Source organism: Culex quinquefasciatus, chromosome 3 (assembly GCF_015732765.1).
Source record: "Culex quinquefasciatus strain JHB chromosome 3, VPISU_Cqui_1.0_pri_paternal, whole genome shotgun sequence".
NCBI lineage: Eukaryota > Metazoa > Arthropoda > Insecta > Diptera > Culicidae > Culex > Culex quinquefasciatus.
This window is the reverse complement of record NC_051863.1, coordinates 129,644,183-129,932,540: the sequence shown is the minus strand read 5'-3', so window position 1 is coordinate 129,932,540 and position 288,358 is coordinate 129,644,183. Positions and strand designations below refer to the sequence as shown.

The following is a 288,358-nucleotide window of genomic DNA, read 5'->3' as shown; positions in this document are numbered from 1 at the left end:
GAAATAAGTAATTGAGCTAAATGCTACCCAGGGTTGCGAATGAGCGAGCGCTCACGGAAAGCGTGCTCGCTCCAGCTGGAGCGTGAGTTTTTATCAGGTAGCTCGTGCTCGCTCACGCTCACCGGAGCGTTTTGCGCTCACGTGAGCTGGTGAGCCAAAGTAGATAGTTGTTTTTCCCTGTTGAAGCATCTGCCTGTTTGAAACGAAGTTTCTAGAACTATCTCAGCACAGGCAGCAAAAACAAACAAGAAAGTGGTCAAACAAACAAAAGTAAGCAATAAAATGGATGTAGTCGGCGAACCCAAATATACGTTCTATTTAAATTCAGAATTAGCCACGGGGTAGAATGATTTACTCTTGAGTGTGCTAACAAAGAGCTAACTCATTCTTAATGTGAAAAATCATTGACGTGAAGAGATGCACTGATATGTATAAAAAATTGAATTAATTGACAAATGTTTATTTTAAGTTGTTAGAATCCGGAGTTTTAACTCAAGGTGATTTTAAAAACACCAAAAAAATAAAATTTGTTTTATTGAACCTTTATAAAAAACAGCAGTGAGCTTTATAAAAGTAATAATCATCCCTCATATTCGGATCATTTTAGAGAATGTCCACATTCAAAAAATCATTAATTGAATCTGTAATTGAATATTTTCAGAGGCTTGGTAGCGGAAGTGTTAGATATAATTTTCTTGACGGAAGAGGAACCACCCTTTATGTGCTAAAACGTAACAATGACAATTTATATTATTTCATTCAAATGGGTTATTTCAAACACTAGCAATTTGGAGGCTTTTTGTAAAAAGATAAATGTTTCAACAATTTTACCCTATTTTCTAGAATGAGAAAGATTAACTTAATAAAAATGATCATCCGATTCCAATCACTGAACGATTTATTAAATGGTATGACTTTTGTTTAATGGTTGCTCATTCTGATCCGCACGCTGGAATGGTAGCCAACAAACTGTTTAGGTACATAAAACAGTTTAATTTTATATTTTAATCAACCAAGCATATAACATAGAATCATACTTACCCCAGCATAAATCTTCTTGAATTATTTCATTGTTTTTTAAGTTTTTCTAAGGATTACAGTCCTTTTTGTTCACGCGCTCATACCCTTCCTTTGTTTCCACTGACATGCTGCGCCTTAAGTACAAAATCTAACTTAGATTGAAAAACAAAAACTGTCTCAAAAGTAAAACGATTCGCGATACTTCCAAAGTGAGCGCTCCGTGAGCGAAAAATGAGCGCGAGCGCGAGCGTGGGGCAAACGCGAGCTGAAAAAATCGGAGCAAACGTGAGCGCGGGCAAACGTGAGCTAGCTCGCGCAGCGCTCCTCCTCACGAATGAGCGAAAGGTGAGCGCTCACGAGCGCGTGAGCGCGTGAGGAACGCAACACACACAGCATTGCTACCATACCAATATAAGACACTTTCCTCTTCTAATGCCACCATGGATGTAGAAGTGCCAAAATCCAAAACAACATGGAACTGTGTGTTACAACAGAAGCTGCCACCTGTTTGCATATGAGATTAACCCTGTCAAATTTTTCTTTTTGGATTGTGGAAACATGCTTTGTTTTATAGAAATTGCGACAAGAGTGATTGGCATTTTTATTTTCTGGATTGATTTTTATCAAAGAGGATTTCTTTTTTAATGACAGAAAAAAATGGATCAAGAAGTTGTGAAGGTTCTCAGCATAATGTTTACCCACAATTAGTACGGAAGTCATCATCATTTAACTACACAAAACTATTCGAATTCCTGTCTTTATGGTACAAGAACGAAAAACATTGTTTTTATTGAACCCATCCGTCATCCTCGCTTCGTTGCGCAAGACTAGGAAAACGACCAAAAAGAAACTATTAAACAAAATTTAAGCAACATTCCACAACTCATCTTTGGTGGATATCGTCCATCAAGAAAAGAAAACAAAACAAGACAACCGAAAAGAGAGAGAGAGAGAAAGCATCAAAACAAAAACATCACGTAAGGCGAGAGTGGCACGAAAAGAATTGACGAAAAGAGAAGAAAAAGAACAAAGTAGGATAGACAAAACTTTGATGATGAAACGCGTTGAACGCGAGCAATAAACGAGAGTTCCCTGAATAGTTGGCGGTTCTCTTGTGTAAGAATTGGGGGGAGGACTGTTGTGAGTTGGGCTCGAACCTCGAAGGTGTGTTGCCTCTCCGAAAAGGTTAAGTTAGGGCATGAGCACCATCGGTAACCTTTCCAAATAATTGGTTACATTTGCGATGGTCGCATTAAAGCAACTTTTTTCACGTTACTTTAATTTTCGTTGCACCCTTTTCAAAAGTTCTTCCCCATTTTTCTTTCGATTCACCGCCGATTGAAGCAAGGCGACCCGTCGTTTTATTTATACGAAAATAAGATGATGTAAAATTTAATTGAAACGAAGCCCAATATATAGGTGAATGCAAAACGCAAGACCCCGATCGAAACGACCTGAAAAAAAGAAGACGAAAACAACACGACTGCATCACCGCAGTTTGCCGACTTGAAAGAGAGTCACCTTTCAGTGAAGGGAACTTTGACTCTGGAAGGCAACACAAGAAGGTCTTATGCATTTTTTGTTTGAAGAGAATATGCAAATTAAGAAGGAAAATGTAGGTGAAGTTGCAGGTTCGAGCAAAAGAAGAAAAAACTGGCTAAAATATGTGTGAAATTAAAAATGCAAAATTGCAGTGATAAAAAATCATTGCGATTAAATTATTGGGCAAATTTATCATCTGAAAACGCGCGTGGCCCAGAGAGGAAAGTCAAATAAATGGACGAAAGAAAGCCGGTTTGTAGGTTTGCGGAACCGGTGGATTAGTGCAGTGGGGTTAAGAAGTAATCTTTGGGAAAACTTTTCCGCGTCCGAATTCAGAGTAGAACAAAAATCTTTGAAATAAAATAATTATAGGGGAAATTCTTCAATCTGGAGTTTTTTGGAAAGGCCCAATAAACAAATTTTTAATTTTTACTTTTTCTGCGTTTTGAATACCCCTGACTTACGGTGGTTTCAAAAACACTTAAAGTCAAAGGGCTGATATGCTATCATTAGGAGCTAGATGGCATTACGTACTAGAATGTAACATACATGACAGGGACTTGCTCAGGTATGCGAACTGAGCTCAAATCCCTAATATGAGCTTGATTGGCGCATTTAATTTGAAGTTAAATGGGAATCAATCCGTACAAATATTTTTTTTTTCGAAAGTGACATTTTTTAGTCTAGATCCTTGCGTAAGTTTTGGACATTGACGCACTCTGGAGATCGGTACAGGCCTTTCATGTTCCACGTTTCATTTACAATGATTTGATTGATTTTTTATTGAGGGCAAGACAACATTTACTATCGTATATTTCGATGATTGGGGTTGATTGCTTTTTTTTAATTCTGTTAATTCATTAAATTTGTGTCATATTATATTTGTTTACAGAAGAAGTTTATCTTGTAATTCTTCTGCATTATGGAAATATTTCTTTGTTTAATTAGAATTTGTCAATCTTGCAAGTTTGTTGAAGTATTTTTTTTAGAATTAGATATTTAAAAAAAAATGATTCAAATTTATTTACGTGCTTTTGATTCCATTCTTTAAACTATTTATTTGTTTTTTTTTTTGGGTAAATGAGATAAAACTGTTCACTCAAATAAACCTTTTCTATTGATATTTGTGAATGTGTCTTGATTTGATTCAGAGAACCTCTATTTTTATTCATTTTATTGATTTGTGTGATTGTTTGTTCTATTCAAACCCGTTTCTAGATTTTAATCACACTTTTTTTATTGTGCTTTACGTTTTCTCCTCTTCGACCTTTTGTTCATTAAAACTTGTTTTTAGATTTCATCAATATTTTTTTTTGTGATGCATCTTGATGATTTGATTAAATTTTTGAGTACATTTGAAATATGCCACCGGGACCTTTCGAGATTGAACCCAGGCCGACTGGATTAGAAGCATCCACGGTTACCCCTACACCACGGGTCCTGGCTCGATCTAATCTAATCTGATCTAATCTAATCTAACACAAACGCAGCCAGTCCGATAAAAGCATGCTGGAAAGTCTTGTGATTAGATTACACCCCAAGCACTTTCCTTGTCATTATTAATAATTGCAGTACATCCGAAAACACCCGAAAAAGTATTGCAAAAATTGAAACGGCCAGCCCTGCTACGTTGTGTTTATCGCAGAGAGGATTCTGAGAACGGATCGCATATAATAATAAATTATAATTGTCACTTAATAAAATCCCTCAACCTATTTATAATAATCACTCACCCCATGCACACAAACAGTGACACAAAAGAAATTAAAATTAACACGAAAAAACATGACTGCGCGTCACACCACGGGTCCCGGCTCGACAGGCTAAACTTCATTTCTAGTTCCTTCAAACTAGTCGATGTCGACTGACAACTTAGTTTGCATAACTTTTTAAATAACTTGCTTGCTCACTTTCTTTTAAGCTATTTACTGCTTGATAACAGATAAAAACGCTTCTAAGAAGCTGTAACTTTAAGTCAAGTGCTGATATGCCAACATTAGGTGCCCGATGAAATAACATGCCGTTTGTTTATATTCAAAGATTAAGGGAGTTTTTATTTGATTACTAACATGCCTTTCTTACTGAATTTAGGTTAGGTTTACTGGCACGTGAATTTTGATACTTCCCGTGGAATTGCGTCGATTTTTTATATCCATTACGCTAAATTAATCACTATTTAAAATATTTTCTCTTTATGCTCTAGTTATTAAATTTCAAAAATATTCAAATAATTGTTTGTTTGATTAAAAACTTATTTTCGATAACATTTATTTTCAGGTAGTATAATTTGCAAAATATTTTGTGTTTTCCTATCAAAGTTGAAAATCGCAGACTGAAAATTAAATAAATTCATTGCAAAACATTTTGAAATAAAATTTGAACCAAACATTTACTATTTCGTCCTTTTGAAATGTAAGTCTTGATTAAAAAATAGAAAATATTGTTTTCGTAAAGACCAGAAAATTTCACGAATGTTTCATATTTTTACATATATATTTTTATATATTTTTTCATATTTTTACATTGCACAGTTGCTGAGCTATCGACATCAGAAAATGTTCGGGTTGTTTGGGTGAGACTTAGAAAACATCAATTAACATGCTATAACAGCTTCAACATGAAACCAATATTTCGATTTTTTGAAAAAAATTGTTACGATTCTTAAATGTTGGCATAGGGGACATAGAGGACATCAAAACGCATCAAAAAATTTAAAAAATAAAAATAGTGCTTTTTGCAAATCAAGTTTTAGGGACAAAAAGTGAAATTAAAAATCACCAACATTTTTAACGTGTTTTTGTGGATTCAAAATAAGCGGATTTGTTGTGGGAAATACTTATTGAAAACAGTTTTTCAAACTAACTTATAGAATATTTAATACGAATTGTATTGTTATGCTACGATTGCATGATTTTCAACAGTTCATTTTTATGATTTTCCCCATTTCACCCCATCTACCCCCATTTGTAGAAAGAGACACCACGAGGAAGCTGTCCGCCGTCGCCGGTCGTCCCCGTTCGGAGATCAACGTCGCGTGAAAACGGCGATCGATCTCGCCGGCTGTTCACGAGACCAAGCAGCAAACAACAAGCAGAAGAAGTAGCCCGAAATCAGCAAAAACCCAGGCGGAACTCTCCAAAGTTGTCGTCCGGTCGTGGTCGCGGCATGAGTCGTGGTTTAAAGCTAAAACCTGTTTGTGACATTTTTGCCCATATCTCTTTCTTTATTTTCGTTATAAACTTTTCCAATATGTGCATAAAAAAATATGTTATAAATTAAGTGGAACGACCGGCGGCGGCGTGCGCGTGCAGCTCCGAACGCGAAATAAAACTACATAAGTTAAGATACGACGATGACGACGGCCGCAGAACAAAGTGTTTGTGTACTTTTTTGGTTGGTTAAGTGAACAGCTGAGATTTTAAACAAATTTGACTTATATGCTGCTAAAAGCAAGATTAGCTAAAACCAAAGTTTTTTGAAATAAAATCATAAATTCATATTATCAACCAAAGTTCATTTTGCACCTAAAGCTCAAGGGTGCAACTCCCTGATCAACGGGAATCTCTATCGTGGTGTTTATATTGGTGATTCCGGAAAACACAACCTTAGCGTCGAAATCCAGCTGAGTTTGGGCGCTACTTCTTCTTGAGGTCTTCTTTCTCCTTTGTGCCTGAAACCGGAATGCATGCCGGTCGAAATTTTGAGCCAGTTGAAGAGGTGACTAACTTTTTGCTTAACATGGTTTGGCCGCCAAAAAATAGACAAACAGAAGGAAAATACGAGCCATGGTGCGTGTGAGCACGATTAGAGAAAGTATCAATCACTAATCAGATCATGGTCATTTGCATAAAGATTTGGGGACCCGTTTATGATGGAATTTGATGAGTTGACAGAGATGCTATCTGTCAGAGATAAGTTCAGGTTATACATATTTTTTTCACATTAATTTAGTGAGTTTAACTGAATTTTCAACAACTGAATTTTTAATTAACGATTCAGATTTACATTTCTTATTACTGAATTTTCAGTTAACTGATATTTGTTTTTCTGACAGAAGATTAAATGAAATTTCAGTAAAATAATAGGCAACACAACTTAAATTTTAGCATAAGAAATGTTAGTTTGGTTTTCTTGAGAATTGTAAACAAAAAAAAAAGAAAAAACAAAAAAAAAACAAAAAACAAAAAACAAAAAACAAAAAACAAAAAACAAAAAACAAAAAACAAAAAACAAAAAACAAAAAACAAAAAACAAAAAACAAAAAACAAAAAACAAAAACAAAAACAAAAACAAAAACAAAAACAAAAACAAAAACAAAAACAAAAAACAAAAAACAAAAACAAAAAACAAAAACAAAAACAAAAAACAAAAAACAAAAACAAAAAACAAAAACAAAAACAAAAAACAAAAACAAAAACAAAAAACAAAAACAAAAAACAAAACAAAAACAAAACAAAAACAAAAACAAAAAACAAAAACAAAAACAAAAACAAAAACAAAAACAAAAAACAAAAACAAAAACAAAAAACAAAAACAAAAACAAAAACAAAAAACAAAAACAAAAACAAAAACAAAAAACAAAAAACAAAAAAAAAAACAAAAACAAAAACAAAAACAAAAACAAAAAACAAAAACAAAAACAAAAAACAAAAACAAAAAACAAAAAACAAAAACAAAAACAAAACAAAAAACAAAAACAAAAAACAAAAACAAAAACAAAAACAAAAAACAAAAACAAAAACAAAAACAAAAACAAAAACAAAAACAAAAACAAAAACAAAAACAAAAACAAAAACAAAAAACAAAAAAAACAAAAAACAAAAACAAAAAACAAAAAACAAAAACAAAAACAAAAACAAAAAACAAAAAACAAAAAACAAAAACAAAAAACAAAAACAAAAAACAAAAACAAAAAACAAAAAACAAAAACAAAAACAAAAACAAAAACAAAAACAAAAACAAAAACAAAAACAAAAACAAAAACAAAAACAAAAACAAAAACAAAAACAAAAAACAAAAAACAAAAAACAAAAAACAAAAAACAAAAAAAAAAACGAAAAACAAAAAACAAAAAACAAAAAACAAAAAACAAAAAACAAAAAACAAAAAACAAAAAACAAAAAACAAAAAAACAAAAAACAAAAAAACAGAAAACAAAAAAACAGAAAACAAAAAAAAACGGCCATTGCAATGTTAGAAGATCATAAAATCAAGTTATCGGATTAGCTTACAGCAGCGATTCTCAACGGGGGTACCGGGCCTACTTGATTTACACGGTAGGGGGTATCAGCCTAGAAGAAGGTTGAGAATCGCTGGCTTACAGGATTTCTATCCGTGTTGTCGGCTGATTTCGTAGAGAATTGCTCAGATGCATTCTGGATCAAAAATAAAATCATTTTCAAAACAAACATTGCTGACCGGCAATCCGGCTGATGAATCACATTTTATCTTTTGAATATTCTGATCTAGCTCTTTAAACTAACAATTTTTGAAGCCATCATTTATTTTGATTTTCAAACGTTTTAGCCCTAGTTCAAATGTACAATTTCTAGAATAGCTAGCTTCCTAAACTAACGAGCTTAAAGTGAACGATTACCTTTTTTCCGCTTGTCCGCTCACTCAAATCAAATCCTTCCGCTTACAACCACTCAATTAACTGCTTTCCAAACTCTGCAAAATCCGCAACACAACATAAACGCTCCCACACAGACTAAACTCACAGTTCTTCCGAAACACTTCCAGTGTTGACTACCGAAACTATTGCTCTTCTTCAAGCCCGCCAAACTTTGTTTAAACTCAGCTCACAGGCACACACACGCTTCGCCGCCGGTTGTTTGCCTGACCATACACAACCCTTCCCCCTTTCGACAAACTTAATTATTTGAGACCAAACCGCTCCGCAACACTTCTCACTTTCCTTCCTTCGCAAACAGCAATTTTACATCAAATCGCATGCAGGCGCAACAGCAACTTCTAGAGTAAAATTACCCGCACGAAACTTTTTGCTTGCTCTCACGCGCGCCCTCAGAAACAGCTCGCGCACACACACAGGAAGCTCACATTCCTCCTCTCCACGCAACTCTTCTTCTCACCACCAATCCCAGCGCTTGCTGCGTTCTCTCGCACGACTCTATTTGCGCGACGAACTCCGCCCGCCCCTCTCTTCTTCTTTTGCACGCGCACTGCAATTGGCACCCTCGTACACTCTGCACCTAGCACACTTTGACTTCCGTTGACCGACCCCTGCCACGGCAAGCCCGTCGTCACCTACTAAGCCACCAGAATTGCACAACTTCCCTCGGTTCAACTTTCGTTTCGCTGGCACATTCCCACAGGATTCTGCGGGATGACCTCCCTGGCCGGGGAATGCGACCCGCCCGGGGAATTCCGGACCTCCAACCACGCACGTTCGAGCGAGGTCGTTGCGAAAAACTCCGCAACAACAACTCTTTCAGCAGCAGCAGCAACAACAACAACCGAACTTCGAAATTCCTCCACGACGTTGGAGCACTTCCCACAGGTACCGCTACGCGCGTCCAACTGATCCGCCGTGGTCGTCGAGCAGAGTGGGGAACCTAAACGGCCCAAACCTTGCAGGCCGGCTGTTCAACGAAACGGAACGGTGCAAAAAGTCATTCCCGGCAAGCGAGTAGGCTGTGGTGATGGCGGGGAGTTGCACTCACTCACACCACTGGGGAGCGCAGTAGGCGCAAAAGTTGTTGTGCTAGGTTGTTGTCATCGACGGAGGAAAACGGCCAAACTCAGCAGGCCATGTGCACTTTGGGACGAGTTCATCGCGGAACTGTTGAACCGAAACGGCTGGCCTGAAACTCCGCGCCGTGGTGGAACGAGACTGGCAGTTTTTGGTGGAAAGGGTTGAATGAATGAGCGAATGGAAACACAGGGAATGAAGAATAATGACGATGACGGTGATGATGGTGATCGGGGCGTTACGGGTCGTTACGTGGGGTGAGGTGGAGTTATGGAAAGAAGAGAGAGAATATGAAATGGAACTTTAACAGGTTATCGAGAGAGGAGTTTGCGGAGTCGCGTAGGGATGGTCGAATTTATTGGAGTTTTAGAATAAAGAATAAAACAATTCTAGAGTTTTTCAGAAAAGATCCTATAAGCTATTGTCTTTCATTTGTTTATAGGACGAATTAAAAAATACTTTGAATTAAACAACTAAACAGTTAAATAATTAAACAATTAAACAATTAAACAATTAAACAATTAAACAATTAAACAATTAAACAATTAAACAATTAAACAATTAAACAATTAAACAATTAAACAATTAAACAATTAAACAATTAAACAATTAAACAATTAAACAATTAAACAATTAAACAATTAAACAATTAAACAATTAAACAATTAAACAATTAAACAATTAAACAATTAAACAATTAAACAATTAAACAATTAAACCATTAAACAATTAAACAATTAAACAATTAAACAATTAAACAATTAAACAATTAAACAATTAAACAATTAAACAATTAAACAATTAAACAATTAAACAATTAAACAATTAAACAATTAAACAATTAAACAATTAAACAATTAAACAATTAAACAATTAAACAATTAAACAATTAAACAATTAAACAATTAAACAATTAAACAATTAAACAATTAAACAATTAAACAATTAAACAATTAAACAATTAAACAATTAAACAATTAAACAATTAAACAATTAAACAATTAAACAATTAAACAATTAAACAATTAAACAATTAAACAATTAAACAATTAAACAATTAAACAATTAAACAATTAAACAATTAAACAATTAAACAATTAAACAATTAAACAATTAAACAATTAAACAATTAAACAATTAAACAATTAAACAATTAAACAATTAAACAATTAAACAATTAAACAATTAAACAATTAAACAATTAAACAATTAAACAATTAAACAATTAAACAATTAAACAATTAAACAATTAAACAATTAAACAATTAAACAATTAAACAATTAAACAATTAAACAATTAAACAATTAAACAATTAAACAATTAAACAATTAAACAATTAAACAATTAAACAATTAAACAATTAAACAATTAAACAATTAAACAATTAAACAATTAAACAATTAAACAATTAAACAATTAAACAATTAAACAATTAAACAATTAAACAATTAAACACTTAAACAATTAAACAATTAAACAATTAAACAATTAAACAATTACACAAATAAACAAATAAAATAAACTCTTAAAGCCGATGAGAAAAATTGAAACAAAACATTATCTATAGATATTGCAAGACATTTTGTAAGTTTTATAATTTGAGTACCTCTACTGAATTTTTTTTGAATTAAATATACTTTATTGAATCTTTCTTATAATAATTACATTTGGTTTACATAATAAGTGGTCAGCTGTGGCTCTTCAGCTTTAGTTTGCTTTTCGTGATTTAAACACTGTTCATTTTTATAACTTAAAAAGTATATGATTTATCATTTTTGTAACACTAGGTACAATGAGGAAAAAAAAATGTTAAGAAAACATAACCTAACCTAAAACTAACTTAATCTTACCATAAACTAAACCAATCCTTGAATCAAGGGGTATTCAGATATAGCACATTTTTCCCTGAATTTCAAACATTTTTCTTGAATCTTCTGATCCAACATTTTAACTTCTGCTAATTCATGAACCTCACTTGATCTTGTCCAGCCAGGAACATTCAAAACCATTTTGAGTACCTTGTTTTGGACACGCTGGAGCTTCAATTTATGAGTTCTAGCGCAACACTCCCAAACAGGTACTGCATACTCAATAACGGGGTAAATTATTTGTTTGTAAACTGCTAACTTATTTTTCAAAGATAGCTTTGATTTTCTGTTAATTAAAGGATACAAACACCTGATGAGAATGCTGCACTTGTTCAATATTTTATCTACATGCTGCCGAAACAAAGTTTCGAGTCAAGTATGAGACCTAAATAGACAACTTCCTTTGACCAGGGTATCGAAACATCATTCATTTTAATCAAAACATCATCCTTTGGGACAAATCTGGCCGATTTGGAAAGTGGAAAAATGATGGTTTGAGTTTTGGCTGCATTTATGCGAATTTTCCAGTCGCCAAAGTATTCGGAAAGAACGTCAAGACCCTTCTGAAGACGGCCAACTAAATATCTGGTTATTTTACCCTTATAAATAACGGCAGTGTCATCAGCAAAAAGTGACAACACACCATTACCAGGAAGAGTAGGCAAATCAGATGTAAAAATATTGTACAGAAGTGGGCCAAGAATACTTCCTTGGGGAACCCCAGCATCAATGTTGAATAATCCAGAAGCAATCCCATTCAGAAAAACCTTGAACGATCTCTCCGAAAGATAGTGCTGGATAATTTTGATAAGATACATTGGAAAACCGTATAAATACAGTTTATGTATCAAACCATCATGCCAAACATTGTCAAAAGCCTTCTCAACATCCAACAAAGCCATAGCAGTTGATTTAGACTCAAGCTTGTTCTGCTTGATGATTTTAGTTACTCTCGTAAGCTGATGAGCAGTATTATGTCCCTTTCGGAAGCCAAACTGCTCGTTCAAAATTATATTATTATCGTTGGTAAAATCCAAAAGCCTTGAATAGATGACCTTCTCAAAGAGTTTGGACAGACTACTCAAAAGACTAATGGGACGATAACTTGTTGGCGATGTTGGATCTTTTGAGGCTTCAAAATTGGTATGACTTTGCCCAGCTTCCAATTGGTGGGGAAGTAACCAAGTTGCAAACATTTATTGAAAATATTGGCTAGATGTTGAAAGAACTGATCACTCTGTTTTTTCAACACCAGATTAAAATGTTATCAAAGCCTGGAGCTTTCATATTTTTCATTTGTTTAACTGCAACTTTGACTTCCTCACCAGAAACATGGGAATCTGCAGGAAATTCAAAGGTAGAGTCATTGATTGTTGAAATACTATTGGCAACTGATGTTTCTTTACGGCTGGTCATGGAAGCGCCAAGATTATGTGAACTAACAAAATGAAGCCCAAGTGCATTTGCCTTTTCCTCGGATGTAATCAAAGGAGAATCCTCAACAATAAGAGGAGGAATAGGCTTTGGTTTGTTTTTAAGAACTTTTGAAAGTTTCCAAAATGGTTTTGAATAATTCCCAAGCTGGCTTACATGTTTTGAAAATTCTTGATTTCTGATATTGTCAAGTCGGTCTTGTATGATTTTGTTCAAATTGTTCACTGAAATCTTTTGTCATAGTCCCCAGTCCGTTGATATTGTCTCCTATAAACATTCCTAAGTCTAATCAAGTGTTTAGTATCTACGTCAATATCAGTTACCTTAAAATTAACAGGAACCTCCCGAACGTTGGCAGCCTCTGCTTGGTTGATAGCCTGCTGGATCACCTCCAGCGAACGATCAATATCAGCAGAAGTTTCCGGGTGTTGATCATAGTCGATGTTGCTGTCGACCACTTGCTGAAACTGCTGCCAGTCAACGTTGTGGTAATCTTTCCGGGTTGGTTGCCGCTGCGGAGTAACGGAAGCTCCAACCTCCACAACCACCGGATAGTGATCAGAACTCAACTCTTCAAACACCTCAGGATGAGCCACGTTCTCAGCCATATTGGTAATGAAGAAGTCGATGATTGAGTGATTCCCAGACCGAGCCACCCTCGTTGGACGATCCGGACTCACAACGTTGTAGTATCCGTTTTGCAGATCGTTGTGCAGAATCACTCCGTTCCGATTCCTCCTGCTGTTGCCCCAAACTTCATGCTTCGCGTTGAGGTCACCAGCGATGATGTACTTTGCGCTCCGCCGTGTCAGCTTCTGGATATCGCTCTTCAGTTTTGCTGCTGAACCATCTCTGGCATTCACCTGACGTGGGCAGTATGCAGCAATGAAGAGTACTGGGCCAACCGAAGTGGGAATTTCCACTCCAACGGCCTCGATGATGTCCAGCTTAAAGTGTGGCAGCCGGCGTGGCTTGAGATCACGATGAACAGCGACAAGCACACCTCCTCCTCCAGAGGTGGTCCTATCGAGCTGCGTCGCGATCTTGTAGTTTTGCAGATAAACTTTTTCACCGGGCTTCAGATGAGTTTCCGTGATGGCAGCTACGTCGATCTCCTTCTCGCGAAGAAAATCCACCAGCTCTAAATTCTTCCTCCTAATGGAGCAAGCGTTCCAATTCAGCAGCTTGAGGGACCTACGATCCATACTGGATGACGAACGAGGTCAGCACTTCAATCTGCTGGGTCTTGGTTTTGCATCCACGCAGTGCAGCGGACATCTGTTTGAAAATATTGAGGAGTTCGGTTGAGGTGTAAAGATCATTACCATTTTCCTCAACTGCTGGTTCTTGGGTTGGTCTTGGCTCCTGGCTGAAGCCCGGTGGTGGCGGTCTCGGCTCCTGGCTGGAACCCGGCCGTGGATGATTCATCTCAGCTCTCTTCCTGGGATCCAACGGCAACGGTGCCAAGTTCGGGACCTGGCGTCGCGGTTGAAGAGGTGGAAAATTTTGCTCCACCAGGGCTGGAGGAGTTCTACGACGCTGAGGCTGATTCTTCGTCGATGCTTGCTGCCGAATTTTCACGAACTCAGCTCTCTTGGGGCACTTTCGGTCGGTTGACGAGTGCTCACCGTTGCAGTTGAGGCACTTCACCAGCGAATCTTGGATGCACTGGGATGTGATGTGCGCATCGGTACCACATTTGGCGCAACGACGCTTCAGGTGGCAGTTCTTACCTCCGTGCCCGAAACCCAGGCAGTTGAAGCATTGTGTGACGTCACGATGCACTGGTCGGTATCGCTCCCACGACACGATAATGTTGAAAACCGCTCGAATTGCCTTCAGCTCAGGAAGCGTCGTCGATCCCTTAGCCAAATGCAGCAGGTAGAGCTGGTCACGGTACTTGATGTCTTTGTTGCGTCGGCTCATTTTGTGCACGGCCAACACATCCAGTTTCAAAACTTTTAGCTCGGCAGCTAATTCCTCCACTGGCATGTCGTACAGACCTCTGACGACGATTTTGTACGGCTTATCCATGACGACATCATGGGTAAAGTACTCCGCCTCGTTTTCGGTCAAGTAATCCTTGACCAGTTGATAGTGCTGCCTGGATTGCACCAGCACCTTAAATCCGTCCTGACACAGACGAATGTTGCCTAGGACTTTCCCAGACTTGATGAGTTCAACCAGCCCCGCTCGAAAGTCGATCGTTGCTGCTGATTGCCGCACATAAAAAGGAGGCAGTTTCTCCTTTCGCTGTTTCACTTCATTCTCCTTTGCTTCCGCTACCTGGTCCTCGTCAGGCAGTCCAGCGAACTTGTTGTTCTTCAATAGCTGCTCCTCGTGCGACGAAGAGTTCTCCTCCTCCTCATCCATCGGTACAGTACCGTCGCTCTTTTTCGTCTTTTTGCTGTTCGATGTCACTTCCAAAAGCACCTTCCTTTTGGAAATCCCCGGTTTTTGGCCATCAGTTGAGGCCTCAACCTTCCTTTTGGAAATTCCCACTTTTTTGCCTGCTTGAGCCGCAGGTAGGGCAATATTGCCGGCGTTTTGCGCCGGGACGCGACGAGTCATGTTGATTCAGACAACCTTCACCAACGAATGCTCGGATAACAATCGAGTACCTCTACTGTAAACAAACTTGCTAAAAAGAAATGTTGAAGCCAAATCTGAGCCTTTGACGATTATAACAAGAAAAGGACAAACAAACTAAGAAAGAGAACAAAACCAGCATGGCAAAGGCACACTTTTAAAAACATGAGCTAGCATGAACCAACTGTGTAGGGTTGGCAAAAAGTGCAAAACACGAAAAAATCCATCGGCACTGCAAGTGATTGCTCGACGGACATATATTTGGGGAGTTCATCGACGATTATTGGCCCTCCAGGTGGTTCGTAAATATCTCGACTGTAGAATGTAGAAGAGAAGAGAAATCAAGCCACGAATGAACGCCTGGTGAGTCACTTTTAATTTAAAGGGTTACATACATGTAGAAAATCACAAAATTTCATATTACAGAAAATTCATCAAATTCACTAAAAAGATGATTTTCAATCACTCCTGAAAGTTTCATGAAGATTTTTCATGACTAAACTGAATAAGAGACGATTTATGTTCACAATTTTTCCCATGCGCAAAGCGAACTGTCAAACTTTGTGAACGTTTTCTCTAAACACCGAGTTGATTTACGGTGTCACGATATCTCGAGATAGGATGGATCAAATTGGCTGAAATTTGAGGTGAAGACTTCCAAGACATATCCCGTGTGCATGACGAAGCCCGATTTTGAAATGTTGCTTTTTTTTAAATACAAAAATCAAAAACTGACGATTTGTTATATGAAAAACATACAAATATTTTTATCTTTTTTTAATTAAGTTTTCGAAAATCGGCCTTCGTCATGCACTTAACTTAAAAAAGCTATATCTAGGCAATGGTATATCCAAATGTTTTCAAATTTATTTTGTTAATAGATGAAAAATGCCCTCCAAATAGATTATAAAAAAGTTTAAATGTGTGCTCACACCTTTCTCGGACATTTTTGACGATTTACATGTATGTAACCCCTTAAGTAAGTTTAAGAAGTAAATAGATGAGGATGATTTGGATTTTTTGGTGTTCGTCATAATGAAAGTGAATGCAAGACCAATTTTATAATTAAATACATTATCGTTTATTACGGTAAGCTTAAATTTGGGCCAACCAGGTATGGTTTCAGTTCTATGACCGATAGTAGTACCTCTATTCCGGTTCCAGACAAACTTCTGACTCAAAATGAGTCTACACTCTACAACTATTGCATGTGCCTACGGAGCCGCTGAATGCATCCTTCACCATGCTGGTTGTATGTTGTGTTCGTAACCCAACCTTGTTCAACTAGCATCGTCATTACAACAAACCTCAGATTAATCCTTCCGTTTCTCTTTCATTTTCTGATGCAGAAATTGCTTTGTAGGCACTGTGAAAAATCTTCTTTCAAGCTAGTAGTTTCTTTAAATTTCAACTTTCAAGCATTTTCTCATCAAGTGTACAAGAGTTATTTCAATTTGTACCACCAGCCAGGCAGGCAGTGCAGAGCAACGTGGTATTTAGGATCGCTAGTTCGAAAGAAGACATGATCAAACCAAGGAAAAAGAGCTGCGAACTCGGCTGTGAACTGGGAACGGCTGTACGACGTACAAGTATACAAACAAATATCCAATTTCATTGCCGAGCATCCAATCTGGTGAGATTTATTTGGTAGTGCGACACAGCATCAACTTCAACAACAACAACACCACCAAAACATAAACATTTGTATAGAGCGGGTTTAGAGCCATGTCTGCTGGCAGCATGCCGTCTCTCTCTCTCGTTCTATCTCTCGTCCATTGAAGAATCAGTGCATAGTTGCAATGGTTGGGGAGAGGGGATAGAAAACTCATTCAGTAGGAACCTATTTTGTGTTTAGACTGTGACGGTAGAATTTGTAGAAAAAGGAAATTCGAAATATTTTCACAAAATCGTCAAAATACGAAGAAATAATGCTCCCGCTGTAGCTCTTAGCTACATTTTTCTCTACGTAGCTCGTGATTGCCCCTGTTATAAACAAATCAATGAACCAAAATAGTTAATCTTTATAAGCTTATTATTTTATCAGCTTATTAAGCTTTTCCAATTTTGTACAAAACACTTGAGAAATTTGATGAAGTAAAACCTTTAATATAAATTTCGTATGCAATTTATAAATGTCGAAAAATGCAAACAATGCTGAAATACGACAAATTTGAGCAATCAACTTTATTATTATTTTTTGAGGTTAAATCTTAAAAAAAAGATTGATGAAATTGAAAAGCCAAATCAATGCCTATTGCTGAATAAACCATCTACAATCCAACCCCGCCTCTAGGTGAGCTTCGATTGCCAATGCGGTTCGTCTCCGTCAATTCAACTAAAAAATTGCATTTGATATGGGTAATTCTCCGCCAACTCACACAGCAGTTGCCCCGACCCCTCTTCGATTTGCGTGAAACTTTGTCCTAAGAGGTAACTTTTGTCCCTGATCACGAATCCGAGGTCGGTTTTTTGATATCTCGTGACGGAGGGGCGGTACGACCCCTTCCATTTTTGAACATGCGAAAAAAGAGGTGTTTTTCAATAATTTGCAGCCTAAAACGGTGATGAGATAGAAATTTGGTGTCAAAGGGACTTTTATGTAAAATTAGACGCCCGATTTGATGGCGTACTCAGAATTCCGAATAAACGTATTTTCATCGAAAAACACTAAAAAGTTTTAAAATTCTCCCATTTTCCGTTACTCGACTGTAAAAATTTTGGAACATGTCATTTTATGGGAAATTTAATGTACTTTTCGAATCTACATTGTCCCAGAAGGGTCATTTTTTCATTTAGAACAAAAATTTTCATTTTAAAATTTCGTGTTTTTTCTAACTTTGCAGGATTATTTTTTAGAGTGTAACAATGTTCTACAAAGTTGTAGAGCAGACAATTATAAAAATTTTGATATATAGACGTAAGGGGTTTGCTAATAAACATCACGAGTTATCGCGATTTTACGAAAAAAAGTTTTGAAAAAGTTGGTCGTCATCGATCATGGCCATTCATGGTCACCCGCGACAGACACGGACGACGAAACAAAGAGAAACGCAAAAAGTAACTTTTTCAAAACTTTTTTTCGTAAAATCGCGATAATTCGTGATGTTTATAAGCAAACCACTTATGTTTCTATATCAAAATTTTTGTAATTGTCTGCTCTACAACTTTGTAGAACATTGTTACACTCTAAAAAATAACCCTGCAAAGTTAGAAAAAACACGAAATTTTAAAATGAAAAATTTTGTTCTAAATGAAAAAATGACCCTTCTGGGACAATGTAGATTCGAAAAGTACATTAAATTTCCCACAAAATGACATGTTCCAAAAAATTTTACAGTCGAGTAACGGAAAATGGGAGAATTTTTAAAACTTTTTTAGTGTTTTTTTCGATGAAAAATACGTTTATTCGGAATCCTGAGTACGCCATCAAATCGGGCGTCTAATTTTACATAAAAGTCCCTTTGACACCAAATTTCTATCTCATCACCGTTTCAGGCTGCAAATTGTTGAAAAACACCTCTTTTTCGCATGTTCAAAATGGAAGGTCGTACCGCCCTCCGTCACGAGATATCAAAAAACGGACCTCGGATTCGTGATCAGGGACAAAAGTTACCTCTTAGGACAAAGTTTCACGCAAATCGAAGAGGGGTCGGGGCAACTTTTCCCGATTTCGTGTGAGTTGGTAGAGAATTACCCATATATAGAAGAAGCAAACCGCATTTAATACCCACACAAACTTACAACATACAAACAAAAAAAAAAATAATGACAAAACATCACTCACAGATCATTCAATTTTTTGTCCCTGGAAATGAACTCCAGGAAATTCACGGGATTTTCCTTTTAAAAAATACGGTTCCCAAGGAATTTTACAAAATTTTCTGTATGTTCCCGATATTCAATTGGAAGTGTAGATTTACTCAATGTTGCACAGTGGTCCAGATCGCAAAATTAAGTGGAAAATGGATTTTCCGAAAAAATGTAAAGTTTTGGAGCTTTGGTGTCTTTTAGAGACAAGTTGTTGCAAATAGAAAGGGGCAACTTTTGAATTGGTTGAAAATTAGGGTGGTTCACGATTAGGGTAATTTTGAAAATCTGTTGAAGACACCAACATTTTATCTCGTAATCTACGCCTTCCATGACCAAATTTATAGAAATCATCTGAGCAAACCTTCAAAAATCGGTTTTTTATACGTGGCAATTCAGGGTTAAGTTTTTGAGAAAAGTAATATTTGGTACACTTTAGAGCTCTAAAAAATGAACATTTTTATTTGTTGATATGTCAATTTGGAATCATGGCTCAAAAGTTACAGCTATTTTTAAGGTAAAAAAGATGCAAAATTAAACCTTAAATATCTCGAAAAGGCAAAAGCCAAATTTAAAACACCAGGTTGCATTTGAAAGTAGAGATGTAGCACTACAAACGCTAAAAAAATCTCAGGGGTGTTTTTCTTTAAATTCGAGATATCTTCATTTGAAAAAGTCTAATTTTCAAGGGAAAACCATATGGGACCATCCTAACGAAATTCGAAAATTGTTCAAATATATGTTTTTCCATGTAATTTTGCCCGCTGAATCTAAATATGCTCTCAGAATTAAGCTAATGTATCGAAAAGCAATTTTAAATCATATTTTGGGTTTTCATGTAAAATTATCATGTAAACCCAAATTATGACCTTCGACAAAGTTGCTTGAATTGGCAAGCCCAACAACTTTTTAGAAGACGGAAAAATTCCCAAAAACAGGCCTGTAAAGTTAGATTTTCAAAATCATCCTAATCGTGAACCATCCTTATTTTCAACAAATTCAAAATTTGCCCCATTCCATTTGCAACATTTCTTCTGAAGACACCAAAGCTCCAAAACTTCACAATTTTTCAGAAAATCCATTTTCCACTTAATTTTGCGATCTGCACCACTGTGCAATATTTTGAAAATATATTGGAAAAAATGATAAAATTTAAGAACAATGATTGAAAATACAACTGCTACAATTGCTAGAAAAATCTTGATTTGTATCAAAGGTCAACATAATATGGGAAATTGTAAGATATTTCTGGTAAAAATATTTTCGAAACTGAAAAATCTGAAAGTCTGTCTAGAGAAATAGCAAAAAACCACAAAAAAAATCCAAAACCACTGTTTTTTCAACATCTTTATTTAAAAAACCGCTGTAACTTCACAAGGATTGGATTTAGGCGGTGATTTTTTAGGTAAAATTGTCTGAAAAATCGAAATTTCACCCAGTGTTCTTCTTGTATCAAGGTCAACAAAAAAATTTAAACAGCCAGCACATCAATGTACACTAGTTGTGACATCCACAAATCAGCAATGTCAGACACAGATTTTTACCCTAATTGACAAAAAAAAAAAACTCCGCCACGTTTTCAATTAGCGACGACTGCCTACCAGGCACAGAACCGCACTTTGCGTTCCCGCGCCATCACCATCCGCAACGAACAGGTTGCCACCTAAATAGTTCAAGAGGCTAATTTGCCAAATGACTAGTTTGCTCATAATTAGTCACGATTTCTGCTCCGTTTCACTTCGGCTGTCCTTTAACTAGCGACTATTTCGTCATCCAATTTGAGCGATCTGCTGGCTTGGCTTGAATCAGGGGGGGCTCGAGACCTTCTCGTGCTAAACTCCACTCCAAAGGTAGAACCGTCCCTTTTTTGGTTTATGAACCGGTTCGGTTCTAATTTGCGCCGCCCGGATTGGCCCTCCCAGTGTCAAAAAGTCATCCCGATACTAGGTGAATAATTCAAACTCGCGTTCCCGATCGGAACGACAATGTTGCAAAACTTGTGGAAATGCCAACTTCAGAGAAAAAATCCGCTGGTGCAATTAATTAAGCCAATCCAATACGTTAATTGACCGGCGTTGGTTGGACCGTACGCAGAGTTGCAATCCCCGAGGGGACAACCAAAACAAACTTCAGAAAGAGAGAAAATGTGAACCCCAGTCAAGTCCATTCCGGTGGACAAATTTGCATAACTCTCTGGTGGCGATTGATATCCACATGGGAGATAAATATTTGCTGAATAAATAATTTCACCGTAATTACCACACTCATTACCAGCAGTCGGGAACACGCAACTAAACTAGACAGAAGAGGAACCAGTTGGAACCTGCAACAGATAGGAGTACAGGACAGACGCAAACAAATAGGGACCGGCGTTTAAGCACTTGTTGCTGCTGCTGCTGCTAGACTTTGCTACGGATGTCGAGGAGTACAGTATGTAAAAAAAGTATTTACACCCCTTGGGCACTATGCGCATTTTGTGATGAAACATGTTAAAAATTTAAAGTTTGACAGGAACCTAGTACTAAGTTTTGTTCAGAAACTCATGCCAAACATTTTGCTACAAAAAGTTCATGAAAAGATGATTTCTATAAAAAGTTGTATAACAAATACTATTACGAAAATAAAAAAGGTGCAAAAAAAGTTTGTACACCTTTCGAAAAATTAACATAAATAATGTTATTTGTTGACAAATCACCATAAATCCAGTCTCCCAACGCAAAATAGGCATCCTTGACTGATTAAAAAAATAATTTGGATTGAATATAAAGTTTACTAACTACTTAGGATAAAAGTTTATATAACTCTGGAAATTCTATATAAAACTTATCTAAACTTAATTTTGCAAACTTTTAATTCACTTGAATGTCAATATATTACCATAGAATTGCTAAATAAACATTTTGGAGTGGGTATAACACCGTTTTGGGGGTCTTTGTATCGCTAGAATAGATTTTTCGTTGGAATTTCGTACCAACCCGGAATTACGTCGTCGGAAAATCCGCCGGCATTCGAACCGGTCCACAATTAACAAGTCAACCTATGTGGCATCAGAAAGGGCATAAAATTTCTGATCTTTTGATACCCATACATCTAGGTTTTCTTTAAAACCTACGTTTTTAAATACCGGGGCAAAAAGTAAGTTTGATCCACGAGAACAAAAATTACGAAATTCCATACATTTTTGGCAGGTTGCTCAAACGAAACCATAACAACGTTTTTGCCTAGGTATTTAAAAACGTGGGTTTTAAAGAAAACCTGGATGTATGGGTATCAAAAGATCGGAAATTTTATGCCCTTTCTGATGCCACATAGATTGACTTGTGAATTGTGGGCCGGTTCAGATGCCGGCGGATTTTCCGACGACGTAATTCCAGGTTGGTACAAAATTCCAACGAAAATCAATTCTATCGATACAAATACCCCAAAACGGTGTTATACCCACTCCAAAATGTTTATTTAGCAATTCTGTGGTAAAATATTGACATTTAGTTGAATTAAAAGTTTGCAAAATTTAGTTTAGATAAGTTTTATATAAAATTTCCAGAGTTATATAAACATTTATACTAAGTAGTTTGTAAACTTTATATTCAATCCAAATTATTTTTTTAATCAGTCAAGGATGCCTATTTGGAGTTGGGAGACTGGATTTATGGTGATTTGTCAACAAATAACATTATTTATGTTAATTTTTCGAAAGGTGTACAAACTTTTTTTGTACCTTTTTTATTTTCGTAATAGTAGTTGTTATACAACTTTTTATAGAAATCATCTTTTCTTGAGCTTTTTGTAGCAAAATGTTTGGCAATAGTTTCTGAACAAAACGTAGTACTAGGTTCCTGTCAAACTTTAAATTTTTTACATGTTTCATCACAAAATGTGCATAGTGCCCAAGGGGTGTAAATACTTTTTTTACATACTGTATGTTGTAAGAAGCACATATAGCATAACAAGTAAGCCTCTCGAAAGAGATTATCCCCAGGGGAGATTTAGCTAACTGTACAAGGGAATTGTTGGAGCAGTGGGATTTTTAGCAAGGGGGTCTCGCTGTGGATGATGCTTTGAAGAATCATGCAGTCTATAAGTAGTGATTTTAATATCTGCTGGATTTCAATAAAGGATGCCACAAATGTGAAAAAATGGTTGTCTAGAGACAAATATCACGACATGAAGGGATTAGTTTGTTAAACATCAAACTTAAAAGATTTCCAGTTCAAAAAAGTTATTCATTACCTATTTGGAATAGGATTACGGTATGTTCTTGGTTATATTGAAAACTGATTTAAAACATTACCAAACCATTGTATGCAATATGTTTTCTCTGTAATGTGAATAGTTCTGTACATTATGGAAATACATAAAAAAAATAAACTAATATTGGGAATAAAAGATTTTTTTTTCTAGTATAAGGATGTTAAAAATTTTATTTAAGGTTGGCCCAAAAAATCATGGGGCAAAAAAAATGTTTTCTAGAAACTTCAAAATTTCAATGGAAAGCAGTCAGCTGAAATCAATTTAAAATGCATTCCCTGGCGTTCAGAAAATCATACATGATTTCTACGCTGACGTGCTAGCTTGCCACACATCGCTTTTTGACGTTCCTAGAAAAATGCGTTTCAATTTTTGACCTTGAATGAACAATTACGAGAGCAAGCAATTTAAACAATAATAAACACGTTTGGTTTACCATTATGTGAATTGTCCTGAAGTTTTATTGAATTTGGTTGCATGCGTCCTGAGTTATAATTACAAATGTTTCCGGTAGTAGGGCTTGCACGTGTGTCAAACGCGTTTTGATCAGAAATCCCCTCACCCTTTGTCGCACTTACATAAATTTTCAGGCTCTAGATAGATAGCACGACAAGATTGAACTGAAGTTTCTATAATAGTGTTCACGTCTACGGGGTTTATGGATTGTCCCTTTTGTCTGTCATTGAAATGCATTGTTGCAAAAATCACGAAATTTTGAAACGAAAAAATGACTGTTCTGGGTTATTGCAGATTGCAGATAAAATGACACATGCCAAATTTTCTAAACAGGTGAATAACAAGAAATTGTAGAATTTTGAAACTGTTTTTTATTGAAGATTACGTTTTTCGAAATTTTTAAAATTGATAACAAATTCCTAAAACATCACCATTCCCGGTTGCAAAAGCTTTAAAAACGCGATTTTTTCGAATGTTCGAAAAAAGAAGAATTCATACCGCCCTATCGTCACAAAATTCAAAAAATAGACTTCGGATTCGTGATCTTGGACCAAAATAACTCTTTTAAGCAAAAATATGCTTTAAAGCTAAATTAGATTAAATTTAGAGTGAAGAACATGTTTTTCTAAATTTTGAAATGAAAATTTTCTAACTTTTAATGTTAAGAAAAAAAGGCCGTTGTAAATATTTTTCAAAGTTTATGTCGCCCCCCTCCCCTTCACAATTGGTTCGACAAATCAGATGGCTAAGTTTATTTTACAAAACTGGAAAATTTCAATGGAAATAGAAGTCTAATCAACTTAAAACAATCTAAAATGCCTTTTTATGCATTTCAAATCTTATTTAGCTTTTTTGCGTGTTTTTTTTTATATTTTGAACTTTTAAGTAATTAACAATGTTCAGCACCGCAAACACTTTTTTTCTCACAAAAAAAAAATTTCGTCAATACTTGGAAATTTTGTAAAGTTATGATTGAAAAATAACTGGACAGGTGTATAATGCATTAAAAAAACCCGATTTAATATCACCAGAGGTGAAATAGAGCCTTTCTTACAAAATGATGAAACTCCGAGATATATTTTGGTGCAATTATTTTTTCAAAAACATAATGATACCATCATGTGAGAATTTTACCTAAAGCTTCGAATCTTTTAAGGGTTAACCTCAAATGCCATTTTTTTTTTTATTTCAGAAGTACATTATTTGTCGCAAGACATTTAAATTTAATTAAGAAAAACATATTGGATTGACATTATTAGAAAAAAAATAAAGGGTACTCAGTCTATAATGTCTATGATTAACTTAAAAAAATATGTATCGCAATTGCACTTTGTCGATCAATTATGAGAAGCCAGAAAGAACACTTTCACGCGCAGCGTAAAGGTGTATTCACATTATACCGCATCCGCAGCCGCAGCCGCATCCGCACAAAATTCGACAATACGGACGCACAGTGCGGACGCGATTTCTCCAATTCATTCCATATGCAGCCATTCACACTGTTCCGCATCCGTATCCGCAGTACGGATCCGTATACGGATGCGGAACAGTGTGAATGGGAACATTTGAAATGCATTGGAGAAATCGCGTCCGCACTGTGCGTCCGTACTGTCAAATTTTGTGCGGATGCGGCTACGGCTGCGGATGCGGTATAATGTGAATACACCTTAAAACGCGCAAGCGTAAAAGCGCTGGCGTTGAAGCTTCGACTTAACTTGTCGAGCTTTCGAGCGAGAACGAGCCGGGACTTCGAATTTGATGTTCAGTATATGATTCTGTATAAATCCAAAAATTTAATAGGAAAAAATAGGGTGAAAATAAGACGAAAAACACTAAAATCGCTATATCTCTGGAAATACATTTTGGAAAGCTTCAAATTTTGGGCCCAAACAGTTTATGGCGCATGTTTTCGAATGGCTTTTTGTTTGAAATTGAATTCTTTAAATTTGATAGTGTTATCTGTAAAATAGTCCAAAAAATATCTCTAAAAATGGCTTTGACCACATTTACTGGTCGAAAATTGTGAATCGAAAAATAAAATGTTCGTCTCCGACCCCACGGCTACAGATCTGGCTTTTAAAAATTGTGGGTTTCACGAGCGGTTTTCCAGTGATGGAAGACACAAATTTTTAAGAGCGAATACAGACATCGGCCATGTATTTCAGAAAAAGAGCTCTCAAATTTCAGACTTTGAGTTCCGGGTTTCGGGCCAAAATTCAATCGAAAGAGCGCATCTAAACCTTCAATTTAGTAATAGAATTTTTTCCTGGGACGAATCCTCGCCGTGCACGAATTTTTTTAGATTTCTGAAAAAAGCGTTTTTCCAAAAGCAAACCTTAAACCTTTCTTTTCTAAGAAAGGCAAAAACTTGTTTTATTGAAATGTTGAAACCGTGGCCTATAATTTCATTTTTAAATCTTTTTTTTTATTCCCCCCTGACTGTGGTCAGAGTCGAAGGGACATTGCAACGGCCAAAACATTTAAATATAAGGATTACAATTCAAAAAAAGCAACTTCATTGCAATAAAAATAATCAAATAACGAAGGATACCAACAATGAATAAAAATTAAAGGAACTGACAACAGCAGCATGTGATGTCATCAGTATGTCGTCGCCGTCGTGCTAACTTGTCGCACGTGCATTTTGTGCCAAATTGAGTTATGAACGCTTTTTTGTGCGACTCACAATACCCAACCTTTTGACCTTCACAGATCCCCAAAATTCGATTTCAGTCCTGAGATATTCAATAAAAACCGAAAAAACACCGCGATTCGTTTTCGCTCTTCATATGAAAAAAGTTTCAATCTTGTTATGCTATCTTGACACAGCCTGTATTGATGTAAGTGCGACAATTGGCCAAAGAAATTTCAGGTCAGAACGCGTTTGACACAGGAACGAGCTCGACCACACGTCAAAAGCGACGTGCGGCAAGTTAGCACGACGGCGACGATGTAATTACCGGTTGTAATTCGTATAAAATTCAATCAACGATACTGTATCTGGTAGCTGCAACAATGTTGCTGTTTGATGCAGCTGCAAGAAGCTCAAAATCCTTGCATGGATTAAAACCTGTATTGAACATAATTTCACATGGCTTGGCTCATTGTAGACGACGATAATGATTAGTATAATGATGTACTGTACACCATTCAAGTTACACGTTCTGTTGTTCACCGCTAAAGCAAGAGCTTGTTCATCCACCGTGCAATTATGGTGAAATGTTTTAATCTTGTAAGCAAGATCCACAACAAGTAATATGGTTTGATGAAAACAGTGGCATAATGAAAAAAGTAGTTGCAATCAGTATAATATAAAAGATGTGTACTTTTTAACAGCATACAATGAATCATTAGGGTGTAATATCAAAATCGATTTTCCAGCACAGCACTTTTTCAGTTCCTTTTGGGGTCCTAAACAACTCCTCAAAGTTTGGGACCGATTAGTTTAGTCATCACTTTGCGCAAAGCGATTCAATTTTCCATATAAATTTGTTTGGAGAAAACCATTTTTTTGGATTTTGATATTTATCAAATCCACGTTTCATGCTATATCAAAACCAGACTTATCTTCGAATGCTCTGGAATGTCCTCTACAACTTTGCCGAAGAGAGTATGGTGCTAGCTTGCCCCTAAAAAAGGATACAGCGTGTTCAAAACTCGTCTAAAACGTGTTTTTTGCTTGAAAATCACGTTTTAGACGAGTTTTGAGGACGCTACATCTTCTTTCATGAGCAAGTTAGCACCATACTCTCTTTGGCAAAGTTGTAATGCACATTCCAGGGCATCCGAATATGAGTTCGGTTTTGATATAGCATGAAACGTAGATTTGATAATATCAAAACAAAAAAAAAATGGGTTTCTCCATACAAATTTATATGGAAAATCGAATCGCTTTACGCAAAGTGAGGACTAAACTAATCGGTCCCAAACTTTGGGGAGTTGTTTAGGACCCCAAAAGGAACTGAAAAAGTGCTGTGCTCACTAAATTTGGACAGCTTTATTTTTTTCTTTACAACCTTCCCGTGTCTTACCACTGGTCGTGGACGGCGTCGGTATTGATCAGCATGATAGGGACCTTTGAAAATTACGTAGGAGTGATGATTGGCTCCTACTTTTCATCTGTGGTCCACGGAGCAATTTTCGGGGGTCCTGATCGACAAGGTAGCAGCTACTGGTAGACACCAATGCTATGCTATGCTATGCATAGAATTAATCTATAAATGAAACAGAGAAACGAAGCCTACATTTTCAATATCCAGTTAAAAAAACTCAACTTTAGCATTACTCTTGATCCACATCCTTTCACAGTGGCCAACGCTCACAGTCCAAGCTCGTTATTGTGCTCAAAATTGACGCTTTAATCGCTAAATCACCATGATCAACTTCAACGCAGTCTGCCATATAGAAGCCGCGCAATGGAATGCGCTATCATCGGACGAGCAACAAAGGCAAAACTTTTCCATATTCAGTATAGCGTCCTGCCAGGATATCCAGTCCCGCTACATATTTTTTTTTTTGTTTTTGTGAAAGTTCTCTGAAAGTTGAGCTCACTATCGGTATAAAACACTACCCATTGACGTATAGTGTTGTGAAGAGCGATTCAAACGCAACAAAATAAAAATCTAGAGTGGATTCAGTCATTAAAATTTAAAACATATGAAAAAATATTAAATAATAATAAAATGTTGTGCTTTTTAACATTTTTTGCTGTAATTGAGTGTTTTTGACTCGATCCTATTTTAGTTAATCCTTTTCTGCGATACCAACACACACTAACGTATTTTCCACTACCAGTGGATGTTGCACACACGTGTACGAGCGCTGCGGGAGTGAGTCGACGTGTGGACAAAAACGCACACCGAAAGTGATGTTTTTCCGCTGATTTTGTTGCTGGCCGCCACGCGGAAAAAAGGACATCTCGACCAGATGGTGGCGGTGGTTGTTGGTGATAAAAAGCGCAAACATGCTTTGTTGGTGTTGTACTCTGTTAGATCCATTGAAGAAAAAAACTTAGTTCACAGCAATCTATTACAAAAATCAAATCAAAGCATTTGGAGATTTTAAGAAACGCAATTATAATAATGTAAAAAAAACTTGAAAATTAAACATTCATGAATTTATTTAATAAAATCAAGATTTTAAACGTTTAACCAAACCATTATGAATCATATTATAATAATTGAGTTTGTAAAATACCAAATATTCAATATTACGCCCTTTTAAAATGTAAGTCTTGATTTATTTTTTTTTTAGGAAACATCGGAAAATTTCACGAATGTTTCATGTTTTAACATTGTAAATCTGACCATTAGTTGCTGAGATATCGACGTTAGAAAATGGTGGGTTGTTTGGGTAAAAAAAAACCTTTGAATGGCAATATCTCAGCAACTAAGGGTCGTATCAACAAAGTTAAAAAAAGCAAAATATAGATAATTTTCTCAGCCATCCGAAAATATATTTTTTCAAAGGTGGTCAAACATGTGCTCTAATTTAAAAAAATGAAAAAGTGAGACTATATTCAAAAAAGATACTTAAAAATGGCCTTAACTTGAAAACGGTGCACTTTATCAAAATTTCACTAAAGTACTTTATGATTGCAAATTGGATTTTAAATCGAAAAATGAAGCTGAAAAAATCGTATTGATTCAAAAATGCATAACTCGGTCAAATATTTTTGCACAACCTGGGAATTTCTGAAAAGTTGGCATTTTATGTCCGCTAAAACTTATAAAAAATGTGTTTTTTGCAAATCAAGTTTGTCACTAAAACTTGAAAAGTTAAATAAAAAATCACAAAAAAATTACCGTGTATAGTCTATATCCATACCTACAACTTTGCCGAAGACACCAAATCGACCAAAAAATTTCTTCAAAAGATACAGATTTTTGAATTTTCATACATCGTTTTTGTATGGACAGCTGCCAAATTTGTATGGACAATTATATGGACAAACTAATGATGGCTTCTTTGGGCATACCGATGGCACCAAAAAAGTTTTAGCCGGATTAAAAATACAAAAAAAATGAATGACCGAAATCTGAGAGAACTGCTCTTAGGTTAAGTACATCACAAATTATGTTATTTTATTTTCACTAAAATTTGTATCTCACAAAACGAATTGTTTTTGGAAGTAAACCAATTATATCGTAAATTTTTAGACAGGTATTTTGAAGAAGGTTTGCATGATATTCAGATATTCAAATCATGAAATAATAAAAAAAAATCTTCGTATATTTCTTTTACTTGTAATCCAAAAACAAGTTCTGCGACTCTTTACACCAAAAAAAAATAAATAAATAAATAAATAAAGTACCAAATTCCTAAATTCTAGGAATTGTGACTCCTTTCTTTATTAAGTAATCCAAAAACCCCGATTACAAAATAAGGAAAAGAGGCAAAATTCCTAGAATAAAGGAATTTGGTACTATTTTTTTATTTCAGTGTATAAGTCAAAATGAAAAATTTACTTTCCCAATATTCCTTAAACACCATAACGTCATGATTCGAATTCCCGGACGCTTCGAAACCCTGACACTTCAACTTGTTTTATCAATTATTTGGATATAAGTTCGCATTATGAATGTCAAAACTGTGTTATTTGATTAATTCTAACACCAACTTTCATTTAAAGTTTGTTTGAACGCTGTAGATAATGCCAAAACAATAAAATAAAACAAAATTATAAGTTTACCAAAAATGCGAAACATTTCAACGGAAATATTTCGTAGGCGTCCGAAGCACCGGGAAAGCAAAGCAGAAATTTATGTTTTTGATTTCCTTAAATTCTAGCAAATTTTTATATAAACTATCGATTGTTTTGATGTTAACAGCTTATTTGAGGCTTAAAGAATGCTATTCACTAACATTTCAATCCAAATTTGTGCAATTCAATAGCAAAATCGAGTGTCCGGAATTCGAAGCAAAAGTGTCCGGATTTCGAATCAGCGTTCAACAGTGTCCGGGATTCGAAGCACAACAAGTCATTTTAATTTTCAAATTCTGATGAAAAATTGTTAGAAAAGACATATTTTGCATGCATTCTCTTAAAACTGACTGTTTATACTAAATCCTGATGATATTTCTACATTTCCAACTTATTACATGATTTTTTGCCAGCTATAACAAAACTAATATGGTACTAAGTGTCCGGATTTCGAATCATGACGTTATTGGTTAAAAAAAAATTAGAGTGTTTTTGAGGTCATATTTGTGCTCAATGACACAAAAAATGACAACGAAACTAATAAATGTTTTTTTAATTCGATTATCCGAATTAAAAATTTTTGGAAGACTTCGGGTAATTTAGTCTAGACTGTATCATCAAAAGGGGTCGAAAATGGTCCACCGAAGGTCGTTTTGCTTAATGAACATTTCGCCGAAAGTTTTGTTTGCGTACAAAATTCATTTGATTTCATTTATTTTTTTATATATAAGCAGAAATCGATAAACACTTCTGATATTTCTTGCTTTCAATGTTTTCGAGTTTTCCACTTTCCTAACTTCATAGCAAATAAGATGAATAAAATCAAGAATTGCTTGTTTCTGGAATAAAAAAACACTTAATTTTTCATATCCTTATTTTTCAAGAGCTTATGTGTTCTAAAGAATGCAAGGAAACTAACAAAAAAATAACTCTTTAATTATTTTCAAATATTTAAATCACAGCAATTAAAAAAAATCATTCTTTGAAAAATCTACAATCTGTAAAAAATATTTTGTTTTTGCTTAGGAATGAGCATGTTTTATTGCAGCAGGCTTGGCCGAATGGTCAAGCTGTCCGCTCAATAAGCGGAAGATCATGGGTTCGATTCCCATCTGCTCCAACCTTCTATCGGATGGGGCAGTAAAAATTCGGTCCCGGCCTTGGATGTTGTTAGGCCGTTAAGTCATTCCAAACCAAGCCTACTCTGGTGGAATCGGTGGTGGCGGCGGTTGGACTCGCAATTCGAAGGTCGTCAGTTCGAACCCTTGAGTGGAAGGTTCCTTAGAGTAAAATTGGTTTGGGTGATCTCCCCATTCAGCCTTGGACTCTTAGGTTCGAGCAGAAACTTGCAATAGAGACCACAAAAGACCTGGGGGCGTTAAAGTGGATGGTTAGATGTTTTATTGAATGACAAAATAATGTTTTTTTTTTTCACGGGGGAATTTTCAATGAATTGCTCGTGTATTTAGAAGTCAAAATATTTTTTTGTCAAATAGCTGGGTCTGAGCAAGTGTGACATTCCGTGTTGTAAGTATAGCATTTGAAAATAAAAAAAAATGAACTTTTTAATTTTGCATCTTATTTAATGAAAAAAAAAAAAATTACAAAAAATGCACGCCAACATAGCACGGCAGTTACGAGTTTTAACTGGAAACATCTCACTTGACAGAATCTCGATTTGCTCGTTACGCAGGTTGAAAACGTGGATTATCTGCTCGCACAACATTGTTGTCCGTCAAAAGGATTACCATAAGAGAGTTTCTCGTTCAGCTGGGACTCTGGCTATTGCATTTTGTACTACTTTTTTATCTTATATCTTATTCAAGAGCAATTTATTCAATGTGCTTTATATGTAGAAGTATATTTCTTGACCATAGCAATACATTTTTTTAAAGATTGATTACTTGATTTCATCAACATCAATCAATTAATTCAAACTAAACACAAATTTCATCGCATGAACCCAATGCTTTTAACAGACAAAAAACATGTTATTGTGCTGATTTTCATAGTTCTCAATTGGCTCAACTACCAATTGGAAATTTCAGAAAGAATAAAAAAAACTTTATTTCTTAAGTAAAATTTAAGGGGTCAACATAGCCAAGTTCAAAACAAACGATAGAAAGCTTTCTGTAAATTTATTGTCCCTTATTTTGATTCAATGGCTTTCGATGATTACACTAATGCCAGCCCCGGATTATTATGGATTCTGCTGAGCTGCCGTCAGCCGCTGCTGTCTTTTCCGACTGGGCCGTCCTAAGAGCAGTGACTTTTCCGGTGCGGGTGTCCTCTTTGCTCCTTTCTTGAGAGCATCGGCACCGCATTATTATCGCCACCCAGGCACGAGACTGCTGCTGGAATGATGGTAGGTTAAGCAATTCAAGCGTTTAAAATGAGGGAAGCTCGTAAAAAGGATTTCACCGCGGTGGAAAACGTGATGGAAGTTGGAAGCTCTCGACGATGATCGTGGAAAAAGTTAGTTGGAGGGTTGGGGGAGGGGAAAATTGAATCTTTCATAATGCAATTTAATCTTTCTTAATAGCAAGCTGATTTCGGTACTCGAAGGGGTAAGCTTTGGTTGTGTAACATGAATTTGAAGTGAATTAAGGAATTATGGAGATTTTGAAACCAATCAGTAAAATTGTTTGAACTTTTCAATAATTAAAATGGAAGTATCACTTAGCCGAAAATATTGGTCATAAATTCATATTAATACCAAATATAGAAAAACAGAAGAATGAATCTATATTTTGCAGGAAAAGTTGGAGGTGCGACTTTTTATGAAACTTTAAAAAAGTTTAAAAAAATACATTTTTCAGCAATTTTCAGAAAATGAAAACAATGCAATAAAAACACGAAAAGTTAATTTGTGAAAAGAATGAAAAGCGATTGGTTTTTAAGATAAAAATTATTTTATAATTTAATATTTAATTTTTTCTAATAAATGAAGTGATATTTTTGAACAAGACAAGCATTGTATAACAAACGATGTAATTCATTTTGAGTAGTTGGAATATCGTGTAAATAACTGAAACAAAATAAAAATTGCTTTCGCGTCAAATGTCATTTTGTTTCAATAAATCAAACAAGTACTGAACAATGACAATCCTGTTGCTTTAGTGTATGTCGACTTTTCCATTCATTCTGGTTTCACTATTTGTTGAAGTAGAACTGCTAACTTGCTTTTGGTAAACATCTTGAGGCATTGATTATTTGAAAAAAAGTTTTTTTGAGCATTCATCTAGTTGTCATCCCTGATAACCTGATTCAAAATCAAACGATGGACAAGAACGCAGCTGCCCAAATTGAAACAATAAAAACTTGGCTTGCAACTCAAGAACACCTTCCTGAAATAACTGGTAAGTAACAACTTTCAACTATCAATTTATCAAATTTCGTCAATTTCGCTTTCCCCTCCACAAACACAGACCATGAAATTCATACCTTTCTCCACTCCAACTACTACGACGTGGACAAAACTAAGTCAACGATCGAAAATTACTACACTTTTCGCACCAATTGTAAGGGCACCTTCAGCGATCTTGACGTGCTCTCCGAGGAACTGCAAAGCACGATGGCAGTGGTGGAGATGATTTTTCCTCCCCAACCAACACCGGAGGGGTACAAACTTGCCATTTTTCGATTTGCGACCACAGATGCTAGCAAATTTAATGTTTATAGCGCTACGAAATTGTAGGTTACCAAAAATAAGCTTAAAATCATAAAATTACAACATTGAATATTGCAGTGCGTCGCTTTGTTTGGATCAGTGGCTGAAAGAGGATGGCCTGATCGAAGGACACATCATCATTTACGATCTGGCCGGGTGTCACCTGGGTCAGCTGGCCAGGTTGAGATTTTTCCCCGTGAAGAACTATTTTTACTTCGTTCAGGAAGCTTTGCCGATTCGTATGAAAGAAATGCACTTTGCAAACATTCCCTCAATTATGGATAAGATTTTACTTTTTCTGAAGCCTTTCATGAAGCGTGAACTTCTGGATGTGATGCATTTGCATACGACAAATGAATCTCTACTGAAAGTAATTCCCGCTAATTGCCTTCCAAACGAATACGGAGGCACCGCCGGTCCGTTCAAGCAATTCAAGGGTAAGTTTGAATTTCGCAAATAGTTGAGTGGCTTTCGATCATATGCAATAATTTTCAGATGAATTTCAAGCAAAGTTACTAGCAAATCGAGATGCCATTCTTCAAGCAGAGATGGAAAAACGGGTTGATGAAAGTAAGCGAGCGTCACGTGGCTATGGGTTGTTCAACATGTTTCGCAAATAGTGTAATAAAATGATGATTTAAAAGCATTGGGACCAAAGGGCCCAAGTTTGAAAATAATTTTAGAATCCCGGGAATTACAGAAAGTCAGTTTTTTTTAAGTTCTATTTCTCGGCATTAGTTTCAATATGCATTGATTCTTCTGAGCAGGTCGTTTTTTTTTATTTGTATTTTTTAATCCAGCTGATTTCTTTTGGTGCCTTCGATATGCCCAAAGAAGCCATTTTGCATCATTAGTTTGTCCATACTAGAGCGTCCAATTTCCTGTCCCGAGAGAAAAAATCCCGGGTATTCCCTGGATTTCCCGAAAAAAATATTTCCCATTACCCGGGAAATTTGTACATTTCCCGGGAATTCCCGAAATTCAAGCGAAAAAATATGAGCAATTTTCTACCAAAACCGGAAATGGATTTTATTTGTATTTTTTGATTTGGCTCAAACTTTGTGGGGGCTTCCCTATGGCCAAATATGCTATTTTGTGTCATTGGTTCACCCATACAAGTCTCCATACAATTTTGGCAGCTGTCCATACAAAAATGGTATGTAAATATTCAAACAGCTGTAACTTTTGAGTGAATTTTCTGATCAATTTGGTATCTTCGCAAAGTTGTAGGTATTGTTGAGGACTTTTGAGAAAAAAATAAATACACGGAAAAAGATTTTTTCATCATCTTTTTTTCAGTAAAACTCAATTTCCCAAAATACGTATTTTTTTATTTTCGAGATTTTTTATATGTTTTAGGTGACAAAAATCCGCAACTTTTGAGCCATAGAGAAACATATTTGCAACGGCCTTAGTTTTAGGGGACATCAAATGCCAACTTTTTAGAAATTTCCCAGAACGGGCAAAGCATCTTTGACCGAGTTATGATTTTTTGAACCAATACTGATTTTTTCGCAAAAGTTTTTCAACTTCATTTTTTGATGTAAAATCAAATTTGCAATCAAAAAGTACATAGGTGAAATTTTGATAAAGTGAACCGTTTTCTAGTTATAGCCATTTTTGGGTAACATTTTTTGAAAATAGTCGCAGTATTTTTTTAAATAAGTGCCCATATTTGCCCACCTTTGAAAAAAAAGTTAAAACACATTTTGCTTTTTTTGAATTTTGTTAATACGACCCTTAGTTGCTGAGATATTGCCATGTAAAGATATTGGTGAATAATCAAGATACAATAAGTTCTTTTAAGGTACATACCAGAGTTTTGGAGTTCCTTACAGTTGTGTGTTACATCATAATCCATTTTGGAACAGTTAAAAAAAGCAAAGCAATCCACTTTAACGACCCCGGGTCTTTTGTGGGCTCTGTTGCAAGTTTCTGTTCATTTCTAGGCGTCCGAAGGTTATGTGTGGTGAGTCACCCAAAACCTTTTTTACGCAAATGGACCGACGTTTTACTTCCCCATCCGATAGAAGGCCAGGAGGATAAGGCGGGAATCGAACCCGCGCCCCATAGCAACTTAGGAATCGGCAGCCGAAGCCGCTAACCACCGCGCCACGAGACCCTCGGTTGGAACAGTTATTGCTAGTAAATAAAGGTGTCACCGAGAGTAAGAAAAAAAATAATAAAAAACTTACTAAAAATGCAAATAGAAATAGAGAGAGCTTAAAACTAGATCACAGTTTTTTATCCTTTATAGATGTGCTTGATCATCAGCTCCCCAAGGGCCAGGAATTGCTCCGCCTTTTACGGCAGGTCCGAAACCACGTCATCATCTCCCCCGCGAGAGCAAAGAACTCTGGCAGGGTAAAGAGATCTTCCCCGGTAACTTCTTGCTAGGCCGTATTGCCACTACCGGCAGCGACCACGCAGGTGAACGATCGCCCCCATCCAGGAGGGAACGCTGAGCTGTCCGCTGGAACTATACGATGACCAGCTGCCGGCACGGTTTCGCTCGTACTTCGCTGAGAAGGGTGAGACGCTGCTGCTTTCTTTTTCCTCTTTTCCTGCTCTTCGAGGTAGTTTTTCCGTGCGCTGCATCCACGGTAGTTGCTGGTATGGTTGCCTCCACAGTTGGCGCACTAAATGCGCGCCTTGGTTTGTTCTGCTTTGTCCCCCAAGTTCACCTTGCACGGTAGTGCACACGCCTCAGAGAGGTGTGATTCACCGCACTTTACACAGCGGGGCGAGAGGTTGCAGTTCCGCGAGCCGTGGCCGAATTTCTGGCAACGGTTGCATTGTGCTGCGTCCGACGGGTTCTTTGGGTAGAACCGCCAGTTTACTCAAAAATCGTCCAACGCTTTAGTTCGCCGCAGGTCTTGAATTTTGACGGTGCCGCGGTCGAAGTACAACAGGTACAGGGTGTGTGTACCTGTGACTGTTGTCTTCCGCGAGAGGACTTTTATGTCACGCGCCGTTATTCCAGCACCCGAAAGGTCCTTCTTGAGGTCGGAGATCGGGCGGTCTTGGTACCCCTACAAGACGACCTTAACGGCAGTCTTCTGCACGGGATCGAATGTGTAAAACTTGAAGTTTTTACGCTTCAATTTCTCCACAACCAGGTCGAAGTTCTTTTCGTCGAATGTGTAAGCTAGCACTGACGACTTACCAATTTTCAGACAATATCCGAGGCCTTCCAGCAACTCGTCAACATCGTCCGCCAGCGTGTCCAAAACAAAAATTGGAGGTGATCTTCGTTCCTTTGGAGAATTGTTCTTTTTTGACGTCGACACTTTCTTCCGTGCACGACCGTGCACGTCGGTGATGTTATTTTCTTCGTCGTCGCTCAGCATCTGGAACTCGTTCCTGATGGGGATGTTGGCGGTTGTTGATGTGCCACTGGTCGTGGTACCGGAAGTACCGGAACGGGTTCGCACTGGTGATCTCGGAACGTATCCGGGATGTAGATACTTTTTGTCGATTCCATCTGCGCTCACGCTCCCCTGCGCGATGGCGGCCGACACGGCGTTTGTTTGTTTACCTTTTTGCACACGGCAGGTAGACGTACTTCGCGGGTTTTTCGAGGCCGCACTCGAACTGCCACGGCCACGGCCGGCCTTTGGCATGCTGGAACAGCAAACTTGCGGGTAATCACAATCAATTACGGCGAAAAACTCCGAAAAACGATAGAACACAGAGCACTTGACTGCTGCATGCTCTCGTGCGTACACGGAGGTGGATGTAAAGATTTAAAAACAGGAAAATTGGTGTTTTTTAAATCTCACACAATGTCTCACCTAATGTTGATATCTCAGCAACTAATGTTCTGATTTTCAATGTTAAAATATGAAACATTCGTGAAATCGATCTTTTCGAAAACAATATTTTCAAAAATTTTAAATCAAGACTAACATTTCAAAAGGACGTGATATTAAATGTTTGGCTCTTTTGAAATGTTAGTCATAATTTATTTGTTTTGATAATATTGTTTTCGGAAAAATCGGAAAACTTCACAATCTTCAAATTGCTGAGATATCGACAATAAAATATGGAGGGTTGTTTGGGTGAGACTCGGAACACTTCAATTTTTCTGTTTTTAAACCTTTGCATGGCAATATCTCAGCAACTTATGTCCCCTCAAACATATCAGGAAATAAACAATATTAAAAATAATGTTTTTTTGCAAATCAAGTATTAGTAACACCAAGTTTGCTATATCTCGTGTGCCTAAATAGGACATTTAAAGTGCTTCTCTAAAATCTATTTCTGAACTCAACAGATTAATTGATGTTTTCTCTCACTCGTCTGAAACACAACTAACTTTTGTTATTTACGGTAGTTCCAAAAATTTTAGTCGAGCCCAGTGTTGAAAATTCGACGATATGGTTTTATTCTGTTTTATTTTGTCGAGGCAGGCTTCCCGTTTGACCCGTTAGGTAAAACACACATTTTTCTAGGAACGTTAAAAGTAGATGTTGTTTATTACTTTCGAACAGAATAAATCGCATTTTGGAAGTTGTAATTCAATGCCATGGTTCTGATTGGCTATGAAAGGAAATTTGAATGCCATCAAAAATTTAGTTGGTTCGAATAAACGACATCTACCCGTTTGAAATGAAAAAGAAATTATTTTGTTAACATAATTTAAAATATCTCGACGAACTCCATCCACCCCCAACAACATAATCAATTTTATTCGATTCATCAAGAACCACCTAATGCAGCACCTTAATCGAGCACCATTCGCGATAACCAGCTGACAAAAGAGACACCACCGAGACCGGCAGAAGCACCTAAATGGATCGCGTGAAAGCCAACCAACCTTATAAATCTACTATCGACTTCTGCTCTTCACGATAACAACGGGAGGTGGCGTGCGTGGGAGGCTTCGAGGTGTTGGCCAATTCCGTTCAGCCCCGAACGCGCTTAGTCAGCGTCCTTTTTTTGGTGGGAAGACTTTTTTCGCAAACAGTGGGATTAATTCACCTAGAAAAAAATGGGACTTAATTCTGTTTTTTAGTCTTTAAAAATATAAAAAAATATTGTGAAACAAAGAAGAAAAAATTTCTTTGTTGAATATTCATACTACCAAATTTCGCTCTATCCTCACAATGAGGGAGAATCTGGTTATGCCTGAGCATTTTCTCCCTTCACGGCGTCCAATTTGTACACGATGAACCAACAGCAGAAGTGTCACTTTGAATAATTCAAATCTTGATAGGTAAGTACACAGCGTTGCCGTTGTCGTCGAGGTCCTTTTCGAGAAGTTTTTTTGCATGCTCTGAAAATCTCTATGAAATCATTGAAAAATAGTTTTTCTAAATCTGTTTCCGCATTGAAAATTCAGAAGAAGCCATATAATTGAAAGATTTTTTTTTAAACATCATTATTTTTCCCAAAATTGTGTTAAAAAGTACTGATTCTTCAGAGAACACCACTCATTCCCTCTCCTGTTGAAGGACGACGCACACCGCACTCTTTGATGATATCAACTTCATCAATCTTATTTCGGGTGCTTCCTGGTGAGAGAGGATAAAGCTTTGTTGGCGGTGTGTGCCCTCGTGCGCAAAAGTTGACACTTGCTCCAGGGGGGTAGAGTTTGGGTGGTAATATGATTTAAACGCTGGATTGCCGTCACAACCTGAGACCGGAGGACTTGATCAAATTTTGCAATTATAGCAACTTTTGGATTACGGGAAGCGATTGCCGAGCGGAGGATAAGCGAAATTTGTTTATGTAAATTTGAGATAATGACAGCATCGTTGGGGATCATGAGGCAGTAATTTTTTGACTAATTTTATAATAATCGTCATTATAAAATAGATGAAATTAATTGAGACATTAATTAATTGAGATTTCTGCCTTTTATTTCAAATAAATAAAGCACTTGCATGATTAAATTTTGATCGTCTTATCGAAAATAGTTTTCCATGAGAAGTTCTCAGAAGCTGAAATTTTGACAATTTTTAATGCAATTTTACAAAACAAAAAGTATAAAAATTTGTTCCATTCAACGAACTTTCTTTTCTTATAAATTGTTGGAAAAATTGATTTGTAGCACATTCCTGTGATAGTGTTGCCATCGTTTCAACCATGTTTTTTGAGAAGGACTCTATCATACCGTAAGAAGCATCTAATACGTCGTTGGATTCCGTCATTTAGTGCAACCATTTTTGTCTAGTTTAGATTGTTAAATATATAATTAAAGAATTTTCAAAATTATTTTAAACATGCTAGTTCTCATCGAATTTCAACCAATGAAAAATGTACCGTAAACTGGGGTGACTTTGATAGCCCGGGGTGACATTGATAGAAATTTGATTTGGCCACTAATTTTGATACATCCAATGTAACAATCATATTTTTGCATATATGTTCGATAATTAGCTATCCCTTAATGCTTGCATACTCAAAATTCTCAAAAATGTTTAGATATTAATTTGACGGGCATTTAAAAAACCTATCAAAGTCACCCCGGGCTGTCAAAGTCACCCCAGTTTACGGTACTTAAGTCCTCTATTTTACCTTTTCCCAATTAGATTGTTAACCTCTCTCAGACTCTGATTTGGACTTCTAGAGATTTAGTGACTTAGTCTAGACAGACTTTTTAGATTTATTTTTATTTTTTTAAACCACATTTGGGCAATTCTCTGAGATTTCAGTCATTCGATTTTTTTTGTATTTTTTAATCCGACTGAAACTTTATTGGTGCCTTCGGTATGCCCAATGAAGCCATTTTGCATCATAAGTTGGTCCATTTAATTTTCCATACAAATTTGGCAGCTGTCTATACAAAAATGATTTATGAAAATTTAAAAATCTGTACCTTTTGAAGGAATTTTTTGATCGATTTGGTGTCTTGGGAAAAGTTGTAGGCATGGATATGGACTACACTGAAAAAAAAGATACACGGGAAAAAAATGTTGGTGATATTTAATTTCACTTTTTGTCACTAAAACTTGATTTGCAAAAAACACTATTTTGATTTTTTTTCATTTTCTGATATGTTTTAGGGCACATAAAATGCCAACTTTTCAGAATTTTCCAGAATGGGCAAAAAATCTTCGACCGAGTTCTGAATGTTTGAATCAATACTGATTTTTTAAAACAATAGAAATACTGGAAGCAATTTTTTTTCATCTTCATTTCTTGATATAAAATCTAATTTGCAATCAAAAAAATAGGGGAAATATACCCATTTTAATCACTCTAAGCCGTTTGACCAATTCTCATTACTTTTCTGCTTTTCCGCTATTAAATCAACATTTTAAGATGTATCATCATGAAGTATCCACCATTTTCTAATGTCGACATCGATTTTCGATGTTAAAATATGAAACATTTGTGAAATTTTTCGATCTATTCGAAAAAGATATTTTCAAAAATTTTTAATCAGGACTTACATTTCAAAAGGACCAAACATTCATTATTATGCCCTTTTGATATGTTAGTCTTGATTTAAAATTCCTGAATTTTTTAGGATCGGAAAATTTCACAATTTTTTCATCTTTTAACATTGAGCAGTTCTCTCAGATTTCGGTCATTCGATTTTTTTTGTATTTTTTAATCCGACTGAAACTTTTTTGATGCCTTCGGTATGCCCAAAGAAGCCATTTTGCATCATTAGTTTGTCCATATAATTTTCCATACAAATTTGGCAGCTGGCCATACAAAAATGATGTATGAAAATTCAAAAATCTGTATCTTTTGAAGGAATTTTTTGATCTTCGTGAAAAAAGTTGTAGATATGGATATGGACTACACTGAAAAAAAATGATGCACGGTAAAATTTTTTTTGGTGATTTTTTATTTAACTTTTTGTCACTAAAACTTGATTTGCAAAAAAACACTATTTTTAATTTTTGATTTTGATATGTTTTAGAGGACATCAAATGCCAACTTTTCAGAAATTTCCAGGTTGTGCAAAAAATCTTTGAGTGAGTTGTGAATTTTTGAATCAATACTGCTTTTTTCAAAAAATCGAAAAATTGGTCGTAAAAATTTTTCAACTTCATTTTTTGATGTAAAATCGAATTTGCAATCAAAAAGTTCTTTAGTGAAATTTTGATAAAGTGCACCGTTTTCACGTTAAATCCATTTTTCGGTGACTTTTTTGAAAATAGTCGAAGTTTTTCATTTTTTACGCCCTTTTGAAATGTTAGTCCTTATTTAAATTTTTTGAAAATATTGTTTTCGAAAAGATCGAAAACTTTCACGAGTGTTTCATATTTTACATTGTATATCGGACCATTAGTTGCTGAGATATCGACGTTAGAAAATGGTGAATTGTTTGGGTGAGACTTAGAAAACATTAATTTTCCTGTTTTTAAACTTTTGCATGGCAAAATCTTAGCAACTAAGGGTCGTTTCAACAAAGTTCAACAAAGCAAAATATGTTGAATATTCTCAGCTTTTCAAAAATATTTTCACCCAAAGTGGGCAAAAATGTGCACTAAATTAAAAAAATAAAAACTGGTAATATTTTCAAAAAAGTTGCAAAAAATGGCTTTATCTTGAAAACGGTGAATTTTATCTAAATTTCACCAAAGTACTTTTAATTGCAAATTTGATTTTACATCGAAAAATGAAGTTGAAAAATTATTGCGACCAATATTTCGATTTTTTGAATAAATCAATATTGATTCAAAATGTATAACTCGGTAATAGCCTTTTTGCACAACTTGTAAATTTCTGAAAAGTTGGCATTTTATGTCCTCTAAAACATATAAAAAAATAAAAAAAGTGTTTTTTTGCAAATCAAGTTTTAGTGACAAAAATTTAAGTGAAAAATCACCAATTTTTTTTTACCGTGTATCATTTTTTGTCATTGTAGTCCTTATCCATACCTACAACTTTGCCGAAGACACCAAATCGATCAAAAAATTCCTTCAAAAGATACAGATTTTTTATTTTTCACATATCATTTTTGTATGGATAGCTGCCAAATTTGTATGGAAATTTAAATGGACAAACTAATGATGCAATATGGCTTTTTTGGACAAATCGAAGGCACCAAAAAATTTCAGCCAGATTAAAAAATACCAAAAAAGTCGAATGACCGAAAGAAGATTAGCTGGCCTTTTAAGAAATATAGTGAAAAGTTTCAAAAATCTAGCCTAACATTTAAAAAGGTCGTATAAAACTTTTTTAAAGGCCGTTTAGAAATATTGTGACTAAAGAGCTCAAGTCTGAAAATATTTTTTTCAAATTCTTAGTAAAATTTTACGTAACATACTCAAAAATGGGAGAAGTTCATTAACATAACAAAAATGTTTGTAATTAAAAGATCATCGCTCAAATTTTTAATGTATCGATGCCTAGTGAAAATGTTTATTTTTGTCGATTTTTTAATTTCAATATATATATCTATATAATATATATATTTTATATCAATATATATATAAAATAATAAAAAGAAAAAAAAGAAAAAACAAATTTTACAAAAATACTATTTTGATACAAGATTTTATTATCAGCTTTAAAACTCCTTTACAAAAATAGATGAAATCACCTGGCCCTGTTCGCATAAATGTCCCATATGCATTTTGAGTTATTGATGCAGTTTGGTTCAAAATCGTGTGCTCTTTCAAGAAAACAAAAAATATCCAGTATTTTGAAGGAAATGCATCCATCCAGAATTATGTGTAGGGGAGAGTGGGGAGACTTGATCCCCGGGGACACTTGATCCCAAGCCTGTATCTCGTCAGCATGTGGGTAAAACAATTAGCTTTGCTCTAGAAAGTTGTGCGAAATTAACTAAAACTCATTGTAGAAAACAAAGAAAAAAATTAAAAAATGTTTAGATTGAGTTACACACATTTTTTTAAAACGAGCTGCAAAAAACATAAAATAGATCTTTTTTTCTTTTTTTGATTCTATGCATATCACTCAAAAATTATTCAAAAAAATATGTTTTATACATGAATTGTATGATAAACTTATCAACTCCAAACCCCTTACGCATTTGATGTTAAATTTATCGTCATACTATTTTTACAATCAATTGTTTAAAAAAGTGCGTTTAGGGAGACTTTATCCCTGAATTTTTAAATGTCAGTTGAATTAGCCTCAAGCTTAATTAATTGGGCTGGGTTTTCATACATAGTTTCCTTTAGTATAGTTGTACATAACTTACTGCAGTTTGAACCTTTTTTGTAAACAAAAATTTCCAGCTTTTGTAAACATGCTTAATTTTGGTCTAAAAAATAATATTTTAGGTTTTTAAATATTTTACATACTAAACTTGTTATATTTTGAACACAAACGTACAGGTTTTATGTGAAATTGCTGTAACCTATAGAAAATTAAATGTTTGGACGAATAAGAAACATTTTGCTTAAGATTTCTTCAAAATGTTGATCAAATTACCCCTAACATTTTTAAAATGCTGGTTTAAAATATTTTTTTAAAACGCTTGGCATGATTCGAAGAGTTCATCTGATGAAATAACCTTATTAGCCAAACATAGATGAATGTTTAAGCTTTCAATTCATGCAAAAAGTTTATAGTTTTGTGAGAAATTGACAGAGTTATGTGTGATACAAAAAAAGGGGATCAAGTCTCCCCACTCTCCCCTACCGTCAGTGGGACTATGGATCAAAAAACGATACATCTCTCGTAATTTCTTAATAACAAAAACAATTTAAACAACATCGAAAATCTTTCAACGTAGATTTGTTCTTAGATAGTTTACTAACATTTTCCCAAAATATGATGGATTTTGATGAACACTACCTTAAACGCCAATAGTTTGAAAATTGACCCAATCTCACCTCTTAGAGGGGGTGACATTGGGTCAAGTTATACTAAAATGATGCTCAAATACAACGATATGGTAAAACAAGTCATCTAACAGTGTTTCTAGTTCGAGAGAATCGTATTGTCATGCTAAAATGTTTGAAGTGGAGATTTTCAAACATTTGGGTAGTTTTCGAGCAATTCCAACAAAAATATTAGAAAAAATATTTTTCGAGGGGTCATTGTTAGTCAAAAGCGTACCTCAACTTGAGACAGCTGCTAAAATAACAGGATTTGTTCTAGGAACGAAATTTGTTCAGCGAAGTCATCTTAAGATGTCCGCTACATAGCCCTTTTAACAGAATTCAGTTTCATTGAGAAGAAGCTGAAAAATGGTAAAATCCGTAAAAAATCACTTTGACCCAATCTCACCCCCCACTGACGTTTGGTAAAACTCTTTCTTCGTTTTTATCAGCTAGCTGTTTCTTTTTTTTTACATTTATGCGAACATGGGCAGTTTAGATCATTTAAAATTCCAAGATTTGTCATCTAATAAATAAAATATCCATCAACATTGTCGTACATTTCATATACCTTTATTATTCATCAATTTGTAACGTAACTGTATCTGTGTGGGTGTTTCATTTTTTGGTTGAATTTTGTTTTGGTTTCGTTCATTCTCAAAACGGTTTCACACTTTTATTTTTCGTTATTTAGCTATTCTAGTTGTTTTTTCTTCATATATGCAGTATGCTTAACTTACACGATAATGTACTCGCTAGTTGTTGGGTTTTCTTCTTCTTGTTTTTCTGTTGAATCATTTTCATGAACGATTTCACTTTCTTTCCCTTACTTTAGTATAAACAACTTACAGTAGGACTACATAAAGTTTTGCTTTTCCTTTCGTTACTGTTTTCGTCTCGATTTGCTTTAATGTTATATAGTTCATTCAACAGCTGATGAAGTTTACGTTTGAGTACATAGTTGTGCTAGTTTTTTTTAAATACATTTTTTAACCATTTGTGTCCTGTTTGTGTCTTTAAGGTTTTGTTTCTGCTTTGAACGACAAAAATTGTGTATATATATAAGATGTGTTATTACAAACTTTTTGATTATATCGTTTTTTTTTCTGTGAGAGTGTGTGTGTTTTGCTGTGTTCATCTCTAGTATCAAAGATATTTGTTTAGTTCAAATATTGAACCTATTCCTAATAAATACAAGTTCTACAAAATTCACTTCCCCTACATTTCAACAGTTTCAAACAACTCGACACTACAAAACTAAACTAGAGGGTAGGGTGGTGTGTTTCTGTGCTTCTCAAAAAGAAAGAAGATTTGATTTGTTTGTTTGTTTTTTTTTTGTGATTATGTGAAGTTTTGTGAAACAAGGTGACACGACGGGATATGTGCGATTGTTGTGATATAGTTATTATTTTCTGAAGACGAAAAGACTTTTCACGTGTGGTAAATTGGAAGACTAATTTCGTTTCACGATCCAGACGTTGTTGATTTTACCATTCGATTACCATTTTGTTTGCTCCATTTTCTGTCTGTTTTTGTTTGCGTTCGGTGCAGATTCGATTTTCATTTCGTGATGAAAATTACAATTTCAATTTAAAAGTTTGCCTTTTTATTTGGGGTTTTCACCGGTCACAAATGATTGCAAGCAGCAGTTGCACGTGCACGTTTGTTTGGAAAAGGGGGGAAATTCTTGTTCACCTCTTTAAAGTGTCACGAAGTGGAAAAGCATACTTGCTGCGAAACAGCAGCAGCACCACCACCATTTGGAAAACATCACGAGCGGTGTGATTTTCCTCAATCGTACGTGCACGAGAAAGGGACGTGATCGCCATTGCTAAACGGTGGTGGGCGGAAAATGAATAGCTTAGCAGCGGCGTTTGAAGTTCGTTTTAGTCATTTCTAGTTTTTATAAGGATTATACAGAATTATTAGTTTTTAACATTCACTTGGCTAAAATCTGCTGTTGATTGAAATTGTGGAAAACCCTGCAAAAAATTCTGAAATGTTAAAAATATAAAAATTGAAATGGTTGTAATATTTGAATAAAAAAACTGTTTTAACAGTCAAGTTACTAAGCCCCGTTTTATCCCTGGAGTCAATATATGAGCGATTCAACCTGATTCGATTGAACCGGTAAAATTACCGGTACCGGTTGAACCGATTTCGGGTTTGTAATACTTACCATGTCATACGGCGTGTCAAAACTCTTCAAGTTAGCTTAACAAAGAGCTCACGACAAAATATAAACGATTAAGTTGAACCGGTTCAAATAACCGGTACCAGTTTGTACCGAATCCGTGTTTTCACTGCTAATCATGCCATGCGACGTGTTAACATTCTTCAAATAATCGTAACAATTTATTCGTCCCAAAAAAATGAAAAGTTGTCAAGTTATCTTTGGTGCTCACCCCTAGAATGATAGATTATGATGTTTTCATACAACAAAAAATTCCCAAAAATGGTTTACAATTCGCGCGTGGAGCTTGATTGAAAAAAGTGCTTTTTTCGAGTATTTTTCAGAAATGCGCTTAACAATCATACTAAAGTCATTCAAATTTGGTCGTCTTGGGCTTCAAGTTATAGTTTAATGTCCCCTGAACAAATTCTTGTACAGACATAGTCCATAAAAGCTTGTGCTTGGGCATAGCAGGGGCGTTTTAGGGGGAAAATTTTGTATTTTTTGGCTAAAACAATCAAAAATTACTCCCCAGAACGAGCCAAAAAATGTGCAGCCAAAACTAATCTATTCAGCTTATAGGAAACTTTATGGAGATCATTTTGCCTTTTTTACATTCAATTTATATTTGCATTTAGTGAACAAAAAGTGACGAATTTTCGAAATTCTTAGTATATAAGCGTTTTTAGCAGAAAACATTGCCTACTATGATTACAACAGGGTTACCAGGTCAAAATTAGAATAATCTGGCAAAGTATAGATAAAAAAACTGGAAAAATCTTGCAGACGAAAATCTAACCATTCTCAATGGTGAAGGGAAGGAGGAAATGAATCAGTTCAAAAATTTGTAGAATTCAGGTTGTTAATTGATTTTTTGATCTCAAAAATGTTTCATTAACATTCCGTCTAAGAAAAACTCATTCATTTTTTTTATTATTTTCAATTGAATTCGTTCATTTTAATCAAAAAGATGTTCAAAATGGGCATGAAGTTAAAAATCTGGCAAAATCTGTCAAAATCTGGCACTGAGAAGGATGAATCTTTATTCTGGCTGATACTTGAAAAATCTGGCATTAACAGATTCCCAAAAAAGTGTCCACGTGGTTTATGGATGGTCCCTTAACAAATATCGTTTTTGAGCGAGCAAAATAAAAATATCCAAAATATATGCCGTTCCGTTTGTAATCATAGAAGCCAATGTTTTATGCTAAAAACGCTTATTTACTAAAAATTTCGAAAATTCGTCACTTTTTGTTCACTAAAATCAAACCATCTTCATTGGTTGTTCATTGGCTCATTTTAAGGAATGATTTTTGAAAAAGTTGTAACTAAAAAAAATCTCCCTAAAACGCTTTGCCATGCCCAAACACAAGGCTTTCTGAACTATGTCTGTACAGGAATTTGTTCAGGGGACATTAAACTACAACTTGAAGCTGAAGGCGACCAAATTTGAATGACTTTAGTAAGATTTTTACGCACATTTCGTAAAAAATACTCGAAAAATGCATTGTTGGGATTTTTGGGAGTTTTTTGTTGTATGAAAACATCCTAATCTATCATTCTAAGGGTGAGCACCAAAGATTTGACAACTTTTCAAGTTTTTGGGACGCCCTATTTTTCAACTGACCGGTACCTTTTGCACTGTGACGTATAAAAAAAATTCAAATATTCTCAACAATCTTTATGGTAATGAATTTGAACCGATTTGGTTGAACCGGTTTGAATACCCAGTACTGGTTTGGACCAATTCCATGTTTTATAGAAAACCTTGTAAGGGGTCGTGCATAAACCACGTGGCCTTTTTTTGGAATTGCAGTGCAATTAATTGCATCCAGAATAAATGTGCTTTAAGAATTAAAGCTATTTTGATATATAAACAGCATTCATGATTTAATTTAAATGCGCTTTAAAATATTTTCTTAAAATCGAAATTAATTAAATAGAAAAGTTTTGTTTCAGGAAAAAAATAATTTCATTTTATTTTAAGGAAAATATCTAGTTATGAAAGCTCCTAGTTAATATTTATTTTATTCCAAACATTCATAAAAATCCAAACTAAAGCAACTTTTCTTTTTAATTAAGCATGATTGATTCCAATGATTCAGTGTGTCCAAAAAAGTAGAGCTGTTTAATTTTTTTCTCCATACAAGAATCAGAGACAAGGACAAACATTCAATATTACGACCTTTTGAAATGTTAGTATTATTTTTTATTGAAAATATTGATTTCGAAAAGATCGGAAAATTTCACGAAAGTTTTATTCATAAACATTGAAAATCGCACCATTAGTTGCTGAGATATCGACAGAAGAAAATTATGGGTTGTTTGAGTAGTAAACATCCATTTTTCTGTTTTAAAATCTGTGCATGGCAATATCTTAGCAACAAGGCAACAAAGAATTTTCTCAGCATTGCAAAAATATTTTTTTTAAATTAATAACTGCAACTAATTTTAAAAAAAGTTACCTAAAAATAGCTATAACTTGAAAACGGTGCACTTTATGAAAATTTCACTAATGTACTTTTAGATTGCAAATTCGATTTTACATCCAAAAATAAAATTGAAATTAAGTTGCGGTCAATACTTCGATTTTTTTTAATCAGTATTGATTCAAAAATTCATAACTCGAACAACGATTTTTTGCCCGTTCTGAAAATTTCTGAAATGTTGGCAACATTAAAAAAAAATAAAAATAGTGTTTTTTTGCAAATCATGTTTTAGTGACAAAAAGTGAAATTTAAAATCAGCAAAGTAAATTACCATTTACCATTTTTTTCAGTGTAGTCCTTATCCATATCTACAACTTTGCCGAAGACACCAAATCGACCAAAAATTTCTTTAAAAAGATACAGATTTTTTTAATTTTCATTGCTGCCAAATTTGTATGGAAAACTATATGGACAAACTAATGATGCAAAATGGCTTGGGCACCAAAAAAGGTTTCAGACGGATTAAAAAAAATTAAAAAATTAAAATTTAAGAATAAAGACCGATTTTGTATTGAATTGCTCGAAAATCGATTTCGTGTCTTTGGAAAATTTGTAGACAACGCGCTAAAAATCATTCTTTTAGTCATGGACATCCAAATTGTTTAAGTCTTACTCTTTCTTTAAATTGATTTTGCTATCGACTAAGTGTTTTGATAAATTTAAAAAAGATTAAGCGAAAATTTATTTATTATTTTACATTTTTTTCAGTTGTTTAAATAGGCAATTATCTACGATTTAAGATTTTTGATCCAACTTTTGGTTGGAGATATTACCTCAAAATAAATACAAAAAAAAATAAATAAGTTAATTTTTCAATCTTTTCAATATCTTTGAAATTATTAACACTGGGACGCCCAACGCATGTCCCACGGATGCCAAAGCCTCCTAAAACGTTGGAACGGTAACTTCAACTCACAGGTTTTCGGGCTTGTCTCCGCGGATTTTCGGGCGATTTTTTTATTAGAGCAAACAAAAGTTGGAACGACATTTTGATCGCATAAATTACAGATTTGATCATATCGAGTTCTGCAAAGTTTAAGGATCATCTAGACATCCTTATAATTCACTCAAAAAAATGGCCCGAGAACCAGCGAGTTGAAAGTACCGTTCCATCTTTTTTAATGAATTTTATTTATGTTGATCTTGACGGCATTGTATTGAAATTTATTTATCAAATTGATATTGGCATTTGAAAATTAAGTGACTCTTTAAAACTTAAATTATTTTAATGTGTCTATATATTTGAGTGGTTTTATCTCAAATATGAAGTTGAGGGTATAGTATATTTTCTCAGCTTAAAGAAAAACTAATATTTTAGGAAAGGGCACCTTTGGCCCCTATTTTTTTATCTTCAAATTAATTGAGAAACAAAAACAATGTTTGCTTGAAGCTCGTTTTTTTCTCTAAAAATCTAAAATGTTTGCCCATGTTTCTCTTTGGCTCAATAGATCCCTAGTAACATTTTTAAACTTACAGGTTTTATCATGGTTCTGGAAACCCTCATACGGCCTAAATAGGCTTTTATGGCCTACTTAAAACTTAAAATGTTACTTGGGATGGTCCCTATTATCATAAAAAAAAATACCTACAACTTTGACGATGGATAGTAAACGTGTATTTTATGAAATGTTATGTAATATAACAATCCGAATTGTGTAACCCATGAAAAAAGGAATATATTTTATATCAAAATATTCATCAAATTTTTTGGTGAATCTTAAAGTATGTATCGTTCGTTTTTTCGTTACTGGTTGTTTTTTAATGTTAGACGTTTCACTTGCAAATGAGGTAGTGAAACTGAAATTTTGCGCGATAATCCTGAAATTGGGGTTTTTAGTTTCTTAATATTTTTTTTTAAGTTGTTCCAAAATAGAACTATCGAAGACTACATCTACTTTCAATGCAAATTTGCAAGCACATTTTTAGCTACTTGATACCATCAACAAAAAAATGAAATTGTGTTTGCATTTTGGTACGCATTTTTTAGGGTATATTAACTTTGGATACTGTATCTTTATTTTTTAACAGCTTTTAAACTTTTGCAAAACGTAGTTACATGAGTATTAAAAAGTGTACATTCAATTACAGGCTCAAAGTATTGATATATATATATAATTCAATATTGAATTGGAAAATATTATGACATTGAAATATAAGTAATAATTTTAAACACAATAATTGTATGGTTTTGAAGTGTAACAAAAATGTATGCATATAAGTAAATTCAAAGCGCGTATTTTTTTGTTTTTTTAAGAAAAGATTTTTTATAAAGGCCACGTGGTCAGCCGTCGACCCCCTCCCCCATGGCTTTTCATGGTTTTTTTCGGTCGGATTTCGGACCCCCTCCCCCTCCCCCTAAGGAGACCACGTGGTTTATGCACGACCCCTAATATGACGAGGCATTTGATGAATTGATGAATTGATAAATTGATAAATTGATAAATTGATAAATTGATAAATTGATAAATTGATAAATTGATAAATTGATAAATTGATAAATTGATAAATTGATAAATTGATAAATTGATAAATTGATAAATTGATAAATTGATAAATTGATAAATTGATAAATTGATAAATTGATAAATTGATAAATTGATAAATTGATAAATTGATAAATTGGTAAGTTGATGAATTGATAAATTCTACTAAGGCCGATGCAAATATTTAAAAAAGTGTTTGTCTCCGGCCTGGTCTCAAGGGGGGGGGGGAGTGCAAAAAAATAAAAAAAATATAAAAATTTAAATACCAAGCCATAGTCTTCACATTTAAATGAAAAAAGTGTTTTAAAATGCATTTTACACTAGTTCAGTTGTTTTGCAATCATTAGTTTTCAAAAAATCTAAGATCTGACAAAAACAAAAATTGTATCGAAAAAAAAGATTTTCCATCGAAAATTTTCAAAAAATCTTAAGATTTTTTAATAAACCCAAACATGCTAATTTTAAACACAAAACAATGTATTTTAATTTGATTTCAGCTGGTTGCACTTGAATTTTCATTGAAATTTTGAAGTTTATTGTAAAAATATTTTTTTTGCCCCCTAATTTTTCGAGCCAATTTTGAAGGGGGTGACAAAAACTTTTAAAAATATTTGTACCAGCCTAAATACCTAACTGTTAGTTGATTATTTTGATTATTGATTTATTGAAACAAACTGAATTGAATTTATGAAAAAATAAATTTTAGGTGCCTATATCTTAAAAACGGTGCAATTCATCAAAATATCTGTTATGTACTTTTCTATTGCAAATTTGATTTTGATTTTGAAACTGGAGTCAACAATTTGTTTGACTCGATTTTCTTTAAAAGAAAAAAAAAACGATTTAAAAAATTCACACCTAGGCGGCAAATATTTTTTCCATACTTCTCTATGGCTAAAATCTTGCGGTTTTTTGTCCCCTAAACATAAAATTCCTTCAAGAGTTATAAATTTTCGATTTAATTAAATTTCGTCCACACAAAGTTTGAGCCAAATAATAATAATAAAAAAAAAAAAAACAAAAAATAAAAATGGTCGAAATCAGCCGATTTCGTATAGAATTGCTCAGTCATGAAATGTTTCAAAGGTTTTACGTCCCTTTGAAACATTTCATGACTGAGCAATTCTGTACGAAATCGGCTGATTTCGACCATTATTATTTTTTGTTTTTTTTTTCGTTAAAATCAGAATTCAGAATTTTTTTTTTTTAAAAGGACCAATAAACCAAATTTTCAGTTTTTGCTTTTTGGGTGTTTTTCAATACCCCTGACTCAAGGCGGTTTCAAAAACACCCAAAAAGCAATAGCTGGAAATTTAGTTTATTGTACCTTTTAAAAAAAACTCAAGAAATGAAGAAAAAAAAAAAACAAATAATAATAATAGAAAAAGATATGTCTTGTTGTTTTCAGTGACTAAAAATTCCGCAATGTTGTCCAAGTTGTGACATTTTGTAGCAATTCAGAACCATTTCGTTTAGTAAAGTAACCTCCCTCACCATAAAGCGAAAAACCTTTTCACAGGATGAAATGCTGCCTTTTTCCGGAAGCGAGTCGTTCTTTTCCGACCCAGGGTTGACACTGCAAACTTGACAGCCCACTCTGATCCTAAAAGCTGCATTGCAGCGCCTCCCCAGTTTTTACTTGATTGTGATCGGGATCGAGTACACACAGAGGTAGAGTCAACTTTAAACCCCACTTTTTCCGTTGCCAGCTGCAGCTGATGCCTGCCCCAGACCGGGGGCATAACTTTATATTGCAGAACGCGCGCGCGGATATGATCCAAAAAATGGTGCCCAATTTAAATAAATACCGAGTACGTGACACTTTTCCGAGGGTGGTGGAATTTTGGGGTGGAAAAGGGAGCGTTTGAATGAATAATCCTACTGAAACAACCGAAACTTCCCGGAGCCAGCTGTGGAGCTAAATTATGGTTTTATGATTTACTTGGTTTCGGAGGGTGCATGGTATTCGCTGACTGGCTTGGTCGGGTTTGGAGCTGTTCTATTCCAACTGTTTCAGGATTCAGCTTTTTTTTTTTGTTGCTGAGAAAAATACCGTCATGGAGGATACTTTCTGTACAGTCACACACGCACACATGCACACACCTAGAGAACAAACAAAACTGCGGTGATTTACTGTCTCATTGTTGTTGTTGTTGTTGTTGATGTTGTTTTAGTATAATACACAAGCTCTTACTAGTTAAATATGTGTCCTTCTTTTTGTCATCAATAAGGTAAATATCTCGCTAATTTCATTAGTCACTAAATTCAATCACCTTCGATTTCAACTACTGCCTGGCACTGACTCTGCACTAGTGCTACGATCGCATCCACTTAAACATTCACGAATATATAGAGTTTTTGCTTTCAACTCGTTTTCCTGTTTAATTTACACCAGTTAAAGTATAGATGTGATATTCCTAGGTTTGGTAGAGCAAATAATAGTGTTTTTTTTATGTTGGCGGCAGTTCTCTGGAAAATGAAAAACACTTTTTTATTTAGGAAAATGTTTTGATGAAAATCTCCAATTTAAAAAAAAAACGCAAATGCTTTTGAAGAAAAGAATTACATTTTCATGTGATTCCTTGAAATTCAATATTCAAAATCATCCCATTATCTTTCATTAATATGAAGATTTATAAATGTGTTTTATCACTGCACAGTGGTCCGAAACCGAAATCTAGCGTGACAAAATTGATAGCGGCCACACGTTAAGATTTAGAGCTTTGGTGTCTTCGGGACAAATGATCAGGGTCAATAGAGGCATCTTTTGGTATGGTGGACATTAGGGTGGTCCAAATTTTAGGGTGGCTCAGAATTTTTATTTTGGCGGGATGACGAGATAGCGCTTTGGTGTCTTGAGAAAAGTTGTAGGGAACACCATTCTGAGCAACTTTGCTGAAGGGCACAAAGTTCTATCTTCAAACGGAAAGTTTCTAGAGCCATTTTTGTAATTTAGGTTTAGGTGTTTATGAAATAATGAGTTTTTTGAATTTATCAACTCAGGCTTATGTCGTAGCGAGTTGGTGTCTTCTAGACATTTAAAGAGCTTAACCCTTTCAGGCCTGATGGGTCATATATGACCCATACCGAAATATGGTTGTATAAAATCACACAGTGCTCAAAACATATAACATTGTTCAGCAAAGTTGTAATTTATGAGTTTCTCTACCTAGGAAAAAATGTTTGAGTGGTTGTTAATGGCCTTTTTGACGACCTAGAACATCCTGAAAACCTGAAATTTGGAAACTTCAGAAAATGTTGAAGATAATTCAGGTTTACAACTATTTTTCAAGGCAAATGAAGTTTAGTTATTACCAGTCACATCCTCACGACCATTTGGGACCACTTCGATCCCTTTGGATCTCTTTTGGGATGATCTAGGTCCTCCAAAGTGTCCTGGAATACAGATCTTGGAGTCTACCGCCGTAACAACACGATTCTACCAAGTTTCCGATTATGGTTCATATTCAGTGATGTCCCTGGGACCCTTTGGCAACACTATGAGCTATGTGGGTCACTTTTGGGATGATCTGGGTCCTCCAAAGTGTCCTGAAATACAGATCTTGGAGTCTACCGCCGTAACAACACGATTCTACCAAGTTTCCGATTATGGTTCGTATTCAGTGATGTCCCTGTGACCCTTTGGCAACACTCGGAGCTATTTTGATCACTTTTGGGATGTTCTGGGTCCTTCAAAGTGTCCTGGAATACAGATCTTGGAGTCTACCGCCGTAACAACACGATTCTACCAAGTTTCCGATTATGGTTCGTATTCAGTGATGTCCCTGTGACCCTTTGGCATCACTCGGAGCTATTTGGATCACTTTTGGGATGATCTGGGTACTCCAAAGTGTCCTGGAATACAGATCTTGGAGTCTACCGCCGTAACAACACGATTCTACCAAGTTTCCGATTATGGTTCGTATTCAGTGATGTCCCTGGGACCTTTTGGCAACACTCGGAGCTATGTGGATCACTTTTGGGATGTTCTGGGTCCTTCAAAGTGTCCTGGAATACAGATCTTGGAGTCTACCGCCGTAACAACAGGATTCTACCAAGTTTCCGATTATGGTTCATATTCAGTGATGTCCCTGGGACCCTCAGGCAACACCATGAGCTATGTGGATCACTTTTGGGATGATCTGGGTACTCCAAAGTGTCCTGGAATACAGATCTTGGAGTCTACCGCCGTAACAACAGGATTCTACCAAGTTTCCGATTATGCTTCATATTCAGTGGTGTCCCTGGGACCCGTTGGAAACACTATGAGCTATGTGGATCACTTTTGGGATGTTCTGAGTCCTCAAAAGTGTCCTGGAATACAGATCTTGAAGTATACCTCCGTAACAACACGATTGTACCAAGTTTCCAATCATGGTTCATATTCAGTGATGTCCCTAGAATCCTTTGGAAACACTCTGAGCTATGTGAATCACTTTTGGGATGTTCTGGGTCATCCAAAGTGTCCAGGAATACAGATCTTGGATTTTCCCACCGTAACAACATGATTCTACCAAGTTTCCGATTATGGTTCATATTCAGTGATGTCCCTGAGACCCTTTGACGAACACGAGAAACCAATCCGCGGACGTGGAGATAAGTGAGATTGAGGGGAAACCTCGTATATTTTTGACCCATATATAGTTCGATACCGATCATATAGCCCTATTTTCAGCTCGAATTTTGCCTGAGACTATGTTAGCGAGAAGAAAGTTGCAGTTGAGGCATTTCTCCGTGTATTGCTACAGAGTTTTTCAATGCTCAGATCCAGCCGCCCACAGATCGTTCGAGAGATTGAATGTGTTGGGTTTTGGGAGGTTTATGACTTGAACAAATTCAACTAACGCTGCAGTCAAAATCCTCTCTCGACCGCCACCTACCCCTTTTGCCTCGACAAATGAGATTCAAGCCATCCTTTCGCTTACAAAGCGAAACCCGCCAGGAGCTGGCACCCTTTAGCATTACTAGACTCCAAGAACTGTATTCCAGGACACTTTGGAGGACCCAGATCATCCCAAAAGTGATCCACATAGCTCAGAGTGTTTCCAATGGGTCCCAGGGACATCACTGAATATGAACCATAATCGGAAACTTGGTAGAATCCTGTTGTTACGGCGGTAGACTCCAAGATCTGTATTCTAGGACACTTTGGAGGACCCAGAACATCCCAAAAGTGATCCACATAGCTCAGAGTGTTTCCAAAGGGTTCTAGGGACATCACTGAATATGAACCATGATCGGAAACTTGGTAGAATCATGTTGTTACGGAGGTATACTCCAAGATCTGAATTCCAGGACACTTTGGAGGACCCAGAACATCCCAAAAGTGATCCACATAGCTCATAGTGTTGCCAAAGGGTCCCAGGGATATCACTGAATATGAACCATAATCGGAAACTTGGTAGAATCGTGTTGTTACGGCGGTAGACTCCAAGATCTGTATTCTAGGACACTTTGGAAGACCCAGAACATCCCAAAAGAGATCCACATAGCTCATAGTGTTGCCAAAGGGTCCCAGGGACATCACTGAATATGAACCATGATCGGAAACTTGGTACAATCGTGTTGTTACGGAGGTATACTCCAAGATCTGAATTCCAGGACACTTTGGAGGACCCAGAACATCCCAAAAGAGATCCACATAGCTCATAGTGTTGCCAAAAGGTCCCAGGGACATCACTGAATATGAACCATGATCGGAAACTTGGTAGAATCGTGTTGTTACGGCGGTAGACTCCAAGATCTGTATTCCAGGACACTTTGGAGGACCCAGACCATCCCAAAAGTGATCCACATAGCTCATGGTGTTGCCAAAGGGTCCCAGGGACATCACTGAATATGAACCATAATCGGAAACTTGGTAGAATCGTGTTGTTACGGCGGTAGACTCCAAGATCTGTATTCTAGGACACTTTGGAGGACCCAGAACATCCCAAAAGTGATCCACATAGCTCAGAGTGTTTCCAAAGGGTTCTAGGGACATCACTGAATATGAACCATGATCGGAAACTTGGTACAATCGTGTTGTTACGGAGGTATACTCCAAGATCTGAATTCCAGGACACTTTGGAGGACCCAGAACATCCCAAAAGTGATCCACATAGCTCATAGTGTTGCCAAAGGGTCCCAGGGACATCACTGCATATGAACCATGATCGGAAACTTTGTACCATCATATTGTTACGGTGGTAGACTCCAAGATCTGTATTCTAGGACACTTTGGAGGACCCAGAACATCCCAAAAGAGATCCACATAGCTCATTGTGTTGCCAAAGGGTCCCAGGGACATAACTGCATATGAACCATGATCGGAAACTTGGTACCATCGTGTTGTTACGGAGGTATACTTCAAGATCTGTATTCCAGGACACTTTGGAGGACCCAGAACATCCCAAAAGTGATCCACATAGCTCATAGTATTGCCAAAGGGTCCCAGGGACATCACTGAATATAAACCATGATCGGAAACTTGGTAGAATCGTGTTGTTACGGCGGTAGACTCCAAGATCTATATTCCAGGACACTTTGGAGGACCCAGAACGTCCAATAATGAAATGTAACTTTTTTTTGCCTGTTTCTGTTTACTCATGGAAAAAATGAACTACTGGTACCAAAATTGTAGATTAACACAGCTCAGAAAAATTCAGGCCCGAAAGGGTTAAATAATAAATTTAATTATTTTGTTGATTCCTGAAATATTTCAGTAAAAACTTGTTTCTTCTTTTGCAACCACTAGATCATTTTGTACATATTTGAGCCCTTCTAGACAATTGTAGAGCTTGTCAAAATGAACATTTTCGTTCTTGAAAAACGAATTTTGGCCAATTCTATCAAAAGTTTTGGGCAAAAAACGATTTAAAAATACTCATTTTCAAATTAAGATTAAATGAGTTAAACAAAAAAGACCTTCGAGATATATTCAGCAAATGTACTCTAGAATGTGTACTTTCAGATGCTTCTAAGAGCGAGGTCAAACTCCACCACCTTTTCGAGTTATTCACATTGCGAAATGGCGTCTTTTTCGTCGTATTTTGGCTATAACTTTCGTTTAAAAGGTCCGATTTTCTCTCTCTTGGAAGATAAATGTTTGTTTTGATAAGTTCTTCAAATGTCTAGAAGACACCAACTCGCTACAACATAAGCCTGAGTTGATAAATTCAAAAAACTCATTTTTTCATAAACACCTAAACCTAAATTACAAAAATGGCTCTAGAAACCCGTTTGAAGATAGAGCTTTGTGCCCTTCAGCAAAGTTGCTCAGAATGGTGTTCCCTACAACTTTTCTGAAGACACCAAAGCGCTATCTCGTCATCCCGCCAAAATAAAAATTCTGAACCACCCTAATGTCCACCATGCCTCTATTGCTCGATGCCTCTATTGACCCTGATCATTTGTCCCGAAGACATCAAAGCTCTAAATCTTAACGTGTGGCCGCTATCAATTTTGTCACGCTAGATTTCGGTTTCGGACCACTGTGCACTGGTATCTGAAAATTCCTTAATTTATGGTTTATATGAAATCAACAAGAATCAATCAAAAATAACGACAAGTTTGTAAAATATTTTAGTCATCTGAGAAATTTACGTTTGAAAAAATCAATGTGTTAATAGAAAAAAGGTTTCATAACTTCTAAGGATCACAATTTTAAAATATCAACAACTTTAACCTATAAAAAGATATACAAAACTCAAAAATTCAACAAATATTACAAAAAACGAAGCATATTTAAGAATTTAAGAAACTTTTCACCCTTTAAAATAAAAACTAAGATTTTATAAAATAAATTCCCTATCACCAACTCCAGAGCCGTATTGCTAAACCTAAAATTTTCGAGGATTTTTTTTTCAATGTTTAATCGGTAAGATTTCACATGTCATGTCGGTGAAAAAAATTGCGGGGATTGACACTTTTTCGCCAAACGCCACCCTGACATGTGTCGTTGAATTTGTGCGATGAAATGTTTCCAGAAAAACTACCAAAATGGTATGTTTAACAATATTATTTAGATTTTCATTTTTTTGTCTCGTGATGGCACAGAACAGTTGATATAACTTGGTTGGCCTGATCATGAAAATTTCTAAAATAATGCTATGTTAAATGTAAGAAATTATTGTAAATATTCGATCCTTTATTTTATTTGCTTATAAAAATTGAAAATTGTACAAGTTAACGTTATTTCGGTGAAAATAAGAAAATTATTTTTTTCTATTTGGATCCACTAATTATGCATTATTTGGAATTCAAAAAAGACTGGTAACCTTTGTTTTGAGCAAATTTTGTTATTAAGTTCTTCTCAAATGGTTTAAAAAATAAAGTAATACTTATATTCAGTATAACAATTTATTCTTGGCCTGGAAGAAGAAATTTTCTTCTTCTTTTCTTCTTCTTTTCTTCTTCTTCCCTCTCTCCCCTATGTCTTCCAAAAATTTCGGGTGGGGGGGGGGCTTCAGCCCGAAGCCCACCCCCTTGGCTACGGGCCTGTGTTGAGGACTTTTGAGAAAAAAAATAGGTACATGGAAAAAAGATGGCAGATTTTTTGATGTCAAAAAATCTGCCGCCAAGTTTTGAATTTTTGAAAAAAATAGTGAAAGTACTTTACAGATTTTTTAATAAAGGGTTCCATTTTCAAGATATAGCAACCGAAAGCTTGATTTTATCGAAATATTTGCAGTTTTTCGATTTTTAAAAATAGTGACTATGAGTGACCATTTCTAAAAATATTTTTTTTGCAATTCCACTTTGAAACTGTCAACTTTTCCTGTCCTTCTGGAGAAACGAAACGGCCTACTTTTCCCTACCACAAATAACAGAATGGAAAATTAATACCTTTCAATAACAGTGCTAAAAAGTTTTACTTTTCAGCACTGAAATGGGTGCTTTTTTTAAACTTTTCAACACTTGTATCGGAAAGTAACATGTTTTAACAGTGATCCCCGTGCACCGCGTTCAACCGCGTTCTCTGTTTTCTGTACTCGATCAAACACCAGCACCGCGTGTGCACGCGTACAAGCAAACCTAAACTCTGCCGTGTACAGTCTGTACGCGCACACGAACCTCGAGTTTAAAACCGAACCTTGCACCCCGGGTACAAACCCCGTGCAAGCCGATGACGCAGAAAAGAGACAAAAATAGTTCCCTCACGCTCCCTCTGCCATAAAGCGGTGTTTCATTCTCCGCTGCAGTCACACTACAGTGTTTGCCACAGAGAGAGTGAGAAGCAGTAATTTTTTCGTCTCTTTACACGCTCTTCACTCGCACGGCGTTGTACCCGAGGTGTGCACCCCGTGTTTACACCGCGTGTAAACTTGAGTGCGCCATGCGGGGAGAACTCGAACATGGCAGCCTGGTGTGTTTGAGGTTCATCTGCACTGAAAACTTGTACGGCGTTGTACGGCGTGCGCGCGTTTCGGGAAGACTGTTTTTTAATATTTTTTTTTTGTTTTGAACGATGAATTTACTAAACACATGCATGTTTGACATAAAATTCCATTAAAGAAGCGTTTGTCGGAATTGCAAAATAGTAGTTTATGCAACTTGTTGCAAAACTTGATTTTTTCAGCACTCGTCGTATTTATCCAACTCGGTAAACTCGGTCGTTTGATAAATGTACAACTCGTGCTGAAAAAATCTTCTTTTTGCAACTTGTTGCATAAACTACTATTTTAAGTTCAAAAAATATGCTTTAAAATTGTGTAAGAGACATTGAAGATTGGACCTCAGGTTGCTGAGATAAAGCCGCTTTAAGAAAAAGAAACAAGAAAATTGAAGTTTTCTTAATCTCATCAAAACAACCCACCATTTTCTAATGACCATATCTCAGCAAATAATGGTCCGATTTTCAATGTTAATACATGAAACATTCGTAAAGTTTTACGATTTTCGAATTTTTTTTTGATTTTTTTTAAATCAAAACTAGCATTTTAAATGGGCGAAATATTCAATGTTTGGCCCTTTTAAAATGTTAGCCTTGATATAAAAATTATAATTATATTTTTTTTCAAAAATACCGGAAAATTTCACAAATGTTTCATGTATTAACATTGAAAATCGGACCATTAATTGCTGAGATATCGTCATTAGAAAAAGGTGGGTTGTTTTGGTGAGATTTAGAAAACTTCAATTTTCGTGTTTCTTTTTCTTAAAGCGGCTGTATCTCAGCAACCCGAGGTCCAATCTTCAATGTCTCTTAGACAATTTTATAGCAAATTTTCTGAACTGTTCAAAAAAAATATTTTTAGAAATGGTCACTCATGGTCACTATTTTTAAAAATTGAAAAACTGCAAATATTTCGCTAAAATCAAACTTTCGGTGGCTATATCTTGAAAACGGAGCCTTTTATCAAAAAATCTGTAAAGTACTTTTCGATTGCAAATTCAATTTTGCATTAAAAAGTAATGTCAAACTTGTTTTTGCATAAAACTTCGATTTTTTCCAAAAATCACTATTTTAAAAAAAAATCATAACTCGGCGGCAGATTTTTTGACCATGTTTCTCTATGGCTCAAAAGTTGCGGATTTTTGTCCCCTAAAACATATCAAAAAATCTCGAAAATCAAAAAATACATATTTTGGGAAAAAAGTTGAGAAAAAATATGCAAATTTTTTTCCGTGTATCTATTTTTTTCTCAAAAGTCCTCAACAATACCTACAACTTTGCCGAAGACACCAAATTGATCAGAAAATTCACTCAAAACTTACAGCTGTTTGAATATTTACATACCATTTTTGTATGGACAGCTGCCAAAATTGTATGGAGACAAGTATGGGTGAACCAATGACACAAAAAAGCATATTTGGTCATAGGGAAGGCCCCCTCAAAGTTTGAGCCAAATCAAAAAATACAAATAAAATCCATTTCCGGTTTTGGTAGAGAATTGCTCAGTATTTGTTTCGCTGAGTGAAGCGATTGAGCAAGCCGCTGGCAGAGAGCGGGTAGTGTTCGCTCGCGAATGGTTGCCTGCTCCAGTCGGCAAAGATTCATTCGGTAATGAGTGAGTGATTTCTGATTTTTGAACTGAATATCAGGACCCTTGAATGTAGAAAATTATTGTAAATAATTTCAAGACATTCAGTATTTGTGATTTTTGCAATGTGTAAAGTTGAAGCCATAATGTGAACTTGAAAAAGATCATTTTATTTAAAAGAAACAAAGATTTTCTAAATAATAGATTTTTTTTAATTTATGCAGTAATAAAAAGTGCTCGTTAATTTGCTCCAAATAAATATCAAAAATACGAAATTGAGCATTTTTGTGATATAAAAACTGACAAATTATAAAATCCATTCTAAAAAGGAAATGTAAATTTTCTTGATGGTATTCGGTCCTATATTTTATTGGCTTATAAATATTGAAAATTTTAAAAGTTAACGTTATTTCGGTGAAAATAAGAAAATTATTCCATTTGGATCCACTAATTATGAATTATTTGGAATTTAAAATAGGAGTGGTAACCTTAGTTTCGAGCAAATTTTGTTATTTAGTTCTTCTCAAATGGTTTAAAAAATAAAGTAACACTTATATCACGGGATTGAAACTCGTCTGAAAAACCTGTATCATTTTCTCATTCGAAACAGTGGCGCCACGTGGTGGTAGCTGCCCTGTTTATTACACTGTGAAATTATCCATGGCCAATCCAAGGAACCAGAAGGTGACAACAGAAATGTCCGTCCAAAAGGGGTGCTACAAAAAAACTTATTATTTTTGACAAATTTTCGAACAAATCAGCAACAAATTACAAGTTTGACAGTTGAACTACACTTAAATGTTGGTTTTGTTATTTGTTTTTGCAAAACCGCATATTTTTAACGAAAGTTCCAAAAATATTCGTAATCACCTTTTGCCTCTTGGTGGCGCTTTGTGTTAGTATGTGTGTGGTCGATGTTTGCGGACGTTCACGCAGAACACAGTACAGTGAGAAATAGCGAAAATGCCTCACTTCCTTCTGCTACAAGGTGCCATATTGAAATTGCTTGAAGATTCATACTCGTGCTTATATTCAGTATGACAATTAATTCTTGGAAAATTTTATTAAATTAGAAATCAAACTAAGCCTGAAATAAGCGTTGAACAAAGAATGTAATAAATGAAAACAACTGTTTACATTGTTTTTCAATTCAGTTAACGAAAAACATTTGTTAATTTTTCACGAAAATACACAAATTCTACTTTACTGCCCATTCTGAAATAAATCAAATATCAAAATTTCTGAAGTTATTCTGCATTATTTCTAAAAAAAACATTTCTCAATACATCTTTCCCTATGTCATTTTCTATAAATAATAAATATCTATAGAACAATAGGTTAAATTATGGATACTGACAATATTTCCATAAAAAATATGAACGGTTGTCAGAATATCAATCTCTTTGACTTGATAGAAAGTTCTCCTGATTACCAATAGTTCGTATGATTTTTCCGACATAATTAAAAAAAACTTAACTTGAAGGGCTCAAAAGCCACCCTTTTCTCAAACCACAAGACTTCTGCCTAAATGTTTTTTTACATAACTTTATAGGTTCTTACCAAACTTTTTGATTTTCGAAAGGGACTTATGCGACCCCAAGACGAATCGAATGACATGAACCCGGAAAAAAATTCGATAAAAATCTCCCCACACACGCACAAACTTTTTCTCAGAAATTTGATTCTGAAGATTTGTTTGGATATGTTAGGAGGTAAAATTCAAATCATTTTTCGAGCGATCTTATAACATACATTAAGGTGGAAAAAATGTAAGGAAAAGATTCATTTGTGAGAAAATATTAAAATGCATTTTTACAGAGAACTGCCTTCACGATTTACTAACTCACAGCAAGATATAGTTGTGTGTTAAAGTCCCACCTGTCAGTGGATAATATTGGTTCGTTTTATAAGCATTTATAATTTATTTGTATGCATTTTAAACTGTTTGTGTGTCCGACTACCTTGCCTATATATTCACAAGAAAACTCACAAATGATAAATTGCCACGCTGTCACTCAAGCTGCTCTCGGTCTGATAGTCGCCGAAAGTGACGAGAGTGTCATGCCACGCGTGACAATTTGCGGAATGAAAACGTAAATCAACAGATTCTATCTTTTTTTTTGTTTTGTTTCGCGCTGCTGTGGGGGATTACCTGCGTTTATGTTGAAACGTTGGAAATTAAATGTCCTATTTCGCGCCTATCAGTGTTGACGCAACGCCGAGCCGAGCTGGGATTGTTGATTTGATTTGTTGTTGTTTTTTTTTGCTGTCCTTGGATGTTGTTGGTTTTTGAAGGACATGTTATTCTGGTGGTGATGTAAATATTCTGGAATTAGAAAGAATTTTGTGATGATATAAAGTAGGAATCAAAAAAGGATTTAAAAAAATCATTATATAACTTTCGAAATAAATCAGTTTTAGACTATAAAACGAAACCACAAATCCCATAAACCAAGAATCACTAAACCAAGTCCCATCGGCATCTGTTCTGTGGGATTGTCACAGCAGGTGGCACTTTCAACCCCTCCCCATTCCTGACAGGCTCAATAATTGCCTCTTCAACTCAACTCTGCCTGCTGGAACTGGGACTGCCTGTCAATCACAATGAGCCGCCACAGAACACCAGGCGTCTCCACCCGGGCAATCTGACGAACAATCGAGACTCTGAGGCCTTATTTGAATAAATGGTAATTTCGATTAAACCGATTGAGGAATTATTGAGAGTTATTTCCAGTCGATGCACGCAGCGAAATCTGCGTGGAAGGACACTTGATGAGGTAACAATTGAATTCGGAGCAATAATTGGATGGAGTTGAAATTGAATTTCAGTGGATTGTTGTCTCATTTTTAAAAAAATGTTAATGTTCAAAAAATCGTTATTTTTAAAATCAAATCATTCATCATCATTCATAATTTTTCAATGAAATAACTCTTCTTTGAACATCAAGTAACAAGCAATTACTGACGCTAATGGGGCAGAACAGTAGTCGCGAATGCAAATTTACAATTTTGTGATTAAAATTGCATTAAGTAAACAAAATGGTGGCTGCATTGATGGTGAGGGTCGCACTCATAATGACCGTTCAGCAATCAATTTCGCCAATTAAGGGGGGACCCACACAATCGAGCTGAGTCCGTGAAACTTAAAATTTCATGCCAATTGGTGGTGAAAATTGAATGCACTGTTTGGTGACAAAAAGGAAATGACTTTATTTTTGTACCAAGTTGCAAATTAATTGTCGGAATTTAAGTTTGTCAAACGTCATATATATGTGAGAAAAATAATTAAATTTTGTTTTTATTAGCTGCATTTTTTCAGTACTCCAATGGATAAAAATAGTTTACCGTTAAACGGGGTGACTTTGATAGGTTTTAGATATTTCCACAAAATGAAATGAAAAAAAATAATACGAACGGAATGGAATGATATCATGGGATCTCGAGAAGAACTTTTCGTTAAAAAGATATTTAACTATAATTGAGAAAATGTTTATAAATAGCGTTATATTAATCTTCTCAAAATGTCATGACTTGCTCATTGAACATGATTTTGAATCGTAAAACGGAATGAATTTTCTGATTCTTCGGACAATGATCTACTAGGAAAGGGTAAAATAAGTTTGTAAATAATAAATGGGTAATTCTCTACCAACTCACACGAAATCGGGAAAAGTTGCCCCGACCCCTCTTCGATTTGCGTGAAACTTTGTCCTAAGGGGTAACTTTTGTCCCTGATCACGAAACCGAGGTCCATTTTTTGATATCTCGAGACGGAGGGGCGGTACGACCCCTTCCATTTTTGAACATGCGAAAAAAGAGGTGTTTTTCAACAATTTGCAGCCTGAAACGGTGATGAGATAGAAATTTGGTGTCAAAGGGACTTTTATGTAAAATTAGACGCCCGATTTGATTGCGTACTCAGAATTCCAAATAAACGTGTTTTTCATCGAAAAAACACAAAAAAAGTTTTAAAAATTCTCCCATTTTCCGTTACTCGATTGTAAAAATTTTTGGAACATGTCATTTTATGAGAAATTTAATGTACTTTTCGAATCTACATTGACCCAGAAGGGTCATTTTTTCATCTAGAACAAAATTTTTCATTTTAAAATTTCGTGTTTTTTCTAACTTTGCAGGGTTATTTTTTAGGGTTTTATCCCTTATCCCCGAATCCCACTTTCCCGAATCCCATATTCCCGAAAATCATTTCCCCGAAAATTCCACATCCCCGAAAATCATTTCCCCGAAAGTGCCACTTCCCCGAAAATCATTTTCCCGAAAATTCCACATCCCCGAAAATCATTTTCCCGAAAATTCCACATCCCCGAAAATCATTTTCCCGAAAATTCCATATCCCCGAATGTCATTTACCTGAATGGTCATTTTATCGAACTGCCGTTTTCCCGAATTTAGATATACCCGAATGGTTACTTCACGAAAAAATCATTTTTTCCGAATGACCTAGATATAAACTAAATTTTTATTTAGGGATTTTTTTTTATAAAAGTATGACGTTAATATTAAAAAAAAAAAAAAAAAAAAAACAAATAACCGTAGAAGGCCATTAATAAACCACGCGGACACTTCAAGAGTGCGGGGTATTGAGATCATCCACGTTCCATAAAAAAAGATTTTTTTTTTTGTAGCGGCCATTTTCAGCAAAGGACAATTTTCCAAAACGGTATCTACGTGGTAAGATTAGAACAGCAACGTTAGCTTCATGCGACTACTCGATGCGCAGGATTCAGTTTGTTCTAGATTTTGTTTAACTGAACTAATTTGTCCTTATCAATTTTGGCTGGATGAAGGCTTTGAACAATTATTTTTTATTTTTTGACGTCCAATTCGAGTTCTGCGACCAACACTTTTAATCAAATCTAAATAGTTGATTATTAAATTACAAAAAGCATTTTTTGAATATTTCATCACCGCCATTTTAGATTTAAAATTACTAAATCACTTTAAAGTAGTTTAGGGGCTATACTTAAGCTCGACAGCTGATTTTGGTTGCCAAGGTCCCGAGTAACAATTACAAATTTTTGCGGTAGTCGGGCCTGAACGTGTGTCAAACACGTTCTGACCTGAAATCCCTTTGGCCAGTTGTCGCACTTACATCAATTTGAATATTCAAAATTCAAGTGAAGCTCGGATTTTTTTGAACGTTCAATAGAGTAATCTACGTTCTTTCGTATTGCGTGTACGTACACAAAAATTAAGTGAGGTTAAATTTTGTCAGCCAGCAAAATCAAATGGTGCACTAGTGTGCGTACGCGAAACGTCATAAAGCTCTATTGTGGACATGATACTTTATTGATCGCCACTTCCCCGAACCCGGTCAGGCGGGTATGGCCGTTGTCCAGAACCGCGCGCGGTTCTGGGCAACGGCCATACCCGCCTGACCGGGTTCGGGGAAGTGGCGTTCGGGGAAATGGCCGTTCGGGATTATGGTCATTCGGGAAAATGATTTTCAGGGATGTGGAAAATTAGGGGAAGTGGCCATTCGGGAAAATGGTTTTAAGGGGAAGTCGCCATTCGGGGATGTAGCCGTTCGGGGAAATGGATCGTTCGGGGAAATGATTTTCGGGTAAATGACATTTCGGGAAAGTGTATTTTCGGAAATGTGGCATTCGGGGAAATGTCTCTTCGGGAATGTGGGTTTCGGGGAAATGTCATAGATTCTTTTTTAGAGTGTAACAATGTTCTACAAAGTTGTAGAGCAGACAATTACAAAAATTTTGATATATAGACATAAGGGGTTTGCCTATAAACATCACGAGTTATCGCGATTTTACGAAAAAAAGTTTTGAAAAAGTTACTTTTTGCGTTTCTCTTTGTTTTGTCGTCCGTGTCTGTCGCGGGTGACCATGAATGGCCATGATCGATGACGACCAACTTTTTCAAAACTTTTTTTCGTAAAATCGCGATAACTCGTGATGTTTATAAGCAAACCCCTCATGTCTACATATCAAATTTTTTGTAATTGTCTGCTCTACAACTTTGTAGAACATTGTTACACTCTAAAAAATAACCCTGCAAAGTTAGAAAAAACACGAAATTTTAAAATGAAAAATTTTGTTCTAAATGAAAAAATGACCCTTCTGGGACAATGTAGATTCAAAAGAACATTAAATTTCCCATAAAATGACATGTTCCAAAATTTTTTACAGTCGAGTAACGGAAAATGGGAGAATTTTTAAAACTTTTTTAGTGTTTTTTTCGATGAAAAATACGTTTATTCGGAATTCTGAGTACGCCATTAAATCGGTCGTCTAATTTACACAAAAGTCCCTTTGACACCAAATTTCTATCTCATCACCGTTTCAGGCTGCAAATTATTGAAAAACACCTCTTTTTTCACATGTTCAAAAATGGAAGGGGTCGTACCGCCCCTCCGTCACAAGATATATAAAAACGGACCTCGGATTCGTGATCAGGGACAAAAGTTACCCCTTAGGACAAAGTTTCACGCAAATCGAAGAGGGGTCGGGGCAACTGCTGTGTGAGTTGGCGGAGAATTACCCAAATATGATGTGTTTCTCTAACATTATTCAAAATAAAAACCAAATTTACAGACATTTTCAGTATTACAGTATTACAAATTCATATAATAAGTGATTCGTGATAATTTTAAGCACAAAAGTGATTTTAACGAATTTCACACAAAATTCTGATTTTTAAACAATTTAACTTGAAATTCATAGGTATTGTTTTAAAAAGTTTTTAAACTTAGTTAACTAAATATTAACATTGATTTTTGTTCTCAAAAACTATATCAGCAACCTTAGTGATGGTACATTTGACGTAAAAAACAAAGTTTGAACACCTTAAATCTGATTTTAACAAGAAAACCATGACCATCAAAGTCATCCCGGAATTCAAACTAAGAACTTTTAAGGTAACTATTTTTTTAAACGTATTGTATTTTTTCTAAAATATTACATGGAATTTGTGTGGCCTACCCTAGTACATGTATAATAAATAATATTTTTTAGATAAACCTTACCAGTTGGAAAATGTTTCACCCCGGTCACCCCGGTGAAGTGAAGTGAAGTGAAGTGAAGTGAAGTGAAGTGAAGTGAAGTGAAGTGAAGTGAAGTGAAGTGAAGTGAAGTGAAGTGAAGAGAAGTGAAGTGAAGTGAAGTGAAGTGAAGTGAAGTGAAGTGAAGTGAAGTGAAGTGAAGTGAAGTGAAGTGAAGTGAAGTGAAGTGAAGTGAAGTGAAGTGAAGTGAAGTGAAGTGAAGTGAAGTGAAGTGAAGTGAAGTGAAGTGAAGTGAAGTGAAGTGAAGTGAAGTGAAGTGAAGTGAAGTGAAGTGAAGTGAAGTGAAGTGAAGTGAGAAGTGAAGTGAAGTGAAGTGAAGTGAAGTGAAGTGAAGTGAAGTGAAGTGAAGTGAAGTGAAGAGAAGTGAAGTGAAGTGAAGTGAAGTGAAGTGAAGTGAAGTGAAGTGAAGTGAAGTGAAGTGAAGTGAAGTGAAGTGAAGTGAAGTGAAGTGAAGTGAAGTGAAGTGAAGTGAAGTGAAGTGAAGTGAAGTGAAACAAGAATGATGTCCACAGAGGTTAGAGCAGAAAAAATCAAGATATGAAGTGAAAGCATATTTAATTATTTCTTTGATATTTTACACATTTTGACAGTTCATGTTTGATCCCTGAGCCTCCTGATTATGAGAAAGAAGCCGTTATCATCAAGCCAAAGAACATCAACCATCATTTGACTGAGTTTAAGCCAATGGTTTTGCAAAAAAAAACAAGTATCAAAGAGTTGCCTCGTTAAATTTGAATAAGAATCAGGCTAGGGTTAAGACCTGCAACTTAAAATAACACTGATACTGGACCCCGGTATCCATATTCTGTATTCTGTTCTAAAGCTGCTTGATACCACTCTAATAAATATTTATTTCTACACCCTCGTCTCTAGTAGTAGCTGGACCTTGTACACTTGGTTGTTTCCAAATCCCTGCCGGCAATGTTCTCCAAAGGATAAACACCAGGATACCCTGTTTGTTCCGGCCCAATGTTTGTTGGACTCAACCACTTCTGGAACCTTTCGAAGAGAAAATGTGCACCACAAAAGGCTCAATTTATTTTCCGATTTTTATCCTTTTGAATCATGTTGTATGCAAATTGCCAGTTGTTTCAAGACCTTTACGTTCATTTCGTTCGAAAAAATGAAAAAGAACATTTTGATGGTGATTGATGGGTTGTTCAAAAAGCCAGGCGTCTCCATCAAACTTCAAATTTATGCATCGATTCTGCGTTGTGCAAATTGGTCGATCCAATCTCAACTCAACTCAACAAAGGAACCATTCTTCGTCGTTGGAATCTTAAGCTCCCCCTGACAAGCCATCATAACCTAAAATTGACTACCAAAGAGGAGCTTCTGCTAGGTGAGCTGCCTGTTGCTTCACAACCCCAATCTCTGGCCAGAAAGTCAGAGCTCCGTTGTTCGGTGTGGAAACAGGACAAAGGATCGGCTAATGGGGCAGGACAGCGGAGGGAGTGGCAGAGTCCGTAATATAAACACTCGAGAGCGAATGCCTATTTGCTTTGAGGATAATTTAATTTTCACTCCACTTGCCACCGTGGATCTGGAAGCTGGAGAATGGTGGCTGCTGCTGTTGGTGATTCAACCCTGAACTAGCAATTTTTTCTACTCTAAAAGTGAATTTTGCATATATCTACTCAATTTTAAAGAAATTCTTTGAATATAAAACAATCTCTTAGTTTCAATTTCTTCAAAATCAGTTTGCCTCAAAACGCTCGAGGGTTAACAAGAAAAGGTTGAATGATTAAATCACTCAGTCACAAGCTATGTTAGCGCAACGCTAATGAATTGGTTTGCCGTGTGTGTTGGTGTGTGTTAATCTATTGTGAATTGTAACCTTCGTACATAATCCAAGAGCACCCAGAAGTACAATGAAGTTGTCCGACTGTTGGAGTCCCAAGAGCTAACAATTGCATCTAAGCGAACACACTAATTAATTCATGAGAATATAATGATGGTTATTGTATGCATTTGACAGGCAGTAATTATGACGAACATTCCAAGGAATAAACTTGATAATTTACCGATTCTAAACCTCCAACAATTTTAAAATTTTTCGTATTTTTCGTGATACAAAATGGGTATAGGTAAATTTATGAAATTTTATATCTTAAGAAGGGATTGATTTGGTATCTACAACAAAGTTTCAAGTCATTAGGGCTTATGCCATCAATTTTCGATTTGATTTGTTTTTTTTTTGCATTTTAAAAATTTTTCCATTTTTAAAATCAACCTGATTTTTGTTTTGAATAGCTGGGAAAATTTGCTACAATTCTTTCTCTCGTACTTTGAAAATCGAACAATTTGTTTCTGAGATACATCCTCGCATAGAAGGATAAATGATGAAAATGATCTTTACTATATTTTTACTTGTGCACCGATTTACCCTGTAACTTTCAATTGACGACTATTGGCGAACATTTTCAATAATTAATTTTCGAGAAAAATATGACAAAATGTGAAACTTTAACAAAAGAAGTATTTTTTTCTTTCAAGAAGTATCTTAAAAAATGCAAAAGGAAAAGAAATTGTTTATTTATACTTTAAAATGCTTGAGTTTTTTCCGAAAACCTATTTTTAATCTGAAGCTGTAGCTTATGACACAGAAAAAAGTTGAATTTTGGAATGTTGAAAATTTGGTAGGTTGAATATAACCTCTTTTTTTGAGTAATATCACATAAAAATGTGTAAAATGTAAACCTGATGATTATTCATCAAAAACTGATGAAAATTCATCATTTTCTGGGATAAAATTAATCTTTTTTTTGCCACAAAATCTGTCACCATTTCCTGATGAATATTACCATAATTTTTTTCTGTGTACACAGTAAAAAATAATGTAAATTTGGAAGCTGTAATTTTGGAAGGTCGAATATTACTTCTTTTATGATGTAATTTTACCTCAATTTAGACTGAAAAAGTGACATTACACCAGAAAAGTGGTAAAATTACACATTTCCAGAGGTAAAATTACACCTTTTTTGTGACATAAAAGATGTACCCCTTCCCAGATGTAATATTACCATGTTTTTTTTTCTGTGTACAGCTCTGCCGAAGCCACCAATCGATCAAGACACAGAATTTCATATAGTAGGGGGTCTTAAGTTTTAAAAAAGTTTCCAGGTAGTTTTAATTTGTTAAAAAGTGCCCATGAGTAACCATTATTGATAGTATTTTTTCGAAAAGTATTGAAAATTTCATGAAAGAAACATTGAAGGATTGATTTTAGGTTGCTGATGCTCACACAGCAAAAAAAATTGAATTTTGGAATGTTGAAAATTTGGTATGTTGAATATTACCTCTTTATTTGTGTAATATTACATAAAAAATGTGTAAAACTGTGAACCTGATGAATATTCATCAAAAACTGATGAAAATTCATCATTTTCTGGGTTAAAATTTATCATTTATTTTGCAACAAATTCTGTTTTCATTTCCTGATGAATATTACCATCATTTTTTTTTTCTGTGCAGCGAACTAAAGAAAACAAACTGAAGAAAACTTAGTTTTCATGTTTTTGTTTGAATTTTCTGAAACTTTTGATTTTTTTTTAAATTTTAGAATCGAGACTGAAATTTTAAAACATAAATTATTCAAAGTATTTTTACGGAAATATCAAAATATTTCAAAATAAGAATAGAAAGGACGCAGGATACACAGCAAAAAAAGTTGAATTTTGGAATGTTAAAAATTTGGTAGGTTGAATATTACTCATTTTTTGAGTAATATTACTCAAAAAATGTGTAAAAATGTGAACCTGATGAATATTCATCAGAAACTGATGAAAATTCACCAATTCCTGATGTAATATTACACTTTTCTTGCCACAAGATCTGTCACCATTTCCTGATGAATATTACCATCATTTTTTTCTGTGTACCCAAAAAATAACAAAAACATATTTCTTTTAGTTTTAGAGGACTTTAAAAGTTTCTCAGATATTTTTTTACAATTTAAATGATAAAATCTGACAAACAAGCAAAATATTAAAAAAGTTACTGTAAAAACATGAAAAAATTAAAAGAGCAAAATGTGATGATAAGAGATGGTAGAATAGGCCAAATACTACCAAAAACATACTTAAACTATCCAAGATAAATGTAAATTAAAATACTAAAAATATAACAAGAGAAGTAATATTTTTCGTAAAACAAAATTTAATCAAAATGGCCTCCTGAACACGGGAAAAATAAAAAAAAATCAAAAAAAAATTTGGGCAGTAGAAGGTTAAAAATGTCTTTAAGAATGTATAAAAAATATGTAATAAGTAAAATGACTTCCATTCAATGCAACCATGCTTTTTTAACCTGGTTCAACCTGCATTAGTTTACATAGAATTTTAATTTATCACCATTGATATTTCATCTAATTGGGTCCATCTAGTTACAAGTAATGGCGAAAAACGAAAAAAAGCCTCGATTTTGCTCTGGGCGGGAAGGGGTTAAGATTAGTTTAGAATTTGATGATTAATATGAAGCATTTTTTACAAATTATATTCAAGAAACTACCGCTGATTAGGGAAAATCAGGACTACAACCTGAAAGGGGCAACATATTTTCTAATCTAATCTAATCTAATCTAATCAGACCCTAGCGCAGCCAATCTTTCGAAGGGGCAACATATTTTAGGGCAATAAATTTAGAAATCAAAGTACTAGTTGTTTTGTTTTGTAATTGTTTACTGAAATCAATCAAAATAATCAAAACATTAAGCAAAAAAAAGCTTCAAAAACTGTCCTAATTTGTAACATTTGTCCCAGTAACCAGGGGCCCAGTCAAAGACAAATTATAGTTTTTTTTTTTCAAACTGAGGCCGTTGCAAATATTTTTCAAAGTTTATTAAGTATTTCACGAATATTTTGACTTGAGACTTGAAAGGCATTACTTACCGTCATCTGATACCAATTTGAATACATGGGGGACAGCTGTTCTAGCCTTGCTTAAAATTAATAAAAATGCAAACACAACTCAACGTAAAAAAAGCACTGCTTTCAAATACACCAAGAACTGCTATCAAAATTTTGGCTATAATTCCGATTCCCCCAGTTGAGGGTAATGGCTATGTTTTGGTACAAAACAGATCAATGTTATCGCTTTCAAGATGCAAATTTCACATTTGTAATGCTTCTTATATAGGTACTAGTTAGTAAAGGAGCAGTTCTCTCCGATTTCGGTCATTCGATTCTTTTGTATTTTTTTTTTAATCCGACTGAAAATTTTTTGGTGCCATCGGTATGCCCAAAGAAGCCATTTTGCCAGCTGCCAAATTTGTATGGAAGATCAAAAATGCAAATTATAGAGAACTTTCTCAGCTTTTCAAAAATATTTTTTTCAAAAGTGGGCAAACATGCGCACTAATTTAAAAAAAAAATAAAAACTTCGACTATTTTCGAAAAAGTCACCTAAAACTGGATTTAACTTGAAAACGGTGCACTTTATCAAAATTTCACTAAAGTACGTTTTGATTTCAAATTTGATTTAACATCGAAAAATGAAGTTGAAAAATTTATGCGATCAATTATTCGATTTTTTTGAAAAAATCAGTATTGATTCAAAAATTTATAACTCGCTCGAAATTTTTTTGCACATTCTGGAAATTTCTGAAAAGTTGCCATTTAATGTCTTCTAAAACATATAAAAAATAGTGTTTTGTTGCAAATCAAGTTTTAGTGACAAAAAGTTAAATAAAAATCACCAAAAAATTTTTACCATGTATAATTTTTTTCCAGTGTAGTCCATATCCATACCTACAACTGTGCGGAAGACACCAAATCGATCAAAAATTTCGTCAAAAGATACAGATTTTTGAATTTTCATACATCATTTTTCTATGGCCAGCTGCCTAATTTGTATGGAAAATTATATGGACAAACTAATGATGCAAAATGGCTTCTTTGGGCATACGGAAGGCACCAAAAAAGTTTCAGCCGGATTAAAAAATACAAAAATTAAAATTTAAGAAAAAAGACCGATTTCGTAGAGAATTGCTCAAAAGAAAATTCAATTGTTGAAATAAAAACAATATTTTTTAGGATTAATTTTGGCGACTTTGCCGTAAGGTGCTGATCGCGAGCTACAAGTTTCGGATAAAGGCAGGGCTGCGAAGCCTGGTAGATTTTAAAGTGACTCTGACTTCAACTTCGGCTTCTCATAATTTTGCGAATCGGACTCCGACTCCAGCTCTTCAGGGTACTCCCTCCTATGACTAAGTCAGAGAACATGAACAAATGCCCGACACTCTTTTTGATTGTTCTGAATCTCACTAAGCTTTTGCTGCATCCTGCCCTAGGGTTCCGTGGCCATATTGTGCCGGTTCGCTACCTGCCTTCCTTGTGTCACCTGTCACCTTTCGAGAAAACTCTCCTTCAGATTCCGGATCAGATCCGCTAAAGCTGTTGCGACGCGTTGAAGAATACTGACAAATGTCACACATCAGCCAAAATGTTTCGCCAAATGGCAAATTTTAACCGCAGAATAAACGAAAAATTGGCTACTTTGATTAAATAGTGCTATTAAAACAACGCACACCTCAAATAAAAAAATCACCATTCACAAATCACGTAGACACTTTTTTGGAAATCCCAATCTCCACCACGTGGACAATCGCCATTCTCCCCCCCCCCACAGGGGGCCACGTGGTTTTTGTGAATGGTCCCGAAATTTTCATTGCTATTTATTTCAAAAGATGTCGACAGAGAAAAATCTCGAGCGTTTTTGAAACCCTGTAGTCCTGTCATTTTTAATCATCAACATTTTTTAATTAGTTTATTTTTATATTTTGTAAATAAAATATTGAACTGACATCCGACATGCATTGTCCTTGTATAAAAATTTGTTGGATCAAACTTGCTCCGATTGCTACCAAGGAAATACAAAAGTGACCACAGACAAAGATCCATCACACTTTCCGTTCTTTTTCAATACTGAATTCTCAAAATTTTAAACCCCAACTAACATTCAAAAGGGCCAAACTATGCGATTGAATCTCATACACAACACTTTTAAATAATTTTTCTCATTTATCGTTTCAATTCGCGTGTCACGTGTCACCAAAGATGAGTTACACCACGAGCTCAAACATCATCATCTCTGTCGGCTTCACGTAAATCTTTTTTGTACCCCCGCGGCGGTGTGATGACAAATTTCCACCATTCGATTACAACCTGGGAAAACACCCTCTTGAATATTTTCTTTTACTTTTCATTTTCCAGAAGGCCACGGCCAGTGGAGCTGTGTGACAGCTAAATCAATAAACTTTCAATTTCCGTTTACGCAGTAAAAGTCAAGGGACGTGGCACACAGCAGGGAGGGCCAATGCTGGGGTAGTTGACGTTGAAGCTTTTTTCTTGTGATGACCATTCTTAGTGTTCTTTCAGTTACTGGTAACTATTCATTTAAGTCAAGATTTTACTTTAAACATCTTTCCCATATTTTAACTTTTGACACTGATAAAATTTGTGAAAATTGCAGTCGGATTTTTTTTTAACATTCTTGGAATTAAATTTTTGAGAACATTCTTTTCTCAGCACATTTTCCCTCCCACTTTTCGTTTCGCTTAAATCTAATTTTCTCGAGACTTCTCCGTATACAGAATCGGGCCTTTGAACGCCAAGTCCGTATCGCGTTCTGTGGTGTGGGTGTGATTTCTAAATCAGTGCCCCCCAGGAGATTTTACTTGTGTTTTTCTTTTGAGCTCTTACATAAAAGACTCCCTAAAGGAGAGGCAGTGGGAAAAGTGGAAATTGATATTGGTTTGCTGAGGGAAGGTTCTGCTGATCCAAAAGTTGGCATGATGCCACCTTCTGACTGACTTTCGGGGAGAGAGATCTATTGAGGGAACTTTCCTTCCTGCCTGCCAGTGACAACCTGTAAACGATGGCTTTGAGGAGAGGTCAAATTGCCTATTTATTTTCTGGCGGGACTTTGGCGAGAGTAGGGTCAGTTTATGAAAGGTTTTTTTCAATTTCCGAATTTTGGGGATTGTAAATTCTGGAACGATTTTTGAGGTTTTGTTGATAAGAAGGACAGACATTTGGACTTCATCTTTAAAGAATTTTTTGAATGTGAATAATTGTGTTAAACTAATTCAATTATGTTTTTGGCTCTTTAAAATCATAAAAATGTTTGCTTTTGGTTTACTTCAGATATGTATCACTAAATTACCGATAATTATTGTAAACGATCGTTTTCTTCAAAGAAGGGCCATTTAATACCCAGAAATAAGCAGAAAACACACTCTTAGCATTCATCGAACAAATCCCGTCTTTCTTTTCATCCCACCAATGAAAGCTTGCGCAATCGAATTTAGAGCAATTTGTACGCAAGAAAGCACTTACAGCAGAAGCAACACAGCAGCAGCATCACAAGCGATCACTTTCAATTTCCAGTTCAATGAGCAATTTACGCACCGTTTTTCCACCACCCAGCGGCAGTTTTTCCACCCACCACTGTCTCACGCAGGAAACATTTACACGCACACGAACGTGGAGGCTGCCGCCACGACTCGATATAATTTGATTGCATGTCTTGCCACGCAGAAAATTTCCACAGCCTCAAAGTCATCTGTCAACCTCGGGGGAACGGAGAGGAATATTTGGAAGTTTTTTTGTTAAAAATTTAAATGTTGTTCACGAAATTTTTAAACAGTTGGGCTAATTTGTTTAACGAAACGATAACATTGTCAAGTTGATCCAGTTTTTTTTAAATTTGATCAATGTAACCCAAACAGCTTGTGAAAGCAATTCTCCTCGCCTTTCAGATGAAATGTATTTGCATTTTTTTGTATTTGGCTCAAACTTTGATGGAGCCGTTACTGTGAACAAAAAAAACCTGTTTGTGTCTTTGGTTCATCCATACAAGCCTCCATCCATAACTATGGGAGCTGTCCATATACAAATGGTACGTAAATATCCAAAAATCTGAATCTTTCGAAGACTTTTAATAACTGGACATTTTTATTTAACAGTAGACATGCATTGGCACTAAGAGCTCTTTTTAACGGCTCTCTGCTTTTTTTTCATTTTTCAATGACATTTTTGGAGGTTTTCGGGTTTGCTTGACTTGATTATCATTTTTTTTATTTGATGATTTTTTCTGAGCTGGTGAAAACCTGTTAAAACTGAATTAACAGATCTCTAATCTAATCTAATCGAACACAAGCGCAGCCAGTCCGAAGAAAGCATCCGGGAAGAACTTATGGTTAGATTACGCCTCAAGTTCTTTCTTGTCATTATTAATGATTGCAGTACTTTTGAGAACCCTCAAAATGTATTACACTCACTAAAGCGGCCCGGCCTACTGCGTTGCATTAACCGCAAAAGACAGATTCCATGAACGGAACCCACATTTCATGGAATCATCAGGGGAAGAAGAAGAAGTGGGGACATACCGTACCAACCACTTCGAGTTATTTATAGAATATGGTGTGTGGTGTGTGTAGGGGAATTGTTGGCAGAGGGATTGTTGTATTATTTAGTAAATGACCTTGTGACATTATTTCACCACTACGGATTAATTCACTCAAGGGGTGTCAACCCCTCGGTGGCCGAGTGGCTAGAGCATCTGATTACCAATTCAAAGGTGTGAGTTCGAATCCCACCTGATTCCATGCGTTTTTTGTTCATATTCAGGGTTCAATTAATTTCAAGGAGACCGGTCGGGAAACGAACCCGGAACCTTCCGCTTACGAGGCGGGAGCCGTAGCCATTAAGCCACGGGCCGGTCTTGTTAAAACTGAATTAACAGATCTAGAGTTTTTTAAGGACCTATACTGCCCCTGATCGCATAAATGTCCCATATGCATTTTCATCGTTTGTTAGTTATTGATACACTTTTGAGCAGTTCTCTAGGATTTCGGTCATTCGATTTTTTTTGTATTTTTTAATCCGACTGAAACTTTTTTGGTGCCTTCGGTATGCCCAAAGAAGCCATTTTGCATCATTAGTTTGTCCATATAATTTTCCATACAAATTCGGCAGCTGTCCATACAAAAATGATGTATGAAAATTCAAAAATCTGTATCTTTTGAAGGAATTTTTGATCGATTTGGTGTCTTCGGCAAAGTTGTAGGTATGGATACGGACTACACTGGAAAAAATAATACACGGTAAAAAAATTTGGTGATTTTTTATTTAACTTTTATCACTAAAACTTGATTTACAAAAAACACTATTTTTAATTTTTTATTTTTTGATATGTTTTAGAAGGCATAAAATGCCAACTTTTCAGAAATTTCAGGTTGTGCAAAAATCACTGACCGAGTTATGAATTTTTAATCAATACTGATTTTTCAAAAATCGAAATTTTGGTCGTAAAAATTTTCAACTTCATTTTTCGATGTAAAATCAAATTTGCAATCAAAAAGTACTTTACTGAAATTTTGATAAAGTGCACCGTTTTCAAGTTATAGCCATATTTAAGTGACTTTTTGAAAATAGTCGCAGTTTTCATTTTTAAATTAGTGCACATGTTTGCCCAGTTTTGAAAAAATATTTTTGAAAAGCTGAGAAAATTCTCTATATTTTGCTTATTTGGACTTTGTTGATACGACCTTTAGTTGCTGAGATATTGCAATGCAAAGGTTTAAAAACAGGAAAATTGATGTTTTCTAAGTTTCACCCAAACAACCCACCATTTTCTATCGTCAATATCTCAGTAACTAATGGTCCGATTTTCAATGTTAATATATGAAACATTTGTGAAATTTTCCGATCTCTTCGAAAAAAATATTTTTGGAATTTTCAAATCAAGACTAACATTTCACAAAGGCCAAACATTCAATATTACGCCATTTTAAAATGTTTGTCTTGATTTGAAAATTCCAAAATATTTTTTCGAAAAGATCGGAAAATTTCACAATTGTTTCATATATTAACATTGAAAATCGGACCATTAGTTGCTGAGATATTGACGATAGAAAATGGTGGGTTGTTTGGGTGAAACTTAGAAAACATCAATTTTCCTGTTTTTAAACCTTTGCATTGCAATATCTCAGCAACTAAAGGTCGTATCAACATAGTCCGATGAAGCAAAATATAGAGAATTTTCTCAGCTTTTCAAAAATATTTTTTTCAAAACTGGGCAAACATGTGCACTAATTTAAAAAAATGAAAAACTGCGACTATTTTCAAAAAAGTCACTTAAATATGGCTATAACTTGAAAACGGTGCACTTTATCAAAATTTTAGTAAAGTACTTTTGATTGCAAATTTGATTTTACATCGAAAAATGAAGTTGAAAAATTTTACGACCAAAATTTCGATTTTTGAAAAATCAGTATTGATTAAAAAATTCATAACTCGGTCAGTGATTTTTTGCACAACCTGGAAATTTCTGAAAAGTTGGCATTTTATGTCTTCTAAAACATATCAAAAAATAAAAAAATTAAAAATAGTGTTTTTTTGTAAATCATGTTTTAGTGATAAAAAGTTAAATAAAAAAATCACCAAATTTTTTTTTACCGTGTATTATTTTTTCCAGTGTAGTCCGTATCCATACCTACAACTTTGCCGAAGACACCAAATCGATCAAAAAATTCCTTCAAAAGATACAGATTTTTGAATTTTCATACATCATTTTTGTATGGACAGCTGCCGAATTTGTATGGAAAATTATATGGACAAACTAATGATGCAAAATGGCTTCTTTGGGCATACCGAAGGCACCAAAAAAGTTTCAGCCGGATTAAAAAATACAAAAATTAAAATTGAAGAAAAAATACCGATTTCGTAGAGAATTGCTCTTTTGTTCAAAATCATGTGCTCTTTCCGAAAAGCCTATAACATCCTGTATTTTGGTCTAAAAACCAGGAGGAAATCCAGTTTTTTCGCGTAAACTTAACACGTAGCTTTGTGTATTGGACAAACTTCAAATGCGTTTTTCTCAGCTTGCTGTTTTTGCATATGGGACATTTATGCGAACATGGGCAGTATACTGTACCCCATGTTCGCATAAATGTCACATATGCATTTTGGTCGTTTTTGAGCTAGATACTGCAATAGCTTCATTTTATGGTTTATTGTTCGCTGCACTCATAATATTTGCCAATTTGCTCTAAAATTTTGAAAAGTTACGACAGGTTTGTTTGTCCCATCTGAAAAATGTTCAGTTATGTTTTTCAGGTTGATTAAATAGGAAGTTCCAATTATTCAAACAACAAAATCCTAATTTAATAATATTTTTTTTTCTACTGGGGATGCGTTTAAATCTGAAACTTGAAACATAAAAACTTACTACGGTTGTTTTGAGTGCAAAATTGTCCAAAGAATCCGATAATAAGCTCCGATAATAAGAGTTCAATTTTTAACTCTCCACAACCCCGCCTCAAGACGGGCTTCGATCTTAAAATTCGCCAAAAATCAAATTTACAACCAATTTTTGATATTTAAAAAGCATTGGAAAGAAGAACTCTTCAAATTTAATAGAATTTCAGGGTTGGAAATTTGATTTTTTTTACTTGACTCCAATGTTTTTGTAATGTCATTTTTTAGAGGCCAACTTTGGTTGAGTTTTTTTACAAAAATTCCTATATTTTTAGTTAAATTAAATATGCAGTAATTTTTGTAGTGTCCCAGACTATGACACTATGCATTTTTTGCAATTTAAATGATAATGGTATCATTCTATAGCGGAAAATGATTAACACATGCAAAAAAAAAATAAAAGTGTCTGTAAAAAAAATTAAAAAAAAAAAACTAGGTAGGCAAAAGGCCAAGTACTATAAAAAACAAACATAAACTAAACATGATGAATTCAAATTAAATCTAATCTAATCTAATCAGACCCTAGCGCAGCCAATCTTTCGAAGGGATCCTGGAGAGTGCCTTAGGTTAGATTACGCCTAGCACTCTTCTTGTCATTTATTAACATTTGTAGTGCGCCATTGCATTGAAATGCATTGAAACATCACAAGCGTTAAAGCGGCCAGGCCTACTGCGTAAAGCCGTATCGCAGAGATGATTCGTAATTGGGTTGAGTTTGAGCACTGAGTGTTCGAACAACAACACAATTCTGAATCGACAGGGGAGGAAGAAGCGTGGGGACACACCACCATACGCTCCGAGATTTGATTGTATTCGTTGGGAGCACCATGCTAAGAAGGTTTGGTACTCCGGGACCCTCTGGGATGGGACATTGTATTTCCACGAATGCTCTTGACACTATTTGCCGTGGTTATAGCGCCACAACTCACTCTCTGTAACAGTATTCCTAATTCCAGTTCTAGCTTACCAAGTCGTCATGGCCTAGTGGTTAGCATTTTTGCTTACCAACCCAAAGGACGGGGGATCGAACCCCGCCTCGAGCGACTTTGATTTTTCGTTCATATGCATCATTTCAAATTTATGAGTTCTTAACTTTCTCGTTGGGAGCAGACGGGCATCGAACCCAGAACCATTCGCTTACAAAGCGAACACCGTAACCAGTCAGCCACGGCCGCTCCCTAAACATGGTGAATTCAAATTAAAACACTTAAAATGGAACAAGAAAAACATAAAACAAGAAAAGTGAAATTTTTCATAGCACAAAAGTTGCTCAAAATGACCTCCCAAAACTTCTTGAAAACTACTTTCTGAGATAATCCGAACACTTCTATAGAGGAGAAAATCGTGACATCAGAAATGAACTCAAATCACTCAAAGTTCATTTTGTGAGTGTCTTTAACAGTTTGGCCTAGTTTGACAGCTACATTGTCCTCAGTTTTCTGTGGAAGGGAAAAGGAGGCGAATACTTTATGAAAATCATACCTGTCAAAATTCCTAGCCTCAAAATTTTGTCGCGAGTTGCTTTTCTCCTCTATACCTCTTTGTTTGATTTCATACCATTCTATTTGTAAAAAAATCGTATTTATCATTTTGCAAAACAAAAATTCTACATTTCAATGTCATTCCGCTTTACGGTATTCGCGCAAGTGTGCATTGAACATGTGAGTGATGTTATGCAATTTTTTAGGTATTCTTAATACTGAGAAGGTTTTGAACTAGGAGTGGAGCCGGAGTGAAGCTGGAGTCGGAGTCGGAATCGGAGTCAGCTAGAGTTGGTAGGCCGGAGTCGGAGTCGGAGCCGGAGCCGGAGTCGGAGTCGGAGTCGTTCAAAATATGACCCGACTCCGCAGCCCTGTCATAAAGTTTTGCTTGTCCAAAAGCATCACCCAAGTAGCAAGAAAAACATCGCTTTTTATTTTTTTGTTGAACAATTGCTGCACAAGCGTTTTTATACGTTAATTATTAAACAAGTGTCATAAAAATTGGTAAATTGTTCAAATTTTGATCAAAAAACCATTGGTCAACATGGTTATGTAACATAAATGCCAAATCTAGCAACGGATTACGAAAAGTTCATTTTGAAGTTTATTCTGAAACATGCTTGTAGAACTCGGAGAGAAAAATTACATTTGCAGACGTGATGTTTCATTTCAGTTTGCTAAACATGATAACATAGTAGATTTGACCTTTGGCTTCGGCAGGGATTTCTCGTAAACAAGTTGTTTATGTGTAGTTTGCCTTCGTGTTTTAATAACCGAGAAAGAACATGTAGACGAAACAAGCACAGATAGTTCTAAAAATAGAAACAGCTTATGTTCAAGGGAAGTTTTAGCAAACTGTTAGTGAACTTGGTAAAAACTAGATGACCGCAGACTTCTAATTGACGTAACCCCTCGTGGAAAGATGCAGACGCGCGCCCGGACTTGACATTTGGAGTGATCGAGGGTTCGATACTTGCCGTAAGGATTCTTCATCAAAAAGGAAAACTGAAAAGTTCCAAAATGAGATTAATTAGAGATCTTTACAGATTTTTTTCAGTGCCCATTTTAAAACGATAATAATTATCATTTTTGCCAGCACAAAAAAAAGTCACTTCATTGGAAATGCATTCAATACTATAATGTTGTTTCATTTGCTTTGCATGGTTGACTGTTTGATTTGGTTTAGTGGAAATCGAACAGTTGTAAATAATTAAAAGTTGAAGTTATGATTTAATTAGAGCGCTATGCAAATTTGTTTAACATGCTACAAACAAACGAGCGATTTATGTTTGATCAACCGTAAACAATTTGCGAGTGAAATCACCTGACCCCTTTAAGACTTTTTTTGTGGAGTTTCAAAATAATGAGTATTTCAAATAATCGAGAACTTTTCTGCAGAAAAATCACCGCTGAGCACGCTCTTTAGCGCTCTTTGTTTCCAGACTTTTGAAAGAGTCGTTATTTTTCATTCCTAATGAGTGGAAATAAAACAACAAACAAACAAACACTGCTCCACTTTCCAAGCGTTTTGTTGCTGCAAAACAGCTTCATGCAACGGCGATTCCTCCGTCCAGCATCCTCGTACGAGTCGTTTATTTTGTTTTATTGTCTGAGCTTCCTTTATTTGAAAGAGTAAAAATCTATTTTAAGAAAGTTGCCAGACATAAAATTAAAACAATACCGAAAGAAAACAATACGATAAGTTCATTACCTTTTTTTTTCTTAAAATTACTGAAATTTAAAAAATAGAATGTAAATATTTGCTATCAATTTTATTAACAACATGTTCAATCAATTTACAACGTTTAATGAGTGATTTTAAAGAGAGAGAAATTAAATACAATAGGATTTTCAGCAATGACCCGCAAACCACTCGCAACCTTAAATGGGAAGTTTTAGCAAACTGTTAGTGAACTTGGTAAAAACTAGATGACCGCAGACTTCTAATTGACGTAACCCCTCGTGGAAAGATGCAGACGCGCGCCCGGACTTGACATTTGGAGTGATCGAGGGTTCGATACTTGCCGTAAGGATTCTTCATCAAAAAGGAAAACTGAAAATGCAGCCACCGGAGGAACCAGCAGCAGAGTATATAGCAGCAAGCGATGTTGATTAGTACTCAAAAATTTAAAAAAAAATATCTCCAAAAGCATAATAATGAAATTGAATGATTTTTTTTGGTTGATATTTTTATTATTCATCGTATCCCTGTCAAAACTGATAAATCACCAAACTAGTAGTTAAAGTATGGTTAGGTGACATTACTAACAAATAACGTTTAAAATAAAGAGAAATATATTTAAAGCGAAAACTTGGGACGTATATTATGAAAAGCCTCTTTAAATTTCTTGTCTGCCACGTTATGTTCTTGGACGGTTCTCAAAAGGTTTTCCTAACTCACTTCTGAATCTTAAAGGCAGGATGTTGTTAAACGGTTCTAACAACGTTCACCAAACCCAATTCAGAATCTTACAGTCAAGAGTTCTTATGACATGTTTAACAAACGTTCTCTATGCAAGGATGATTTGCATTTGCAAAACTAACTTAAACCACGCACGTTTCTGGCGGATGAAGGAGTGTTCAACAACAGGAAAACGTGCGCTTTTTTCAGCGTTCAAGAGTCCTCAGGGACGTTGGGAAAACATAGTAAACGAGTTCATCAAGCAGTTCGGAAATCTCTTGGCGAATAAAGTGTGCTACTTGGGGCAATTTACCTAAGAATCCGTTGAAGATTAGGTTTCCAAGAAAAATAAAGATAATTATTTATATGAATTTTTAACGTGAAAATTCAAATCAATAATTTTACTTTTAATATCACAATAGAACAGAGAGCGGCCGGGGCTGACTGGTAACGGTGTTCGCTTTGTAAGCTTTGTTGGTTCTGGGTTCGATTCCCATCTGCTCCCAACGAGAAAGTTAAGAACATAGAAATTTGAAGTGATGAATATGAACGAAAAATCGAAAGTCACTCGAGACGGGGTTCGATCCCTCGTCCTTTGGATTGGTAAGCGAAAATGCTAACCACTAGGCCATGACGACTTCACGGAAAAAATTCAAATCTCGAAATCGTGAATTGAATTCACGAATGAGAGAACCTCGAAGGAATATATTCGTGGTTCTCACATTCGTGAACTTAATTCACGATTATGGGAATTGATTTTTTTCTGTGTTGGTGAGCTTGGACTGGAATTAGGAATACTGTTACAGAGAGCGAGTTGTGGCGCTATAATAACCACGGCAAATAGTGTCCATGGCATTCGTGGAAATACAATGTCCCATCCCAGAGGGTCCCGGAGTACCAAGTTGCAATAAGATTGCTTAGAGAGATCTTCGAGGTTGATATTAAAAGTTCAATTTTAGAACAAGATTTCTACAATGATGATGGCAAAACTATTCGTCCAATTTTCGTTTAAATGAATACTGTATCGATCTACTTTCTACGATCTTTGGTTCCCAAAATATCACAGTTTAAAAATGGTGTTTTCCGAAATGTTCCCGAAAAAGGCTAAATATTGTGATAATTATTTTGATGAAAATCAGGAATCTTCGTTGTTTTAATGGTATCAACAGCTCCACCCAATTTTAGATTTTTTATGCGAACATGAAAGGTGCTGGAGAGTTGTAGTCATAATAACAAAAAAAAATAATGATGAATAAAAAATTGAGAAAAAAACACGTTTCATGGCAAAATTTACTTCATTTCAAATTACAATTAAATAAAAATGTTGTGATAAAAAGTCCACAATCCACAAATCCAACAACCTCCACAAAAACCCAACGTCATTCCCACGAGCAGTCCCGCGGCAAGGACCTGAAGTGGGACGGAGTGTTAATAGGGTATTAATGGCAGTGCCCATTGAATTCCCCCCACCACGCACCAACATCGCCATCGCTGCGCCCCCTTAACCACCACCATTTGGCACCACGTGGCAAATTGGAATCTGAAGAGTCCAAACATATCATTATCATCGCAGGACCAGCCAGAACCTCCCTTCTGCCCTTCATTTCCTGCCTGCTAACGCTTCATGGCATGTCATAAAGCCAAATATGGCCATTCCTGGTGGTGCTGGTGGTGGCGGCGAGGGGTGATTCTGCCAATGTGATAAGAAGAAGGAAGTAGGGGCGGACGTGGCCGCTCCACAAATGAGTTCCACTTAATCAGGAAAGTGTCCGTTAACGGTTATGGTTGTTATCTGACAAGTGGAATCATCGCACGCACTAGTTCAGGTTGATAGGAGGGCGAAAAACAATATTGCAAAAGTTGCAATTTCAATTGATTTGCGCGATTTGATAACAACTTAATTTATGCACGCTAGGCAAAAGAAGTAATCAATTCATTAGTTTGAAGATACTCAATTCAAATTTTGTGATGTTTAAAAAAAACTGTATTGCACACCAGAAATAATTCTGGATAACAATCAAGTTCCAAAATGAGATTAATTAGAGATCTTTACAGATTTTTTTCAGTGCCCATTTTAAAACGATAATAATTATCATTTTTGCCAGCACAAAAAAAAGTCACTTCATTGGAAATGCATTCAATACTATAATGTTGTTTCATTTGCTTTGCATGGTTGACTGTTTGATTTGGTTTAGTGGAAATCGAACAGTTGTAAATAATTAAAAGTTGAAGTTATGATTTAATTAGAGCGCTATGCAAATTTGTTTAACATGCTACAAACAAACGAGCGATTTATGTTTGATCAACCGTAAACAATTTGCGAGTGAAATCACCTGACCCCTTTAAGACTTTTTTTGTGGAGTTTCAAAATAATGAGTATTTCAAATAATCGAGAACTTTTCTGCAGAAAAATCACCGCTGAGCACGCTCTTTAGCGCTCTTTGTTTCCAGACTTTTGAAAGAGTCGTTATTTTTCATTCTAATGAGTGGAAATAAAACAACAAACAAACAAACACTGCTCCACTTTCCAAGCGTTTTGTTGCTGCAAAACAGCTTCATGCAACGGCGATTCCTCCGTCCAGCATCCTCGTACGAGTCGTTTATTTTGTTTTATTGTCTGAGCTTCCTTTATTTGAAAGAGTAAAAATCTATTTTAAGAAAGTTGCCAGACATAAAATTAAAACAATACCGAAAGAAAACAATACGATAAGTTCATTACCTTTTTTCTTAAAATTACTGAAATTTAAAAAATAGAATGTAAATATTTGCTATCAATTTTATTAACAACATGTTCAATCAATTTACAACGTTTAATGAGTGATTTTAAAGAGAGAGAAATTAAATACAATAGGATTTTCAGCAATGACCCGCAAACCACTCGCAACCTTAAATGTCGTTCCGCTCACGTACGAGGGTCCGTAAATTTTCAATTTCCAATAAACCACCGCTTGCAGTTCGTCTTTTCCTTTGGGCAAACATATCAGCTGCGCTTCACTTTGGTTTGGCTCGAAATCATGCCGCTAAATTGCACTAAACTATGTTCTATCAGATGGCAGAAGGGTGGTTTAGTGTTAATTTATCGCTTGTACGTTGTTTGGATGTAAATTTGGGTTGAACTTACGAGGAGCGAAACAATGTCGATTGAATGATATTTAACTACCACATATTGAGAAAATGGTCATGGAAAATTACTTCAAACCAATTTTATAAAATTGATTATGAAAGCGTAAATTGATGTTTATTAAAAATACGCAAGATTTACAATTTATTTTGATTGTTTGAAATTTCATAAAAAATATTTTTAATTTAATTTTTGGACACAAAAACATAAATCGTGTTATGAATTCATGATTCATAAAGATAATCCTTGGAACAATTATGATTCTAAATATTTTCTATGTCTGATTTTGGGTTTATGTGCTTAGTTTGACCCAAATCGATTGAATGATCATATACAAAATACAACTAAAATCATGCATTCGTATGGATTATCACAGCCTCGTTTGATACCCATATGGCAAATTATAAAAAATTGAGTATTTCCAAAAATAAACGATATTTTCTGAAAATTTGGTCGTAGGGAGGGGGCAACAAAGTTATGCTCTCAACATTCGAATGCAATAAGTGTTCTAAAATGTATTTCATATTAGCTCAGTTGTTTTGCAGTCATTAATTTTCAAAATATTTATGATTTGACGAAAACAAAAATGTCAGCGAAAAAAAATTGCTGAATAGCGTCGGAACATTTTTGAAATAAGGCATTTATCTTAAATTTTAGTAAATAGCACTATAAATTGTGAATAAGTTTCAATTAATTTTAAATTTCATTTCTTTTGATAATCATAGAAGAAATTATTAATATTTTAGTATTTGCAAAAAAAACGGTATTTTGTGAAACTTTCAGTATTTTAAATAAAAGAATAAAAACAGTCAACATCCAATCGAAAAAAAAAATTGATACGCAAAAATCTAAATTTGATATTTAAAAAAAAAATACAATATTTTGCAAAACTAAAAAGCATTCAGCACTGTAAATTGCACAGTAAAAAGCCACGTAAAATCACGCATGGGTTGAAACCCATTTTACAATATAAATCAATAAATTATTTCAAATAAAAAAAAGAATAATTCTATATTAAGATGCAATTTTCAATGAGACATCATTAGATATCGCTAGGGTTTGTGTATTTTCACGATATCGCGGAACGCGAAAAATCCGTCTTATTTGGTACTTTTTGTGAAAAACCAGTGAAATTTTACATTTTCTGTTTCCGTCACCTTTAAAAAAAAAATCTTCTAGTTCTGCAATACAAAAATATTTAATTTAGTACGATGCCTCTGTGCTCTCCTATGCTAACTAAATATGAAAATCAGCATGTTTAGTACAAGAGAGCACAGAGACATCGGATTGTGAACCTGATTTTCAAAATAATTATGCATAAAGTGTCAAAAGATACTAAACTATCAGTATTGTTATGTTGCTGCAAACATTAGCATATTGTATAGGAATTTATGAAAATGTTTTTTTCATCAATTGTTTTTTATTTCTTACGCCTTATTTTTTCTGATTTACACTTTTTTAAATTTCCTATAAATTGAAATATAAATGATGCTGTTTGTATTTAAATCCTTAATACTATTTGAATTAAGGAAACTTTTTTTCGAGTCCCTAAAATAAAAAAAAAAATAAATTGAATCGGAGTATTTGCATTACGCATTTTGATATCGGATTCAGGCATTTGCTAATATTTTTCTTAGTTCCATATTAAAAGTCGACCCGGAAAATAAGGGGACAACCTTTTTTTCTAACATAAGATTTTTTTGTGATATGTTCTACATTTTTCTTAATCCAAAAAAATACTAAGCCTAAAATTGTCGTTTTTCGATAAGGCCAATGCATTTTGTATTTGAAGATTAAAATAGTTTTTGATGATTTAAAATTAATCAAAAACTTAGAATGGTGAGTAAAGTAATTAAAAAAAGAAAAATACCTGATTTTTGAAAAAAAAAAAAACGATTTTGTGGCTAAATTAGATCAAATCTATCCAAAATTGATCAGTGAACAATTAATTTAAACGAAAATGTATTCATATTTATTTTCTTGGTTTGTAGGGAAACTTTCAAGAGACAAAAACTTTTCTCAGCTCAGCTTATGTCATGAAACCAATGAAAGTCATGCCTCAATACCTTTTAAACGAAACGAAACTATTGGCACTACGCCCCCGGGCCATCTTCCTCTAACGTGGGATTTCTGCTCCAGCGCCTCTGACGAGACAGGAGAAACCGGGACCGACGTTTTACTTCACCATCCGATAGAAGCTCACCTACCTTTTAGAAAATGTTAATATTGTTTTCTTTGTATTTTTTTTTTCAATTGCCTTGAGAGCAATTCCAGCTCAAATCAGGATTTTTTTCTGGTACTTTTGTGCCCGACTCTCTCCGATTTCAATGAAACTTTGTAGATATGTTATCCTAGGCCTATATAAGCCATTTTTGTGTATATGGAGCCAATAGTACTCGAAAATAACATCTGAGAAGGGCGTAAGGTATTTAAATATTTTTGTATTTTGTATTTTGTATTTTGCAATTTAAAAACTACTTTGGACATTGGACGAGCTTTCTGGTAAAAATATTTTCGGGGCTGAAAAATCAAGTCTGTCATAAAGAAATTGCAACAAAAAACAAAAAAAAACCTATTTTTTCGACATTTTATTTTTTTAAACCGCTGTATCTTCCCAAATATTGGAGATAAGACAATGGTCTATATGGAGACTTTTATGTAAAATTGTCTGACAAATCGATTCTCATTATCGATTTAAAAAAAAAAATTACTTTAGACCACTTAAAAAAAACTGTTTTAGTAAAGAGCAATTGCCATGTCAAATAGGGAATCGGTTGTACCCGACTTTCTCCGATTTCAATGAAACTTTGTGGACATGTTATCCTAGGCCTATAAAAGCCATTTTTGTGTATATGGAGCCAGTTACACTCGATAATGACATTTGAGAAGGGCGTATGTGTTTTAAATGTTTTTGTGTTTCGTAATTTAAATATTGCTGTATCTCGAAGCCGTTGCATCGTATCAAATAGTGGTCAAAGACAAACTTGTAGGAAATTTGACGGGCTTTCCGAAAAAAATACACTGAAAGAAAAAAGCACTCCACTTTTATGTGATTTTTTGATTTTTAAGTTTAAAAGTCAAATTTGAAGGTGAGCCTAGGAGCGGTCGTGGCTGAATGGTTACGATGTTCGCTTTATAAGCGAATGGTTCTGGGGTCGATACCCATCTGCTCCCAAAGAGAAAATTCTGGACTCATTGAATTTGGAATAAATGAAAAAACTTCAAAAGCTCACGGCGGGGTTCGATCCCCTGTCTTTAGGATTGGCAAGCAAAATGCTTTCCACTTAACCGTGGAGCATTGGTAGCTTGAGTAGGAATTAGTCTGGTATAGTTGAATCCAAGAATCGGACAAAGAGTCAAATTGAATGCAAGTTGAACATCAGAACTCAAACAAGATTGCATGCAAGATTGCAAACGCAGTTGAAATTGAATCTAAAAATACCTCGCTATAAATAGCCTGGGCGACTAATAGAATTCATCCAATAAGAGATGAGAAGAATTGAAAGCATTCCCATTAGAAATGAGAACACACGAAGTATTGGAACAACAATGCCATTGGTCGTTACCACTCGCCTAGGGTGGCTCCTCAGACCATTCACCTTCCCAAAAACCATCCAACTCCAAGCGAAACTTACTTGAGGATACCGTGGAGATTTTCCCTTAATACTCTTAAAAAAGTGGAGCATCAACACTTCCCGTCTTCCACTTCCCTTTCCTTGTCCCTGGTGCGCGGTGGAGATGGGAGCGGCCGGCAATGGACGGCTGCCATGGTGGTGAGAATCTGGTTCAGGTGGAATTGGTTCTATTCCCAATTATCGATTCCTAGGCAACTTGCACACTTAGATTTTTTTACCGTACTCGGTAAAATTTTTACCGAAATCTCAACAGCCGAGCACTCGGTAGCCAGCCCGGTAAAAATTAGATTTACTGGGTGCTCAGTAAACTTGCTTTTGACAGCTCCGGTTAATCTGTACCGAGGAGCTCGGTAAAATTTTAAAGGGCACTCAGTTTAATTTCGGAACAATTACCGAGCTTACAGTAATGCCTTTTCCCCTTTTTGTTCATATTGATTTTGAAGGTTAGAATAACAAAAAAACATTTATTTACAATAAAATTAACGAATTTAAAAGCACGCATGTTTCAGAGATCCAAAATAATAGTTTTGAAGTTAGTCCGAAACCAAGTTCTTAATAAACATTACTTTTTAACAGAATCATATCGTCTGAAGAATATCTCTGCATTTTATCTTGCCTGAAAGAAAGTTTATATTTAATCAGAACATCAATTTGTTATTAAATGAAAATAACCTTACCTCTAAAATAATAGCCAAAGTTTTTCATAAATGAGTTGTTTTTATAACTATTTAAGCAAATTTTCATCACACCGATAATTTTTAACCGTTTTCTAAGCGTCAGCAAAACACATTAAATGACAGCTAAGTTTCAACAGTTGAGCTCAGTAATATTTACTGAGTTCCCAGTAAAATTCACCAAAATTTACCAAGCAATCAGTACTTCAATTACCGAGCTGTTAAAAATAACCGAACACATGAGTTTACTGAGTTAATCAGCAGAATGAAATACCGTAGTTTGGTAATTTATACTGAACTTCAATAATTATTTTACTGTAGCATGGTAATTTTGACAAAAACTACTGATAGCTCAGTAAAATATGACTTTTACTGAGCAATATCTGTAAAAAAATTACCGAGTAACGAATTCCTGATTTAGTGTGTGGGCTTAGACAATCATCACATCACATGGCGAAAATCCAGTCTGCAATCCGCTAAAATCCCCGTCTCCTAGCGAAGCGAAGCGAAGTCAAATTTGAAGTGAGCCCACGATTTTTTTTCGTTCAATTTTTTTGTGAAAATAGCCTAAGATGTTACAAAAAGACTCACAAAAAATGCAGGATGGAGCTACTCACCAAAAAAATACAAAAATCATTTACTGAAACTGTTTTTTTTTTTTTTCAAAAGTGCTCTAAACGTCAATATTTTCAAAAACCGAACACGAGAGTCGATTCTCCAGACAATTTTACATAAAAGTCTCCATATTGACCATTGTCTTAAGTCCAATCCTTGTGAAGTTACAGCGGTTTTAAAAATAAAAGTGTTGAAAAAATAAGGTTTTTTGATAGTTTTTGGCAATTTCTATATGACAGACTTAATTTTTCAGTTTCGAAAATATGTTTAACGGAATGCTCGTCAAATTTCCCATAAGTTTGTGTTTGACCACATTTCAATTGGATGTATGGGCTTACAGATATAAGCTAATTACATTGCTCATGACTGAAAACATAATATTTTTTCAGTGTAGTGTAGTAACCTGGATAGTAAATTAGCTTATATCTGCAAGCCCATGCATCTAATTGAAATTGGGTCGAAGACAAACTTATAGGAAATTGGACGATCTTTCCGGTAAACATATTTGCGAGACTGAAAAATCAAGTCTGCCGTATAGAAATTGCCGAAAACAATCAAAAACCCTATTTTTTCAACATTTTTATTTTTAAAACCGCTGTAACTTCACAAGGATTGGACTTAGGACAATGGTCAATATGGAGACTTTTATGTAAAATTGTCTGGAGAATCGACTCTCGTGCTCGGTTTTTGAAAATTTTGACGTTTAGAGCACTTTTGAAAAAAAAAACAGTTTCAGTAAATGATTTTTGTATTTTTGAAGGTGAGTTGCTCCATCCTGCATTTTTCGTGAGTCTTTTTGTAACATCTTAGGCTATTTTCACAAAAATTTTGAACGAAAAAAAATCGTGGGCTCACCTTCAAATTTGACTTTTAAACTGAAAATCAAAAAATTTCTTAAAAGTGGTGTGTTTTTTTCTTTCAGTGTATTTTTTTTCGGAAAGCCCGTCAAATTTCCTACAAGTTTGTCTTTGACCACTTTTTGATACGATGCAACGGCTTCGAGATACAGCAATATGAAACGAAAAAAAAACGAAACTATTGGCACTACGCCCCCCGGGGCATGGCCTTCCTCTAACGTGGGATTTCTGCTCCAGCGCCTCTGACGAGACAGGAGAAACCGGGACCGACGTTTTACTTCACCATCCGATAGAAGCTCAGTGGATAAGGCGGGAATCGAACCCGCGTCTCATAGCATCATCGAACCAGCAATATTTAAATTACGAAACACAAAAACATTTAAAACACATACGCTCTTCTCAAATGTCATTATCGAGTGTAACTGACTCCATATACACAAAAATGGCTTTTATAAGCCTAGGATAACATGTCTACAAAGTGCCTAAAAAATTCCTGGTTTGGGCTGGAATTGCTCTAAATGATTTTTTTTTATTTTTTTTAGAAGAGGCATACCATTTCGCATTTTTCGTGAGTCTTTTTGTAACATCTTAGGCTATTTACTCAAAAATTTTGAACGAAAAAAAATCCTGACATTACCTTAAAATTTGACTATTAAACTAAAAATCAAAAAATCTCATAAAAGGGCGTGTTTTTTTTTATTTCAGTGTATTTTTTTTCAGAAAGTCCGCTCAATTTCTTACAAGTTTGTCCTTGACCTTTTGTTGATACGATGCAACGGCTTCGAGAAACTGTAATTTTTAAATTGCAAATTCGAAAATATTTAAATAACTTACGCCCTTCTCAAATGTTATTTTCGAGTACAATTGACACAAAAATGGCTTATATAGGCCTAGAATAACATATCTACAAAGTTTCATTGGTACAAAAGTACAAGAAGAATTCCTAATTTGAGCTGGAATTGGTCTTTATTTATAGGTTTTGGTCTAAAAATTACCCAATTTTGAGTCCTTATACAAAATGGCAGTTTAAAAACAGTTTCATAAGGCTTAAATCGAGATAATTTTCGTCACTCTGGTTGCCATTTGTTCAGAGCACGATTGTATTACTTGTTACATACATAAGCACATTTCGTACGCTACATAAATTCACAAAAAAAAACTAATTTTAATTTCTTATCCGTTGTGAGGTTTTTTTATTGAAACGGATTTAGAAATTCAGCTAGATATCGTAAAGAACCTACTTTTTTTATCAAGTAATTTTTTTTTGGGAAATTCGGATAAAAACAAGTCAAATGGTTTTTATCATTTCTGCTTTATTTGTTCAAAATTTCATCAAATGTCTTTCTGTATGACTTTTAAAGCATTATCATGCTTTGTATCACAAAGGTCAAGTTCAAACTCATCGCTGTTTATTCGACTGTCATTACCCTGAAGTGCTTCTCCCATCATGAATAATGAAGGTGATAAACTTCCCGGTAGGTCTGTGTTGTATTTCTTCGTAATGAAGCTACTTTCTCCCGGCGGGATAAAAAAATCCGACAAAACCTTTTCCTATCCTTCGATGGGAATGGAAGTAGCGAAAAAACATAATCAAACAAGATATAAACGAATATAACGAGTTTTGTTCGATGCTGGTGCTTGTTTCGAAACGGAAAATTGCCTCAATTCTCACCTGGAAATATTGATATCCCTCACAAACACACATCGGTATTGGTATCACATACACACACATTCATAACGATACCCCTATATGGCTCCCGGCGCAATCTTTTATTCAAATATTCATTGAAACGTGCCAAGGTGGTTGATGGTTTTGACAAATCTCTGAACCAATCCATTTTCCGATTTTCCCGATTTTCCGATTTTCAACCCACGAATTTGGCCTACGGCGTATGGAGAGCAACCGTTTAGAACAACATGCTTATTGTTATGCAAATTGAAAGAGTTTTCTTTTTTCGTCTGCTGCGAAATGGGTGCCTTCTGGGCCGGAAGGAGTCATTTGATATTGCAAATATCGTGTGCTCTGTCGGAAATGTGACATCTTTGATTGTGGTGGCGGTTGACTCCGGTGGCGAATCAATTTGCTTGATTGAGGTTTGGGGGTTTTCCAGTTTGGATTCAGGGGAAATAATCGAGGGAAATATGGGTAAAGATTTTAAGATGAAAACATAAAAAATAACTGGCAATTGTAGAAACAAGTACAAAGCTCACCTTCTTAGAAGCCCGCACCGTCCAGAATGTCGGGCAGGATGAGCGGTGGACAGTTGAGCGGCGTGCAAGTTACCCGGGGCACCGGATCATTCTCCGGACCGGCCACACAGACGCAGTGCAGACAGTTGCCGGTTTCCTGCTTCAACACCGAGCCCACCTTGTACGGCACACCTGAAATAATTAAAATCAAAGCAAACAAAAATCGTGAATTGTTTTCAACATGTTTTTACAAATATCAAAAAGTTTCATTATTTAAAATTCTTTTTTTTCAAATACATGTTCTATTATTTATGAGTAAATTTTGACAATATGTTGCAAAAATATGCTTTAAATTCAAGTATGACTGACATGATAAGACTAGAAATCTTCACCCACAATTCGATTTACCTAATCAGTGACCTGTCGATTTGCTGATGGTTAATCAACGAGGTCAGACTTGCTCATGCTCGAGCTTTGGCTGCTTTGATGGAAAGATGAGTGCGTTTGAACGCCCAATCCGGGGCGCACTCTGCAAATTGGTATTTTCAGCTCATTTAACACATCACGAGCAATATGACAGGATGTTTTGAGCTCGGTTTTGGCATGCGCCAATTTCAAACAGGAAGCAAGTCTATCAACATAATTGTTCATTCGGTTTGATTGTGTTTTCGTTAGAATAAATTCAGTGAAGATTATTGAAATCAAGATTACATTGAAGTATATAAGGGTCATTCCATGTCAACTGAATACACTTTTGGATTCGACCTTCACCGATTTGGACCAAACTTGGAGGGAACGTTCATCTATCGACAGTTAACAGAAATCCCAAGTTTGGTGCTGATTGGATCATCCCTCTATTTTTGGCACCGCCCTCTTTTGCATTTTATAGAAAATTGTCTATAAAATGCAACCACTAGAAAGTCTTTTGCTCAAATAGTTGCAAAGCGATGATTAAAAGAAATAAATAATTTTTTAGAAAATCGCCGGAACGATGTTTTCGGTCGCAGAAATTACAGATTTGTTCAAATCAAGTTCTGCAAAATTTTAGTATCATCTAAACATTCTTACAAATCACTGGAAACAAGAATCGTCCCGATTGGTTGAGTAATGCCCGAGAACCAGCGAGTTGAAGTTACCGTTCCACCTTTTTTGGGACCCTTGGGCGTCCGTGTAAGTTGGACATGCGTTGGGCGTTCCAGTGTATAGCTGAGAAATGCTTTATAATGTACATCCAAGCAAAGAGTAAAAATTAATAAAATAAAGCTTTTTTCGAGTGTCATCCAATTCGTTTTTTTTTTTTCAAAAGACGTAAGCTCAACAACCATTTGTCAGATTTTCAATTTAAAAAACCTAAAAATTTGTCAAATATTTCAATATTTCTGAAAAAAAAATATTTTCAAAATTTTTAAAAAATGTCAAGCATTGCCTAGATTTTAGTATGTTGGATTTTGATTTCGGTATGATTGGAAAATTTAACAATTGTTTCGCCATTTGATAAATAAAAAAAGTATGGAAATTTAAATTACAAGCCCTGGTTTCTACAATTGAATAAAAAATGTTATTATGCATTATGTATTGGTCCAGTTGTTTTACAATCATAAGTTTCCAAAATATCTAAATATCGACAATTTTGTTTTGTTCTAAAAAAAGTTTTTGTGGTGAAATGAAATTTCTAAAAAAAATCAAAATATATACAATCGAGTCAAAAAAGGCAATATATTATTAACAATGCAGATAAATGCATTATAGGCTGTTTTCAGTTGGTTAAATATAAGTAGAAGTCATTCAAAATTTTGATTTTTTTTTAGCTTTTTTTCGCTGATTTTTCGACCTAAATTTGAAAAGAGGGAGGGGGGTTAAATAAACTTTGAAAAAGATTTGCATTGGCCTAAATTATGATTAAAAAAGCTAAAAACTTGAAAATGGTCCATTTTATAAGATTATCTATAATCGTAAGATCTTTTCAATTTAAAAAGCAATATTGCATCAAGGGGTTACATTCATGTAAATCGCCAAAAATAATAAAGGTTGGTTTGAACACAAACTCAAACTTTTTTTAAATCTTTTTTTCAGGACATTAAAATATACATTTTCATAAATTTGAAGACACTTGATTGTATCATTGCTGAGATACAGCTATATGTAGTTAACAATAAAAAAACGGGTACCGAACCCGCGCCCCATAGCAACTTAGGGATCAGCAGCCGAAGCCGCTAACCACCGCGCCACGAAGCCTTGACCAAATCGGCTCCAAATTTTGGTGAAGACTCGTTACACCAGCTCTGTGTGCATGACAAACGCTGATTTTCAAAAAGTTTATTTAAAAAAAAGATCAAAATATTTTTTAAGTTTTTCATATAAAAAATCGAAAGTTTTTGATGTTTGTATTATTTTTTTGTAAATCGGACTTCGTCATGCACACGGGATATGTGTTGCGAGTCTTCACCCAAAATTTCAGCCAACTTGGCGTATCCCATCTCGAGATATCGTGGCACCCGTAAATCAACTCGGTCTTCAGAGAAAACGCTGGTAAAGTTCGCTTTGCGCATAGCAAAATTTTCAGCCTAAATCGTCTGTAACTTATTTAAATTATGAAATATCTTCATGGAACTTTCAGGAGTGATTGAAAATCATCTTTTAAGATGATTTTATTAATTTTCTATGATATGAAATTTTGTGATTTTCTACATGTATGTAACCCCTTAAATTAATTTTAAATGTGTTTTTCTTTTTTTTCAGAAGCAACATTTTTGTCATTTCTTTTCTATGGCTTTGAATTTACGAAGGTTTGACCCTTAAATATTGACCTTTCTTTTTTTTATGACATACGGATTTTGAGAAATTACATTTTGATAAAAAAGGCAATTTAAAAATTTGAAATATTTTTTTTTCCATGCACAACATGATTTAAAATCTGGACCTTCAGTAGCATAACATCTTTTATAAGTTATATAAGAGGCAAATTATCCTGTTATAAGTTAGAAACGGCATTTTTTAGGACTCAAACAAGCTGTTTAGAGCAAACCAATCAATATTGCTAGGACTATCAAACTATAAATTTCTGCTTTGTTTTCCCGTGGCTTAGGGGGCATATGATAAGTGTTGGTGAATTGTTTCAATTTTAAAGCATACTCATTTAATTTTATTTTTTACTGTTTTTGGCTATGAATACAGCTTCCAAAATAAATATTAAATTAAATTTGATAATGAAATATCATCAAATAACAAAGTATTGACAACTGTTATGGGAAATTATGTTCAAATAATTGATAGAATAGTGCCTGAAATTCAGAGCGTCCGGGAATTCGAAGCATGATCGTTATCTGTTTCATTTTCTGAATAGTCTTCAGTCAATAAGCAAAGATTCACAACAAATCTAAATAGAATTAAATATGTTCAATAACATTTGAATTAGAAATAAATACAGCATGAATTTCTCTTTTAAATGATTTCACTTACCCATCACAACGCAGTGCTTCTCCTGCTTCTCCACCATCCTCCCGCCACTACTCGCCGACGTGGTCATCGACGAGTCACTGGCCCCGGTAACACCGGTCGTCGTCGTCGTCGTCGTCACCGTCACCGGTCCTGTCTGCCTGTCAGAACCACCCCCCCTCCTACTGTTGCTGCCACTGTCCCCTTCACTTCCCCCGGTCAGCCCCGGCACGGCCGGATAAATCAGCTCGGTCTGATTGTCGTCCAGATAGTCCAGACCGCCACCTACACCCCCAACGCCATCCACCGTCGTCGAGTTGAGCACGTCAATGACGGACCCCGCGTACGGGGTCAACGGGGGCGGTCCCTGACCGGAAGTGCCATCCTGCTGTTGACCGGAATAATTCCAGTTCTGTGTCACGTTGGTTGTCATCGTGATCAACGGTGGAACCGCCGGTTGACCGCCCGCGATGGCTCCTTCACCGAAGGCGAGCGTGCCCGTAACCACGGGTTGGCCAGTTGTGCTGCCTGCCACCGGGAATCGATTCAGCCCGAAGGCGTTCTCCGTGGCCTCCATGCTGCCGTCGGCGTCGTCGTCAAACATTTCCACGTGGCCCGACGAAGTGATGATGTAGTGCTGGGGCGGCTGTTTGTCCTCGTCCGGCTCTTTGAACATGCCGTAGCCATAGCCACCGAACTGGCCGCCGACGCTGTCGGCATCGCCTGGAATCGATTGGCGGAGAGAGGAGACATTATTAAATCAGGTTAAAGGACAACAGTTCGGTCGTTGTTACAACCAGTGACAACGTGCGCCCGCCGAATTATCATAATTGAACAACATGGTAATTTTGGGATGGGGGAAGAAAGGTGAGTAAGCAATTGGAAAGGGAAAAGTTGACTGAGCAGAGCATTCAAGTGAAAAAAAGATGATGACTATATTTGACAAGAAAAAGCTCTCATTTAGATATTTAAAAAAAAAATCCTTGCTTTAACAAATCAATTGATATTTCCGATAGTATGTTTGTTGTTTGTTGTTTGTTGTTTGTTGTTTGTTGTTTGTTGTTTGTTGTTTGTTGTTTGTTGTTTGTTGTTTGTTGTTTGTTGTTTGTTGTTTGTTGTTTGTTGTTTGTTGTTTGTTGTTTGTTGTTTGTTGTTTGTTGTTTGTTGTTTGTTGTTTGTTGTTTGTTGTTTGTTGTTTGTTGTTTGTTGTTTGTTGTTTGTTGTTTGTTGTTTGTTGTTTGTTGTTTGTTGTTTGTTGTTTGTTGTTTGTTGTTTGTTGTTTGTTGTTTGTTGTTTGTTGTTTGTTGTTTGTTGTTTGTTGTTTGTTGTTTGTTGTTTGTTGTTTGTTGTTTGTTGTTTGTTGTTTGTTGTTTGTTGTTTGTTGTTTGTTGTTTGTTGTTTGTTGTTTGTTGTTTGTTGTTTGTTGTTTGTTGTTTGTTGTTTGTTGTTTGTTGTTTGTTGTTTGTTGTTTGTTGTTTGTTGTTTGTTGTTTGTTGTTTGTTGTTTGTTGTTTGTTGTTTGTTGTTTGTTGTTTGTTGTTTGTTGTTTGTTGTTTGTTGTTTGTTGTTTGTTGTTTTCATTTAATATTTCTGTCAATGAAATGATAGAGATAAAAAACAAAATTTTCTGGTCATCATAATGTATGTTATATAATCCATCACCATAATTGAAGCAATTGACGAAACGGTCAACTTTCCAATTGCCCATCAACTTGACTAAAGCACGCGCCCAAGCTATTCACAAAACCAACACTTCCCCCCACGAAGCAATCAAATTAACAACCCTAAAGTCCCTTCCCTCCTTACCTTTACTTCCGGCTCTGCTCCCATCCACGCGACCACTTCGCGATCCACCGTCATAAATCTGGCCTCGCAGTTCCGCTTCCGCACTGCCATCTTCATCTTCTTCGTCATCCTCGTCCTCCTCATCGTCATCTTCGCCATCTTCATCCTCCTCTTCCTGCTGCTTCCGGCGCCAGGCCTCCTGACCATCGTTCCGGTCGCCGACGGTTAACCGGCCTGCCACTTCGTCAAAACTGACCGGCGGCCCGGAAGTAATCCGTTCGGTCATCGACGGGGGCGCCACCACAGCCACCGACGCCATCTTGCCAGTGCTCCCATCAATCTGGCCAAAGTTTATCGCGTAATCTTTGCTGCTCTTTTGCGGTGTCTTCCGGTAGGGCTTTTTGCCACCGTGGAACGGGTTGACCTTTTTCAGCGGCCGATGTTTGTTCCGCTGTTCACCCGCGAGCAGTGGGATGGCAGCACTGGTTCCGTTTTTAATCGCTGGCACCACTGGCCGATACATCATGATGGGCGGTGTCTGCGGGAATGACAGAATGTTCTGCGGGATGCTTTCCGGTGGTGGCGGATGCAATATTCTGACGGCCGCCGTGCCACCAGCATCGTCCGGTGACGACGATGGCAGCACTGCCGCCTGGGAAGGCTCTGGTGTCACTGAACCGGTGGTCGTCGTTGATGATATCGCTGATAAAGTGACGGTGGTGGTCGTTGACGATGAACCGGATTGGGCCGGCGATAGTTGTGACAGGACGTCGGACGATGGAAGGGGCGATGGCGATGGCGTCGTCGTCGTTGAAGTTGTAGACGATGGATTGGTCAGCTGCAGTCGGTTGGTCGTGTCGATGACGGCCGCAGGATTTCCGCTTAGTTCGGGCTTTGTTGGCACGTCTGAACAGATGGGAGGGAAGGAAGGGTTTAGTACACGCGGTGTTATTAGTGTGTGGTGATGCGTGAAAGTGGGAAATTTAGCGAGACAAGTAGGAGAGTTGCGGTTGACAGAGATGGATCGGGAACCGATGCGAAATTGTGGAAATAAATATTTCATTAGGAAATTAAATTGGCAAAATAACGTTTCATCACTAAAAGGTTCAATATTTCAATTTTTTTTCCCCGTTTCAAAAATTTCAAGAATGTTATATCAATCGTGCTTGGTCTAGATTTTTTTCACACAGGGGGTATTGAGAACTGGCAATCAGTCAGTCACCGTATTCTGACGTTCAGAGAAAAACGCGTTTTGATGTTTGTCCTTGAATAAACAAAAACGAAAACACGCAATGTAAACAATAACAAACATGTTTTGTCTGGCTGACCATTATGTGCATTGTCCCGAAGTTTGGTTTAAGTCCCGAGTCCCGAGTTATAATAACAAATGTTCACGGTAGTCTAACTTGTACTTGCGTCAAACGCGTTCTGACCTGAAATCCCTTTGGTCAGTTGTCGCGCTTACATCAATTTTTAGGGAGTGACAAGATAGTACGACAAGATAGAAACTACTTTTATATGTAAAGTGACAAAAATTCACGGAGTTTTTTCGAATTTCGTTGAATATCTCAGGATTGAAATCGAATTTTGGGGATCTGTGAAGGTCAAAAGGTGAGGCATTGTTAGCTGCACAAAATGACGTTCATAACTTAATTTGGCCCAAAATACACGTACGACAAGTTAGCACGACGGCGACGAGATGTAACAAAACAATATAATTCTATTTCCCGAAGCTATGCTTTATTGAGTCAGAACCCTGCAAACGAGACAAGTTGAGGGCATCATTCCCGATCGGCCATTTGACGGCCATGTTTGTTTTAGAAAACATTCAAATCTTGATTCAGAATGTTTCAATCAAAAAATGGGTTTCTTTGTGGACCCTGAATTCAGAGCCAGCATTGACAGCCATTGCCTCAAAAGTGAAAGGCACCATCTACGACCTTAGCTTTTAACTTTTTGAAACTGATAATTTAAAATAGAAATGCCTCGGCAATGATACAACCAAATGTCTCCAAATTCATTTTGTTAATAGTTGAAAAAGGAATATTCTAATGCTGTTTACAGTAGAGTAGTCATAAATGAGACACGGGGAACAATGATAAACTGGCTCTCACAGGTCGTAGTTTCAACCAATCAGGCTCATATTTGGGGGAAAAGTGTGTCTACTGGATGGACGCTTCCTTGCAAAGTTATTTATGAATGTTTGATTCTGAGGTGTAAAAGTAAATTATGGACAAAAACCAGTGATCCCCGTGCACCGCGTTCAACCATGTTCTCTGTTTTCTGTACTCGATCAAACACCAGCACCGCGTGTGCACGCGTACAAGCAAACCTAAACTCTGCCGTGTACAGGCTGTACCCGTACACGAACCTCAAGTTTAAACCGAACCTTGCACCCCGGGTACAAACCCCGTGCAAGTCGACGACGCAGAAAAGAGACAAAAATTGTGCCCTCACGCTCCCTCTGCTGTAAAGTGGTGTTTCATTCTCCGCTGCAGTCACACTACAGTGTTTGCCACAGAGAGAGTGAGAAGCAGTCATTTTTTCGTCTCTTTACACGCTCTTCGCTCGCACGGCGTTGTACCCGAGGTGTGCACCCCGTGTAAACTTGAGTGCGCCGTGCGGGGAGAACTTGAACATGGCAGCCTGGTGTGTTTGAGGTTCATCTGCACTGAAAACTTGTACGGCGTGTACGGCGTGCGCGCGTTTCGGGAAGACTGACAAAAACTACTTTTTCGCTCGCAGGCTGCAATTAACACCAAAGCTAACGCTTCTCAGTGTCTTGCGAACCTTCGTGGTGAACGGACACTAGAGCTGCGGTATTTTTTACTACCTAAGCTCAGAGTTATTTCAAAACAAAATTCACAGTCTTTTTAAAGACTACCTGAGTTATTTTCCAAAATTCTAAACAGTCTTTTCAAGACTAACCCCGCCTGAAATTTTGTTGTATTTTACAAACGAAGCCATCTTTTTAAGAGAACTTTGCTTGCAAAATGCGTCAAAACAAAGGTAAACGCAAATCTTCTGAAGATTTGGTCGTTACGTCGGTGAAGCGTTTGAACGCTAAACCGGCTAACGGAAACAGAAAAAGAAAACAGCCTCTTCTGAGGTCTGATTCTGATTCTGAATGTGAGGTCAATCCTCCAATTCCATTGACAAACAGTTTCGGTGTTTTATCCGAAACTGATGACAAGGAACCTTCTCCTCGTACTGAGCCTTCTGCCGTCGAGAAACGAGTAAAGGCTCCGCCAATTGTTGTGACTTCCGTCTCCGATTTGGCCAGCTTTCGAACGCAACTGAAGAATTGCAAGGAAACTTGCAATTTGAAAGTTTCGTTCCAGCTTGGTCGAAGAGGAGAATGTCGCTTGTTGACGGAATCTTTACAAGATCACCAAACTTTTGTTGGTTATTTGAAAACCACAAACACAATTTCTACACGTATGAGACCAAGAATGCTCGGCCATTCAAGGCGGTCTTGAAAGGTCTCTCCAACGACTTGTCGGTGGATGAGATCAAAAACGAACTTAAGGTGTTGCTTGGCTTTGCCCCATCCCAAGTAATACCAATGAAGAAAAATCAAACGGGAATATTTCTCGCTTTGGTTTGACTTCACAATTTTATCTGATTCATTTCAACAGAAATGAAATCAACAATTTGAAACTTTTGGACAAAGTTCAGTTTTTGTTCCATGTACGGGTAAAGTGGGAGCATTTAAGAAACATGGCGGTAATGGCCAGAATCTGACCCAGTGCCGGCGTTGCCAGGCATTCGGTCACGGTACTGATCATTGCGCCATGGTTCCAAAATGCATGGTTTGCGGGGATTCTTCTCACGACAAGGACAATTGTCCCGTGAAAGAAGTCACCCAATTTAAATGTGCAAATTGTGGTGGAAATCACAAATCAAATTTCTGGGATTGCCCCATCAGAAAAAGGTTTTGGATTCTCGTGCTAAGCATCAGCCGAAATCCAAACCGAAATTTTCTCAAAGTCAGGTTGTACCTGCATCTTTAAATCAAACGTTCGTGCTGTCTCACTCGAACAATGCTAGAAATACCCCTACCGTGGAAAAGTTAGGTAACAACAATGGCATTTCTTATGCTAACGTCGTTTCGGGTTCATCCACGAATTTTAAATCCTCTACCAATCTTTCTGAAATTGGGCAGGTACCTCAAATCTCATTTGAAAATGTTTCTGCTGGCAACGCTTTGGGATCTTCTGATCTCGGCGATGTTACGTTTGAAAAATGACTTTTTGCAAAACTCACTGTTTGGTTTGATTCAAACAATGAGTAATGCTACATCCATGATGGAAGCAATCCAGATTGGATTAAAATTTGCGAATGATGTTGTTCTTACCCTGAAGTTTAATCATGGATCTAAGTAATTCCATCAATATTATGAATTTTAATGCTCGCTCTTTAAAAGCGAAAGAAAATGAATTTTTCAACTTTTACGAGTTCATAACGTGCATGTTGCTGTTATAACCGAAACATTTTTAAAAACTGGCACTTATTTGAAAAGTGATCCAGATTATAAAGTTATAACTAATAACCGAATGAATCGAAATGGCGGTGGAGTTGCAATAGTTATCCACCGTAGTATGACTTATAGCACGTTACGTGACTTTAAGTTAAAAGTTATTGAAAGTTTGGGCATTGAACTTGAAACTTCTTTGGGAAAATTATGATTGCAGCTGCATATTTGCCATTCCAATGCACTGGGAAAATAAAAATTATTTCAAAGGGATTTGAATAAACTTACTCGGCATAGATCTCGATTTTTGATCATCGGTGATTTTAATGCCAAACACCAATCTTGGAATAATTCAAAAGTAAATTCCAATGGTAAAATTCTGTTCAGAGATTGCACTTCTAGTCTTTTTTCGGTTTTATACCCGAATGGGCCAACTTGCTTTTCTTCTGTTAGAAATCCATCAACAATTGATTTGGTGTTGACAAATCAAAGTCAGTATTGTGGTCCTTTAGTGACTCATGCTGATTTTGATTCTTATCACCTCCCAGTAACTTTTTCACTTTCTCATGAAGCAGTTACCAGACCCAATAGTTCTGTGTTTAATTACCACAAAGCTAATTGGGACAGGTATCAGCATCATATTGAGAATAATTTAAATCATGATTTTGTTTTAGAAACCAAAGCTGATATTGATTCAGCCTTGGAATCTTTAACTAATGCAATTTTGGATGCTAGGAATATTGCTATTCCTAAAGTCCAAGTCAAATTTGATTCTCCCATTATTGATGACGATCTTCAGCTTCTGATTCGTCTGAAAATGTTCGCCGAAGACAGTATCAACGTTCTCGTGATCCTGCACTGAAGCGAATTCAAAAGATTTGCAAAAGGTTATTGACTACAGATTCACTCTCCTGCGAAATGAAAAGTTCGCAAGAGATGTCGAACAAATTAAACCTTATTCCAAACCTTTTTGAAACTTTCAAAGGTTCTTAAGAAACCTCAAAACCCATCCCTTCTTTAAAAGATGGTGATAATATTCTATTAACTAATGGGGAAAAAGCTCAAAACTTGCTCAGCAGTTTGAGAGTGCTCATAATTTCAACTTGAATGTTTTGAGTCCTATTGAAAATCAAATTTCAATAGAATTTCAGAATATTGTTGAACAAGAATTTTCATCAGATGAAGTTTTTAATACGGATCTGAATGAAATAAAATCTATTATCAAAAAATTTAAAAATATGAAAGCCCCTGGTGAGGATGGCATTTTTTACATTTTAATTAAAAAATTACCAGAAGCAACTTTAAGTTGCTTGGTCAAAATTTTCAACAAATGTTTTGATTTGGCATATTTTCCCAGTAGTTGGAAAAATGCCAAAGTAATTCCGATTTTGAAACCGGTGTAGCGACCCTCAGTTAATCAGAGTATAAATTTAGATTTTTAGTTCGACCAACAGGGAAGAGTTTGTCAAAAGTACATTGGTCTTACCAATCAGACGAAGTGCAACATCTTCAGATGCACTCATTAACACATGTTGACACGAGTCAAGTGTCATATTTCTAGGAGCACGTAGGTTAAGATATAAATAAACACAGTAGGAGGATAGAAGGAAAAGCACAAAGCGAAAACAGAAGGGTCATGAACTCTGCCAGGATCCCTGCTGAGAAATTTCGAGCAGAAAGATTTCAAGATCAACGCGGTGTAGTCAAAACGCACGTGGCTGAGCTACTCCCGTAGAGATGAATATTGCGCATGCGTCTTGACTAAAAACGCTTCAGAGTATAAAAGCCTAAGTTAGATTTAGAATCGAGGTAGTTGAAATTAGGAAAGAGTTAAGAGTGGGAGTTGAGAGTTGGAGTTGATTATTCGGTGTAAGTGCTTCGATGCACAGATTCAACCAAAATGCCACGGGGCATATCTTAGAAGCATGGTGAAATGCTGCCATAAGCTTAAGGAAAATCTAAGAATACATATTTTGGAGTTAAAGTGAAAATGGTGTCGAACGTTATTTTCGGACAAGTGAAAAAACCAGTGTCGAACCGCTAGCCAATGCCAAAGGAAACTTTTAGTGATGAGTGAAGATGGCAGTTCAAACACCAGCCATGATGATTGAAAAAAATGTGTCAAACCGCCAGCCAAAACCATGGAATGCAACTTCAGTTTTGTGACGAGAGAAGTTTGCAGCCTAGAAAAATCACGATTATCGAAGTATTCTTATCGAACCGCCAGCCATGGAGAACATCCAGAAAACCAGCAAAGAAAAATGGGTAAGTTGTAATATTTTACTATTTTTGTAATTAAATTGAAGTGGATAATTTTGTTCATGGGCATTATTTCTTTTATTAAATGTTATTTTGAAAAGTGAAACTGTAAAATTCTCTCAACATGGAAAATTTAAAGAAACTAGATGATTATTTTGCTACGGAAATGAATTTTCTTTCCAATAATATTCCTAATGAACAGGAAGACATTGTTTTAAAAATGAAAGAAGCAAAAGTGGCAGTCAATTCTTACAAAGATAAATTGATTGAGTTACGAGAGTGTTCAATTCCCAAAGAATATGACAAGATTGTGAACAATTTTAATGAAACTGTCAAATCATTTCAGTTAACTCTTGAATGTTTTGCAAGTAAACTAAATCAAAAAGAGCGTTTGATAGATTTAAAATTGAATGTGATGGAGGATACCGAGTTTCCAATGGATTCTGCGATTAAGTGTATTCCAGATTTTTATGGTAAATCAGAAGATTTAAATTCTTTCCTTGATCAAATTAATTATTTTTACAATAAAATTCCAAAAGGCGTTTCTCTTACACCTTTGATTAATGTATTACAACTGAAATTAAAAGGTAAAGCTAAACCATTTACTAAAACTATTTTAAAACTTACTTGGGAAGAAATTGAAAAGAATTTGTTACATGAATTTGGTGATAAAAAGTCTTCTTTAAATATTTTCAAACGGATCGATACTCTTTCGCAGTACGAACATGAAACTTTTAAAGCATACAAGAACAGGGCACTAGAAATTTTATTCGATTTAGAAATCGATAAAAATGTTGATAGCTTTGCAATGGAAAATCTAAGAATTCATTTTATTGCGGGACTGAAGAATACTTATTTGCAACAAACTGCAAGAAATTTAACAATACAAAACTTTAGAGATTTTTTGAGTATTCTAGAAGAAAAAAGAATTAGTAATGAGGAATTTGAAAATTTGTACAAGGACAAACAAAGATTAAATTCACAAAACATTAAAAATGAATTTTCAAATCAAAAGCAAGACGTGAATGATAATCGTAACTTTTCAACCCATCAAAATCGATTGAATAACTATCAAAATCAATATAACTACTCAAACAAAAGATATCATCAAAACCGATTCAGGAATAATTTTAAACAATTTTATACACAGCGAAAAAACTGAATGATGGGGTTTTCGATCATTTTGGCGTCCGAAACACCCGACAAAATGCGAATCAATATAACAGACGCTACAATTATCGTGCTCCTAGGTATTATAGAAAACGTAACAATATTTTTCGTAATAATTTTAGTTTGACTTCTCAGAGAGAATTCTACAATCCTCCCCATGAAGTACTAAGAATAATTTTAACTCCTTATCTTCAATTTAGATTAAGAATTTCATCTAAACAAAATCCATTTCATTCTATTTACTATTTACTTGATACAGGTGCTAGTGTCAATGTAATAAGTAGTAATATTTTGAATCAAATTGGTTACACTCATGTTAATTTTAAGGACAAAATTACTTTGACTGGCATTGGTAATACATTAACTGAAACAATAGGATCGGTGGTTATTGATTTATTAATCGGTAAAACAATTTATAACACAAAATTCTATGTTGTGAAGAATTTGTCTGTGCCTGGTATAATTGGAGCAGAATTTTTAAAGAAGCACACTCTCTTCATCGATAAAAACTTTAAATTCATTGTATTACAAAAGCCAAAAATATATTTTAAATCGAATAATGTTGAATCAAATCAAATCTATAAGAAAAATAATTTTGAAAATAATGAATCAAGCGCTATTAACTATCAAAATGATACCAGTATAAAGTATAAAGGAAAAATACTAAATAATGTTGCGTTTTGCGAAAATATTGTACACTCTGATGAAACAAGTGATGGATTTGAAAATAAATTAGATGATCAACCTTGTATGCCAACAGAATTAAATTTAGACATTGATAAAGATGGTGATGTAACGAAATTCAAAAATTTAAAAAGCATTAAAGGTAGGGAAAGAATTCAGAAAATAATTGATATAGTAAAGCTAGAACATTTGAATAAACATAATTTTGATGAAATTGTTTCTATGATTGAAAAATTTAACAAATTATTTTTTATTGAAGGAGATGAATTGACTTTTACGGATGCAGCAATTCATGAAATAGAAACCACAACGAATATTCCCATTAATAAGAGGCAATATAGGATGCCTGAGACAACAAAAGTGCACATTGATGAGCAAATTGATGAAATGCTCAAACTGGGTATTATTAAACCTAGTAAAAGCCCGTGGAATGCTCCTGTTTTATGTATACCTAAAAGGTTGGAGCTGACGGCAAACAGAAATATAGAATTGTTGTAGATTTTAGATCACTAAACATGATAACAAAACCATTTGTTTTCCCGATTCCATTGATTAATGAAATTTTGGATAACATTGGCGATGCACAATACTTTTCGTCAATTGATTTAAAGTCAGGTTTTTATCAGATACCTATAAACTCCAAAGATGCAGCTAAAACTGCATTTTCAACTTCAAAAGGACATTATGAATTTTTAAGAATGCCTATGGGTCTTAGAAATAGCCCAGCAACATTTCAAAAATTAATGAATATTATTTTGTACTCGATTCAACCAATTAAAGCATTTGTTTATCTCGATGATATTATTGTATTTGGAAAAACTATTGAAGAACATAATGAAAACTTATTCAAGATTTTAGAAGCATTATACCAAAATAATTTGAAGGTAGAAACATCAAAATGTACCATTCTGAAGACACAGATTAATTACCTGGGTCATACGATTGATAAGCATGGAATTATGCCTACAGATGATAACATCAAAACAATCAAAGAATTAAAACGTCCTCAAAATGTTAAGGATGTTCGTTCATTTCTGGGAACAATCAATTTTTACGGCAAGTTTATTCCGAATATGGCAGATAAACGCAAACATTTGAATAATTTATTGAAAAAGGATGTAAAATTTAAATGGACTGAAGAGTGTGAAATAGCGTTCCATGATTTGAAACACTGCTTAATTTCAGAACCAATTTTAGTACGTCCGAATTATAAGGATACCTTTGTCATTACAACAGATGCTAGTGATTATGCTGTTGGAGCCGTGTTATCGAATGCTAAAACAAATGATAACCCAATCGCTTATGCTAGTAGAGCATTAAGTGTTTCTGAAAAGAAGTATCACGTTATTGAAAAAGAATTACTCGCTATAGTTTGGGCAGTTGAATATTTTAAACATTATATTTTTAACCAACAGTTTATTGTTTATACTGATCATAGGCCGTTGATTGCAATTTGGAGACTAAAAGAGACCTCACCGACTCTTTCCAAATTAAGATTAAAAATTCAAGGTATTGGATGTGATATCCGATATAAACAGGGAAAAGAGAATGTTGTTGCTGATTTTCTTTCTCGTATCAAGCACGAAGAAAATTCAAATGCAAACATTGAAAATGTTTCGGAAAGTTCAAATAATAATTTAATTGCTGTTGTTACTAGACAACAAACACGTCAAAATTCAAATTTAATTGATAACTCAAAACCTGTTCGAAATAATCAATCTTTATTACAACAGAATTCAAATTATACTACTGATAATTTTTCAGACAATGATGATGATTTAGACATAACTATTGATTCCTTACAGGCTATCGATATTATGGACAAAAAGGATGATGATTCATGGAAAAAGTTTACATTGGATGACTTTTTCGATGCTCAAAACAAAGAAGAAATTAATTTTAGTTTACTTAAATTTACAAAAACAATGATCAATGTGAATACTACAGATGCTAATTTTGTCATCATTAATAGTAAGACAGCGTTCAAAGAGCTAAGTGAATTGGTGGATCTACCACATGGTATGAAGGACAATATAAATGGAAGAATTTTTTCATTTCCAGATAACAAATTGTGGGGTTTTATTTTGAATGGATCAAAACGTTCAATTACTAATAGAGAAGAGTTATTTGAGGGTTTGTTAGAAAGTTTTGTTAAATGTCCTGATTTTGCCAAATCAGCTAAAAATATTCAAATTATTTCATTTAGAAATTTACAGCAACTTCCCGATGTCAATATTCTTAGATTTATGGCAGGAAAATTTGATAAAATGTTTACACTATATGCATCTAATGAAGACAGAATGTTTGTAAAAATAGAAGACAGAGAAACGGTTTTGAAAGAATTTCATGATGCTCCCTTGGAGGTCATGTGGGAGGTAAAAGAATGCTTCAACGTATAAGTCCACTTTTCACATGGGAAAACATGCGTAGAGATATTGAAAACTATGTAAGACAATGTGAACTGTGCCAAAAGAACAAGATTTGGCCCAAGAATAAGATTCCTATGAAGATAACAACGACTTCAACGGAACCCTTCCAAAAAGTATTCATGGATATTGTAATATTAACCCCATCTGACGACAATAATCGTTATGGTTTAGTGATTCAAGATGATCTAACAAGATTTTTAACAGTTGCTGTATTGCCTGATCAGGAAAGCTCAACTGTCGCTAAAGCATTCTTGGAACATTTTATTTGTCGCTATGGTGCTCCACTAGAGGTAGTTACCGATCAAGGAACAAATTTTATGAGTAATTTACTGAAAAATGTATGCAAAATTTTGAAAATAAAGAAAATAAATACAAGTGCATATCATCCACAAGCAAATTTAGTAGAACGATCAAATAGAGAACTGAAAATCTATTTGCGAAACTTTATTGTTGGAAATCCGCAAACATGGGATCAATTAATTCCATTTTTCACTTTCCAGTATAATACAACAATTAATTCGTCTACTGGATTTACACCATTTGAATTATTGTACGGAAGATTAGCGAGAATTCCAAATACAGTTTATAACATTACTGACAGAGAGTTAAATTACGATGATTACATAAAGGAAATGAAAGCAAATTTTAAAAATGTCCACGACAAAGCTGTAGAAAACGTAATTGCTTCAAAACATAAAAGAAAGGAAATTTACGACAAAGATGCAAAAGAATGGCAACCTTGGTGGGGATTTGGTTATTGTAGAAACCATTCCCACAGGTGTAGGAAAGAAGTTACAAAGTTTATGGCGAGGTCCATATGAAGTTGTTGATTTACCAAGTGAACAAACTACAGTAATTAAGAATGGAAACAAGTTGGAAAAGATTCACAATAATAGATTGCGAAAATTCAATGATTAACGAGGATTTTATTTATGAACAAGCATTTTATTATAAACAAATGACTAAGTTATTGGGAAGGTAAAAAGATGAATATAGATTATAAATTACAACGTGCAGAAAAAGAAAGATTATCAAGGTAAAAAAAAACATGAACTGAAATTAAATCCACGTGGTACATAATTATTACATATGTTTAAAGACGTCAATAATTATATTCAATGGGATTATTTAGTAAAAGAGTGCACTCTCCTGATCAGTACAATAAATGATATCACAGTATAATTGAGATGGATAAATGATGTTTTGATGCGTGATTGGACAAGGGACTGCAGCCCAGAATACATGTGTTTGTGTGTGAAAAAAAAATGCAGTGTGGGTCGAGAAAACACAAATAGATTATCCCACATCACATGATTAAAGTATGTATTTAGTTTCATTTTAGGAAAAATTTTAGTTACTTATTCAAACAAGCCTAATTATACCTGGAAAAAGAGAGGGGAAGACGATTTTGCAAACAAAATCTTTACAACGTACCTTAAACACAAATATTATTGATGAATTGAAGTAAAAAAAAAAAACATGAGAGTAATCGGAGTAAGTATATAAACTAATATTTTGAAAAACTTTTTAGCCAATGCCAGTGTAGATTTAAAATTATTAGAGTAAAAGAAAGGCATCCGATTAAATTTTAAACTAAAAAAACAAAAACAATGAGCAGTAGATGCAGGATAGGCTTAGGAAATTATAATTATAATATACTTTGCTACAATAATTAATATCAACTTTAGACAAAGAAATGTTAAATTGATAGTTATTTGAGAAATTATTCAAAAAACCAAATCTGTAACACGACACTACACAAATATGTAAAATCTCACCTACACGAACACAAATATCATCAAACGTTAACATTTGGATACAGCGTCAGCAGCAACATCAACCAGAACATTCAGAACAGCACATTTGGCATCAGCAAATTATTGGAACAGTTTTGAATTCATAAATTGCAGAAATTGAGACAGGAGATGAGTTGTTTAAAAAAATAAAACGGTGGAACATAACATTGATGGAGTGAAATATATGATACAATACAAAGAATGATGATGATGCTAAACTATATTACATGGAATAGTTTCTGTTTGTTCAGTCAGAAGCAGAAACTTCTCAACCGGAAAAATTATATCAGAGACTGACAATTAAGGCAAGAGATCCATATACAATTCTCGGATCTAATGGAAAGGAAAAAGTATGGCAAAATGATGAAACATGATCTGTACACTACACTCAGATCTTATGGAATGGAATGAAAAGTTTCGATTGAAGTCCACGAAAATTTTATCGACTGCAGAACACAAAGAAGGACTGACGCAGATCTCTATGTAATAAGAAAAAGCATCAAGGAAAGGACAGGAAGGAAAATGTATCAGATAATGTTTGGCAGAATTGATCCACTATAGTCAAATCAACAAAGTCAAATGTCTCAATCTATGTGGTTTATTGAATGTGTTCGGACCCGTGAATTGGCCTACCTCGAACCGCGCTCACCTGAGTTCGTTTCTCGTGTGTTGTGTGTTTGTGCGTTGTGTCGTCCTCTGTGTGTTCCGTCCCTTTCCGTTCCAAAACTCCTTCCAAATCCTGTCCGTCCCGTTTCCGTACCGCTTTCTTCCTTCTTTCTTTTGTAGGTTCCAGGTAAGTATTTTAATAGGTTTCAGTTCCGGCAGCAGCGGCAGCAGTAACTTTTTTTCTACACACAGCAGGCAGAACTTCGATGGCGGAAACTTTTCTTTGCAGGGCGAACCAAACACCAAAAAGCGCACGAGAAAAGGCGGATTCAAACCACTTCAGCAGCAGTCAACGGGTAAGTAATACAGGTAAGTTTTCTTCTTCCACAGGTACACAGAAACAACTCCTCTTCTTAGGAAACTACAATTTTATTCTTCCGACTACGATTTTATTACAAGACCGAAAGGTAAACAAAACTTCTCCTAAAGAAAGAGCAACGCGATCCGACCGCGACGACGATTTTATTCAACTGATATTTGGCCCAGGCAGTGTGAAGAGGAATGCAGAAAACCATGCAGAAGTGCGCGTGATCGCGACGATCAAGACTACCACTACCACCACCCTGCCGTGTATATACGCAAATTATAGCAAGAGAATTTATGCTACACGGCAGGGTGGCGAGTCAATTTTACTCTTCAACCGAACATGCCGGCCACCTTAAATTCCCTAAGAATTTAAACTTGGAAACTAAACCTACTTAAAACTAGCACTTTAAAAATTCATTTTTTTTTTTTCTTGACGCCTTCTTCACCAACTCCGTTGCGCCGTAGGGTTGACGGTTGACGGCGATCTTCCTCCTACGCTGCGCCTTGTGTCGGTTGAGGGTTGAAGACGCTCGTGATCTGCACCGCCGAGTCCTTCTCGAACGGCAGCAAACATACACGTGCGGACTGCCGCTTGTAGACCGCACCGTTCGGCAAACGCAGCTTCACGACGCGGACGACGCCGTCGGGGCCTGGGTAGACCTCGACAATCCGCGCGAGGGGCCACTCGATTGCCGCCTTGTTGTCCTCCTTGAGGATCACCATCTGTCCAGCCTTCAGCTGGGTCGCTTGCGGGAATTTCTGGTTCTGGTTGTGGAGCTGCGAGATGTACTCCCGCCTCCACCGCTTCCAGTGTTGCTGCACCAGCTGCTGCAGTTGCTGGTAGTGTTGCAGCCGGTTCGTCGGGATGTCCGTGTAGTCCGGATCCGGAATCGCTAGCAGCGACGATCCGGCGAGAAAGTGCCCGGGCGTGAGCACGTCCAGTTCGTCCGGGTCCTCCGACAACGGGGTAAGCGGGCGCGAATTCATGGCCGCTTCGATCTGGGTGAGGACGGTCGCCATGTCCTCGAAGGAGAGTTGTCGTTGACCCAGCACACGGACGAGCGACGTCTTGGCCGACTTCACGGCCGCCTCCCATAGGCCGCCGAAGTTCGGCGCTCTCGGCAGGATGAACTTCCATTCGATCCCACGGCGGGACGCTTCGCTTGTGATCTCCGTGATCACCTTGGTGTCTCGAAGCAGCTCGTACAGCTCGCGCAGGTGGTTGCTTGCTCCCTGGAAGTTGAGACCGTTGTCCGAGTGGATCTCGGACGGTAGACCTCGGCGAGAAACAAAACGACGCAGGGCAGCAAGAAACGCAGCGGTGGTCAAGTCCCCTACCAGCTCCAGGTGGACCGCTTTCGTGCTGAAGCACACGAAGACCGCGATGTACGCCTTCTGCGCAGCTGCTCGACGGTGTACGGGCTTCAGGTAGACAGGGCCACAATAGTCTACGCCGGTGACGGTAAATGCGCGAGAGGGGGTTGTTCGAGGTTTTGGGAGTTGACCAGGGGGTTGCTTTATAGGGACAGGGTTGGTACGGAAACAGCGCACACAGTTGCGAAAAGTGTAAGTTGCCAATTGTTTGCCGTTCAATGGCCAAAATTCGTGCCGAATTTGAGCGAGCGTCATACGGGGGCCAGAGTGGAGCGAAGTTTCGTGGTACGCGACCGCCATTTGTCGCGTGAAAACGTTGCTGCTGGGAAGGATCATGGGGTGTCGGGTAGAGTACGCTTCGCCCGCGAGTCCAAGCCGGCCACCAACGCGCAGAATGCCCTGCTGGTCGAGAAACGGGTTGACCAGCTTCAGCGACGAGTGAGCCGGAACGAGTCGATGGTTTGCGAGCGCCTTGATCTCCGCAGCGAAGGGTTCCTGCTGCACGCCGCGCACGAGAGCGAACTTTGCCTCCTTCAAATCTCCAACGGAGAGAAATGGAGTTCTAGGGGGCTGCTTGCGACGCTGACATCTCCGGACAAACCTCACGCAGTACGCCGTAATCCTCAGCAGCTTCCAGTAACTGCCATAGCGATCGATGAGCGGGTGAGGTTCCGGGGAAGCAGACACGATCAGCACGTTCTTTCTCTTCTCCAGCAACTCCTCAGCAGGCTCGTCGACTTCCAAATGCTTCACTCTGCTCCAGTACTCTTCGAACGACTCCAACCACTTCGGACCGTAGAACCACAGCCGCAAACCAACGAGATCTTTCGGCATGACTCCACGGGAAACGAGATCCGCTGGGTTTTCAGTCCCCTTGACGTGGTTCCAGCGATGCCCTTTCGTCAACTCCTGGATGTGCGAGACTCGGTTCGCAACGAACGTGGGCCACACGTACGACGGTGACCTCAGCCACGCCAGCACGACTGTCGAGTCCGACCAGAACCAGCTCTCCGTGCCCTCCATCTTGAGGGCTTGCACGACCTTTCGGTACAGCCTTGCTGCCATCAAAGCTGCACACAGCTCTAACCTCGCCAGGGTGACCTTTTTCAACCCTGCGGGGCGCGACTTGGCCGCCAACAGCGAAATTTTGACCAGCCCCGACTGGCTGATCGATCGAGCGTAGATGCACGCTCCGTAGGCCGCTTCGGACGCATCCGCGAACACATGAAACTCGACATGGACCGGATTTTCCACGAAAGCGCACCTGTCGACCGAAATCTTCGACAACTCCGGCAACTGCTGGTAGAACTCAGTCCACCTCCCGGCCAAATCCGGTCTCAATGGGTCGTCCCAGCCTTGAGTCGCGACCCACAGCAGCTGCATTCGAATCTTGGCCCACGAAATGACCGGAGCAGTGATCCCAGTTGGATCCCAAAGTTGGGCAATGACCGAATAGACCTTCCGTCTGGTCCATTGCCCATTCACGGACAAACCCGTGACATCGATGCCGAGAACGTCTGGCCCTGGCTGCCAGTTTATTCCCAGCGTCTTCACCTGCTCCTGGTCGAAACTGAGCGTGGTCTGCGTACCCAAATCGTCCGCAGCCAGCCCTGCCAACGCCCCTGTGGCGTTTGACACCCACTTGCGCAGCCTAAATCCACCCTTCGGCAACAGCTGCTCCAGCTCCTGCCGCAACAACAGCGCTTCTTCTTCGGAGTCCGCTCCGCCGATGAAATCGTCCACGTAGAAGTCACGCAACAGTGCTTCCTTCGCACGTGAATACACCTCTCCTTCGTCCTGCGCCAGCTGCTGCATACAGCGCGTGGCAAGGTATGACGATGGGGCCAACCCAAACGTCACCCGTAGCATCTCGTACGTCCTTATTGGCTCCGACGGCGAAGGCCTCCACAGAATCCGCTGCAGAGGGGTATCGTCCGGATGGACCTTAACCTGCAGGTACATCTTCTCGATGTCCGCAACCAGAGCGACCTGCTTCTTCCGAAAGCGCAGCACCAAATCGAACAACGGGTCCTGGAGAACCGGACCAATCATCAGCGCCTCGTTCAGCGAGAAATTCGACGTTGTCTTGGCAGAACCATCGAACACGGGCCGGATCTTCGTCGTCGTGCTGGACTCCTTGAAGACCGGATGGTGAGGCAGGTAGCATTCAAGCCGCTTGTCGCCCTTCAGCTCCTCCTCCGAAACAACCTTCATGTGGTCCTGATCCAAGTACGCCTGAATCGCCTCGTTGTACCGCTTTCGCAAGCTTTCGTCCTTGCCCAGCCTCCGCTCCAACTGCATCAGCCGCCGCACCGCCATATTTCGCGATTCGCCGACCATCTTCTCGAAACCCATGCGCTTCGGAAGTCGCACCACGTATCGACCCGTGACGTCGCGTGAAAACGTGGCCTGAAAATGCTCCTCACAGTCCTGTTCCTCTTGTGACCGCTTCGGAGCCTCCTGCAGCTCCTCAATCGTCCAAAAACGCTCGATCTTCTCCTCCAGGGTCGCATTGACGGAGACGTGACAGCTCGGGACGGGGTTTAGACTCCCCAGATCGGTCTTTCCCGCAGCTATCCAACCGAAAACCGTGTTCACGAACAGCGGAAGACCTTCTCCCGGCCGCTGGATCTGCACCCGGCCACCATTCAGCAACAGGAACTCGTAGAAGAACTCCAGCCCTAGCAGCAAATCGATTGGAGCCCGCTTGTGGAATCCGGGATCCGCCAACACCATGTCAGAGGGCAAGTTCCACTGGTCGATCGGAATTGTGGCCGACGGTTGGTCCTCCGTCACCTTCTTCAGCACCAGACACTCCATCGGGACCGTATAGTTGGTGACACGCGAGGAGACAATCGCCGACACCGAGCTATCAACCTGCATACGGGAACTTCCGACGCCGGAGATCGGCACACTCACCTTCTTCCGCGGCAATCTCAAGATCTGACACAGTCGCTCACTGATCAGATTCGCCTGCGACCCGCTATCGAGCAACGCTCTTGCGGTGTGCAACCGGCCATGGCAATCCTTCACCGCCACGAGCACCGTCGACAGGAACACGTGGACTTTCCGCGATTCCGCGGCCACGTTTGCAGCGTAAATTGTGGCCACCGAACTCGTCACCGCTTGCGGTTGAGCTGCCGGCGCCGTCGAGGAACGCGAACCACCCTCTTGTGAATCTCCCGTTACCGCAGCGCTCGGAGTGGAACCGGAACCAGTTCTACCAACAGGATGCAGCAAGGTGTTGTGCTTCTCGCTGCAACTGGAGCAGCGACTTCTGACAATGCAGTCCCTCACGAAATGGCCACCCCACAGACAATTTCTGCAGAGCCTCTTCGACAACACCAGCCTGTTACGACCATCCAGTGACAACTTCTTGAAGTCCGAACAGCTCGAAAGCGAGTGTGGGCCGCTACACATCCTGCACTTCGGAGAAGAAGAGTCGGAAGCGGCGTTCACTGTCAGCTTCGGGAACGATTTCTTGGGCTGGGCTGCTGGAACCGAAGATACGGAGGGAGAACCACGCTGACTGCCCAACAGCTGATCAACTGCGACCGCATCCAAGACCTTCGTCCGCTCCTCCAGGAACGCTATCACGTCGGTGAACTGCGGGTCCTCCTTCTTGGCTGCCAACGCCTCCCATTCCTTCTGCGTCACGTCATCCAGCTTCGACACCAACAACTGCGTCAGCATCACGCCCCAGCCACCGGTCACTTCGCCCAACTGGTCCAGAATCTGCGTACAACGGCTGAAGTGATCCACCACGTCGTGGATGTTACTCGACGACACCCCTTTCACTCGCGGAAACTGAAGCAACCCGTTGACATAACGCTTCTTCTGGAGATACTTGTTGGCATGTCGCTTGACCAACAAGTCCCAGACCACCTGGTAGCTCTTCGCGCTAAACTCACTCGAGTTGATCATCTTTCTGGCCTCACCGATAAGACAGTCTCGCAAGTAGTGGAACTTCTGAATCGCGGTCAAATCGACGTTTTCGTGGATGAGGGACTTGAAAGTGTCGTGGAAAGGCAACCACTCATCGTACTCCCCACTAAACTTCGGCAAAGTGATCTTCGGCAACTGTATGCCGGCACGCGCAACGCATGCGCTAGACCCAGACGCAACCCCAGAAGGCAACCTCGACTTCAACCCTGCCCTTACCTTGTGGTACAACCCTCGAACTGCTCTCGGACTCGCTCATGTTCCTCCTCCATGGCTGTGGCATCATCCTCTTCCTTGAGGTCCTCCTCCTCGATGGTCTCGATCTCAAGCTGGAGCGCCTCGAACTCCGCCCAGGCCTGGTTGACCGCATCGAGCCGCGACTGCACCTGATCGGCGTGCTTTTCCAGCACAAAGTTCTGCAGGAACTTGTCGGCGCGGTTGAGAGACGCGAGGATGGTGTTGCGTATCTTCAGCTTGTACGACACCTTCTTCGGCATGGTGACGCAGGGCAACTGAACTGCAAAAAGAGAGCGAAGCGAAGCACCACACAAACAATCGCTAGGGAGTTGGAAAGAGGCTCACCTGTGAGCCTATTAAACAAGGCCTTGTATGTTTAACGCCCAACAGGATACTCTCCAAAACTCTCCTCCGGCCAATGTACAGCCGCAGCGATGACGTCGCCGAAACACAGCGAAAATCCCTCGAGAGCAGCGCGTCGTCCACCGAGAAAAGCAAAATATTGCAACACCGTCGAGCAACGAAAATTCCAGCCGAGTACTCACCCTGTGAGCCTGGCTGTACAGGCCTTGCAAAGATCCGTAACTTAATACGCGCCCCCGGTAACAAACAACACCCGTAGCACGGGTAAACAATGGCCAAACAGGCCAGCAGCACGGCACAAGTACCTTCCGTACTCAAATCGTCGCCGAAATAACCAGCGGTCGGTCCAAACAGCCCGTGATCGTCCAGCAAATCGTCCAACAGAACCTCAGCAGCAGCAGCAATAGCAAACAGCAGCACCGAAAAAGTTCAAAACAGCGCAATGAGGACACCAGTTACGGGAAAAATGGGGACAAGTGTACTCACCGTGTGAGCCTGTCCACCAGGCCGTGCACGTATCAATGGATGTCCTCTTCACCCGCGCGGGGTCGCTGAACTTTCCTCTCAGGTCGATGAACTCTGCTACTGCTGAGCGCCAAACCAAAACAATCGCGATGGCCGCGAACTTTCTCCGCAGCAGCGATGGCGAACTCGTTCGACGCGCAGATGATCGCGATGGCGTTCGATGGGCCACCCGAGGTACCAATCCTGGTCACGGCACCAATGTTCGGACCCGTGAATTGGCCTACCTCGAACCGCGCTCACCTGAGTTCAATCCTCTGTTCGTTGGACGTATAATTCTACGTTGTGTTTTTTGTCGTGTGTTGTGTGTTTGTGCGTTGTGTCGTCCTCTGTGTGTTCCGTCCCTTTCCGTTCCAAAACTCCTTCCAAATCCTGTCCGTCCCGTTTCCGTACCGCTTTCTTCCTTCTTTCTTTTGTAGGTTCCAGGTAAGTATTTTAATAGGTTTCAGTTCCGGCAGCAGCGGCAGCAGTAACTTTTTTCTACACACAGCAGGCAGAACTTCGATGGCGGAAACTTTTCTTTGCAGGGCGAACCAAACACCAAAAAGCGCACGAGAAAAGGCGGATTCAAACCACTTCAGCAGCAGTCAACGGGTAAGTAATACAGGTAAGTTTTCTTCTTCCACAGGTACACAGAAACAACTCCTCTTCTTAGGAAACTACAATTTTATTCTTCCGACTACGATTTTATTACAAGACCGAAAGGTAAACAAAACTTCCTAAAGAAAGAGCAACGCGATCCGACCGCGACGACGATTTTATTCAACTGATATTTGGCCCAGGCAGTGTGAAGAGGAATGCAGAAAACCATGCAGAAGTGCGCGTGATCGCGACGATCAAGACTACCACTACCACCACCCTGCCGTGTATATACGCAAATTATAGCAAGAGAATTTATGCTACACGGCAGGGTGGCGAGTCAATTTTACTCTTCAACCGAACAGAATGTTTTCAAGTTTCAAACCAAAAGTCAAGTGGAGAACAACATCGACGAATTATCAAGCCAGCTATTTTATCAATTATATCAACGCAGAGGAGACAACAGAACGCGAACAACAATTATATTTAGTACTCAGATATTCAAAAACATATTTTTCAAAATCAACACTTATCAAGAACCAGCGTTAGGCTTACAGTAGATGATTATCTTAGCAGACAAACATCTAGCTGGGTAGTGTGAGGGTATGTAGCGACCCTCAGTTAATCAGAGTATAAATTTAGATTTTTAGTTCGACCAACAGGGAAGAGTTTGTCAAAAGTACATTGGTCTTACCAATCAGACGAAGTGCAACATCTTCAGATGCACTCATTAACACATGTTGACACGAGTCAAGTGTCATATTTCTAGGAGCACGTAGGTTAAGATATAAATAAACACAGTAGGAGGATAGAAGGAAAAGCACAAAGCGAAAACAGAAGGGTCATGAACTCTGCCAGGATCCCTGCTGAGAAATTTCGAGCAGAAAGATTTCAAGATCAACGCGGTGTAGTCAAAACGCACGTGGCTGAGCTACTCCCGTAGAGATGAATATTGCGCATGCGTCTTGACTAAAAACGCTTCAGAGTATAAAAGCCTAAGTTAGATTTAGAATCGAGGTAGTTGAAATTAGGAAAGAGTTAAGAGTGGGAGTTGAGAGTTGGAGTTGATTATTCGGTGTAAGTGCTTCGATGCACAGATTCAACCAAAATGCCACGGGGCATATCTTAGAAGCATAGTGAAATGCTGCCATAAGCTTAAGGAAAATCTAAGAATACATATTTTGGAGTTAAAGTTAAATGGTGTCGTTCTGTGCAAAAAGGAATAAAAATGAAAGAAATCCCACTGATATTAGAGACTAAGCTTACACAAGCTTACACACCGGATAAAAATCCTGCTGAAGCCTCAAGCTATCGGCCCATTAGTTTGCTTTCATCTATTAGTAAATTATTCGAAAGAATAATTCTTAATAGAATGATGACGCACATTAATGAAAATTCAATTTTCGCTGATGAGCAGTTTGGATTTCGCCTTGGGCATTCAACTACTCATCAGTTGTTGAGAGTTTCAAATTTAATTCGAAGCAACAAATCTGAGGGCTATTCTACTGGCGCTGCTCTTCTTGATATAGAAAAAGCATTTGACAGTGTTTGGCATAAAGGTTTGATTGCGAAATTGAAAAGGTTTAATTTTCCGATTTATATCGTGAAAATTATTCAAAATTATTTGACGGATCGTACTCTGCAGGTATGTTATCAGAATAGCAAATCTGATCAACTACCTGTACGTGCTGGAGTCCCTCAAGGAAGCATTTTGGGTCCAATTTTATACAATATTTTTACTTCTGATTTGCCTGATTTGCCCCCAGGATGTCAGAAATCACTTTTTGCTGATGACACAAGCATCTCCGCCAAAGGCAGAAGCCTTCGTGTCATCACAAGAAGATTACAAAAAAGCTTGGATATTTTCAATTCTTATTTGAAAGAATGGAAAATTACTCCAAATGCTGCAAAAACTCAACTTATTATTTTCCCTCACAAACCAAGGGCTGATTTTCTTAAACCAAAAAGTCATCACATTATAAAGATGAATGAGGTAAATTTAAAGTGGGAGGATCAAGTGAAATATCTTGGACTTGGTTTTGACAAAAACCTTACTTACAAGGATCACATTGAAAGTATCCAGGTTAAATGTAACAAATATATCAAATGTTTGTATCCACTTATAAACAGGAATTCTAGACTTTGTCTCAAGAATAAACTGTTAATTTATAAACAAATTTTCAGACCTGCCATGCTTTATGCTGTGCCGATCTGGACAAGCTGTTGCTTAACCAGGAAGAAAAACTTCAGAGGATTCAGAACAAAATTCTGAAAATGATTCTGAAACTTCCTCCCTGGTTCAGCACCAGTGAACTTCATCAATTAGCCGAAGTTGACACTTTGGATGTTATGTCCAATAAGATAATTGATGCATTTCGACAAAAATCATTGCAGTCTTCAGCTGCATTGATCCGCTCTTTATATAGTTTATAAGTTAGTTTTAAGGTATCCCTTTTCCCTTTTGTACATGTAGGACCTCCTACATTTGAAATCACTGAATAGCGAAAGCTACAATATTTCATGAATAAATGAAAGTTGCTAGTATTTAAAATTGAGGTGAAAAGTCATCGTTTGTGATTGGACACTCAATAATATTTTAACTGAATGAATGTACATGGAAAAGAAATTTGAATAAATATAAATTAAAAAAAAAAAAAAAAAAAAAAAAAGCTAACGCTTCTTCAGATTTCTTTCGACGTTCCATAGGGAATACGTTGGGCTACTATGTCCTATCATTAGGTTTGATCAAAATTAAGATTATACTCAGAATCCAGGGCTGTCTCATTGTCCTTCACTACTTCCAGCACGTGGGTAACAATGAGACACTTTGATTTTTCTTTATTGAAATTTTCAAAATCTATGGAAATCTTTCAAAACTTGAATTGAAAGGGACTTTTGGCACATTAATTGAGTTTTGACTTCATTTAACCAAAAATATAAAGTTTTTTGGTATAAATATATGGATTTTACTAAAGAGCAAATCAGTGCTCCCAAATGAACCGGTTAGGCTAGGTTCACCTATAAACTTGGTTCGGCTTAAGCCTCCCTTTGTGGTTCAATCCTGGTTCAGTGAACCATGAACCATGGCTTAAGCCAGGCTAACCAGGCTAATGAAAACCATAGGAATAATGCACTGTGTAACAAATATTATAGTGTAACAATGTTACAATATAACATTCATTACACCGTAACATAAGTTACACCGTTACATTGTTACACCGCATCATTCGTTACACCGTAACATTCGTTACACCCTAATATGGTTACACCGTAACATTGTTACACCACAACATTCGTAACACCGTTACATTCGTCACACCGTAACATTGTTACACCGTAACATTGTTACACCGTAACATAAGTTACACCGTTACATTGTTACACCGCATCATTCGTTACACCGTAACATTCGTTACACCCTAATATGGTTACACCGTAACATTGTTACACCACAACATTCGTAACACCGTTACATTCGTCACACCGTAACATTGTTACACCGTAACATTGTTACACCGTAACATTCGTTACACCGTAACATTGTTACACCGTAACATTGTTACACCGTAACATGGTTGCACCGTAGTTTGGTTGCACCGTAGTTTGGTTACACCGTAACATGGTTGCATCGTAGCATTCATTACACCGTGACATTCGTTACACCGTAATAATGTTACGATGTAAGACTGTTACGGTGTAACAATGTTACGGTGTAACGAATGTTGTGGTGTAACAATGTTACGGTGTAACAATGTTACGGTGTAACAATGTTACGGTGTAACAATGTTACGGTGTAACAATGTTACGGTGTAATCATACTACGGTGTAACGAATGTTACGGTTTGAGCATACTACGGTGTAACAAAGCTTGCCGTTTAGCCTAACATTCTTTGATCAGGTTCAAGCCAGGTTCAAGCCTGGTTCAAGCCAATGGTTTATTTTGGCTAGCCTCGCCTGGTTTGAACCAAATGAACCATGGCTCACGACACTCAGTGAGCCTGAGCCGACGATGCTTGCCGACGTGTGGTGTGAACCTGAACCAGAAAAATGAACCTAGCCTAGCCGTTGGCTTAGGCTCGTGGGAACACTGGAGCAAATCCTGCTTAAATCATTAATTTTTCTGGTACTTTTGTAGCCGAGCCCCTGCGTTTGTTCCAATGAAACTATTTATTCATTTTTGTGTATATGGAGCCAATTGTACTCAAAAATGACACTTGAAAAGGGCGTAAGTTAAAAAAAAATAATTGTATTTTGTAAAAATTGTTCTTGGAAAAAAATATATTTTTAAATTTTTAAGTATAAAGTTAAACCTAATTTAAAGCTGATGTCACGAATTATTTCGTTCAAAATCTTAGACGAAATCGCCTTCCTTGGTCTACAGGTCAAGATATTCAAAAACCGAAATGGAAATCGATTTCCAGACAAATTTACCTAAAAGTCTCTTAATTGAGTTAGGACAATGGTCAATATGAAGACTTTTATGTAAAATTGTCTGAGAAATCGATTCCCACTGTTGTTTTTTTTTTAGTTTTGACGTTCATACCACTTAGGCTACCACTTATTTTTCAAAGTTTATGTCGCCTTCTCCCCTTCAAAATTGGTCTGAAAAATCAGGGGCAGAAAAAAATATTTTTCCAAAAAACTTCAAAATTTCCATGAAAATAGAAGTTTAATTAACTGAAAACAATCTAAAATGAACTTTTCTGCAATGATAATCATGTTTAGCATGTTTGGGCTTGTTTAAAAATGTATTGCATTTTTACGAAATTTCAATGTACAGCACCGCAAAAAATATTTTTCTCAAAAAACAAAATTTTCGTCAATACTTAGATATTTTGGAAACTAATGATGGCAAAACAACTGGACAGGTGTATAATGCATTTTAAAACACTTTTTTCATTAAAATGTTGAAACCATGGCTCGTAATTTCAATTTTTATACTTTTTAATCCACCCTCCCTCGACTTTGGTCAGAGTTGAGGGACATAAACTTCAAAAAATATTTGCAACGGACTTAACAAAAAAAAAACAGTTTCAGTGAATGATGTTTTTATTTTTTAGGAGAGACATACCATCCTGCATTTTTGTGAGTCTTTTTGTAACATTTTAGGCCATTTTCTGAAAAACGAAAAAGAATCGTGAAATCACCTTTAAACTTAACTTATTAACATAAAAATTGAATAATATTTTTCTTTCTGTGTATTTAAAAAAAAACCCGTTAATTTCCTACAAGTTTATCTTTGACCACTTTTTGGTACAATGCAACGGCTTTGAGTTACAGTAATTTTTAAATTACAAAATAAATAAATATTTAAAAAATACGCCCTTCTCAAATGTCAATGACAAAAAATTATGAGCTACCGTTGCCTAAAGGTTACGGGTTTCGCCTTGTAATCAGAAGCCGGGAAAAAACGGTGGGGGATTTTGGCTCGGTTTCGGCTTGCAGCGTTCTGGATTTCCAATTCAGAGGTTGTGAGTAGGACGTCCAATTTTCCCGGAGTTTGAATTTCCTGGGAAACGGGAAAAAACTGTCTGAATCCCGGGAATTCCCGGGACCCCGGAAAAATTTTAAACAGTCATAAAATTATGTTTTTTTTTATGTTATGTTTTTCAAAATTAAACTCAAAGAATTAGCTCAATAATATTAATTGGTGACAATAGACAATCTAAACTAGACTAGAAAAGCTTGAAAAATTTCCTTGAAAATGTCTAAACAAGAATAGAGCGTGGAACTGTGCGGCTGAATTTGGAGTGGTGGGTTTGTGTGGAGTTTTGTCCACATGAAGTGAGGCAGCCTCCTTCGAGATGATCGTTTCTTCGTCGACGAAAATGACAACTTAGTGTGTGCTGCTCTCTAAACGATATCCTCGTGTCAACCGAATTTGGTGAGTTGGTGGTGATGAAGCAACATTTGCAGTTTCAGGTAAGTCCGTTCCCTGCTAGTGGAGGTGTGAGTGTGCATCAAAAGGTGAGCTGATAATTAAGTTTCTAATAAATTGCACTGGGAAAACGAAATTTAGAATTTGGGGGCAGTGGGATTATCAGTTCTATGTCATTATTTGATTTAAATTATCATATGTTTTCTTTTCACAGGAAGCGAGTTGTGGCGCTATAACCACGGAATATAACGTCCTTGGCATTTGTGGAAATACAATGTCCCATCCCTGAGGGTCCCGGAGCACCAAAACTTCTTAGCATGGTGCTCCCAACGATTAATTGCCTAAACAAACAGGAACGTGAGCGGGGGATCCCCACGTTTCTTCCTCCCCTGTAGATTCAGAACTGCATTGTTGTTTGAACATTCGTGTTCAAACTCAATCCAATTCAACGAATCATCTTTGCGGTAAACTTTACGCAGTTGGCCTGGCCGCTTCAACGTTTGTGATGTTTCAATGCATTCTAATGCAATGGCGCACTGCAAATGTTGATAATGACAAGAAGATGCTAGGCGTCAATCAACCTAAGGCATTCTCCAGGATGCCCTCGAAAGACTGGCTGCGATAGGGTTAGATTAGATTAGATTAGATTAGAAATGTCTAAACAAGAATAGAGCGTCCAATTTCCCGGGGTTACAAAATTCCCGGGAAACGGGAAATTTTCGTCAAATTTCCCGGGAAATCCCGGGAATTCCCGGGAAATTTGAATTTTAACGAAAATTCTTATGATCCTGTACCTGATTAATATTTTGCAACAGAATTGTATAGAACAGCAACTTAAATGGTCAAAATGAGTGTGAGGATCAATTGATGGCATGACTGCTCGTAAAAAATTATGCAACTTAGAGAAAATATATAAATTTTCTAGTTTTTATGCTGTCTTACAAATCCTACCAAATGAAAAATAAATATTAATAGTATTTTATGTTGACAAGTATTTTTTCAATCAAAGTGTACAGTGGACAGTGAAAATCTATGCTTCACAACAATAACAATAAAATTCCTTTTTTAATTTGTCTCTTATAAAGTTAAAATGTTCTGTTCGGTTCTTAATCATTTAGAAATAATGCTTTTCATGGCAAATAACTTATTCCATAATAAGTGTTTCAACTTGTGAATAAATAGAAACCTAATGATTGAATTTGCCATACAAATCTAATTTCTAGCGCCATTTAACTTGAAACACTTTTTCATGAAATCACAATTCAAAGTTTTAGGATATTTGAAGCGAGTTTTTGAAATATGGTTTCAAATTTGGGGTAAATTTTATATGATACGAAGTTGTTTTTTTAAATGATCTTTCATGGTTCCCTAAATGATATGATTTTGGTTATATGGTTGTATGACCTTATACATTAATTAGATTTATTTAAAAAAAATATATTGTAAAAGTGGTAAAAATTAAGCGCTATTTTTTCATATTTAACCCTCTTACGCCCTTGGTAGCTCAGGTGCTTCTTTAATTAATAACTTCAAACAGTAATTTCTCGAATACTTTTGAACAAATTCTTCTCGATCAACCCTTTTTGAAACATTTAATTATATCAATTTAATTTTCATCCAATTTGGTCAAGGCAAACAAAAATGATGAATATCTCATTTTCAAATGACATAACAAAAAATACGTTAAAATGAATTGTCGAAAATAAAATAGTAAATATTAATTCCATAATTGCGTCATTTTTGTTGCTCATCATATAAGCGAACTATTCCTAGTTGTGAATACTTCAGAAATAAATATTATCTAAATTAAACCTTGACATGAAATTTAAAGGCATGACGATAAGTTCAATGTTAACAGTTGTTTGAGATGAATTAAATCAAATCAGGTTCTCTAATTATTATTTTTTGTAAAATTACAATTTATTGGTGCCAAAAAGGTGGGAAAATGTATACTTCGGCTTGTATTTCGGGAATTCCCGGGAAATTAACAAATCTCCCGGGAAACGGAAAATATTTTTTGCCGGGAATTCCCGGGAATTTTTTTCCCGGGACGGGAAATTAGACGCTCTAAACAAGAAGCAACAAATAAAATGATACCAGTCAATGTAACATTTTAAATCATATTCAAATTTTATGTTTTATATAAAACATAAAAATCAATCAACTTATTGTTTTATTCTGTTTCTGTTTTTAATCGAAGTCATTCAAAACATTATGCAAAAAATGTCTTCAATTGGCGATAGGTAAGCAAAATTAATGCTGATATTTGCCAAAAACAAATGTTTGTGCTTCAAAATGCTCAATATGCATTGCTTATCGATTACCAAGTATTCAACTGTTTATCTATTTCCACAACAAAATCTGAAATTCTGGTTTTGGAAAAAATCCCGGGAATTTTGTCCCGGGAATTACCGGGATGGACGCACTAGTCGTGAGTTCGATTCTTGTACAGGGATGCTTTACAAAAAAAGAATTGTGGTTGATTTAAAATAAAAAGCATACAAATTTCAAATTTAAAATACTTTCAAGCTATTTCAAAACTGCTGTGCATGTTAAGCGTTTTGTCTAGATTATGACCAGCTTCAGACTGAAAATTATTGAAATCACGTTTTTTTCGAATGTTTAAAAATGTAAAGGGGCAGTACCGCCCTTCCGTCACGCTATTTTTAAAAATGAAGCTCGGATTCGTGATCAGGGACTAAAATCGCTAACTAGAGTGCGAATGATATATTTTTTTTATTTGTGTATATAACAAACGAAATATTTTTTTTATTTGTGTATATAATCGCTATCCTACCCACAAACTGAACAAAACACAATCGCACCACGTTCCGCATCGCTTACCCGCTGGTCAATCACTTTGTTCGTGCAATTCAATAAAAGTAAGTTGTCCTGCTCTTTACTATCTATACGAACTACGATTTGCTTTTTACGAAAAAAAAACTACGATTTGCTCTCTATAAGGATACTCACCGCACTGTTTCCACCAGCAGAAGATCTCTCCGTCGATGCAGAGACAAATTTCGCACGGGTCGTACCGCTGGATCTGTGTTTGTGCACGTGACCAGATTGCAATGGAACCAATTAGTGTCTTTGAGCTGTTGCTGCTTCTCATTGGGTTTATTTAATTTCAGACACACATACACACACATACAATCACCTTGGCGGTCGTTGGTGGAAAAGAGGGGAGCGACAAAATTAACTTGGAAATAATGAATTTTATGTCCAGTTCATTGGGCGTCATCCATAAAGTACGTACGCTCTTAGGGGGGGAGGGGGGGTTACCGTTGGTGTGACAAGATGTGACGAAGGGGGAAGGGGGGGTTTGCGAGACTGTGACGTCACGCTAGGTTGTTTTATGATTTCATAATATTAATTCGAAATGTTCACAATTAAATTAAATGTTCTTTTCTAAAATTGTTTGCTTACTATTATTTAGAAGTATCTTATTTTAATTCATTATAGAGTCACATTTTTTTTTATTCAGCTGGAACTTCAATATTTTGCAAATACTTGCTCGATAAAAATAAATGCTTTGAAAGTAGGGTATTCATGAAAAACTGCTATAAATGGTTTGAACTTATTAGATACAAAGCTGTGAAAAACAGTTGTCTAGATATTTTAAAACTTGAATGTTAAACCAGCTTTTTTTTATTATTATTAAAACACACAAAACTGTTTTTTATATAGCAGTTCTTATTCTAAAAAATGAATAATTAGACAACTTATAATTTTTTTTCATATTAAAATTGGCAAAAATACGAAAATTATGAGAGTTTAATGAAATAAAAACTATAAAAAATCCCATCAAAAACAAGAAGGGGGGGGGGGTCAGGTCAAATGTGACGTACTTTTTGAGGTGGAGTTCAACCTTGTGTGACAAAGTGTGACATAGGGGGGAGGGGGGGTTAATTTTGGCCGATTTTTGCGTGACATACTTTATGGATGCCGCCTTGCGATTTTCCCGGGAAACGCCGGGAAATTGTGCAGTGTTTTCACCGTGATGCCACTACCACTAATTGGAAATCGTTGACAATGTTGGAAGCCGGGTATTATTAAGGAGGAAAAAAGCAAAATGGAGTACTGATGAACGAATGCATTGTAGCAGTATTGTGAACCGGGGTGACATTGATATGATTGACATTCAATTGCGGTAGTGTTGCAATTCAATGTTAGCATCTTGAGATTATTTGTTTGGATGTAGATTTAATATTTATAAAATGTCTTTAGAAATTAGGTTATTTTCTTTTTCTGTTACCTATTGTAAAGATTTATTGATTTAAAATTCCAGCATTGATAAATAACCTACACCAAATTGAAGGATTTCATAAATCAAGTTCACTCATTTTCCACCAACGAATCCACCTTTACGACCATTCATCTCAATTTCTTTGGCCCACAACCTCACCTTCTGTCCATGGTCGTACTTGAAGTTGTCTGCCACGCAGCTTTCCGCCTTCTGCAGCTCGACCCGGTCGTCGTTCATGATGTCCGACAGCATGCCCTGGTCGTACCGGGCCTCGGTCTGTTCCGCGTCCAGATCGATACTGTTCCGGTAGCCGATCTCATATTTCATAGGCACTGGAGAAGAAAAAAAGAAAGAAAAAGGCAAAAAAGGCTTAATTAATTTCGCCAAACATTCAAGAACAATGAACCCCGCCTTTCCCAGTTTTAGTCCCATCTGATTTCCTTTAAAATTTTCCAGAAAAATAAGCTCCACTTTTTGGATTTACCCAGCACAGAAAAAAGCTCCCGAAACTATAAAGTGTTGAGAAAGAGGCGTTTCCGGTTGAGAGAAATATGATGCTATCATTTATCATTCAGCGAGAGCATCCATGGCAATCGTTGGAGGACTTTCTTTTAAAGCCCTCCGGTTGGAACAAAATTGCGAGCAGGATTGGGAAAAAATATTTAAATCTTATTAAAAATTTCTTGCCAGCTAAAATAAAAAAAACGGCAAGATAATTGTTTTTTTTTGGAAAACAAACTTTTGAAAAAAAAATTGATAAAATAATTGAATAAAATTTCCATTGCTGTGATCATTGTACTTGCATTTGCCCCATTTCCCGGGTAAAAGTTTAGTGTTAGGTTGGGTTCGAGGAACTCATCCGTTGAACGTCAGAAACAGCCATTCAGCTGCAGTTGCCTGAAAGTTGAATGCAAGTGGAGGCCAACATAAAATGGACAACAAGATCCATCTGTCGAGTGCACTCTTGTGAGAGGGGCAGAATGAGGAATCATTCTTGCTGTTCACAGTTTGTGCAAATTGTGGTTCAACATTAATTTCAAGACGAGTGCTCAACATAAAAAGCTGGAATGTGGATGGCAGTAAAAGGAAGCTCCTTTTGTTCAAGTATGCTTAATGTGTTTTTTTTTTTTTTTGGAAAAAATAAGCAAGCTTTAATTGTTCAAAAGAGGATATCTCACCTACATGCAAAATATTTGATCATTTTAGCAATCAACGACTATTTTTTCACCATCATTTTTTACGAAAATTCAAAATTGAGAGCTACACTATAAAAAATTCAAAGGTTTAATTTTAGTTTAATATTTCGCAATCCGGCCTTCTACTACTACAACTGCATAAAAAAGTAATAAAGAAAATGAAGTTGTGCATCGAAAAAGTCAACACAGTAGGCTATGCTGACTTTTGACAATTAAGGGAAACAGCTTTAACGTCTTTGGCAAAGTTGTAGAATCGATCTGGACATATTTGTATTAGTTCCCTTGAGCAAATGAAAACATTGAGTGTATCCCGCTTACTTTGATGGACATTGACACAAAGTGAGAGGGAGAAACACTCAATGAAAAAAATTGTTTTAACTGAACACTTATTTAACTGGAAAGGCTTGGGTTTGACTTCCTCACTCAATGAGGAAAGGCTATAAAATCATTTGGAAATTGAATTTCGTCATATGACCTTGTAGACCAACCTCAACGAATACATATCGACTCAGAATCAAATTCGGGGCATGTCTGTGTGTGTGTGTGTGGTGGAATGTTGATCAAAAATTTGTCTTTCGATTATCTCGGCTCTGGCTGAACCGATTTTGTCCGTTTTTGGCTGATAACATTGTAAAAAAATGGTTTTTGTAAGAAAACTAGTCATGGTATATATTTTTAGAAAGAGCTCAAAATATTGAAGATCTGAATACCCCATCAAAAGTTATAAGCACTTGAGTGTTATTTACACACTTTAATAAGGCCGGATCTCAAATATTTGAATGAAAGTAATGTTCGGATCTGTCTTGAAACCCATAATTGAATTGGTAATCAAAAGACCTTTCCAACGAGTCCAACATATCGAAGATCTGACCACCCAATCAACAGTTATAAGCACTTAAATGTTATTTGTATTTATGCCGGATTTTAGATATTTGATAAAAACGTTGTCCCTATTGTAGGGATTATGGGTTGCAGGATTGAATATGTAATAAATTATTAAATAAGTATTTATTATAAGATTAATAAATAAGAGTTAAAAGCGCAACAAAAAGTGCGCACCATCATGAATATTGTCTTGTTAGCTGATTGTGGATTGAGTGCGAGAGCGCGCTAGCGAGCTGCGAGAGAGAACAACGAGCGAGAAAACAACGAGATGCGCGCGGCCGGCGAAAGAGAGAATGAAGATTGTCAAATCAGTTTTGTGGTTAATTTCTGTGGAATAAGACGTGTTGTTTGTTAACTGCAAAATATCTGTGTTTTTATTATAAAAGAAAGTCCCCGATCACGACACCTATCAAAAGTTATAAACAATTAAGTGATATATGAATTGTCACGAAGGCACCAACAGCGTGGAATGAGTAATGTTTTAAAAAATAGAACTTGTTATTATTTCTCGGTTATGGGATTCTCTATTAATAATTTTTGATAACAAACAGGGTTATTTTTCAAACAAATCTCTGTTATTATTTTCTGATATTATAACTGCTAATCTGAGTCTTTCAATACCCAATCCTGATCTTCTGACGATAATAAAATTTGAACTTTTCCCGTTATTTCCACCTGCTCGGGTAAGTTTTCCTGTGGAAGTTTTTTCATCCATAAAATGTTGAATTTTAAGGGTCACTTAGCACCCAACAAAATCCATCTTCAACCTTATATTTATATCAATCTTTTTATATGGAGCGTGAAAATAAATCCCTAACATGAAAATGCTGTATTTTTTTTAGAATAGAACTTACCTAAAAAATTGAGTGAAATATGAAAAAATGATTTAAAATAGAGCAATAAAAAAATCTGTTTTCAGTTATGAGAAATGTTATTAGCTTATATCTGTAAGCCCATACTTCCAATTGAAATATGGTCTAAGACAATCTTATGGGAAATTGGACGAGCTTTCCGGTAAATATTTTAACGAAACTGAAAAATCAAGTCTGTCATTTGAATATATAAAAGTGATAAATGATTCTATAGAAATGAGTTTTTCACCGAAAAAATTTAACACATTATTCGAAAATAATTGCACCATTTACCCGACTCCGTACCTTCTGTTCAACGGTGATATAGGAAGGTCTTTTAAATTAAAAATAATAATAAAGTAATCTTAATTATAGCACAAAAACGCCAACCAGTACAAAAATGACGCTTGAATCATATTCCGTGAAATTTTTTTAAAACTTAGAAAAAATCTTTAAAAAATATGAAAAGGACATAAGACATCAATACAATTATATTTCGGTCAAAATGATGTTAATCACGGAAAAGCAAAAACAGCAAGCTGTGAAGAATGCAGGGAATGTTTGTCCCACACATAAGGCTACGTAAAAAGTTTTCGCAAAGAAATCTGGATTTTCTCCAGATTTCTATAACAAAGTACCAAATATTTTTGATTTTTCTGAAAGGGCAGAGGATTTTGAACCAAACTGCATCTGATAAAATCTGATAAAATACTATCGATGCTACAAAAAGTGGATTCAGAATTTCAGTACTTCCTCTACCTGTTTTAAGAGAAATAGAAATGGAAATTATGTCTTAAGTTACAAAAAAAAACAAATTTCTAATCGAAATGTTTTTAAAATTAGAAAATAACCCTTCTGGGTTATTACAAATTCAAAAAGTGTATTAAATATCTCACTAATGTGTGAGTTGGCGGAGGATTAAACTTTAGAGAACAAAAAAAAACAAAAACAAAAAGATGCAATGGCTGATGTGTCTTTTTGAAAACTAGCCCAAAACTTGTATCACAGAGAAAATACAATTGAACTAGAGCTTCATTTTCTGACAATGAAAATCTGGTTACGCTTCTAGTGTTTAAATTAATCAAAGTTCGATAACAAAATCCCTTTTTTGGGATTCAATGTAATTTAATGTATATTTTTCTTTTGTTTTTCTTCCACAACATAATTAATTGAAGACAAACGTTCGCCGTCATATATCTGCCCCAATGAGGATCAAAACAAACTTAATTCTTCGCCGAAGGAAGACCATCCTTCGTATCCACCTTCCCGGAGGTAACAACAGTACATCCTACTTACCTTCTTACTGCTCTTCCCAATGACCCCGAGCCCGGAAACTTTTCCCCCCGGTGTGGTGGTACAGGAAAATTGGGCCAGCGAAACACGAGATAATGTATTGCTCACTTTCCTCTCCACCTGCTGTGTGAGTCTGACAAACTTTTTCGCCGTCATTTTCATGCTTGTCTGACATTTTCCGCTCACTTTTGGAAAACTACCAGCCGAGTAGTGCTGCTGGAGCCAGAGTTTCATTGTAAGTGGGAGAGTAAGAAACACTGCTCAGTTCTGAAAAGCTGGAAAAACCGTCAAAGCATCAGTAGCATATTTTTGGATGCAGTTTCTGGCAGCGAAAGTGGCTTCCCGGCCTGTTTTCCAGCTCTTTTTACAGAGGAATTTGCGGGAACAACACGGAAAAAATGATAAGATGTTTCATTTAGTAGAAAATGTACAATAACAATAATATCAAAATTTTGTTTAATTTAAACATTTATTCATGCCACACGTATAACTTTACTAAAGACGAAAAAATCTCATTTTTTTCAGTGTCTCCAACTTTCTTGACAAGCTATCCTAACAAGAAGCTGGAAAAAGCGCCAGTGGCGGTGTGATAAAGATAAGTTGCTCAGCTAGTTTTCCATTCAGCGCACTGAGAAGGCTGACTGTGTGAGGGTTCGTTGTAGGTGTTTGTATGTGTTTGGTGTGTGAGTTGGCACCTTGGGAAATCTACGCTCGAAGCGATTCCATTGTTTTTCAACAAAGATATGACAGAATAGAAGATGGTGCTATTTTGTCATCTTTTGGAGTTTTATTTTATGTTTGCTTCAACTTGTAAAATAAATGAAACTTCTTCGTAAAATTACGAATCGAAAGTCAATGAAAAAATAAAATTCAAGAACATTCTTGTTAAAAACAACAAGTGCAGCAATTACGACCATAAACCACAAATTGCTGCTACAACGGAACTTTGCCCCAAACAAGATCCTTAGCATGATTGTGCGACATTAACTTTCGAATTTCGCCAAAGTTTCCCCGCTCAATGCTTCACCACAGCATTCTTAAACCAACAAACCAGTTGACCCCAATTAAAATGTGCCCCTTCCCGGACGGGGGACGACGAGATCATAATTTCATCCTGAATTACTGCAAACTTTGCTCAATCACTGTTTATCATCTTTTGCAGCGAGCAACTTGAGCCCAGCCTGTGCCCGTCCTAATGAGAAAACTTTTCAATCAACCATAAACAGAGAGGAAAAACTCGTGGCGAGGAAATCGCTGCTGCCATCGTCAGTCGATAGTCCTCTCCAGCAAGCAAGTAAACTTTCACCACGCACAAACAATTATCCCGTCGACACTGAAAAGTGATTACGAGCAAATCCCGCCACAAGGGGTAGAAAGGATTGATCGACGTCGATTATCTTGAGTCGTTTTGTTAGCAAGGATAAATAAAGTTACAAAATGGAACCAAAAAGTTGTCAAAGTTTACAGATTGATGATCTGTGCTTGTAGGAAAGTCTTGCAAATTTAAGGGTGATTTTGACATCTGAACAATTCTCTGAGATTTATGTCATTAATTTTTTTTTATTTTTTAATCCAAAATTCAAAAATCTGTACCTTTTGAAGAAATTTTTTGATCGACTTGGTGTCTTCCGAATATGGAAAAAAAATATACACGGTAATTTTTTTATTGGTGATTTTAAATTTCACTTTTTGTCACTAAAACTTGATTTGCAAAAAAAAAAACACTGTTTTTAATTTTTTTTTATTTTCCTCTAAAACATGGACATCAAATGCCAACTTTTCAGAAATTTCCAGAATGGGCAAAAAATCTTCGACCGAGTTATGCATTTTTGAATCAATACAATTTAAAAAAAAAAAATCGCTAATTTTTTTCAACTTCATTTGCAGATGTAAAAACAAAATTGCAATCAAAAAGCACTTAAGTGAAATTTTAATAAAGTGCACCGTTTTCAAGAAATGGTAAGGCGTCATCCATTAAGTATGTCACGCTAAAATCGGCAAAAAGTCTCACGTCCCCCCCCCCTCTCACCCTTGTCACACTTGCGACGACAAACCCCCCCTCCCCTCCCTCCCCTCCCCTAGAGCGTGACGTACTTTATGGATGACGCCTAATAGAAAGCAAAGAGGCATAATAACCCTGATATTTTATTTGAGAAAATATTCTGCGAACTCATCTTCAACATTCTGATTTGATCAATAAAAACCTGGGTGCTGAATAGTGGTTCTCAAAATGGCCTCAATTTTGAACTGTCAAAATGTAACCAATTTCCTGTTCGCTAAAAGTAGAGAGTATTGTTATCGATCAACTTTTTTTTTTTTTTTTTTGCTGGGATGAAAAATGTGTGGCTTTTGAGGACCTCGAGTTGAAGTCAAGAAATCTTAAGAAAGTTGAAGGCGAGATCGTCATTTCTTATTATTGTGAATGAATGGAAGTTGTTTATGGAGTCGAATCGGTTTTAATCATCCAGAAGCTGTCTTTATTGTTTTACTCGGATGGAAAACCTACTAGTGAAATTTTTGTTTGAACAGCTTCGCTAGGATCAGCGTTGTTTAGTCGCTGGACCAGGAAGCGCTGCAGGATCAGCCAGGGAATTTATCTGCGACACCCGAGCAGGGGTGAATAACACGGGAATAACAAATTTTGGTATTACTTGGGCAAATAACAGGGACCAAAATGTGCCCTTGGTTGCCCAGTAATAGATGGTAAAATACCATGAAATCATTCCAAGGTCTTGTATGTGGAAGGGCACAACAATACCAAACCATGTTATTCCAAGGGTAAAATTATACCTCAAAATAAAACCATTTTAATACCAAGTTGAGGTCTTCTGGATTTTTGAACATTGCTTGAATACCAAAACTTTGTATTACCTTGGTTTTATGTTAAGGTATTCCGCGCCTTTGGAAAATCAGATTTTAGTATTCTTGTGGTCTTCCACATACATGATTTTGGTATGATTTCATGGTATTTTACCATCTATTACTGGGCAACCAAGGGCACATTTTGGTCGCTGTTATTTGCCCAAGTAATACCAAAATTTGGTATTCCCGTGTTATTTACCCCTGCTCGGGAAGGTCGCATTGTGGTCGCTGGTATTTGCAAAAGAAATACCAAAATTTAGTATTTTCATACCATTTTTAAGTGAAGCAGTTGCAGTTAGTGCAAAAAAAGTAAATGATCCATATGCAACAGCCAAATCTACTCACCTGATGATCCCATGTTGTTCTTAGTGATATTCTTCACCACACCGAATGCATTTGTCATTGATGAACGGCATGTGCTGGATGTTCTTGAAGCTTTTGAAAAAAAAAAAGTGTTATTAAAATGAAACTGGATTTCCAAATTCAATAATCTGTCGATTTACTCGTTTTTCAAAGTATTTTGTTATCCCAACTAAGAGAAATTTCAACGGTTTAAATATATCTTAGTGTGTTTATCAAAACAATTTAAAAATCAGCTTTAACATTTTTGGGTTTCAAGTCATTTTAGTGCAAAATTTATAAAAAATGTCCCATAGTTTCAGAAGAATTTGATGAAACACTTCAATACCCAAATAATACCAAAATGTGGCATCCTGACTTAGAAAATTTTCCACAATTTCAAGTCATTTCTTTAGGGGGTATATCATGAGTGAGTCTGTTTGTCTGTGTAAGGAAGAAGTTCGTCGTTCGGCCGGTCCTCGATAATTTTCATTTTCGGCGTGTTTTCAGTGGAATAATTAGTTTCCGTTGTGACGAAACTATTAAAACTGACTTACAGAAGAGAAATTCAATGAAATCTAGTGCAAATTGTAGAGGATTTTTAAAATTTTCATCAATTTAATGCAATTTTTTCTTCTTCCTGTTTGTTTTGTTATTGTGCTTCGTGTAGCTTTCCTTGGCATATTTCGTTTAAACGTCAGTTTTGCTGCGTGGGCAAGTCTGGGCTCTCACGACACTCACCTCTCTCTCGGAAATATGAGTGCTTGTTTTGATTGTGGTACAGTAGAATTAGAATTTTGTCAACGGTTTTCTGGGAACTAAGGCAGTTTTATCTAGATTTATTTTATTTTTCTCTTGTTTTGACAAGGTTTAAATTATCGTCCGCGTTGTATTTGGGAGTTTTCGGGAAATTTAAGATTGCGCTTCCTAGCAAAAGTGAACATATTTCGGTCGTTTCGCGTCGTAGTTTAAGCTGTTTCGTTATATGATGCCATATTGTAAATTTGCGTCGCGTACGGAAAATTACGCTGTCGAGCATTACATCTAGGCGAAGAAACGACGCTGGATTTATATTGTTTAATTGGACCTGGACATCATCACCATAGGAGAAAAGGAGAAGGAAAGAAAATAGTGGCAGCTGCTTCGAAAATTTGGTGAGATCAGTCCATATCGGACATTTTGAAAACTGATATATTTTTACTTGCCACTTATTAAATACGCGCTGATCCCTGTTTTGCCTGATGGGATTGGAAGTTTAAAGATAGATCGAGGACCCGTCTGGTTCTTGCTTTATCTTTAGGCGGGGCCAGACAATGCCCAGTGACCTCGGAATTGGACCGCAAGGAGCTCTGTCATTCTAAAATGGGTCACTGGAAGCAGCGCGAGGGCTTACACCACCTAATACCCGGGACTGAGATAAGCTGTATCAGCATAACCAAGTCTGATACAAACTATGCTTTCCCATAATTTCGCTGCCGGCCAGCGGGTATTGGATTGGACCACACACACACACACACACATTTCTTTAGGGGGTATATCAAAAATGTTTAAAATCAAGTTTGAAATTTCCGGTTTTCAATGAAAGCATTCGCTTTGAGACATGATTTTAGCGCAAAATTAATTATTTTGTCAAAATTGGTAAAAATTTTCCCATAGTTTCAGAGGAATTTGATATCACACTGTAATACCAAAAAAAATACCAATATGTGGTGTTCGACCATTGACAAATTCTGGAATTTTGCAATATCAAAACAATACCTTAAATTGGTATGATAGCACATTTTGCTCTTCCATAATCCTTAAGACAAATTTCAAAGGGTCCAGGAATACAAAAAATTGGAATTAATACCAGAGAAAGGTATTATAGCGCATTTCCCTTGTTATTTACCCATGCTCGGGCATTGCAGAATAACACTCTTGCCAAAGTTCTTCGTCACCCGTAAAAAGAAAAACCTCTTCTAACCGATCTAAATTTTAAAACACACAATGTTCCAGCAAAAAAAAGTCCAAAACAAGTCAAATTAAAACACATACTACTGATTATAAAACAGCTCCTTTACCAGTAAGAAAAAAGTCATGCTTGGGGATCATTCGAAATTTATGTTACGCATTTCTTTTCATCGCCCAGATTAAAACTATAAAAAGTAAAGTTTAATCAGACAAAAAGGTTTTTTATCAAGGGATATTTAGAATTTTTATGAAAAAAAGTTTGTGTCTGTATTAATGTTAATTCGATCTTTACGATCCTCCTCCCTTTCCCAGGTCTTGTCTTTTAACATCAATCCCCCCTACTGACATTCACTTACACTAACACTCTCACTCAAGATCCTTTGTAATTACTCTTAGTCTTAATAAAACTGTGCCGAAAATGACACAATAAAAATATTGTTTGGAAGAAAATACTAACAATCGTTCACTATCACTAGCTGCGTTTGCTCGTTTAGACCAGCGATTCTCAACCTTCTTCTAGGCTGGTACCCCCTACCATGTAAATCAAGTAGGCCCGGTACCCCCGTTGAGAATCGCTGGTTTAGACTATCCAACTTCAAGCGAATCAGCTGATCTGAGCGTTAATTTAATAACTCTCAAAATGGATTTACGTCATTCGGACTATTGCATCAAGTGTCCAAACAGAAAGAAAATTCCTCACACAAATTGGATTCAATTCCCCTCACAGCCGACAACCAAACCGTAAAACTTCTCCAGATTTCTTTTCAACAATCGGTTAGCAACCTCATCGACATCAACAACCAAAAAAACACCCCTTTCTTCTCAATCAAGTCAAACAGTTTGACCCTCTCCACCCTGTGAACACCGAACCGGAATAAGTCCAAATTGCTGGCATGGACCTCTGCCGACCGATTGCCATCCACCACACACATGGAGGTCGTCATGCGGGTTTCTCAAACGAACCAGAACAAAAAAGCAATCCTTCAACCGTCGCCGCCGTAGTCGTCGGTCGTCCTGATGATCCTGAAGGACCACCGCCATCGCACCAGAACCCAGTTGATGTGCCCAAAGTGGCGTGAAAAAACTTGCGAGAAAAAAAAACCCGTCCGGTCCGGCCAATCGGAAATATTGATTATCCCCAATTTCTACTCGCACGTTCGACCGTATGTTCTACGACGAAATCGGGAACAACCTCCGCACACAGGATGGATGATGCCGGGCCAGGGTCGTAGAAGTGGTGAATAAATCTTGTTCACAGCTTTACACATCGATGGATCGCCTTTGTTAGTGGAGGGGCCTTGCCTTCTTCTTCTGCATCTTTTTTGTTGTTGGCTCTTTTTCACTTTTCAAACTGATTCATGACACGTGTGGAGTGAGTGTAACTAGATGAACTCCGGGGTAGTTGTGTACGGTGAGTGGTAGTTTGGGTTATGAAGGTTCAACAGGGTTGGGTCTAGTTCTCAGATGCTAGGAAGGACGATGTGTTGATCTGGAAGTATTTCAAAATTTTCATTCCAAAATGCGGTGACGAATGATCGTATTAAGGTTAAAGTCACCATAATTCAATAAACAACAAACGTACTGAGCGAAAATGCTTATTGCTCGCGCTCATTTTTGCTCAATGAAATAACTTTTTTTTCCAGCAGAGCTTCGAGGTTGTTTTTCTAATGGAGGCTGGATTAGGCTAATCCTTTAATGTCAACAAAATGTGTAATTTTACCTCTGAAAATGTGTAATTTTACTTGAAGTTAAATTATAACATTAAAGAGGTAATATTCAATCTTCCAAATTTACACCATTTTTTAATGAGTAGAAATAATCCGATAAATAGAATTAAAGTTAATAAAAAGAGAAACAAGTGAACTATTTAACAAAGCTAAAAAGAATCTTTTAAGGAACTCAAACATGTTTTCTTGGTTTAACTTTACGTCATGTTTTTAATTCTTCATCTTGTCTAATCAATTATTTGAAAATAATTTTGCATAATAAATGTCAAATTTGTGTCATAGATGAATTTCACATCAACTATCTTATTTATATGCTGGAGTCGCTCAAAATAAATAATTAAATGAGAAATCAGCGTGCTCACAAGTAAAAACATGTTTGAATATAAAACAAAAAACGTTACTTAATCCACCCTGAAGTACTTAACTTAACTGCATAATTTTTAATAGCGACTTATGGAACCTCAAGACGGATCGAATGACGCCAAAACGAACGAAATCGGTTCAGCCAATGTCGAGATAATCGAGTGACAATTTTTTGATCAACATCCCATCACATACACAGACATTTGCTCAGAATTTGATTCTGGGTCGATAGGTATACATGAAGGTGGGTCTAGGAGGCCTAATTGAGAAGTTCATTTTTCGAGTGATTTTATAGCCTTTCCTCAGTAACGTGAGGAAGGCAAAAATCGATTGCCATTCTGTAAAATGAGCTAAAAAGAGTGTCTATAATTTTAAGCAAATCAACACAATTAAATTGGGAATCTGCCATATTTAGTGCCATAACTAGTTATCTTAATTATCAAACTCTGAAAAAATTAATAAGTTGACAACATTAGAAGAGTTCACGTCGCTTTTTCGCGATAAAATTATCTTCTAAAGTGGCAATCCAGTTGGCCTGTGCCAGATTCATCAACAAAACTAAAAATCTACCTACTTTACTGATGAGCGCTCATTGAGCGCGAACGCTTGCAAAGAGCATGAGCGAGCACGAGCTACCTGTTAAGTCCTCATGCTCATGAATGAGCGAGCACGGCTTCTGGCTCGCTCGCTCATTCGCAAACCTGGTTTCGCCAAAAGTCTAAAATTTCAGGGCAAAGTGGTTTATACACGAGCTCCTGGGATTTAACTGTTATTCAACCTTTCCTTAACTAATTTTCATATAAATTTGTCCATACAAGCCTCCATACATGTTTCACAGCTGACCATGGCCATACAAAAATTGAATGAGCAATTCTCTACGAAATTGGTCTTTTTTAAATTATTATTTTTTGTATTTTTTAATCCAACTGAAACTATTTCGGTGCTTTCGGTGTGTCCAAAGAAGTAATTTTGAATCATAAGTTTGTCCATAGAATTTTCCTTACAAATTTGGCAGCTGTCAAAAATAATACATGAAAAATCATAAATCTTTATCTTTTGAAGGAATTTTTTGATCTTGGTGTCTTCGGAAATGTTGTAGGCATGGATAAGGACTACACTGAAAAAATGATACACGGTAAAATTTTTTGGTTATTTTGGACATTAAATGCCAACTTTTCAGAAATTTCCAGAACGGGCAAAAAATCTTTAACCAAGTTTGATTATGAATTTTTGAATCAATACTGTTTTGCCTTCCTCACCTATTGAGGAAATTCTATAAAATCAATCGAAAAACGAACTTCTTAAATAGGCCTCGACCCACCTTCACGTATACATATCGACTCAGAATCAAATTCTGAGCAAATGTCTGTGTGTGTGGTGGGATGTTGATCAAAAAAAATTGCACTGGATTATCTCGGTACTGGCAGAACCGATTTGGACCGTTTTGGTCTCATTCGATCCGTCTTGGAGTACCATAAGTCGCTATTAAAAATTATAAAATTTAGTTAAGTACTTCAAAAGTTATGCTAAAAAAACGATTTTAACAAAAGTCCGGAAGATTGTAAAAAGGGTGGTTTTTGTAAGAAAACCCGTCATGCTATACATTTTTAGAAAGGTAATAAAGAGACCTTTCCAACGCGTACAAGACATTGAAGATCTGACAACCCTATCAAGAGTTATAAGCACTTAAGTGTTATTTATGCACTTTTTGGACGCCGAATCTCAGATATTTTGATGAAAACGTTGTCCGGATCTCTCATGCGACCTATCGTTGGAAAGGTAATCAGAAGACCTTTCCAACGAGTTCAATGGATTCTAGATCTGCCAACCCTATCAATACGCACTTAAGTGTTATTTATGAACTTTTTAAGAGGCCGGATCTCAGATATTTTGATGAAAACGTTGTCCGGATCTACCATGCGACATGTCGTTGGATAGGCAATCAAAAGACCTTTTCAATGAGTTCAAAAGATTGCAGATCTGGCAACCCTATCAAAAGTTATAAGCACATAAGAGCCCTGAATAATGAGGATCTGACTACCCAATCTGATGGTATAAATCAAGTTGATAGAACACTGAAAGGTCCGCCCTTATGTATCTATTTTGGATAGCATTACCCTCTAAATGTGAGGAAGGCATCAACCACCTAAGGGTGGATTTAGTAACGTTTTTAGAAATGTATTTGAAAGACCTTTCTAACGAGTCCAAAACTTTGAAAATCTGATAATTCTATCAAAGGTTATTAGCACTTAAGTGTTATTTATACACTTTTTGGAGGCCGGATCTCAGATATGTTCATGAAATTGTTGCCCGTGTCCATCATGCGGCCCCTCGTTAGTTAATCAAAAGACCTTTCAAATGAGCTTAAAACATCAAAGATCTGATAACCCTATCAAAAGTTTTGAGCATATTGCTTTAAAAAGAATTGTGACCAGATCTCAGAGGAACCAAAAAGTTGGCAAAAAATTGTGGCAGAGAGAGGCCACTGCAACGGAGTGTTTCTGTGGAGTTTGGCATTTCCCAGAAGGAAGGTACAGATTCTCCTTAATCTTGACCAGGTGCAACAGAGCCGGTTGTCGGTGACGGACATCCACGGACGAGGCACGGGTTGTTTTTGTTTTAGGTCAGTACGCCGCCGTGTCAGCCACTGACAGGCTTTACAACCATTTTGAATGTAGTGGTGGCGTGTGATGGAAGTGAAGGAGGTGGATTCTGCTGTTGTTTTTTGACAGATAAGAAAAAAAGAAGAAAATTTTCAAAGGTTGCCCTAGTTTTGAGGAGCTGCACTTATTTCACCAGAAAATTAAATACGATCTGAATTGGTGGCACGAGGTTATTGTAAGTGTTTTAATAGAGGGTAAGTTTGGTATGCGTCCAGCGAACCATGGAAACCGATGTTCGCGTGCAATATCTCAATCTCTGAAACTATCAGAAGTTATGCAAAAAACGATTTTAGCTAAAGTCCGAAAGACTGTTAAAAGGTTGGTTTTGTGAGAATACCTACCATGTATATTTTTGGAATGGTTTTCTATAGAACTTTCGAAAGATTGAAAAAATGACAATCATGTTAAAAGTTGTCAGTTATTATGTTTTTTTTATACCTTTCTGATATTAGATATCAGATATATTTAAGAAATTGATGTCCGAATCAGTCATGGTTCTCGTGATAGATAATTTGGAGACCTTTCCAATGAGCCCTGAATAAGGAAGATCGGACAACTAAGTTAAATTGGTAAAACACTGAATGACCAGATGTTGCTATTTTATGTAAAATTAGTATATAAATGTGAGGAAGGCACCAACCACCTACACGGATAGAAATCCTGTCCGTGTGTTTGAAAACATTAGGCGATAAAATCGAAAACATTGAATGTTTTCGATTTTGAAAACAATGTTTTCGATAATGTCTACAATGTCGACGAAATCGGTGATTTTGTTGCCTACATTTCGGCGCCCGCCGTTTTCTGCTTTACATAATATCGACCACCACGGTAAACAGTGATGACGTTTCGGGACTTTGTTTATTTTAGCAAACAGATCAAAACAAACTTTTTGGCCACTTAGCCGCGTCGCGCCGGGTTCCCGGGCCGTTTTATATTACCGTGACCAGGTATCTCCAACGTCGTCAACGTTTCCGCAGTTTTGATTACGGTGTTCGTTTTTGTATTGGTGAATTCGGAAGACGCGACCGGTTCCTCGTCCACGTTTTCGGATACGGAAAAGTCCCGGTGCGGTGAGCTTTTTCGGCAATTGAAATTATTAGGCTGTGAAATGTTGTGCTTTTGTCAATGTTTTACTTTTGAACGCAGTTTTGGATGGATTAGTTTGGTGAGTTTCAACCGGAACAGCCCGGATCAGCCAAGTGAGTGTTATAGAGTAAACCACATTGGCTACCACCAACAATTCTTACCTACGGGACAACCCGAAAGAAAAAAAAACCCTGTTCAACCCGAAGGCTGCAAAATGCGTTAAAATAAATTTTCGCAGGCTTGAATAAATAGGCATAATTGCAACTTCAATGTTTTATAGTGCTTTGGAATCGTCAGGATGTTTACTTGAAGGAGAAAATATACAAATTAGTGGATTTTGAGTGGGCTCGGGGGAGAGGGGCTGAAAGAAAAAATATCATAGCAAAATGCGTTATATAACAGTAAATTTGTAAAATTTATATCTCATGCAAAACATAACCAAAACTCAAAGTTTTATAGTGTTTTGGAAAGATCTTAATCTACACTTAGCGTTTAAAATATAAAAAGAGTACGTTTTCAAAAAAGTGTCACTAAAAAAAAGTTTGGTAAACTTTTATTGTTCTTTATACTTTCTTCAGTAAGAGAACATAAAACATGACTTTTCATCAGACACATAATCATGCGGTATATCTAACTTCTCAAAATTTCATGAATAGTCGTTCTGTTTCAAAACTGGTTCATGTTTGAACGTTCTGTTTCAAAACCGGTTCATCCAAGCTGTTCAATAATTGCAACGGTTGAACATTTCTGGCTCAAAATGTATCATGCGACATATCTAACCCTTTCAAATTGCCCAAATAGTCATTCTGTATCAAAACTTAATTAAAAGAATTTAAAGAATTGAAAGAATTTAAGGAATTTAAAGAATTTAAACAATTTAAAGAATTTAAAGAATTAAAAGAATTTAAAGACTTTAAAGAATTTAAAGAATTTAAAGAATTTAAAGAATTTAAAGAATTTAAAGAATTTAAAGAATTTAAAGAATTTAAAGAATTTAAAGAATTTAAAGAATTTAAAGAATTTAAAGAATTTAAAGAATTTAAAGAATTTAAAGAATTTAAAGAATTTAAAGAATTTAAAAAATTTAAAGAATTTAAAGAATTTAAAGAATTTGAAGAATTTAAAGAATTAAAGGAATTTAAAGAATTTAAAGAATTTAACGAATTTAAAGAATTAAAGGAATTCAAAGAATTTAAAGAATTTAAAAAATTTAACGAATTTTACGAATTTTACGAATTTAACGAATTTAAAGAATTTAAAGAATTTAAAGAATTTAAAGAATTTAAAGAATTTAAAGAATTTAAAGAATTTAAAGAATTTAAAGAATTTAAAGAATTTGAAGAATTTAAAGAATTTAAAGAATTTAAAGAATTTAAAGAATTTAAAGAATTTAAAGAATTTAAAGAATTTAAAGAATTTAAAGAATTTTAAGAATTTAAAGAATTTAAAGAATTTTAAGAATTTTAAGAATTTTAAGAATTTTAAGAATTTTAAGAATTTTAAGAATTTTAAGAATTTTAATAATTTTAAGATTTTTAGGTTTTAGATTTTTAGATTTTTAGGTTTTTAAATTTTTTGATTTTTAGATTTTTAGATTTTTAGATGTTTAATTTTTTAGATTTTTAGATTTTTAAATTTTAAATTTTTAGATTTTTAGATTTTTAGATTTTTATATTTTTATATTTTTATATTTTTAGATTTTTAGATTTTTAGATTTTTAGGTTTTTAGGTTTTTAGATTTTTAGATTTTTAGATTTTTAGATTTTTGGATTTTTAGATTTTTAGATTTTTAGATTTTTAAATTTTTAGATTTTTAGATTTTTAGATTTTTAGATTTTTAGATTTTTAGATTTTTAGATTTTTAGATTTTTAGATTTTTAGATTTTTAAATTTTTAGATTTTTAGATTTTTAGATTTTTAGATTTTTAGATTTTTAGATTTTTAGATTTTTAGATTCTTAGATTTTTAGATTTTTAGATTTTTAGATTTTTAGATTTTTAGATTTTTAGATTTTCAAATTTTTAGATTTTTAGATTTTTAGATTTTAAGATTTTTAGATTTTTAGATTTTTAGATTTTTAAATTTTTAGATTTTTAGATTTTTAGATTTTTAGATTTTTAGATTTTTAGATTTTTAGATTTTTAGATTTTTAGATTTTTAGATTTTTAGATTTTTAGATTTTTAGATTTTTAGATTTTTAATTTTTTGCTTTCTTCTGCAGGGGTTGCTGGACGAGATTTGTTTGGCTATATCTAGCTTGGTGCATGCAGCTCGTGCCATTCCATGTGGTCTAATTCGATGACCATGATCCGTTGCGGTTGTCCAGAGACCGCTGCCATGTTGTTGGTTGATTGCGGCGACGTCGTTGGCGAATCACCTTGGCCGGATGTGCAGCTGCGCACCGACGCGATCACGCTGACCTCGCCCGATGAGTACGTTGCATCTGATTTGCTCCAAGTGCTGATCTGAAAGGGCAGCGGGTAAGATTCTCAATCTCAACCTCCTTTGCACATTCACTAATCTCTCTCCCAATCCATTCAGCTCTTTGAAAGTCTGAAATGCCAGCTGATGTTTGGATGCCAGCTCATCATGACTACAAAACACCTGATTACACTGCGCGAATACTTAAGGGCTCCGCTCCGTCGGTCCAGAATGTCATAGTGATTCTGTCCTCGGCAAAGGAGATCGTCAACCCGACTACGCAGCGACAAGCCACGTTCCGGCATCAATTTGGATGTTAGACCGTCCGCCTGTGCTGTGCTGGTCCAACGTGGACCCAAAACTGACGGAATTTACCACTAGTCTCTAAGATGTCAATCCACATTTTGCCTAAATCGAGTGTACACCTTTGTGTGCAAGTTAATTTTTGATTATAAAACGAAAATAAAAGAAATTTTATGCAAATCAGTAGTTTTCTGATATGATTAACTATTCCGGAACAGTTTTGAACTATAACGGCCAATTTGAAAGCAAAATATCGACGCTATATCGATACTTTGCAAATTGCATACATCTAGGCGCATTCAAACCGTGAAATTGATGTTGACGGAATCGACAACATTTTTTATCGATTTCGTTGCAATTGTTACCGGACGACTGGTCGAAAACATTCCGAAACGAATTTTAGAACGAATCGAGAACAATGTTGTCGATTACACGGACAGGATTTCTATCCGTGTAAAAGTGGATTAAGTAACGGTTTTTTTTTCTTCAAAGAATCGAAATATCGGTCGCAACAATTTTTCAACTTAATGTTTCGATGCAAAATTGAATTTGCAATCAAAAAGTACCTTTGTAAAATTTTGATAAAGTGCACCGTTATCAAGTTATAGCCATTTTTATTTAACTTTTCTGATTTTTTCTGAATTTTTTTATTAAGATTATGTGATATTATTTTTTAATCAAAAATGTAAATATTTAATTTACAACTTGAAAAGTTTAATGTCATTTGAATGAATGGTAAAGATGCGGGTGTATTGAGTAATTTTATACTATAAAATCCACTTCATCACCCACCGTCTCCTCCAGCTCATCGGACAAGAAACTCCCAGACAGCCAGCCGGACATCGATTGATTGAGTTCTCGTTAGACACTTCGTCTTGCGTTGTCACTGGAACTATGCTTGGTTGCCGGCGGTGTCGTCCGGTGCTCAAAGATGTGTGACCACCGTAAATCAACCCCGGCTACACTCTCGGCGGAACAAACACGATAAAAATAGAGAAGGAATCTGTTGCACAAACGGCAAAACACACTCACAGACATTCTGCACAAGTATACACCGTAATGTTGTGCCGCACAAGTTTCAGTTGGTCCTTGGGAACCGTGTCACATTGCAAAACCTCTCCTTCCTTCACTACAATTTTCCGCCATTTCCCGATGTTTATGCCATGTTTTGGGTGCTGGGGCATGTTTCGATGTCTGGAGTTGAAATTGATTTATATTGGAACATTACTTTCCCATCTGTGCTGTGCAGGGAAAACGATCCCTTTAAGCTTCCTGGAGCTTTGAAAACAGAGTGGCAGAGGTGGACACCTTTTTGTCATGTAGAAAATTTACTTTACTAAAAATCATGTCATAATATAGGAAATTGTACACAACAACATTACCATAAAATCGGTTTTTATAAGTTCAACTAAAAATTTCCACCACTGCACCACTGAAATGCTCTCACAATGTTGCAAGAAGATTGATACCGAAACAAATCAGCATGACACACAGTTCACAACTTCGGCGCGTGTATGCTCGCGGTGTTGGCGTGTGGCAGTAACTGTCGTCGACAGTGATGGCCACAATTGGGTCGGAAAAGGCAAAAGTTGGGAAAAACTGCTCCGTATATGCTAGGGCACAACCTACAGCCATGACGGCGAACATGCCACATACATGCAATAATAACAACGGAATTGTTGGTTCAAATCGGTTGTAACTTTTCATTAAAAATCGTTACGCAATCTGCCTTGAGGTTGTACGTGCTTTTCGCACATTTATACAGAATTTTTATTAATTATTTGTTTTATAAATTTAACTCCAGTACTCATACTTTTGAAACGGTGGTAAGGAATTTCGGTAACCGATCCAACTGAGGTTTTTATAATGGATCTTGACATCATTTGTATCAAAACTTCTGAGATCCTCGAAAACGGTATAACACTATGACGGTCAAAATCGAAGTTTGCTAACAATTAATAAATTTTTAGTGATATTGGCAAAAAAAAGATCTAATGTTTTTCATTTGATGCAAAATCTGATACCGGAGTTATGACCTTAAAAATTTCGAAAATGTTCAGTTTAGTTAAACTGAAATAAAGAAACAGATCCCCTACAAAAATTGTTCCGGAAAGCTTAGAAAATATTGTATAGCTTTTCTTTTTATGCATAGTTGATCAGACTGCTGGTTAGGGTGTCCAGAAAAACTAACCCCTGCTCCACAAGGACTTTTTTTTAAATCGCTAATAACTTTTCGGGATCGAGTTTTACAGCTTTGTTATGTTCCACAAAGTTGTTGAGCATTAACTTTTAAATAAGAATCTCACTTTTTGATTATTTGGATGAAAGTAGCGCACCCTACAGAAAAAAAACCGTAAGAAAATTGGAGTTTTCATTTTTTTCGATTTTTCCCATACAAACTTCATCTATGAGTAGCAATAGGTAAATGTTGACCAATTCTGCTATTATTTGGCCCTGAGTTCTAAAATAGGTCAAGGAGCAATATTCAGCTTGTGGTGCGAGGTTTTGGAAAAGAAGTCCATTATTCTGGGCACCTTTCTGCTAGTTCATAAGAGAAGGCCTAATTAAGTTTGAAATTTGTGTTTTTTTAGTTTCCCGTACACACTAAAATAATGATGGTAATATTACAATTGATAATGGTGACAGATTTTGTGTCAATTTGTAATTTAACATCAGAAACCGGATGTTCATATTTTACATCTGTTCCTGATGAATTTCACTCTTTTAGACAATTACTAGCCAGCTTAATTTTTAACCTCTCAAAATTCAACTTTTTTAATCTGTTTCAGCCTTTATTTTTCAACTGACAATATCTTGAAAACTATTGGTTCTGTTCTATATGTAAAAAATAACTATGTTGTTTAAATGAAAATATACTTAAAATTTTACAATTTAATCCATTGATAATTTCCAAAACAAGCTCTTTTAAATGTTAGCCTTGATTAAAAAACATAGAGTTTTGTAGGACTTCAACCGAATAAAAATTCTCAATTTTTAAATTCGACTTTTTACACAAAAAATGAATTGCGCAAAATAACTATTTTTGAAAACATCTCATTTTAGAATGTTTTTTTGAATGACAAAAATTTAACCTTTTTAGATATGGCCAAAATTGTTAAAAATTCATTTGGCAGTTTTTGCACATTTTTACTTACTTTACTTAAATTTCGATAACGTACAACGTTTTTGAGTTATATCAAAAGCCATCACCGAGCTTGACCATCTCCGAAAATATCCCAAAATTTTCATAAAGTTTGCTACAAAGACGTTGAAAACGGTAATAGTATTAAATTTTAAAATGACAATAATTTTCTAAACATGCGTCCGAATTTCAATGTCAAAAATAAAATTTCAGTGAAATTTCTCAATCCCTCTTTTTTTTTCTTTTTCAAATCAAACCAAACATTTGAAAAAGTTAGGATTAAATTGAAAATTTAATATTAAAAAATCTGGGTATTATAACATTTTTTTTCCAGAGAAGTCCAACACCTACAACATTGACGAAGGCTCCAAGCCAATTATAAAAACCATTCTCAAGATACAGATTTTCGAATATTTAAAAAGCTTTCTTGTATTGACAGCCGCCAATATTGTACAATGGACGAACTAATGATGCAAAATGGCTTCTTTGGTCACGGTGTGTTTTCTGAGCAACTTTAAGGAGAAAAAATAGTCATCGGTACAATTTAAATGTGTCTTATAGGAAATTTTCTCAGCTTTCCCATGCTTCTAATAGCGAACAGTTTCATCGAGAAATTCTTGAGATATCTTTATTTTATGTTTTTGTTTTAAAATCCTTCATCTTTTATTGGAAACTTTTTAATAACAGATTAGGAAGCTTGTCAAATGACGTGTTTTATGTGTCATTTACTCATAAAAATGTGCAAAACTATACAAGAAACAACTTTGTTAAATTGAAACCTTTGCTAAATATTATAAAAATTAAGTTTTAATTGAGTTTCTGAACATGCGGGATTTATTCAGAAATTGATATCAGAAAACCTTATTTAAATTTATGTTCAAAAGAAATAATAGATTATTACAAAATTTTTGTGTACAAATATCAGCCGTCTGCTCTGATTTAGCTTGGATTTAGCTGATACAATCGATTTTTTTTTGCAGATTTGAGATTGGGAAGGGTAATTAGATTTTTATGAATAAATATTATATTTCCTCAACCAAACATTAACCAGTTGCTTGGATACCAAAACAAGTTATTTACTTGAAATTGAGCTACAAATTACTGTATTTAGGAGAAATACTTTTCATGAGTATGAAAGGTTTTTTTTTATATTTTTTGCTTTAAATGATCAAGTAATCAGCAATGTTATAGAAGTCTTGTCTGTTTTAAAAACGGTTTACAAGTATCTTGAGTTTTGTTCAAATAGCTTGCAATGGAAGCTTCTGTTTGATTTTTGGTTGAAATTAACATTTTATTTTTGTTTCAACCAAAAAAATGTTGAAACTCATAATTTAAATGATATTTTTAACAGTAAAAAAATAAAAAATATATATATTTAATTTATACTTATGAAAATATGACTTTTGAAGCATGCAACAGTAATTTGTAGTACATTTACGACTTTAAATCATGTTTCATCATCCTGGTGATATTTCCTTAAACAAAGGGAATATCATTTTTATTCATAAAAATGCAATAACAATCCCACATCTGCAAAAAAATTGGTAGTATCTGCTAAATCAGAGCAGACACGTGATATATGTTCACAAAAATTATGTAATAATTTATTAGTTGTAGTAAAATTTTCATATAAATACAGTTTCGTAATTCTAATTACTGAATAAAATCCAATAATAACAATAATTTAAAAGACAAAAAGAAAAAAAAAACTATATTAAATAGACAGTTCATCAATAACCTATCGACGAACAGTTCATTATTACCTTCCAAAGTTGTTATCCTCAAAAGAAGTCAGCAATTGCCACGGGCAACGGCAAATTCTTGCGCTTGGAATTTGTTCTCTTCTCTTACCGAACTTTGCCAGCAGTTGTTTGTCTTCGACTTCTTTCCTGAAAGATTTTGCGCCAAAAAGGGCATCATTTCACCGGGATATCAAGCAAAAACTACCTCCCAGCTAGTTTGCCGTAGAGGTGGGCGTGAAAAGTGGGCCAGTTTTCTCGTTAGAAGCCAAAAAATGATCAGGCTAAAAAGTCGCCAAAACTTCCACGGAAGTGCTCCGGTCGGCTCCCTTAGGCTTTGAACTTTTGTCCTCCCCGAGCCAGAATTTATAGGACTTTTTCGATGAATTTATGAGAAAGTTTTGACACTTAGCTGGGTATCAAACTCCTGGAGGGCAAACAGCAGTGGCATAAAAATAGCCCAGGAGATAATAAACTTTTAAGAGTTTGAAGTTGCCACTGCAGTTTATGATTTAAATTTTTGAGGGTCTTGTGTTGTAACTTCTAATTCTGAAATAAAACGGTTTAACAACATGCCCCATTCAATGTTGAAAAGGTCTGAAATACTTTATTTTAGATCATTTAAAATATTATCATTAAAAAACTACATCACCTTTCCACTGCAAACGAACGATCGTCACAGTTAATGCCGCAGAAAAAAACTCACCTTCCTGAAATTCAATCTGCTGAAAGCTTCGCTCGTAATGAAATATGTTGCAAAACGGATGCTTTAAAAGCTTTCACCATGGCGTTGCCTTTCCCTGCTGACGCCAGTGTTTTCCACCTGAGGCCACATTCTGGCGAAAAAAAGGAGTGCACTTTTAATGAGCGGTATCTCTCTCTCAAGCCGGCACCCGGGTCGGGGCTTCCTTTTTTGCATTTTAATTCATTTCTGGGATTTTTTCTCCCCTTCCAATCTTCATATTTTGCCATAATTTGCTTCCGTTTTCAGGCTGGCTCTTCCGCGAGGGTAGTTTATAATTTTTCCTCGAATAACCCGCTCGTGAAAGGTGGTGAAGTGGAAAATTTGCTCAATTGAAAATGGTTGAGGGAATTCTCAGAATTGTAATTGTTATGTAACATGTGAAATTTTTGTGAAGCTTAAAAATAAATTGTAATTAACCTTGTTTCAACGTTTTGTGGCAACACATACATATTTTTTCGTGATCAATTTGTATCATTTGGCTTGATTCAATAAATTTCCTCAAATTTTGCAAACAATGGAATTAAACTGTGCTCATTAGACACTGGAATAAAACAAAATGATTCAGGGGACCTTGAAATGCATATTTTGAGCTATAGTTAGAGATGAGCATGAGCATGAGCATGAGAGATTATTTTGAGCTATAGTTAGAGATGGTGCAAAATCTGTTACAAAAGTAATGATTTAAAAAAAAATAAATATTATAAGAAATGTATGAATTTAGGTAACCATTTATTTTAATATTTATTTATCTCGTGAACTAAAAAGAAAACTGCGTTTCTGGACAAGTTGATCGGTTTATCTAGCAGAATAATGATTTTTTTAAATTTATGTTCAGTCATATTTGCATTTACCAACACAAAATGACAGAAGTCTACAATTGCTCGTGAACTTTGAAGTCTTTAAAGCGAGATATTATCATTATGTATTATCAGAGAAAAGAATTGAAACACGGATGAAAAACTTCGTTTTTTTGTTTATTACATTTTTTGTTCACCAACGCTTGATTCCCAAAAATAAAACGTTTTTTGAATATATTTTAGATGACTTCAAACGATCAAATCATCATTTTCGCTTTAATTCGATGCCCGTGTGCTCTCTTGTTCTATCTAGTTAGGAATCCCAGCAGCTCTTCGAAAACGTTTTTGGATGGTTTTGTTTTCCTTTCTTAAAATATTTTAAAATTAAAAATTAAATGCCAGTTATTTATAAACAGTGCACTCTATCGAAAAAAAATGCAAATTTAATTTTGCATCTTAAAATGATTATAAATGTTTATGCCGAAAACACTAAACCGATCAGAAAATCTCAGAAAAAGTTAAAGATATTCGAATATTCTAACATTCAGCATGCAAAATTTTATGAGCCAAGAATGAAAAATTATGACGCAAAATGAATTTTTGCATGGACAAAGGTCCATTCAGAAAAGTTAAAAAAATACACAGATTTGCAAATAGGGTCCCGGTAAAAAAAACGATTTTAAAACATTTCTTATCACTTTTTAATCAAATTAATGCAACATTTTTTCGATGAATCAACTATGGTCCCCTAGGAACGGGCTGTCAAGTACAGTCATGCCCCGGTTTTGATTCGTTCAGCTGGAATTTTCGATAGATAGGAGACATTGGCTATGAATAATTATACTAACATCAAAAAATTATAGTGTTTTGGGTTCGGAATGATATCAACTATCGATTGCACTTATAATTACATGAAAATTTTGACAAAAATACGTATTTTTCCTGTATTTTGAAAATGCAATGTTTCTCGAAAAAATACTCAACATAGTTGTCATTGAAATATGGGAGTCACATGATCAGGATTTTTCAAACATTTTGAATGTAATATTTTTTTAACATTAAATTTTTTTACAAAACTACGTATTTTTGAAAAAATATACTAAAAATTTTAGTGTTTTACAATATGGGTATCGAACGATCGTTATTTTTTCTTACATTTCGAAAGTTATAATTCACAATTTTGAAAATACTAAAAAATTTCACAAAACAACGTATTTTGGGGAAATACTCAAAATTTCGTTTTTTCACAATATGAATATCAAATGATCGGAATTTTGAATACATTTCGAAAGCAATAACATAACTTTTTGAAAATAGTTTTCAAAAAATCACAAAACTGCGTATTTTTGAAAAATTACCAAAAGTTTCAGTTTTCTTTTTTCAATATGTGTATCTAATGATTGAGAGTTTTCACATATTTCAAAGAAAGTATCATTTTCAAAAGTTCTCAAAATTTTGACGAAATTGCATATATTCGAAAAATAAACACTCAAAATTCAGATTTTTTTCACAAAATGGATTTCAAACCAGCCGGATCATTTCATACTTTTCAAATGTTTTAACACATTTTTTTAAATACTCAAATTTTTCACAAAACTTCGTATTTTTGAAAAAATGCTCATAATTTCAGTTTTGCACAATACTGGTTTCAAATTATCGAGAAATTTAAATAAATTTCGAAAGCTATAATTTTTTTTCGAAAATACTTAAAATTTTTCCTAACTATGTATTTTTTTAAAAAAAACCCAAAATTTCAAAGTTTCAAAATTTATCAAATTCGAAATGTTTGAAAAAATTTCGATCATTTGTTATCCAATTGAAATTTGGAGTGTTTTTTATTTTTTGAAAATACATAGTTTTGTGAAAATTTTGAGTGTTTTCATAAAAGGTTGTTATTACATTCGAAATGTATGATGGGTAATTCTCCGCCAACTTACACAGCATTGCCCCGACCCCTCTTCGATTTGCGTGAAACTCGTCGTTGTCCCTGATCCGAGATCCGTTTTTTGATACATCGTGATTTTTGATTTTTTAAACATGCTTTTCGCAAGAGGTGATTTTCAAAAAGAGAAATTAGAAATGTGGTGTCAGTGAGACTTTTATGTAAAATTAGACACTCGATTGGATGGCGTACTCAGAATTCCGAAAAAAAAAACATAATTTTCATCGAAAAAAACACTTAAAAAAATTAAAAAACTCTGCCATTTTCCGTTACTCGACTGTAAAAACTTTTTTTCGTAAAATCGCAATAACTCGTGATGTTTATGAGCAAAACCCTTATGTTGACACATCAACATTTTTGTAATTGTCTGTTCTACAACTTTGTACAACATTTTTACACTCTAAAAAATAACCCTGCAAAGTTAGAAAAAAACACGAAATTTTAAAATGAATATTTTGTTCCAAATGAAAAAATACCCTTCTAGGTAGATTCGAAAAGTACATTAAATTTCCCATAAAATGATATGTTCCAAAAAAAACTACAGTCTAGTAATGGAAAAATGGCAGAGTTTTTAGAAATCATTTAGTGTTTTTTAGATGAAAAAAAAAAAACGTTTTTTTTTGGAATTCTGAGTACGCCATCAAATCGGGCGTCTAATTTTACATAAAAGTCCCTTTGACACCAAATTTCTATCTCATCACCGTTTCAGGCTGCAAATTATTGAAAAACACCTCTTTTTCGCATGTTCAAAAATGAAAGGGGTCGTACCGCCCCTCCGTCACGAGATATGAAAAAACGGATTCGTGATCAGGGACAAAAGTTACCCCTAAGAACAAGGTTTCACGCAAATCGAAGAGGGGTCGGGGCAACTTTTCCCGATTTTGTGTGAGTTGGTAGAGAATTACCCTGATGAAATTTCGATTATTTGATACCCATATTGAGAAAAACTGACAATTTGAGTATTTTTTTCGAAAATACGTAGTTTTGTGAAAATTTTCAGTAATTGAAAAAAATGTATGTCAATCGAAATATATGACAAAAACACGATCATGATCATGATCATCCATTGTAATTATATTTACATGAAACTTTTCACAAAAATACGCATTTTTCTGTATTTTTAAATGCAATTTTTTGCTCTTAAAAAACTCAAAATATTTGTTATTGCAATATGGGTATCAACCCATATGCCATTTTCTCGTAAGGCTTTGTATGTCGTAGATTTCTCAAACACGACATAATATTTTTGCAAACTACTAAAAGCAATTGGATCGTCTTGATCAAATCTACAATAAGCTTCAAAAAGATTGCACACATATTTTGTCGTTTAGAGTAATCCAAGACATACAAAGCGTAACATAATGTACAAATTGCTTCTAAAAGATTGAAAAAGTGTCATTTTAGAGAAACCGACAAATTATAAAAACGTAACGCATCGTGTAAAAGAGGAACAATGAAATATTTTAAAATTCTATTTAAAACAATTTGTTCATCGTGTGTCAATCTACAAATTAATTCAAAAAATTTTAAAAGTATGTTTTGATTTATATCAAAAAAAATTAGGTGTTATAATTATTTATTAAATCAATGAAAATAGTAAATCAAATATGATTGAATTATTAACAGTTACTCAGGGCATTGCGATTAGTTTTAGATACTTTATGTTCTAAAAACGTCAAGAATCAACATGTGCTTGAATATGTAGCCGATCTCAACAAAATGATTACAAAGAATCGTCCTTTGTCAACTCTCAAAATTATAGAAGCTTTAATTAAAATGGTTTCGCTGAATTTAGCGAAAAACGTGCCGCTGGCTGAAACTAAAACATTGTGGGCAAATATCGAATCTCATCAGCGAACTTTTGTTTGCCAATTCCGGATAAAATTCCCCCCAAACCTCCCCCCTTTCCTCGTATTCCCTTCCCAAACTTACCACAGCTAACCACGGTCAGCTTCAGCAGTGCGGTTACTATCGTGACAAATCTAATCACCGGTGCAATCCTCAATTCCATGGCGAGTGTGTTCAAGGTGTGTGTTTGCCCGGCGCGCAAATTTCCGCTTCCTCTGACAGGGCCTGCTGTCAGCTTCCTCCGTCACCACGTGTCGCGGCAATCAACCCAACTTTTCCACTTCACTGCACGATTTCACGCCACGTGTAGCAGTGAACACTCACACCACGGAGGCACTTTTTGTGCCTGTAATTTCAACTCTTGGCCATCTTGGTTTTTCCACACGAAAGCCACGTGGACTTGACTCGATTTGTGATCTGATTCGCGTGTGCAAACGCTGTGTTTTATCAAATGGCGTGACTTTCAATTACACTGGCAGTACTGTTTAACTGATTTTTTTTGTGTTGCTCTCTTTCTCTCTCGCCTTCACTTTTCAGCTACGATGAACACTGAGGAAAATAATTTGGTTAATATTATCACTTCAATTAAGGAAAAAATACTTCCTAAAAAAAATAATTAAGGCCGGTTTTGATAATTTTCTTCACAATTCCTCAATTCACCCTCTCCCTCACTCCCTTCTTCCAATAGTGCATTTTCACATTTCCGAGGGATATTTCCGGGGGTGCGTCAGTTGGGGACCGACCAAACACTCCGGGATGGTCACCGATGGGTAGCCCCTTTCGCAATCATCAGCGATCTGTGAACAAAATGAAGAGAAAAAAAAACCCTGTGTTAAAACGAGAAAATTTCATTTTCCGCATTCTCGAACGAGCTTGAACACATTTTTTTTTTCATTTCACGCAGGCACACTTTTGAGTAACCAACAAGGATGGTGGAATCGTTATCAGGGATGCACTGATTGGTCAAATATTATAATGGTTTGAAAAAGAGTCAAAAAGTAAAAATGCAAACAAAAATAATTTGGAAATAAAAAAAATCCTTCCAAAAACTTACTTGAAATCGAACATTCTGATTTCATCCTATCTGGGTAGAAAGTTCATGATTCACGGCGTGTTTTCTGGGCAACCTTAAGGAGAAAAAATAGTCATCGCTACTTTCAAAAGGGGGGGGAGGGGGGTAAATTTTGGCTGATTATAGCGTGACGTACTTTATGGATGAAGCCTTTCTTTTTTTCCAGAAATCCTCTTCCTTAATCATGCTTCACGAGAGTTTAATTCATGTCAATTCATTATTTTTAACACGATAATGTATCGTACACTTTTTCTTAAGAAGTGTTACTTACAAGATCAATTGCAATTTCCTGCTAGCTCTGTGTGAATTCCATTCTGCCCTGTATTGCGTGTCATTCTTGCTCTGTCCTGTGGGCTAGCACATAAATGCACCGTATACTTTTTTTTTTTAATTTAAGATTATACAGCAGATTCCTACTAATTAACTAATGATTATTTGAGATGAAATCTTATTTCAATAAATAAACAGGTAGCAGTTTTTGATCAACGCGCCCAAGTGCTTCTAGCAGATGCGGCGAGTGTAGCTAATTTAGGTAATTTCAAATACTTAAAACTTTAAAATTCGATATCTCTGGAACGAAAAATATTCCTTTCTGTCGATAAGTGATTCTTATGTAAAATCGGACGGGGAATACGATGGTGAGGTCAAATTTAAAAAATAAATAGGGCTGTTTTGAGATACGGCCATTTAAAGTTTTCAATTGCGCAATACAGGTAGAAAACATATTTTAATCTAAATTTTGACCACGGAAATGGATTCTACGTCCAATTTCCTTTAAAATTGAGTGTAAGACCGACCCTCTAAGATTTGCGGTTCCTGAGTTATCGTCGTTTGAAGATAGGGGTTTTGCTCAAAAATCGCCAAAAAGTCGATTTTTTGGGAGGGTACAAAAATGGAGGGGGTGGTCCGATTTGGATGAAATTCGGGATTTTTGCATGTTTTGATAGTCTCAACAGCTCTGCCAAATTTGAGCAGAATCGGAGATGGTAATTTTCAAGTGCTGTTCCGCTTCGGGTGGAATGACCCATAGATTATTAGATAATTTTTAATCTTTTTTAATCTAGGATTTAGCTGATAAACCCGAGTTTTTTTTTTTTGCACGTTTGAGATTGGTATTTTATGAAAAAATATCATATTTCCTTAACCAAATATTGAGCAGTTGCATGGATACAAAACATGTTTTACATTCGAAAATGAACTACAAGTTTCTGTTGAAAGCTTCAGAAGAAATACTTTTCATGAATAAAATTTGTTTTCTTACATGAAATGATCGAGGAATCAACAATATTATAGGTAGAAGTCTTATAAATCTTATCTTTTCAGTTTTCTATTTGAATTTTCTATTTGATTTTTGTTCAAACCAAAAAAAAAGTTTGTGACGATGTTTTCAACATTCAGAGTTAAAACTCATGAATTTTAGTAACTTCTTTTAAATGCATTTTCAACAGAAAAACATTTTTTTTTCTTTATTTTATACTCATGGTAATATGACTTTTGAAGCTTGCAACAGTAATTTGTAGTACATTTTCGATTTTAAATCATGTTTTGTATCCATGTTTCTGGTTCATATTTGATAACGGAACATTCACATTTATTCATAAACATCCAATAATATCCTAAACAATCTCAAATCTGCAGAAAATTCGGTTGTATCAGCTAAATCAGAGCAGACACGTGATACTTTTACATAACGATTATGTAATTATCTTTTAATTCATGTTAAAAACATATTATATTGCGGTTTTATGTTTTTAATTTCAGAACAAATCACACATATTCAAAAACTCCGTTAAAACATTCTTTTCAAAATGCGATTAGTGATTTGCAAACTTCTACAAAGTTGTTTCTTGTCTTACTTTGCACATTTTGATGAAAAAATGACACAAAAACACATAATTTGACAAGTTTTCAGAGCTTTTATTTACAAGTTTTTGATAAATAATGAAGGAATTCAGAACAAAAAACTTAAAAAATAGATATCTCCAACTTTTTTCGATGAATCATTTCGCTCTTAAAAGCATTGAAGAGCTGAGAAACCGAATCGAAAAGATTTGTTCTAGGAACCTGATTTTTCCAGACAGGTTTCCTTGTCATTTTCCAAAATAATTCAAAACAGGTGAAAAATAATTTGAGTGTTAACAAAGCGAAAATTATTTGAATTAAAAGCCAAAATTTGAAAATAAGACAAATACCAAATCAGTTTATTTTGAATACACAGTAAACAAGGTTGAGACAAATTTTTTCGCGTTCGTCGTCGGTGTGTTTTTCGTTTTTTTTTCACGTGCGTGTGTGTGTGAAGGTGCGACTGGCTCTGGTTGTCTCGATGACAGCTGGGCCAGTCCGATTTGCGATGCCTTTTCGTCGGGTCACAATTTTTTTCGCGTTCGTCGTCGGTGTGCAACAACAACTAAACCATATCATACCATTTAAGCTCGATAATCATCGTAACTCGTCGTTCTTGTCGTTTATCAGTACCTCACTAAGCATCAATTATTTTAATTTCGTGTAATCATCTCAAATGAAACGTTCAAAAATTTAATTTTTCATTCTTTAATTATAAACTTTTTTTCGTAAAATCGCGATAACTCGTGATGTTTATAAGCAAACTCCTTATGTCTGTATATCAAAATTTTTGTAATTGTCTGCTCTAGAACTTTGTAGAACATTGTTTTACTCTAAAAAATAACCCTACAAAGTTAGAAAAAACACGAAATTTTAAAATAAAAAATTTTGTTCTAAGTGAAAGAAATGACCCTTCTGGGACAATTTAGTTCGAAAAGTACATTAAATTTCCCATAAAATGACATGGAAAATGGGAGAATTTTTTAAAACTTTTTTAGTGTTTTTTTCGATGAAAAATACGTTTATTCGGAATTCTGAGTACGCCATCAAATCGGGCGTCTAATTTTACACAAAAGTCCCTTTGACACCAAATTTCTATCTCATCAACGTTTCAGGCTGCAAATTATTGAAAAACACCTCTTTTTTCACATGTTCAACAATGGAAGGGGTCGTACCGCCCCTCCGTCACGAGATATCAAAAAACGGACCTCGGATTCGTGATCAGGGACAAAAGTTACCCCTTAGGACAAAGTTTCACGCAAATCGAAGAGGGGTCGGGGCAACTGCTGTGTGAGTTGGCGGAGAATTACCCCTATGATGAATCCTGACCAAACACCCTATCCTACTAACAAATGTTCAGGTTCCTTGCGCTTATGAAGTGTAAGTACAGGGTAAACCAGCTGCTCTGGTATCAACCTGTGCTAACTAACATTCCTGTCCCTTTAAATCGGGATCTACAAACTGACATGGCAGGCGCCGTTGGTGCCCAATGGCTGTTACCTATTCGCAACTGAACTACCACTTAAGTGATATTTGAGACGATTTTCCGTCACTTATCGAACTTCCTGATGTATGCAAAAACACATATTTAAATACTCAACGAAACTTAATTAAATTTTTGACAGCCCATGTTTAAGATATAAGACTAAGTAAAATTACACATCAAAAAATGTAAATTTCCAAATTTTAGAGGCAGTATTACATTTATTTTTTACCACAATTGTTTGTCGTCTGAGCAAATTTCACATTGCATGTCATAAATATAGGAAAAGCGTGACAAAGGATGGGGGGAGGGGGGGGGGTAAATTTTGGCTGATTTTTGCGTGACGTACTTTATGGATGAATCCTTATGTCCAACGATATGTCGGATGATGAATAGTTTTTGTTTAGATAAGTTAGATCCGGATTCAAAAAAGGACATGATTATCTCTTAAGTGGTCATAACTTGAGACAGGGTTGCCAGATCTTCAATGTTTCGGACTCGTCGGAAAAATATTTCAACTACCTAACCTACGATGAGTCGGATGATGGATCCAGACATAGTTAACAATGTACAAAGAAAAGATTTTTATTTTATTACTAGCTGGGACATCGTACCCTCTTGGACCTGAGGGGTCCTGACAACGCCGCTGCCGGTTGGTCTTGGAGCCACGGCCGACAGGGGTGGGCACATGGCCTCTTTTCTCGCGATGGCTAGAACAGCAAACAAGAGCTCGTAGTTCAAGGTCGGCTCGATTTCTCAGTAACCAAAGTAACAAGACACTAGATCACTCTTTAAACTACTTTTTATTCACTTACTGTGTGGATGTATGTGTGTGTGTGGGGGGGGGGGGGGGGGATCTTGCTGGGCTGGCATTTACTGCTGCTCCTCGTCAGCGTCTCCACCCCGTGGACGACGCCAAGACTCGTCCTTAAGATTCCGCGTACTTCCGGGCCTCACGGTCGTCGTTGGCCATCGCGGAAGGGACGCCCGTTGCTCGCGCTGGAAACCTCGGCGATGCGCTCGTGCTCTGGACCAAGCGTGCCTTCAGGTGCTTGTGCAGCTCATCTCGGTTCTTCAAGCTTGAATCGTGTAGACAGCGTGGGGAGGGGGGGTCTTCGACGCTCCCGCGGACCACGTGGTACAGATAACTTTCGGTGCTGGCGTACAGGTCACAGGAGTGGACCGTACAGGTGACTTGATGAGTCGGTGGGCTCCGGGGTCACTGGAGCGGCCACTAGACCACAGGTTGACCCTTGATGGTATGGTCTGGTTCTGTGAGGCAGAACCACAAACCGCGTAACTTTTAGTTCACAATTACGGGTCCTGTTGGGATTGCACGTGGGGAACGGAGGGGATTAGATATTTCTTGCTGTAAACGGGCTACTGGTTCCACCATCCCGTTAACGTCCCAAAAGGATCACTCTCATACCTGATTCGTAGTCGTGTCCACTTATTTTATACTCTTTTCAACCTCGCCCTACCAAGGCTGAGGTGGGCAAAACGTGCACTTGAAGATGCTTCTTTCTGATAGACTTGGTGACCTTGTCGATCGCTGGTTGAAATGGAAGAGAACACTCAAGATCAAGGGCATCAGAGAAGACCCATCAATCTCTCCCAGATAGTCGTTTATTCCCTTTTTCCTCTTGACCAGTGTCCACTCTCTTTCTTTCGGCTAACCCTTTTTCCCATGCAGCATTTGAGACTTGAGTGTGTTAACAAACGGTTGGCTACGGTTTGCAGATACAGTGTGTGCATGATTTTACTCCCTGACCTTGCTCTGATTTTAATCTGTTTGTGTTGTATTATTTATTATTTTAATATTCACAATTAACATTAAGAAAAACGTGCAAAACACAAACATCCCTACACGACAATTTCCCTACTATTAAAATACATTTCCCTCCTCCTACCGGTTCTTAAGTGAACAGGAAAGATGATCAATCGCAACGGTAACAATTTTATCGTTTTGAGGTTTCAAGCTTGGATGTTGGAGTTATTTCAAAGAAATAAAATTTGTGTTGGAAACTTTTGATTTGAGGTTGAATATGTAATTTAGAGTCGCTTGAAGCACATTCATAAGAAATTTGATGGATATGAACATGAACCTATTGATTCCCATCGGCTTTTCTGAAGAAAAATCCAATAAAACCAAAAAAAAGTTGCTCTAGACTCCCCGACGAAATATTTCGCCGGGCCCCGCAAAATGTCGGGAAAGAGCCATTCTTTCATGGTGCCATGGTTTGTTTGCTTTATGGTTCTAGGAAACACACCGTGACACCATTTGGAAAATCGAAAAAAAAAATAATCATACTTCAGTAGCAACTTTTAATGACAGTGTTACCAGATCTGCAAGGGTTATGGTTTTTTTCAAAAACCGATCCAGCGAAGTTTCTAAAATCACCTTCATTAAAAACTTTCGACATAGCTTCAGACAGGGTCGCCTGGCTAGTGACTACCTCCCTGGCCCACAAAATCACCATCATACACCGCGTGAAATTACGATAGTTTTTTTTTCTTCCGTCTCGCTCTCCCATTCTGGTTGGCAACACTTTTGCTCCTTTGGGATGTAATCAAATTACGGGCGCTTCTTGTGTCTTGTGCAGTTGGATGAGCATCGTTTTTTTCATTTTTTTTCTCATCGTGTTAAAACACTATAACTCAGAGGATGCTCGTTGCAACTGCAATTGCTGCAAAGTGATGATGCCCGACTGTTGACGACAGCTCCGCAACATTCCGTAATGACCGACCGTGGCGAGAGGGCTCTTGGAGCAAACGAAATTAATTAAAAATGGTAATGTTTTGTGGATGAATCGTTTCGTAATCAGTGGGGCGGTTTGAGATTGTCCGTTTTTTGCGCCATTTTATAGAGTTTGAGTTTTTTGTAAGGACTTCGGGTAATCGAGTCTGAATTGTATAGATTTATTCGTAATTAAAAAAAAATGAAAATTGTTCAAATTTTTGTCTTGTTTGTCAGAGTTTATATGAACTATAAAAGACACTCCTCAATTATTCTCCATATCGCAGTTCTTGACGGACAGCCCCTATGGATTTCTACAGTCACATTGTTTGTCCTGGCAAATTCCATTTTTCACTGACCATCATACAACAACGTCCAAAAAAACATTCACATCGTCAGCCAAAAACTAAACTCGTCTCGACACAAAAAAGAAGCTGTCTATCGCTGCAATTTCGCGCACAGTTCCGAAAACTCTGGTCCGCTGACATTCCACTGCCCGGCGCGGCAAAACGAGCAGCCTGATGACGCCGCACGTTTTCGGACAATATCAATCAGACTTAATTCCATAAATCCGATTTAATCCGGAACAGCGTCCGGCGACCGGCCAGAGTCCGCTCAGTGAGGCCACATAAAACATTTCGCTGTGTGACGAGAAGACCATCGCGATTTTCACGTTCTGAGCCTGGTTGGCCCTTTGAATTATTTATCGACCAGGGGGAAAAAACGAAAGAGCTCTTCACACAGAGACACAGAGAAATTACGCGTCAGTAGAGTTTTCCACACGATGGCCGGGTGGAAAATTGTGCACAATCTGATGAACTCGAGAGGGTAGGAGCTTTGCTGACTGGATTTCTGTTTTATGTTTGATAAGGTCAGTGCTGGCTGTTCCGCGGAATTCCGAGAACGAAGCTTAACCATTCAAAAGTGCTTCGATCCCAGCTGTAATGGCCGGTGAATGTTTGTTTCAGTGGATCTGTGGAGTTGTGATAACTCCGATGGGTCAGATTGAGCATGGTGTTCTGTAGATTTTTTAGTTGGAGATCGTCAATTAAATAACGAACAAATTTTCAAACAAAGTTGTTCCTTGGAGGTTTTCTATTTCGATTTACATCAAGATTACATACATAGCTCAAATCGACATTTGTGAAGATAATGTGAGTAAATGCTTCAGTTTCGTCAAGATATAGTGGAATTGAGTTTTAGTGAATTTCCTGCCAATAAATAAAACTGTAAATTTCGAGTATAAATGCTGTGGAATCATTTTAAGCAACCATGCCCCTTGTGTTTGCTACCCCCATCAGTTACCAGGTTACCAGGTCTGAACCAGTGTTTGGATTCGAGTGAGAAGAAGGAAAGCTTTCCTCACTCGCGAGCGAGGGAGAGAACTTGTAGTTCTTTCCTCTCCTCGCTCGCACTCGCCCTTTTTCTCGCGTTCTTGCTCTCACCGCGAGCGCTTTTAAAAAACTTCAAATACTTTAAGTACATTAAATACATTAGATGTTTAAGTTTTTTAAATCCTTAAAGTACTATAAAAACTTTAAGAGCGAGTTTTTCACCAATGTGTAACTGGTCGTATCGAGTTGCTCCGATTTGGATGAAACTTTCAGCGTTTGTTTGTCCATACATGAGATGAACTCATGCCAAATATGAGCCCTCTACGACAAAGGGAAGTGGGGTAAAACGGGCTTTGAAGTTTAAGGTCGAAAAAACATAAAAAATCTTAAAATTGCTCGCATTTCCGTAAAATTTCATCAATTCCAACTCTCTTAGATGCATTCGAAAGGTCTTTTGAAGCACTTCAAAATGTGCCATAGACATCCAGGATTGGTTTAACTTTTTCTCATAGCTTTTGCAAATTACTGCTAAAAATTGATTTTTCTAAAACCCCAATATCTTTTTGCAACAGCCTCCAACACCCATACTCCCATAGGTCAAAAGATAGGTAATTACATGGACTATAAGCCTACGGTGTTAACTTTTTGGCCAATCGCAGTTTTTCTCATAGTTTTTCGATTTTTCTAGAACAAACATTTTACAACGTTAGTTTTTGCCCTGTAGGCCGCCATAGTGGCACTTTTTGGTCTCAATTTAGTCATATTCGGAATCCTCGGAAAATTTCACGTAAGTTAAAAGTATTGGAGTTGTAAATTTGATTGGAAAAATTGCCATCTAGAATGAATTAAAATATTTTTTAAAAATTTGTTGGATTAGGGGTAAAACAGGTTTTCGCCTACTTGATACAGCATTTGACGTATTGATCACAGGATAAATAAGATCTATTTCTTTTTTCAAAAATGTTTTATTTAATTATTTTTTAAATCAAAATTACAACTCCAATACTTCTGACTTACGTGAAATTGTCCGAGGATTCCGAATATGACAGAATTGAGACCAAAAAGTGCCGTCTTCTTGGCCTACAGGGCAAAAACTAACGTTGTAAAATGTTTGTTCTAGAAAAATTGAAAAACTATGAGAAAAACTGCGATTGGCCAAAAAGATATTACCGTAGGCTTATAGTGCATGATATTACCTATCTTTTGACCTATGGGAGTACGGGTGTTGGAGGCTGTTTCAAAAAGATATTAAGGTTTTAAAAAAAACCATTTTTGACAGTAATTTGCAAAAGCTAAGAGAAAAAGTCAAACCAATCCTGGATGTCTATAGCACATTTTAAAGTGCTCCAAAAGACCTTTCGAATACATCTAAGAGAGTTGGAATTGATGAAGTTTTACGGAAATGCGGCCAATTTTAAGATTTTTTATGTTTTTTCGATCTCAAACTTCAAAGCCCGTTTTACCCCACTTCCTTTGTCGTAGAGGGCTCATATTTGGTTTGAGTTCATCTCATGTATAGACAAACAAACGCTGAAAGTTTCATCCAAATCGGAGCACCTCGATACGACCTCTAGAACAAACCGAGCAATATTTACAAATACTGCCTCTTAAATGCTTTAAATATATTAAATACTTTAAATGCTTTAAATATATTAAATACTTTAAATGCTTTAAACAATTTAAATACTTTTAATATTTCAAATACTTTAAACATTTTAAATACTTCATATATTTTAATTACTTTAAATACTTCAAATATTTTAATCCTTTAAGACTTTCAATACCTTAAATACTATGAATACTTTCAAAACTTAAAATATTCAAAAATACTTAAAATACTTTATATTCTTTGAATAAAATAAAAAAAATATGAGCAAAATTTGATTCAAAAGTGAAGTATTTTCACTTTTCATACTTTAAGATTAGTCTGGACTTAGTCTGGACGAATGAGAAATTTTTTTTTAAACACTCGCTCAACAAATTTTGCAATGCCACCAGATTTATCTGGCATTCTGGCAACCCCAACCCCTATACATAAACGAGGGTGCGCATGGTAGCTTAATGACTCCATACCATTTGTACCCGAAATCAAGAATTTAATTTATTGGCAGAAAATTCAACTCTTTTGACTGGAACGTGCTCAGGGAGCCCAAATCTGCCATACTTTGCAAAACTTAAACGTTTATTGAAAATTTAATTTCATCCTAAAACATATTTTTTACTAGAAAGAAAGTGTCATCTTTTGAGCTACGACGTACGTTTAATTTTTCGCCAAGGTAAGAATTTTTGAAAAAAAGTGATTTTTGAAAAGTATCCAAAATTTCCTCGAAAACAAACTCTGATCATCATTATTGGTTGTAAAAATGAATTTTGATAAAATATGGCTTTGCAAAGAAAAAAACAACGAAAATAGAGCTTAAATTTAAATCGTTAAGTTAAAACTTGAAATAGATTCTTTTATGGTTGAGACAATCTTACATGAATTTCAGTTTTTTTGCATTAAGCATCAATAGTTTCAGGGCAATAGGGCGAATGCGTAGCACTTAGACAATTTTTTTTTCACCAATTCTCTGCAACTGGGAGATAAAAAAAAAGAAAATTTAACAAAGATGTTTTCTGCTCTTCAAAAACCATTTTTCAGAGATAAGCAAAGGTGAACACTATTTTAAAAACTTGAAAAAAAATCTGAAAATGGAAACCTAAGAATAACTTGAAAACTATCCATTTTACCAAAAAAAAATCTCAACTGTACTTTTCATTCCAAATTCAATTAAACATCAAAAAGAGATTTTCGGGAGCATTTTCCTGTTAGTTTCCATACCCTACAGCTCAAAAGAAGACACTTTTTGACAACAAAAACAAATCAGGAAAAAAATGAAGGGTTTGTCGAAATCGAGTTTTTGTGATAAAAAGTTTATTTAAATAATTGCTCTTTCCGTGACCTACGTTTTTTTCCAAAAATTCAACCACACTGCTTGAAAAATAATGAGCAATTTTCTACGAAATCGGTCTTTTTTCTTCAATTTTAATTTTTGTATTTTTTAATCCGACTGAAACTTTTTTGGTGCCTTCGGTATGCCCAAAGAAGCCATTTTGCATCATTAGTTTGTCCATATAATTTTCCATACAAATTTGGCAGCTGTCCATACAAAAATGATGTATGAAAATTCAAAAATCTGTATCTTTTGAAGGAATTTTTGATCGATTTGGTGTCTTCGGCAAAGTTGTAGGTATGGATACGGACTACACTGGAAAAAATAATACACGGTAAAAAAATTTGGTGATTTTTTATTTAACTTTTATCACTAAAACTTGATTTACAAAAAACACTATTTTTAATTTTTTTATTTTTGATATGTTTTAGAGGACATAAAATGCCAACTTTTCAGAAATTTCAGGTTGTGCAAAAATCATTGACCGAGTTATGAATTTTTAATCAATACTGATTTTTCAAAAATCGAAATTTTGGTCGTAAAATTTTTCAACTTCATTTTTCGATGTAAAATCAAATTTGCAATCAAAAAGTACTTTAGTGAAATTTTGATAAAGTGCACCGTTTTCAAGTTATAGCCATATTTAAGTGACTTTTTGAAAATAGTCGCAGTTTTTATTTTTAAAATTAGTGCACATGTTTGCCCAGTTTTGAAAAAAATATTTTTGAAAAGCTGAGAAAATTCTCTATATTTTGCTTATTCGGACTTTGTTGATACGACCTTTAGTTGCTGAGATATTGCAATGCAAAGGTTTAAAAACAGGAAAATTGATGTTTTCTAAGTTTCACCCAAACAACCCACCATTTTCTATCGTCAATATCTCAGCAACTAATGGTCCGATTTTCAATGTTAATATATGAAACATTTGTGAAATTTTCCGATCTTTTCGAAAAAAATATTTTCAAAATTTTCAAATCAAGACTAACATTTTAAAAGGGCGTAATATTGAATGTTTGGCCTTTTTGAAATGTTAGTCTTGATTTGAAAATTTTGAAAATATTTTTTTCGAAAAGATCGGAAAATTTCACAAATGTTTCATATATTAACATTGAAAATCGGACCATTAGTTGCTAAGATATTGACGATAGAAAATGGTGGGTTGTTTGGGTGAGACTTAGAAATCATCAATTTTCCTGTTTTTAAACCTTTGCATTGCAATATCTCAGCAACTAAAGGTCGTATCAACAAAGTCCGAATAAGCAAAATATAGAGAATTTTCTCAGCATTTCAAAAATATTTTTTCAAAAGTGGGCAAACATGTGCACTAATTTTAAAAATGAAAAACTGCGACTATTTTCAAAAAGTCACTTAAATATGGCTATAACTTGAAAACGGTGCACTTTATCAAAATTTCACTGAAGTACTTTTGATTGCAAATTTAATTTTACATCGAAAATGAAGTTGAAAATTTTACGACAAAATTTCGATTTTTGAAAAATCAGTATTGATTAAAAATTCATAACTCGGTCAATGATTTTGCACAACCTGGAAATTTCTGAAAAGTTGGCATTTTATGTCCTCTAAAACATATCAAAAATAAAAAAATTAAAAATAGTGTTTTTGTAAATCAAGTTTTAGTGACAAAAAGTTAAATAAAAAATCACCAAATTTTTTACCGTGTATTATTTTTCTAGTGTAGTCCGTATCCATACCTACAACTTTGCCGAAGACACCTAATCGATCAAAAATTCCTTCAAAAGATACAGATTTTGAATTTTCATACATCATTTTTGTATGGACAGCTGCCAAATTTGTATGGAAAATTATATGGACAAACTAATGATGCAAAATGGCTTCTTTGGGCATACCGAAGGCACCAAAAAAGTTTCAGTCGGATTAAAAAATACAAAAAAAATCGAATGACCGAAATCCTAGAGAACTGCTCTAATGTAGTTTTTTGATAAAGTTAGCATGATATTTTTAAAAGCTTTGTTAAAATAGCAATTCCAGCTCAAATCAGGAATTTTTCTCGTACTTTTGTATCCGACCCTCTCCGATTTCAATGAAACTTTGTAGACATGTTATCCTAGGCCTTTATAGGCCAAATTGTTCTCGAAAATAACATTTGAGAAGGGCGTAAGTTATTAAAATATTTTTGTATTTTGCAATTTTAAAATAACTGTATCTCAAAGCCGTTGCATCGTATCAGAAAGTAGTCAAAGACAAACTTGTAGGAAATTGGACGGGCTTTCTGAAAAAATACACTGAAATAAAAGTTCATGCCACTTCTTTGCCTTTGACAGCTTTTTAATTTGACTCGTTTTAATATTTGCGTAAGCTTATTTACTATTCAGGTTTCTACCACACTCAAAAAAATATTCTGTTTTCAGTTATGAGCAATGTATTTAAGCTTATATCTGTTTGCCTATACATCCAATTGAAAAGCTGCCAAAGGCAAACTTATGGAAAATGAAGCGAGCTTTCCGTTAAAAATAGTTTCGAGACTGAAAATCAAGTCTGTCATATGGAAATTACCAAAAACCACCAAAAAACCTATATTTTCGACATTTTAATTTTTAAACCGCTGTATCTTCCCAAGGATTGGACAAAGGACAATGGTTAATATGGAGACTTTTATAAAATTATCTGGCAAATCGATTCCCATTATCGGTGTTTAAAATTTTTTACGTTTAGACCACTTTTCAAAAAAACAGTTTCAGTAAAGGATTTTTGTATTTTTTACTATCCTGCATTTTTCGTCAATCTTTTTGTAACATCTTAGCCTATTTCCTCAAAAATTTTGATTGAAAAAAAACCGTGACATCACCTTCCCATTTGACTTTTAAACTTAAAAATCAAAAAATCCCATAGAAGTGGCGTGTGTTTTTGTTTCAGTATATTTTTTCAGAATGCTTGTCCAATTTCCTACAAGTTTGCTAAATACTAAAATATTTAAATAACTTACGCCCTTCTCAAATGTTATTTTGGAGTACAATTGGCTCCATGTATACAAAAATGGCTTATATGGGCCTAGGAAGTCGGAGAGGGTCGGGTACAAAAGTACCAGAAAAACTCCTGATTTGAGCTGAAATTGCTCAAAAATTAGCTCTGAGCAAATCAAATAGTTTCCCTTTTCTCAACAATACATCACGCATGCTACGATGAATACAGATATGACAAAGGATGATCTCTTCTCCGGAAGTCAAACGTAAGATGTAGCTTCGGTCTTGTTGGATCGCCCTCCTCTTGTTACCGCGGATGAATTGTTACATCAAAAACACGTGTCACCACCATGTAATCCATGCTCCGATTTCTTCGTCGTCGTCGTCAACTTACAACATCTCCCCGCAACTGAACTGCAATATGGGAGAAACTGATACCAACCAACCATTCAACGTGTTCGACGTCATAACGTGCAATTTCCCATCCGTCGTTACATCGTGAAGAAAGAAAACTGAGATTCAAACACGCAGGAAGCGACATTTCCTTCGAACATTTCAAATGAACTGACACATTCGTTCGTTAGCTTAACAAAAGGCATCAGCTGCCGTCTTTTCATTTTGGAAGAAGGGTTTAAGAAGATGCAGATTTTTCATAGCGCTTACGGAAATGTTCGGTCGGTGTTTGGAAGGTTTGGTGGAGGTAGCCGAGATGCTCGGCCGTTGAGCTGCATTAAAAGACCGTATTTCGTTTAGGCCAGCTAGGGATGCTTTTAAAAGAGAAGAACTAGGACGTATAAGATTTATTTCTTTGCAAAAATGTGAAGAATTTTGCAGATTTAAATTGTTGTTGTAAGCAGAACTTTGAAGAACTTAACCAAAATTTATAACTATCGATAGAGACTTATATAACAACATAAGCTGTTTCTATTTTTAGAACTATCCTTGCTTGTTTCGTCAACATGTCTTTGCTCGGTGTTTAGAACACGAACGCGAACTTCACATGAACAACTAGTTTACGAGAAATCCCAGCCGAAGCCAAAGGTCAAATCTACTATGTTATGACGTTCAGCAAACTGAAATGAAACATCATGTCTGCAAATGTCATTTTGCTTTTCGAGTTCTACAAGCATGTTGCATTGAGGTCAGAATAATTTTCAAAATGAACTGTTCGTAATCCGTTGCTAGATTAGGCATTTGTGTTACACAGCCATGTTGAACAAAGGTGTTTTGGTCAAAATGTGAACAATTGACCAAATTTTTTTACACTTGTTCAAAAATTAACGAATAAAAACACTTATGCAGCAATTGTTGAACAACAAAATAAAGAGCGATGTTTTTCTTGCTACTTGGGATGGGTCTCTATATCTGGTGCTGCCAGTACCGAGAAATTCGAGTGATCATTTAGTTTTGGAACATTCCTAGAAATGGTTAGTTACAAGTATGTTGCTACCCATCCCCTTCACCATCTAAATCCAACTCCAAAGGATATTACATGTTTGTGTGTACGCTGGATATGAAACCGTCTTCTCCAAAGGATCCATGTTCTACCTCAACCTCACTTCCTCTTGTACCCCCTTAGAAAAAAAAATACTTCCTTGGTGCTCGGTTGATTGAACAGAAACCGAACCATGCAATTCATAACGCCACGGGAAACTCCACCACCTTGTTTGTACAGCATAAAGGACCAAAATGGATGGGCTTCAGCTCAGCTTTCGAAGCAAAGGATTGGAAGTCTGCTCTAGTTTTTTTTTTCTATGTCGAAATGTGAACGGAAACGTATGGTTCAATTCACAAAGCGATAGACCCGGTATGATTGGCGTTTTGCATAATGAGGGCAGAGATTTGGGGAATTTGGGGATTGTGTCGGAATGTGAGTTGGATTCGAGTTCCGTAATGAGGACCGATACACTACCAACCAATAAAACATTAACGTGCATGGAGGTTTGGATTGGGGAAAAAACCCTTTGTCTAACGATTTGGCTCCAAATGGGAAAGAACGAGCAAAGAACAATGAGAGCGTATCAATGTCTAGTTCAAGTTCAAGCAGAGCCAAATTTGAACGTATGATTTGTGAAAAGAGGCAGGCTTGTAAGAGGATTTTAGGAAAATTGGATGCCAGCTTAGATTTTCATCACTTGGTCGACTCGTGAACAAACCTGGACAATATTGTAGGCTTTCACAAACTATTCAAAAGCTTCGAATAAGTTATGCTGAAAAATGTAATAAAAATATGGCTCTGAGATATAAAATATAATATAAAGATCTACAAAATGCTATTCTTCCCCAATATCAAACACATTTTCTATTCCCGGAAGCACTATACAGCGCTTCAGTTTAATTTCTTAGCCACTTCCCCGGTCCACCCTGCGAAACATGAGGCAAGGACCACGTTACATGCAACGTGGAAATACCTGGTACTGAAAGCTATGCTGAAGCAATAGAAGAGAGATCCTGAGCTTGAGAGGGCTAATTGAGATAATGAGAAAATTCCTAATGATTTTACCTTCTCAGACTTCAAAATTAAGCTCGAACCTCACCGAGCGTTGATGACGCCGTTCAGGTGTAGGGGATTACGAAATCTTTCGAGATTATCTCTCCTGAAATTACCCACCAACGATCCCAGCTCTCCCCTAAACTGTCCAATCACCACCACTCGGCTTCCTCATTCGTTCGGGCGGGAGGGGGGTTCGGATAATTGCGAAAAATATCCCGTAATTAATTGAAAGTTGACCTTTGCCGTTTGACATGTACACCGCTCGCTGGTCATCGTCTTCCTTGCTGACCTGTCCGAGGACATTAGCTTGCCGAGACACGTCGCCGGCTCTCTCTCTCTCTCGGGCTGGGAGTTGTTTTAATTAGCCTTACCCGGACCCCCAATGCTCGTTAATTAGGGCCATTTCTAAACGTGGAGATTCGAGCTTGCCAGGCGGTTCTGTGTCTTGATAAGTGGATCGGTTGAGAAAGCTGGGTCGGTTTTAGGACTTTTAAGTGTGGGATGTTTGAGGAATTGAGGAAAATTTTCGAAAATCTTTTTTTTAAGGCATGATATAAGAAGCCTAAAAAGGTTGAAAATAAGTTACTTATTACTGGCTCAATTGCTTCTGCATAATTAAGCATCTATGCCGCCCGCAAAAATTTCATTTTTTTCTTGTTAGGTATCTGTATTAAACGTATCGAAATTTTGTCAAATGTGATATTCTGCAAATTTGTCAAAGACTGCAAAGCGATCCGAGTTGATCTTGAAAAATTATTAGTGATTTAAAGAAGAACTTTTTGTATGAAAAGGTTTTTTGATTAACATTAAAGATCTACAGCTACCCCTAAACCATAGAAGAATTTGGTCAGATGGTTACTTTTATCTAAGGAATTGAACCATATTGTATCAGTATTTTTTTTTTCAATTCAATTCAATTCGGTTTTATTTGTGAATAATCAAGATACAATGAGTTCATTTAGGTACACAACAGAGTTTTGGTGTTCTTTTCAGCTGTGTTTTACATAATCAATTATAGATGTGCTTGATCATCAGCTCCCCAAGGGCCAGATATTGCTCCGCCTTGTTACGGCAGCTCCGAAACCGCGTCATCATCTCCCCCGCGAGAGCAAAGAACTCCGGCAGGGTAAAGAGATCTTCCCCGGTGACTCCTTGCTGGGCCGCATCGCCGCTACCGGCAGCGACCACGCTGGCAAACGAACGCCCCCATCCAGGAGGGATCGCTGGGTTGTCCGCTGGAACCGTACGCTGCCCAACTGTAGGAACGGCTGCGCTCGTACTTCACTGAGGAGAGTGGGACGCTGCTGTTTTCTTCTTCCTCTTTTCCTGCTCCTCGAGGTAGGCCGCGACGCATCCGCGGTAATTGCCGGTATGGTTGCCGTTACAGTTCGCGCACTTTACGCGCGGCATAGTTTGTTCTGCGTTTTCCCCCAAGTCCGCCTTTCGTGGCAGTGCGCGGGGCGGGGCCGGAGGTTGCAGTTCCACGAGCCGTGGCCAAGTTTCTGGCAACGGTGGCATTGCGCTGTAATTTTTTTTTAAATTTTTCCCTTGTAGTAAATTTTGATCTTCACGGAATGAAAAACCTTTAATTTTTGAATTTTAAAAATTTCTCAGAACCTCCACAAACTTAATCAATAATTGTTTCTTTATTGATTTATATAATCAAAGCACAGTGGATCGCTGAATTGACTAAAAATTTGATTTTCCTAAGAGCTGTGCAGGACAAAAATCTATTTTTCACGTTTTTTTTCTTGGCAGTCTTCGATCTAAAACAAGAAATTTTTTTTTTACCAATTATTGATCTTTAAAAACATTGGAAAGAAGAAATCATAAAATTTAAGAAAATTTCAGGGTTAAAAGATTGACTTGTTTTATGTGACTTAGCCAATCTTTTTGAAAAAAAATCAGTTTTTTAGAGGTCAACTTTGGCTGCGTTTTTTTAATAACATTTCCTTTATTTCTCGGATTAGGTTTCAAGAAAACGTAAGAGCCATTGGTAAACAAATCTTTTTTTTTTTCATCGGTATTCGACCTCCTTACGAAAAACCAATTTCAAAAATGCTTCAGCTTGCCCATCTACGCGTCCATCAAGTGCAGTAAATTTAAAACAAATGAGATATTGTTTCAATTTGTAGAAAACCGAAAATTAGTGACGAAGGTCACGGTAGCTCTTACGGCATTTTGAAAAGTCACCCGAGATTTTAAGTAAAAAGTGGTATGCAGTATTTTTTCTAGTGGCCCAGACTATACCTCTATGATTCTTTTTTACAATTTAAAGATAATGGTGCCATTCTATAGCAGAAAATGTTAAACACAAGAAAACGTTTGAAAAAGTAACTGTAAAAACATTAAAAATAAGAAAGGTTACAATTTATCTTTCTAATTCTAATGATAGGAGGTTGTAGAATAGTCCAAATACAATCAAATACAAACATAAATTAAACAAGATAAGGCTTCGTCCATAAAGTACGCCACGCTCAAATCAGCCAAAATTAATCCCCCCCTCCCCCTTTGTCATGTTTTTTTATACTTTTATACTTTTATACTCACACTTGTTCAGACGCCCACCTCCTCCTTGAGCGTGACATACTTTATGGATTACGCCTAAACACAAATTAAAATACTAAAAATAAAACAATAAGAAGTAAAGTTTTTTATAAAACAAAAGTTGCTCAAAATGTCCTCCTGAACACGGGAAAAATAAAAATGATCAAAAAAAAAAAGATTGGCTTTATAGAATAAACATAAACTTTCTGCGATTAGCCAAATTCTCGAATGCGGCTTACTAAAACAGTTGAAGGGCAGTGTACTTACTGAAACATTTGAGGGTTAATGCAGTTTTTTTAAACTAAAATTGAAAATTGAAATGAAATTCATTAAAATAACTTTTTTATCAAACTGAATAGTTTAGATTTAATAAAAGGCAAATAGCAAAGCATTAACTATTAGTTTGAATTAACAGTGACAAAAAATACATTTCTAGAAATTATTTTGTACAAAAGTGACAAAAAATACATTTCTAGAAATTATTTTGTACAACAATTACGATAAATTATACCTAAACACTTTTTCTTAGTTTTTTTTTCTTGACCTTAGCCTAAAGTATTTGCACAAAACGGACATTTCGCCATAAGGTTTATTTGGTTTGTATATATTTTACTTACTTTTTCAAAAGTTCCTATCAGCAGAGGAAACACATGGTGCATTGGTGGTTTTGAAAAAGAAATCTAGATTTAATAGAATGTAAAACCTCCAAAAAATACTCTTAAAGAATTTTGTATCCATAAATTTTGAGGCTATCCATAAACCACGTGGACACTTTCTGAAATCTCAGATCTTCCCCCGTTGAGCGTTGACAATTGCCGACCCCCTCCCCCTCCTAATGTGCCCACGTTGTTTATGGATGGTCCCTATCATCATTTATTAGGAATCTGTCAAAGTTTTTTTTAATGCCAAAACTCATCTTTAACTTCTTTCTGGAAACAAATCTCACAGAAAATAAATTTACCATGCTCAAACTTACGCAAAAACAAATACGTGATTTTCTAGATAAAACCACTCTTATAAATGTTTTTTTTCTGAAAACATAATTAAATTTATAATTGTTATGTAAACAGTCTATCATTCTCATTTAAAAAAATCCCATTGCAATAGCAAAATAAAATAAATACATTTATTTGCACCATTCAGAGAACAGCGCATTATAAAAAAAAATGCCAAGAATCAAGGGTTTTTCAATTATTTGTTTTGAAAGAACTTAAAAATCCTAAAAACTATTTCTAGTAGTCATGTTTCATAGAATGGTTTTTTATAAGTCCAACGCAAATTATTTTTTGAATTTTTGTCTTAAGCTGTTGATGTATTCCTCACAATTTTTTTTTGTCAATTTTCATTCCATCGATTCCAAATTTCCATTCGGCGGAACGATTTTAGGCGAAGTGTCCCGCACCGAAGTCAATCATCCCTAACGGTGTAAAACAATGCCTTAAACTCGATTTAGCGATTCCAAACCCTTGCTTCCGGTTCGCTCCCCCAATTCCAGCAGGAGTAAAATCAAATTAAACAGCAATTAATTTTATCGAATTTAATTAAAACAATCATTTCCATTGTAAATTTTCGACATCGCACTCCCCACAACCACCACCCTTTTGCTTGCAAGGAGCAGAAAAACCACTTCGAAAATCCACTACCCCTCTGTGAGTTTTTGGGTGTTTGTGTGCGTGATTCTATTTGTACAACATAATTACACAAACAATTGCCAAACACAATCGAAATGTGTGTGTGTGCGTCTGCGTTTGATTACAAAGGGAACAATAAGGTTTGCGAATGAAATAAAACGCATTTTTTGTGTTGTTTTTTTTTCAAAGTCTGGAGCTTATTGTGCCGTTTATAGAGAGAGAAACGGTTTCCGTTTGTTATTGTTGTGTGGGTGGGTGTGTGCGTGTGCTTGTGTTTTTCATTGCCAAGGGAGGGGAGCAACCCTGAACTTTGTGTCGTCTACCTTGAAAAAGAAACGGGGATCGAAGCCGCTGGCCCCAGGCCGGGTGCGTGATTCGTTCGGTAATGAAATCATAGCCTTCCAGTGCGTGAGTGGGTGGATGGAGGTGACTAAGTTATTGATTAACATACGCAATGCGCTTTTTTCCACTCTGGGGAAGTGTATCGAGGGGTTTGATGAAAAACTGGTTGTGTGGGGTTTAGTAAGGATTTGCTATTGTTAGATCAGTCAAATATTGGTTATTATCAGAAACTAATTAAAATTCATCAATTTTTTATCATCAATTTACATTGGCTTAAATACTTAAATACATATTGGAACCTGATATATTTTTATATATAAAATAATAAAACAAAAAATACATCTTTTTTCTTTAAACTTCTCTGTAATACTTAAATATTCCTGTTGTCGAAAACCATCAAAACTGTTATAAAATCCATCTATTTTACTGATTCTATTTTTTGCAATAAAAGTGTTAAGGACGTTCTGCTTTTCAAAAATATTTTTGATGTTCCTTAATTCTCAACAAATGTATTAAAGCAGATTCTTGAATTTAGTTGATAAGCATGTTGTAAAATTTTATGAAATTTCACTTAGACAAATGTGTGATTATTTCGTGACAAATTACTTTTAAATTGAAGTAATTAACATGAAATTTTCTTGAAAATCGGATGTTTATCAATTGGCATGTCGCGAGATTCCGTTTTTTTTGCCCTAAAAAAATCATGTAATTTTTCCAATATTAATTAAGATTGCACTATGCTTTGCCAAATTCGAGTGATTTTATGTGTTTTCAATTTCAATTGACAATAATCATAAAACAATAAATTGTCAAATTCTGATCAACTTAAATTAATTTCTGAATTCGACGGAGTGCTTGCTTTTGCCCTTTTTATCGTCTGCATAAAAAAGCTGAACTTCGTAAGTAACTGCCCAAGTAACCACAAGCACTTAATTGAAGTGTTAATTCAGCACTAAATCAGCACTGGAATGTTTTGAAGTAGTAAATAAGCTTTGCGAATGCCAAAAATTACCAAGACTTTGCAGCTTTACAACTGGCATTAAATCACCATTAACGAAAATGTGCTTCAAATCATTTGATGTTTATCAACAAAGTAACCCATCGATACGGGAAACATTTCAGCCAGGCACCATATAATTTTCCATACAAATTTGGCAGCTGTAGATATGGATATGGACTACACTGAAAAAAAATGTTACACGGTAAAAAAACGGATGATTTTTTATTTATTTTTTTGTCACCAAAACATGATTTGCAAAAAAACACTATTTTTAATTTTTTTTGAAGAAATTTCTAGGTTGTGCAAAAAATCTTTGACCAAGTTAAAAAAAATTTAATCAACACTGATTTAAAAAAAAAATCGAATTATTTATCGCATTTTTTTTTCTATTTTCAATGTAAAATCAAATTTGCAATCAAAAAGTATTTCAGTGATATTTTGATAAAGTGTACCGTTTTCAAGTTAAAGCCATTTTTAAGTAAAAGGGCATAATATTGAATATTTAGCCCTTTTGAAATGTTAGTCTTGATTAAAAAAAATGAAAATATTTTTTTCGAAAAGATCGGGAAATTTCACGTATGTTTCACGTTTTAATATTGTAAAGCGGACCATTAGTTGCTGAGATATCGACGTTAGACAATGGTGGGTCGTTTGGGTGATACTTGGAAAACAACAATTTACATGTTTTTAAACCTTTGCATGGCAATATCTCAGCAACTATAGGTCGTATCAACAAAGTTCAAAATCGCAAAATATAGAGAATTTTCTCAGCTTTTCAAAAATATTTTTTCAAAAATGGGCAAACATGTGCACTAATTTAAAATAATGAAAAATTGTTTTCAAAAAAGTTACTTAAAAATGGCTATAACTTTAAAACGGTGCACTTTATCAAAAATTCACTGGAGTACTTTTTGATTGCAAATTTGATTTTACATCGATAATTGAAGCTAAAAAATTTTTGCGACCGATATTTCGATTTTTTGAAAAGATCAGTTTTGATTCAAAAATTCATAACTCGGTCAATGATTTTTTGCACAACCTGGAAATTTCTGAAAAGTTGGCATTTCATGTCTCCTAAAACATATCAAATTTTTTTTTTGCAAATCAAGTTTTAGCATGAGCATGAGCATGAGCATGAGAGATCACCCATGGTTGCCCCTCCGTTGCTGAACAGAACCGTAATATCCTTTCAGCACTACTGATTATAGGCTTCCACGATCCAGTGGTGTTTCCCTTATCAACAGCATGTATGAATGCGCTGAAAAGATAAAACACCATGATTGCCAAAACTAGATCAGTTGCGAATAGGTAACAGTCATTGGCCACCAACGGCGCCCGCCATGTCAGTTTGTAGACCTCGAGTTAAAGGGACGGGAATGTTAGTTGGCGCAGGTTGCTACTAGGGCAGCTGATTTACTCTGTGCTTACACCCCACGAGCGCCAGGAACCTGAAAACTTGTTAGTAGGATAGGGTGTTTGGTCAGGATTCATCATAGAAGATGATGATGCGACCCAAAATCATAGTGTTTGTTGAAAGGTATTATATATTATTCTCAAGGCAAGCAATCGAATGCTGCGGATGAGACATTTCCCGTTTATCTGTTGTAAAGTTTTTCATGAAATGGTTTAATCCAGGGCTGCGGAGTCGGGTCATATTTCAAACGACTCCGACTCCGACTCCGACTCCGGGTTTCTCAGATTAGCTGACTCCGACTCCGACTCCGGCTTTGAACAAATGGCTGGCTCCGACTCCGACTCCGACTCCGGCCTACCAACTTTAGCCGACTCCGACTCCGACTCCGACTCCAGCTTTCAACAAATGGTTGGCTCCGACTCCAACTCCGACTCCACATGTTTTTAAATGTTTCAAAAGTTAGTAATCTATTATTAGTTAATTATTTTTAAAACATTGATAAAAAGGATTATTTAAATACTCTCTAAGCGTCATGTTTTTCTCAAGAGAAATAAGTTAAGTAAAAGTTAAGTAAAGTAAATAAACGGAAAAAAGTTTCTAGATTACAAGTTTTATACGTTATGGAAACAGAAATCAAAAAATATCTTCAGTTTTAGAGGCATTTTGAGAAGAACAGTTTTGTAAGTAAATTTGGATTAACTTGCTTAACCTCAAATTTGAAAAGATTTTTTTCAAAGCTAATAAATTTAAATATTAAATTGTTATTTTTAAATGAATAACTAAAAGAAGCCTGAATGATCTATTGAACATAAAAATTCAATTGGCTAACTTTAAGGCTGACATTTGTAAGAAGCACAGTGACATGCACTTTGTTTTTTAAATGACAATTTTAAACGAAACTTTTTTTTTGTTTTTTTTTAAGACGTACATGGACATCACGCCATGGCTGATGGAGATTATTATTGCAAATCAATAAAAAGAAAATCTTTCCCAGTTCCTGAGGGAAACACCCTTGAAGAGTATTGGGGCCGGCATTTACAAAGCGGATTCAGTGGCAGTTTCATTCTCAACTTAATGTTAACATGTTAGGGTTAATGATAACATTCCATAGGTCGCCTCCCTAAGGTGTCGTGATAAGGTCCAGTTTGTGACGATACACTACCTTCCCTTTACTAAGCAATCGATTCCAGAAGGGAAAAGATCACCAGTTGTGTTGGTCCGAGCCGGGATTTGAACCCCGATCTACCGCTTACGAGGCGGAAGCGTTATCACTGGGCTACGTGGCTCGGACATTGCAAATCAATGTATCTAAACAATTTCTTCGTGGAAAGGATGCTTAAGATGTCCTTTTCAAATATCTGTGGCATGGAAAATATTTTAACCTGGAAATTTTTAATTGATTTTGATTTTAAAATTTTATATACTTTAAAAAGGAGGTGCACGATACTTCGTGAATCTTCACCTAAAACGAAGCTTTTTGGATGATCTTGCGCCTCCATCAAAATATATGAAAAAACTTAAAATATAATAAAAACAAATATCCACAAGTAAAATATTTTCTAGGTCACAAATATTTCATTTTTATAAGGTTCATTGATTTACAATAATTATCACCTTCCGTCATATTGGTGTAAGACATACAGTATGGGAAAATTCGTACCAGTTGATAATATTTTGATTCTGGGTTTTTTATTTATAATATTTGAAAAATAAATTAAAATCCTATATTTTGTTCTATAATTTTTATTATTAGTTCATTTTGTACTGAATTCTTGAGATTTGTTCAACGATAATTTGCAACGCTATCAAAATAGTTTACCTAAAATCAACATCAACATCAACAATCAATGATTATTTCAAATTTGTTGCAACTTCTTTTAACATTTTTTGTTAGTTTAAATTATTTAAAATGCAACACTTTGATTTTCTTGTACTCAGTTTGTTATTATCGTTGATTATTTGTTACAAAAGTTAAACTGTCAGTGACTTTTTTTCGATCTGCAAAAACAGTGATTACTATTTATAATCTTTTTATGTTCCTCGTAAAATTTTTCCTAAAAAATTATATAACTTAAAACCTCTAAGACATTCGCTATAGGGGTAAAAGATGACTTTGTGTGTACTTTTTTCAGAAATAACTGAATGAAATTCGGTCAAATTTGAATTGAAAGGGAACATAAATATAGTCTGACTACATAACCAATATTTTTTAATTTTTTTTTTTGAATGATGATACTACATACTTGGGTAAGAGGTTATCATTTAGTGATTATAGTGTAATAACACAATTAGAGCTTTTCAATCACAATAAAAAGCTTCAAATACATAATGGCATCTGATAAATCAATTAAAAATATAAGTTGTTTTGTAAATTAAGCTGTTACATACTGAACAATAAAAAACATATTTTTTGTTGAATTTAAGATGACTCCGGCTCCGACTCCGACTCCGGGTTATCAGAAATCTTTGGCTCCGACTCCGACTCCGACTCCAGCTCATCAAATTTAGCCGACTCCGGCTCCGACTCCGACTCCAGCTGTTCGAGTTTTGACGACTCCGACTCCGACTCCAGGTCCCCAAAAAGACCCGACTCCACCGACTCCGGCTCCGACTCCGACTCCGACTCCACAGCCCTGGTTTAATCTTAGACAGCCGGCTGTGGAAAGATAGAACCAACATCATTTGTAATTAAAGAATGAAGGATTAAACAGTGTAACTTGTAAGTTGGGATGATTTCAGGAGTTTTAAATGATTGATTTTTAGTGCGGTATTGATTAACGAAGCGAACGACGAGTTACCATGTTTATCGAGCTCAAATGATAAGATTAGGTTTTGCTACTGTTGCAATTATTTTACTGTTTTCAATATAAAAAAAACGCGCGTTCAATGCAAATAATTTGTCGACACGAATGCTTAAAAAACGCAAAAAAAATCTGCCGAGACGACCAAAACCGTATAAAATATTATATCAACCGGATTATAAAACATTATTAATTTTATGATTTAACAAAATCAAATAATTACTAGTAAATAGAAAGTCAACGCGTTTGAGTTTAACGTCCGAATATGCATTATTTACGCGACGAGAATATTTAATTTAAAAGTAGTACAGTCATCCCACATATTCGGAACGGTTTCCAAATCGGCCAATGTTCAAAAGTCATAGCAAATCGATAATTGAACTTAATGATTTGTTTTAACCTTCATTTGAAAGCTTTTCTTGCGATTTTTCGAATGCTGTATCGAACATCTGCAAATGTTAACTTTTATATGAAGTTTTTGAAGAATTACTTTGACCCTTGATATCCACAAATTCGGAACACTTTTTTCTTACGAATGTAAACAAACTTTGGATATCTCCAGGGGTACATATTTATTACCAAATAATGACTTCACACACTCAAACCAATGAAACTCAAGCTTAGTGATGTTTTATACATGGTTTGATAACTTTTTTTGTGAAAATATCAGTTAAATTCAGGTGTTCCACAATTGTGGGAGGCACAATAACATCCCACAATTATGAAACAGGCCATTTGGAGGGAGTGTTTTGCTGCTCTGGACAAAATAGTCTAGGAATGAAGTTTTTGTTCAAAAAGTACTACTTTTACTAGTGAAATAGCAAGATAATGTCCAAATGAAGGTTCTAAAAATAGGAAGATCGACAGAAAAGCTACTTTTGGCATGCTATTGACAAATTATCATAAAAGTGTTCCGAATTTGTGGGTGTTCCGAATATGTGGGATGACTGTACTCATTCATGCTTCCTTACATTCATGACCAATCATACAATTCTTTAAATCCAGAGTTTTTTTGAAAAGGACCTATAAACTATTGTCTTTCATATGTTTATAGGACCTATTTAAAAAAACTCTAGAAATGATTATGACACTTCTCAATTTTTTTTTTGCAAATCAAGTTTTAGTGACATAAAATTAAATTAAAAATCACCAATTTTTTTACCGTGTATCATTGTTTTTCAGTGAAGCCCATATCCATACCTACAACTTTGCCAAAGACACCAAATCGATCAAAAAATTCTTTCAAAAGATACAGATTTTTGAATTTTCATACATCGTTTTTGTATGGATAGCTGCCAAATTTGTATGGAAAATTATATGGACAAACTAATGATGCAAAATGGCTTCTTTGGGCATACCAAAGGCACTAAAATAGTTTCATTCGGATTAAAAAATACAAAAATTAAAATTAAAAAAAAAACGACCGATTTCGTAGAGAATTGCGCATTAATGTTCGATGCATCAACCACATCGATTAAAAATTTCAAAACAAACACTCATTTCAGAATTCATCATTTGTCTAGCGCGCATCCTTGGAGATCCACGAGAAAAATGCAAGAATAACATCAAAGTGTCACACTCACACATGAAACGCAACAGGAGAAAAAAAAACAAAGGAGGCCACCAAGTGTGTGGAGCAGCTGTTTTTTTCCCCAGCCTTGACGTCGATAAAGTAGTTTGTTTTTGTTCGAGCTTTCGGTGAGGTATTAAATCAGCGTCACTGTGCGCCACTTGAAATATTTCTCAAGGGAAAAGTGCTGAATCAATGTTTTGAAGCATTATTTGCTGATATTAAATGCCAATATAATGCTGATTTAATGCCGCCATTTAGTGCCTCGCGGTAACTTGGGTGTACTTGTCGTAAGACTACGTTTAAAAACTCGAGTCGCGGTGTCAATATGGTACTGCCTTCCCATTTCATCTTATCAGAATCGAAGGGTCACGATTTGCGCAATGAATTTTGATTTTAATTGGAAATAATTTTAAGATTATTCGAACATTTAATCAAATCTGGACTTGATTATTTGAAATTGTTAGACTTCGCATAAATCTGTTTAAAATACAAATTAATGCTGACCCAATCTTTTGGCATTCGTAGACTTATGAATAACTGGATTTCATAAGTATTTTTATTAAGGTGTAAAAAAAATACATGGAAATTGTTGAATCTTAAGAATAAATGATTAATAATTACTTTTTCATTCCTAAATTCACAGATTTTATTGAACTTTTTGAGGAAAAGGTAGTAAAATTATGCATAAAAATAATAAATCTGAAAAGAAGACCCAGTTTAAAAACAAATTGGGATCATATGAATGCCACTGAAACTTACAGTAACTTAAAGCTACCTAAAACTTTAAAATTTTCCGAGGCAACTAAACCTCTAAAGTACATGTCTCCATCATCACCAAACTAGGTACCCAAACTACTACCCTTCTTCCCTATTCCCCTAGTGCTGCTGGCTGGTGTTGTAAATCATAAATAATTCATGCTGCAGTGGTTTTTGCTGGGGCACGTTTTTGTGCGGTCCAGCAGCAGCTGGGAGAGGGGCTTATTTACACACTACTCCGATGCGAGTGGCATCATTTTTGCACGTCTTTGGCTTGCAAATAAGGATCGGGGAGGGGAGTGTAAATTGTAAATCGGTCACATGTGGATTTTTGTGGGGTTGGTGAAAATTTTGTCCCGTTCGGCACGGTTTGTGGTCTCGGTTCGGCCGGGTTTTCCGAAACGATTTAATAACTGTTGAAACAGAATTCGATTTAATTGTTTGCTTTCAGGACTGAGGTTTGGGGAAAATCTGAATTTGAATTTCACTGATATTTTAAAATTTGAGCGAATGGAAAGATTTTTTTAAGCGGTTTGCTTTGTTTGCTTTGATTGCGATTTCAATGAAACATTGTAGACATTAGCCCGGGTCAAAAAAAAATAAAGTTGCTCAAATCAAAAATTATATGAGATTGCCTGAAAGAGTACTCAAAATGGAGGCTCAGGCCAAAATTTCAGCCCATTTGGTTGAAAACTCGCTTGCCTTGAGCAGGAACAAGTTTAAATGGGAATTAACCCGTAAAACTGGAGCATTTAGGTAAATTGCTCTGTACAAGTCAGCCGTTAACAAATGACGACTTTTGTATACCATGGGGTTCTAGGAGATGGTCTGGGGAACAATTCCTCAGAAGGGTGCAAGGCGATCCGAGGCCCCTGATCTTGCCTTGAACCGGATTCATTCCGGCGTCGCAGAAATTCTCATGGTCCCAGCTAAATGTATAAGGAAAAATCAAAGCACACTAAGAAGGCTGTCTCGATCAGAGGACGCCACATGGCAATCAGCCACCACGCGGCAGGAAAATAACTTCAAATTCGGCTTCAAAATAACGTTTAGCGTTGTTAAGGTGTTTTTGATAAAATATCTGGTTGAACAAAGTGTCCTAGGAATAACAAAACCACTTTAAAAGCAGAAAATGACGATACCCTCCTGCCACGTTTTGGCTGATTGCCATGTGGCGTCCTCTGATCGAGGCAGCCTTCTTAGTGTGCTTTGATTTTTCCCTATACATTTAGCTGGGACCATGAGAATTTCTGCGACGCCGGAATGAATCCGGTTCAAGGCAAGATCAGGGGCCTCGGATCGTCTTGCACCCTTCTGTGGAATTGTTCCCCAGACCATCCCCTAGGACCCCATGGTATGCAAAAGTCGTCATTTGTTAACGGCTGACTTGTACAGAGCAATTTACCTAAATGCTCCAGTTTTACGGGTTAATTCCCATTTAAACTTGTTCCTGCTCAAGGCAAGCGAGTTTTCAACCAAATGGGCTGAAATTTTGGCCTGAGCCTCCATTTTGAGTACTCTTTCGGGCAATCTCATATAATTTTTGATTTGAGCAACTTTAATTTTTTTGACCCGGGCTAGTAGACATGTTATCCTAGGCCTAGGATAGGAGCCAATAGTACTCGACAATAACATTTGAGAAGGGCGTAAGGTATTTAAATATTTTTGTATTTTGTAATTTAAAAATTACTGTACTCTAAGCCGTTGCGTCGTATCAAAAAGTGGTCAAAGACAGACTTGTAGGAAATTGGACGGGCTTTCTGAACAAAAAAATACATTGAAACAAAAATACAGCCACATCTATGATATTTTTTGATTTTTAAGTCTGAAACTTAAGGTAAAAGGTGATGTCACGATTTTTTTTCGTTCAAAATTTTTGAGGAAATAGCCTAAAATATGGTATGTCTCTCCCAAAAAAAAATACATAAATCATTTACTAAAACTGTTTTTTTGAAAAGTGGTCTGAACGTCAAAATTTTTGAAAACCGGTAGTGGGAATTGATTCTCCAGACAATATACATAAAAGTCTCCATATTTACCATTGTCCTATGTCCAATCCTTGGGAAGATACAGCGGTTTTAAAAATAAAAATGTTGAAGAAACGGGATTTTTGGTAGTTTTTTGGCAATTTCTATATGACAGACTTAGTTTTTCAGTCTCGTAAATATTTTTACCGGAAAGTCCGTCAAATTTCCCGGTTACATATTTCAGGGTATAATAATACATACAATTTCATGAAATAACGCAACAATTATTTTACACGCAGCTGTATTACTACTTTTATTTTGCTGTGTACACAGTAAAAAATAATGTAAATATGGAAGGTGTATTTTTGGAAGGTTGATTACCTCTTTTATGATGTAATTTTACCACAAATTAGACTAATTTTTTTTTTTCAGACGTAAAATTACACATTTTTTCTGACATTTTTTTTTACTGTGTATATATTCATGCTTTTAAATTGAAAACTAATGAAATTTAATCAAATAGTCTCTTTGGATGAAATATTTTTTAAGTTGTTATATTCTAATCTAATCAGACCCTAGCGCAGCCAATCTTTCGAAGGGATCCTGGAGAGTGCCTTAGGTTAGATGACGCCTAGCACTCTTCTTGTCATTTATTAACATTTGTAGTGCGCCATTGCATTATAATGCATTGAAACATCATAAGCGTTAAAGCGGCCAGGCCTACTGCGTAAAGCCGTATCGCAGAGATGACTCGTAATTGGGTTGAGTTTGAGCACTGAGTGTTCGAACAACAACACTATTGGGTACTAAAGCCCTATGTCAATTTTTATGTACAACGGTAAATAACACGATTAAAAACAATTTCTGATCACTTTTTTTTCATTTTAATGCAAATTTTTTTTTTTGACTAGACAACATTTTTTCGATGGATCAACTATGGTCCCCTTGGAACGAGCTGTCAAGTAGGAATTTTTCTGTCAAGAAGGACCGCGAGGTTAATTTTTCAAAATTGATTTAAAAATCCATTTTAAACTCTTTTTGGTCGTACAAAGGTTCATTGTACTCAGAAAAATAAGCTTTATCGCTGTAAACAATAATATCAGCAATCTAAGCTTCATTTTAGAACCCAATTCTGAATCGACAGGGGAGGAAGAAGCGTGGGGACACACCACCATACGCTCCGAGATTTGGTTGTATTCGTTGGGAGCACCATGCTAAGAAGGTTTGGTACTCCGGGACCCTCTGGGATGGGACATTGTATTTCCACGAATGCCCTGGACATTATTTGCCGTGGTTATAGCGCCACAACTCGCTCAGGATGAAATATTTTTTAAGTTGTTATATTACAAAAAAAAATAGAAAATTGATAAATTTCACGAATTTCACGCCGTCCAGGATATCGTCAAAAATAACTAATTGATCCAGGGTATTTACTCGCTTAATTCTACAGCAGTTCATAAGATTTTTTTTCCTTTTTGAGTTTGATAAATAATTTCGAGAAAAATTGTTACAATTTCACACAAACACAAAATTTCACGGGATTTCGCGGAAAAAACCTAATTTCGCGGATTTCACGCTGTCCGCGGAATCGTGAAATTTCACTAACCCTAGTTATATGCAATGCAAAACACTTAAATAATTAAATAGTTCAGGGGATTTTTCCTATCTGGTGCCATCAACAACAATGTCGTTTTTATTTTTTTTTTCCTTTCTCACTGAGGAAAGGCTCTAAAATCACTCGGAAAATGAACTTTCTGAACTTGTTCCAGAATAGGGAAAGCTTCAACCAAACTCCATTTGTATAAACAAATTCTCTCCTAGACCTATCTGATTGATATCTCCAAGCTCGTTTTCCGAATGAGCTGTAATCTGTTTTTATTATACCATCTGTTGAAACTGTAAATCGACTTGAGCCCATCTCCGGGTTCTAAACGACCTCCCCCATTTACACAATTAGCCTAAGCACAACCTTTTAATCTATAAAGTAGTCGAACAGAGCATGAAACCTTCTTCCCAAAGAGCTCGTCTCATCTTTAATCCTCAGGACCCACATAAAACATTAAGGCACATACACACACACACTCTTCCACAATGACTATCAGCTTGAGTGCGGTGTGGTGGTACACGTACGAACGCACACACACACACACATTCGTACACATTTCCTAACCACCAGCATCACCACTCACGTTTCGGTTGCGTTGTAATAAAAGATCCGAGAAAATTTCCCCCGAGGCTGCCAAACAGGAGAAAGGGTGGCGGTTATCTTCCACAGAGCTTGAGCTTTCCCATAAACACACCACTATCTCCACGGTGAAAGAAAAAGGCATTTCACCACACAAGTGACAACAGTCGATGGGACGATCGTCAGCGTGTGCTCGTCATCACCAATGCGAGCAGCGAATCAAATGGTGAGGGTGAAATGGGGGGTTGGTAAGGGAACTTCCCCTCCCAAATCCCAGTTCATATCTACCGAATCCACAGGTGAGTTTACTGACTAACCAAGCGAGTCACGTGGCGCACAGTGGGATGAAAGGTTGGACAAAAAAAAGTAGCTTTATTGGTCTTTTGGAAAAATATGAATCTTTATTTTGTTAAATCTCTTTGCACAACATTAAACATAAACATTTTTTTCAAACAATTTTTGAGAAAATTTTCTAACTTTTCCAGAAATGAATATTTTTTCCAAACCCCTCTGTCCGTCGCGAAACGTTCCACGGTAATCCAACCCAAACAACGTCCCCACCCACATCCACCTCCCGAGAGGGGTGTGATGTTTGCTTCGTGGCGGCGAAAAACGTTTCATCGCACAAACGGTCTCAGCTGTTTGTTTGGAAGTGTGGCCCACGTGAGCAGCACGCGAAATTGGCGATGTTCACCGAAGTGAGGAGGAAAAAATCTCGAGTTCCGCATCGTGACTCCCTGGGGGATTAACCGGGTGAGCTTGCCACCCTTTTTCTAGACATAGGGATTCATGCTGCTCCTCTGAAGCTTGGTTGCTGCCTTTTCAACTTTGACAGTTGGAAGGGGTGTCATGGTTGAACTTGAGATAAGTCAAGTAAATCAAATTTGTTATCAGGGGTGAGTTTGTTCAAAGGAGAAGATTGTTAATTGATTGATTAGAAATTATGTAAAATAATATCTGATGAACTACGATCAAAGGTGTAAGTTAGGGTAAAGTTTTGCTTGTGGTATTTATAATCTCTTGTTGAATTATCGCACTTGAATATGCCGATAAAATAAACACAGCATTTTTTTTTTGGGGCAAATCTCAAGCGCGAGCTTGGTTGGACGTAACAGAAGCAGGCTCTCTGTCCTTGAAATTTAAACAGGTTTTCTTTTTTTTAAATTTAATTGACAACAGCGAAAAAGATATGCGACGCACATCATCCCCTGAAATCCAATCGCCAAAATGGCCCATTTCCCAGAATGACCAAAATTCATTCGGATCTTCTTGCACCCTTGGAAAAAGTTGAAGGAAATTGAATTTTATACAAGAATCCCACACTTGGACAATTCTGCCGCACCGCTTACACTATGGTACATTGGGTGGCCAAGTTTCAAAAAAGTGACCTTCTCCCAATAACTATTTGTTGGTAATTTTTTCTCAAAAGTAAACATTTTAACTAACAAAAATCCAAATTTTTAAAGCTCTAAGATTGTTCATTACGGAGATACGCAGGCTGAAAGTCAAAAAATGTGGTAAAATACTAGCGTTTCTCGTAAAAAAGCTACCGTAAACTGGGGTGACTTTGATAGCCCAGGGTGACATTGATAGAAATTTAATTTGATCACTAATTTTGATACATCCAATGTAACAGTCATATTTTTGCATATATGTTCAATAATAAGCTATCCCTTAATGTTTGCATACTCAAAATTCTCAAAAAAAATTAGATATTAATTTGACGGACATTTGAAAAACCTATCAAAGTCACCCCGGGCTATCAAAGTCACCCCAGTTTACGGTAATTGTTTAATTTTAACATAGCTCAGCCATTTTGAATATTTAATAAGGACAATTATACATCGTTGAAAAGTTAAAAAGATAATCTTTGAAACTATTGATAGATATAGTGTTGTTTCCAAACCAAAAACTGAAGTTTTCATTGAATAACATTGAATGATCTAACATTGCTAAAATTTCCAGCCTGCGATTTTTTGCGTTTTTGGAGATATGCCATTTTGAACATTTACGTTTTATCAAAATTTGCTGCAATCTACATATGCGCCCGTTTATTTCACTTGCTTTGCTACCTACTTCGTGGGCATCGTCGCTTCAAAAATCAGTACCTGGTTTTAAGAAGCTCGAAATGACTTTATTAGAATTTTCTGTTGCCTACATTTAAAATGAGTACCGTAAACTGGGGTGACTTTGATAGCCCGGGGTGACATTGATAGAAATTTGATCTGTCCAGTAATTTTAATACATCCAATGGAACAGTTACATTTTTGCATATATGTTCGATAATAAGTAATCCTTTAATGCTTACATACTCAAAATTTTCTAAAATGTTGAGACATTAATTTGATGGGCATTTCAAAAACCTATCAAAGTCAACCCGGGCTATCAAAGTCACCCCAGTTTTCGGTACCTTAGTCAAAATAAGGTATTCGTACCGAAGTTTCTCAAGCGAAACTGGAGAATGGAGAATCTCAGTTTAATACCGAAAAAAGTATTCAGCAAAATATTGACTAAGCATGATGAATTTCTGCGATCAATCCATGAAACTACATTTACATTTACATGAGTTTCGTGTTCACTCGCGGATGGTTGCTCCAGTCGGCAAAGATTCGCTCGGCGATGAGTGAGTGGTTTCTGATCATTGAACCGAAAATCAGGACCCTTGAAGTGCGTCCATTCCGGGAATTCCCCGGACAAAAATCCTGGGATTTTTCCAAAACTGGGAATTCCCGAATCCCGGGATTTTTCTATATTTTGTCCCGGGAATTCCCGAAATGGAAAACAAACCAAATTTTGGTCTAGAAATTTAGAATTGGGGATGGAAATAGATCAACAGTTGAATACTTAGTCATCGAAAAGTATTTCAAAGCATTAAAATTTGTATTCGGCATATATCACGATTTATTTGGCTTATTAGGGAAAGTTGTTAAAATTTTAGTTTACAGATCCGCAAAATGCTTTGCACCTTAAATATTTTCTATTATTTTTCTATTTTTTTAAATAGACGTAGCATTATATTCACAAATATTTATGACTTTAAACTTGAAAAAGTATGATATTTAAAAAAAAGTAAACTATGTATTCATCAAAATCTGGCATCTAAAGCAAAACAGAAAAAAGTAACGGAATAAGATAGCCGTTTAAGCATTTTTTTAGAATAATGTTCTGATTCTTTTGATTGATTTCGGTTACAACAGGAACAAAACAAAACAATAAGTACACTGATTTCCAAATTTATTGCTAAAAAATCTCCTGTACCTATTCAGACTTAACGGTAGTGACTTAAAGAAAAAAAAATGTTTCAGATAAAAAACATAAAATTCTATACTTATTCAAATTGTTATATTGTCTGGTATGATTTTATTTCTTGTTGTTTTAGACAGTATCAATAACATTGTTTGAGCTTCTATAGTAATGTTATATAAATAAATAAACAAATGAAATATATTAAAAATTGGGCTTCATTTAAATTCTAAAGCACATCAAAAGAACGCATTTTTTAAACTGTTTTAAACTATCTAAAGACTGCTGTCCTTTTTCAGATTGAAGAGTAGCTTATTACCAATTAACATTTTTGAGTTAATTCTATGATTAAAGCTCTGGAAGGCATCATCCCCAATCGGCCATGTTTGTTTTAGAAAAACATTCAAAACTTGATTCAGAAGTTTTCTAATCTAATCTAATATAATCTAATCAGACCCTAGCGCAGCCAATCTTTCGAAGGGATCCTGGAGAGTGCCTTAGGTTAGATGACGCCTAGCACTCTTCTTGTCATTTATTAACATTTGTAGTGCGCCATTGCATTATAATGCATTGAAACATCACAAGCGTTAAACCGGCCAGGCCTACTGCGTAAAGCCGTATCGCAGAGATGACTCGTAATTGGGTTGAGTTTGAGCACTGAGTGTTCGAACAACAACACAATTCTGAATCGACAGGGGAGGAAGAAGCGTGGGGACACACCACAATACGCTCCGAGATTTGGTTGTATTCGTTGGTAGCACCATGCTAAGAAGGTTTGGTACTCCGGGACCCTCTGGGATGGGACATTGTATTTCCACGAATGCCCTGGACTCTATTTGCCGTGGTTATAGCGCCACAACTCGCTCTCTGTAACAGTATTCCTAATTCCAGTTTACTCTCACCAAGTCGTCATGGCCTAGTGGTTAGCATTTTTGCTTACCAATCCAAAGGACGGGGGATCGAACCCCGCCTCGAGCGACTTTGATTTTTCGTTCTATTCATCATTTCAAATTTCTATGTACTAAACTTTCTCGTTGTGAGCAGATGGGAATCGAACCCAGAACCATTCGCTTACAAAGCAAACACCGTAACCAGTCAGCCACGGTCGCTCCCTCAAATCTTGATTCAGAAGTTTTCAATCAAAAAGAAGATTGAAGAATTGTAGATTTGAAGATTTGAAGATTTGATGATTTGAAAATTAGACATTTGAATATAACCTTTTTTCAATATAATTGTAACAATTTTAGAATAGTTATAAAATCAAAAATACAAGTGTTTTAAATTGAATTATACAACTGTCCCGTTGTTTTGCAATCATAGATTTCCAAAATATCAAAGTCCTAAAGAAAAAAATGGGAGAAAAAACTGTAATTCCGATGCTGCACATTGTAATTTCATAAAAAAAAAATCAAAATATTTCTAAAAGAGCCTAAACATGCTAAATGTTATTAGTATGTCAATTGAATTTTCAAGTTTTTTCAGACCACCATTCAAGCATGGGGCGACATAAATTTCAAAAACTATTTGCAACGGATTTTAAGCCTATAATATAAAACTATCAACAATTTAAGCATAAGCATAAGCATCCCAAGTAGCACACTTTGTTCGCCAAAAGATTTCCGAACTTGTTGTTGAACTCATTTACTATGCCCAACGTAACTGAGAACTCTTGAACGCTGGAAAAAGCGCACGTTTTTCTGTTGTTGAACATCTCTTAACCCGTTAGAAATGTGCGTGGTTTAATTAAGTTTTACCAGCGCACGTCCTACTTGCATAGAGAACGTTTGTTGAACATGTCATGAGAACTATTGACTATAAGATTCTGAACCGGGTTGGATAACGTCGTTAGATTCAGAGAGATATGTTCAAGGTTCAAGGTGTTCGCTCAAAAGTTATTTTTTCTTCATTTAATGCTTTATTTGTGAAAAATGTCGCTTCACGATATTTAACTACCAGTTTTTTGTAATTTTTTAGTTTGGACAGGGATACGCCATTTATGAATGATGGATAATAAAAAAATATCAACCATAAAAAATCATTCAATTTCTTAATTATGCCTTTGGGATTTTTTTTTCAATTATGAGTGCTAATTAACATCGCTTGCTACTACAACTACTACTCTACTACTGCTGCTGGTTCCCGGTGCTACATTTTCAGTTTTCCTTTTTGATGAAGAATGCTCAGGGCAAGTATCGAACCCAAGATCACTCCAAATATCAAGTCCGGGCGCGCGTCTGCTTCTTTCCACGAGGGGTTATGTTGGATGAGCAGGCCTAAACGTCAATAAGAAGTCTGCGGTCATCTAGGTTTTACCAAGTTCACTAACAGTTTGCCAAAACTTCTTTCGAACATAAGTTGTTTCTATTTTTAGAACTATCCTTGCTTGTTTCGTCAACATGTCCTTGCTCGGTGTTTAGAACACGAACGCGAACTTCACATAAACAACTAGTTTACAACAAATCCCAGCCGAAACCAAAGGTCAAATCTATCATGTTATCACGTTTAGCAAACTGAAATGAAACATCATGTCTGCAAATATCATTTTGCTTTTCGAGTTCTACAAGCATGTTGCATTGAGGTCAGAATAAACTTCAAAATGAACTGTTCGTAATCCGTTGCTAAATTTGGCATTTGTGTTACACAGCCATGTTGAACAATGGTTTTTTGGTCAAAATGTGAACAATTTACCAAATTTTTAACTTTTGTTCAATAATTAACAAATAAAAACACTTATGCAGCAATTGTTGAACAACAAAATAAAGAGCGATGTTTTTCTTGCTACTTGGGATAGGTGCCCACCCGCAGTTGCTACTCCGTTATTGACCAGGACCTCCAGAAGTTACATCCACGAGCCGTGGAAGATGAGTGGGAGCTATCTTTCCTCGCTTCGCAACTTCTCAAAGGCCCCTATCATGCTGATCAATACCGGCGCCGGCCACGACCAGTGGTAGGGTCACGGGGAAGTGGTTGGGAATGTTAGTTCGATACTTGAGTGATAGAGACCGCCCAATCGACTGCATCTCCGACAAAGTATCACATGAGTTTTGAGGGGGTTAGTAGATAGGTGTGAGGTCAGGATTCACGAGTGGCAGTGATGTAACCATGAGCATTTTGTTTATCGGTTGAAATTTTAAATCTTAGGAAGCCAGCTGCGGAAAGATAGATAATTGATTATTTAAAAAAAAATATCGAACGCGTGCCAGCCGAGCAGTAGTGCTATGGGCTGGACTTATTAGTATATTTTTATTGTTTTTACAAAATAACGCGAGTAAATTTCAAAAATAGTAAATAAATGACGCTTTACTCTTCATAAAATCGATAGTTTGATGAGTTTATACTAAAACTGCCAGTTAGAATAAATTTTTACGATCATTTACGACGAAAATTATCGCGAAAAAAACAGGACTGCGCGTCCCCAGAAGCACTGCACTTATCAATATAAAACTATCAACAATTTCAATCATAAATTTGTGTTTAAAAATTGTTATTAAAAATATTGAATTTTGATCATTTGAAATGAACCAAGAAAAAAATTTAAAGGAAGCAACTCTAATTCCACAACAAAGAAACGGACATTGAATAAATGTTCCCGCAAACAGCTTTCGTCGTCCTCGTCGATGTTGCGACCCCAAAATGGTCACTGAACTGGAAGCCTGGGAACCATGCTGCGGGACAAAAAGTGAACAAGCTGACAGGTGTTTTTCCACCAACAAACCGTATCCTTCCATTCCATTCCAAATGGGAGGAAGAAAAAAAGAAAACGTGGAGAGTGTTAACGACATGATTGAACGGTTTTCTTCACCCTCAGCTTCTTCCACCCTTTGAAGCTTGCGTCGCTTTCTTGAACGAGATTTCTCTGGGTGTAGGTGTGGAAAAACGAGGGATGACTCGGTGTAGTTCACTACAAAGGTGAGGAAATTTTTTCTCTCTTTTTGGATTCATTGTACAGCACCGAAAACTTAGTCTTTCAACATTTTCCTAATCATTGGGATCTCTTGACAAAAAAAGTTCTTCCATCCAAAAAGTGTTAAATCTTTTTGTCTATGATAACTAAGTCCATCCATCGAAGTTTATCTTCGTCAACCAGGTTGATGGTTTAGCCAAAGCATTCTGACACACATTTTGCGACGATTTGTGAAATCTGAGGGATTTTTCACTATGCCACGTCAATCACACATCCGGTCGACCGGTCCCAGATGACCCTTTCACGGTGACGGAACGACCGGGCGACGGATTTCAGTCTGTGAGGGTGTGTGAGTGTAACCACCACACCACATAAAACGATTTACGATCACCTGTCACGCTCAACCAGAGTTAAATCTTCGTCAAAATTGTGGGTGTGACCAATCGAGTGAATTGAATTACAAGTGTGTGCTGTGTTGAGCTATAAAATGGCGATGTCGTTGACTGGAGCGTTTCATGAATAGCTTAAGTGCATGTCGACGAAGGGGTTAATGACTAGGAAATTGAAGTTTATGGCGAAAAACTTGATCGAAGTTTTTAAATATTTCATTCTTTTTCATGTAATTTCTTTAACTGATATTTCCTATTTAAATTTTAAACAAGTTTAAAGCAGTAATATCAAAAAACTTTCAAAAGATTGTATGGCCCAAACTCTCCCCCTAGACCCAATGTTACCCCTGCTGACGGTATGAGAAATAACAACGATGTATTTACCAGGTTCAATTATAAGAGTTCAGTGACATTTTGTCTGATTTTCCCATGAAATCAAAACCCATTTCAATTAATTTTCCATATTGCAAATTCTTGGAACCAAATTTTATTCACCGCAAAATTGGATTCTCCGAAAGAAATCATTCAATCATAAAGACCGAATCTACCAGAGCTCAAAATAGCTCGTTCCACTCGTTCCAATTTCTGGTGACTGATTTATTATGGCTTTTGAGGTTTTGCCAAAAGAAAATATCCGAAGAAACTATTTATAAAACCCTCCCTGCTTCCCAGAAGGAAGTCACACAAACACTTCAAACTCATTTCAAATCAAGCCCGACAACATTTTTCCTCGCGCAATCACGGCGAAAGTGTCCTTTCAACCAGCTTGGCGCGTTTCATCTTTCCGCGACAACTTTTTCACCTCGCCGAATGATGCAGTAATGAAAAACAGTTTTCCAGACACTTGGTACTGAAAAGGGGAGAAAAAACCTCAAGCTCTCCCCAAGCTCTCAAGCGAAACAGCTTTGAATAAAACACGATTTTTTTGCTTTCAAAAAAAATGTCTTCAACATGAATGTCAACAGCTTCACAAAGATTGCTAGTCAAGTGAATAATCTTGTTCTGCACATGATTACCGATTTGGTGGAAATCGTTCAACCCATTTCTTGCACTCATAAAGTTTTTTTTTATTTCTCTTCTGGAAAGTCTCCAAAAAAGCCCTGCCAAGTCACAGATGTTTACGTCCTCGTTGGCACCACACAAATTTGTGAGTTATTAATTCGTAACATTATGGGTAGCAAATAGCTCCCTCTCACAAGCAAGCAAGCAATTCTTACCCTCGTTGGCAGACGCCTTTCTCCGGCTGCGGCTAGAAATTCCGCAAATGGGTCGTACACTCTGCTTGGCTATAAAGTTCCGTGGATCGCACTCACCTGTGGGGCAAAGAAGAAAATTGTTGTACGATTAGCTAATTTCACAGTAATTTTTGAAGAAACATAATCTGCGTAACCCACATACAAACGATTCAAATATGAATAATTCAAATCATCAAAAAAAAATAGCTTGAGAGCAGTAACAAAATGGTGAGTGAGTAATAGGCCCACCCTCTCTTCTCCAGCAAACGGTACAATTTCACCCCAAACACACGCAAAGAACTAAGGAACGAGTGTTATATGGCAGAGTTTGGCCGCCACCAGATGAGGGGCCGTAAAAAGCTCTGGGCTGGTTGGAACCGCCAACGACGACGACTACGACCCGGACTCGGAACGTACCAAACCGAGGGAGTTTGGCTGGTTTATGGTCCTGACGTAGATTTATGGATTCTGAGTGCTCGAATGCTAAGTTTGGGCAGAGGCGTTTAGGTGGCGTTTAATCAATGTTGTTTTAAGAATCTTTTGAACTATTTTTAATCTCTTGAGTAATTTTCAGAAACTCAAAATAAAACATTTTACTTTTTTTCATAGTTGAACTTTAAAGAAGATTGATTGGTGCGCTGGAAGTGGGGACGTGAAGTCGTGATTATTCAGGTTATTTTTTTTTGTGTGCTTTTGTGTCGTTGTTCGTATGGGAGTTATCGTGCAAGCAGTGGTGATGGGGAGATGGATTTTTGTGGTGTTCTCTTTGTGCTGTGTTCGTGTTCATGTTCATGCCATGGGGGATCATAGTGCTAATGAATATTATTGCGCGTCAGTATCGTGTAAGCAGCAGTACCAGGATGATGGTTTTATTGTCGTGTTCGTTTTGTAATGTATTTGTGTTAAAATCTAGCTTGGTTCTTTGTGGTGATGGAATTGTTTTTGGTGGTGATGGTGATGGTGTTAAATAATAAGATCATTCAATTTACTAACGGTGGGTCTCGTGGCGCAGGGGTAGCGGCTTCGGCTGCCGATCCCGATGATGCTATGAGACGCGGGTTCGATTCCCGCCTTATCCACTGAGCTTCTATCGGATGGTGAAGTAAAACGTCGGTCCCGGTTTCTCCTGTCTCGTCAGAGGCGCTGGAGCAGAAATCCCACGTTAGAGGAAGGCCATGCCCCGGGGGGCGTAGTGCCAATAGTTTCGTTTTTCAATTTACTAACATTGAGTCCAAAACCTCCCTACAAACATCTATACCACTAGGTGACGTAGAGATCTCTGCGCATTCTAGATAGATGTTTACTAACATGCCTTCCAATCCCCGAAGTTAGCAAGATACCGGCCAGGAGCCCCTTATCTTACTGGATAGTATTACACGCTCACCTAAAGATGAAAACATGGTATCTCCCGTGTTGGAATATTGTAACCGGATGAGAGTCTAGTGCTATTATACGTTTAATTACAGTTAAACAGCAAGATAAGCGTTGTGCAGCCATCCGGAATTGTGCGACCTTTATTGCTAATGCTAATGCTAATGCTAAAGTTGGACTTTAAAGAAGATTCAGTGTAGTACAGATGCAACAGTCAAATGTTTTTATTTTGTGTTACAACCTGTTATCACTTATGAACATAGTTCATTTAAAAAATAAAAATTTGTGAAACATTTAAAGAAATTTAAATTTTATCCCAATAACAAAAAACAAAAAAAGTAGTTAATTTCACTAAATTCGTCAAATTGGATATGCAATTGGCAATTGAAAAAAAAATCTTGATAATTTGTTTTATACTATCTGTGTTCTTACATTCATTCTGTAAACTCATGAAATAAAAACAAATTTCAATAATTATATCCAGGTTTCTTCATATTTCTAACCCGCATATATACAGCAACTCCATTTGAAAAGAGCCTAAACCGAAAAAAAGTTCTCCGATCTGGCTCAAAATTTTTCAAATAAAATAATAAGACCCATATTTTTTGTTTTATCATTAGGGTGATCTACATCGTGCTAGGGTGGTTCGACAAATGGCAATATTCGTCATTTTTCGCCAAAACCATTTTTTTTTCAAAAAATCATATCTCCGCACCATTTCCGATTTTAGCTACGTCTAAGACAGACGTAAAAGAAAGGTGATGAGTTTGAATATTTGGGGAAAATAGTAAGTCCAGCTCAACATTTGAAAAAGTCGTATGAAACTTAAAATGTCGTTTTGACCGTGTCTGGACCAAATAGCATATGCCTGGAAATATTTTTTTCGGATTCCTCGGAAAATTTCACATAGCATATCAATAAATTGGCGTTGTCAAACCGTACGTTTCCGAAATATGATTTTTTGAAAATAAAAACTGAGTTTTTCGACGCGCCACGCGCAAAAACAGAAAAATGACGAAAAAAGAAAAAAAAAACTTTTTTCACTAAAACTGCAATAACTTTACCTTCTCAGCCACAAGCAGTCACCTATCTTCATTTTCCAGGCAATATCAAACTATATTTTTTATAAGGAAAACATGACAAATTTATTTAAAAAAACTCAATATTTTTCCTTTAAGTTGAAGCAACTAGGTGTCCAATTGGTCCTAAAAAACTTTTCAATACAATTGTTATGTTTTTATAAGCTTGAAATTTTGATTACCGTTAACTGGTGGTAATCTTGACTACAATCGAAACAAATACGACAGTTTTAAAGTACAGTTAATCCTCGCATATGCAACTCATATGGGGGTTTCTTATGCGAAGCACGCATATGCGAGGTACAGGGCTTATGGGATTTTGGCTATATGGGAGACATGGCCTATATTTTTATAAAAAATCATCTTAACTATACACAATTATGGTGTTTTGGAATCGTTATGAAGTCAGGTATACAGCTGCACCAAATTTACAAGGTTTACGGTGTTCTAGGTCATCCGAAACTTCCTCAAGTTAGGGCCTATGTGTTCACCGCCGTACACTGTGGTTTTTGACCACAGATCATATCCAGATAGCCTCAGGGAGGTTCAGGGACTAGTCTACCGATGTGTGATGATGTTCTGGGTCTCCTGTAGAGTCCTGGGAGTTACGGCCGATGGGTCTACCGCCGTAACAAGATAGAGGTCAGTGGTTTTTGACCTCAGATCCTATCCAGATAGCCTCAGGGAGGTTCAGGGACTAGTCTGCCCATTGGTGCTGACTTCTAGGTCTTCTGTAGAGTTCCGGGAGTTACGACCGATTGGTCTACCGCCGTAACAAGATAGAGGTCAGTGGTTTTTGACCTCAGATCATATCCGGATAGCCCCAGGGAGGTTCAGGGACAAGTCTACCAATATGTGGTGATGTTCTAGGTCTCTTGTAGAGTCCTGGGAGTTACGGTCGATGGGTCTACCGCCGTAACAAGTGAGAGGTTGAAGGTTTTTGATCTCAGATCATATCCAGATAGCCTCAGGGAGGTTCAGGGACTAGTCAGCGATGTGTGGTGATGTTCTGGGTCTCTTGTAGAGTCCTGGCAGTTACAGCCGTTGGGTCTACCGCCGTAACAAGATAGAGGTCACTGGATGTTGATTTCAGATTATATCCAGATAGCCTCAGGGAGGTCCGGGGACTAGTCTACCGATGTGGTGATGTTCTGGGTCTCCTGTAGAGTCTCGGGAGTTACGGCCGATGGGCCGCTAGACTAGTCCCTGAACCTCCCTGGGGCTATCCTGATATGATCTGAGGTCAAAAACCATCGACCTCTATCTTGCTACGGCAGTAGACCCATTTTCCGTAACTCCCGGGACTCTCCAGAAGACCCAGAACATCACCACACATCGATAGACTAGTCCATGAACCTCCCTGAGGCTATCTGGATATGATCTGAGGTCTAAAACCTCCGACCTCTGTTCTGTTACGGCAGTAGACCCACCAGCCGCAACTCCCGGGAATCTACAGAAGACCTAGAACATCACCACATATCGGTAGACTAGTCCCTGAACCTCCCTGAGGCAATTTGGATATGATCTTAGGTCAAAAACCATCGGCCTCTATCTTGTTACGGCGGTAGACCCACCGGCCGTAACTCCCGAGACTCTTCAAGAGACCTAGAACATCACCACACATCGATAGACTAGTCCATGAACCTTCCTGAGGCTATCTGGATATGATCTGAGGTCTAAAACCTCCGACATCTGTTCTGTTACGGCAGTAGACCCACCAGCCGCAACTCCCGGGACTCTACAGAAGACCAAGAACATCACCACATATCGGTAGACTAGTCCCTGAACCTCCCTGAGGCAATTTGGATATGATCTGAGGTCAAAAACCATCGGCCTCTATCTTGTTACGGCGGTAGACCCACCGGCCGTAACTCCCGAGACTCTTCAGGAGACCTAGAACATCACCACAAATCGGTAGACTAGTCCCTGAACCTCCCTGAGGCAACCCGGATATGATCTGAGATCAAAAACCTCCGACCTCTGTTCTGTTACGGCAGTAGATCCATCAGCCGTAACTCCCAGGACTCTACAGAATACACAGAACATCACCACACATCGGTAGACTAGTTCCTGAACCTCCCTGAGGCTATCCGGATATGATCTGAGGTCAAAAACCACAGTCACAATCGCCTTCCTCATACTTGTACGGCGGTGAACACAAAGGCTTTAACTTGAGGATGTTTCGGATGACCTAGAACATCGTAAACCTTGTAAATTTGGTGTAGCTGTATAGCTGACTTCATAACGATTCCAAAACACTATAAATTTGTATAGTTAAGATGATTTTTTACAAAAATATAGGCCATGTCTCCCATATAGCCAAAATCCCATAAGCCCTGTACCTCACATATGCAACTCTTGCGACAAAACCGAATCAGGTGGAATGACTCGTATATGCAAAGTTGCATATGCGAGGCGCTCTTATGCGAGGTTTGGCAGTAGCGTGTAAGGATTTAACAAAAACTTTTTGATTTAATGTGTCATTCAGCACATCCCTTCTATTACGAGCTTTATGCTCGGCTAGAGTACAGTCAACCCAGCTAAGCTAAGCTAAGATCTAAAATACGTTTTTATGAGTAATTTTCTTTCGTTTATTTATTTTTATTTGACTCGAAATGCTAAATTGTTTTGATTCATTTGATAACGTCTGAAAAAAGAGAAGAAATTGTAAAAAAGAAAATCAATAAACTTAATTCGGGAAAACCCGGCATTGGAAAATTACCCGGAATTCTGTTCCGGGAAATCCCGGGAAACAGGCACTAAAAGCAAGTTTTTTCAAAAAGTTTTTTTCAATGAATGTTTGGAAGGACGTCAGAAAGTATATTTCTAATTTCAATTAAAAAACTAATAAAAAAAGCAATCCACTTTAACGACCCCGGGCCTTTTGTGGGCTCTGTTGCAAGTTTCCGCTCATACTTATTATTATATTTGAATATACTAACTTGCTTAATTTTTTAAAAGTTGTTTGTTATTAACTATTTCTTGTAGTTTTTGGTTGAATTCGATGAAACTTTTCATAGTTTCAAAAATTAGTTTTTGACTATCATTATTCGTAAAACATGCCAAACAGGCTTCTGTTTTATTGGAGAAAAAAAGTGATTAATACGAGTTTATTTAACTTCAACAAACACTCGAAAAAGTAGCATTACATTGCGATAAAGAAATCTAATTATATATAAAATGTTGTGAAGTAAGTTACTGAACCTTCAACTGAATTCCGAAAAAAACATACTTGAATAACAATACATTTTACTTCATGAACTTGTATCCTGCGCTGTTAATTACAATAAGCATGTTTGAGCTCGTTTAAAATATTTTGAACTTTTGTATGATTTTGCAAGCGGTAAAATTATATAATAGTAGTTTATGCAACAAGTTGCGAAAACTAGATTTTTTGAGCACGAGTCGTACATTTATATATATAAATACGACGAGTGCTGAAAAAATCAAGTTTAGCAACGAGTTGCTAACAATTTTTTTTGGAATTCCGAAAAACGCTTCTAGAATGGAATTTCATGTCGAACATTCATGTGTTTAGTAAATTTACCGTTCAAAACTTAAAAATATTGAAAAATGTTACTTTTTGATACTAGTGTTGAAAAATTCAACTTTTCAGCATCCATTACAGTGCTGAAAAGTAGAACTTTCCAGCAATCAGAAGAACTTTTCAGCACTGGTATTAAAAGGTATTGATTTTTCATTCTGTTATTTTTGGTAGGGAAAAGTAGGCCGCTTCGTTTCTTCAGAAGGACAGGAAATGTTGACAGTTTCACAGCGGAATTGCAAAAAATACTTTTTTGCAATTCCGTCGTGAAACTACTTACTTTTCCTGTAATTCAAGAGCGACGAAACAGCCTACTTTTCTTTACCAGATTAGAATTAGAATTGGATTGGAAAATTATTACCTTTCAATACCAGTGCAGAAAAATTCAACTTTTCAGCACTGAAATCAGTGCTGAATAGATGATCTATTCAGCTCTAGTATCGAAAAGTAAAATTTTTCAATATTTTTTATTTGACAGGTGAATTTACTTACCAAATGAATGATTGGCATAAAAATCCACCCAAAAAGCGTTTTTCGTAGTTGCAAAAACTACTATTTTGCTAATCCGTTGTTAGAATATTTAATTTCAGCAATTCCGTCGTGAAACTACTTACTTTTCCTGTCATTCTTGAACGACAGAAAAGCCTGCTTTTCTGTACCAAAAATAAAAGAATCGAATAGCAACACTTTTCAAAAAAAAGTTGATAAGTTCTGCTGTACATTTTCAGGGCTACTCGGATGTAATGTAATCATCAATTTTGACTAGAAAGGACTTGGGGCGTAATATAACCTCAAGTTCTACCAGGATGCTTTCTTTCTTCGGACTGGCTGCGCTTGTATTCGATTAGATTTGATTACATCTGAAAATGTTAATTTAATAGCGGAAAATGGCTAAAGTGATGAGAATTGGTCGAACGGCTTAGAGTGATTAAGATGAGTATATTTCCAAAATCAAATACCTTATTATACTTTATTATACTTTATTATTATTGAACTTTTATTTGCAACCTATCTATAAGAGTGGAATAGATTTAATTTTTTGCCTTCCATTGCAGGATGTACTGAAGCTGAAATTCTGTTACAAGGTCAATTTAATTTAAAATCAATTTGATAAATTTTATTTTCACTTGAAATTTTGTATCTATTTGGAATAATGCCATCGGATGTATTTGCTTTTTGAAGTTATATGTTTTCTAGAACATCCATATAGTTACACACTTGTTCAAAGGACAGGCACAATGAGAACCTAATAAATGATAATTCCTTGGAATTTTAACAATCCTTGAAACTCCTCTGGTTACCAGTTATCACACCAGACTTGTGCGTTATTTCGATGTGTAGGCACTAGGTATATCTATATTTCAACAGATTTGTACCGAATGAAAGCTGGTTGGCTGCCTACTGGAACTTTCCAACCGAGCAGAATCACCGCAAAATGAAGATTATTGAATTCCCAGCAGGACCACATTTGAAAAATTGCCATCACAGAGCATTTTCCTGCAGGAAAATTGATTACAATGGTGCAGTGCGAAAATTTGCTATGCTGAACATTACATCTCTTTTGCAGTTCGAAGAAAAATCTGTAATGAACATGAATTAAGCTCATTATCATATTATAAATTCCGTGTTCCCTTTCAACACAAAATCACTTTCCATTATTCTCACATTTGTGCTGAATTTATTCACTCTCTAATGTTCTTCCGACCACGTGAATGGAAAACCCTCATTCACACACATACGCACACACACACACACACGCGTCCTCATAAGTAGCTTCACTTTCCATACGTTTTTTCGTGCCAGATCGAATGGCAAATGAGTCTACCCCCGAGGTGGGAGCCGGCCTCGTAAAAAGCTTCCCTTCCCACCCTCCATCTCCTCGCCCTCCTAAAACGGCTAGTAAAAATCCGTGAAAAATCGTCGAGCAATTTCCCACCACCATTTTCCATTCAGTGCGGCGCGATTTCTCTTCTTTCTCACTTTTGAAAGGGGGAAAAAGGACCAGCAAAAAGCGTCGACGACTTTTGACGCTAAAAGCCCATAACAAACGAGCTTTTGGACTCTTCTTGGTTTGAGGAGGGGGAGGCGTGAGTGGGTGTGTGTGTGTGAACCGGTTAATTTATATCGTTACCATAGAATAAGAATGAGAGTAGAGGAGGTGGGAAAACTCGGAGGAAAAATTGGAAAGTTTTCAACATTATTCTCCTCGGTGGTGGCGTTGGCTTTCAGCTCGGTTCGTTGGTTCTGACTCGCTGGTAAGAATCGTCACCGTTGAATGCTTTTTGGCGGTAGAAACAGGTCTGGTTATAAACATGAGGACTTGCGGAAGGCTGATTCATGAAATGAGGTGGCTAGTAAAGTTTGGTGGAACCGGGACAGAATGCCGGGTAACTTATGTGTTGGAAGTGTTTATAGGATTATGAAGAAAGCTTGATGTTGGGAAACATATACTGTAGTGAAAGAATGATTTGCCATCGTGAAGAACTCATATTTTATTTTAAAAAATATGATAAATTAATTTAAAAAATATGGGGTCATTAGAGTGACAATAAACAAAATCGACATTAGAGATACCCTCAGGCTCGATTCTTTAGGCAAAAATTAGTAACTTTGTTAATTTTGAGCCAAATCGAATAAGGTTAAGGAGTCGCTTTTTATCGTTGAAGTTTATAAGGGGAAAATCGAAATAAGAAATGAGGAAAAAAATCGCTTCAGAATTTTGGCATCAGGTGGCGCAGGTCTAGCCCAAAATTGTCCAAGATTGAGATTTTTGTAGGAAATTTAATTCCCTACAACTTTGTCGAAGGGTGCAAAACGATCCGAGTTGATCCTGTTATTTGGAGATTTTCGTAGAAAAAAATATTTTCTTATATATCTCTTTATATATTCGTTAAAGTATACAAGCCATTTTTTTCATCGCATTGCTAATAACTCAACTGGGTCAAATCGGATCTTCCTTCGACAAAGTTGTAGGAAAATGAATTTCCTACAAGAATCTTGTACTTGAACTTGTGCGAATTTTGCGTGAAAGGGTTCCCTGATCACGAATTAAGGCTCCATTTTTGGATATTCCGTGACGAAGAGGCGGTACGATCCTTTCCATTTTTGAACATTCGAAAAAATACGTGTTTTTGAATAATTTGATGCCTGAAATAGTGATAATTTGGACATTTGGAGTCCAAAATTCAATTTTTTCTTTAAAAAAAATTGGACATCCGATTTCATGGCGAACTAAATATTTAAAAAAACGCATTTTTCATTGAAAAATAATACCAAAATAGTTTTAAAAATTCTGCATTTTTTTTTTTTGTTACGCGGCTGTAAAATTTTGTTAATACATGCCATTTCAAAGAAAATTTAATGTACTTTTCGAATCTGCAATAACCCAGAAGGGTCATGTTTTCGTTTCAGAGCAACATTTTTCTTATTTTTCTTTAAATGCTGAAGGAAAAAAAGTCCAAAAAAGGAAAATAAATAATTGAAAAACTTTTGCTTGGCTAAAAGAAAACGTGAACTTTCTTTTTTAAAAACTATTGTTGGCTATATTTCCGTGACCATTAATTCGATTTATTGTTCCTGAGATGCACATCTTTCAAGCTGAAATTATGAATATAAAACAGTTATTTTTTTCTAAACATCGAAACATATTTCCAATTCATTTTTCGATGTAAAATAAATGTTAAAATATGAAACATTCGTAAATTTTCTGATCTTTCCGAGAACGATATTTATTTTTTTCAATCAAGACTAAGATTTCAAAAGGGCGTAATATTGAGTGTTTGGCCCTTATGAATTGTTAGTCTTGATTTAAAAAAAATAAATTATTTCACTTAAATACTTTTTTATTGCAAATTCGATTTGACATCGAAAAATTTAATTTCTCGATTTTTTAAAAAAATCAGTATTCATTCAAAAATTCTAAACTCGGTCATAGATTTTTTGCACTTTTTGGAACTTCCTGAAAAGTTGGCAAACATATAAATAAAACAAAAATACTGTTTTTTGCAAGTCAAGTTTTAGTGACAAAAAGTGAAATTAAAAATCACCAAAAAAAAATTACCGTGTGTGATTTTTTTTTTCAATGTAGTCCTTATCCATACCTACAACTTTGCGGAAGATACCAAATCGATCAAAAAATTCCTTCAAAAGATACAGATTTTGGAATTTCCATAAATCATTTTTGTATGGACAGCTGCCAAATTTGTTTGGAAAGTTTATGGACAAACTAAAGATGCAAAAGGGCTTCTTTGGGCATACCAAAGGCAAAAAAACAGATTTCGTAGAGAACTGCTCGGTAGTCCCAAATCATCCAGTTGACGGTAAGAAAAAACTGTTTTTTTATAGCGAAAAAGTTTCAATCGACGATATCTTAAAAATTCTGGTTCTGATTTCCAATGCAAAGGTGAATCTTTAATAAAGTTGTCTTTTGCTTAAAGATTTTTAGTGATTATAAAATTCTAAACGCTATATATTTTAATATCTTGACAAATAAGTATTTCGTCTACTACTTGCAGACTTCATTAGTGTTCTGTTCTCGACTTCTATTAGTTTTATTAGTCACATCTAGAACACTGATCTGTTAAGATATTAAAATACATAGCGGAATTATAAGGAACAATTCCTCCCTTTATATTCATAGTAATGCATTATGCTTAAACGCTCAACCAAACCACAATGTTTAATTCACTCGATTAAATTTTTATGCAGTTTCCAGAATGAACACATTTTGTTTGAAAATGTATTTAATTTATTTTATTAAAATCTGGTTTTCTCAACATTTATCATCAATAGCACTTCAGTAAATATGCATTTTTTTACTTTTTTGGCTGGAAAATTCTCAATATTGTAGTGTCATTTTCATAATTCATTTTGTTTAAGTTATGAAGCACTTACTTAATTACATCATCAAATAAAAAAAATAATGAACAATTAAAAAAACAATTTACATTGTTGAAATTTGCTCAATCGATAGGAAACTTTTAAGAACAAATTACGTCAATTTTTGTATTTTAATCAAATAGGGCACTTTATATATTTTTACAAATATTGATTTTTTGGGAACATAGATCGGGAAAAAAAGATTCATAAAGCAATTCCTCACAGCATGGAAAAAAAAAGTGGTCGGATCGGGCTAAAAAAACTTTCAGGCCAACTATTTTTTTGTTTGGCCATTAGGGTGGCCTACGCCGTGTTGGGGTGGTCGATAAATTGCCATTTTAGTCAATTTTCGCAAAAACCACTTTTTTCGAAAAAAAATTGCTCCCGCCATTTCAACCGACCTTTCAAAAAATAGTTAAATTTAAAATATTTTTAAAAAATTGACAGCGTTCTTTAAAAGGATTCCGAGGTATGATTTTTTGAAAATAAACCGAATTGGCAAACAATTTTTTTTTCACTAATCCTGCGATAACTTCAACAATTCAACGATACATGTTTGGGTACTAAAATTTACGCAATTAAAATACACAACGTTAAGTGTTTAATTTGTTTAATTTGATTTTAATTTGATAAACTATTTATTCAGTAAAACAAATATACGGTTTTAAACCCTCTTCAACCCCAAAACTTCATTTATTAATAACAAAGTATGTCAAACAATTCTTGAGCTTCGTTTTACTACCAAACAATAGCGAAAAAAAAACATTCGCAATATTGAATCGTTCCAAACTCGGACCCCAAAGGTCCTCCCCCAAGGAACCCAATAAGCAAACCCAAAAGTCAGCAAATTGCTTGCAGCTGTGTGATGGTGGTCGCGGATGTTTTTCTTTCTGTCAGTTTAAACAAATAAGAATGAGCTCGTCCCCCAGCGTGGTGTGAGGCGAGTCCGTTGGTACCCTCTCGAGGGGGAGACAATCGATTGAAATAAGCTTTAACCTTTTTATCTTATGACAGCGATTATGCCGTGAAACTCGTGCTGCATGTAATTTTTAATTTTTTTAAGTAAAAAGCTTTTTTTGGTGTTCTGTTTTGGAAATAATTACGATTTTTTTACAGTTAATAAACTTTTTTAAATTAACTTCTAACGACCCATCGGCAACGTATCGGTGAACGTCAAACCCCGAGCTCGAGGCGTTTGCAAAGTGAAAAAAAATACTTTCCTTTATTGGGAAACTTTTTCCTCCCCAAACATAGGAGGGTTGGGGGGGAAAAACCTGGGTGAAAATGAGTGCAAAAAGGGTTCCAATGAACAGTTTAAAAATTCAATCGCTCGAGATTGTGTTGTCCCGGCAGCAATTTAAGAAATGAGAGTGTGTGTTTGTGTGGCTGTATGTGTGCACACAACACACCAACGAGTTCTGAGCGAAGCAAAGTTGGAATAATTGGAAACGTATGCGAGTTTATACGGGTTGATTGTTTTTCCTGGATTTGGCTCTTGGGTGCGAGGGAAGGAGAGTGAGTGGGATGATCAATCTTATTGTTTGGAATTTTCCGGCCCGAAAGTGAAGAATTTTTCATTCTACGCTGAAGGGTGCCAGAAAAGCTGAAAGTTTTACCCGCCGGGATGATGAATATCGATCGTTGGTAATCAAGAGAGAGAGCAGACGAGGAGGAGGCTTCTAAAACTGTGAAAAGAGTGTTTATACGAGAGTGAGTCTTGATTGGAAAACTTTATTGTTTATTAAACTTTGAAGAGTTTTAAGTGAGGTTTTATGTTGGAAGAGTGAGTGCAGGATATTTATTATCCAGCGCAAAAAAAAAATCATTTCAAATGGAACTCAGGTGACAATTTTAAATGTTGGTATTCAGTTGAGTGAACATATTAATATTAATGTCATCAAATGTAAGTTGAAATAAATTTAATTTCTCTTAATTTCATAAAGGAAACTGTGTTTTTAACAATTTTATTGACATTTAAGTAATTTACTTCTTGGAAATTTTGGAAGCTTCAATGGAGCTTCAATTATTTTTGTAACGATAAAATAATGTCGTCCATTCAAAAAATCTCATCAATCTTAAATTAAATCATTCCAACACTGTTCCCTAGTCTGCTCCATTTTTCACACTTGATGGACATGAGGAGATGAGAAGAATTCGAATCTCCAGAAAAAAAATCAGATTCCAGCTTGAAAGCACTCAGGAAAAATGGAAGGAAATTAAAATTTTCGTCTACATTCCACCAACCCACCGAGTGCCGATGATGACCTTCGCAGACTTATTGAACTTCAAAAGATTCCTCCCAGGCTACAGGTGGCAATAACCGGCCGGTGTACCTCTGGGAAAGATCCTCAAAATATCCTTAATTAATTTTCTTTTCCACTGTTTTTTGCCTCCTCGGGGGACTTTCATCTTCAAAGAGACACATGCCATGTTATGGTAGTGCCGCGAGGGCAAACCCATCTCAACATGAACGGGGTCTTACAAGGTACAGTCTGGGTTTGGGGGAAGAACAAGTTGGTCTTACCTGATAAAGGAATGTTTTACGTGAGATGTTTTAGGAGAGAGTGACTAGCTTGAGACACAAATCTGATTTTCAGAAAGTATATTTTTGAAAAGAAATGAGCAAACTAAAAACTAATGAATTCAAAACTAAAAAAATCAAGTTTCTCAGAAGTCGAATCTCCCCAGTTTCCCCTATCGATTCCCAAACGGCTTTGGCAGAAACAAAGGGTGTGAACCGATTTCCCAAATCCGTCAAAACTTTTAATCCATCCTATTATCCGGTTCATTTGCCCCCGTCCTCTCTCTCTCTCTCTCTCTCTCGCTCCTTTAATTCAATTACCACGCTCAGAATCGACGTCACCGTTTGGAAGAGGGTCTATTCTACCTTGTCTTCTTCGTTGTGGATCCTTAACAAAACCTTACCAATGATTACTCTTTTGAGAAGTAATTAAAAAGTTTTACCCCCCGTCCACCACCCACCAGGACCACCAGGGCTCAGTGAACCGACACAGAACAGAACGCCACACTTCCACCAACCACCACCGCAAGGAAGGTGTGTGATTATGTATTGCGATGTTGCTCATTTCTAAGCACGGAGGCTGCAGAGAGGCGGGCACAATAATTGATTGTTTTCACGAACAATTAATTTCGGTTCGTCTGATGGAAGTTAAACCGCAGACTAGGGGGACACCCGTTTGAGTGGATGTTAATTACGGTTGAAGTGGCGGTGGCAGGATCAAGGGTTGTCATCCCTTAAATTTTAACTTCATTTGAATTAAATGATTGAAGAGTAGAACATTATTTTAATTTGAGCAACACAAATTCGTTCCTCGATCACAGACACACTTAAATAAAATTCTAATCTGCTTGAGATGTTTGCTCCTGGTGGCAAAACGAATAAGAAGCAGATTGGCCAATAGGTTTCTTCTTCTTCGCTGAAGCGATTCTTCTGCTCTTTAAATATTCTTTAAACGAAAAGTTCGAAGATTCACATACAAATAGACTCAGAATCGAATCATTGGTTAAGTAAACAAAAGACTTTCCTAACGAGCTTAAATGTTTGAAGCTCTGGACTCCTTCTTCTTTAAATTGATGTGGAAATAGCCTAAGATGTTGCAAAAAGCATAACGAAAAATGCAAGATAGAATACAAATATCATTTATTGAAACTTTTGTTTTAAGAAAGTGATCAAAATGTTAATATTTTTAAAAGCTTATCACGGGTACCATTTTCCAGACAATTCAAAAATTTTTGGAACATGTCATTTTATGGGAAATTTAATTTATTTTTCGAATCTACATTGACCCAGAAGGGTCATTTTTTCATTCAAAACATTTTTTTTTTCATTTTAAAATTTCGTGATTTTTCTAACTTTGCAGGGTTATTTTTTAAGAGTGTAACAATGTTCTACAAAGTTGTAGAGCAGACAATTACAAAAATTTTGGTATGTAAACATAAGTGGTTTGCTTATAAACATCACGGGTTATCGTGATTTTACGAAGTCGAAAAAAACGTTACTTAATCCACCGATGGTGGTTGGTGCCTTCCTCACAATTATGTACATATTTGTTTCTGTAGTAAGAATGTCAAACCTACAAATTTTATCTAAATTTTACTTCTTACAACATATCTACATGGAGTGTGGGGTCTAGAATCCCAAAAATCATTGGACGTAATATTAGAACAACACCTACGGGGCTGTTTCATGTTCACTTTCAATAGTTATATTACTTTAAAGTTTTTTAAGCCTTAAGGCAGTAAAAAATATATCTGTTCATTTTTCCCGAGAGTTTCAAATCAACAAAATCCCGGGAGCCAGATCTCCGGATAGATCCGAACAACTTTTTCATCAAAATATTTGAGATCCGGCCTCTGAAATGTGTGCAAATGACACTTAGGTGCTCATAACTTTTGATAGGGTTATCAGATCTTCAATCTTTTGGGCTTGTTGGAAAGGTCTTTTGATAACCTATCCAACGATGGGTCGCAGGATAGATCCAGACAAATTTTCATCAGCATATTTGAGATCCGGCCTCTAAAATGTGTACAAATGACACTAAAGTGCTCATAACTTATGATAGGGTTATCAGATCTTCAATGTGTTGGGCTCATTAGAAAGGTCTTTCAAATACCTTTCTAAAAATGTATGATCAGACGGGTTTTCTTACAAAAACCACCCTTTTTACAATCTTTCAAACTTTAGCCAGAATCGTTTTTTTAGCATAACTTTTGAAATACTTAACAAAACTTCATAATAATTAATATAGGTCTTGCGGGACCCTAAGACGAATCGAATGAGACCAGAACGGCCCAAATCGGTTCAGCCAGTCCGGAGATAATCGAGTGCATTTTTTTCGGTGCACGGACTTACAGACATACACACGCACAGACATTTGCTCAGAATTTGATTCTGAGTCAATAGGTATACGTGAAGGTAGGTCTACGAGGTCGAATTAAGAAGTTCATTTTTCGAGTAATTTTATAGCCTTTCCTCAGTAAGGTGAGGAAGGCAAAAAGTTTTGAAAAAGTTACTTTTTGCATTTCTCTTTGTTTCGTCGTCCGTGTCTGTCGCGGGCCATGATCGACCATTAACGGCCATGATCGATGACGACCATTTTTTTCAAAACTTTTTTTCGTAAAATCGCGATAACTCGTGATGTTGATAAGCAAACCCCTTATGTCTACATATCAACATTTTTATAATTGTCTGCTTTACAACTTTGTAGAACATTGCTACACTCTAAAAAATAACCCTGCAAAGATAGAAAAAACAAGAAATTTTAAAATGAAAAATTTTGTTCTAAATGAAAAAATTAGATTCAAAAAGAACATTAAATTTCCCATAAAATGACATGTTCCAACAAATTTTACAGTCGAGTAACGGAAAATGGGAGAATTTTTAAAACTTTTTTAGTGTTTTTTTCGATGAAAAATACATTTTTTTTCAGAATTCTGAGTACGTCATCAAATCGGGCGTCTAATTTTACATAAAAGTCCCTTTGACGCCAAATTTCCATCTCATCACCGTTTCAGGCTGCAAATTATTGAAAAACACCTCTTTTTTCGCATGTTCAAAAATGGAAGGGGTCGTACCGCCCCTCCGTCACGATATTTCAAAAAACGGTTTCGTGATCAGGGACAAAAGTTACCCCTTAGGACAAAGTTTCACGCAAATCGAAGAGGGGTCGGGGCAACTTTTCCCGATTTCGTGTGAGTTGGTAGAGAATTACCCATATGGGGGAGCTGAGAACAACGCGACACAAAATTTGGCAAAATTTTACCACTCACGAACATCACTCGATCTGCACGGAATTATTTTCTCAAAATTCGAGGGTTGGAGATAGGCGAGTTCTGTCAAGATGAATCGATAGAGAATCGAAAATCGATGCAGTGTGATTTTTTAGCGATTTTTCCGATTGAAATTCATGCTGAATTATAATATTTACAAAGATGAAAATGATGTCCAGCCATAATGTAAAACCTATACCTTTTTTTAGTAAGAAAGGCAAAAATCTGGAAAGGAGTACATCTTTTATGTCACAAAAAATGTGTAATTTTACCTCTGAAAATGTGTAATTTTACAACTTTTTTGCTGTAAAGGCACTTTTTCAGTCTAAATTGATGTAAAATTACATCATAAAAGAGGTAATATTCCACCTTCCAAAAGTAGACCTGCCAAATTATACATTATTTTTTACTGTGTAGGTTAGACCGGGTCCAACATTTACTTCCCAGTCCGACGGAAGGCGTGATCAGACAAAAAAGGCATCTCGAAAAATGCCACCGGGACCTTCTGGGATCGAACCCAGGCAAACTAGGTGGGAGGCAACCACGCTTACCCCTACACCACGGGTCCCAGCGGAAAGCAATCAAAAACATCATAAGGCTGTTCAAACATAAGACTTCAACAGCTGACCCAATTCGTTACATTTGTTCTGATTCTCCCAAGATGCCGGTATTATCAGAAAAGATAAAATAGAGGAACTATACCCTTCCTCAGCCTATTTTTATTTTTGGAATATCAGCACTTTGATAATGAATTACAGCTTTCATAAAATGTGTTGGAATGTTCCAAATAAATAGCTCAAATAAAAGTGAGCAACCAACTTTACATTATTGATACATCTGAAAATGTTGATTTAATATCGGAAAACGGCAAAAGTGATGAGAATCGCTCGAACGGCTTAGAATGATTAAAATGGGTATATTTCCCCTATTATAAATTATTTCGAATTAAAAAACCATAAGTCAACATAATAACCAATCTATAAAAATATATAGAATAACATAGAAAATATTGAAACGGGACAAAACATTAAAAAAAAATCCCGGGATTCGACCCGAGAAATCCCCCGATGGACGCGTTATGCGTGCTTCTCTATGGCTCAAAATTTGTGAGTATTTCATCGATATTTTTTGCAGCTCGCAATGCCTCATCTTTTGACTTTCACAGATCCCCAAAATTTGATTAAAATCCTGAGATATTCAACAAAAACCGGAAAAACTCCGTGCATTTTTGTAACACTTCAAATGAAAGAAGTTTCAATCTTGACATGCTATCTTGTCACAGCCTGAAAATTGATCTAAGTGCGACAATTGGCCAGAAGAATTTTAAGTCAGAACGCGTTTGACACAGGGAGAAACTCGTAAACATTTTCAATTATAATCCGGGACTCCGGCAACCAAATTCAACCAAACTTCGGGGCAATGCACAGAATGGTCAACCAAACAAATCGTGTTTGTTATTGTTTTCATTGCGTGTCTCGTTTTTGTTTTTGTTGCATAGGTCAAAAATTAAAACGACGTACAACAAGTTAGCACGATGACGACGATTTTTTCCCTAAAACAATAATAAATTAAAATAAATTTATAAAATATATAAATATGGATTTTGATTTTTTTGTAAATAAAATTATTTTTATAAAACGATTTTTTCTTCCACGCACCTTTTTTAAATTATTCTCATCAATACCTACAATTTTGCCTAAGACGCCAAATCGATCAAAAATGCCTTCAAAAAATACTGAGTTTTCAATATTAGATGTCAAAATACTAAAAAAAATATGTATCTAATATATTCGTAGCCTTCATTCGCCCCAGTGTGCGGTAAGCAATTTTAGCAGCCAAGGGTTAATGAAACGGTCGCAGTATCAGTTCAGTGCAGGAAGCAGCCTCGCATCAGCTTTAACGCAGGTACTTCACTCCAGTAATGAAGTGCGCACGCCAGCTCAGCAGAAAAAGTGCCCACCCTTTGGAGAAACCCGGAACCGCCCTCACCACGGCTCATTTTCCACTCTTCTTTGCCCCGTATACAAAAAAAGAGGGAAGTGAATGCGGAAAAACGGGTCGCTTTCTGGAACGACCTGCGGCCAACTCCGGCTCTTCTGTTGATGGTCCGCAACGGTTAATGAAGTCTAGCACTCGTTTAGTCCCGGTAGTCCTGACCTCCCAAAAGTAAGTGTTTCCTTTCGCGCGCACCACCATCACCACCAAAGATTATTACATTGGGGAGGGTGGGAAATGCCGGCCTAAATGGCGGGCGAAACTTCAGGTGTGGGAGGAAAAAGGAAGGCGTTTTTCTTTCGTGGAAACCACGCTGGTTAACATTCCTTGATACGGATAAACAGCTTGTATAAACAGTTGGTCAGCTGAAGTGGAACAGGAAGGGAGGAGGTCGTTGTACCAATTGAGTTGTTGGGATTTGAGCTTGAAAAAGGTAGTAAATTAGAAACGGTGGAAAAACTGACTTCGTGAAGCATACCGAAGTAACGGTAATGGTTGGTTAGTCATGGTTCTTGCCGGGACATAATGAGGTTTTTGGTCTTAATTTTGGTTTCTGTTGAAACAACAAAATTAGAAATTGGAAATGATTTCTTATGCTACACATCATTAAGACTTCAATTCAAATAAATTAAAAATTATGGTTGAGTATTTATTAAAACAATTTTATTTGATTTAAAACTTTTTTTTTAGATTTAATTATTATTTTCTAACGCTAATTCTACAATTTTTCCAAAGTTTGACCCAGCTATCGATCACTTTCATTCGACATTGTAAATTTATTCAGCACAAATTTCATTAGAGCGGCTTTAACGTAATGAACTCTATAACATGGGATCAAAGGTTCCATCCAACAGAACCCAAATCTCCGCCACGGTTAGCGGCAAAGTGAAAAAGACCATTCCCTACGGAAACTGCCAAAATCCACAGTGACCAGCAAAGGATACCCCCCTGCAAAAGATTCCCGATAAATATACCCCCCATTTTTTTGGATGTTGCTCGTGCGCTGATTGGAAGTGAAAATGAGAAAAGTGCCATTTTCCAGCGCAACCGACCTTTTGTCCCGAAATGATCATTTGCCCTTTTTTCGCCGATATTAACCAGCTTTTTCCTAGTAAAGGCAAAACCGTTTACGGGTTCAAAACACAGAGGCCATACAGAAGGTGCCAGACAAAAAAAGGCGAACGAATTCCACGAGGTGAACCGAAATCACGGTCCCAAATCGAAAAGCAGCCAATGGATTTGACCCCACCAACACCCGAACTGTCCTTCTACGAAATCATCCGGTTTGGTTCGGTTTGGGAAGGGGAGAAAAACTGAGATTATATCCATGTTGGGTTGGGACGCAAAAAAAAGATCCAAACAGGGCTAAATTGTAAGGGATAAACACTTGTATATTGAAATCTGTGTCACCCCGGACAAAGTAAGAGGTTTACACGATTGGGACCTGCCATCTGAGGGTTTGGAGAAACGAGGGGAGAACTGGCTTGAAAAAAGGGACCAACCGTTTTCCTCTATTCAGTTACAGAGCTTTTACATCTTTGAAATCCTTGCTGTTCTTATAGAAGTTCTGTCCTGACAGTACTGTGCACTGTACAGTATCTGTTCAGTATATTTTATGAGAAAATATGAAACTTATTCAGTATTTTATTACCACTTTCTTAATTATTTTATCCAGAAAATTCAATTTATTTTATTGTTGGTATATCGTGGTGGAAAATTGAAATATTTTTCGTGCAGAATATAATAAAGGAAAACGAATATTGTTGAATTTCATGAAATCTACATAATTGTGCTAGTATATTTTATGAGAAAATATGAAACTTATTCAGTATTTTATTACCACTTTCTTAATTATTTTATCCAGAAAATTCAATTTATTTTATTGTTGGTATATCGTGGTGGAAAATTGAAATATTTTTCGTGCAGAATATAATAAAGGAAAACGAATATTGTTGAATTTCATGAAATCTACATAATTGTGCTATCCTGTTACATTTTCTTTTTTGACTGTGCTTTAAACTGAGAACATGATTATTTGTTCGACACAGTGGTGAATGCAGAACATTGCGGCTGTCATCATTGCCTGCATGTCACAAACCATTGAAGTTGTTCCTGTAGATTGTTGGACTGACAGATCATGGAAGAATCAGACTGGCGCAAAATTCTTGTTCTCCCACGATACCACGATTTGATTTTCATGAATTCAGACATATCCTAATATCTGGGTAATTCTCCGCCAACTCACACAGCAGTTGCCCCGACCCCTCTTCGATTTGCGTGAAACTTTGTCCTAAGGGGTAACTTTTGTCCCTGATCACGAATCCGAGGTCCGTTTTTTGATATCTCGTGACGGAGGGGCGGTACGACCCCTTCCATTTTGTAACATGCGAAAAAAGAGGTGTTTTTCAATTATTTGCAGCCTGAAACGGTGATGAGATAGAAATTTGGTGTCAAAGGGACTTTTATGTAAAATTAGACGCCCGATTTGATGGCGTACTCAGAATTTCGAAAAAAAAACGTATTTTTCATCGAAAAAAACACTAAAAAAGTTCTAAAAATTCTTCCATTTTCCGTTACTTGACTGTAAAAAATTTTGGAACATGTCATTTTATGGGAAATTTAATGTACTTTTCGAATCTACATTGACCCAGAAGGGTCATTTTTTCATTTGGAACAAAAATTTTCATTTTAAAATTTCGTGTTTTTTCTAACTTTGCAGGGTTATTTTTTAGAGTGTAACAATGTTCTACAAAGTTGTAGAGCAGACAATTACAAAAATTTTGATGTACAGACATAAGGGATTTGCTTATAAACATCACGAGTTATCGCGATCGAGTTGGTTGGTTGGGAGAATTACCCATCTATTTAAATTATTTGTGCATATTCCAGTTTTACTTTTGTAAGTTTTTCCATTCTTTACAAAATTAGTTAAATAGGCAAATTTGAAACAAACTTTAAGGAATTGGTTAGTCTTTCAAAATATTCAGTCTTGTTGCTGCAATATTTCTGTGACATTTTTCAAAACAGTTAATTCTTGCTTCAGTTTTTTTATGTGTTTTTCCATTCTTTAAAACAAAAGTAGTTCAAAGATTTCAGAGAAAATGTCTAGATCCACAATTATTTCATAGAATTTTGCATTCTTTTAGAATATTGTTTTGATTATTTTTCACTCTTAAAAAAAATGCCTCATGAAATTTGTTGGTATGATAAAAAACGTTTCTTAATCCACCATTAGGTGTTTGGTACCTTCCTCGCATTTACAAAGTAATAATGAAAGTATGTTAATGGAAAAAATATATACCTGATACAGACTTTTCCAGAAAACATGCAGACTCTCATTTGAAGCAATGTGGCAACCGGGCGTTTCGCAGGTTTTGCAAAATATCAACCTTTTTGTAGATACAAAAATCTTTTTCTTACCATAACTTTTTGAATACTTTACTAAACAGAATAAATTTTATAAGGGTCTTAGGGGACCCCAAAACGAATCGAATAATGCTGACCCGGCCAAAATCGGTTCAGGCAGTTCAGTTCTGAGAATATCGTAGCATAGCATAGCATAGCATAACGGGTCTGCACCACGCTGTAGGGGGTGCCACAATGGTCAATTCAATATTCTTAGACAATTTGATTGCTGCCCGGTACATCTAAGAACGTAAATTTCCACACTGTGCTCCAAGGCTACGCCCATACAGTCCCGTGGGGATTTGGGAGAGGATGTTTTTGTTGTTCACTAGTGGCAAAAGTGCAGGGAACCCATGCGACTTTTAAAAGTGAACGGAATATTTTTGGGAGGTTTGGAATGGGGGTTAGGGGAATTTCATCGGGCCGATGAAAATGGTTGAATGCGTAATGTATTAAATGATTTGGAAGTTTGTACGTGTAAATGTGAGTCTTTAGTGTATTATATAATAAGCATGTAGTTTTGTAAAAATAATAAATGAAACAAATATAATACATATAATTAATACAATAAATAAAATCAAGATGATTCCAGGAAGCTGTAAAAAAATTGCAGTAATTTAAAATATAAATACTCCAGATGGTTCCCATGCTGTTCTAGAAAGTATCGTTAATTTAAACAATGTGATCATATATGGTATGAGGAGATGGTATGTTACAGGAAAGGAAAAGGATGAGAAATAATATAAACAATTATATAAATCATATAGTGAGTTGATAAATATACACGCAGACAGTAAAATTACCACAATCCCTCACCCCATACGAACAGCGACACAAAAGCACACACAAAAAAAATTAACCTGAATAATCACGACTTCGACTAACACGCAACAATATTCATTAGCACAATGACCCCCCCATTATTTAATTATAAGAACCACACACCAAAAAAATATTAATATTACATTCAACGTAATCATGATTTTAACGCAAATTAAAATCATGTAATCAAAAATTTGATGTAATATTATGACTGTTTCGACGTAGCTTCCCAAACTTATCGTGAATATAACGAAAATCAATTTTACATTAAAGAAAACGTAAGATTCAATTATTTACTACCCAATTTTCAGTCAATTGTGATGCACATAGCTAGAGCGTGTTTTTTTATGTAATTTTGTGTTACATTTAACCGAACTCCACGTGGAAATATTTTGCAGTGTAGAGACTCATCACAAACGTCAGCCATATTTGAAGTTGCGCATTGCAAAATATTGTTGTCGCGGCAGCTTTAATTTTATCTTGTTGGAACTGTCCGCAATCAGCAAAAAATGAAGAAAAATTACTTGAAAATTACAACAAAATTTCCTGAGGAGGTAAGTTTTATCTTCATGCCATCAAATGTAATGTACACCATCATATTTTTGTTTGTTTTTTTTTTTTTTCATTTTAGTTTGGGAAATAATCTTAATGGATCCCGCCACGGATACTGTTCGGATTGAAGCTGCTGGGGCTTTGGAACAATTATTATCCCCGCAACCACTCTCCGGTCCAAGATACAGCTGTCAAAAGGTGCTCTGCGTTCCCGGAAAAGGTTTCCCGGAAGGTATACTTGTCGTCAGGAGGAGACACAAGTGAGGAGAGTTCGACCGTAAAATGCGAGGTGGCCAGGTCCGGATTCCTTAGCACGGATCCAGTTGCGGATCAGGACCGGAATCTTCCAGTTCTGCGGTCAACACAGGTGCGCAAAACCAAAGATGATCATTTCCTCGGAAGTGGATGGAAGAATCAAATAAAAAATGTATTGAAAGGGAGCAGACCAAAAAAAGAAAAAATAATGATAGTGAATTAAAAGTGACAAGAAAAAAAGTGTGATAGATAAGTGCAAATAAAGAAAAAAAATGTATGAAAACTTAAAACGTGTCGTTTTTATTTATCCCAATAAGAATGGTCCAGAAATCCAACAAGAAAGTATCCAACAAAATTGCGTCTGCTGTAATTTTACATTCAATATGCCCTGTCGGTTGAGGCATGTAATTTTAAAATCTGATGTAATTTTAAGTCTTATTTGACGCTCCAGTTATGTGCATCAAATGAGACGGAATATTACACGATTTTTTCGAAGTGTGCACGCACCCAAGCACACAAACAGCGACACAAAAGAAATTAAAATGAACATGCAAAAACAAGACAACGCGTCCCCGTGGTCAGCGCACTAATCATTTCAGTTCTGAGAAAATCGTGTGGAAAAAATCATGTCTACACACATCTCCACAGACATTTGCTCAGAATTTGATTCTGAGTCGATATGTATACTTGAAGGTATATCTGGAAGATATATTTAAGAAGTTCAATTTTCGAGTGATTTTATAGTCTTGCCTCAGTGAGGTGAGGAAGGCAAAAATGCTTTCAAGTTCAATTTAAAGGTGTTTTATTCTTTCAAAATAATTAATTCAACTTAATAAATAACATGTACACACCTAAAAAAAATCGTGTAATTTTCTGTTTCTTTGATGCACATAACTGGAGCGTTCCTTTTGACAGAAAATTCCATCCGATTTGAAAATTACACGACCTTTCCAAAGCTTTCTGCCGCATTGAATTTTACATGAATCGAAATTACGTTGATGTAAATTTCAAATTGACGTAATTTCACTAGGATGATTTGGATAGCAGTGCACGATTTGTAGGTTATGAGTTAAATAATTCCACACAAGCTAAATACATTAAAAATCATTATTTATTTTCACGTTTGCATGAATACAAAACATTGATCTTCATTTGTCACTTATTTCACATCGTCAGATTTCATCACGGCACCATGAATGAACCTCTGACTGACATCATCTGACATTTTACAATCACTTTCGGATCATTCCACCGGGAAACACCAAAAGTTGATGTTCATCTTGCCTCAGGGCACCGAACAGGGCACCGGAAACAACTTTTTCAGATAACAACTACATGCAGGACTCTGGTGCTGGCTTCTTCCTCTTAGTTGGTCCAAACCGCTGATCGTGATAATCCTCTTCAAATTTTTCACATGAACTTCTCCCGTGCGGGTGGGGTGACTGCAGTTACAACCGCAGATTCACTAAACGTTTGTCTCATGTTGTTCCACCAGAATTTATGCGATTTCTTGAAGTGGTTTGGTGCGTCCTAATATTTTGAAAACTGCCCTTCCGGATCCTGCTGGCACTCAATGCTGATGGGCATTTGACAGTGTTTATCATTTGGATCCTGTTGAATGAAACAGTTAGTAAAGAAGCTACTTCAATTAGAACAATCCTACCTTAAGATAAACACCAAAAACTGCTTGTTGAAAAGACAGTTTGAACGGCCCTCCGAAGACGATTTTGATTCGATTCGGCGAGAAGTTCGATTTCGAAAATAAAAAGTTCAATCCGCCAAGTTTAATCTGGTCACATCGACCTAAATTTTTCGATTCTTATGCGCTCAGGGTTGCCGGTAGATTTTCACGGTGACCTCTATCAAAATTTTACGAGAAATACACTAAAAAATGGTTTTAAAACCCGTAAATAAAAATAATTGTTCTGCTTGAGAAGCGTTCGCTTTGTTTCGCAACGCAAAATGGCTGACGTTGACGTTTATGCACGCTGCGCTGCGAGGAACCATTTTCTCAGTTGAAAGTAGGTAAATTTGCCATCCGTTGAATGTAAAATTGAGTAAGATGATTGAATATTCTGTTCAATGTGATGCTCCAGTTATGTGCATCGTCTGAGATATATAATTACATCAAATTTGTGGTGATTTTCAAACGCTTCTCACATTTTATTGCAAATCTATTTTTTTTATGGTTCTGATGATAATTAGGTTTCACGAGATGTAATATTATGTTAAATTTGTGATTACATGATCTATTTTTCTGTCAGTTTCCGAATTATGTGAAGTGTAACTTTTATATTTTTTTAGTGTGTATATATAATATATTTTAAAAATTATATATTTTATATATTATATATTTTCATTCTTTCAAACAGCAACAGATCTTCGAAAAAATTTCATGACAAAAAAAAACTAAATAAGAACATATTTTAATGAATTTTAAACTCTTGAATAGCCGCCATTTTTCTCTAAAATTTCTGTGAGTTCTTTCATTTTTTATATAACAGTTTATTTTGCATTTGGTTCATATATTCAAACATGAGCAGTTCTTTAAAAAAGCTTAGTGAGAATAAGAGTGAACTCAAGCATTTTTAATTTATATTTGTCTTTACAAAATAATGAATTCCTTTCTCAGGTAAATTTATTCTTGTTTCTTGTTATTCCATGAATTATTATTAAATGTTCATAAATGCATGTTTTGTTTGAAATTTTTCGCTTCTTTCAAAAATATTTGTTAAGATGGCATTTTTCATTGTTTCAAAATATGTTGTTTTTGTTTAAGCCATTGTTAATTTCGTGTTAACCTTTTGAATTCCCCATAAAAATCTAAAGACAAAACAATTTTTATTTTTGACAATGTTGTTGTATTTTTAATCAAAAAGAGAACTTTTTATCTTTTGGCCAATTTAAATTTGTTAACTTAAAAACAAGCGTTCATGAAAATGAGAACCTTGAACAAAGTGTTCAAATCCCATGAAATTTGAATACTTTGGTCATGGTTCTCATTTTCATGAACGCTTGTTCACGATTTTGGGAACTCTTTTTTCTCCGTGTATGCTTCAATTTCTACAAGTATTTTTTTTTTTTCAAAAACTTTTTCCTATGCGGCTCAAAATAAAAATTTGTCAATAGACTAAAAAGTCTTTCATTGACCTAAAACACGTAAATAAGCATTAGGGGAGTGTGGGGTAATTTGGACACCCTAAGGAAATTACTCTGCCATGGGCTGTATGGATATTTTAAAGGAATGTGAATGAAACCAGAGGATAACAGAGATCATATTCGATGGAAAAATTTCATTCATTTCGATAAATTTTGATGAAAAACTCATTTTTATCGCAAAAATTAAAAGGTGTCCAAATTACCCCCACATTTTTGTGTGGGGGTAATATGAACACCCCTATGGGGTAATTTGGACATGTCTTGTGGGGTAATTTGGACATGCCTTGTGGGGTAATTTGGACATGCCTTGTGGGGTAATATGGACACCTTTTGTGGGGTAATTTGGACACATGTGGATGAATAAGTTTAACATTTGATGTTTTGAGCATGATTTTTAACCTTCAACCTGGTTTTGTGATTGCTCTATGTTTTTAAGTTTTTTTTTTTTTGCTCACAATATTTTATCAGAGTTTTGAATCTTTATTTTGTGATAGAACTATAATTCAAAAGGAAGAAAACAAATAGTTCAGTGTAGTTACATAATTAAATCATTTATCAATTTTGATTAGAACATTGATTCTGGATTAGGCACAAGTTTAGCTTTTAGTGATTAAGGTATCGTTTAGATTTATCTAAATCAATCTTTATATAGAACTTATTAACCTGAAACCATTATTTTTTTTAGTTTTACATTCCGTAGCCCTTCAAATTTAATTATTATTGAAAACCAGCATAGAAATTAGAAATTTCAAAGAAATTAATTAAAAACATTAGAGTCTAGTTGAACGCCCAATGTGCATTAATCAGATTTTTATCCATTCAAATATTGAAATTTTTTATCTAAATTAAAAATAGGGTTTTTGAAAGATCTTATTGCTCACATTCCGATCTGACATTTTTAATCCCTCTAAATTTATCTAAATCCATTTAAAAACTCAACCAACCATGAAAGATACTTTTGTTTGCCTGACAGGTAGACTTTCAGGTATGTCCAAATTACCCCACAAGCTATGTCCAAATTACCCCATAGCATGTTTTATCAAAAGTTGCATTTTTGATGATAAAAATGGATAAAATGCACAATATTTATACGTACATACCTCAGGCATCGTTCAAACAACCCTCTTAAACAAAAATTGTCCACTTTTTGCAATATAATTCCTGCAAAACCTTATTTCCCAACCCTCAAAATTAGAACTTAAGGCAGTACCAACCGGCCTTTGGAAACTTTTATATATTATACCAAAACTACATAACCTATTCCAACTTTTTTAGTTTGTCCATACTCCTAGGCCATTACTAGTACTAGCCTTATCACTTAAATTGCCGTTTTCGCTTTATATCCGAAGAAAAGGTGATTTTTAAAGGGGTGTCCAAATTACCCCCACTGTCCATATTACCCCAAACTCCCCTATACAATGTATCCTGAATAGTTTACAATCGATTTTTCAAGTTTTTCCAACGAAAATGTCAAATTAAGTTTTAAGAATAAGTTAATTTTTAAATGCTTATTCTTGGTAATACCATTACAATAATATTTAGGCCTATAGTGATTTTTCGCTATTTCGCGGAAGCCACGTAATCCGTGAAATTTGGTCTGCGCCGTGATATATGACCAATCCCGTGAAATGCAGTGAAATTTGGAATATTCAAACAAATTTCTGATAAGTAATTTTACGATTGCCTTTAATATTTTTAATCACAATTCTTTGCTTGTAATACACCCAAAGTTAAAGAACGAGGAGATAGTCCTCACGAAAAGAAACGTGAGGAAAGTGCTATTTTGCGAGAGTTTAGTCCTCTCGCGTGTTCATTCGTTCATTGGAACAGTTCATCCTATTGAGTGGCTTATATGGACAAATGACCGCCACTTAGTCACCGAACCATGGTGGCCCATACGGCAAAGGCACTTTTCAATATGCCGAAGGTCTTGGGTTCTAGGCTCGGCAGAGTTACTTTTTTGTTTTGATTGATGAACTTTTTTTGAAGATGAAACCATGAGTAAAGTAATCTCGGAAATTTCGGGATCTATCCTCTCAGTCCGCCCACAGTGTCATTTTACTACCGAATCGTGCTCTTTATCCTCTCGTATACCGATGTCCAGTTCTGGGTGTACCTTATTTGTAATGTTATTTTAATTTGTACAAAATCTATACTTTACTTAATGGAAGCAGTAAAACACCATTTTTAAGAAGGTTTAAGATTTTAATGAGATTTATATAAAATTTTAAATGTTTAGTGGAAAATGAAAATTTCCCCTAGATGAAAAAACTTGTTTCACTATTATTTCAATAATTTTAACTTTTTTAAATGTTTCAGTTTTGTCGATATTTAGGCATATAAACCAGTATTTTCAATGAGGTCACTGCTAATTTTTTTTGCAGTTTTTATGCCAACTCTCCTTTAATATTTTTACGCAAAACATTGGGGCATAAAGCATATTGTTATACTTTTTTAAAAAAAATTGAAAATTATGCTTGAAATTTAAAAAAAATGTTTTTTTGTCGTCCTTGACCGCGACCGGGACCGACGGACAACATTTCAAATAAAATTTGCACTAGCATTACTGAATTGTGTATAAAACATAACTTAAAGAACTGATAACTAAAATTCACAGTGATAAAATTTCATTTCAGTTTTTCTACTAAACTCAAGCCAAGAATAAAGTTTTTTTTTTATTTTGTGTCCAAAATAATCTGTTAACATTTTTACAAATCTTGAAGTACTATAACTTAACTTAAATGTGCTGAAATAACATTTTTTGGGTTTATAAAAATTGTTTTTAGGGTGCTGTAAGCATGCCACGAAATTTAATTTTTTTTCCGTGAAAAATCACAAGTTCTTGTATAATTTCAAAATGTTTTAAACAGATTTTTATACATTTTTTCCTGTAGGTGTGGTAAAAACATTTTTGAAATATATGTCTTGAGGGAAGCCCAAGAAATCGGATCCAAATGTTTGATCATGGGTTAAGATTTATAAAAAAATTCTTACATTTAGTACAGCTTCTTATCCACTTAATAGGGTTTCAAATCTGAGAAATCAACCTCAACAACTCAGCAAAAACGATAGTTAAATCGCATGCAAACGCAACCAATTCACTTTGTACAAGAAGACACTTAATATTACACAATGCATGTAAAATTTTTGGAAGCACAAACAAATCTAGTTGCAGCCGACGGGATTCAAAACAAGCACCAACAGTAAATACTGGCGCCTTAGCCTGCATGGCAAAATGCATGTGTTATGAGCTTGACGTTTCGGTCAAGTAGGCTTCCAATACTGATGGGTTACATATTTCAGGGTGTAAAATTACATAAAAATTCATAAAATCCAGGCCTTTTACATGCAGATAAAAAAATAATGTTATGTTGACAATCGTCATTTTTATGCTAACAAAAAAAAAATGCTCTGCAAATATACTCTTAAAAGAAACAAAATGAGGAAGCCCAAAATCCCATAACTGACCAAGTTACATTTTTTTCACACATCAACCCTGAAGCTGCCGTCCTCTTATCTGGAAGGCGTTTTCTTGTTTCCAGCTCGTTTGACTCGTCGCGAAAATTTTGACTGGTGGCAGTGGCGAAAGTCACCCCACTTTGGCCGGTCTGGGCGAGCGGACGGATATGCCAATAAATGGGGTTGCACAAATGTACTTTGCCTGTTTCCCCTCTGGCGAAGGCCCACGGGAAGGAACTTGGCAGTAAAAGGCAACAGTTCGTAAAACTTCCCGCTCGATGATGATGATGATGTTGTCGAAAGAGAGTTCAAAAGTCGTCGCCGAAAGTAAGTGATTTTGGAGTTCAAATAGGGTTTTGGCTGACCCGAGTGTGTGTGTTTGAAAGGTTATTTTAGTTTGGGGTAGAGAATGGATTTGTTTATGGTTATTGGATGAAAATTGGGTTTCTTTTGTAATGATGTTGAGGCAAGATTACAGCAATCCTACGCTGAACCAGAATATTGAAACTAATATTAGTTTGAACAGATTGTTTTTCCCGTTTTTTTCTATGGTCTACTCTCAATTGATGGCTTGATATCAAAGAAAAGAAAAAATCAAATTACATGAAACTAGTGATAAATATTTATTATGCAATAACTAACTATAATTATCTGTTATTCTCCTAAAGTCAAGCTCCACCTGTTGAGTTATTGTTTCTAAAACTCAATTACTCCCAGCTTGTTTGCACAAAGCCCAGCAACTGTGAATGGGGGTTCTAAAACCTATTAAAACTTTCCACCCATATGAAAGGCAAACAAAAGCGGCTATTCTAAATCACAACCCAGGTCTGTGCGATGTGTTAATCACTTGGCCACCGTTCACTGTTCACTGTTTTGCGACCACATCTACCACAAATGTATAACTGCCATTCACACAGTTCTGTGGTAAGTTTTAGCGGGAAATATAAACACCCTTTAGCTGTTGGAAATAGACGCTTTTTTGATATTAATAAAACAGTAACATGCTGTTAATTTGCTAATTATATTAAAAAGTAAATGTTTCATTACTTTTTTAAATTAAAGTTAAACCTTACAAGCTTAAGATTCCTGCAAAACGTCAATTCCTTCTTGAAACTAAATTTTCTTAAAGCTTCGAGTTTCGTCTGGCAATTGAGGGTTGAGTTCAAACTAGTAGTGTTTGCTGTAGCCAGATTCCGAAAATTACAGCGGATCCAATTGCGGCAAACTCATATCCACTGATCAAAAACGCTCCTCTCTTCTGGAATCACCCTTCAAAATTGAGGGGTCACTTTTTGTGAGGACTAGAGGTATGTTGGGGAGAAAAATTATTTTTGTTTTTCTCATAAATTTCATTAAAAAAAATTAAATTAATTTTTTAATTCAGCTTCAAAACAATTTTCAATTAAGTTTAAAAACTCTAAAATATTTCCGAAAACCAGTTGCCACTGCATACTGTGTTAGCAGATATTATTTCTAACCGCCAAATTCAGCACCATAATTCATATTAAAATTCCGTTTCCAGAAACACCGAAAAAATAAAGTTGTCACAAATCCACGCCCCCACCAAACCCGGTGTGCATTGCATCCCATTTGACCTCATCATTAAATTTCGCTGGCTGTGCGGGTGGTCCATGCTGTGCCACTCCAACTCCATTGAGTGCCCGAAAACAAGCCATTTTCCGGATTGCGTTCCCGCCTCCTGCCAGCAAAGTGTATGACCCTTTGTCGAAAACTCCCACCACGCCATATCATAACCACGCTTATTTGGCATTTGACTGTTTTGGTTGCTCCCGATTTCGGTGGTAACATTTGAAAAAGTCCATTAAAAAAAGCAGTCCATCAAAATTTTCATTGTGATTAAAAAACATTTTTAAACATAACAAACATACTGTTATTTTTTTAAATACCCATTTCATATACGTCACACCAATTTGATGCAGGGACCTTCACAGTAGGTTGACTTGAGGGTGGGTTGTTCCGATTTCTATGACCGGGTAGCATTTGACGCGAGCCATAAATTTCATGAACCATTATCTGCACTCACATAACAACTTTCGCCCAACGGCCACCCAGTACCCAGTGCGGCAGAGTTTAGGTGCATACTAGTGCAGCAGTTGTGAGCACAAACATTTTAGTGGTTTAGTTATCAACTCGTTTTGGTTTGTGGAAATCCAGTGACCCTGTATAGATTTGTTTTGTCACTTTACGCGTTACACAGAAAACAAGTTTTAATAAAATTCCACATGATTTTTTTAATAGTTTAAATGTTGTGCTAAATTTTAGTGGAATTACTTTATGTTAACATCTGAATGTATCTAATCAAAAATATATCGAATATCTTGAAAAAATGTTCATTGTACTCCATCGCAAACTTGACAATAACACAACTAGACATTTTTAAAGTCGATAAACGCTTAAGATTCATAAAGGAACGGTAGATATGGGCTCCCTGAACACGTTCCAATCGACAGAATCTAATTTTAAGTCAATTTCTGCTAAAAAATAACTTTTAAAATTTTGGTTATAAATGCTATGGTATCAACTCAAGCAACCATGCGCCTCCATTTCCACCCCCTTATTTTTGCTATTCCACAGTAACGGGGGCTCACCTATAGCATTTTAGAATGTTAGCAAAATAATTAGTAAATATTGGCCCCGGTCTAACATAGAGCTTAGGTCGTTAGCTAAATCCAGGTCGTCTCCCTGGGTCCTGCCTCGGTGGAGTCGCTGCACTATGGGGTATTTCCATAGAAGCGAGCGGCCAAAAATATTTTTTCACTTTCTTGTGACTTTTTTGTGTTGTTTGTACTTATTATCATGTAAACAAATGAAATTTGATATTTTTCAAAAAAAAAAGTTAAATTTTCGATTTTTTTCGATTTTTTATACATTTGAGCCCGCATGCATTGAAATGGTGAATTTTAATATCCTTGCTCTGTCTGTTTGATGCACGGAATGGCGGCTTATGCTTTGTTATAGTTTTCGTTTACTTTCAATCCCCCTCCCCTTCCTCTTGAGTCAAAATCTACCTCTCTTTGACCCCCTCCCCTCACCACCCAAATTAAAAAAAATTACGATGTTTTAGGATTTTCTGGAACATTGTACCATCACAGAAGGGGAGGAAACAAAGGAATGTTTATGAAAATGCAATTAATTTGATCATTAAAAATTTATTGACCAACACTTAATAAATATTACATGACTAGATATATCTCAATGCACTTCATCTGTCAAAAATCTAATCTTCGTCCACAACATCTTCGTTTTTTCGTTGATCCACTTGTTAAATTCACGTTTTCCACGATAAATCCTTCTAAATCAAACTTACTATGTAACCAATTGTTGTTAGATGACTCAAAAAATGAACTTCTTCTATGGGCTTTTGTATACCTCATTTTAAAGCTACAGAACAACATGCGTAGTTTTTCCCTGAGTAGATCATGTGATGGTTCTGCAATGTTGTAATTCTTACAAATATACTCGAAAGCAGTTTTCACATTTTCAGAATGGTGCTTCGCTACATCGAACATGGACACTACGGTATTATTATCCATATTTTTAAAAGAACACAACAACTAACTGATATGAATATTCGAAGAATTGTTGCTGTTAAATACTTAGCATAGGTATTTCTAATTTTATTAAACGTACCTAAATACCAACAAAGTCATGAATATCAAATCAATTCCAAAACATACATAGCAGGTACGTCATTTCTGCCTCCGCAGGTAAATATTGTGATTTTAACCAAGCGTATGCGCGAAATCATTAATTTTCTTGCATGAATCAAAATGTTCAAAATGGCATAACTCAAAAAGTGCACATAAGTGCACTTAGAAATTTGGAGACAGGTTAGGACATGGTTCATATTTTACGCTGGGAAATTTTCAGATCGCACAAATGCACACAAAAAAAGTACTCCATTAACAAAGTTGAAAAAAACTAAATTTTGAACAAAAATCCATCTTTTTTGATTTTTATTATTTTTTTTAGCCTGTAAAAGTGTGTTTTGTAAAATTTTATTGAAAAGTTGAATCAATTACCTTTCTGAATATATATAATGATGCAGGAAAAATACATAAACAGCTACACAGTACAACTATGAAAAATAATCATTTTTTTGCCAAAAACATGTTTTTCTTACCATTTTGCCTTTGAAGGTCTGCAATTCAGTGAATTTTGAACCTACAACTTTCAAACTCCGGATTTTTCTTAGTTAGAATGTTTATTTTCGAAAAAAAATACCAAAAAAATAATTAGAGTATGTCGGTTTTTCGATTTATGGCCGCCTGAAACCCCATAGTGCGCTGGTAGACAGTTGGACTAACAATCCAAAGGTCGTCAGTTCGTATCCTGGGGTGGATGGAAGCTTAGGTGTAAAAAGAGGTTTGCAATTGCCTCAACAATCAAGTCTTTGAACACCTAGTTTTGAGTAGGAATCTCGCAAACGAGAACGCCAAGGCAATGCTGTAGAACGAATAATTTAATTTTATTCACTTTTTCCGCTTGTATTCAGCTCACGCAAGTTAGCATCCAAACCCAGCATCCAAATTTCGAAAACCGCTACCTAGCATCCAGATCCAGCATCCAAGTTTAAAGTACTTCAAAAAGTTGTTTTAAGTTACTATTAAGCTTAGAACAATCAAAATATTGATTTCTGAGACGAAAAAAACCTTAATAAATCCATTCAATAATCTTCTAAACAAATAAAAACCGTTCATAACAATAACCAGGATGTTGGCATGTTTTCTGAACGTTATTCATCAACCAATATTTCTAAACTCATTTTTAGTGTTTCCTGAACATATTTGAATTAAAACCACTTTGGATGCTGGGTTTATCCAATTTTATAGGGACTTGGAATATTTGATATTTGAATTTTTCAATATTTGGCTAGTTTAATATTTCAAATCCTGGATGCTGGCATGTTTTCTGAACGAAATTCATCAACCAATATTTCTAAACTGATTTTAGAAACATTGGTTGATGGATTACGTGCAGAAAACATCCAGGTTATTGTTTTGAACGGTTTTTATTTTTTTAATAAAAGGATTTATTAAGGTTGTTTTCGTCTCAGAATTCAATAATTTGACTGTTCTAAGCTAAATAGTAACTTAAAACAACTGTTTGAAGTACTATAAACTTGGTTGCTGGGTTTGGATGCAAGGTAGCGGTTTACGCAATTTGGATGCTGGGTTTGGATGCTAACTTGCGTGAGCTCTTGTATTCACCCAAAGGAAAAATATACATCATAATCTGCAACGGTGTACAGTACTGGTCACAAGTATTTGACATTGGACGATTTCTCAAACCAAACTCAAAATTCAAATTACTGGTGTTCGCTTGTGTTTCGACCAAACCTTATGAAATTTTCAGCACAAGCAGTTCGGATGGTCTATTTTCAGATGATTTTTGAAAAACTTAGCTACCTATTGCAAAGTTCAAAGTTATTGACATTTTCGTCAAAAATACGATTTTGACCGACACTCACTATTCTGACGATATCTCCGAAAATATTGATCGGACCAACTTCATATTTTAGGAACATAATCTTGAGATAGTTTCTTAATATTACCCCAAATATCAGCCAAATCCATTCACAACAACAACAACAGTTTCAATGGTTTGATTTTTTTTGATATCTCGTGACGGAGGGGCGGTACGACCCCTTCCATTTTTGAACATGCGAAAAAAGAGGTATTTTTCAATAATTTGCAGCCTGAAACGGTGATGAGATAGAAATTTGGTGTCAAAGGGACTTGGATGTAAAATTAGACGCCCGATTTGATGGCGTACTCAAAATTCCGAAAAAACGTATTTTTCATCGAAAAAAACACTAAAAAAAATCTCCCATTTTCCGTTACTCGACTGTAAATTTTTTTGGATCACATCATTTTAAGGGAAATTTAATATACTTTTCGAATCTACATTGACCCAGAAGAGTCATTTTTTCATTTAGAACTAAATTTTTCATTTTAAAATGTCGTGTTTCTTCTAACTTTGCAGGGTTATTTTTAGAGTGTAACAATGTTCTACAAAGTTGTAGAGCAGACAATTACACAAATTTTGATATATAGACATAAAGGGTTTGCTTAAAACCATCACGAGTTATTGCGGTTTTACTAAAAAAGTTATTAAAATGTTGGTCGTCGTTGATCATGGCTGTCCATTAGGGTGGGTACGTTTTTCAAAAAGTTCTCGGATCAAGTTTAAGTATGGTTCTCTTTGTAGGGCATGCTTATAGGGACTTTCATGCCAAATATCAGTTCATTTGGTTGTAAACTGGCTGCGCGCATTAGGGTTAAAGTTTACATAGAAATTACTATGGGAAATTGGAACTTTTTGTTCAAACGCTCCTACAGGTCTTCAAACACGCAATCAGGTCAGGAATCTGAAGAACACTTTTCCCGAAGAGAGCATATGGATTCGTTGTCCCTAGACCTGGCGCATCGACAAAACATCCGATGTCTCTGGAATCAACGGTTTTCCCTGAAAAAGCATCAAATTTTCCTTAGCATGCTATGAAAGTTTGATGAACACCGCGACGCCATACGTCAGGCAGCTACCACGTGGGTGAGAAATAGCTGGAATATTCAATTGCAAACATTCTTTTAACTAGAAAATGAACATTTCTAAGAATCCTGATATTATTTAGTCGATTTCAGAATCTTTGCATAGCAAATTTGTGATTTATTGCTAATATTTCAACCACGTGGCAGCTACCTGACATATGGCGTCGCGGTGTGCATCAAGCTTTCATAGCATGCTAAGGAAAATTTGATGCTTTTTCAGGGAAAACCGTTGATTCTGGAGACATCGGATTGTTTGCCAATGCGCCAACTCTAGGTACAACGAATCCGTATGCTCTCTTCGAGAAAAGTGTTCTCCAGACCATTCCCCATAGGCCTGACCATACCAGAAGTTGGCGCGTGATTTTCCCAGACCTGTAGGAGCGTTTGAACAAAAAGTTCCAATTTCCCATAGTAATTTCTATGTAAACTTTAACCCTAATGCGCGCAGCCAGTTTACAACCAAATGAACTGATATTTGGCATGAAAGTCCCTATGGGCATGCCCTACAAGGGGAACCATACTAAAACTTGATCGGAGAACTTTTTTAAAAACGTACCCACCCTACTGTCCATGGTCACCCACGACAGATACGGACGACGAAACAAAGAGAAACGCAAAAAGTAACTTTTTCAAAACTTTTTTTTCGTAAAATCGCGATAACTCGTGATGTTTTTAAGCAAACCCCTTATGTCTATATATCGAAATTTTTGTAATTATCTGCTCTACAACTTTGTAGAATATTGTTACTCTCTAAAAAAGAACCCTTCAAAGTTAGAAAAACACGAAAATTTAAAATGAAAAATTTTGTTCTAAATGGAAAAATGACCCTTCCGGGTTAATGAAGATTCGAAAAGTACATTAAATTTCCCTTACACGTACCGCCCCTCCATCACGAGATATCTAAAAACGGACCTTGGATTCGTGATCAGGAACAAAAGTTACCCCTTAGGACAAATTTCTCGCAAATCGAAGAGGGGTCGGGGCATCTTTTCCCAATTTCGTGTGAGTTGGTAGAAAATTACCCATATGACATCCGAGAATTTACGAGCAATGTCTCGAAAGGTACAAATCATGATTTCCAGAAAAAATAAATGGACAAAAAATCTTCGGTGCAAAATACATATTTGGAAAAACATCATCTTTTAAAAATATCAAAACAAACATATTTTTATCATATTTTCAAAATTTCATATTTTTTTCAATATGTTAAATTGAATAAGCCAAAAAAATATGTCAACAATCACGGTGTGTTTCCTAGAACAGTTTTTTTATAATTCTAATAAAATATTTTTTATAAATTTCATCAAAATTTTATATAAGTTTTATGTTTTAGCCCAATGTTTTCTTCCTTAAAAAATGTTAGTAGGCTGTGTTCATCGTTTAATGGGAATTAAATTCTAGAATTTTGGAGAAAGTCACTTTTTATTTTACGAAATTGGGTTTATCTCTGCTCATATTGAGCCAAAATAGATATTTTTTTCTCAAGAATGTGATTGATTCGAAAATGTTTTAAAATGTTATGGCGTAATATTGAAAAAAAAAAATGATGAGAACCTTTTGTGTGATAAATAGCTTTTAAATGAAATACATACTCTAAGTTTACCAATTTTTTTAGCTCGAATTTGTAAACGGGCAATCTGTTGCTGTATTTTCATGACAAATTGTACAAAGGAACGATTTTTATTCGGTCGTTTTTAGGTTTCCAGATTGGATTTTGGGGTTATTTGAAAGAAAGCTAGAAATCTGGTAAATTTGGGTTGGAAACTTTTTATTTGAGGTCAAATATCCAATTTAGAGTCAGACTAACGGAATCGACGTAACACCTTAGAGTCAGACTTGCCGATTTTTTTTCTTAATGTTCTCGGAAAAATACACCGTGATAAAAATATTACTACAAAATAAATGAAATTGCACTTATTTGTGGAAAATAATAAAATTAAAAAAAGAGCCAATTTGCTACCCTTCATTGTTTAAGTGATGATTTCTCTTTAATTATTGTTCGAAGTTTCAATTTATAATTCAAACTGTTTAAATTGTCTGACTCTATACAAAATTTAAATTTTTAAATCGGAAAAACTTTTGAAATGATCTACAAACATTAATTTATAGAAATATAAATAATTGAAGAAAGAGAAGAAATTTTTACGACAGTTCTATTATTTTTTAGTTATTAATCAGGTTGCTCAATAAGCCAAACGATATATTTTTTTAAATCTTCAAATTATCATAACTTTTCGACTCGAGTTGTTCAAAGCAGTTTAAATAAAATCCCATAATCCAAGTTTTTTGAGTTGCAACCGATAAATATAACGATAGCAAGCAATCTGTCGAGTTTAGAAATCTATTGAAAAGGAGTTTTAAAAGAACTGGCGAAAACAGGCACACACCCCTACTCAATTTCAGAGCTTTCTAATAACAGTAAAAAAATGCGAAAAACATTTTAAAAATGAAGGAGTATTCGGATGAATATGAAAACCATTATAAAGGCAAATTATAATAATTTTAAATTCAAAAATAGACGCACTGCTATCATAAACAAACATTTTAAATGCAGTTTTACAGAACATACGAAGTACTGTTTTCTTCGCTGACGATAGGTCGATAACAAATAATCTGTCAACTGTCAAGTTCAGAACTTGATACTAGAGGATCACAAGTTTTTTTAATAACTTGCGCACCGTTTCACTAACGTTATGATTCGTATTCCCGGACGCTTCGAAACCCGGACACTTCATCTTGTTTTATCAATTATTTGGGTTAAGTTCGCATTATGAATGTCAAAACTGTGTGATTTGATGAATTCCTACATCAACTTTTATTTAAAGTTTCTTTGAACGCTGTAGTTAATGTCAAAACAATTAAATACAATAAAATTATAAATTTACCAAAAATGCGAAACATTTCACTTGAAATATTTCATAGGCGTTCGAAGCACCGGGAAGGCACAGCAGAAATTTATGGTTTCGATTTTTTTTAAATTCTAGCAAATTTTTATATAAACTATCGATTGTTTTGATTATAACAGCTTATTTGAGAGCTAGAGAATGCCTTTCACTAACATTTCAGTCCAAATTTGTGCGATTTATAAGTAAAATCGAGTGTCCGGAATTCGAAGCAAAAGTGTCCGGATTTCGAATCAGCTTTTATCAGTGTCCGGGATTCGAAGCACAACAAGTCATTTTAATTTTCAAATTGTGATAAAAAATTGTTAGAAAAGACATATTTTGCATGCATTTTCTTGAAACTGACTGTTTGTGTTTATACTATATCCTGATGATATTTCTACATTTCCAACTTATTACATGATTTTTGGCCAGCTATAACAAAAATGATATGCTACCAAGTGTCCGGATTTCAAATCATGACGTTATGTAAAATTAGGTTCTGAAAGTCTGCTCTAATTCTGACGTCACAGGAGTCAAGTCAGTTTTGTAGCAATAAAGTGGATTAAGATCGTGAACTGTTGACTTTCTTTAAAAAAAAGTTTATGTTCAATTTAAATCCATCTTTTCGTGGTGTTTTTCGATAAATTATAAATAAATAAATTATATGTACACTTTTTCATATTCCTTATAAAAGCTATCCCTGCCCTCAAGGCTATTAGTTTCACCACAGGTTAACGGGAATTTCGCACAACATCTCAAAACAGATGCGGTCAAGTATAATCTCGGTTAACAATAAAATATTGAAAACCAATCATAACAGATTTCCGTTGAAATCCAAACAAGACCGCAAGTGGTGCTTTTTATTAACCAGCATTAAAAATGTAATCATCTGACCCGGCTTTTTGATCATGATTAATATTTTTTCCACTGCATTCATGTCGAAAATAATCCCCTCTATGGAGATTATAAAAATCTGTGCACAACAGCAACAATCCAAAAATTGCACAAAATCAGGCCATTGATTGTCGATTCCCTCCCCTCGCCACAAATCCTTATCCATTTCCAACTGACATCACCCACACTCACACACGTACCAGAGCCCAGCACGACCACGAACCGGTCAAATGTGTGGAATCCAAAAGGGCCACTAATAAGCGATTTCCGGCGGTGGTGGTGCGTCCATTCTATATGCGATATGCCGATCACTGATTGCAACCACCACACCCCCTCAAAGCACTGTCCAAATGCCCATTGATGCGCCGTTCATTCGAATGAGGAGATGACCATCGAAGTGGTTCGTCCCAACTCCACCCACCCACACGCCAATAGCAGTCTGACACGTGGAATTTCCCAGCGAGTCACGCACCAGGGCCGGAAAAGTTTCGTAATGTTTGGTCGGCAGCTCGTGGTGGGCGTAGAAGCGACGGTGGAAATTTGGCAATTTCCTAAAAAATAATCAATAAGCAGGTCATTTGGGACAGAACCGACCACGGAGTGGGTGGTGAGCTTAGTTCCATTTTGGAGCCAAAAAGAGAGAGAGAGGAGGGTTGCTTTGTTTCGTTTACGAAAGGTTAATGACGTTGCCGGAATGGAAAGGGTAATTTTAGATTCCGGGAGATAATTGAAATACGATGAGATGTGCTCTTTTCGATGTGGCAATGTGGCAGGACAGGATGAGGATTATACATTTGTCTGATGCGTGTACGAATTTTAAGGTTTTGATGGATTCCACTTTAATAAAAAATAATGTTACTTAATCCATTTTGAGGTGGTTGGTGTCTTCCTCTCATTTATAGAGGAGCAATTCTCTATGAAATCAACCGATTTCGATCATGTTTATTTTTTGTATTTTTTTTATTTGGTTCAAACTTTGTGGGGGCTTTCCCTATAACCAAAGAAGCTATTTTGTGTCATTTGTTCACCATTGGTCTCCATACAATTTTGGCAGCTGTTCATACAAAAACTAACATAATCCACCTATGTGGTTGATGCCTTCCTCACTTTTTACCAAATATGGGTAATATGAGTGGTTTGGACACACATTTCAGCTTTTTTTAGTTCCAGAAAAAAACACAGATATAACTTATGTGGTAGTAACTCGAGACAGAGTTGCCAGATCTTCAATGTTTTGGACTCATTGGAAAGGCCTTTCAATTACCTAACCAACGATTGGTCGGATGATGGATCCGGACATAGTTTATATACATTTAAGTGAGATCCGGCTTCAAAAAAGTACATAAATATCACTTAAGTGGTCATAACTCGAGACAGGGTTGCCAGATCTTCAATGTTTTGGACTCATTGGAAAGGCCTTTTAATAACCTAACCAACGATGGGTTGGATGATGGATCCGGACATCGTTTACGTGCATATAATTGAGATCCGGATAAATGCGAAAACACATTTTTATACATAACTTTTGAACTACTTATCGAAACTTCAAACAATTCAATAGCGATGTATGGGACCTTAAATCAAGTTGAATGCAACTGGTTCGATCAAAATCGGTTCAGCCAGTGCTGAGAAAACTCAGTGAGAATTTTGGTCACATATATACATACAGACACACATACACACACACAGACATTTGTTCAGTTTTCGATTCTGAATCGATATGTATACATGAAGATGGGTCTAGGAGCTTTTAATACAAAGTTCATTTTCAGAGCAGGATTATAGCCTTACCTCAGTGAGGAAGGCAAAATGGTACGTAAATATTCAAATAGCTGTAACTTTTGAATGAATTTTCTGATCAATTTGGTGTCTTCGGCAAAGTTGTAGGTATTGTTGAGGACTTTTGAGAAAAAAATAGGTACACGGGAAAAAAATTTGCAGATTTTTTTATCAACTTTTTTATCACTGAAACTCAATTTCCCAAAATATGTATTTTTTGATTTTCGAGATTTTTTTAAATGTTTTAGGGGACAAAAATCCGCAACTTTTGAGCCATGGAGAAACATGGTCAAAAAATCTGCCGCCGAGTTATGAATTTTTGAAAAAGTATTGATTTTTGGAAAAAATCGAAGTTTCATGCAAAAACAAGTTTGACATTATTTTTTAATGCAAAATTGAATTTGCAATCGAAAAGTACTTTACAGATTTTTTGATAAAGGGCTCCGTTTTCAAGATATAGCCACCGAAAGTTTGATTTTAGCGCAATATTAGCAGTTTTTCAATTTTTAAAAATAGTGACCATGAGTGACCATTTCTGAAAATATTTTTTTTGATAAGTTCAGAAAATTTGCTATAAAATTGTCAAAGAGACATTGAATTGTCTCTTAGACAATGTCTCTTAGACAATTTTATAGCAAACTCTCTGAACTTTTCAAAAAAAATATTTTTAAAAATGGTCACTCATGGTCACTATTTTTAAAAATTTGTCCCCTAAAACATATCAAAAAATCTCGAAAATCAAAAAATACGTATTTTGGGAAATTGAGTTTTAGTGAAAAAAAAGTTGATAAAAAAATTTCCAAATTTTTTTTTCGTGTACCTATTTGTTTCTCAAAAGTCCTCAACAATAACTACAACTTTGCCCAAGACACCAAATTGATCAGAAAATTCACTCAAAAGTTACAGCTGTTTGAATATTTACATACCATTTTTGTATGGACAGCTGCCAAAATTGTATGGAGACTTGTATGGGTGAACCAATGACGCAAAATAGCATATTTGGCAATAGGGAAGGCCCCCACAAAGTTTGAGCCAAATCAAAAAATACAAATAAAATCCATTTCCGGTTTTGGTAAAGAATTGCTCAGAGAATAATTCCCGAGATTGACAAGAGCGTTATTCTCATGGGTTCATTTTCAAAACAGTACATCAACCAAAATAAAAGTGCCAATATCGAGACTCGAACCCAAAACCAATGACAAATCGGACCGTGCCGTTGCCATATCGGCCAACAATGTTCGATGACTGTGAGGTGGTCATTTGGCAATATAAACCACTCAATGGGATGAATTGTTTCAATGATAAAATGAACACAATTTTGTGGTGGTTCACCCGTGAGAGGTTTATTCTTCCATTTAATTTAGGTAGAGCTATTCTCTCGGCTTTCTTTTGTGGTGTAGACACCTAAAACCCATAACAAAATAAGGTTTTTGTTTGACGGATGAACTTTTTTTGCAAATTTACCTCGAGAGAATAATTCTCTCGACCATCTCGAGACGTGTTCTCTGTGTCCGTGAATGGTGCCACTATTCTCTAGACTCGAGGCAGAGGCCAGTTTTGGGTGTAATACTGAAGGATTTGTTCATTTCAATTTCTATTCAGATTAAAATACTTTAATAGTTTGCTCTAGTCAAAAACTACATTCTCAACCCTTAGAATCTAATCACTATCCAGTTTCAAACTTGGAAGTCCTAATGCCTAATGATACTCTCGAGCACGCTCTGTTCCATCCCGCCCGATTATCCTCATCATCATCATCATCGTCACGAGAGTCGAGTGTCATTTGGCGAACCAACCGGACTGACATAGATACATCCCAAGCTTTGGCCGGGGAAAATGGTACGCTATTTTTGGCCAGTTGGAGTGCAATTTGCTCTAATTGACGCTGACGACGTCCGACATTGCGAAACTAAATGCCGAATGGTGGGATCAACTGCTTCCAAATCCGAGCTCTCGTCCACGTTTGCTGCTGCTCCAATTTATGATCTTTTGTGATTCGGACTGGCACGCAACGGATTCCGCTGCCGGAAGGAAACTGCACCGATTCAGATCCCCGGAAAGAGGACCGGTGATTAAGTGCACTCCACTGCTGCACGGCTCGACACGCACCAGATTTCGATGTTCCGACGTCACGCGTAAGATTAATTACCATGAGAGATCTCTCGCGGGGCCAGGAGTCGGACAAAGGATTATGGGCCCCGTTGAGTGAAGTTTATCGAGGTAATCTTTGAATTATGGTTTTGAATTATCTTAATGAAATTGATATGGCAAGGCCACAGACTTATCACACATGAAATCTTGAATTATCTTAATTACGAGTAAAAAGTAGCTATTAGACTGTTTCATCATTGTTAAAACTAATATCCGTACATCTGAGATTTCACTAAATTTGACAAATAATAAAAGAGAGTCAGTTTTTTTTTTTGCATTTATGTAATCTATTTTTATTTTTAAGTTATGTTTGTTCTAGTCAATATACAAAATCCATCTTAAAAATACATTAGCATCGAGCAATAGTTGATTACTCCAAACGGATCAACAACCGCTCTCAATTATCCACGTCAATTCCGGCACCCAAATCAGAAGGATCGTGGTACTTAACACTGAGTTTCCCAGAAATTTCAGCAGATTGAGTCAAAAAAATAAACTGAATATTATTCGTGGAAAATAACGATGCATCTCTGTCCAACCTAATTATTCTTTCAAAGATCCCTTCCCGAGCATTTTCCTCCAACACACCATCGAGTAAAAGTTTTCCACTTTTATCTGCCCGGAAAATTCCAGTATCAACTGATTCATAAAATACTTATTCTGACACTGGGAGCTTAAGTTAGCTGCCAATGAGAATGTCTTTTTACGCACACTGACGAATAAGAAAAAGACTTTATCCTTTTTAACCCTGATTTTCACGACTTCTTACCGACTCCCTCCCTCACAAGATCTTCTTCTTGGTGTGATCCTTTTGCGAACAAAAAAAAACACAGAGACAGAAGGGACACTTTCCGAGTTGCACAACATGTCCCATGAATAATTCATTAGCCCGACTCTGTCGAATTAAATATTCACATACATTTACCGACCGTCTGCTCAGTGCTCATCTCAGTCTTTTCCGCCTTTTTCCTGAAGGAAGTGTAAAAAAAGAAAAACGGGAAATCAATCCACCTGCTGGTCGTATTTCACATATAAAAGTATTTAAACTATTTAAAAAAAAACCGCAGTCTGTAATTTACTTAGCAATGATTTAACAATTTTGTATTTCTGAAAATACCTTTTAAAAATTATTCTGTCTGGGCGGAATTATGGAAAAGTATAATCTTTTTCATGGATTATGAAATAATAAATCAGTCCCGGTCTCACTGCTTCCAATGTCCCAGAGAACCTGGAGATCAACTTCCGAGGCCCTTTGAACCTTTTGCCTTCCTCACTGAGGTAAGGCTATAATCCTGCTCTAAAAATGAACTTTCTATTAAAAGCTCCTAGACCCACCTTCATGTATACATATCTACTCAGAATCAAAAACTGAACAAATGTCTGTGTGTGTGTGTGTGTGTGTGTGTGTGTGTGTATGTGTGTGTGTATGTGTGTGTGTATGTGTGTGTGTATGTATGTATGTGACCAAAATTCTCACTGAGTTTTCTCAGCACTGGCTGAACCGATTTTGATCAAACCAGTTGCATTCGACTTGGTTTAGAGTCCCATACATCGCTATTGAATTGTTTGAAAATTTGATAAGTAGTTCAAAAGTTATGTATAAAAATGTGTTTTCACAAATACCCGGATCTCAATTATATGCATGTAAACGATGTCCGGATCCATCATCCGACCCATCGTTGGTTAGGTAATTGAAATGCCTTTTCAATGAGTCCAAGACATTGAAGATCTGGCAACCCTGCCTCGAGTTATGACCACTTAAGTGATATTTATGTACTTTTTTGAAGCCGGATCCCACTTAAATGTATGTAAACTATGTCCGGATCCATCATCCGACCCATCGTTGGTTAGGTAATTGAAAGGCCTTTCCAATAAGTCCAAAACATTGAAGATCTGGCAACCCTGTCTCGAGTTATGACCACTTAAGCGATATTTATGTACTTTTTTGAAGCCGGATCTCACTTAAATGTGTGTAAACTATGTCTGGATCCATCATCCGACCCATCATTGGTTAGGTAATTGAAAGGCCTTTCCAATGAGTCCAAGACATTGAAGATCTGGCAACCCTGTCTTGAGTTATGACCACTTAAGTAATATTTATGTACTTTTTTGAAGCCGGATCTCACTTAAATGTATGTAAACTATGTCCGGATCCATCATCCGACCCATCGTTGGTTAGGTAATTGAAAGGTCTTTCCAAAAAGTCCAAAACATTGAAGATCTGGCTACCCTGTCTCGAGTTATGACCACTTAAGTGATATTTATGTACTTTTTTGAAGCCGGATCTCACTTAAATGTATGTAAACTATGTCCGGATCCATCATCCGACCCATCGTTGGTTAGGTAATTGAAAGGTCTTTCCAAAAAGTCCAAAACATTGAAGATCTGGTTACCCTGTCTCGAGTTATGACCACTTAAGCGATATTTATGTACTTTTTTGAAGCCGGATCTCACTTAAATGTGTGTAAACTATGTCTGGATCTATCATCCGACCCATCATTGGTTAGGTAATTGAAAGGCCTTTCCAATGAGTCCAAGACATTGAAGATCTGGCAACCCTGTCTTGAGTTATGACCACTTAAGTAATATTTATGTACTTTTTTGAAGCCGGATCCCACTTAAATGTATGTAAACTATGTCCGGATCCAACATCCGACCCATCGTTGGTTAGGTAATTGAAAGGCCTTTCCAATAAGTCCAAAACATTGAAGATCTGGCAACCCTGTCTCGAGTTATGACCACTTAAGCGATATTTATGTACTTTTTTGAAGCCGGATCTCACTTAAATGTGTGTAAATTATGTCTGGATCCATTATCCGACCCATCATTGGTTAGGTAATTGAAAGGCCTTTCCAATGAGTCCAAGACATTGAAGATCTGGCAACCCTGTCTTGAGTTATGACCACTTAAGTAATATTTATGTACTTTTTTGAAGCCGGATCTCACTTAAATGTATGTAAACTATGTCCGGATCCATCATCCGACCCATCGTTGGTTAGGTAATTGAAAGGTCTTTCCAAAAAGTCCAAAACATTGAAGATCTGGCTACCCTGTCTCGAGTTATGACCACTTAAGCGATATTTATGTACTTTTTTGAAGCCGGATCTCACTTAAATGTGTGTAAACTATGTCTGGATCCATCATCCGACCCACCATTGGTTAGGTAATTGAAAGGCCTTTCCAATGAGTCCAAGACATTGAAGATCTGACAACCCTGTCTTGAGTTATGACCACTTAAGTAATATTTATGTACTTTTTTGAAGCCGGATCTCACTTAAATGTATGTAAACTATGTCCGGATCCAACATCCGACCCGTCGTTGATTAGGTAATTGAAAGGCCTTTCTAATGAGTCCAAGACATTGAAGATCTGGCAACCCTGTCTCGAGTTATGACCACTTAAGTGATATTTATGTACTTTTTTGAAGCCGGATCTCACTTAAATGTATGTAAACTATGTCCGGATCCATCATCCGACCCATCGTTGGTTAGGTAATTGAAAGGTCTTTCCAAAAAGTCCAAAACATTGAAGATCTGGCTACCCTGTCTCGAGTTATGACCACTTAAGTGATATTTATGTACTTTTTTGAAGCCGGATCTCACTTAAATGTATGTAAACTATGTCTGGATCCATCATCCGACCCATCGTTGGTTAGGTAATTGAAAGGCCTTTCCAATGAGTCCAAAACATTGAAGATCTGGCAACCCTGTCTTGAGTTATGACCACTTAAGTAATATTTATGTACTTTTTTGAAGCCGGATCTCACTTAAATGTATGTAAACAATGTCCTGATCCATCATCCGACCCATCGTTGGTTAGGTAATTGAAAGGCTTTTCCAATGAGTCCAAAACATTGAAGATCTGGTAACCCTGTCTCGAGTTATAACCACATAAGTTATACATTGTGTTCTTTTTTCTGGATCTAAAAAAATGATGAAACCACTCATATACCCATTTTTGGTAAAAAGTGAGGAAGGCATCAACCACATAGGTGGATTTAGTTAGTTTTTCCTGTAAGACAGAATACTTCACTACAACGACAACGACTTTTCATTGAATCCAAAGACAGATTTTCACAACCATCCCCTGTTCTGAGATTTTATTCTCTTTTCCACCAGCTCCCACACCATCGAAACCAAGGTGATCCCAGTCCCAAACTCGGACAGGCACCTTTTTGCGACCAGCGTCCCAGTCGAGCTCACTTTTTAAACGCTTCTTGGGGATTTTCGGGTCTGTTTCGATTTTCGTCACACCAGACCAATGGTCCATCAGCCAGCCAACCAACCCCGCAAATACTACACCGGACGGATAACATCTGTTATCACTTGTTCGACCATACTTTGACTCTCACATACAAATTTCGGACCCCCACAGAGGAAGCAGACCAGGAAATTAGCTTTTCCTCCAGAACAACAGAAACTAACCGACTTACACTGGGTTAGGGATTGTCCCTTTTTTTCTGGCAGGTTGTGAGAAATTCGAACCAAAGATTGAAACTCCAGTGGTTCAGAGGTCGTTCCAGGAAGGTAACATGATTTATTCCTTCCTTTGTTCCTCTGTTCCGAACAAACTCCGACACCTGTCACGTGTTTATTGATTCAATGTAAATTTTTAAAACGAAATCGACTACGAAACACTCACACACAGCTTGACTCAATTCTCAACTCGCAGTTACGAAACTTTTGACGAAATGCCAGCTGCGCGGTGCAAAACTAATCAAACTGCTTTTAAAGCGCCATCTGTTGCCAGATTTGGAAAGCCCCTAAAGTTATGCACCCATAGCAAAGCTTCGGCGTGGAAAAGTAAGGGGAGTGTGTGTGTGCGAGTTGAGAGGGGCGTACGGTATGACTTCATTTGTTTGTCGTTTGCAAAGTCTCTGCCAAAGTAAGACGCAGACGACGAAGCCGTGGCTGATGGGATTCGTGGGAAAAACGAGCACATTAAAACGGAAGCACAGATTATGTTGTACAAATAAATTATCTTATTCCTTTGATAGCGGAGAATTGAAGGAGAAGAAGATGGAGTTTATTTGTGTTCTGGAAATTGTGAATGTGTTTATCATGAATAACTAACGTTGGAATACTTTATTTTTGCATAAAAAACCTACTTCAAACAAAAATTTGTTGTCAACACAATTCAATTGATTCAAACCTATAATATTTCTTGAAACTCATCAAAATGTTCCAACCTCCGCACTCATTCATACTTATCATCCGTAATACCATTCTTTTGCCTTTTTTCATCTTATCCTTGCAACAGATACGTCTTCTTAATATTAACGTGAAATCAGCTTAAAAACTTTGTTATGAGAGATTTTCTGTAGAGAAAAAATAGTGGACTTTTTACATTAGTCGAAATTGAACATAAAACTACTAACTTTTTATCGCCAAAAAATTATAGTACAGAAACTTTTGAAAACAGCAGAACAATACTTTTTTCAAAAACTTTTGCAAAGTCACGTCAAAAAACATACCGTAATTAGGTTATGTTATTTTTGGAATATTTTCCAAGTGGTAAGGTTTTTCTCAAGATTCTTATTTTTTAAACATGTACTGGGGTAGGCCACGCAAAGTCCATGCACTATTTATGAAAAAAAGAGTTTTTTCAATAGTGTTTGGAAAAAATAGTTACGTTAAAGATTCTTAGTGTTAATTCCGGGGTGACTTTGATAGTTATAATTTTTCTTGTTAAAATCAGGTTTAAGGTGTTCAAGCTTTATTTTTACGTCAAATGTACCAACACTAAGGTTGCTGATTTGGTATTTAAGAAAAAATCTACGTTTATATTTAGTTAACTAAGTTTATAAGCTTTTTAACAAAATATTTATAAATTTTAGTTAAAATTATTAAAAAATCGTTTTTTTTCGAAAGTCATTGAAACTAGTTTCGTTTATGAATATATCGATTTATATTGCAAATGAAACCGAATTCGAAACATGAATAGCAAAAATTCATAATTTACATGAAATTTGTTAGCTTATAAATTTGGGTGTTTTTTTTTAATTGTATTTCAAAAACACATATTATTTATTATTTACAAACTTATTTCACCATCTCCCAGTGTAAAATTGTCCAAAGATTTCGAAAATGCATTCCGTTTTCCGATTTAAAATCATGTTCATTGAGAAAATGAAGACACTTTGAGAAGTTTGAAACAAGTGCTTTCAATCAACATTTTCTTAATTACAGTTAACTAACTATTTAAACATTTCAAAATTTTATAAAAAGTTTTACTTGAGATACTTTGAACACTTCTCTACCACGGTCAGTATGATTCCAAACCATTCCGTACGTATTTAATTTGTACTATACATTTTGCGTAAAAATCTCAAACCAATCAAAGTCACCCCTGCTATCAAAGTCACCCCGTTTAACGGTATTCTTAAAATTTTAGTTCTATTTTCCAATGGTTTTAAAAAAAATCGACGACTTTTTAGTTCGAAGCCCGTGTAGAAAAGGGGTTGGGTCTTAGAGGGTTAACTTTCACTTGCACAACTTCTATTGCTTGTCCTGTGTTTTTTTCTCAGTCAACTCGAATTTTATGTTAAAAACAAGAAAATGAAAAAAATACGCAAAAAATGTTTTTTGTTCATGATTCGATTATCCGAAATCCCATACAACACTTCGAAAAATCGAACTTCGGATAATCAAATCTGGACTGTACTTGGAAATTTTGGAAACTTCTGATTGCAAAACAACTGGATAGATGTGTCACAGCGTGGCTGGAACAAAATATTATAAACCGAGATATCTCCGTCTTTTATGCGAACTTCGTTTGACCTTGAACCTCTGGGACAATGTTTGTCACTCAAAAATCAGAAAAAAATATGGTTGTCTTTAAAGTGGAATATCTTTTGACAATCAAAACGGATTTACAAACCCTAAACAGCGTTTTTGAGGAAGGAAATTTCTCTACAAATTGGTAATAAAAAATGTTTTTTAAAGATCGAACCACCTATAAGGCCAGATAAATTAAAAATCCGTACCAAAAATCAAAAAACATAAAATTTAAAAAAACGCAATTTTCACCGATAGAAATTTTGAAATTGAATAAATCTTTATTGAACATTCTTATAATAATAACATTCCTTTTACAGTCTAAGTGGTATGGCTAAATGCTCTTCATCTTTGTTGTATTTTTCTTATCATTATTTACTGTTCACATTCATTTATTTACTTCAAATTGTTTTACATTTTTGCACTGAATAGAATACATTGGGGTTAAATAGAAAATATATTTTTTAAAGTTCAGAAAATTTATCAAATTTTCTAAGAGACAATGAAGATTGAACCTTTGGTTGCTGAAATACAGCGACTTAAAAAATATGATTTTTTCCTAAAATTACTTTTTGTTCAATAAAACATAAAACACCGTGTACCGTGTACAATTTTTTTCTGAATAGTATGGGTGAACCAATGATACAAAACAGCTTATTTGGTCATAGGGAAGGCCCCGACAAAGTTTGAGCCAAATAAAAAAATACAAATAAAATACATTTCCGGTTTTGGTAGAGAATTGCTCCATATCAGAAACTTCAACTTTTGTTGAAATAAGGGAAACTGCATCTAACTCCATCGTGCCTCTTATGTAAATATCAGCACTTTGACATACATGCTGATAAAAAGCGTTTTCAGCTGAAATCAAGTGACAAATAGCTAAATAGGAAGTGAGCAAGGAAGGTTCCATCAACCGTTTTACAAAATAAGTTGTTTAAATAGTTAAAATTTTCAAATAGGATGGAGTTAGAATTTTCGAATTTCCCGTATTAAGTCATTATGTTTTTGTATTCCAAAGAAATTCCATTTCAATTTTTGTTTTCAAGTATTTAAATACCTTTTTCACAAATTGCTGCCTTGATTCTAAAGCTATTGCAACGCTCAACCAAAAAACATCACGATAACGGGTTGAAATAATTTAACAAACTTCACAACAAACCTGCTTCAGAAACAGAAACCAACAATGGCTTTTACAAGATAAAAAAAAATTGGAGCAGAGTAGCATATCCCATTCAAAGATGTATTCACAAACAGGCACTTGGCGCTGTACGTATAATACCGCCATCATCTATATGCGTTTTTCCACCGTAGATGTGTGTATTCGCTAGAAAGCCTCTCAAAGCTCTCGATTTCATCCTTTCACGGTTTTTCACTCTCACCGTCTTTATTTGCTTGTGTCGTTGTGTGTGAAGGTAGGTATATCTTTCTCTATCGTCGCCTAGTGCACCCACATTGTCGACTTTCCCATTTTCACTCAAAACTCCTTGAAAGCTCGACTCTTGTTCTTTGTCTTGTTTGCTTTTTTTTCCTCCCTCGAAACCTCGAACCGGGTGGAACGAAAAAAGTCAAGATGCGAAACGTGTGTGACAGGCTTTTCTGCCGCGGGAAAACCCCAGCCAAACTCAGACCTAGAGAAAGGAAGAGTTCCAACGAAATGAGGGAACACGACGACCAACCCCCGTGCAAACAACGTCAAAGCGAAATGTTTTGCATGATGCAGCGCTTGCAGCAGAGCAGTGTTGCAAAGGGAGGGAAATGTACTTTAGATGTTGCTGCCATGTGGGGGAGGATGGTGTTACTTTAATGTTCCCAAGTTATAAACGAGACTTAGATGTGACTTGGAAAAAATAGTAACTTTCTTAAATTCTACCATTAGATTAGAATACAATTAAGCAATTTTGGTCCCTGATCATTCTAAGGTATATTTTTCAAGAATTTGTGACATAGGAGCGACATGACCCCTTTCATGCCTCATCATTCGAAAAAGGCATGTTTTTCTTAAATTTACTCGAATAAGTTGAAAATTCGGAGTAGATGTACATTAAATTTTCCTTAAAATGACAAGTTCCAAAAAAATTAACAGTCGAGTAACGGAAAATGGGAGAATTTTTAAAACTTTTTTAGTGTCTTTTTTCTGATAAAAATAAACGTTTTTTTCGGAATTCTGAGCGAGCATCAAATCGGGCGTACAATTTTACATAAAAGTCACTTTGACACCAAATTTCTATCTCATCACCGTTTCAGGCTGCAAATTGTTGAAAAACACCTCTTTTTCGCATGTTCAAAAATGGAAGGGGTCGTACCGCCCCTCCGTCACGAGATATCGAAAACTGACCTCAGATTCGTGATCAAGGACAAAAGTTACCCCTTAGGACAAAGTTTCACGCAAATTGAAGAGGGGTCGGGACAACTCATCCCGATTTTGTGAGAGTTGGTAAAATTTTACCGTAAAAAATAATACCATTATCTTTTAGAAAATTTGTTTCCGAAAAATTTAGTTTTTTTTAAATAATCAATTGTTGTCTCTTCAGTGTCAAAATACAGCCATTGTAGAAAAATAAAAGTGGTGAATTCCATTTTAAATTACTCCCATTAAAAGTATGTTTCCAAACCTTTTGACAGCAATTGACATCAATTTTGACGGAAAGCTTTTTGAGACTGCTTGTAGAGAGAAATTCGTAAAAAATCAAGAAACTATTTCATTTTATTATATCAAAGTGTGTTCCTTATGAACAATTCTCTACGAAATCGTTTTTTTTCTTAAATTTTAATTTTTGTATTTTTTAATCCGATTAAAACTTTTTTGGTGCCTTCGGTATGCCAAAAGAAGCCATTTTGCATCATTAGTTTTTCCATATAATTTTCCGTACAAATTTGGCAGCTGGCCATACAAAAATGATAAAAGAAAATACAAAAATCTGTATCTTTTGAAGGAATTCATGATAGATTTGGTTTCTTCGGCAAAGTTGTAGGTATGGATACGGACTACACTGGAAAAAAATAATACACGGTAAAAAAATTTGGTGATTTTTTTATTTAACTTTTTGTCACTAAAACTTGATTTGCAAAAAAAAAACACTATTTTTTATTTTTTTTATTTTTTGATATGTTTTAGAGGACATCAAATGCCAACTTTTCAGAAATTTCCAGGTTGTGCAGAAAATCTTTGAGCGAGTTATGAATTTTTGAATCAACACTGATTTTTTCAAAAAATTGAAAAATTGGTCGCAAAAAATTTTCAACTTAATTTTTCGATGTAAAATCAAATTTGCAATCAAAAAGTATTCCAGTGAAATTTTGATAAAGTGCACCGTTTTCTAGTTAAATCTATTTTTTGGTGACGATATCTCAGTAACTAATGGTCCGATTTTCAATGCTAACATATGAAACATTCGTGAAATTTCTCGATCTTTTCGAAATGAATATTTTCAATTTTTTTAAACCAAGACTAACATTTTAAAGGGGCGTAATATTGAACGTTTGGCCCTTTTGAAATGATAGTCTTGGTTTAAAAAAATTGGAAAGTGGGCACACATGTGCACTAATTTTAAAAAAAATGAAAAACTGCGACTATTTTCAAAAAAGTCACCTAAAATGGATTTTACTAGAAAACGGTGCTTTTATCAATAGTTCACCAAAATACTTTTTGATTGCAAATTTGATTTTACATCGAAAAATAAAGTTGAACAATTTTTCGATTTTTTGACAAAATTAGTATTGATTCAACAATTCTTAACTCGCTCAAAGATTTTTTGCACAACCTGGAAATTTCTGAAAAGTTGGCATTTGATATCCTCTAAAACATATCAAAAAATTAAAAAATTTTAAAAAAAAATTCTGCAAATCAAGTTTTAGTGACAAAAAGTTAAATAAAAAATCACCAATTTTTTTTACCGTGCATAATTTTTTTTCATTGTAGTCCATATCCATACCTACAACTTTGCCGAAGACACCAAATCGATCAAAAAATTCCTTCAAAAGATACAGATTTTTGAATTTTCATAAATCATTTTTGTATGACCAGCTGCCAAATTTGTATGGAAAATTATATGGACAAACTAATGAAAAAAGGCACCAAAAAAGTTTCAGTCGGATTAAAAAATACAAAAAACAACGAATTACCGAAATCTGAGAGAACTGCTCTAATATAAAACGTGGTTTTTTGCGACGCCCGTTTGTCATAAATTTAGGAATCTTTTTTAAAGGATTTTAAATTAAAAATTTAAAAATAAATATAAATATAAATGAAATGCGGCTGCGTATTGTTTTCATCAACCACATATTCTGAATCTCAATATAAACTGCATGAAATCACTTTGTGCAAATACTGTAAAATTATTTTCTAAGAGCTTTTATCAATCACGAAGGTTCCATTTTACTTTTCAAACTTATGTTGAGTTCTTTTTTTGTTCCCATATTTGGTAAAATGAACTTTCGGGAAAAATCCACTGAATTTTTGATTGGATTCAAGATCAGGTAGTCAAATAGTAGTTAATGAAACATGCTGCAAAAAGAGATTTTTTTCAGCACGAGTCGTACATTTTTCTAACGAGGTTCACCGAGTTAGATAAATTGGACGAGTGCCGAAAAAATTAAGTTATGTAACGAGTTGCTTACAACATTTTTTGCAATCCCGTAAAACGCTGCACAGTGGGCGAAATGGAACCCAAAATCGGAATTAATTGAACGCGGCTGGTTCCCTGGTATGAGAAATGGTGTTTCTTATGTAAAAAATTCCGGGGAGTCGATTGGTGATAGTTTCATCCACCGCACGAATAGGCAAAGGGTCCATTTTGCCCCAATTCCTCTTTTTTTACATTCTATCTTAAAAATCTATGGTCTGTATTTAAAGCGGAGGCTTCATGCGGCCATCCACAATGCACTTAACTTAAATGAAAATGTCCCAGAAATTCAGTAAAAATAACCACTTGCACCGCAAAAATCATCTAGAATCCGTTTAACCCCAATTCCGCTATAAAAGCATTTTTGGCCGTTTTCAAATGTTAGGTCAGATTTTAAAAATCTAAAAATATTTTTATCGTAAAGATCAGACAATTTTACATAAGAATGACAATTTGCACTTGATAGTTTGACACATTTATGTTGATATAGAAATTAAACTAAATAAAAAGATTGAAGAATCAGTCGTAGGCCAAATGCAGAATAAACTGCCTTTAACATAATTTTTATTTTTATCAACATAAATTTGTCAAACTATCAAGTGCGAATTGTCATTCTTATGTAAAATTGTCTGATCTTTACGATAAAAATATTTTTAGATTTTTTAAATCTGACGTAACATTTAAAAACGGCCAAAAATGCTTTTATAGCGGAATTGGGGTTAAACGGATCCTAGATGATTTTTGCGGTGCAAGTGGTTATTTTTACTGGATTTCTGGGACATTTTCACATAAGGTAAGTGCATTTTTAAGATAAAATGTAAAAAAAGAGGAATTGGGGCAAAATGGACCCTTTGCCGTTTCGTGCGGTGGATGAAACTATAACCAATCGACTCCCCGGATTTTTTTACATAAGAAACACCATTTCTCATACCAGGGAACCTTTGGGTTCCATTTCGCCCACTGTGCGCTGTTTAAATGGAGTTTATACAGTGGAATCTCTGGCTGTCGATCTTCTCGATATCAATATTGCTCCAGCTGTCAATAAATTTTTCAGTCCCTTCAAATAGATTGCTTTGATTTTTCGTTCTATAATTTGATAACTCCCGCTCTCAACGGTCCCTTCAATATCGAGAACGAGAGAGTCCACTGTATGTCAAACAGCCATATGTTAAGTAAATTCCCCGTTCAAAACAAAAAATATTGCAAAATGTTACTTTTGATAGGGAAAAGTTGGCCGTTTCGTTTCTCCAGAATGACAGGAAAAATTATATTCAGTTCAATAAAGTGATATTTCGCGATTGTACGGAGGCCGCGCAATACGAATAATTTTCTCTGAATCAGAGAGCCTGAAAATATTTGTGTTTATTAAACAAGTCGGACGGGAAACAAATTGATTTTCACTAAAATTGCGATAATACTATACTATACTTTTTTGGGTACCAAATTTTGATGTTAAATGATAGCTCATCGCTAAAACTTCAATGATTACTGCTTTTTTGCTTTGTAATCATAATGGGGAACATTTCTTCTATATCTAGATTACATTTTCAAAATAACCTATCCATTATGGGTTTCCTATGCAGATAGGACCTTTTGAAAAATTAATCTAGATATATAAGACAAAATTGTTGAACATGCCTGTCCTAACAGAAAGGATATCACTTTACGCACGAAGAGCTGCATATGACAACCTCTGCCGCATTCCATTCCCGTGGGTGTACTTATTGCAAAATCTCAGCCCATGAAGACCACATACACATCCCGCATGGGAAAGCTTCCAATTTCCTTGGAATGATAATAATAATAATAAGTAATCCTCAGCGGAACGTCACTTCATGCTCAGAATTAGCTGTCAAGCTTGACGAGAGGAAATAAAAATAAAACCAGCCGGCAGAGCCCACATAAAGTGCTTTCTGTCATGTTTTTGTTATGATTTGTCGGTTTATCTTTGTTTTTTTTTTGCTGCTGTTTTTTTTGCCAGCACGTCACATCAAACCGTGACGGCATCTACAAGTAGGCTGTTTTCCATGTGTGTTTGTGTGTGGGCACACCATGATCCTTCCCACACTGACAGCAAATTGAAATGATGGCGGTTGATAAACAGCATCAGCCGCCACGTGTTTGTCTGTGTGTGTGGGTTTGTGTCTGTGGCTGTTTCCAGCTGCTGACGGGTGATAAATGAGGGAAAATTCCGATTTGATGAGATCTGTGGCCAAAAAGTTTTATTTGTTTATTTTTGCCATTTGCACAAGTGTGTGCGTGCGTGCGTGTGGACTGTGGAGTGAGTCTTCTGCGATTCTGGCGATGGTTCAATTGGGATTTGATTGTCACGAGTGTTAAAAATTCATCAGGATTTTTTTTGTGTTCTCACACCACAGCACAATTTAATAATTGCTTCCACCACAAAAAAACTGTTGCATGTGTGTTGGGGATTGTCGGAAAGCCACAAATTCACAGCTGCTGAATTATGGAAAAATGCATTTTTATGGCTTTGAATTTGAAGCCTCAATTCAACCGACATTTAATCTCTTCCAGAAATAGTCATTTTTCTGATAATTTTCACTTTAATTTGATTTTAAATTTGATAAATGATCATTTATCACCATTAAACATTCCATCAAATTTCTTGAAACAAAAACAGACTTGTAAAAAATCCTCTGTCATGCCTGCCGAGCATCAATGCTATAGAAAGGACATTGTCTTACTTGAAACATAAATCCTTCCCCCACTGCTTTGCTCGGCTAAACTAACTAAAATATCTAAATAATCAAATTAAAAACAAGAACCAAACTTTCTTAACTGTCCATGTTCTTAAAAGGTCAAATTCTATTCAAGAAGGTAGTGAAATTCTGCTAAACTAAACTGACACACATAATGAAACACATCCTTCCCATATAATGAAAAGCAAATTTAATTCAGAGCAACTCATTTCACTGAATACCCTGCTCCCAAAGCTTGGTATACTCAAGAAGCACCATTCAGTGAATCAACTTCATTCATACATATTTCTCCTTCCTTCTTCTTCTTCTTCTTCTCCGGGCGCACAGTACCCACATCGTCCAGCCTTGCGTCACATCTGCTAGAAAAAAAATCCTCCCCCAACAAACTCGATACACATACACCATCATCACCAGTACATACCTTCAACATCCACGAATCCCACGTCGTTGTCCTTTTGCGCGCCTCCAACTCGCAAAATGATGGGCCTCGGGTGCCAGAAACAAAAGCCTTCACACAACTCTAACTCTAACCAACAACACTACTCGCACACTCAGTTGCATAAAAACAAGTTGAATTGAAATTTTACGCAAAAGTCGAAATTTTAAAAAGGTTTAAATCGGTCTCAAAACTATTTTTTTCTATAAAAATTAGCAAATTGCATGAAAATTTAGATAAATCTCTAAACTCTGTCAGTTTTTCTTGGGTTTCCAACTAAAGTAGTTCCCTACTGGTTTGACAGTGATTGTTTTTATTTTGACCTATTTAGCAGGGCTTCCAAAACACTACAATTTTAAACGTAAAATATTGACAGTTTTTATCGGATAATCGTCAGGCGAACATCACTCGATCTCCACGGAATTTATTTTCTCAAAATTCGAGGGTTGGAGATAGACGAGTTCTGTCAAGATGAATCGATAGAGCGTCGAAAATCAATGCAGTGTGATTTTTTGACAATTTTTCCGACTAATATTCATGCTGTATCGTCTTATTTACGAAGATGAAAATGACGTCCAGCCATAAAGTAAAACCTACCTATGAGCAATTCCAGCTCAAATCAGGATTTTTCTGGTACTTTTGTACCCGACCCTCTCCGATTTCAATGAAACTTTGTAGACATGTTATCCTAGGCCTATATAAGCCATTTTTGTGTATATGGAGCCAGTTACACTCGATAATGACATTTGAGAATGGCGTAAGGTATTTAAATATTTTTGTATTTTGTAATTTAAAAATTACTCTATATAGAAGCCGTTGCGTCGTATCAAAAAGTGGTCAAAGACAAACTTGTAGGGAATTGGACGGGCTTTCTGAAAAAAATACACTGAAACAAAAATACACGCCACATCTGTGAGATTTTTTGATTTTTAAGTCTAAAACTTAAATTTAAAGGTGATGTCACGATTTTTTTTCGTTCAAATTTTTTGAGGGAATAGCCTAAAATGTTACCAAAAGACTGACGAAAAATGTAGGATGGTATGTCATTCCTAAAAAAATACAAAAATCATTTACTAAAACAGTTTTTTTGAAAAGTGGTCTGAACGTCAAAATTTTTGAAAACCGGTAGTGGCAATCGATTCCCCAGACAATTTTGCATAAAAGTCTCCATATTGACCATTGTCCTATGTCTAATCCTTGGGAAGATACAGCGGCGTTGAAAATAAAAATGTTGAAAAAACGGGTTTTTTTTTTGTGGTTTTTGGGAATTTCTATATGACAGACTTGGTTTTTCAGTCTCGTAAATATTTTTACCGGAAAGCTCGTCCAATTTCCCATAAGTTTGCCTTTGACAGCTTTTTGATTTATATCGTTTCTATATTTACGTAAGCAAATTTACTATCCAGGTTTCTACCACACTGAAAAAAATATTCTATTTTCAGTTATTAGCAATGTAGTTGAGCTTATATCTGTAAGCCCTTACATCCAATTGAAATGCTGTCAAAGACAAATTTATGGGAAATTGAACGAGCTTTCCGGTAAAAATATTTACGAGACTGAAAAACCAAGTCTGTCATATAGAAATTCCCAAAAACCACAAAAAAAACCGTTTTTTCAACATTTTTATTTTCAAAACCGCTGTATCTTCCCAAGGATTAGACATAGGACAATGGTCAATATAAAGATTTTTATGTAAAATTGTCTGCGGAATCGATTGCCACTACTGGTTTTTAAAAATTTTGACGTTTAGACCACTTTTCAAAAAAACTGTTTGAGTAAATGATTTATGTATTTTTTTAGGAGTGGTAACATTTCAGGCTATTCCTTCAAAAATTTTGAACGAAAAAAAATCGTGACATCACCTTTAAATTTAAGTTTTAGACTTAAAAATCAAAAAATCTCACAGATGTGGCGTGTATTTTTGTTTCAGTGTATTTTTTTCAGAAAGCCCGTCCGATTTCTTACAAGTTTTTCTTTGACCACTTTTTGATACGACGCAACGGCTTCTAGATACAGTAATTTTTAAATTACAAAATACAAAAATATTTAAATACCTTACGCCATTCTTAAATGTTGTTTTCGAGTACTATTGGCTCCATATACACAAAAATGGCTTATATAGGCCTAGGATAACATGTCTAAAAACTTTCATTGAAATCGGAGAGGGTCGGGTACAAAAGAACCAGAAAAAATCCTGATTTGAGCTGGAATTGCTCCTATACCTTTCTTTAGTAGGAAAGGCAAAAAGAAAACAAATCTAAAAAAATGTGTATGCTTGGAAAAAAACATTCAATTTAATAGGCTGTTTGAATTAAATTTAAATTTTATGATACAGAGAAACCTCTTTTTACGCGGTGGCGTTAAACTTTTTGTTTCGACGATTTCTCTTAAACCATACAATATTTTTGCAAACGTCAAAAAGCGTTTTTGTAGATCTGAATATAACGTACAAATTGTTTTTGAAACATTGCAAAAATGTTGTGTTCTTCCAGAGAAATCGACAAATTAGAAACACGTAACGCACCGCGTAAAAAGAGGTTTCGCTGTGTTAACTCTCTAGAACCAAACCTCACCTCTGAGGTACGATCTTAAAAAACGCCAAAAATCAATTTTTCAACCAATTTATGATCTTTAAGAAAACGTTGAAAAGAAGAACTTTTAAAATTTAAGATAATTTTAGGGTTGAAAGTTTGACTTGTTTTATGTGACCTGTCAATGTTTTTAAAATGTCATTTTGGCTGCGGTTTTCACCAACATTTTGTATATTTTATTTTAAAATAAGAATGCAGTAATTTTTGTATTGTGCCAGACTATGCCTACATGTAGAATTTCATTCCATAGTAAAAAATGTGAAAAAACATGCAACAACTTTAAAAAAAGGTCTGTAAAAACATAAAAAAAATCAAAAAGAAAAAGTAATCATTAACCAGATGATAATCAGATGATAAACCAAGCCACAAACATAAACGAATCATAAAGATAAATGCAAATTAAAAACTAAAACATAAAACAAGAGAAGTGAAGTTTTTCGTAGAATAAAAGTTGCTCAAAATGGCCTCCTGAACAAAGGAAAAATAAAAATTTACTAACAAATAATGTGAGCAGTAGAGGGTTAAACTAATTGCTCCAAAAAATTAAATTTTGCATTGGATTAAAGCAGGGTTTCTCAAATTGTGAGGAAAATTTGATCATTTTTGAAGGAGAACGAGGATGCAATAGAAATACAATGTCTTTTCACGTATTTTCCATAAATTTCCTTGTAGTTCCTTTCTTCCAGCCATTTCGTATAATGGAACTTATTTCGACAAAAGTTTGAAGCTTCTATACTTACAGTATGTAAAAAAATACTTACACCCCTTTGGCACTATGTACATTTTGTGATGAAACATGTAAACAATTTAAAGGTTGACAGAAACCTAGTACTACGGTTTGTTCAAAAACTCATGCCGAAAATTTTGCTATAAAAAGCTCTTGAAAAGATGATGTCCCTAAAAAGTTATATAGCAAATACTATTTCAGAAATCAAAACAAATTAGCATTTAGTATTTTATTTAGCAATTCTATGGTTATATATTAACATTTAGTAAAATTGAAAGTTAGCAAAATTAAGTTTAGGTAAGTTTTATAAAGAATTTTCAGAGTTATATAAACTTTTATACTAAGTATTTAGTAAACTTTATATTCAATCCAAATTATTTTTTTAATCAGTCAAGGATGCCTATTTTGGGTTGGAAGGCTGGATTTATTGTGATTTGTCAAAAAAAAAACAATATTTATGTTAATTTTTCGAAAGGTGTATAAACATTTTTTGCACCTTTTTTGATTTCTGTAATAGTGCTTGTTATATAACTTTTTAGGGAAATCATCTTTTCATGAACTTTTTATAGCAAAATATTCGACATGAGTTTCAAAACGTAGTACTAGGTTTCTGTCAAACTTTTCATTGTTTACATGTTTCATCTCAATATGTGCATAGTGCCCAAGGGGTGTAATTTTTTTTTACATACTGTATCTAGATTTTGTATCAATTATTTCTGTGAAATCCTTTTTTTTAAAGTGAGCATATCCGACATTTTTTTCGATTTTTGACTAAATTCAAAAGAAGTTGAATAAAAAGAGTTATTTTTTAGCCATAAACACATCTTTGTCCTTTTTTTTAGTTCAAATAAGTTCAAATATCACATGATACAAATTTTGACATTTTCACACTTTTCTGTTCCCTTCAAACAAATTTCAAGCATAAATTCAAATTTAAATAAAAGAAAGCGTAACACAATCATCAATCCTAATCCTATAATTCATTCGTCTGGCGCATTTTTATGAGGGTCAACGTTAAACAATAATTTCAATAATTTCTATTTTTTAAGAGCCTATAAATCAAATTTTAACCAATCTTGAACAAATTTTATCCATTTTCAGTCCAATTGATACCAAAACAAATGTAAAAATTAAATAAGATCATACATAAGGCTACCAACTGTACGGATTTTTTCCATACCGTACGGATTTTCAACCTTCTCCGCGGATTTTTAACAGGCCGAAATTTTTGTACGGAATTATTCGCATAATACGGATTTGTACGGAATTTTAACAACTTTTTAAAAATGTCATTGCTTTTTCTTATTAGATAATTTTATTCAACTGTCAGTTTGATTTTAAAGGGATAACTTGCATAATTTTCCGGGTTTTCCTCAGTTCAAACTTGATTGTCAATGATTGTTCTTTTCAAATTCCTTATAAAACATATTTATTAAATAAAAGATCAAATTTTGGCTTGTGAAAACCTTGTGTTGTGCCTGTATTCATAGGACCTCTAGAAATGTTTTCGTGAAAATACTAACAACGATATTATTCGTAAAAGCAAACTTGACATTTCGTAAACTTTTAAACGTTTAGCAAAAATATTTTTAATTCCCAAATTTCTAACATATCTAAATAATTCCTTGACAGTTTTTGTTATACCATTAGATTTTACAGCGTGACGTCACGAGCGCACACGCACACACATTTTACTTAGACACACGTGCAAAAAATGTAAACAGTGCAGCCGAACTGTCAAATTTCTAACCTAAAAATCGAGTCGGCGTAAAACCTAATGGTGTCATATCGGTAAAGTATACGGATTTTGGCTCAGCAAGAGTTGGTAGCCTTAATCATACATTATACAGACTCGATTATCCGAAGTCCCCGTTGGAAAATTGTGGATAATCGAACCTTTGTTGCCTTTTTGGGTCGTTGAGATTTGACTCCAAAAATGTTCTCAAGAAATGTGGGATTTGTAGTACAAAAAGGCGGCCAATATGACGGCAACTACTATTGAAAATATTCATCAGAGAAATTAACAGATAATCAAACACTCAAATTTAACTATGTTATTTGGGGTCGCTGAACTCGAATTATAAAAAATAAGAAGAGAGTCAGTGTGTACTGCATACTCTTTAGATTTCAAAACAGCTTCTTTATGCAACCGAGTATCTGTCAGCTAATGTACGTGTGTGTGTGCAAGGTAAGAACAATATCCATTATGATGATTACGACAATGCTTTCTTCCTTGCCTCGCGTCACTACTTTTTTGAATTATTCTCAGTTGCAGGATCGACCTCCCTCACATACACACACATTTACACAAACGGCTTTGTTTTTATCCTCTTTTTTCGCCAGTTATTCTTCATTCGTTAATGTTCTTTTCCAACAAACACATGCACGTTCAAGCAGAAGCACACAGCAAAGGACGATACTGTATATTTATTTATCTTTTCAGCTTTTCATCTCTTGGGCACGATTTTCCAACCGGTGGACATTTTGCCGAGTTGCAACAAAGAGTCCATTCAGAGTTGGGAGGAGGGTGAATAAGCCATTTGTTGAGTAAACAAGCAATTCCAGCAAGGATTAGTTTTAATGAATGAGGGTTACATTTACACTGAAAACGAAACTATTAAACACTTTGAAAGTCAAACTGAACGTGAGTTGCAGTGAATGCTAAACTTTCTAAAACAGATAACGAGTTTTTCAAGCTAACCCTCAAACACTTTGCCACTTTGAATCAAAACTTTTCCTCCCGGTCCATACATTTATAATCTTGCCACAACCACGAAGCTCACACTTTTCCATTTTTTCTTTTCTAAAATAAATGCTTTGAATAAACACTAAAAGCAACAACAAAAAATCAAATAAAAAACCATAAATATATTCACCCCCTCGCCGACGTCGTCGACACTTTTTTTCTTGAAGCTTTTCCAATCCCAAAGCCAAACACACTCTCTGTAAGCGTCTGAATCTGTCTGTGTGCTTTTATTTGTGTTAGTATACGTTAATCAGCTGTGAACACACTTTTTCCCGGCCTTTTCTTTTCCTTTTTTTTTCCTTTTCACCAAATATTTAAATAAAGGATGGCTTTGAACCACCAACCTCCCAAAGACCCCCACCCCACAACACTCACACACCCGCAAACGCAGCCCCCCTGCTTCAACAGCTGTTCAACCAAGAGGTCAAACGAACGCACCACCGAGAGAGTCACCAAGAGGGAGGAAAATCCAGCCAAAACCAAAGCTTTCGACGGTCGGAACCAGACTGACGGTTCGGCGCGGAGTCTGGCCGAGATTTGTACCCTCTTTTGGTGACTCCACCGGACTGGGTTTGCTGCTGGTCTCGGCTGGTGGGAAAACTGCGAGAGAAGCCGCCAAGAGCGTGTTGGAATTCGGGAGCGAGCTTTTGGCCGAAGCTCGCGCGAGTGAGTGGCAGGGTTTTCCGGTATTTTAAAGGGATCTTCTTATGATTGTCGCGGGAGGAGCAGAGTAGACGACCATAAACGTGGCATAATTTTTAAGACAAAACATATTTGTAAAAAACCATAAATTTAAATATTGTTTTTATAAGTGAGATGGAATTTTTAATCAAAAATATCATTTCTTAATAAAATAACATAGAGTTTAGAAACAAATAGGGATTATAGCTTTTTGGAAGATATTAAAAAGTACTTCAAAAAACAAAATGTAAATATAATCAGAATAATCAAACCAATTTTTTTTATAACGTCACCCAAGTAACAATTTTTGTTTTACTGTAGTTTTGGAGAAGTTATGTAGAATTCCTGAGAAAATATATGCGAGATGCCTTTTAGTCCCACATGCTGTGTTAAATAAGTGTTAAATCAGCAATAAAGCTAAAATGGACTACTTTAAGAGGTTAGCCAGAGTAAAAATTAAGAGTATCATAAGACATTATAATTTTATTGTGTACCTAATAAATGCTTTATAAAGCTCTTCAATGCTCGAATAAAACTTTTTAGTTTAGAAAAGATTTTTGTAGCAACCTGTAGGAACTCCTGAAAGTTATAACAAAGCACGAAGCATTTATGAATGTTCTCTCAAAGAGAACCAAAAGCCTGTACAAAAAGGGAACAGCATGCTGATTTACTTGATTAAAGACAAATATGCGAAATGGAATTCTAAAAGGCTTATGGTAGTTGATTATTCATTTGATAATAATTGTATAAATATATTTAAGCACTTGCATTTTTCCAATGAAATGTACCGTTACAGTAGTGCCAAAAAAAATTACCGAACATTTTTTCAAGATAGCTCCAAAAAATGTAACGCGCCATTAAAATTATCACAAAAAAACTAAACTTTTATCGAAAAAAAATCTTTTTCGACGGTTGTTACTCCAAAATTCAACATGGCTACGATTTTCAGCACCTCGATTTGTTTGGCAATATGGCGAAAAATTTATAAATATTGAAATTCTTTTTTAAGTCTATTTCAAGTTCAATGCTTCTTCAAAGACTCTTTCCCAAAACTCGCTAGGAATAACTTGCCTCGTTTAGTAACGATAAATTGCAAAATAACATGATGTACATCCACTTTGACACAATAATGATAATGCACAGCACCAGTAAATGCAACAATTGCAAAGCAAAAGAATTTCTGGTTCAGTGAAATGTTCCGATTTCTCACAATTCTATCACAATTCAAACACGATAAAAAACCACCAAATAAAAAATATTTAATTATTATCAACACATAGTTATTAAGTCAAATGTAATTTTAAAATATTAACCGAAAATTCAGTAGTAATTATGCCCAGAAGCGTTTTTCAAAAAATCAGCTCGCCTCTCAATGTATTTAACTGCGCTGTTCACTTACAACTGAATATGTCAAAGTGAAAGTACAAATCCAACAAGATTGATAAAATGCTTACGGAAGACTTAACAGATTTAAAGCAGCATTTGTTAAGTTAATCAAGCTATATCAAGAATTCTTCAGGAGTACTTAAAGTGTAAAGTTGAAAGCTTAATTAAAACTTCTAAACAAAATTCTTCATGATATCTTGAAGAATTCTTTAAAATATGTTTAAGTTTGTGGAATGGTAAAACCTGTTGGATTTGGTGAAAGATGTAACAAATCGTTATTGCATTTGATAAAACTATTATAAAAATGCTTAAGAATCAAAGGCATTTGTCTTGCTACTTGGGCATAGTACTTTTGTTAACTTGATTTGGTAAACCGTGGTGGATTTTCTTGAAATAATTCGAACTGTCAAAAATCCACCAAAGCATCTACCGGTGGATACTTTTCTACCACAGTTTTTTTGTGTGATCAATGTGGTAGATTCTTAACCGCAATCAAATTAACAAAAGTACTCATGATTCCAATTCCCGGACGCTTTGAAACCCAGACACCTCATCTTGTTTTATCAATAATTTGGATATAAGTATTTTTTAATCCGACTCAAACTTTTTTGGTGCCTTCGGTATGCCCAAAGAAGCCATTTTGCATCATTAGTTTGTCCATATAATTTTACATACAAATTTGGCAGCTGGCCATACAAAAGTGATGCATGGAAATTCAAAAATCTGTTTCTTTTGAAGGAATTTTTTGATCGATTTGGTGTCTTCGGCAAAGTTGTTGGTATGGATATGGACTACACTGGAAAAAATTACACACGGTAAAAAAAAATTGTGGTGATTTTTTATTTAACTTTTTGTCACTAAAACTTGATTTGCAAGAAAACTCTATTTTTTTTTGTTTTAGAGGACATCAAATGCCAACTTTTCAGAAATTTCCAGGTTGTGCAAAAAATCTTTGAGCGAGTTATGAATTTTTGAAATCAATACTGATTTTTTCAAAAAATCGAAAAAATGGTCGCAAACATTTTTCAACTTCATTTTTTGATGTAAAATAAAATTTGCAATCAAAAAATACTTTAGTGAAATGTTGATAAAGTGCACCGTTTTCAAGTTAAATTCATTTTTAAGGTGGCTTTTTTGACAATAGTCGAAGTTTTTCATTTTTTAAAATCAGCGCACTTGCTTGCCCACCTTTGAAAAAAATATTTTTGAAAAGCTGAGAAAATTCTCTATATTTAGCATTTTTGAACTTTGTTGATACGACCCTTAGTTGCTGAGATATTGCCATTAAAAGGTTTAAAAACAGGAAAATTGATGTTAGAATATGAAACATTCGTAAAATTTTCCGATCTTTTCGAAAAAAATCTTTTCATTTTTTTTAAACCAAGACTAACATTTCAAAAGGGCCAAACATTCAATATTACGCCCTTTTAAAATGTTAGTCTTGGTTTAAAAAAATTGAAAAGATTTTTTTCGAAAAGATCGGAAAATTTTACGAATGTTTCATATTCTAACATTGAAAATCGGACCATTAGTTGCTGAGATATCGACATTAGAAAATAATGTGTTGTTTGGGTGGGACTTAGAAAACATCAATTTTCCTGTTTTTAAACCTTTGCATGACAATATCTCAGCAACTAAGGGTCGTATCAACAAAGTTCAAAAATGCAAAATATAGAGAATTTTCTCAGCTTTTCAAAAATATTTTTTTCAAAGGTGGGCAAACATGTGAACAAATTTAAAAAAAATGAAAAACTGCCATTATTTTCAAAAAAAGTCACCTAAAAATATATTTAACTTGAAAACGGTGCACTTTATCAAAATTTCACTAAAGTACTTTTTGATTGCAAAATTGATTTTACATCTAAAAATGAAGTTGAAATTTTTTACGACCAATATTTCAATCAAAGATTTTTAGCACAGCTTGGAAATTTCTGAAAAGTTGGCATTTGATGTCCTCTAAAACATATCAAAAAAAAAAAAAAGTGTTTTTTTGCAAATCAAGTTTGAGTGACAAAAAGTTAAATAAAAAATCACCAAAATTTTTTTTTCCTTGTATCATTTTTTTTCAGTGTAGTCCATATCCATACCTACAGTTTTGCCGAAGACACCAAATCGTTAAAAAAATTCTTTCAAAAGATACAGATTTTTTTATTTTCATACATCATTTTTGTATGGACAGCTGCCAAAGTTATATGAAAAATTATATGGAGAATCTAATGATGCAAAATGGCTTCTTTGGGCATACCGAAGGCACCAAAAAAGTTTCAGTCGGATTAAAAAATACTAAAATTAAAATTCTAAAAAAAGACCGATTCGTGAAGATCTGCTCTATTGGAACAGCTTTCCACCGCACAAGGCAGCACTGGACGATTTGTTAAGCCGTTACATCTGTTAATCAACAATTATGTATTTTTACATACCAATTAACCCAAGAATTAACCTAGCGAGTTCACAACCCTGCGCAAATCCAAAATGGTTTGAGATTTCCCGACGCCTCTCTCTCAAATTCCCCCCATTCTCTCAGCATCATTAGAATCCGGATCCGGTGTTACTCAGCTATTTTCAAAAAAACCGAAGGGCAAGGGAAAGAGAAATAATATAAACCATGTCCGGCCACCAACCAGACCCGGCTTCGGTTCAACTTCCAAACGGTGGAAAACCAAACAAACAGAGAGAAAATCTTAGCCATCAGCTGAGCATTTTGTCGTGTGAGTGAGCTTTTCGGGGAGCTTTCTCTCTCGGAATTTTCGCTCTACTTTTTATCAATCTCTGAGATTCCTACCTCTCTTTCGTTCTTCATAATCCGACGAGACGAAGCAATGACGATGGTTAATGATGCCGGCCGGCGAATCTTTCCCACGTCGATTCCCACCGTCAATCCGTCCGTCCGTCAGGAGCGATTGACAGACCCCACCACAATCCGGTAGCGGAAGGACGTCAAGTTCGGATGCCTCCCATGCGATTATGTCCATCAGAGAACGGTGGATGGCTAGTTGGTGTTACTGTTGGTTTTTTTTTCTATTTTAATAGTTTTACTTCATATAACTGAAAGTATCTGCAAAATGTAGATTTTGAACATTTTTTCCCTCATAAATTTTGAATTAAATTGAACAAAACCCTCAAAAATTTGGCCACAAACTGTTTCCTGTTTTGAAACTAAACCCACCTTCTGCCTAAGGGTATCTTCCTACAAAGTTTAACACACACATTACAAAGTAAAACCACAAACACACACTCCACACAGGAGCGCACACACGCGGGGTTGGGAAATTTGAGAAATTTCTGTGCGTGCTTTTGTGAACGAAGGACGGTGCATTCGCGCATATTTGTAGCGCTAGCGATGGCTTTGTGCTGCTTTTTGTGTGTGTGTGCTGAGTTTGTGTCGTGGTGAAGGTTTTCCACCAAACCCAGACTGGATTCAACAATGCGTTGTTGAAGAGGAGAGATGACGGATGGCACGGGATGATGTGCCCATCATACTGAGCTTACTGTTTTGCTACCGGCTGTTGGGGAAGAATTTGTGTGATGAAATAGTTTGGCACCGTGAAGACAACTGTGTAACGCGAGAGCATGAGTGTGAATACAGGTGTGCTCTGGCAGATTGTACCGGGAGTTTTACCTTGCAAGACATGCATTTTGTATTGGTTTAAATTTCATGGAGACGCATGGTATTTGGAGGTAGGGTTGTTAAACCCGTTCACGATTAACAAACTATAGTGCGTCTCCATTAGAATATCTCAAAGAGGAATGAGGTTTTCTAACACCAGAGTCAGATTTAAAAACTAACTTAATCCACCTATGTGGTTGGAGCCTTCCTCACTTATTACCAAAAATGGCTAATATGATGGAATTGTACAAAAATATCATTTATTTTTTAGATCCGGAACAAAAAAGTACATAAATGAGCAATTCTCTGAGTTTTCGGTCATTCGATTTTTTTTGTATTTTTTAATCCGGCTGAAACTTTTTTGATGCCTTCGGTATGCCCAAAGAAGCCAATTTGCATCATTAGTTTGTCCATATAATTTTCCATACAAATTTGGCAGCTGTCCATACAAAAATGATATGTGAAAATTCAAAAATCTGTATCTTTTGAAGGAATTTTTTGATCGAGTTGGTGTCTTCGACAAAGTTGTAGGTATGGATATGGACTACACTGAAAAAAAATGATACAAGGTAAAATAAATTTTGGTGATTTTTTATTTAACTTTTTGTCACTAAAACTTGATTTGCAAAAAAACACTATTTTTATTTTTTTTTATTTTTTGATATGTTTTAGAGGACATAAAATGCCAACTTTTCAGAAATTTCCAGAATGGACAAAAAATCTTTGACCGAGTTATGATTTTTTGAATCAATACTGATTTTTTTCAAAAAATCGAAATGAAAACGAAACTATTGGCACTACGCCCCCCGGGGCATGGCCTTCCTCTAACGTGGGATTTCTGCTCCAGCGCCTCTGACGAGACAGGAGAAACCGGGACCGACGTTTTACTTCACCATCCGATAGAAGCTCAGTGGATAAGGCGGGAATCGAACCCGCGTCTCATAGCATCATCGGGATCGGCAGCCGAAGCCGCTACCCCTGCGCCACGAGACCCACTAAAAAAATCGAATATCGGTAGCAAAAATTTTTCTACTTCATTTTTCGATGTAAAATCAAATTTGCAATCAAAAAGTACTTTAGTGAATTTTTGATAAAGTGCACCGTTTTCAAGTTATAGCCATTTTTAGGTAACTTTTTTGAAAATAGTCGCAGTTTTTCACTTTTTAAAATTAGTGCCCATTTTTGCCCACCTTTGAAAAAAATATTTTTGAAAAGCTGAGAAAATTCTCTATATTTTGCTTTATTGAACTTTGTTGATGCGACCCATAGTTGCTGAGATATTGCTATGCAAAGGCTAAAAAACAGGAAAATTGATGTTTTCTAAGTCTCACCCAAACAACCCACCATTTTCTAATGTCGATATCTCAGCAACTATAGGTCCGATTAACAATGTTAAAACATGAAACATTCGTGAAATTTTCCGATCTTTTCGAAAAAAATATTTTCAAAAATTTAAAATCAAGGCTTTGTTTCTCGTGGAACGTAGAACTCCACTTTGTTCGCCATCAAGTGGGCCCGCGCGTTTCGTAACGATCCTCGGAGATCCACAGCAATTTGATCCCAAACGGAGTCAGCTTGTAACTTCCCTAGTAACATTTTAGGTTTTAAGTAGGCCATAAAAGCCTATTTAGGCCGTATGAGGGTTTTCAGAACCATGATAAAACCTGTAAGTTTAAAAATGTTACTAGGGTTGGCTTGGTTGTGCACGACAACATTACACTCCTCAGCTTGCCGAAGTTCATATTCTTTACCACCAGTAGTGGTGGTTTCTTGGCCACTGGAACCGGTGGGAAGCTTCCTTTCCCGGCTGGGTTACCATTGTTGTTGTTGTTGTTGTTGTTCTCCACCAGCGAGCTAAACTTGATGTCGTTGAGGAGCTGTTCCTCGTTGCCATTTCCGACGTCGGCACCGTCGTCACTTGTCTTCTTCCGCTTCTGCGTTCCGACAACGGAAAGAAAATCGTCGTCCGAGGAATCTTCCACCTCCACATCCACAAACAATTTGCGCGCAGCAACAACAGAGGAAAAACACGTCCACCATGTGGAGCTGTCAAACGGGTTGTGTTTTAGACAATATTCTCAATTTTAACACAAAAGTTCAAAAGTTTTTATATTTCATGGTTCTGTACAATGAATTATGAAATAAATACTAGGGTGTCCACTATTGGTTAAAATACCTTAATTGATTTTTTCCTTCTTTAATAAGGAGAAATTCTCTTTAATTCTGGGTGATTCTACACCAACTCAATCGAAATCGGAAAAGCTGCCCCAACCCCTCTTGGATTTGCATGAAGCTTTGTCCTAAGGAGTAACTTTTGTCCCTGATCGTGAAGCCGAGCTTCATTTTCGATATCTCGTGACGAAGGGGGGCTGTACGACCCTTTCTATTTCTGAACATTAAAAAGCCGTGTTTTTCAATAATTCACAGCCTGAAATGGTGATGATTTTGAAATTTGGTTTGAAAGGGACTTTAATGATAAATTGGACGTTTTATTGAATGGCGTACTCAGGATTCCAAAAAAAACGTATTTTTCATCGAAAAAAACCCTTAAAAAAGTTTGAAAAACTCTGCTATTTTCCATTACTTAACTATAAAAAAAATTTGGACCGTGTCACTTTTAGGAAAATTTAATGTACTTTTCGAATCAACATTAACCCAGAAGGGCCATTTTTTTCGTTTAGACCTAAAAATTTCATTATAAAATTTCGTGTTTTTTCTAACTATGCAAGGTTAGTTTTTAGAGTGTTCTAATGATCTACAAAGTTGTAGAGCGAACAATTACAAAACATTAGGGATTTGTTTGTAACCATCACGATTTATCGTGATTTTACGAAAAAGTTAGTCGTCGTTGAGCATGGACCATCACGAGTTATCGTGATTTTACGAAAAAGTTAGCCGTCGTTGAGCATGGTCGTTCATGGTCACCCGCGAAAGACACAAACGATGAAACAAAGAGAAACGCAAAAAGACACTTTTCAAAACTTTTTTTCTGTCTTCGGTAAAGTTGTAGGTTATAATAAAAACTATTCAAGCAAATATTGATTTGTCAGAAAAAATGATTTTGCCAAGTATAAACCACGTTCATTTTTTTTATTTTGGACAAAAAGTGTCACACCTCAATCTGACAAAAGTTTAAATTTTTCTCCGTAAATAAATATTTTGGAACTATTGAAAATTTAATTGAACTGTGAATCTAAAATTATGTTTGCGACTTAAAGCCATTTTAAGGTTAACATTTTCAGAAAATTTACTTTTTTTTATTGTGTCCATCCTAGTCCATCTCTGAACAAAATAAATTTGAAAAGCTGAATTCTTTACACAGCAAATTTTGGATTGCCATTTCAGTAAAATAATGAACTGAATGCGATTCAGTAATCATCACTTTTGCTGAAATTCGGTAATGAACAAAAACATTGCTGAAAAATCAGTAACTGCATATCTGTTTTTTAGGTTTGGACGATTGATGAGATAAATGTATAAAAAACTGTACTGGAAACATTTTTAATGACAAGCAAAATCAAATTTTGATAACTGAAATACCAGCATCTACCAAATTTTGATCTGCCACAAAAAATATTGAATTTTCAGCAAAAAAAATTGACGTTTTTTTTGCTGAAATTTCAATTGTTTTGACAACCATTTTGCTGAAATTTCAGTAAATCATCTGTCAAAGTGACAAATATCAGTTAACTGAGAATTCAGTAAAATCTAAATTACTAAATCGTTTACTGAAATTTCAGTAGATGAAAATTCAGTAAAACCATACTGAAATTCAGTAAAAAAAAATGTGGTGTGTACCATTTGATTAATTTTATTGCGGACGTCAATAATTAGAGTTCACACGCGGTGATACGACCGCAAGATAATGGTCACATGACAGCCGCATGACAACCGCAGAACAAATTTTTGACTGTTGTCAAAGGTTGCCTTGAGTTTTTAGCTGACTTTTTGAAAATATTGAAAAGAATTAAGTTGACAGCCAAGTCAACACAGATTTTCAGTTCAACTTGCTGATTTTTACACTGCGGAGGTAAGGCGGCAATAATCTCCTGTCACTCACAGCGAAGGAGAAACGTAATTTTATCTCGTAATAAGCAATACATTCTGTTTTTATAAAACCACGACATGTACATCTAAAACAATAAAAGTAAATTTAGTCAAAATTAGGTATAAAAATCTGTTAAATTTAACTAAGATATTACCAGTTCTGTAAAAAAAGATCACAAACAGGTTCTCAAGCATTATTTGAAGACTTTTTCGAACTGCTCATTTCAAATCACACAACATAATAATTTCGTACCGAAAGCCCGCTAATATCCTGTCGCCATGGTAACTTTCCCTTCCAATTCCTCACATGAAGCCAGCAAACTTTTGAATTATCGCAAACTCAACAAGTTTCGCGAAATCTGAGCCGTCGACTCTGGCGCTTGTTTCGATAAAATATTTACTTTTCACAAGTCTACCCTTGCTAAGAAAACACATCCACACTCTTTCATCAGACGGGTTTTCTTTACTTTTTCCTTGTTGCTTCTTTTTTTTTTTTCACCGAGTAAAAAGGCCTGAATCTGCCAACTCGTCTGAAGGACGCAAAACTTGGCGATTTGGTGTCCCCCCGCCGACAATGTAGCCTCAGCCAGTCTGAGAAGGTGAAAGCTGAAAAATAAATAAGAAACATCCAACATTCAGCGGAGGAGTGGGGTGGTTTTTGGAATTTTAAATTCCGTTGGCGCAATGACAGACTGGGTGGTGGTGGCAGATAAAAATGGGGGTGAAAAGGGACCGTATACACTTACACCTCTCCTCACGGGAAGGAGGACGACACGGTGGTTGGCTTCTGTGGATGGTCCAGAAATGAGAAACCCGTCCTTCTGGAACTGAGCGTATGCTGCACGGAAATGGAATTCAAATACTCGTTACCGAGAACGTAAAATTCTTCCCACGGAAAAAGAGACGGGGGGGGGTTGACAGGAAATGGTGGGCAATGGGAGCAACGCGACAGGAAACAGAGGGCACATAGGATGTGGTTCAGGGTGGTATTCGATAACCACGAAAAAGTTACATTTATTTAGTCACAGAAAATATTAGTAAGAACCATGAGTTTTAAAACTAACTAAATTGAAAAAAAGCGTAAAGGTAAGAACAAGATTGTCCGTCAGACCTGGACGCAAACGCAAAATTTTGCGCCTGTCATCATAGCCTGCCAGTCATCGACCATTGAACAAAGCAACCCCTGCAGGTTGTTCGACTGACAGTTGATGGAAAAATCGAACTGGCACATCGTTTTGCGTTCACCACTGCGTCGAACGGACAATCTTGTTCTTAGCTTAAGTGACACACACACTCTGGGCCATCCATAAACCACTTGGACTTTTAAGGAGGGGTTACAATTGGGTATTAAAATTAAGCTTAAATTTGTGATATTTTTGTTCACAACGATAAAGCTTATGCTTCTGAGTGCAGTGACACGACACGATAGCAAAGGATCTGAAATGGATTTTCAAATCAATTTAAACAAATTTACTTCAAGGCCCTTCTTGACAGAAATGGTCCTATTGACAGCTAGTTCCAAGGGGACCATAGTTGATACATCGAACCATAGTTAATACATCGAAAAAATGTTGTCTTGTGAAGCACTATAAATATAGTTTTTTTTTACTGGACAATAGGGTTCTAATGCCCTATGTCAATTTTTATGTACACCTATAAAAAACCCGATCAAAAACCTGTTTTGATCCCTTTTTTTTCATTTTAATGTTAAAAAAACAATTTTTCGATAGATCAACTATGGTCCCCATGAAACGAGCTGTCAAGTAGGATCTTTTCCATCAAGAAGTGCCATGAGGTTATATATTTTTTTAAATTGATTTAAAAATTAATTTTAAATCCTTTGCGGTCGTACAAAAGGTCACTGTACTCGTAAAAGTAAGCTTTATCGTTGTGAACAATAATATCACATAATTAAGCTTAATTTTAGGACCCAATTGTCCGAATGGGGGGAGAGAGGTCAGAAAAGTTTCCACGTGGTTTATGAATGACCCCTAGTTAACATTCATTTAATATTGTTTACTGACTGTGGCAACCACATTTCATACGGGAATAATAATTGTACAGTTTATTGTGAAATTTAAAAAACATTTTTTTTCAGAATTCAACTGCAAAAAAAATCATCTCTTCGTAAAAATAAAAAGAGCATTTCGATTATAAATTTGTGATAATATGATGGAACTGTGTTTCAACAAAATATCGATATTTAGCAAAAAAAAATACTATTTTTTACTATTCCGTTGTGAAACTAAAGACTTTTCCTGTCATTCTCGCATGGCGCAAAATAAATTTTGCGAAAAGCGATAAAAGTGTTGAAAAGTTCTAAAAGCTCTAAATTAGTACTGAAAAGATAAACTTTTTAGCATATGTGTTTAAAAATTATACTTTGCGATATTGTTTTGATTTTATCAGTGAATCGATTAAACACATAGACAATTGACTTAAAATTCCATTTAAAGGGAGTTTTCGGAATTGAAAAAAAAATGTTGTATGTTGTTTCAAAACTTGATTTTTTCAGCACTAGTCGTCTTTACTCAACTCGGTAAACCTCGTTAGATAAATGTACGACCCGTGCTGATTTTTTTTTTCTGCGACAAATAAACTACTACTATTCTAATGCATAAGGCATTTGAAAGCATTTTTTTTAACTTTATGTTTCAAAGTAAAGGACAAAAATATAAATATGTAATTTAATAACAAGCCATGGTTTACACAATAAAATGAAAAAAAAGTGTTTTAATAGTAGTTTATGCAACAAGTTGCAAAAAGAGGATTTTTCAGCACGGGTCGTACATTTATCCAACGAGGTTCACCGAGTTGGATAAATACGAAGAGTGCTGAAAAAATCAAGTTTTGCAACGAGTTCCATACAACATTTTTTGCAATTCCAAAAAACACACACTGAGTGAAATTTTATGTCAAATTTTCATGTATTTTGTCAATAAATCGTTTAAATCAAAAAATGTTGAAAAGTGTTACTTTTCGAAACAAGTGCTAAAAAGTGTTGCTATTGGATTCTGTTATTTTTGGTACAGAAAAGTAGGCTATTTCGTCGTTCAAGAATGACAGGAAAAGTAAGTAGTTTCACGACGGAATTGCAAAAAAAATGTATTTTACATCAGTTCAGGTGTTCTGCTATAAATGGCTTTAGGGGGAGGGGGAGGGATTGGCAATGACTATTAGTTACAGCACTCATCAAAAGTATATGACATTGGACGATTTGTCAAACCTAACCCCAAATTCAAATTGTGTTTCAACCAAACCTCATGAAATTTTCAGCATAAGTATTTCGGAATGTCTACTTTCAGATTTTTTTTAACTTAGCTAAAAACCTATTATCATTTCAAAGTAATTGACAGTTTCGTAAGAAATGCAATTTTAACCCAATCAAATCAAACCATCCACATTAACGACCCCCGGGTCTTTTGTGGTCTCTATTGCAAGTTTCTGCTCGAACCTAGGAGTCCGAAGGCTTGAATGGGGAGAGCACCCAACCCCCTTTTTACTCCAAGGAACCTTCCACCCCAGTGTTTGAACTGACGACCTTTGGATTGCGAGTCCAACCGCCGCCAGCGATTCCACCGGAGTAGGCTTGGTTTGGTGTGTTGTTTGTACTTATGGCATGGAGACGACTCCTACACCTGGAATGACTTAACGGCCTAACAACCAAGGCCGGGACCGACATTTTACTTCCTCATCCGATGGAAGGTTGCAACAGATGGGAATCAAACCCAGAATCATCCGCTTACAAAGCGGACAACGTAACCATTCGGCCACGCACTGCCACCAATTTTAATCCACACTCACTAATTTTACGATATCTTCAATATCAAAATTTAGGAGCTTTTGGAAATTAGGCCAATGCAAATATTTTTCAAAGTTTTTGTCTCTCGGCTCTGGCCGGGGTTGAGGGGAGGGGAAAAAATAAAAAAAATAATAAAAATTAAATAACAAGCCATAGTTTCAACATTTGAATGCAAAAAGTGTTTTAAAATGCAATTTTCACTAGTTCAGTTGTTTTGCAATCATTAGTTACATTATCATTGAAAATACGGACAACTGCAAGCCTTCATCAACGCCAGCAAATTGTTGGATTTGGACCAAGGACCGATTGCTAAAGGCTCAAGGCTTTCAGCAGCACAGCAACACCCCAGCAGTATCCGTTCAGGCGAGAGCTGTTTCTATGCTAGAAGCTGGAAGATTCACAGCGAAATGGTCGGAATGGACCAACCCCTGAAGTTTTTCTGATTTGGTGAATTCTTTCCTAATACTCTTTCATTTATACTTACATTCATTCAGATCAACAAAGACAAACCACGCCAATTTTACTATATACGCGGTAGGTTCGCTGTGAGTTGTGGATTGCCTGCTTCTCTTCTGATGGTTCGACTGAGAGGGCATGCTTAGTAATTTCTCGTCGCTCTATACCTTTAGTGACGTGATGGGAGCAAGGGCGTCTATACAAAGTGTCCCTGCACCTGCTACAAATTTCCGGTGCTTGGGGAGGCAAAAAGGAGAATTTTTTTAGTCTTGTACTGTGCATCGAAATTTTTCAAAAATTCAAAGTGGTTTTAAATCAACCCAAACATTCTAAAAATTATTCTAAACGCAGGGATTTCAGCTGATTGCACTTAAACTTCCATTGAAATTTTGATGTTTTTTTGTGAAAAATATTTGTTTGCCCCCTGATTTTTCGGGCAAACTTTGAAAGGAAGGGGGGGGGGGCACAAAAACTCTCAATAAAATTTGCACTAGCTTTATAGAGTATATTAAAAAAATGTCTCAATCGAAAATTTGAAAACAATTATTTCTCACTGCATACCACCCTTCCCGACACCTGTCCGCATTCAGTGTGAGTGTGCACATTCCAGCGCTAAAACAAATATGTAGAAAACGGATAAAACTTTGAATGGGAAATATTTCATTCAAAGCAGCAGCACAAAACGTGTGTGGCAGCTGGAAGGGAAAAACGCGACAGAAAACACCTTCCCTTTTTCCAAAGTCGTCATCCCATCTCGTCATTTCCTGTGCAGCATTAGGTACACTCTCGTTACGATACTCGTCGCCCAACGCGGTTCTCCAGTCAAGTGCAAAATGTCACACTAATTGATCCTGTTTTTGGATAATCTTTAACTTAATTGTTTTATCCCTCGTTTAAACCAATTTTCAAAATAATTATTTAAAAAAGGAGCCCTAACTGGTCACATAAGTTTCTAATAATTGTCTATAAGTCAAAAAAGTCCTCTCTTCCACACATGCAGTCACATTTAAAGCTGCCACAGTTCCTGTCATCATTCTGAACGGGAGAAAGATCCTTCATTCATATCGTGGCGCCGTTCATTTCCCCTCCCTTCGTTTGCCGCGGTGCCGCAGTGTTGCTAATGTTTGCCCCCCAGCGCTTATCCTTTTGCTCTCTCAACTGACTGTTTGAACGTGTGTGTTAGAGAGGGTTGAGGTGGGAAAAGTGGGTGGAAGACAAAGTATTTTTTAATTGGAATCCATTGTTGTCACATGCTCGTGAGAGTGACGACAGACTGCACTGTGGAAAAATGAAGGAGGAATTGTAGGAAATTAAAAAAAAAGGCCATGCGTCTCCATTCTGGTTTTTAAATTAACAATTTTATTGAAGAAACAAGAAACATTATGGAAAAGACAATATATTCAATTAGTTTTTAATTTGTATTTAAACATATTCAAAAAATACATATAGTCATCGTTAAAATATCTGTTAGTCCAAAAAAATTATCACTCAGAAATTGAAAATATTTCCACTCAAATTCACCTTTTTTTCAAGTGTGCGTACTTCCAAAGACTGAGCTATAGCTAGTGAATTCACCTACCTTGCGTTAGTTACAGCGGAGGGACAGTTATTTGCAATTAAAGTTGATCACACTGGACCGAGGGATAAATAGTTACCTTTCCATGAAGAGGGCTTTCTCATCTCTCAGAGGGGAAGGTAAAGGGCTAGGACTACGGATGGTATTCATTTCATGTTGATCGATTTCTAGTATGACCTTTGAGCCTTTGAAAAGTATAGATAATTGAGAAAAGGGGCTGAGCTGTCGGTTAACCGAGGTTAGTCGTCGGACTAACAAGTTCTTTAACAAAAATGTCGCCCTCCTTAAACAATTTGGCGCCCTCAGTAGGGTCCAAGAGAAACTTTGCATTTTGCAAATTTGCCAAGTTGCCGATATGTGCTGCGCCTTCATGAAAAAGATATAGCGCCCTTAGGAGCCCCAAGGCGCCCAGAATGCCATTTTTTGCAAATTAAAAAAAAAAGAGCTTAAGGAAGAATGGAAAGAATGCACAACATTGTCCAACTGAAATCTCGTCGTATCAACATTTTATAAATGTTTTTTTTTTCAGTTTTACTTTAAATTGTAGCAATTGGGTCCTAAAATGAAGATTTAATTGCTGATATCATTGTTCACAACGATGAAGTCATAAATGATCATAAATGAGTTTAAGCATGTTTTGTACCGTTGTACGTGAAAAAAATACCTAGGGCTTTAGGACCCTACTGTTGTGAAGCATTCTCTGCCAAATCACACAAAATCGGAAAAGTGGCCTCTGCCCCTCTTCGATGTGCGTGAAACTTTTTCTTTAGGGGTAATTTTAATTCCTGTTCACGAATCCGAGGTTAAGTCCGAAGTCAATTTTTCAATTTCTTGTGACGAAAGGAAGGTACGACTCCATTCATATTTGAACGTTCGAAAAAAATATGTTTTTCAATAAGCGTTTTTTTAATCGAAAAAAAATAAAAATAGTTTTAAGGTGACGCCGTTGATCATTTTCGATGATAAATGACCATCACTCTAAAATGCGCCGTATTGAATTGAATTAACGAAATTCTGCACCAAAATTAATCGCATGTGCCGGTTGTTGCCTTCTTTAAGCCATTGAAGGAATTTTAGATCTAAGTCAACTGCGTTTCAAAATGTATATAATTTTGTGCTACAGTCATTGACGTCCCAGTTGGCATGTATTGCGTGTACGCACACGAAAAAGATTGAGGTTAAATTTTGTACCCACCAGCAAAACAAATGGGGTGCTAGTGTGCGTGAGCTCGGGCTTAGATAACTCTATTGATTAATGACGTAACAACAACGAAAGAAAAAAAATGGAAAAAATAAAATGAAGCTTTTAGCCTTTCTTACTAAAGAATGGTAAAGGTTGCATTTAATATTACGGTTCAGCAAGATTTTTCTTCGAAAAAATCGTTGAAAAATCACACTTCATTGATCTCCGACGCTCCATTCACCTTGACAGAACTCGTCTATCTGCAACCCTCGAATTTGGAGGAAAACAAATCCGTGGAGTTCGAGTGATGTCCATGTGTGGTTCGCAAAATTTTGTGTCACGAAATCCTCGGCTCGGATTATTCCAAATGCATTTGAAAGCTGGTGTGCTGAACCCGAACCTTTTTGAGGTCGAATTTAGAAATACCAATCTGTTTTCGGATGTGGCAAGACTTTTCAACGAATTACACAGTTTCCAAATGAAAATCTGGACAATTTTTTTACACATCTTTTATTTATCTCAAAAAATGCAATTTTTGAGCTCTACAGCCTCCCAAATTTTCATCAAGATTCTTTATTTGGTTCTGGAGTTAGATCCGTTTGATTAACCCAGGGCTGTGGAGTCGGAGTCGGAGTCGGAGCCGGAGTCGATGGAGTCGGGTCTTTTTGGGGACCTGGAGTCGGAGTCGGAGTCGGAGTCGTCAAAACTCGAACAGCTGGAGTCGGAGTCGGAGCCGGAGTCGGCTAAATTGTATGAGCTGGAGTCGGAGTCGGAGTCGGAGCCGAAGATTTCTGATAACCTGGAGTCGGAGTCGGAGCCGGAGTTATCTTATATTCAAGAAAAAATATGTTTTTTATTGTTCAGTATTTCCTATATAACAGCTTAATTTACAAAACAACTTATATTTTTAATTGATTTATCAGATGCCATTATGTATTTGAAGCTTTTGATTGTGATTGAAAAGCTCTAATTGTGTTATCACACTATAATCACTAAATGATTACCTCTTACCCAAGTATGTAGTATCATAATTCAAAAAAAATATTGGTTATGTAGTCTGACTATATTTATGTTCCCTTTCAATTCAAATTTGACCAAATTTCATCCAGTTATTTCTGAAAAAAGTACACACAAAGTCATCTTTTACCCCGATAGCGAATGTCTTAGAGGTTTTAAGTTAAATCATTTTTTTAAGGAAAACATTACGTGGTACATAATAAGATTATAAATAGTAATCACTGTTTTTGCAGATCGAAAAAGAGTCACTGACAGTTTAACTTTTGTAACAAATAATCAACGATAATAACAATCTCTTACTTGGAACTCAACATGCGCATTTTGTTTATAACTGAGTACAAGAAAATCAAAGTGTTGCATTTAAAATAATTTAAACTAACGGAAAATGTCAAAAGCAGTTGCAACAAATTTGAAATAATCATTGATTGTTGATGTTGATGTTGATTTTAGGTAAACTATTTTGATATCGTTGCATATTATCGTTGAACTCAAGAATTCAGTACAAAAATGAACTAATAAAAAATTTATAGAACAAAATATAGGATTTAAATTTATTTTTCAAATATTATAAATAAAAACACAGTATCAAAATATTATCAACTGGTTCGAATTTTCTCATACTGTATGTCCTACGCCAATATGAAGGAAGGTGATAATCATTGCAAATCAATGTTCCTTAAAAAATTTAAATTTTTGTGACCTAGAAAATATTTTACTTGTAGATATTCGTTTATTATTATATTTTAAGTTTTTTCATATATTTTGATGCAGGCGCAAGATCACCCATAAAGCTTCGTTTTAGGTGAAAATTCACGAAGTATCGTGCACTTCCTTTTTAAAGTATATGAATTTTTAATATTAAAATAAATTAAAAATTTCCAGGTTAAAAAATTGTCCATGTCACAGATATTTGAAAAGGACATCTTAAGCGTCCTTTCCACGAAGAATTTGTTTAGATACATTGATTTGCAATAATAATCTCCTTCAGCCATGGCGTGATGTCCATGTACGTCTTAACAAAAAAAAACAAAAAAAAGTTTCGTTTAAAATTGTCATTTAAAAAACAAGGTGCCTGTCACTATGCTTCTTACAAATGTTGGCCTGAAAGTGAGCAAATTGAATTTTAATGTTTAATAGATCATTAAAGCCAGATTTCTTTCAGTTATTCATTCAAAAATAACAATTTAATATTTAAATTTATTAGCCTTGAAAAAAATATTTTCAAATTTAAGGTTAAGCAGTTGTTGTTGTTAATTTATTTATTTCTGGCAGCTTTAACCTTCTTGGTCATTCGCTGCCCTGAGGTTAAGCAAGTAAATCCAAATTTACTTACAAAACTGTTCTTCTCAAAATGCCTCTAAAACTGAAGATATTTTTTGATTTCTATTTCCATAACGTATAAAACTTGTAACCTAGAAACTTTTTTTCCGTTTATTTACTTTACTTTACTTTTACTTAACTTATTTTCTTGAGAAAAACATGACGCTTAGAGAATTTAAATTTAATTAATCCTATTTGTCAATGTTTAAAAAATAATTAACTAATAATAGTTAACTAACTTTTGAAACATTTAAAAACATGTGGAGTCGGAGTCGGAGTCGGAGCCAACCATTTGATGAAAGCTGGAGTCGGAGTCGGAGTCGGCTAGATTTGGTAGGCCGGAGTCGGAGTCGGAGTCGGAGCCAACCATTTGTTCATAGCCGGAGCCGGAGTCGGAGTCAGCTAATCTGAGAAAGCCGGAGTCGGAGTCGGAGTCGTTTGAAATATGACCCGACTCCGCAGCCCTGGATTAACCTACCATAAGAAAAAAAAACCCCTAAAAAAAGCTAAAAGCCCACCTGGTGACCTTCGCCAACCTTTTTCGTTTCTAATTTTATCCGAAATTTCTTTCTACATTCATAGTACAGACCATGAGTGAGCATCTGGAACAAATTTGACATCTATCGGCAATACCCAACAATTTTTAGACCGATTTACATTTTGCCTTTCTTACTAAAGAATGGTATAGGCACGTTGAACTATGATTTTTTTGAAAAAAAAAAATTACTCGAACATTTTTTAAGATTTCAGTTATTAATGTTAA

General features: G+C 35.8%; 2 protein-coding genes across 8 annotated transcripts in view; both read right to left on the bottom strand.

The window, feature by feature from the left end:
• The window catches only part of LOC6045671, a gene marked incomplete at its 3' end in the record, with an annotated part of 158,411 nt that extends 148,854 nt beyond the window's left edge, over positions 1 to 9,557 (bottom strand). The window contains exon 1 of the mRNA XM_038261177.1: positions 8,159 to 9,557. The remainder of the gene's footprint in view (positions 1 to 8,158) is intronic.
• A 44,369-nt stretch (positions 9,558 to 53,926) lies between these two features.
• Positions 53,927 to 269,077, bottom strand: LOC6049979. Of its 7 annotated transcripts, none has more exons than XM_038262874.1 (10): positions 203,295 to 203,390; positions 162,188 to 162,285; positions 161,573 to 162,037; positions 133,496 to 133,668; positions 132,061 to 132,133; positions 102,430 to 103,314; positions 100,649 to 101,347; positions 97,211 to 97,381; positions 65,069 to 65,242; positions 53,927 to 54,421 (listed from the first exon to the last, which is right to left on the bottom strand). In XM_038262874.1, the coding sequence occupies exons 3-8, from the start codon at positions 161,649 to 161,651 to the stop codon at positions 97,215 to 97,217; spliced, it is 2,076 nt and encodes a 691-aa protein (XP_038118802.1). In that variant the 5' UTR covers positions 161,652 to 162,037; positions 162,188 to 162,285; positions 203,295 to 203,390; the 3' UTR covers positions 53,927 to 54,421; positions 65,069 to 65,242; positions 97,211 to 97,214. The 7 variants fall into 7 exon arrangements, with proteins under 7 accessions (XP_038118802.1, XP_038118803.1, XP_038118801.1 ...); XM_038262875.1 differs by having other exon boundaries at positions 162,232 to 162,285; XM_038262873.1 differs by lacking the exons at positions 162,188 to 162,285; positions 203,295 to 203,390 and adding an exon at positions 268,959 to 269,077.
• Between the last annotated feature and the right edge of the window lie 19,281 nt (positions 269,078 to 288,358).

Excerpts from the sequence above, each read along its gene's own strand:
- LOC6049979 (XM_038262873.1), bottom strand. The coding sequence starts at position 161,651 with ATGGAATTGAGGATTGCACCGGTGATTAGATTTGTCACGATAGTAACC. Across the intron at positions 133,669-161,572 it reads GCTGACCGTGGTTAGCTGTG|TGCCTATGAAATATGAGATC; the intron begins GTAAGTTTGGGA and ends TTTCTTCTCCAG. Across the intron at positions 101,348-102,429 it reads GAGCAGAGCCGGAAGTAAAG|GCGATGCCGACAGCGTCGGC; the intron begins GTAAGGAGGGAA and ends AATCGATTCCAG.